At 43.0% G+C, this 239,707-nt stretch overlaps 2 protein-coding genes across 2 annotated transcripts; both read right to left on the bottom strand.

Annotated features, from left to right (window-relative positions):
* Window positions 1-6,904: 6,904 nt before the first annotated feature.
* LAMP5 (lysosomal associated membrane protein family member 5) lies at window positions 6,905-17,099 on the bottom strand. Its single transcript, XM_033142846.1, has 6 exons — window positions 16,981-17,099; window positions 16,330-16,496; window positions 15,370-15,501; window positions 14,789-14,894; window positions 10,488-10,676; window positions 6,905-7,217 (listed from the first exon to the last, which is right to left on the bottom strand). Exons 1-6 carry the CDS (start codon window positions 17,045-17,047, stop codon window positions 7,039-7,041), a joined length of 840 nt encoding a protein of 279 aa, XP_032998737.1. The 5' UTR covers window positions 17,048-17,099; the 3' UTR covers window positions 6,905-7,038.
* A 16,326-nt stretch (window positions 17,100-33,425) lies between these two features.
* Window positions 33,426-230,689, bottom strand: PLCB4 (phospholipase C beta 4). The gene is given in 44 exon segments (XM_033142845.1): window positions 33,426-35,199; window positions 37,106-37,150; window positions 38,455-38,517; window positions 38,520-38,532; window positions 39,860-39,897; window positions 39,900-39,916; window positions 41,979-42,080; window positions 44,956-45,131; window positions 47,542-47,617; window positions 50,135-50,250; window positions 52,636-52,701; window positions 53,994-54,043; window positions 54,933-54,962; window positions 54,965-55,082; window positions 56,453-56,541; window positions 58,030-58,234; window positions 63,323-63,487; window positions 65,879-65,981; window positions 69,800-69,851; window positions 72,687-72,811; window positions 73,049-73,133; window positions 74,833-74,974; window positions 79,919-79,954; window positions 83,283-83,383; window positions 84,307-84,402; window positions 86,245-86,335; window positions 87,914-87,998; window positions 88,478-88,557; window positions 89,329-89,422; window positions 91,041-91,251; window positions 92,806-92,914; window positions 94,865-94,880; window positions 99,034-99,075; window positions 99,671-99,771; window positions 101,210-101,291; window positions 102,091-102,144; window positions 103,428-103,507; window positions 114,357-114,500; window positions 115,979-116,038; window positions 117,784-117,864; window positions 121,466-121,566; window positions 149,036-149,088; window positions 207,651-207,706; window positions 230,575-230,689. Coding segments are annotated over 41 exon segments (3,612 nt in total). The 5' UTR covers window positions 121,550-121,566; window positions 149,036-149,088; window positions 207,651-207,706; window positions 230,575-230,689; the 3' UTR covers window positions 33,426-35,110.
* Between the last annotated feature and the right edge of the window lie 9,018 nt (window positions 230,690-239,707).

Below are 239,707 nucleotides of genomic sequence, written 5' to 3'. Positions count from 1 at the left end.
GCTCAGAATGTTGACAAGAACTTTTCATCTGTGTTAGTCAAATGTACATCTTCATTTTGCAAACATTCAACTTGCTGAGCAATACAAGATACTTTTTCTCCCCTTGGAAATAATGTGTAAAGATTTCAGTATTGTCCAGAAGCAATGAGTATCTTACAAAATACACAGGACCTTATGCCAAGGGCTGATCCATATTTATATTTATCATGTCAAACTGACAGCTATTCTGTGGCAGTATATCAAAACATCAGTGGCCACAGAAAGTATCCAGACAGAGATTTGCTTGCCAAGAGGTAAGCTTTCCAATTGTGAAAATATTGCAATTGCAAAGGCCGCAGTTGAGTGACACATGCCGCTTATGACATATGCCTATAAGCTGGATGCTGATTTTGCTTATGCTCAAACTCCCACAGCCCTGCCATTGCCTTCGTTTCAGACAGGCCTGCGCAATTTGTGAACACCAATCTAAACACACAGCTCTGCAGTCACCTGTTGTGGCCTGCCAACAGCTCAGCATACTACCTGTTTTTGCTAACTGTTCTTGGCCTGCAGAAACAGAAGGCTATGGCACACTTAACAAGCCACAATGCACATAGTAGCTAGCAAGCTGTGTCCCTTTTGGTGAGTTGCACAGATGTTGTGCAGGCCTGGTTGTGTGCAGCTTGTAGTGTAGCAGCAGGAGTCTTGGGGTTGTATCCAATGAAGTCATCCCATTCAGGCAAGGACTCCCCATTTGGGCAACGGATCTCTCCTTCTTCTTCTCTTCTCCCACCTCCCCACTGCGCCCCAGTAAATCTCCCCTAGAGTGTTGGGGGAAAACCAAACCAGATGTTGGGGGGGATCCACAGGAGAGCAGAAAGAAGGAAAGTGTTATTGCAGAAGAGGAAGACCTCACATGGATGGGACAACTTCATTTTCTTTTATAGGGCAACATATGATGTGTCTGGGGGCCCAAGTCATCTGGAGAAGAAAGACTTCGTGATTGGGCTCACTAAGAAAGAAAGACTTGGTGATGTGGGCGATTCTTTGTTTTGGTCCATATTGACTCCAGTGTCACAATATTCATATTCATTGTTCAGAGTCACGCTTTGGGAGTCAAACACCAACCTCAAGATGTCCAGCAAGTGACTGGGCATTTCCCAAGTTGAAATCCAAGTGTTTGTAAGATTCCAGTCGACATGTTCACCATTCAGGGGGAAATGCTGTGTAGACCCTATTGGAATGTGAATTCAGCAGTGACTACTACAACCAATTTTGTGTTGCTTGTTGAATATATTTGCATGTTTACCATAGCCCTATAGCGCGTTGCCTTTATAAGTGCTTCATAATCATTTCCATGATGGAGGGGGTTTATTTATTAATGATTTTTTTAAAAAAATTATGCACAATATGAAAGCCATGTATTTTCCAACTTTTTTGTTATTACTGACTTCACTTGAAAAAAATTATCTGACCCAAAATCTAACATATCTGGTTAGAATGTTTTGCATTATGAAGGGTGTTTCTCCCCCCTCAACACAAGTAAGTTGGTCATTGTAATAAACGAGAAGCAAAACAAGAAGTTAGAAGGCTGCTGATTCCAGATAGATTTGTCAATGATGATGATGAAGATCCTGTATTCCATCACAAATACAGTATGTTTTTTAAACCAAGTCAAAAAAGTAACACACTAAGTAATGCTTTTCAGTTTGCATTAAACCTTGAGGCTACAATCCAATATATACTTACCTGGGAGTAAGTCCCATTGAACTCAGTGAGACATCTTTCTATGTAGGCATGCCTAGGCTTGTGCTGTTAGTGCTTTAGGTGATTGTCACAACTAAAGAAATAAACCTCAGACTTACTTGAGGTTACAAAAATAATTTGCCAGTGAAGCCTATGTTGGTGTTCACTCTTACAATTTTATTTGGAACTAATGGCCTGATCTTATGAGCTACTGAAACTAGACCTGAACTTCATGATCCAGCTTCAGGTGAAATCCTAATGGAGCATCATCCATAAGGTATTCCATGCATGTACTTTGTTGTTGTTGTTGTTGTTGTTGTTGTTGTTGTTGTTGTTGTTGTTCAGTTGTTCAGTCGTGTCCGATTCTTCGTGACCCCATGGACCAGACTTTGGCTGTGAACTGGGGCCCTACAAAATAATAACAATAATTCGAGTTGCACCCCACTGCTTCAAACTGGGCCCCTCTGGCTAGCCCTGAGTCTAATTGTTGCTGCGCCTGAGTTGCCTTGCCCTTCCATGAAGTATTGGGTTTGCAAGTTTGGGAGAGGAGAGACTGCAGTACTGGGAAAAGGGCAGGCTAGTGAGGCCCCATAGATTTAGAGGCCTGAGTGGCCTTGCCCTCGCATGAAGTCTTGGGTTTGCAATTTTGGGAGAGGGGAGACTGCCCGCTGGGGAGCGGGAGGGCTGGCAAGGGCCCCTAGATTTAGAGGCCCTAGGCTTCAGCCTACTTAGCCTATACATAAATCCGGCACTGCAGGAGAGGGAGGCGCCTGGCCTCACTGTGGTTAAATCTTCTGTGGCCACACCCACAACCAGCACTGATTGGCCAGCGGGGCCGCGCTGGGGGTGGTCCCACCCAGCTCTGATGACACAGACAGGGTGACGCGAGCCAGGAGCATCAATCCCCACCCCCGTGCCAGATCACTATCAGATCACAGCTGCCCAGCCACAACGCCACCCACCAGAAAAGGGGAGGGGACTTCCTAATGACTTCCTGCCTTCTGCCCAGCCAACCTCATGGGGCATCAGCCGCCACTGCAAATATCTATCAATTCCAGCATTTTTTTTCTGCAATAGTAGCCATCCAGGTGACTCTGCAACTCTGTCTTGCATCCAGGTAATGATGAGGTGTTATCTGAGTTGAAGGACACATTCCAGCCAGGCAAGAACACTTAAGGAGGGTTTGAAGCAGAGCTAGTGAAGGGTGTTCCTAAGGAAAAGGATCTCAGATAGAAGAGCCCAGGAGGGCAGAATTTGGCCAGCAGGCATGACATTCTCCACCACTTGATGCAATGTGTGAAAGGGACATCAGTTGGAAGAGGATCCATATTGCTTTCCCCCATAATTCCCTTTGGCAGGACCTGAGGCAATGTTACCCTACAGCCAGTGCTGCTGCTTCACTTTCATGGTGCATAAATTGGTTACTAGAATAACAATTAACAAACAAATAGTGCTTTTCTGATTATTGTGGACTAAACTCACCCACAAATTGTGACCTGGTCACCCAGGACTTTGGAGATAATGTGCAATCAATCACTATCCCTGTTGAAATGGGTTATAAATAGAACTAAAGGATGGCTGAACATAGGACTCATTTGGGTATACTGGGTTCCTCCATTAGCTTTCCTTTATTTAAAAATTGGATGCAAAATAACTGAGCAGATGTTTTCGCTTTTGCTGCAAATATTTTTAGCTGGCCATATTCACCGAGTGCCAACTACTGGTAGCATGCCAGCAAAAGCTAGTCACAACCAACATCTTGTACAATTGTGATGGATAAGAAATGTTTGGTGCTTTGTTCCTCCCTACTAGGTAAATGAAGGAGTCTTCAAATGAGGAAATAATTTTCTGAGGGACTAGACTTAGAGGCATCGTTCCACTTCCTCTGTGGAGCCCATCTTCCCCTGCCTCTGCAGGGAACAGACATAGGGTTCCAGGTCTGCTTAGAAGATGAAAGAGAACCCCCCAAAAAGGATAAATTCTAAAAAAGAAATTCTAAGAAATAAAAAGTCTGATTATATTAAGGGCACACTGTCAAGGGTTTTCTCTCCATGCTTGGAGCTCTGGAGCCTGTCTAGGAAGCTACCATACCAAGTCAGATCACTGCTCCATTGAGCTCAGTACTGTCTACACTGACTGGCAGTGACCCTTTGAGAGGGATCTTCTGTAGCTCTGTCTGGTGCTGCCAGGGATTGAAACTGGGGGCTTCTGCATGCACAGCCAATGCCCGATCTGAGGCAACATCAGGAGAGAGAAAATATAAGCTTAGGACAGTGGTGAAGAATTTCAGAGCTGAGGGATGAATGTGACTCTCCACCCCTCTCTGTCTGGTCCTTATGACTATCCCCAAGCCATACACCCTTCCAAGCCACACCCCTGTCCCCAAGCCACACCCATCTCTGCCTGTGCTTCACAACCTTCTTGCAGGTTTTTGATTGGCCATTCAGAGCAGTCTCAGAGTTGTTCACCCTCCCAGCTGAGGATGGATCATTCCATCAGGAAATGTGCGGACAAGAGCACAACCTTCACACAATCTCTCTCACACAGAGATCATTTGACAAAATCCTCAGTAAGTTCCATGTACCCTACCTCCTTCCTGGTTAGGGGTTTCAAGTGCCTTAAAGCCACCAGATACTCACTAGTCATAGGGACAGAAATTTGGAAGGAGGGTCTGAGACGTTTCCTCTCTGACTGGGCTGAAGCTGTGTGTGTGTGTGTGGTTATTAAACTTCAAGCACATTCCAGAGAGCTGCTTTCTGACAGAGGTCCATCTTCTTACACCAAGCCAGAAAGCCGCTGGGTTGGAAGGAGGACACGAGATTGTCTGTTCCAAGCACTGTTGTACCTCTGAATAATGGCACATTTGCACCATGGGAAAACCCAGGAAGCCACTTGTGGTGTATTCCATTCCAGAGATATAAATGATCTTGGTTTCACATAAAACAGCACAAAGTTGAATGCAGCTCCTCAGCTGATTCATGGTGGAACAGTAAGGGATAACAAAATGAAACTTACCCAGGTAAGATGGAAGCGCTTTGGATGGGTGGACCTTCTAGTCCATCCATTCCGTCCCAATGTGCTCTACAACACATCATGATGTTGGAATGGAAAGAGGAGAAATAAAATTGTGCACAAATGCCTCTGGAAATTCGCCGCCGTATATATGGGCAGAGAAATTGGGAAGACCATCTCCTCCAAGCGGTTGGAGAAATTTCGCAAAAAGTTTCTCATAGATGGGGGCTCACTCATTAGCAGTGCCAGCAGTACAATTTTTCAGCTGAAAATAGCAGCTTTGGGAGCACTTTTCAATGGGAAATCAGCACAGGGAACGACAGCACCAGACAGTGGAGGCATGTGCTTGTGCGCTCACATAAGCTCCAAACAAAAGGAGAGATTAGGGAGAGTAAATACATTAATACACCACACATAGCATTTTCACAGTATATATGCCAGAGCAGTATATATGCCAGAGCATTATGCTAGAGCAGGGTTGGGAAACCTTTTGGGTTTCACAGGACCTGTTCCTTGTGGGCCAAATTTGGTCGGTGGGCAGGGCTGCCTGCCAGCCACATAACATCATTATGACATCACATGATTGATTGATAGGTAGGTTGTCTCACCCACCAGTCAAAATCCTTTGGGGGGGTTTTGTCCTAGACTGTCTGCACAGAACAGCATCTGAAGTTGTGGCAGTCTTATTTATATATATATATATATATATAAGATGTGACCAGTCCTATGCATGCTACTTATGCACTCTTAATGTGTCATTTGGCCCCAAGACAAGCCTGATCCAGCAAGGGAGATCTTCAAATGTGTGTGGTGCTCATCTGAGCCACCTAAACCTGATGGAAGTGACTTATGCAGAAGATACGGAATTTCCCCTTCGTTGGCATTATTTCGCCACCCCTGCAAAGTGTGATGACCTGGAATGGGACCAGCTTCTCTCAAGGAAGCACCCTTATTCCACCTCCCGAAGGCCTTTGTAAGGAAAGCACTTAAATACGAGGTGCTCATTTACCAAATCCACCTGGCATTTTATTTGCATCTCATTATTTGTACAGAAGCAGAGGTCACTTCCGAATGAATAAGAATGCCAATAAAATATTATTTTACATATTTATATATTTGCCTGCGTTTCAAAAATACTCTGCATTAATCAACATAATTCAGGATTTATTGGGAGGGTTTTTTCCATATATATATTTACACATATATATTTATAACACCTGAAGATATCTGCATAGTCATATGAACGTTTTGTGGTTGTTGTCTTAAATGAAGTCATCATGGAGTGGTAGGCATTTTTTTTTTCAATCACAGTACATGCAAGGTGCTCAGCCCAGAAGCATTTCTCACTTGGCTTACAATAGCATGGCGCTCTTATATTTTGAGCAGCAACAACTATAAAGTTGTTCTGGTGCTAAAGCATTCCCAGTAAGCAAAAAAACAAATTTCCCTCAAGCTAAGATCATGGATTCTTTTCTCTTCCCCCACCCACCCTGCCTGATTGAAATAGATTCTTGGTTGAGATGAACTTGATGTGAAGCTGTGACGGCTTAACATCGGGTGAGCAGGATTTGGCTGGTATTTTTGTTTCTTTTTTCAAAATGGCATCATTCCTTGGGGAATGTCTCCATAGGATGCTATCCTAGATTCCCAGCTCCTTAACCATCCCTTTGCTCCCATAGGAAAAATTGGAGCTTTGGGAATATAGGATGATAGGTTGGATCCAAAGAAGCCTTTCCATGGATGGAAAAAGTCCTTCAGTTGCCTTCAGCCTTTCCATGGATGGAAAGAGTGCTTCAGTTCAAAGGAAAAGACTGTAGCCCAGAGGAGGTTTTCATTCATGGAAGGATTGGAGATGATCTTCTGCAGTGTCTGTTCTCCTTCAGCCTCCCATCCATATTTTTTTCAAGAAGAATAAAGGGCTGTAGGATAAAAGGGGAAAATATATCTTCCCTCACCCCTTCCATTAGAATTATGGATCTCCATTCCCAGATCATCGGATCCAACCCATCCTAGCAGCAGCAGCAGCAGCAGCTCAAGCAGTACTCAGAGCAAAACATACACCTCCATCCTAATTTCTTCATTATGCCAATGGTCCTTCCAAGAAGAAAATGTTGCCTTGTGCTCTGAAGTACTGACTTTTGAGAAAATGCTGCTCCCACTGCCCCCCGCTCCCACCCTTTCCTGCCCTCTCCCTTTTGGTCATTATAAAGTAGTTAAGTTTTATTTCATCAGATGGGAGCCCCTGGCCTACAGGAGAAAAAAAGTGCTTTTGCTTCAGCTGACTGGTGAGCGTGCCAGCTACTATCCCATATGTTTGTACTCAGATCTGTCTCGTGGGATTTGGACTTGACTAGCGGTCATTTTGAGGTGGAGATGGTAAACGCCGAGGGTGATCACAATAACAAGTCCCAAGATCAAGCCCAGAATGAGAGGAAGGGTTTCTTCTAACTGTTCTCTTTGGTCTACTTGGCATTTGTGTTCTGCAATATAAATGAACAGAAAACAGGGAGGGGCAGCGAGACAGAGAGTTATTTTCTGTACCAGTAAACATGAGCTTATATGAAACAAAATGTACTCTCTTCCATACAAAGAGCTCAAGGCAGCACATCCAATGTTCCCACAACAGCCGTGTGACATAAGCCAGACTGAATAAAAAAATTTGGCCCAGAGTCACCCTGTGAGCTCCATGGTTAAGTGAGAAATTGGACTATTTGGAGAACATAGGTATAATCCCTCTGGATCAGACCAATGGTCCATCTGGTCAAGCATACTGTTTCCCGCAATGGCCATGATGGCTCCAGGAAGTTCACATGCAGGGGAAGAAGGCTGCAGGAGGGAATGTCAGAGCAGACTCGGTGTCAGGGACTGGACATCGTCGGAGGACTGGTGGAGACTGCTTCCCACTCCTCCTGAACCTTCCAGAGAAGAGGAATACAGTATAGATTTGCAACAGTGGTTTGCGGATGGTCAAGGCTCAGAGGTAGATGAGGGGCAAAGTTGGGAAATAATGGGAGAAGAGGCAGGGGAAACAGAGCCAGAGCAGCTGGCTGACACTATCACTAGAAAGCATTCTAGACCTGCCTTCTCCCAGAACCCGGCAAACATTGAAAGTAGGAGAGTAAAGGGCTCGGAGGCAAATGGCCCTAAGCGGCCACCGTAAGGTGGGTCCTGCTGCTGAAAATTGAGGAGAGAAGGAGGGTGGAGTTTACTCAGAGCAACGCCATTACTCCAAGAGGCTACATTTCTAAGTCACTCTCTATGAATATTGAATAAAAGACATTGGTACGAGCTTTCCTTGTCTAACTATTCCTGGCAGCCTACCATGGGGGGGATCAGATTCCCTGACACCTGACACTGGGGGAAGGCATTGATCGAAAAGATCCATGCCTTCCCAGTCCCCCAACATGCCACTGAAACAGAGAGAAACTTATGCCAGTCCTGGAACTGCTGTAAGTACTTTCTCTTCCATTGGAAACAATGGAAAGGAAATCATTAAAGAACATAGTAATGCAAGAATACTTCTCCCACTCATCCTGCTGGTGTGGTCTTACCAGTCCCCCAACATGCCACTGCTGCTGCAGTCATTGTTGACAGTACTGAGCTAGGGCTGGAAAGGGGTAACCAAAATGATCAAGAAACTAGAGTGCCTTCCCTTTGAAATTGTAATTTTATCATTAAGGAAAAACAGGCGACCACGGTCAGACGTGCATAAAATCCTAAATGGTGCACAAGAGGTCTTAACCCTAGTCTTCAGTCTTCGCATTAACCCTTGGTGTCACTGAGTTAAACTGACGGGCAGTAGTTTCAGAGCAGAAAGTAGAAAAAAACTTATTTTTGCAACACTTAATTAATTTGTGGAATTCACTGCCAGGAGATATAGCAACGGTGACTGGCCCAGACAGCTTTAAAAGGAGGATGGACTTTTAAAAATTAACAGGATTTATATACCATCTAATTATTAAGACCTTTAAGCAGTTGACATAAAACAATATAAAATATTCATTAAAAAACAAGTCAGCCTATAACTTATCAAAATGCAGTATACATAATCTTGTTGTTTTTTTAAAGGAAGAAATATACATGATAAAAACTAGATGTTCAGGTTAGATGGATAGGTCTGGCAATGGCTATTTGCCATGACAGACAAAATGAATATTGTGATGAGAGTCTGAGTACCTCTGAATACCCATTGCTAGGGGTCAAAATAAGGAAGGGTTCTTGCCTTCATTTTCTACACCTGGGATTCCCAGTAGCCATTGCTTGGGTGTTATTGGACAGTGGATGCTGGACTAACAGGACCCTTGGTGTAATGCAACAGGGTCCTTCTTATGTTTTGTTTCTACCTGTGCATATAAGACTTTGACACTCATATGCCAACAATTTACAAATTTCCATCTCCATATATATAATCACACGGAAATCCAGAACATTTCGTAAACCTTCAACCTTCCATTTTTTCCTGCCATGAGTAGTTTATGACAAAAGGAGTATCTACAATATCTATTCTATAAGAAAGGCAGTTGACTAAAGACATTAGTAATGGTTTACTGCTCAGAAAATTTAGAGCAGGACTCAAGAAGGTGAAGCAAAGGATTTGGACATTGCCCTTTTTCAGTTTGGAGCTGTGGCATTTTGCCAAAATATTGATTGGTTATGAGAAGTCAGCAATATCAAATCCTTGGTCACAGCCACAAAGCACAAAGACCAGCAGAAAAACAATACAATTCAATTCATGAGTTAAATTTCTATATCTTATAATAATATTAAGTATTACACAATTTTAAAATTGGCTTTTAAAAACATGGCTATTAAAAGCTGAGTCTCTGTCGCCTCTCCATCTGCTATGGGTTAACTAGGATCATTATCTTTGGAGGTTGCTTCCATCACGTCATGTCTTATTCTTGTCGCCAAGTAGCAGTATTTGGCTACAACCCTAGTAGTCTCTATATCTGTGTCAGCTAGCAGATATTTGATGTAAGCTTCTCCTGATCGACTGGGTTGTATGACTACTAGGAGCGGCTCCATTAACTCTTTTCTCACCTCCTCCAACACAAAGACCAGGTGCCAACCCTCTGCTTATTCAGCTCCTCCCCCCCTCCCCAAGCATTTTCAGGATTCTTCACTGATGAATCTTGCTTCCATACAGCCCAGTGATTGGCACTATTGCTCCAACAAAGAAATTTAGAAGTAAATAAGATCTACTCAATTGAAGTAGTAGGAACATGTCTTCACCTGCCTCCTTCTCCAGGAATAATTATAGTATTATCCTCAACCTAACACATCTTCAGGACCAGGCAACTCCTTAGCTCTTATCTTCCTAGCCATTACAGCATGCATATTTATTTATTTATTTATTTATTTATTTATTTATTTATTTATTTATTTTTAGAAATTAAGAACCTGTAATACAATTAAGTGATAAATTAATACACTTAGTGAACACTTGTTTGTGACCACAATTGATTTTTATCTGTTGTGAGTCAATGGTCCTTGATGGAAGAAAAAGCATCCATTATAGCAGAACAATCTGCTTATTCCTAGCTGAAGGAATGCTATTCTCTGGACACAGCCCTTGTCTGTGATTCCAGACAGGATAACTTATTCTTTCAAAAACAATAATAAAGAAGGTAGATTGTGTCCCTTCTCCATCCCAACTTTCCCTGGAAACTGACTTCTTTGCTGGTCAAGTGCCACTGCCTCATCTTTCCAAATGGTACCCAAACATTTCCCAGCACCCGCAAGACCCTTACCTTCACTGAAGGTAAAATCAGAGCTGATGTCAAAGGGCTGAATGCGGACCTCCGACAGCAAGAGGACTACAGATTTTTGATGGTCGCTAGAGGTCAAGGTGATTGTCTGCTGAGCTTGGCATTCATAAGACTTCCCAGCTGGGGTGACTAAAGCAGAAAGATGGCGTGTGGTAGACGTGTGTTTCCCGGCTGCCAAAAAGAAGAAGAAGAAGAAAAGAAATGTCAGTGGATGAGAACCACTCCTATGGCTTGGGATCCTCAATGTTGCCAACTATTTGAAGAGGCAATAACTCCCCTGCTTTCGCTGACCAGACTTAAGCCTGTTACCACCATGACCCATTTTCCCCCATTCCACTGGTGGAACACTGCTAGGGGACCATCTCAGTGATGCAAGTGTTGTCCCGCTGGCATTATCTCCCTGTCTGCTGGCAGAGTAGCACTTGTGTGCCAAGGCCCTATGACCCGTAGTTCCCTAGTGATTAATAAACACACGTACAGGAGCCTTTTGATATATGGGATAAAATAGGCTACAACTTTGTTGGTTACAGATGTGAGCGGTTTGGCTTAGGCATTGGGTGGTGCCAGGTTATATCTCGACTCCCGCCTGTCTAAGGGTAAACCACCAATAGTGGGAGCCCTATGACTTACATCAAATAGGGGCACCCCGAGGGGTCCCTGTTGGGGTCGTGGCATAGCCCTAGCCCACATCCGGGCATCGGACCGAATCCACACCCTGGATCCCTTTAACAGGGTACCCTTAATGGGGGGGGCAGGCAGAGGCTACAACCTCCCCTTCCAACCGAACAAAGGCCCACCACGAAAGGTGTGTGGACTTAAGCAACTTCCAGTGGTCCCTTGGTCAGCTTTCTAATGGGTCATGGACTGCATCCTTAGCTGCCGTCTTCAAATCTGGATTCCACCCAAACAATTCATATTGGTCAGGCCAGCTTTATAGCCAGAAAATCTTCCTTTCCAAGAGTTGGTTGAGGACAGAGGCAAGGCTCTCTCATCCACTTCACAGTGCATTGGTTTTATGTATTCTTTAAACTCTGGTGAGACCCAAAATTCCTATGACTTTCTAGATTTGTGGAAAAGGCAGGAACCCTCTCCAGGACTTGTTATTGTCAATGTTGATGAATTGGGAAGAAGAAAAGTAGAAGAGTCTGGATTTGATATCCCGCTTTATCATTACCCTAAGGAGTCTCAAAGCAGCTAACAATCTCCTTTTCCCTTGCTCCCCCACAACAAACACTCTGTGAGGTGAGTGAGGCTGAGAGACTTCAGAGAAGTGTGGCTAGCCCAATGTCACCCAGCAGCTGCATGTGGAGGAGCGGGGAATCGAACCCAGTTCACCAGATTACAAGTCCACCGCTCTTAACCACTACTGGAAATGGACAACCCCCTTTGTCAGAATATTTATAAATGGTAAAGACGGTGCATTGTCAAAAAGTGTGTTTGTGTCCATATACCCTGTTGGGGTCCATTGTATTTGGAAGACTAATGTGCTTTTGCTATGGCAGCAACTATGATTATTATGCTAAAGAATACCAACTATTAAGCAGATATGCAGCTTTGCCAGAAGAGATGTGTTGGCAACATCTTTCTTTTACTAGATTCATCTCTACAAATGCAGCATATCTCGAATTTTTCTTTCTTATTTTCATTGCTGAAGGCATCCCCACAGCATCACTCAAAGTGCCATCATTTGTGCTGTGTCACAATTTGTATCTTCCCCAGGACAGCATTTTGGCCTCAGACATGCCCTGTGAGATAAGATTGAGAGGGTGTGTGACTTGCCCAAGGCCACTCAGAAGGCATTGCAGCTGAGGCAGGATTTGAACCTGGGATCCGTACACCCAATATCCATCACGTAAGCCATTTACGACACTGGTTCTCATAGCACAGCACTCCGAGCAAAACTGTACATAAATCAATAATCAGGGATAATATTCCAAAACAAGACCTGAAACATATACAGATTTGTAAATGTGCTTAACTTTAAGTAAGAATAATGACAGTGAAATGTGCATGATGCTCATATGATTAAAGTAAGTCCATAAATCTTAATAAGTAGGGCTGAAATCCAAAAATAAAGAAAAATGAGTATTGAAATTAATGGCACATAACTGCCTAACCCATGCGCCTATGTCCCACTGAACTGCTTTCTCTGGATTGAACCCTATGGCTGCAATCCTATCTCATTTACTTGGGAGTATGATTCTTTTGAAGTCAGCAAGACTTACTTCTGAGTAGGAACATCAAAGATTGCACTTCAAACCTTCAAAAATTATTTTTTAAATAAATAAATCCACAGCTAAGGTATGGTTGCATGTGATGACGAATTCCCAGCAAATTTATTAGTGCAGAGGCGAGGTGGATTTTCAGACCATTTCAAAAATCAATCATGATTTCCCTCCTCTATACTTTATTTTAAAATGAATACGATTTCCAGCACAATTTCTACTTAGGAAGGAGATAAATTAAACTTTGGCTTCAAATTTCTGAATATCAGGAAATATTCGAAAGCGATGAAATTTATGAACAGTGGATGTGACTTTTGTTTGCTTCAATGCGACAAAAAAAAAAGGATCCCATGGTGGGGGGAGCCACACAGACAATCTCCTGCAGAACACCCTGCACTGCAGATATACACAGCAACAAATAGAGGCAGCAGGAAAACATCTAAAGATCAGGTTGAGGGAGTAATGCTAAAAAAATGAGACAGAATTATCTTCAACAAACAAACTACACCAATGAAGCAAAAAAGCTGCCCACATCTTCTAGGGCATTTAGATGCAGTCAGGATGAAGCAATCACCGCCACCATTTCAGTGAAGGGAAAATTGAGGTAGCTTCGGGGTTTTTTGTTTTTTTGAAAGAGCATTTAGAAAGAACAGCCCCAAAGTCCAAGCAATAACAAGGGGGAAAAAATAGGAGCTGGTTTTGTTATTTACATTTGAAGACAGATTTAAGTGCTTGCAATAAGAGCATGAAATTCGCCCATACCTGCAAACCTGATTCTGTAAAACTCAAAAATACTTTACACACGAAGCCTAAACTATAAGGTGCAAGAGACAAATCATGTAGGCAGCAAATCCATCTATTAAAGCTTTCACCGGATCACCTTTACCAATGGAGATCAGTAGCCTACCAGTGGAGACCAGTGTTAATTTGTGAGTTAAGAGCACATTTCATTTTCTTAATAATATCCCGCCCCCCGCCCCCCAGTTTTAGTTCTGGCATGTTGCTGTAAATTACCGATGTGGTCTTTCCTTCTTGCGATGAGTAGTAACATGTAGCTTTGGGTTTTTAATTTACAATTTTGCACTTTCTCCTTAACACGCCAGAAAGACACCTCTATCGGGTTTTTGTTTTTTTTTTGTATTTACATTTAATTAATTTACTACTTTGTTCTTCAAAGAAACAATTGTAGCTAGCCCCATCTGTTGAAAGGTGCACATAGACCAGACTTGCAGCCCGATGGTAAGAACGTTTCCTTACAAAGCGAGTCTCACTGAGTTCAGTTTGATCGCGGCTGTATACAACGCGATCCTAGGCAATGTCAACTCAGTAGACTCCATTGAGTTAAACAGGTCTTACTCCCAGGTAAATAGGTTCTTTGTAACATGTCGGGCCACCCCTTCGTTTCAAAACTGACCGAAGGGACAGAAATCGGCAATCTCAAACTGTCGAATCGTTCACTCTTGAAAAGTGTGGCCTTGTTCGCCATTTCGAGGCTGTCCAAAGGCAGAAGAAAGCCGCCTCTTGAAATAAGTCGATTTTGCGCACAGGAAAGGAACCTACCTTCCAGGAGGGCGCTGAGAAGGCGGGGATCCAGCGCCTAAATCCACCTGAATCTGGGTATGTCTTCAATCCACCCAAGGGAAGGAGGGTGGTTTGAGGTGAAGGGATGCAGTTTTTATCCGCAGTGCGGGCTTGGGGGTGTAGAGGAATCTAGCCTAAGGTAGGCAAAGCGGACAAAAAAAAAAACCGGAGAGAAGCGACGCTCCGTGTGAAAGCAGAGCGAGCTGGCACAAAGACGCACAGGCCGGGGCGCAATCCGGACTTGAAGAGCCCACGAAACCAAGCCTGCATTTCGCTGTCGTGCTCTATGTTGTGTCCTCACACCCTAGCCCAGCCCTGGCCACCCCCCCCCCCCGCTTTTCCAATGAAGGTGATGGAGAACTCCAGGTCGCCTTCTTCTTCTCCTGATCCGCTGCCACCAAACAACCCCGCTCTAGATTTTCCTAGGCCTCGCGCCTCTCTCTCTCTCTCTCTCTCTCATAGAATATCAGGACTTACGGTTAACCGCGTCCTTGAAGTAGGTGCGCTCGGAGCTGTCGTAGACGAACTGGACTTTGTTCATTTTCCACCAGGCCTCGGGTCCTGTGCTGGTGTTGCGACCCTCCTGTCGATTTCGGGGTGGAGGAGACGGGAAGGGAAGGGAAGCGGGGGGGGGGGGGAATAGAGAGAGAGATAGATGAAAAGACAAACGGTTGGTATTAAGGAAGCTTCCCCTTGGGACCCTCCGCATCCCGTTTCGGCCTGGTGAGAACTTTGGTTGAGCTTAGGGAACCCTGCGCCCTCGCAATAAAAAAAAAAATGCTGCTCGATTTCTCGGATTTGTCATGACATGAAGGAACTTAGAAGCTGCGGGGAAAGAACAGCTTCGTGGGCCTTTAGTAAGGATACTGTACGAACTAGAAAAATAAAAGACAATGGCAATGCCATCCTGGTGTTTTTTGACCGCCCGTTTTCTCTGCCTCTCATTTTCTCTCACACGCTCTCCCCTTTATGTCCTTCCGTCTCTCATCCCCACTCCTTTGACTCTTCCTGAGTTTCTGGGCTGCTACGCGGGTGACCCTGCGGTCGCCATTATTTACCTTGACAAAGTAAAGTCGTAGGGTGTAAGCTCTGTCTATCCACAAAATCTGGAGCTCGGCTTCGTTGCTGCCGCATTTCCCCTGCTCTTCTGCTCCCCGGGAAAGCGGGATGTAGGCTTGCTCTGTGATCAGCTGGACACAAGGGCACAACAGGCTCAGTCAACGGAGTAGTCCAGTGACCTCCCCACCCCCCAAAAACACCTTTATTAAGGATTTCATCCGAGGCAAAAGACTCTCAAAGACACTAGGCTATCAAGGGAAACGTTTAGGAGTCGCCATCTCCTTTCCCCCGATGCTGCTATAACAACAGCCCACAACAGATGGAATGAATACAGGTGTGTGCAGGTTGATAGAAATAAGCGAATTTCTCTGTTCACACCCAGGTAGAATAATTGCCCATTATCTCTTCTCCTCCACCACCCGCCTCCCGGTCCCGGAGGATCAAGATGAGCAGTTAGATATTGTGGGATCTCTTTCCCACTCCCATATGAAAAAGCAAATTTTATGCACTTATAAAAGCATTAAACCCAAGAATCTCGAATCCCCAACAATAGATACAGACAACATTCCTTGCGGTGGGAGAGCGAGAAAGCGGGGGCGTTTATTCTCCGAGTACAATCTTTTCTCATTCTTAACTACTTGCAAATTCGATGTGGGTTTTTTTTTTTTCTTTCTGTGTGTGGTGGGTGGGAGCTGGGGAGCTGTATTACCTTAGCAACATCACGCAAGAACGAAGGGGAACCATGCTTGGGATCCTCATATTCTAGACTATTCCTGCTTCTCCCTCCCTCTCAGTCACACAGTATTTCAAATCAACAAACATTTCAGAAATACTAAAGCTGAACCTTCCCGCTCTTTTATTGGATGACAAAATGGACAAAGTTGGTGGAGTCGGTGTGCGTGCCTGCGTGTTTGGAGAGAGATGGGGCAAGAGAGAGAGCTCGCGCGCAAGATCCTTACATCTACATAATTGCTGGCCCACACGTCATAGGGGACGATGAACTTCGCCGCGAATTCCGCCATAAGACAGGTCGTTCCATTTTCGCGAACTACAAAAATAGCTTTTTCGGGGTTCGAAGACAGGCCGGAGAGGTTCTCCACTTCTTGTTCTGCCCCGCTGCCGGCCACTGCGTTATATATAAGAGATCACAGTCAGGAGGGGGCATGATTTTCAGGTTTAAGCTGCAAACCTATAAGCTTTTGTTAGCGACCAAGACCTATTCAACTCAATCAGGCATTCTTCTGAGAAGGATTGCACTCTCAGTCACAAAGCTTTATTGAAAACGGGAGTTTCTTATCAGCGGTCAGTTTTTGTCTGATGATGTGGGTAGGAAACTACCTGTCTTTCTTAACTGCACGGCATTTCCCAACGAAAGCCCAGCCCGCTGATCGACATATCCTTCCCAGCAAGACCAAGGAGAGATCATAGTCATCTCCTCACAACCAACCGCAAGACATGCAGGGCTGTCTTATTATGGCTGTTTCCCATTTCCCAGACGGCCCTCAAAGCAGGGATGATGGTGATGCGCAGCCTAAATAGACAGACTCGCCAGAGGAAAGTAGCACTGGTCGTCCGCCACCCCCACGGGAAAAGCATGCATTGATACTCACATAAAAATAGAAGCAGTACAGGGAGTCTTAGGCTGGATGAGGAGGTCTCGCGCCTTCTCAGATCCATGCTTCCAAAACGGAGCCCGCGGAGATGAAGCTGGATATGTTTTTTTGCGGGGTGGGAGGGAGCTGCTCCTGGAAGGGTCTTTCCTCTTCGCTCGCTTCGCTTCCTGTAGTGTTGCTTGCGCGGAGGCGAATGCACTCAGATCACTTTCCTAAGCTCGAGTAATAGGAGCTGCGGGAGGCGGGGTGTACGTGGAAGGCCGGCGGGAGCTGTCCAAAGTAACCTAGTGCTGAAGTGCCTTCACGCTCTCCTCGGCTATGTTGCTGCAGTGTCGGAGAGCGAATAGAGGAGGGTCGCGAGAGAGCTGTCCAAAGTAACTTAGTGCTGAAGTGCCGCCGTTGGTACGCTCTCCCCAGCTGTTCTGTTGCAGTGTCGGAGAGCGAATAGCCGAAGGTCGGAGGGAGCTGTCCAAACTAGATGCGGATTGCAAAGCGACATATAGGAGGGAACTCGATAATTTCCTTGCGGTACTCAACTAAGACCGTAAAAAAGAGCTGTCTTTGTGTCGCTCTTTCCGATTCCACCACCCCCTCCAACATTTACATTCATTGGGCAGTTCAGCCTTATATTGTCGAAGCCCAACAGCCTTTCTTCCTCCCCGACATCCCTTTTCCAGAGGCGATGCCTCTTTTATTTATTCCACACCCTAGCGAGGCGAAGTTAAAGCGCTCTCCCGTTCCATGATCCTGTTTAGAAGTGGTGGAGGAGGTGGCAGCGCTTTCCCTACAATACAATTAAAGCGCTGCTTCTGGCGTGCTAGGATTGGAAGTCGTCAGCTGACATCGACTGAGTCAAATGCACCCTTAGAAAGGGGTCGAGGCATCAATGAAGTGTGTTTATTGTAGCCAAAAGGAACGATTTCTGCAGTTCCCATGATCGGTGGGGATTTCGTGGCCAAGGAGAGGACAGCAAGTTATCATTAACCTCTATTGTTGAGCCTGCTTGGCTTGATAGCTAGCTTGCTAGAATATCTGGCAATGCAGAAAATGAATACTTATGAAAGAGGAAAAGGCTGAACGACTAGAAAAGGCGTTCGGTGGGGCATGGGGGGAGGGGCTGAGAAAATAAGATCCTCACTCAAGTGAAACCAACCGGAGCAAGTAAACTGTATCTGCAACCTCGTTGTCTCTCACAAGCACACACAGAGGGAAGGAATGCACCCTTACCGTTAACTCCTCAAACCATTCACCCATATTGACAGGACAAACTCATCCGTAGGTGGATTTTATGAAATTAACTTGATTCCTCAACTTTCCAGAGCCACGTGATACTACTTTGCACTGCCTTTTAAAATGTCTTTCTGACTGGTTTGTAATTAAGGGGAGCTTTCCATACAGGCTGCAATAAGTGGTGGATTACATAACAGAGGCCAAGCAAGTCAATCCACCTACAGTGAGTAGACTGGCTTCCACCTTTTGGCTTGATTCCATGTGACCACCGCCATTTTCTGGTGGTGGTTGACAGACGCCTGGAGATCATCCAGACTGTGGAGTTCATGCTAAGATGAGATACGTGAAAATGTTTGCTCTGTGAAGTGCTTGACATGGGATGTCGGTTTTAATCAGACCGCTTCACAATGTTTGGCCTGACAGTCTTTCTTATACCCCAGACTTCTCAACACACATGAAAAGCACACTCTATAAGGTCTCATGGACCCTCTTTTAAAGACCCCGTGTAGGCTCATGGCATATTTATTTATTTATTTATTTATTATTTTGCTTCTGTGCCTTTATAGTCATAGTAAATATTTCAACACTTTAGGTACCAACAGTTACTTATTTATATCAAAGACGTACAGCTGGACTTCTAGTAATTTATTTCACTTCCAAAGGAAGGCTAGACTTTAAATGTAAAATGCAGTACATCTAAATGCAACTTTCCATAAATGGAGTTGTGTTAGGGTTAAAACCCTGTGCACATTTTACCTGGGAGTAAGCACCAGTGAATTCAATATTACATGATTCTCAGTAGAAATGTGTTGATTGCACTGTAAAATCTCAGTGAAACTAGAAGTGTCCCAACACAAGAAAATATACTAGGGAATGCCATAACTTTAAAAATATGTTGATTTAAACAATAAATAATGTTAATATACAGAGAGAGAGATTTAAAAGTCCAAAAATCAGCATTTAGTGTTAGGGAATTGCATTTTTTAAAAATGAAACAACTAGACATATATTGGAGTTGAATCACTGGATTGATTCATTGCCATTCTGCTGCAGACACTACTGTAACTTGAAGCTGCCATCTCTATCTACTGCTTTAGTGTACCAGCTGCAGAAGAGCAGCCCATCCAAATTACATGAATTTTCAAGCTCATTTATCCCTTCCCTAAAAATATATTGGACCAAAATTAGTTACCACAGTAACAAAGGAGGTAAATTAACCATTAATTAATTACTCTGCTGCATCTAATCAGATCCTTGTGTGATGTATGTTTTCATTACTGTGTGGGAAAGCTGCACATTTCAGGAAAGAAGTGACCCATTGGAACCAGCTCCCAAATAATTATCAATTTGTTATGTTATCTCCTATATTCATAGACTGCTTTTGGCCATAGAAAGTCACAAAGCGGTTTACACAGCAAGTAAAAAAAAATCAATGAAACAAAATAAAATATTTTAAACAAACAAAATCCACAGATAAAATCTCTGACAAATAGGCATAGTGTATAATAGGCATTCTGATATGACGCATGTACATAGAATAGGTGACTTCTGGTTATTTTTTGCTTTCTCATGCTGCACATCTGTCTAGTGCACTCATCTTTCATGGCAAAAGCTGAACCAAGAACATTTAAAACATAATTCTGCATGAAGGGTTTCCCATAACCTAAGAGATCATTTAGCAGTAACACATCAGACATGTGCTTGAAGATTAAAACCCTGAAACCAGCAAGGCCTAATGAAGAAAAGAGAAAACTTCCTATTGATGGCAGTGTGCTAAATCAGGAGTCTTCTTTAATCGTTTTCCACATGTTTTGTTTGTGGTGGTGTTAGTAGACTGAGATGACATTGTTTAAACCATGCCGATTTGTACATCAAATGGACAAGAAGGAAATAAAGCATGGCAAATTAGTTTGTGCATTAGTAGAATAATGGCATACCCTCCAACATTTCTCCGATGAAAATAAGGACGTCCTATTCCATAATGAGCCAGAAGCGGCTTAGTCATGCTGGCCACATGACCTGGGGAAAAACTGTCTGCGGAGAAGACATATGCCAGCTCCCTCGGCCTGTAAAGCGAGATGAGCGCCGCAACCCCAGAGTCGTTCGTGACTGGACTTAACTGTCAGGGGCCCCTTTACCTTTATTCCATAATGATAATTTTACTATTTATACCCCACACATCTTACTGGGTTGTAAAACATGATAAAGTATTAAACATTTTAAAAACCTTTCCTATACAGAATCACCTTCAGATGGCTTGGGGTTCAGATGACTTCATACCTTCCAACATTTCTCCAATGAAAATAGGGACATCCTAAGGAAAAGTGGGACATTGCAGGATCAAATCAGAAACCGGGGTGGCTTCTCTAAATCAGAGCTGTCCCTGGAAAATAGCGGCACTTGGAAGGTCTGTAATGGCAACCATTAACACAACCATGTAACATATAAATGACTGGGGCTGTACAATTCTATATAGTTACCCATAACTATATACTTATGTAAGATAAGCCAACTGAATACCCAGAGGCTTACTTCTGAGTAGAAATGCATACAATTGTACTATAAGGCTGAAAGCTGATATTCACTTCCCTGGAAGTCAGCCGTGTTGAGCTAAATGGTACAGTCATACCTTGGTTCTCGAATGCCTTGGTACTCATACGTTTTGGCTCCCAAATGACAAAAACTCAGAAGTAAGTGTTCCAGTTTTCGAACATTCTTTGGAAGTCAAATATCCGACACTGCTTCTGCAGCTTCCAATTGAGTGCAGGAAGCTCCTGCAGCTAATCGGAAGCTGCGCCTTGGTTTTCGAACGGTTCCAGGAGTCGAACAGACTCCCAGAATGGATTAAGTTCGACAACCTAGGTACAACTGTATTTACTTCTGAGCCTACATGCCTTGGATTGCAGTGTAAGCATCAACCTTTCAGCCTCTTGGGATGGAGTCTGGTGACTCAGCTAGTTCTCTTTCATTCAAAACCAAACAGGGAAAACTAAGCAATAGCCTTTCTGTCAGAGGTTAAACAATAAAACATTCAGCACTTTTTGAGCCTTTGAAATGTTTCACACACATTGCATAGTTTCTTTAAAGCAACTCTTCTCATTCCTCACTTTTGTATCCTAAACCCAAAGAAGCTCATAGCAGTATATGTGATGTTCTCTCTTATCAGCAATACAAGTCTGTAAGGTAGTTTGTGATATGAGAGAGAGTGGCTAGCCCATTGAGTTTCATGGCTGAGTTTGGATGCTGGGTTCCTTGATCTTAGTGCAACATTCTGACCACTACACCATGCTGACTAACCCACCTTGAATCTGTTCACTGAAGACGACTTGTTTAGACCATGCTGGCAAATGTTAAAGTAGCATGGATTTGGTTTCATTGATGTGAAGATTAGCTGCATCCTGGGGAAATGTGCCTCCACACCTGTCTCACAGTAGAATAATGACACAAGGCACTCTTAAAGGCTTAAGCAAAGATATACAAATGGCTCTGTACTGCAGCCAAGTAACCTTGGATGTGTTCTGTGCTCATATGTACTGAGATTTTTGTGTAAGATAGAAGCTGAATGTGCATCGCTCATTGAAGAAAATGCAACCACTTAACTAATTGCGATGAGGGGAAAGAGGGGGAAATAAAACAAACCAGCAGTCAACTCAGTTTCATTTCTGCTGGTGCTTTAAAGAAAGCCAATGGTCCAGATATTAAAGGTGGAATAATTGAAAAGGCAAAACTGCCAAAGGTAACTAGACAAATATATGCACAGTCAAATTTATGAAAGTGAATGAAACCATTCAAGCTCTTTTATGTCATAGTACTACAACCTTTGAAAAACCTGGCCTGGGCATCTTTGGTGTGGCTGCACATAACCTCCCCCTGCCCCCCCCCCACATTGTCATTTCAAGCAGATGCTGTCGTAGATACAACCATTCTCCAAATGAATCTAATTCTGTCAAGGGGAAGAAACAGAACAGACCAATAAAACAAGGCATTTTATGGCTGCGTTTGGTGCAGAGAATAAAAGGATTCAATGTCATCTGTCCACGGATCAGTAGATATTTTGCTTAAGAAAGGCAGCTGTTTAATGTGTCGATTTAGAAGCAAGCACTAAAACTGGTGGAGGAGAGAAGTCAGCAGCAAGGCTCTATACCTGGGCGTAAGACTGTGAGCTGGTTTTTGGAAGAAAAGGAAAACAAGAAACGAACTCCCACATAGCTTGATGAAATCTATAAAGAGGCACACAAGGTTTGTGAGCTGTGAGTGGGGGCACAGGCAGAAGTGAATGGATGTAATTTCGACCTTTGCAAATTAAGGAAGCTAGTTTCAACACATGCTCATGCGCTACTCTCAAGAGTCGCTTTATGGTGGAGGGCAAATTTGAGGCATGCAAAAGCAGGTTCAGTGAGAGGTACAGCCATAAGGGACATTCCTGAGGGCCAGGCAGAAAGGGCCGAATTAAGCCCTGGGTCTGAAGTTCTATGCCTCTGGCATAAAGAAGAGTGATAAATGCATGTGGTATTCAAACTTCCTTTTGAAATCTGTGCTTTTGGAGCAGGAAAAAAGTCTACCAGATATTGGGATGAGCACATCTGTCCATTTCAGTTTTTCTGTTTCTCATTTTTCCTATCTTGACTTCAGTTCTCCACGTTTCTACAGCAGGTGGCATAAAAACAAACCCTCCGCATTCAAATTAACCAGCATTTAGTGCAAAATTCTTTTATATATAGGCAACTCCCCACTTGCATGGGGGTTACGTTCCAGGCCCCCCTGTGTGCATAAGTGAAATGCGCATAAGTGGGGAACACCCTCTAAAAAACTTCTAAACTGCTTTTACCCTGTGGCACCTCCAGTCTCTTCAATCCTGAATAAATTCAGTGACTTTACACGTGCTTTAGTTCCCCCCATCCTTTTCTCTCCCTCAAATCGAGCTTTTTCCTTTGCTGTGGATTTTACCTTTGGCTTTTTGAATTTCTTACGGATGGTATAACAACAACAACAACAACAACAACAACAACAACAACAACAACAACAACAACAATTTTTAACTTATACCCCACCCATCTGGCTGGGTTTCCCCAGCCACTCTGGGCAGCTTCCAATAGATTGCTAAAATACAATAATCTATTAAACATTAAAAGCTTCCCTAAACAGGGCTGCCTTCAGATTTCTCCTAAAAGTCTGATAGTTGGTTTTCTCTTTGACATCTGGTGGGAGGGTGTTCTACAGGGTGGGTGCCACTACCGAGAAGGCCCTATGCCTGGTTTCCTGTAACCTCACTTTTCGCAGCGAGGGAATTGCCAGAAGGCCCTCGGCACTGAACCTCAGTGTCCGGGCAGAACGATGGGGGTGGAGACGCTCCTTCAGGTATACTGGACTGAGGCCATCACTTTGCTTCCTGTCTTCAGTTTTTTTTTTTTTTTTTGTACCTTGGTGGGAAGGGATAAGTTCCCTGACTTGGTTGCTTTCATGGCTTTACTTTCCCCTCACCCGCTGCCCCACCTTTGCCAGATTGTCAGAGCAGGGACCTAGGGTAATTTAAGAAGTATCAGAAATACCTTCTCCTTTTATACCTTTGACTCCAGATTGCCAGAAAGGGCACGGAACAGCACGCTTGAGCCTACTGCAATACAGTATCTGTATTGCTCCTGCTGAGCAGGGTAGCGTGGCAGCAGAAAGAGCTCCCATAGGTAAAGATAAAGGACCCCTGGAAGGTAAAGTCCAGTCAAAAATGACTATGGGGGTTGCGGTGCTCATCTCGTTTTAAGGCTGAGCTTTCCGGATCATGCGGCCAGCATGACTAAGCCGCTTCTGGCACAGGGGAACACCATGGCGGAAAACAGAGTGCACGGAAATGCTGTTTACCTTCCTGCCGCAGCAGTACCTGTTTATGTACTTGCACTGGTACGCTTTCAAACTGCTAGGTTGGCAGGAGCTGGGGCAGAGCAACGGGAGCTCACTCCGTCACAGGGATTTGAACCGCCGGCCTTCCAATCGGCAAACCCAAGGGGCTCAGTAGTTTAGACCACAGCACCACCCATGTTGCAAAGGCCACCATTTTGGAGTCCATAAGTTCTTTCTTATTTTTGCTCAGTTTGTGCTCTGGGGAGGGTCTCCTCATGTGCCACAAGGACTTTCCTGCTCTTTCACACCATTTCCAGGTCTCAACTGAATTATTTATTTCCTGGCACTGCACATACAGTATACATGGTTGTGTGCAAGTCAATCGTGCCTAAGTTCGGGGTGCCTGTGCAATTTTGCTTAGCATTCACATTTTTACAAAGAAATTTTCCCCAAAATTATGCATTTTGCATGCTATTTTCATTATCTGCTTATCTACGCACCCTTTATCCCAGTATAAGCACTTCTATACATGCTGCTTAGTTGGAGAACTGCACTGCAAATGTAGGGAAGAGTAAATTTTGAAGGACAACTGCGTTTTGGATCATGTGATGTCTCAGAAAGTGCAGATTAGTTAGTATCAGCTTTGAATACAAACTGAAATGAATGTCTTCCCATATCCCTAGAGATAAATAGCCAAATGGAACTTCAATATTGGTTTTTGAGCACCCTTTCACTTGTTTCCACCACTGCAATAGCTGCTGGTGCTCCACCTTCAATCTTATGGAATGAATTATGAACTGAATTCAGGTTTCTCTAATTACCAATGACACAATGTAACTAATGGGATGACTTTGCACCGTGATGTATAATGTGACAAACATCACCCGTGTTCAGTGATGCCATCTAGACGGATTGGATGTCCTTCTGCGCTTATGCTACTTAAGAATTGATTACATTAGCGAGCGTAATTCGTTTCTAAACATGGGAGAACTTTGTGGATGGCTGCTGAAAAAGATCATCCAAAAAGGAGTAAATTCTTCTCTAAAGGAGAATATGAAGGAGAACATAACAGAATAAATAAGATTGTGCTTTTAAGTAAATGTGTTACAATACACTTCTTCTTACCGCTTCTCGTACATTTACCCAAGATGATCTTCTTGCACAGATCATTTCTGCAACAGGCAGTCAAAAATCGAGAAACACAACTTCACACACTCTCCGCTGCAAATTAGAGGGGTGATCCTATGCACCCTGGAAGGATGGCTGAGAAGCTGGAGGATTGCTGCAGGCCTCCCTTGCCACAGGCCGAGAGTACAATTTGTGAATAGATGCCTCCTCAATGGATCAACAGAAGCTTTGCCACTGTCACCACATAGTTGATGATTCAAAGGCAGTAGAGCCAGCAGTAGTGTGTGTTGGGTGCAGATACGGGAAGGTCTTGGATAACTAGGGCCCTCATTCCCTTGACGTGCTTCCAGGAAAGGCAAAAGGAAAAAGAAAAGAAAGAAAGATAGTCCCAGAACTGGTTTATTTTCTCTCCCATTAGTTTCAATGGAATAATGGGGGGGGGGTACATGAATACATGTAGTGGTTAAGAGTGGTAGACTCGTAATCTGGGGAACCGGGTTCGTGTCTCCACTCCTGCACATGCAGCTGCTGGGTGACCTTGGGCTAGTCACACTTCTCTGAAGTCTCTCAGCCCCACTCACCTCACAGAGTGTTTGTTGTGGGGGAGGAAGGGAAAGGGGAATGTTAGCCGCTTTGAGACTCCTTCAGGTAGTGAAAAGCGGGATATCAAATCCAAACTCCTCCTCCTCCTGTTCTTTTCTTCTTCTTCATATTGGAGGGTGGGCTGGAAACCCTCCCCCAATGTTCCAGTGTGGCTATGTGTCATGGGCCAGGAGTCGGCTTCACCTGCTGAGCAGCAGCCTGGAGGAGCTGAAGGCATATTGACAACACTTGATGCTGATCAGCCTTCTTGCTCCTGATGAGAACCAGCTGGATCCATCTTTCTTAACCAGGGTTTCCAGCCTCAATCAGTTGCAGGAAACATTTGTCTTCCTGACCAGACCTTGATGCTTAATCCTTCTCATGACCTTGGAACCTTAGCTTTCTTGACCCCCTGGATCATCTGATTATGTGAACCGAGATACTCCTGATCTTAGGACTGGACTGGACCTTGTATATGGTCTCTGGTCTCTGCCCCCTGAGACTCAGCTGGTTGGTTGGCTTCTCCCTCCACTGAACTCTGTTGTGGCGGGCAACACAGGACTACAACACTATGGGCTATGGGTACAGGAGAAGTTGCACCATGATGTTCTCCTTCCCAGGTAAGAAGAATTGCTCTGTCCATTAGTCAAGTGTAGCCTGATACTGATAGGTGTAGGACTATGGTTAAATTTACATGTGTGAGAAAGCTATTCCCTTCCAGTGGTATTTTCTTTGAGCTGTGAAAGTTCTTGGCACATTAGATTTTTAGATCACTCCGCAACAGAAGAACAAGAAGGGAGCATTCATAGGAAGGGTACTGTGTCTTCCCTTCTCCAGCAAAGGACAAATGCCTAAAAACATCTACCACATGGCAAGTGATTCATCTGAAGATACTTGCCATGCAAGGACTTCCCCTGGCTCCATGCCACTGCAGTGCATGGCTGCGCAAGAAGAAACACTTACATATGTGTGCCAGCTCTAACCCAAACAAATAGCTAGCCAAACTTCCCAGCATGTAATCAAAAATGGTGGCTTTGTCCATCGAGGTTCATTAATTCTCTTCCTCATTTTAGGACTACTCATATCTTATTAAACACAGCTGGTCCAGTAACATCAACTCCTCTCAAAAGGTGACATCACAGGCTTGTAGGTGATTTTTCTAGTTCCGTTAAATTTTTAACACGTCCTTGAACTGCACCTCCTAAAAATACTCCACCCAATGTGTAGTTTCCCATTTGACCAGACAAATCTGGAAGAGGCAATATGCTGCCCGCAGGGGGTGTCTTTCAGAATAGCAGCTTGTTTGCAGAATAGGTTCGAGGTCCTGGAAAGAAAGAACAGCAGCCCTCATCCCTTTCCTCGGTTAGTAGTTGCCGAATGCAGCAGTCGAAACAAAGGTTATTGGCGTCTATTGATGGAAAGATAGCTGTGATTTACAATGCAATTTCCAAACTTGATGGGGTGGAACTGAAGTCTCCAGGTCTTGTCAGGCTGGACAAATGGGAAAGAGAATGCCATTCTACACTAGCTGTGCCTCACTTTAGCACAGGGAAAAGCCGTTTTTAAGATTCTAAGCAGGCGATTTCTGCACACTGATTTTACCACTTTAGGATATTGCTGTGCTTGACAATATCGCTGGGCAAATATGGGAATCTTTACTATGTAACACCTACTATGCAAAGGGGGAAAGGGGGCAGTACTATTAAGGTGGTCTGACAATATGGCAAGAACAGGGATTTCCAGGGGAGATTGCCTTGATAATGTAAGCAGCAGAGCTTCTCTATTGGCAAATGGTGAGCTCTGTGAGATGTCTTAAGTATCAATGCAAGTAAAGATGACACACAGCTCTGTGCTAGAATTCATACTGTGCTATGTAAGCCATCAATGGAACTTAGCTGGAAATGCAAATTCCTGTTCAATTGCAGCTGTCTCCAGTTAAATTTAACACAGGATTTGGGCGCTCACTATGTTGTTACAATTAATAAGATAACAATAGAGGGTATTAAACATAGAAATTGATTCTGGAGAATTCCATACGCTATGCTTTTAAAACTTGTTTACTTACCGTACTTTTCCATGTATAAGACGAGGGTTTTTTATGAGATAATAATGTAGAAATTGGGGCTTGTCTTATGCTTGGATAGTGCAGAGTTTGGACAGGGTAGAGATTCTCATTGGTGATAGGACGGGTGATAGCTTGCTGTGGCAAGGGCAGCTGTTGATTGGCTGCTGCTGTGGCACTTTTGTGGGTGATTTGCTGACGATTGGTGGTTATGGTGACGCGTGCGACAGCCATTGTGGGTCTGGTGGGTGAGTTTTTTGCAACCCCTCCCCAAAAGCTCAACAACTCTGGGCAACCCTCCCCCCAAAAATCTCAATTTTCTTAAATTTGAGTCTCCCAAAATAGTCTTATACATGTCTTATACATGGGGGGGCGTGTTATACACAGAAAAATATGGTAGTTTAGGCATTGGATAGGCACAGTCTTGGTCAGAGGGCAGGTTGTAGCCTCTGCCAGACCCCTCCAAAATGGGGTACCCAATTAAAGGGAACCACAGGAGATGCTTCTGTCTGGATGCCGAGGCCAGGGGAGGGCACAGCACTCACCAAGTGCAGTCCAGTGGGGGACTTACCCCCTGATGTAGGTCAGGGACTCCCTCATTTCTGGTTGACCCCAAAACTTAAGTCTTTCCGGCAGGCAAACCAGAAGGGGTGGGGTCTACTCTGTGCCTGTGCCAAACCTTTTACACCTGTAATCAGTAAAGTTGTGGCCTGATTTCACCCAAATATTGGACTGAGGAGTAGCGGGGATGCCTTGCCATGCAGTTCTGCATTCGAAGAAAATTCTGTTTCATCTTCTTTCCTGTTTTGTATTCTGCGAAATCCTTAAAAAATTCAACATACTACATAAAAACAAGCCACCGGCATCAAGGATTTTTCCATCTCCCTAAGTGCTGTGCACTAAATGTGCCCCTTCCCCCAGTATCTGTGAGGGACTCGGCAGAGGAGGAATGGGGGGCACTGCCTCCCCAGCCTGACCCTTCCAGAGAAGAAAGTTCAGAATTACAATGGGGGCTTGAGGGAGATCACAGTTCAGAGGAAGATGGGGGGAAGAGTTGGGAAATAGTGGGAGAGGAGGATGAGGCAGAGCCAGAGCAGCTGGCTGAAACATTATCGCTAGAAAGCATTTCAGACCCACCATCTCCCAGAACCCAGCAAGCCTTAAAAGTAGGAGAGCAAAGAGCTTGGAGACAGATGGCCCTAAGCGGCAACCATATGACAATATCTAAATCTGACCCTTGGGGCCCTCCTTCAAGCCAAGCCTCCTCCTGAGGCCACACCCCTCAAGTGCTTTTGAATGGCTGGAATGGGTTGTTGAACTCTGATGATGTTTCCTGCTTTTCTGAATGAAGATGTAAATGTGTGGAGATGTAGAAACCTTCAGCTTTTCCATGCCTGGAATGTAAACCTATTGCACAAGGGTAAAATCCGCACCTGTTGTTTCCATCCTTTGTGTGTGCGCGCGCTTCTGGAACCAACCCACTCCCTGGTATGTGGTTCCTGGTATGGTATCCTCCAGGTAATGCACCCCTTTGGCTAAAAAAAATAAAAATCCATCCCCTACAAGTGCAGTGGTGGTTCTGATCCAGACTACATGTAGGTAGAACTCTTGACAAGAAAGCAGGGAGAGCAATCTTGGTTCCCTTCCCTTGTAGCCCTTTGATAAGCTGTTTCAGAGGAGCAGGGGGCCCTTGGGAACAGCATGGGAGGTGGGTGAAAGTCCTCTCCTCTCCTTTCTCCAGCCCTGGAGTTCCACTGGAACTCATTCGCTTCTGCAAGCCAATGGGCAAGTCCGGATCCAATAACCACTGCATCTGAATATTCGCTGCGGACACAACATCGGTAAGGGGCAACACTATAGGCTTCAATAGTTTTAGCTTTATTGTAGCAGATAACATTTAATGCTTAGTTTCTAGTGTAGCCATTTATTTAGAATTTCTGGAGTGACTTCAGTTCCAGTTGCAATTGTGAGTCCTTTCTTATGCTTCTTCATATAAAAATGTGAACTGCTGAGGCTCTGGCCAATTGACAAAGCGGGGAGGGAACACGCAACAATGTATGTTCCTAAATATCTAAATTTCCCCGTGAGCTAGTTAAACAGTATGTAAAAATCTTCCAGTTTTCTCCAGGGATTCAAGGGAGTGTTTTTGCACCTATATAATTTAAAATATTTGAATATTGATTCCCGAATAAGCTTAGCGGCCATGGGATAAGAGGACAAACCCTCTTATAGATCAGTAATTGGTTAAAGAGCAAGGAGCAGGAAGAAAAGATGTATTCTTAAGTATCTGCGTAGGTCTGATGGAATACAAAGGTTTTCAGCAGGCATTTAAAAGTTGAAAAAAAGAATCTCTGCTGAACCTCTATCAGCAGAGTAGTTCACAAATGTTTTGTTGTTGCTGTCAAATGAGCCTCACTGATGACCCCAAGTTCTTGTGGATTGTAAAGGCAAAAAGGGGTTTATAAGTAGCTCCAAAAGGGTCTCTTCAAACTGGCCAGTAAAATGGCAAATCAAATTCACTATAAACTGATGCACAATACAAGGGGGAAGGGTTTCCCCCCCACATATAAACGAATGGGACCTAAACTGGTGCTGACTTATTGATCTACTACAACATTACTTTGCTCACTCCCAGTCATGTCAATTGCAGGTTATTGATCTTCATTCTCTTTTCCATTTTCTCTTTCTCATGCTGTTGTATTTTCCTTATTGTTTCCTCTTATTTATGTATGTATGTATCCACCCTTCCTCTCTGTCAAAAACATGCATCCAGGTTATCCATGTATGTTTTGAAAACCTTCTCCCCCTCCTCCTCCTTCACACCTGGTGGTGACCAAACTGGAAAGCCATCTTGAATGGAAAGCTTGATTAACATCTTAAGCCTGCATGTAGCTTCTGTGAAAAGGGCAAATTCCACATTACAGATAAAAAGAGGAAATATCATAATAACTTTATACACAATAACTTTAACTTTATACTGCATATTTTATACTGTACAGACTTTTGTTTCCCACCTCTCACAAAGAGTTGTAAAAGGGCAAATATAATGATCAAAGGGTTGGAGCAATTTCTGTATGGGGAAAAGTTACAAAAGTTTCAGCCTATTTAGTTTAGGATAGGGATAAATAATTGGGGGGGGTATGATAAAATGATGGATGATGTGGAGAAAATTGAAAGACTATTAACTGTAGCAGGAATTGTATTTTTGTGAAGATTACCAAGTCTCTACGCAGGGATTGGGTGCAAGCGCAGAGAGGAGGAAAGCAGGGTGGGCTTAATTAAATCAAACTGATTTAAATCATTATTTAGATCAAACTGATTTACATCAAACCAATTCAAATCACGATTTAAATCATCGCGATCTAAATCAAACGGACTTAGAAGCACGATTTAAATCATCACGGTTTAAATCATGATGATTTAAATCGTGATTCAAACCAGTTTGATTTATAGCATGATTTAAAACCACACGGTTCAAATCAAACTGATTCAAATCACGTTTTAAATCAAACTGATTCAAATCACGAATTAAATCAAACTGATTTAAATCAAACTGATTTAAATCATCATGATTAAAATCATGATTGGGATCAAACTGATTTAAATCACGATTCAGATCATCGCGATTTAAATCAAACAGATTTTAAATCACGATTCAAATCATCACGATTTAAATCATGATGTTTTAAATCACGATTCAAATCAGCTTGACTTATAGCACGATTTAAATCACACTATTTAAATAAAACTGATTTAAATCACGATTTAAATCAAACCGATTTAAATCAGCACGAATTAAATCAAGCTGATTTAAATCACCATTTAAATCACTAGTTAATAAGGCTCAGGGTGGATTTAAATCTTTTTTTAAAAATCGGATTTTTTTAAAATTTAAATCCACCCTGAGCCTTACTGACTAGTGTTTTTTTTTTTTTATTTAAATCAAATCCACCCTGGTGTAAAGTCTCACAAAGCAGAAAGATCAGCTCTGTGCTGATCAAACTAATGCTATTGTGATTGCTGAAGATGTAATGTTTCCAGTCCTTCAGTCACACAGCAAACAATTACAGAGACCTCACAAAGGAAGGCTTCAGTTGCTTGGGAAACCGTGTGATACTAATAGGCTTGACCATGGTCAGGCTCACTTCCTGTGTAGGACAGCGGGATGGACGGCTACAGCAAGGCAGGTTAACCAAATAACAATGATAAGAAAGGATTTGTAAGATACGAATGTGCGCCTTTTAGTAATGTCAGAAGAGTGTTGTTGATGGATTTCAACTCAGGATCAGTTTTGTATGATATTTTAAAAGTAAAGATAGAGAAAGGTCAGTGGGGTTCCAATGAAAATGCACTGGGTCGCAGCCAGGACGTTATCCTATTGGATAAATGAATTAACCTAGAAATGAATTACAAGTTAAAATCACAGAAGAGAGGAGTGATAACCTGTGTGTCAGAAATGGCCGCACAAGTTCTGTGAAGTAGTTTTATTTAAGTGGGGATCAGCAAGGTGACAGTCCTGATTAGACAAATTGCTGCTACTGGCAATAACAATTTAGTGTTGTGCACCGTTATTCTTGTGCTTTTATTTATTTATTTTTACGGGTTTCATGCCTTCTTTTTATTCTACTTGATTTTGTTGAAAACTGTCTTGTGGCTTGTGCCAAGAGTGGCATACAAGTCACCTAAACAAATAAATATTGGGATCTGATTGGGAGATAAAGCACTCTTGCCTGATTTTCCACAAAGTAATCTCTAAAGAGCAGGCACAGCGTTTCATCTACAGATCTCTGCCCTGAGATTGCAATATAAAATCCTTGCCGCTGTTCAGAGATCCTCTCTAAAGAGCAGCTAGAGGGGTTTTCTCTCCGGTCTCAGCATGCAGCACTGTGGCACCGAAACTGGAGACAAGTTCTCTGCTTCCTCTTTAGGACTAGAAGGCAGCATTTCTCGCCTCCACAGTGCTGGAGCGAGGGGTGGGAATGCTGACTTTTGTTAAAATTTTGGTCTTCCTGATTTTTGTCTCTTCTGGTCGTTTTAGCCATTTCAGCATAGTCCATTAACCTCATCTGCCATTCTTTCCAATATTGCGATATATTTTAATGTATTTTACCTTATTGTAAGCTTGTTAAGTCTGCTGCAACTGGATTTCTTATGGACAGTGCCAATCCTGAATGTATTGGATTTGTAACTATGATGCTCATTTGCCTTCAGTAGCAATAAAGCTCTGCTGGATGAAATACAATTGCCGCTGATCTATTTTTCGGGAATCCTACAACGTGTTTAAGTTTTTACTCTGCTAGCTATACATTGGGAGTTCTGCTGTGGATCAATACCGAGTAGAATTTCCCCAGTGATACTGCTGCCAGCAGACCACATCTGGGATGCACGCATATATTAGCCACGCCCCCTGCTGGCACCTGGCTCTCACGAGGTGCGGGTGATTGTCAATGCAGCCCTTAGCCCCAAAATGGGTTTCCCCACCTCTGCAACAGAAGGCAAAGCTGACTAGAGCAATATGTTTCTTCTTTGGAGCAACTTTACAGAATTACAGACCCTAGGGTAGTCTTGTGAACATGGGAATAATTTGATTCGTGCTACCGGGGACTCCATTGGTATTTTTTCAAAATTTTATTAGAGAACCTGAAAGTTGTATCTCGGGACAGTTACATCATTATGTCATTTTTAAAGGAATACATAGAATCAGTTTGTACAAGCATATACAACAACATGATTGGTACTCAGCGTTACTGAAATCAGTTGTCTGATTTGTTCTAAACTACCAGCTTCCCACGGTCTCTTATGTTGACAATTCCAAGCAGAAGGCTGGCATGCATTGTTCTGCGTTGTAACTACAGCGGGCTTTGAGAACATGCACGTTAATACTGTAGCAAATTGTTTGGTTATATATATATATGTATATATATATAACAGACATAAAAAGGGTTATTCCTGATATGAAAGTCTGAAAATCTGCATAAATATATTGTGTAAAATTAAATTAATATACTTTCTTTTTTCAACTAGAACTTGAAGTATTAAGAATGCCCACATAATTCATATACACATATATTTATATATATATAATACCCCTATGTCTCGTTAGCTATTCAAATATTCTGTTTCATAATCATACAGACTCTGTATTTGTTTACCAGTAAGAGAATAACTGGGCGGTCATACAATAGTCACTGAAAAAATTGGTGTCTGTACCACATGCACACAGGTTTTTGTTTACTACTGCTGACAAAGGAACGTGATCTTCTACAATAGTGTGATTGCATGTGTATAAATACTTTACATTTTCGCAGTTACAAATTCTCCCTACCCACCCCCCCAAACAGCTATTTAACAAAACTTAAGATACAATGAGCTGTAGTATTGGGGGACTGGTAACAAATGGATCAATATGCAACTGTTGAGTAGGATGTAAACGTTTGTTAAAGTGCCTACGATACAGTTCCTTTACTTTTCGTCATAATAAGTAGATTTGGCACAAAGACTGGTTTCATTTTGCCACTCGGCAATCCTTTCAGCAGCATTGTACAAAACAGTAGCTTCAACCAGACAAGACCAACCTGATACAGCACTTCTTGATGATGTAATTCTGGAAAAAGAACCTGGACAGATTTTATACTGCATGTTTACCTTCTCTACTAACTTTAGAGAGGGTGGTTTCTTAATACATTATTTTAATTTGCAACATCATCAAATCTGGTAGTTCTAGTTTGTCCTTACAGTAAAAAGAAAAACTTAAGAGACAGTTTTCTTTAAGCTATGGTGTCAAATTTATTGCAATTTACTGGGGGGGGGGAATCAAGTACCCCTTTTCAAAGGCTCTTGGGTCAGGATGCTGCGAGGTCCTAGGAACTCCTGCTTTTCTCAAAAGCAAAAGAAGCCCAGGCAAAATTTGATATAAAATATCAATATAAGTTAATAATAGACAAGTGCAAATTATTATAAAATAATAATAATGTTTTGCTGTATTAGACTGGTCTGATCCTGTAGCCCTGACACACACACACACACACACACACACACACCCTTCCTTGTTCAAAGGGGAGCATTTTTCTTCTGAACTGGACATAATTTAAAAATCTTCTCTTTTTTTAGAAGCATCGTCGATTGCTAAAAAATAAAATACAGTACTCCAAATGTTACAAAAATTATAAGTTCTTCACCAGTGATTTCCAGCTACGCTTGCTTGACACTAAGTAGAAGAGACACCACCACCGCCTTCCAATATTTAGTGAGTTGGCTTTGCAAATACAAAACATACGGGGGTTTCAGACTTCAGTTTGTGTGTTGGAGCATTATACCACTGTTGCTGGCCTGCGGTCCATCTCTGCTTCTAGCTTCACCATCTGCTGCATCTCCTTCGCCTGCAAACCAGGACAGAGGGGGAGAAGAGATATGCATCTGAATACCACTTTCAGACTGTGATTCCAGGCTGATTTGGGTGTTATTGCAATAGGGATAAATGTTCAGAGCTAACCTTCGACTCAAGGTAAATAAAGAATCATAGAATTGTAGCTCTTCTTTGTAATGCAACTTGTGTGTTTGTGAGTGTGCATCAGAGTTGCTATGCACGCGAGGAATAACCGAAAACGAGGGGGCTGTTTTCTATTTGCATGCACACCAGATAAACACAATTCTCCACTAACCAAATTCAAATATAGAAGTGAGGGATGGATGCTATGCTGATCTATGGAAACCACTGGAATTTTTTAAAGGTAAAAATCTGAGCGACACAAACATGGAAGGGCATCACAGCTCTCTCCTTCTTCCTTTCATGTACTTGAGGTCAGATATTAATGGGCAAAAATCATAAGTGAAAATGTGGAAACATAATGTATATGGATATTTCAACAACTGGGATGCTCCAGATGAAATTCAGTTACCTGCCACCTTCCTAAAACCATCTTTAAATGACTAACCATGGCCTTATGAGAATATAGTCCATCTTCAAACAGTCCCTAAGTTATCTTTTGCAACACTTTCAAATTAACAATGGCTAAGGAAAATATTCAGGAGTCTAGCAGCAAAGCCTTAGTCATGATGGGATACAAAATGTGGGAAAGCCTAATTCAATCAGTCATTTTATGTTGAGAAAAGGGACACAAAACAGACCTTTAAATATATTACTGACTAACCAAGTAACAGCAAAAGATTATAGATGCAAATCTACAAATAAAATGAAGATGAATTCTTATTAAAAGAAATTCCAATGAATGTGACCTCATTTCTGCCTACTTTTTTTCAGGAATGTGTACTAGAGTTGTAATTGTTTTGCACTTGGCACTGCATGAATTTAGGGTGTGTGTGTGGAGGGTTTAAAATGTGGCATCTTCTTGCATCATTCATGATCATGAGTTTAATAGGAAAGCTGGCTATCTAATCAAATCCATTTGCAAAATTCATGATAATCAATGCAAGAACACCTTATGGACAAATTCAGGAAGTTTTTCAAGTCCAACATTTTGTCAAATGAAGTCATCCTTTTATAGAGGATACCCATTGGTTGATTCATTTTGAATGACTTATCACATACAAAGGGCATGGTCTCACTATTATATTAATTATGGTTTGACCTGCAGTGTTTCTGAAGCAATGGAAACACTAGTTTGTTCTGAAACATTGTCTTTGTTATGCAAATGCCACATCTCAGCGATTGCATCTATAAATGGTACCCAAATCTGTATTACCTGGTACAGCTCACAATGATTGTGAACTTGTCCCAATGCTTGTAAACTTGTCAAACTCACAATGCTTGGCTAGATTATGAGCTGAACACATTCACCCTATAATTTCTTCTCTAGTTCTGGGTATTTAACAAGATTCTGTGCATATATGGTCAACACTCGCCAGACTCTTAGTTCGTGTTGGGTGTTGAGAAACTATGGGAACTTTTTTTTAAAAAAGCATATGTTTTCCAAAACAATACCATGTCATATGAACTACTAAACTGGGGAATGGCCTAGCCAAGTTCAATTTGTGTCGATTGAAATGGCAATCATGCATGAGGTACCAACAGAACTACAGCTTCCAGGGGCAATGGGACAATGCATATTTGCACAGCACATCGGTGCACATGTGCCAACATTGTGGGCTAAGAAAGAACTCTTGGGAAATGGTCGAGCTTTCTAAGCTGATTCCAAATCAAGCCAAAGGGAGCTCATCCATCACTAATTAGATCTACAAAAAAGGAGTCTCAGTGAAAAATGATTTATTTTAGAAGGAAAGCACACTGTAGTAAGTAGTAGCTAGCTCGGTACCGATCAATCCTACCTTGAGTTTGACAGACTGCATGGCAGGATTTCAAAAGCTGTTTGCACAAAAAATAATAATGTCAAAATTGAGAAATACAACAAGGCAAATAAAAGGAATGGAAAAGCTGAGATGAGAACGACAAACAAATGCAAGGAAAATAAATGCATATATATATATATATTAAAAACATTTTCTGTTCGTTTCTGCTTTCATCTGCACGTCTCCATTTTCCTCTGGTAACGAAGGTTACAGCAAGATTTTTCACAAAACGATCCTTACCACGTCTACTCAGAAGTTAAGTCCCACTTAGGCTGTAGTCTTGTTACCTGCATAGCTGGGACTCAGTCTACTGAGCTAAGTGACTTCTAGATGTATTTCAATGTATTTTTAACCTGTTGGAAGCTGCCCAGAGTGGCTGGGGAAACCCAGCCAGATGGGCAGGGTATAAGTAATAAATTATTATTATTTATTACAGGGGAGTCCAACTTTTCAAACCAAGTGGAATGCAAGAATACTTTGACACAGAACCTGCCATGCCAGTGGTGATGGTGCTGGGGGGTGGTCCTAAAAAGTTGACAGTTATGGCCGTTTCCCAATGCAAAAAAAAGGAAGGTTGACAGCTCTGCTCTGGAACAGAGTGATCCAATGCATGGCCCTAAAGGAATTTTGGTGGCCCTCAGCTAAATTTGACCCCAGCTCTCATGCTGCCTTCCCAAAGCTGAGTAAGCAAGGTGATGGGCTTTGGAAAGGAGGTGTGAGTACTTTGACAGAGTCCTTGAGTCTTCCCGCCTCCTTCCCAAAGCTGGGGAAAACGATGACTAGGCTTTGGGAAGGAGGCGGGAAGACTCAAGGACTCTGTCAAAGTACTCACACCACCTCCCCAAAGCCTTCCCAGGAAGTTCCTGCAGCCAATCGGAAGCTGTGGAAGTCCCGTCGGGCATTCAGCTTCCAAAAATAGTTCGCAAACCAGAACACTCACTTCCGGGTTTGCAGTGTTTGGGAGCCAAAACATTCGAGAACTAAGCTGTTCGAAACCAAAATATGACTGTACCTTTATTTTTTGATGAGGCACTCGGGTATTTAAGAGGCAGTCCCTGCTATATGAACAGAAGGGGGAAATATGCCTCTTTTAAGATGGAGCCTGCCACCATTCATTTTTTGAGAACTTCAACTAAAAATAATATACACAAAATACACAGACACACACATATTAATATGTATATATATATATATATTTTCTGTGCCACAACCTAGTCAATCATGTAGTTTTGATCAATTACTCCAGTAACCAATTCCTTAACTAAACACTTTAACCCCCCACCCCACCCCACGTGCCTTTCACAGGCCATTGCACAATTACCTGCTCATTTGTTTCTCCAGAATTTCTAGATGCTCCAGTTGAACTTTCTTCAGCTGGTCCATTTCCTTGATTGCTTCATTGCCAGCTGTAAACGAAAACAGGCAAATGCCAAAATGAAACACCAGAATTTTCCAAGTGGCTGTTTGGACAATTAAAAGTAGTAGCCACTCTTCTAAAACTTTGTGGAGGGATAGATTCTTACTGCTTTGGTGCACATAATGATGGAACTGGGTGTCTATGTGCCAAAAACAAAGGCTGGTTCTTTGGCACTTCTGATTTATCATTTGCCACCACACCCCTCATCATCACCATCATCATTAAAACAAAATAAAAAATAAAAATTCCTTCCAGTAGCACTTTGGAGACCAGAATAATAATAATAATAAATCCTTTCCAGTAGCACCTTAGAGACCAACTAAGTTTGTTCTTGGTATGAGCTTTCGTGTGCATGCACACTTCTTCAGATACACTGAAACAGAAGTCACCAGACCCTTATATATGGTGAGAGGGTGGGGAGGGGTATTACTCAGAAGGGTGGTGGGAATGGGTGGTTGGCTGATAGATGTGGAAAACCTGTTGACGACTGTTAACGACTGTAATTAGTCTAAAGGGAAAAAGCAAGGGGTGAGTGGTTAAAATAGTGATATCATGTATAATGAGATAAGAAACCAATGTCTCTATTCAGACCAGGTCTCTCCATGGTTTTAAGTTTGGTAATGAGTTGCAATTCAGCAACTTCTCTTTCCAGTCTATTTCTGAAATTCCTTTGTATTAAGGCTTGTATTATTATTGTATTATATTAAGACTTTGTATTATTATTATTATTATTATTATTATTATTATTATTATCACCATCATCACTACAACAACATACATTTAAGAACAACACAAACTGAACACCTAAAGCAGAGACCAACAAGTGAGAAAAGCTTGACTATCAGAACATTGTGGCAAGAGTGCCAGCCCTCTTCCCTCCCCATTGCAAACCAAGGGAGAACCACGAAGATGTCTTTGCTCACAGCGATGTCAGGCAAGGTCAACTCTGACCGGGCTATAAGGAAAAGCAAGATGTCGGGGGAAAGTAAGACCCTGCTTCCCCATCTTCCCTTTTAAGGGGGTGTAAAAGGAGCAGCAGAGATGGGAAACAATGGATACAAACTGCAACAAACATGCATGAAGAAGATACTACTTAAAACGGGAAGTGGGTGAAAAGGTTGGTATAATGCTACCCTTCCAATTAATTACTCAGGTGACACTGAAACAACAGTGTACAGTACTTAGACTTACTGTGAAGTTTCAAATAGGCAAACCTGTGAGCTTTTTGAGAAGTGTGGGGATATCTATTGCAAGGAGGACTCTTTGAAGAGTATGATGCAGATGTTTTTGGGTATGTCAACTAATTAGCTACTTACTCGCTTTCTCTCCTCCAGAAACTTCTTTGTGTTGCTACGTTCAGTTCCCTGACGCGCCTGTAAAAGACATTTCTAACATTGTAGGATCTGTTTGTTTTTAACAAATAAACGTCGGTGAGAAGAGGGTGCACAAACTAATGATGGTGCAAGCAGCTCAAGTTCAATTTCTGTTAATCACAGGGGATTTGGAGCTTCCAGGTTGAAGTTCCTAAGTGTTGACAGAAGGATCTCAGTTGCCATGAGAACGATGGGGCAACCTGCAATTTTAGGAGGGTGGCCAGATGCAAAATAGGACAGGGCTTCTGAACGTTTATCAGCTGTGTAGAAGGGAGTTTAAAAGCTGTAGCTTGTATGTCCTACACAAACATAAAAAGGTACAGGAGCCTTGACATCTTTTTCCACCTCGTCACCCTAGGTTAGTTTTTAGCAGAAAGGCATCTTATTTTCCCCAACGTTCAAAATAGAGAAGTTAGCAGTTTAGAGAATGAGGGTAGAATTCCTTTAGATATACACATGAAGCCCCATAAAATGGAGAATTTCCACCCCATTACTCCTTCACTTGGGGCAGAACACATTTGGTCCAGGAAATTGTTGTCTCGCTATGGAGAAACACAGGTTTGAATGCTGCTCCAGTCAACAGTTATAGCTAACATGGTGCCATCCAAGGGTGTTGGGACTACAACTCCTATCATCCCTGGGACGCAGGTGGCGCTGTGGTCTAAAACCACTGAGCCTCTTGGGTTTGCTGATTGGAAGGTCAGCATTTCAAATCCCCATGATGGAGTGAGCTCCCGTTGCTCTGTCCCAGCTCCTGCCAACCTAGCAGTTGGAAGGCACACCAGTGCAAGTAGATTAATGGTACCACTGCGGCGGGAAGGTAAACGGCATTTCCATGCAATCTGGTTTCCGTCACAGTGTTCCCTTGCACCAGAAGTGGTGTAGTCCTGCTGGCCACATGACCCGGAAGCTGTCTGTGGAGAAACACCAGCTCCCTTGCCTGAAAGCGAGAGTGAGCGCCACAACCCCATAGTCGCCTTTGGACTGGACTTAACTGTCCAGGTTCTTTACCTTTTACCTATCACCCCTAGACATTGGCCATGCTATCAGGGGCTGATGGGAGTCCAACGCCTTTGGAAGGCAAAGCATTGCTATACCTGGGCTAGGGTGTTGGGTTTAAATGGGGGACGGTTTGCTCGATCAGTTGTGAGTTTTCTGGGGATGCTTTGAACACCATGTTCTAGCTCCAGGTCAAATATCTACCAAGTCACTGGAGTTGGTGGCCTTGACATCCTGGGCTCCTTTGGAAGCCTAGTGGGATTACACTGATAAACAAATAAAACCAATTACTATCTCTCTGCCTAGCTCACAGGCTTGTTGTGAAGAGATAAGAAAATGGGAGAAATAACCGGATGCACCATCTCGAACCCCTTGAGGGAGACATGGGATAGAACACATAATTAATTAATAAAACAAACCTCTCTTGCAGGCTTTCTGGAGTTAAGAAGAATGGGATTTAATCATAACACAATAAAACAAAATGTTCTCCATATATGGCTCTAAAGCCCCAGGAGGTACTGTCCTGAAGAACGGGGACAAGTGACCTGTTTCTCAGGGCGGACTCAACAAAAGGGTAAGGCAACTTGCTGCTTGCACATTCCTGTAGACACACCATCAGGAATAACAGTAATAACAGAATGTTGTAAGGAAAAAGGGATGGCTGTTTTCCACCATGGAATTATAAACAGAACATTTTTTGCCCTCACGGAACAGCCCGTATTATATCAGTCGCGACATTTTTCTCTCTCATCTCCTGTTATCGGGTATCCTCCATCCAGCAATTTATTTGCTTCACTCACTTTGTTGTCAATTGGGTTTCCTATGCGACTCCTGCTATTCTGAGGACACCAATATCTCTTCTCAAATTGATTTATCTGCTTACGTGCACATAGGAAGCTAACATTTCTGTACCTGCATTCCAAATAATATGTTCTCAGAAAAAGCTCAGCAAGTGAATCACATAGAGACAACTGTCTTAAAATTACGAAGTTGAAAATGCAAGTTTTAACACACTGGTCAGTGAGAATTGATCCTATATACAGCAATAGAACGCAGTACTTACCTCTCTCTTTCTGCTTTGTTTTTGATAGATTTATCTTGGCTTATGGCTTTACTATTTTCCATGGAAATCTTTGCTTGGTTGGCACGCATTTCTTTGCTTTCCCTAATAAAATGATAAAGGTGAAATCGTGACAAAAAGCCTACAGTCTTATAACACTTTCCTGGGAATAAGCTCCTCTAATCTCAGTGGGGCTTACTTCTGAACAGACATACACAGGATTGTTCTGACAAACTTTCAGGCTGAAGTTTTATACCCATTTATCCAGGTGGAAACTCCATTAAACTCATAGGGACTGTCTTCTGAGAAGATGTGCATAGGACTGCATTTAAGACGAATTTATGGGGTGTGTGTGTGGGGGGGGTACTTAGCTGTATCAAAAGAACCAGAATGCCATGCTCAGTCTCTTTATGGCTTCCCACCACAAAAAGGCCAATTTCTCCAGAGGCCTCTCCTTGCCAGAAGTTAGCAAAACACCAAGCCGGGTGGGCTGTGAGATATCTCCATCTCATAGAATCATGATGTCAAGGAAATGATGTTTTTAATGTCTGATGTTTTTTTTTTTTCCGTGTTTGTACTATTCTGCTGGGAGCTGCCCAGAGTGGCTGGGGGAACCCAGCCAGATGGGTGGGGTAATAATAACATAAAAAAATTAGAATTAAAGTTGGAAGGGACTCCAAGGTTCATCTAGTCCAACCCCCTGCAATGCAGGAATCTAAACTAAAGCATCCATGACAGATGGCCATTCAACCTCTTGTTAAAAACCTCCAAGGAAGGAGAGACCACCTCCTGAAGGAGACTGTCGAACAACTCTTATGTCAGACATTTTTTTCCTGATGTTTAGCTGGAATCTCCTTTCTTGAAACTTGAAGCCATTGCTTCGAGTCTTACCATCCGGAGCAGGAGAAAACAAGCTTTTGTCCTCTTCCATGTGACAGCCCTTGAGATATTTAAAGTTGGCTATCCTATCTCCTCTCAGTCTCCTCTTTTCCAGCATAAACATACCCAGCTCCTTCAACTGTTCCCCTATAAGGTTTGGTTTCCAGACTTGGTTTCCAGATCAAGGGCTTTTCATCATAACTTACCAGAATTCTATAAATTAGGAATAGTGAACCTGTGTCCCGTGGGTGGATCTTGACCTGCCAAAGGGTCCAATTTGGCCTACAATGCCATTTTCCGCAAACCACATCACATGTCCACCAGTTGACATTGCTGGTTGATGTGTGGGAGGACAGTGTTTAATCCTGCACCAGCTTTACACTATTTCCATGGAACATTAAGGATATAGAAAAATCACAGAGCAACCCTAAAAGTTGGTGTGAGGAAGAACTCAAAGCAGATGAACTAATGGTTTCAATGCCTGGCCAAATTTGCCAATGCTCCAGAGCAGACTTCATAGGATGTAGGGAGAAGAGGAGGAACAAGGAGCTATGTAAAGTGAGTGAAGGCCTGCTATAATGGATTTCAACCCTTTATCTGCAACTGTGTGTGCGTTCATGTGTGAGTGCACATGCAAACAAATTCATAACTGAAAATATCACAAAAAATAATGTCTACAAATTAAGGAAGTATGATCCGAGGGCTGGAGATGTCTGATAAAAATCAGACAACTCATTAGAGCAGTGAATTGCTAACACACATCTTCTTTTCCATTTTATTAAGGACAAATTCCATTCTTGGATTAGCTTAGTGTCATTAATGCTTCATAACTTGCACAGTCGTTACAAGAGGCTACTAAATGAATTAGCTCCACAAACATTCATGAAAGACATTTCACAGAAGTTTTGCAGGTTCCAGGATTTGGGTTGGGAAGAGATTAATTGCAGAAGCAGGATACCAGACTGAATGTAAAGATAATGTCAAATTTCAGTAGCAACTCCCTGAAACAATAAATCCAAGGAATCAGATGGTGTTTGATTCTCCTCCACCATGGTACAAGAAAGATGATGAGCATTTAAAAATACTACTTTTTAAAGCTGATTCTGAACAAGGCAGTTTTTCTTTAACCTCTACTGACATCAAAAAGTAGTTTGTTCGGTGCTCACAGTCTGCCAGGTTGCTTATATAAAACGGCATAGTGAAGTCTGAAATCCGCTTCACTTAACTGTGGGGAGGAGTTGCAGTGGACCACGTGGCCACACATTCTCCTCCGGGGGCGGGGGACGAAGTCCCGCACTGAGCGGAGGATCTTGGCCTCATCATCAACCAGCCAGCCAATCCGCTGGCTGGGAGGGCGTGGCCAGGACCCATTTAAGCGGAGTCGCGAACCGGAGAGCTTTCTCTCGGCTTGCTTCCTTAATCTCCCTCCCTCCCTACTTGCAGGTTTTTTCTTAACTGGCCTTGCTGTGGACCTCGGTTGGTCGCCATTGAGGGGCCTGATAGGAATTTTTCCACTTGGCGAATTGGCTTGGTCCATTTGGTTTTCGCCTACCTCGTAGCAATCGTCACAACTTTGTAAGGTTTGGCGGTTAGGCACTGGGTGACCTTATGATGGGGGAGGGGAGGTGTGGCCATCACCTGCCCCTCCAAGCTTAAGGGTATTCTGTTAAAGGAATCTGGGTGTGTGGATCTTGTCTGAAGCCTGGGGAGGGGCTAGGGCCATGCCATGACCCCTTCAGAAACCCTGGGGGAGCAAGAGTTGGTTTGCATCGATGCGGCTCCCCCTTCCGGTGGTTGACCCTTACCGGACTCCCTGAGCAACGGACAGGAGTCAGATATAGTCAGGTCTATTCAATGCCTAAGCCAATACCGCTCACATTCTGTAACCAATAAAGTTGTGGCCAAAATTTGCCCAATAACATTAACCAAATATTCTGTGTCCTGGTGTTTTTATTCATCTTCGAGGGGGTGGTTATGGGGTCTCAACACGCAGCAGGATTGCTGCCTGCAATGGTGCTGAAGTTTTGTAAAATGAACCAAATCAACTCCCAGGCTCGGAGCCTCCCTCCCCCCATCTTAATGGGAGCACCAAAATGCTCACCTGTCATGAGAAAGCTTCAATTGCTGGGTCTGCTGCTCATGAGCATTAATTAGCAGCTTCTTTAGTAACTCGCACTGCTGGCTCAGGTGAAAATCACGCATCTCTTGCTCTTCGGCACTGTGGGTGTTGATCATCTCAGACCACTCTTTTGTGTGCTGTGCCACAATTTCTTTTACCTTTTAGCAAAAGAGGACTGCGTCAGGCAGGCTGTCAAGAGGACTATTCTGCAGGTGGTTGTGGAAACCATTAGCACACATATGCATGCAGAAAAGGAATTGCACAACATAAATCAGACGTTGCCATGCGACTAACTGTGTATTATCAAGACAAGAAGCAACCCCCCCAAAAAACCCCACCACTGATTATATGATGCACTGTGAATGTAACCACAGATTACAGGTATAGTAGGGATGTGGGTAGCACTGTGGTCTAAACCACTCAGCCTCTTGGGCTTGCCAATTGGAAGGTCGGCTGTTCGAATCCCCACGATGGAGTGTGCTCCCGTTGCTCTGTCCCAGCTCCTGCCAACCTAGCAGTTTGAAAGCACGCCAGTGCAAGTAGATAAATAGGTACTGCTGCGGCAGGAAGGTAAATGACATTTCCATCATGGTGTTCCGTCGCACCAGAAGCAGTTTAGTCATGCTGGCCATATGTCCTGTAAAGCTGTCTGTGGACAAAGGCCGGCTGCCTCGGCCTGAATGCGAAATGAGCGCCGCAACCCCATAGTTGCCTTTGACTGGACTTTACCATCCAGGGGTCCTTTACCTTTTTAGGATAGTCTAGCAAGGTATCTATATTCTAAGGATGTAAATACTTTGTAATGCTTCCTTGCACAATGAGTTTATATATATATATATATATATATATATATATATATATATATACACACTATTATTATCCAAAGATTATTATCTCTCCCTCTCCCCAGCTTCTGCTTATGCAAAGCGGAGGAGTCAATTTCATCAATCCTCTCCTACCCAGTGCTCTCCGAAAATCCACTACTGAGACTCAAGGCAAGGGACTCTCTGAAACAATCTGGGATATGACTTGAAAGGCTGCAGTGGGTGAGTTCAGTAAAAACCAGGTGCCTCAAACAGCAGGAGAGGAAGCATGTTCTGCATGCACAAAGCCACCACCAGAACCCTGCATTTATAAGTACTCGACAATTTTAAAGCTACAGGTTTCTCATCATGTCGGAAAGAACCTAACAGGTATCCCTGCATTGCTTATGCTTCTATAATAAAACAATAATAAAACTTTGTTGCAGCTATAAGCTCATACATAAATAGACACGCAAATCATACCTGCCTTACAATCCATGCAAAAACAGCTAAAATAATTGCATTAAAATAGAAATAATAACATAAAATATTTACAATCAGGAGAAATAAATATAAATTCAACCTATGATACTATCAGGAGTTATAGGCCCAAAAGGGGTGAAAAAGAACCATTAGGATTCCTGTAATAGGCCATTTTGCCTCTTATGGTTCAGAACCGAAGTCAGATACCTTGCCACGTGCAAGATTACTGTTGGGTTAGAATCCTGGAGTAAAAGGGTAAGCTAGATCTCAACTGGAAGTCCAGAGAATTTTTGGACCAGTGGGCTCAACAAATTCCTCCTGACATCACTGTATAAAGGGTATCCCTGCATTGCTTATGCCTCTAATATTCACAGGGACGACAAACAAACATTAAAACCCTTGTTAACAGTGCCATGGGTCTCGAGTTACCCTACATTCAAATTACAGGTGGGTAGCCGTGTTGGTCTGCCATAGTCAAAACAAAATCGAAAATTCTTTCTAGTAGCACCTTAGAGACCAACTGAGTTTGTTCCTGGTATGAGCTTTCGTGTGCATGCACACGAAAGCTCATACCAGGAACAAACTCAGTTGGTCTCTAAGGTGCTACTAGAAAGAATTTCCTACATTCAAAGAAAGGACACAAATCCAATGGAGGCTTCCATTAGTGGAAGGAGATGTTTGCCAACTCCTTTTTCACCCAGCAGAGCAGAGTTTCCCCTCCTATGCTGCATAGGAGGGCATTCCACAACCCCCTGACACAGATTTTCAGAAGCCACAGAGGGCTGGAAGGGGCAGGGAGGGAATAAGTGTGAACAATCTCCTCTTTTCTTGAAGTATCCCCTTCAGCTCCTGACAAGTCGGGATCCAAGTCAATGGAATGACGTTTTAATGCAAAAACCCACCAAAATTCTACTCAGAGCACTTGCACAAACCTCTTCAGGAAGGGTCCTCGTTAAGAGGTTTGCAGAACCCCGATCAGTAGAAATGGGATACCTTAAACTGGTGACTCCTAAGGGAAGAAATAATCCATTTTCCTTATGATATCCTTCCTCCCAAGTTCCCCCAATGGAAAGGAGAAGCAGCCTAGACCACAGAAGGGCCGGAAGCTACTCAATTCCATAAAAGTTAAGGCTTGTTTCATCCAACTCTGAGCGGACCTCCAGTCTTTCTTTCGACTCCTTGCTGCAGGAGCAAGTTATATGCTGCTTCTGGGAGCACTTATCTACCCACAAGACCTTCATGTGATAGAATGCACTGTCAAAACTCCCAGTTTTTCTCTTACCTTAGATTTGTGATCTGATGTTAGTATCTGAATTTTATCTTCTATTTCTTTCTTCACCTCAAGGCAATTATTTCCTCTGGAAAAACAAACAAGCAGGGAAATGTTCAAGGCAAGAGCCACATAAAAAAACATCCTAGTAAATTGTGGAAAACAACCAAATATCAAAGCCATACTTCACATGTTGTTGGCTTACTGGCCTATAAGGCTGCAATCCTAGCTCCCGCCCATGGGTTTGTCAGAGGCGCCATCACATCTGCAGTTTGGTTGCTCACAGCGGTCACAGAAGAAGGTAAGGGGAGGAGGACCACTGGGCTACCATGTCAGGGCAATTGCTAGTAGGCTTAACCATGTCAGCTGAGAAGTATGCCCTACTGAATTCAATGGGGCTTACTCCCAGGTAAGTGGAGTTAAGATTGTGGCCATGCTTTGTACACACACCATGTTTATCTGCCCCACCAGTCAGAAAGGGACACCCACAATTTTAGGCGAGGACATGGAAGAGGTCTGGCTACACATTACAGTATTTTTATTTTATTTATTTGTGTGTGTTTACGTGTGTAAGCAAAAGATTGAACGTGACACAGAGTTTTTATTTTCAACTAGCGGACCCGGCACGCGTTGCTGTGCCTCATTTTGTGAAATGGAAAATAATAATAATATATAATAATAATAATAATAATTATATTATTATTATATTATTATATATTATTATTTATACCCCGCCCATCTGGCCGGGTCTCCCCAGCACTCTGGGCGGCCTCCAACAAATACCAAAATACAATACAAAGTCACATATTAAAAACTTCCCTAAACAGGGCTGCCTTCAGGTATTTTCTAAATGACAGGTTAGAAAAGGAAGATAGAAAAGAGAAAGCACATACCTCCCCACAGCTTCTCCCATTGCACTCCTGGCTGCCTCCTCTCCGTTTCCCCCCTCGCTTTTGCTTGCCTCCCCACGGCTTCTCCCGTTGAACTCCTGCCTGCCTCCAGTAAAAATGCTGGCTTCGGCCACAATACATTGTATTGTGCTTGTCGTCTCCAAATTCCCCCTATCTATCTCCCTCTCTTCTCTCTTCCTGGGCTGTCTGACCTTGTGTAGCCACATTGACAATGGTGGTGGCTATGTGGCTTTGTGATGTCATGCTGTAGCCACATTGGCAATGGTGGCGGCTATGTGGCTATGTGCCTTTGTGATATCATGCTGCTCACTATGTGATTGGTTAGGATTGGTTGTGGCTATGTGGCTTTGTGATGTCATGCTGCTCACTATGTGATTGGTTAGGACTGGTTGTTGCTATGTGGCTTTGTGATGTCATGCTGCTCACTATGTGATTGGTTAGTATGTTTGTTCCTTTGTTCCACTCGCTGCATTTACAGAAAGTAATATTTTTCTGTAAAAACACTCCGGACATGGAACCCAACGTTGTGTCAAAATTTCAAGGCAATTGGTGCAGTAGTTTCGGAGTCCATTGGTGACAAAGAAACGACGTTACATTTTTATTTATATAGATTCTATTCCCATATTTTTGTCATAGATTCAGAGTTGAAAGGGACCCTGAGGATTATCTCGGCCAACCCCTGCAATACAGGAATATGCAGCTGTCCCATATGGGGATCAAAACTGCAATCCTGGCATTATCAACACCATGCTCTAGCCAACTGAGCTATACCAGCTGACATTTGCTTGAGTGCAATATCTAAGTGACAATTAGGCCACATGAGACACTATGGTGACTGCATGGAGGTAGCGGCTGTGCATCTCCTTGAAGAAAATCTAACAAACTACATGTAATACTCATGTCGTGAGTTTCAGCAAGCAAAGGGGAACAGGGGAACTTGTACAATAGAAAAGAGGGGCAAAGGGGAAAGGTAAGAAGCCCACCAGCACTGGAATTGTAAGTCTATTCCAAAACTGTTTCTGGGTTCAATTGCAATCTCTGATACAGAATCAAAATGGCTGCCCCCAATTCAATGGAAGTGGAGAATTGGGAAGAGCAATCTCATTATTGCTGCAGTTAGCATTTGTTCTGAATTTGAAATTTGTACATTTAATTGAGGTTGCTGTCGTACAACCATAAAAGTACTAACAGCAAGGCTTTGGGTTTACGAAATTCAAACTGTTTTTATAGACAATCAAGCGGTTTTGAATTTCTCTCCTTCCTCCACCCAATTATGCAGCTTCCCTGCCTGCAATCTGAAGTGCTACAGCCCAGATTGGCTTGAGCACCTCAGTGACAACTAAGCCTAAGAAATGGAGGCTGGAGGCAAGGAGATGGCACCATCTCTGGAGCCTTCTGCTGAAGGCAACTGTTCCATGTCCTCGTTGGGGTAGCACAGCCCTCTAAAAGTTGTGAGCAGTAATGACTGTTACTGGGAGCAAGCCTTGCATCAGTGAGCATCTCAAGGGCCAAACTGGCATGCCTCATTCTCAGCTTATGACTTCCCATACCAAATTCCCTACACAGCTTACGCTGCCAATGGAGCAAAAGGATAGAATCATTAATACACTTAGGTGTCTAACTTCATCAGGCTCTCCAGTGCAGAAGATACATCCTAAAACAAACAAGCACCAAAATTTCAAAAAAGACCTTACCCCTTTTTCTTGATTGCCTTCTCGAGGATTTTCTCATAAGCTAACTTCTCTTTGTCGTAATGTGCTACTATTTTGTCAACTTGCGTGCAATGTAACTTCTGCATGACACAGTGTTCCTGCAGCAGGGGGGGGAAACGGCATGTTAGGCTGGAGCTTGGGTGGGCTATTAGGCATTTATGTGTGTATCACAGCATATAAATATGAAGGTCAGGAAAAAAACAACCTCTCCTGGTTCTAGGTACTGTTATGAATACCTTTTCTTTTATTTCACCAGACATTTGGTCCCACAGGTCTAATTCTCTATTATAATCAGACCTTTTACTAAGGCCATCTATGTGTCACTAACTTCCTCTGTTTAGCCCTGCCCTCATATTCCTACCCTTCAGAGGCGTAGGAAGCCTCTTGGGGCCCGGGGCGGCGTTGGCGCACGGAGGCTCCCCCTGGGGGCGGGGCGTCCTGACGCATGCGCAGTGACAGACTGTGCATGCCCGGAAATCCGGGCATGCGCAGTCCATCCCGCCGGTGGTGCTGTTCCAGCGGCAACCCACTGAGTGAGCACCGGCTCCTGCGGCTTCCCCATCCCAATCGCGCGGGGCAGCCCCATAGCGGTGCAGGCGGGCGGACCGGCTTTGCTCCGTGGCTTGCTCAGGGCCCTCTGGTGGCCCAAGTGTCACCCGCCTCCCCTGGAACACAGGGCGGACTGCCCCCACCGCCCCCCTTGCAATGCCAAGCATTCTCTGTTTTGTGTTTTATGTCCCTTTAAAAACCCTCATTGTTTTTAGTTGTTGAGGTTAGCCAATTTGGACATTTCTGATTGAAGCAGAAATGCAGGACACCAAGCTGTTACTTTTGATGTCACTAATTATAAATCACTTTGCAGCTGCCTCTTCATAAGACATCTTTGTATGATGATATACACATTTCATAAAACTTAATCCATGCAGAGTCCTTTACAGAATCTCAGAGGGGAATTTCTCACTCATTTTAATGTGAGAGAAAGTGAATGTTGGCCAACACTTTGAAGTTCAAGTATTAAAATATAAACCTGAATTCCAAAATAAGTTGACAACACTTCTGGGAAACGAATCGCACATAGTGCCTACGATTTACACTAGGAACAAAGCTCAGACATTGCTGTTCCAGAGAGATTTCAAAGAAAAGTGAATCTGAACAGCATCATTAAGCTGTCAGCTTTATCGAGGGATATACATGTTGATTAAGGAACATTAGAGCAACTGCTTAGAGAAAGAAGGGAGGATGTAATTTTGAAAAAGTTAGACATCCACAGAGAGTCCTGACTAGAGGAATATCTGAGATGAAAAGGGATAAAGGGCAGTTTTGAACATTTTCTGGATGAAAGAGTACATGGGCTGTGCTTTCTGTTTTTCTGTAAGTACTGTAAAAATTAAAAAAAAAAAAATTGGGAGGGGGGCATGTTCTAAAGATAGAAACTCTTCCTACATTTATTTCCATCCTGATCTCTGTCAATTCTCTTTTGGATTTTACAGGACCTCATTTATTTGCGCTTTCTTCCAAATATGTGTGAGTTCTTAGGCCATGTTTCTTGCCATATAGTTCTCATGAAGGGAACACAGTATCACTTCAATATAATGTGGGAGCTGTCTGAATGACATCACATTTAAAGGGGGGAGGAACACCACAAATTCCATGTATTCTCTTCTTGCCATCATGTTTGCTTCCTGGAGATTTCCCTTTGCTCGTTGGGGGGGGGGAGAACATATTCCAAGAAGCAACACAGATCACGACACTTTATGCTATATAGCAGGGATGTCCAACAGGTCGATCATGATCGACTGGTAGATCCCCTGCGATGTTTTGGTAGATCACGGTCGATCTCTGGCTCCCTTTCCTCTGCGTCGGTAAATCCGACTCCCTCCATTGTTGTCTGAACTGAGGAAGAGAAGACAAGGAGCTCCCTCTGTGTGGCTGTTTCCATCCATGTCAATGTTTTTGTGAGTGACTTAACCCCAACTTCCCTAGCCTTACCCCCAAAAAAGACTGCACCTTAACCCCCCCCCAAAAAACAGGGCTTTCCTCCTCTCCCAAAAAAGCTCAACAACTTTGAGCTGAACCTCTTAAAAAATGGGGGTAGATCACGGCTAGATTTTAATTCTGAAAGTAGATCGCAGTCTCTTGGGAGTTGGCCACCCCTGCTATATAGTACTGTTTGTTTGTTTTTTAAAAATAAAATTTGTAAGTAGGTTTATCTAGTTCTGAGGTGGCGACTGAGCCTCACCTGCTTAAAAGTGCTTTAGGCTGAGGGTCAGAAGAAATTCACTAGACACATGGAGACCCACAGCTTGAGCTGGGAAACACTGCTGAATTTAGCTGTTATAATTAACCTTAGTAGGTTATCTGAACCGACAATTTTGCAACTGATCATAACAACCAATCATTTCCCAGCTCTCCCACTCCATCACTCAAAACAGAAAAACGGCACAAAACACTCTATTAAAAACTTGCTTTAAAAATTCCCGTACCTTTGCATGTCTCTTCTTCAAAGCATTGAGCTCTTTCTGCTGTTTCTTCAAATGCTTTATGTATCCCTGCTCCACATTAAAAAAACAAACAAACAAACTTGGATTAACTTCCCCTCGGATATATCTGAAATCACAAGAATTCAGAGAACAGCACCCAGAAACATTTCTCTTGACTTAAAAGATACGTTATAAATGCATTACTACGTTTAAATATTGGCTAGATGACATACAATAATACCATGTTGTGTATATTACTGACCAACGCAAGGAGGAATCTGAGGTGGAGACCTGGGGGTGGAGACAACTGGCTTGTTCAAGCAGTCCTTGTATGTCTTACCATTTTCCAATTTATAGTACGGTAGAAACCAATCAGGAAAATGCCAGGAGGGAAGGGAAAGAAGAAGGTTTCCTGTTTCTAATAACTCCTGGCCCATGCCAAACTGTGATGAAATATTGCCTCGGTTTTCTAGGTGCAGAGAAATGAAAACCCAATAGTGTCTGGTGAGGCAGAGTGTGTGGGGCACAACTGTACTCTTGGTTTCTCAACACAGTAGGTTATTGGTGCTTACTGGAAGGCAGAGGGGTGATAAACTTGGGCCAGTGTAGTGTGGGGTGGATCTTTGATATCCAGAGAGTATCAATAATGTCAAGTCACTTTGTAATTCTCAAGGGACTAAAGGAGCCCAATGAAAATGTGAAAGACATCTTCGTTAAGGATCTAATAAGCAAGCAGACCTGTGGTAGAGAGGCAAGCCTGGTTGTGTTTTTTTTTGGAGAATTATAGGGTTATGGTTCATGCTGAGTTTTCCACAAGACTTCAGTTCAAGGGCAATTTTACCCTATGGTAAACAATTTAACCTCGCCAACCTAGCAGGTCGAAAGCACGCCAAAAGTGCAAGTAGATAAATAGGTACCGCTCTGGCGGGAAGGTAAATGGTCTCTTCTGTGCGCTGCCCTGGTTTGCCAGAAGTGGCTTAATCATGATGGCCACATGACCCGGAAGCTGCACGCCGGCCCCATCGGCCAGTAAAGCGAGATGAGTGCCGCAACCCCAGAGTCGTCCGCGACTGGACCTAATGGTCAGGGGTCCCTTTTTACCTTTAAACAATTTAACATACAGTGGTACCTTAGGTTACAAATACTTCAGGTTACAGACTCCGCTAACCCGGAAATAGTACCTCGGGTTAAGAACTTTGCCCCAGGATGAGAACAGAAATCGCACGGCAGCCCCATTAGCTAAAGTGGTACCTCAGGTTAAGAATGGTCCTCCGGAACGAATTAAGTTCGTAACCAGAGGTCCCACTGTATTATGTTCCCTAGGCTTTAGAAAATCTTGCTAGGTTTTTGCACACACATACCTTCATTTGCTTCAAGTCCTCTATCTTTATTTGAGGACTAAGGTCTATACCTTAAAGAAAGAAACAAATGCATCGATACCATTTTAATATCAGCAGCAGTAATTTTAATAGCATTTTATTGAGCTGTCCAGACTTGCTGAAAAGGTGGTGGATTACTGTAAATATGCTTTACACTCCTGCTTAAAACAGGACTATATTTATTTTCAGTGTTTGTACACCACCCAGGACCAATTAAATTACTGGGGTGTTTTAGAATTTACTCTAAAGTGGAAAAAAAATAGAACTCAGGGTATGAAAAGCACTAAACAGGTTTTTAAATGGAACATTTTTAGGAAAATAAAAAGGTGCTCAGTCAGTTACAATGGATCCCAGTACATTTCTGAGCACAATTCAAAGTGTTGGCGCTGACCTTTAAAGCCCTAAACGGCCTCGGCCAGTATACCTGAAGGTATACCTGAAGCAACTCCACCCCATCATTCAGCCCTGACACAGAGGTCCAGCGCCAAGGGCCTTCTGGCAGTTCCCTCCTGCAAGAAGTGAAGCTACATGAACCAGGCAGAGGGCCTTCTTGGTGGTGGCGCCCGCCCTGTGGAACGACCTCCCATGAGATGTCAAGAAATAAACAACTATCTGACTTTTAGAAAACATCTGAAGGCAGCCCTGTTTTGAGAAGTTGTTGATGTTTCATTTTTTATCACATTATTATTATTATTATTATTATTATTATTATATTATTATTATTCTGTTGGGAGCTGCTTACTTAGGAGTTAGGCAAGCCAGGTGTGAAGATCATTCCACAAGTAGGCTGTCATCAATGAAAATGCTCTCTATTTAATAACCATCCACCCCACCACAGTCTGCTAAAGCACCTTCATTCATTTCTCCAGGAGAAATGGGATACAGTGAGAAATCTTTGAATTCCTTCAGATGCGTGTTTACCTTTCTTAGTTTCCATTCCAGGCCCTACCCAGAAGTGGTATTTGGTCTAAGTTCAGAACTAGTCTGAGGAGTGACGTTTGCTTTGGGGTTATTAGCTTTGCCTTTCTTGTCGTTCTTCGAGGTATCGTTGGGAACGTCAGCTATATCACTCTGCAAGAAAACAAGGGTGGTTCTTGTAAAAAGACCACCGACAAATCTGAACTTAAGGATAATATCAGCCAAAGGAAACGGGATGATGTGAAAAGGGCAAGCTTTTTTATTAGGGCTAACAGGAGACGAAATACCAAAAGACTTTAAAAAAGGTGATTGATGCATGCGACAACTGCCACGAGAATGCTGCTCGCTCAAAAGAGGAAGGAAGAGAAAGTCCCAACCAAAGAAAAGAGTGGATAACCAAGATGGTGGATTATTCTGAAATGGCGAAGGTATGACTGTGAAGATCAGACACCAAGAGGATAAAAAAATTAGTCAAGAGTGGGGGAAAATTATAGATATCTTAAAGACCACTGCAGATACTTAAAAACGTTAGTTGTTATAACACTTATAACGCAATGTGATTTAAGGTTAAAGAGGAGATAAAATAGACTAGAAAAATGTAATTATATGTAATAGAACAAAAAGAAAAATTGGAAACCGGGGGTGGGGGTGAGACCAAGTAGTCCCAGGTGTATAGAAACTGAAAATGTTTTAAATGTATAAGAAGACCGCGCCACTTCCGAGTGGGAAGATGTTGTGGTCAGACCATGTAGTCTCCACACACAGTAGGGGCTGGCCTTATTTCCCGCGTCATCTGGGAGTCCCCGGCTACTTCACGGCCCCCGGCCAGCCAATCTGGGTGGCCGGGGTGTGCGGCTTACCCACTTTTAAACAGCCACGTGGCCTGGGGAATCCCCCTTCTGGTTCTGGAAGTGTAGCTGCTAGCATCTATAGGGACAGTGGTAGCCTCCAGCCCATATCCAAATGGATATTTCTGTGGACTAAGAGCAAAACTCTTGGCAAAATTGGCAACCAATTTTGGACTGCAAAAGTTGTGTTGTTGTTTTCCCCCCACGGTTCCACATCATTTGCGTAACATTTAAGCAACAGAGATGCAAACAACTGGCTGTACTGTTGCAATGAAATCCTTGAGAACAGGGGTAGAAATATTGTCGTGCACTGGAAATTTCATCCTAATATAGGCAACAACTTCTCGGTGAAAGCATGAGATCTCCGTTTCAAATGTTAAGCAAGACATTCTCAGTTACCACAGGTGACCTTACATATTGCCTATGCTCTAGTTTAGCATCATGGATATACTGTGGCAAAATATAAACAAGCAGAATAATGCAATTATTATAAACAGTAATGTAAACCTATTACTCTGGCCAATACACAGTAATGGTGGAGCTTACCTAAATTTAGCGAATAAAAAGTTGGCCAATCTTGTCAGTTATTCTCATCTTTTAAATCTTCCAGGCAGAGAGGCTTTAAGTAAAAATGCAAATCTTTTTTTTCCATACTCGCAGTTAATTACTACTTACTGTTTCAATTCCCATAGCTCTCATCTGGTCTGCTCTTTTCTCCATGACGGATAAAAATTTCTTTGGATCTGACAAGGCATCGACGATGTCTAAAAGAAATTTCAAATAAGTAGTCAAGCTATTTTCCACTTCAGATCCCTTCAGCATTTGCCATGGGATTTCTACAAAGACTCTAGGCTTCATTTTGTCAGAAACTACTGACCTCTTCATCATGGACTAATCAAGTGGAGAGCCACACTATCCTTGGGAGGAGGTGCAGAAGCATACGTCCAATTCTCCCCATGGGAGGAAGGATTGCACCATCGTTTTGTATGGCTATAATCCAGAGGTCCATGGGTTGTTAAGGGAGGGGTAGAACCTCTAGTGGTGTGGGGGACATCGTGCTCCTTCTGGGGTAGTTTGTCCACCTTTGGTCTCACCCTGCATTCAGCTCTCACCTGTCAGTGGTGGTTGGCAAGCCAGCAGGAGGAACAACAGACACGTTTCACCTTCACTGCAACATTGTCCCACCTGTCCCCACAAGATCTGTACTATTTCCATTCAACTCAATGGAAGCCATTCATTTTCATAGCAGAAATAAATGGCTATGCTTGGGCACACCACTGAGGTAGAAACTAAAACCGTTCTGTGCTCTCTGGGTAATCTAGGATTGGTATCCAAACCAAACGTCAGTCTCTCAGAATTAATGGGAAAATCTGTGGGCATCACAAATGGGCATCACGCATGGCCTCTATATTAACAGTGCAACAGTTCTAACCATGTCTACCCAGAAGTAAATTCTATTGAATTTAATGGGGCTTACTCCAAGGTGTACACCTGGAAAAGACCCTGATGTTGGGAAAGATGGAGGGCAAAAGGAGAAGGGGACGACAGAGGATGAGATGGTTGGACAGTGTTCTCGAAGCGACTGGCATGAGTTTGGCCAAACTGCGGGAGGCAGTGGAGGATAGGGGTGCCTGGCGTGCTCTGGTCCATGGGGTCACGAAGAGTCGGACATGACTGAACGACTGAACAACAACACTCCGAGGTGAGTGGGATCAAGAATGATGCCTAAAGCATTAGATAGTTGTTGAAGATACAAGCCCTTCCAAGACTATGAGTCTTAGGATGGACCCAAGACTACTGTATTTTCTGGCGTATAAGACTACTTTTTAATCCAGGAAAATCTTCTCAAAAGTTGGGGGTTGTCTTATATGCCGGGTGGAGAATCTGCAGTCGAGTACATCTCAAACTCTTTATTTTAACTGGAAAAGTCTTATATGCCCAGTCGCCTTATACACCGGAAAATACGGTATATATTTGAACAACCATTTAAATTCACAGGATTGGCTGTACCCTAAGCTAGTTGCATTTGAGTTCCATTGATTTCAAGTTAATCATTATTCATTTTTCACATTGAGTTCAATGGGACCTAAATGCAAATAACTTAGTTTGCATCTAATCACAATGTTTTCACACCCATTGTTTTATGTTAACACTAATAAACGTTTAGGATCTTGAGAAGCATCTTCAAGTATATTCTTAATTCTCGCATACCCAAACCCTCAATTTCCATCAACAATTTGATTTTTTTTTACCTCCGAAGCCATCAGGCACGTAAGTTTTGAGTACAATGTTGCAGAAGACGGTTGGCAGAGACAATGGTTTATTGCCTTCGTTTCGAAGAGAAATATGTCTGTAACCTGCCTGAAGACCATCCAGAGGAAGGATCCTTTGGCCAATCAGTTTGTTGTTGTCGTCATAAACAGCTATCCTCAAGACTGCAAGGTCTGGCAGAATGACCTAAGAAGTGTGCAAAGTTGGTTATTGATCATCGCAAGAGGACACGGTCTGCAATTTGAAGGAATCCAGGAATCCTGTCCATTCTAATGCAGTCATACCAGAGAATTGCTGCCTGATTAAACCTCCGCAATAATAAGAGTCCATACCAGAAGTATATTTCAAGGTGCTGCGTATTAATTTTAAACAGAGCATACAAACAGTTACAGGTGGGTAGCCGTGTTGGTCTGCTATAGTCGAAACAAAATAGAAAATTCTTTCCAGTAGCACCTTAGAGACCAACTGAGTTTGTTCTTGGTATATGTTCAAATATATAAAAGGATGTCATATAGAGGAGGGTGAAAGGGTGTTTTCTGCTGCTCCAGAGAAGCGGACATGGGGCAATGGATTCAAACTACAAGAAAGAAGATTCCACCTAAACATTAGGAAGAACTTCCTGACAGTAAGAGCTGTTCGACAGTGGAATTTGCTGCCAAGGAGTGTGGTGGAGTCTCCTTCTTTGGAGCTCTTTAAGCAGAGGCTTGACAGCCATCTGTCAGGAATGCCTTGATGGTGTTTCCTGCTTGGCAGGGGGTTGGACTGGATGGCCCTTGTGGTCTCTTCCAACTCTATGATTCTATTATTCTATGATTCTATGAGCTGAAGAAGTGTGCATGCACACAAAAGCTCATACCAAGAACAAACTCAGATGGTCTCTTAAGGTGCTACTGGGAAGAATTTTCTATTTTGCTTCTCGGCCTTTTGGCTAAGATCAAGTGTGTGTTCATACAAACAGTGGGAGCGATGGCCATGAAAAGGGCTTCGAAGTACAGGAGCTCTCCCACTTCTTGCTCAAATATATATAACCAATCTAAAAATATCAATTTCTTTTTTAAAAAACCACACACATAAAAACACTAAATACAAGATCAGCATTGTCATCACCAAAGGGGACAAAAAAGAGTGAAAAGTTAGGAGGCCTCCACAGGATCCTAATTAGGGAATAACCACTTCTAAACTTTTCACCCTTAGAACTTAGTCAAAGTAAATGGTTCTCTCATCGCCATAATGAATGAAATTTCTCAGGAGGTCCAATCTCCCTCTCTCTGTTTTAGGGGAAGAAGAATTTACTTGAGGATACCCAAGAGCAGTATCATTCAAGGTAGGAGAATTCGATCACTCCACTATATTTTTACAGCACCTTCCTACTAACGGCTGCATCTGCAGAGGCCTCAGAATCAATTTTGGAATGCCTAGGAATGTGTGAAGTGGTTACTTTGCAATCTTCATTTATAGAGGCACTGCCCTGAAAGGCTGCAATGTAAATGGCCCCCTAATGGAGTGTGTTACACTGTGATGCATGTGAGAGAAACAAGCGTCTCAACAATAGAAATTTCTCAGCCGCCTTGCAAAGTTTGATTTGAATAGGCTTCTCTGCTTTTGAGGACTGCTTAAAGAAAGAAAAACGGGTCCTCTATCTTTCAGATATGGGTCATGCAATCAGTGCACAACCACCAAGGTTCCTGGGAGCTTTGGTGTCTTCTGATGCTAACCAAGGACACCTGGTAAAGGACTTTCCAATTTTGTAGTTCAGTCGGTTGACCAACTCTAGCCACAATCTGTCAAAAAGTTTCCCACTCAAAGGACCACTGTGCTTTGTCTACCTGTTGATTGCTCAGTCTCTGCCCATTGTCAGAGCCTAGGCAGATCTCCCACTGCAATCAATTCACAAGCCTGTGAGTCTGGTGTCTATCATTGTGTTTATTCTCTTGGTTTTTGGTGTTGGTTGGCCCTTAGGCAGCTCAGAATGATTTCACCACAAGGAGAGAAGAGACCTAGCCGGTTAGGAACATGTAAGAGGATAGATGATTGCCTGCATATGTGGTTTGGATAATCCAGCAGGAACCACTGCAAAGTCACAGATACGGGGAAAGAATGTGTGTGTTCATTAGTGAATGGCATACTGAATAGTCTCCAATCAAGGCTCTACCATCTGCTACTGGAAAAGACCTGCTATGAGAAGTCTGATGGCTGCTCCTCCACTTCCTGTTCTTAGGATCTTGCAGTAATAATAGGGGCTTCATCCTAAACTCTCTCCCACCACCAATTGAGAATATGACTTCAGCTAGAAAAAATTAACGGCGAGGACTCTCTGTATGTGTGTTAAGTTAATAATAACTTATGCTCCATTTGGCTAACTTGCATCAGTATCTGAAGAAGTGTGCATGCACACGAAAGCTCATACCAAGAACAAACTTGGTTGGTTTCTAAAGTGCTACTGGAAGGAATTTTGTTTTGTTTTATTTTGTTTTGACTATGGCAGACCAACACAGCTACCTACCTGTAACTTGCATCAGTATCAGTTGTGAATAGAGAGAAGCTAAATGGAAACAGGTCCATCAGTTTCCCAAACTGGGGTGGAAATTGAAAACAATTTAGTTTTCAGTTGGTTTCACTGCTAGACTCATTACTTACATTCTGATCCAAATTAAGAAGAGCAAAAGTAGACTAGCATGCCAAATCTTGTTGATTAGCAATCCATCGAAGGAATCCCACCGGCAATAATTCCCTGCCTTAAAAAAATATTTTTGCAACAGCGGGTACGAAATAGACCCAGGAAGAAAGCAACCTGGTAATTGCCTCTGTGAACCACAATGGAGTGAGATTTTATTACATTTATTTTAAAATATATATCTTGCCTCTACCTGAAAACGGGCCTCTGGGAGACCCGTTTGCAATAAGTGCAAATTAATGCACAACAAATGTTAAGGCAGCAATGATTAATACAGGCTTTAGGAGGAAGATGATGGAAAAGATCCACTCCACAGGTCTTAGATGCATTATTTGTCTTATATGATTGAGCCAAATGTCCCATCTCCTGGCCACCTAATAAGGACAATATTACATTGTATTTATGGCAGCCTGCAATATTGCTTGAAGCCTCCAATGGCCCCATAGCAACAGGCTGTTAGATGTTCCACCTTTAGTGCAATTTACTTTTTTTTCACCGTGATAAAATCAACTATTCAGAAATATCCAACCTAGTATACATGGTTATATGCAGCAAAACTGATCCAACATAAGCATTAAGAAATACTACTGTACGTTACAACTTACCAATATCTCACAGTGGAATGACAACACAGAATATGTATTACAACAGCTGTAGTTTTTGTTTTTTTAAAAATAGAAACAGGAGGACAATAAAACACAACCCAGACATTACCTGCTAAGAGTTTGCATTAGCTTCATAATATATCGGGAGGCGTGGCAAAGCCTAAACCTACTGCCTAGAGCAGTGGTGGCCAAACTTGACCCTCCAGCTGTTTTGGGACTACAATTCCCATCATCCCTGACCACTGGTCTTGTTAGCTAGGGATGATGGGAGTTGTAGTCCCAAAACAGCTGGAGGGCCAAGTTTGGCCATCGCTGGCCTAGAGTGTAACTAAGGTGATTTTCCCACTATAGGGCTCTGGTGCTGTGATTATTTAAAGTCGTTTTCCAAAATGTTATAAGACCAATGCTGTTTTTTTCTAGAAAAAAGAGGTGCCAGAACTCACCACGAACACCTCCCTTGTTCTCTAAGAATGGCAACAGTGCCCACCTGAGAGGTGCCAGAACTGAGTTCCAGTAAGTTCCGGCTGAAAAATAATGCTCTGCACAAGACCAAATATTGGCCATATATGCAAATCTATTTGGGAAATTTATATTTGGCAGTATGCAATTGAAAAGGGCATGATCGCGAGTCAAAAGGATTCGTCGCTGAAGGAAAAAGCAGGTAACCGTTCTGCACTCTCGACAACAGAACAAGTGAAAGGAGAAGAGACACTGTCAAAGACGGCAACCACTAATGCCACATACTTTGGATGAAACTCCAGTTGACAAAAATTAAAATAGAACGGGATATAAAAAAAATTATAGACACCACTGATTACAACTGAGGGTGGATTTACGTGTGCAGTTCTGACAAATCTTTCTTTGAAGATTGCACACGTGTTCAACCCAAATATCCACCAAATTGAGGCTTCTGCAGATTGAGGTGGGAATGAGGTGGTAGTCCTGATATGTTAGAATGGACTGCACAATTTCCACCTGTAAGTGGGGGGAGGGGAGGTGCTATTTCTGAAAGCTCACCTATATGGCAAAGACCCTGCAAGCGTCTGTGGGGAATCAGCATACCAGTGAGAAGGTTGGAGTCAAACCATTTTCTCTTGATATCATTCACTTGCAGGAAGATTTTACCTGAGGGAACCTTCAAAAACCACATCTCCACCCCCTCCCCCTTCATCCTGATGTGGTATGGGCCACTGTACCACCTCAGGAAGATGCCAGCTCATTCAGCCACGTGTTCAGACTAGGCCTTGGACACATGTCGAAAACACATTCCTCAGAAATATTGCTTGTTTCCAGCACCACAACGAGAAAGATTGGGGGGGGGGGGAAACCGGCACATATAAAACCACCCTCAAGGAGCAATCTTTGAAAACGAATTTACCGAACGGTGCCCAGGACGTTTTTGGTGGAAGAGAGGAAAATGTACACGATGCACACAGGACGAGGGAGCTAGCATCAGACGTGGCGGCGGCAGCAGCACCCTCCTGACTTAATCCATGTAATGACATTGACCTTGAGGTTTTTTTTGGGGGGGGATGCAGCATCTCACCTGCCCTCTTGGCTGAAGGAACAGTGCAATATAGCAGCCACTGCCAGGGCAGGGAACAAGTTGTGATCTCCAAGGGATGTAGAGGTTGACCATCTGGAGCTCATTCTGAGCAGACTGCATACCTGGAACTCAGGCATAGCCCCGAACGAGGTGGGTCCCCCCAAGAGGGAGGAGGAGGAAGCAAGCAGAGGGAAAAGCCAAACAGAAAAATAAAAATCACGAGATAGCTAGAAGAGGTTCTCTCTTTAAAAAATAAAATAAATAAAGAACACCCTGAGATTAAATCAGCCTTAACCCATGACCAAAAAAAAAATAAAAAATGCACAACTGTGCAGCCCTCTAAATGAAGGGAGTGCATTAGCAAGACTTTATTCTCTGGGGGGCAGGGGGGATTAGGAAAGTGGTCATTTTGAAGCAAAGAACAAGCGTACTTTTGAAACGCATCATACCTTTCGGAACACAAATGACTCTTCATTGTAAACTGGATTCAAACCATTGTTCATCACCATCCGTGTTCGAAATTCTTTACGTATTGTATCGGTGGGCAGGCCGTACATATCCACTTCTACGTAGGTCCCAATTTTTTTGTCTGATAGAAACTGGCCAGATATTACCTTGAAATGAAAGCATAGAGATTTGTTTCTTCTAACACGCAAACATATTTTTATATATTTCAGTTACAGGTAGGTAGCCGTGTTGGTCTGCCATAGTCAAAACAAAATAAAATTAAAAATTCCAGTAGCACCTTAGAGAACAACTAAGTTTGTTCTTGGTATGAGCTTTCGTGTGCATGCACACTTCAGCACACGAAAGCTCATACCAAGAACAAACTTAGTCTCTAAGGTGCTACTGGAAGGAATTTTATATTTTTATATAGTTCAAAACAATTATAGACTGCTTATTCTTTTAAAAACGCTGAAGTGATGTACAAAAGATTAAAAGTGATACAGCAGGTAATAAAAAAAAATAACATAAAACAAAACCATGTAAATTCAGGTCGGTTACTGAAATGTAACGGGAAAATTGTTTAAAGTATTCTCTTTGCAGGTAGTTCAAAGACCGGAAGTTGAAAGGAATTCTCCAAGAACTTTAACTGAGGTGGCAGTCCTGTACATAAATTTTGGCATTATGCCCTGCCAAACACTGAGACAGTTACTTCAGAGTAAATGCGCATGTGTTTAAACAGTGCCTTTGACTTTTAATGAAAACAGAGACGATGTATGTACTTATGTAACCCAAAAATCTTTAATAAAAACCATTTTTAAAAATACATCACAGAGACAGGAAAGAACCCTGAAACCATAGAGATTTACAGCATTTAGTCAGATGAAAACTATAAAACTATAACTTAACTACTGCAACTCACTGGACAGGGGATATTTAGTCTGAGTCATAGATATATAGATATAGATACAGGTATATATCTACATATATGCACACTACCTGCCATAGGAACCAACTCCTAGAGGTCATGGGGGCTTTGACCCCCACAAAAAATTGAGGGGACTGGGCCCCCACCAAGTTTTTTTTTTAATATCTTATAAATTTTATTGAAAAAAACTTAATGTTAAAACATACAAATAAGCACTTACAGATATACATACATACATTTCCCCATACATTGGGTAAAACATAATTGGTTGTGACTATAAATAGCATTTTACATTCCTTCTTACCCCTCCACCCCCCCCACCTCACCCAGTGTTAGACTTCCAATCTTCTCAGCTGCAATATCTTCTATCTTCTATCATTTCTCTTGTATACAGTGGTACCTTCGACTTATGAATTTAATCCGTTCCGAATGCACATTCGTAGGTCGAAAAATTCGTAAGCCGGAAAAAGCGATTTCCCCATAGGAATGCATTGGAAACGAAAAATTCGGAAAAAATCGTAAGTCGAGTAAACCCCATCTGAAACTGCCAACAGATGTCCATTCGTAAGTTGAAAAATTCGTAATTCGTAAGTCGAGGTACCACTGTACTATTAATTATACTGTTACTTTCAATACTAATATGTTGGATTCCTTTTTTTCTCCTCCTAACTTATATTTCTCACGGAACTTGTTTCATTCTGATAGGAATTCAGGTTTTTCCAATATAATTTTGTATATATCCCCTAAAGGCATTCCATTCCTTTTCCAACCTGTCCTGCGACATCCATCCAATACTCCCCATTATCTTGATCGCATTATGGTACTCTATTAATTTGACAAGCCATTCTGTTTTTGTCGGAATTTCAATACTTTTCCAGTTTTTCGTGACAAGCAGCCTTGCGGCCACTGTTGCATATAGATAGAGCACCCTATCTACTTCTTTTAAATATTCAGGCACAATACCCAGCAGAAAACCCTCTGGTGTTTTTTTTAAACAAATATCTAAACATTTTTTTTCATTTCATTATAAATTAACTCCCAGAATTGTTTAATGTCTGCGCAGTTCCACCAAATGTGAAATAGGGTGCCTATTGCTGAATTGCATCTCCAACAAGTATTACTGCGATTTTTGTTCATTTTGGCAATTATTTCAGGTGTTATATACAATCTATGTTGGACCTTTAAATTTTTTTCTTTTAATTTGTAACATATCGTAAATTTCATGTCCTTTTGCCATGACAGTCTACATTAATGGAAGCCCAATCTCTCACCCAAAGCATCACTGTCCAATTTTTGTCAATTTTGCCTCCCACGTCTAACTGCATTCCATTCTGGAGGTCTCTTGACTCTTATTGCGGCTCAGGACCACAATACCTAAAGGACCGCCACTTTCCATATGAACCTACCCGGACCCTGAGATCATCTTCTGAGGCCCTCTTTTGTGTGCCTCCTCCTCAAGAGGTCAGGAGGGTGACAGCACGAGAATGGGCCTTCTCTGCAGTGGCTCCCCGTCTGTGGAATGCTCTCCCAGGGAAGTTTGCCCGGCGCCTTCATTATACACCTTTAGGCACCAGGCAAAAATGTTCCTTTTCAACGAGGCCTTTGGCCAATCCATTGCTAATGCACCTCCTACCTGCACTGAACAAGTTGCTGCAATCACACCATCGACAGGCGTTTCAGAGAAAGGGTCAAAGGTTCGATCTGGGCGCCGCATAAAATCTGGTTTAAGAAGAAACCTTCAAAAAAATAAAGAAGGGATGTTTTTATAGGTGAAACTTCATACTGCTTTTATATCTTATTATTTTAATTGTTGTTTCTAATTAGTAATAAGCTTTTAAAGTAAGTTTTCAGGATATGCATACAGAGTCTATGAACATTTCATTCCCAGTTTGACCAGGACAGGAATTGAACTTTCCAAAAGGTTAATGACATTTTTAAAGAAAAGGTGCTCTGTGTTGTTCAAACCTATGTGCTCTGGTGCCATACTTTTATCACCTTACTGGATGTACCCAATGGGACTTGGAACTCATTTCTGATACACACCAAGAGAAAAAGGGTATTGCAAATGAGGAAGTACCCAAAAAATAAGATTTGTTTAATACTATGTACCACAAATCCCAAGCGTTCGCATTTTCAGCAAGTTTCAGCTGATTAGATTAACTTGAATAAAGGACACAAAATTGAATCTGGCAAGATCTGGCTAGGAGCAAAAAATCCCAGTGGATTTCTTACTGTCATCCATGGAACAGCCCTATCTGCAAAAACAAACAAACAAACCAACAAAAAACCTCACAAATGTACAAAGTCTTCTGCCAATGAGACTCGATTTTAAATAGAGGGTGCAAGATTGATTGGTGAATGAAGCAGCTATGTACCAAAGTGGAATTTATATTGCACCAAACAGCCTATCGCAATTGAGTTTATTTGTAAGACAGCGGCGGCTCAAAACAGATGCAACTTTCCTGTAACTTCTGGAATTGCATGCAAATATCGTGGGTTGAATCTTAGGGTGCCCATCCATAGACAGAAGGCGCCATGGTTCAGTGGAGGTTTCTAATCCTGGAACAGGGAGACGCTTTTCTCCCCCTGCAGCTTTCCGCAGATCTGCTTCAAAGAGTTGGGGGACCATCAGAACAATGTGAGAGGTGCATGACTGCAGGAGGAAAGAGGGAATGGGGGGAAATTGCCTTCCTCCCTGTTTGACTGATGGTAGCCTCTGGTTAGTTGAAGAGCCTTCCGTCAGCAAGGGGATGCATCCTTGCAGATATATATGTATTATAATTGCCAGTTAATCCCTGAACAATGGCTGCTTAATATACAGGTGAAACTCGAAAAATTTGAATATCGTGGAAAGGTTCATTTCTTTCAGTAATTCAATTTAAAAGGTGAAACTAATATATGAGATAGACTCATGACATGCAAAGTGACATACGCCAAGCCTTCATTTGTTATAATTGTGATGATTATGGCGTACAGCGGATGAGAACCCCAAATTAACAATTTCAACTTTGGGGTTTTCATCAGCTGTACACCATAATCATCACAATTATAACAAATAAAGGCTTGACATATCTCGCTTTGCATGTCATGAGTCTATTTCATATATCAGGGGTGGCCAACTCCCAAGAGACTGCAATCTATTTACAGAGTTAAAAACTGACAGTGATCTACCCTCTTTTGGGGGGTTCAGGTCAAAGTTGTTGAGCTTTTTTGGGGAGGAGAAGGGCCAGTTTTTTAGGCATTCAGATCAAAGTTGCTGTTGAGCTTTTTTTTAGGGAGAAGGAAAGCCCCAATTTGGGGATGCAGGGCAAAAATGAGCTTTTTTAAGGGAGCCAAAGTTGTTGAGCTTCTATGGGGAGACCCAGTGATCTACCACAGACAACCAGTGATCTACCAGTATATCACGATCTACCTGTTGGACGTGCCTGTCATATATTAAACTCCAGTAGCTAATGAAAACAATTACTTACATAAATGGACTTTTCCACAATATTCTAATTTTTCGAGTTTCACCTGTAAATATACTTTTTTAAGAAAGGAAGATACTAGTACTCACAGTCCTTTTCTTAGGATTCATGTCAACCTTCTCTCTCTCTCTCTCCTGACATGCAAACCCCCCCCCCCCCCCCGCCACTCAAACAACTCCAAAGGCAAGATAATTCAACATCAACTGATCATGTCTACAATAGGTTTTGATCATTAAATGAGTGAGTGTGCATGCATGCATAAGCAAAAGAGAAGTGAACTATTAGTAACTCGTCTGCAATCTGTTCTTTTTTGACAGAATTAGGAGTCGGGACATATTCATATGTACACAGAGTAGAGACTAAAAGGGAAAATATATATATATATTTATTGCAAACATTGGCAAGTCCTCTGTAGCCTGTTCAGTCCCACCTTAGCATACAGATGATAAGGCCTGCAATCAGTGGTTCTAAAAACCGGGAGCTCAAAATGCTTGTCTGCAAAAGGAGGTTAACACGATGAGCTTTCAAATTCTTCTCTGGCTCAGATACCCTCTTAGCTCAATGTAGCTAGGAGTATTTGTGTCCCCTCCCCGGCTGTTATTGGGGATGCCGATTTCCCCCACCTTCTATGCAATGCATCGCAGACACCAGTGGTATTGTGAGTATGGCGGTTTGAATTTAGATCGCCTCTGAAATGAGCTAAGTCATTTCCTGATTTTTTTTTTTTTTTTTTTTTTTTGAGAAGTAGCTCATAAGGCAATCCAATGTGTAGGATCCTGTAATTGACTTTATATCTCTTAACTGGGCTGTGGTGATCAGGTTATGCCTATATAAACTGAAGTTATCAGCAGAGAATATTCCTCTGAACAAAATACCTGCTATATGGAAATTAACAACTGGAGAACAAAAAAAAAATGGATTTTACGTGCTCTAATCGTAGCCAAGAGGCTGATATTTATGAACTGGGGAAGCAAAGATACGATCTCCTTTAATGAGTGGAATGGTAATATGGTAACACTTGCAACCTACGGACAGACTGCTTACAGACATAGACTCTGCTTGGATTAATACAACAATATTTGGAATAAATTTATACAAAATGTAGTAGACTATTAATATTTCTATTAGTATTAGGATAATAATATCAAATTTATAAAAGAATGTATGGGTTAGGGTATTTTTTTATATATATTCATATAATGTTCCCCCCCTTTACACAGTTCTGTGTTTTGTTCTTTTTCCTTCTTTTTGTATCACTTTACTGCTTTATATTTTTTTTCCAATAAAATATCAATTAATAAATGCAGAAAGGTTATATTTATATAACTTTAATGCACACAGTTTTTTTTAGATCATTGCAGTGCAACATTCTATTGATCTTAAGCAATTCAACAGAAATGAGTTGAATGAATAAACTCATAAATGTGGCTGTTACTATCCTAGCTCTGAAACATTCATATATTTACATGGTTCTGTTGGTTTGTTTTCTGTTATAGCTCCTATTTATTCTTTTTAAAGTTTTTTTTTTTAATGGTTGTATCTCAATGCATTCCAGGAATATAATCTATAGTATTAAAGAAAAACAGAGAAATACAAACCTGTTCCAGTCTGTTTTAAATCTTTATTAGATATTTTGATTTTGTGGTGGCTCTAGGACAAGTACCCTAAGGATTCTACTTCAGTTATATTTAAAAATTCCAGCCTAAATTTGCTGGACAATGAATTGCTCTTTCATCATTGAGGATAATCTTTAGCACAAGTAACAGTGTAATCTTATACATGTCTACTGAGAAGCCCCACTCAGTTCCGTGTGAGACTTACTCCCAAGTAGGAAGGTATGTACTGTGTAAGATTGCAGCCTAAATCTCCCTTCTGTACTGTTCTGATCCTCCTCCTGTTATTTATAGAGCATTATTCCATGGTTCCTTAGCCTCTTTCTCCCAAGTCTGAAAAGGGCCAAATCTTTCAGCTCCCTTTCACAAAAAAAGAACAGAGAACCTCATCTCTACATCCTGTTTTTCATTTGTAGCACATAATTAAAAGTAGCATAGCTCCACATAATGCTAATAGTTTAAATCGTTACTCACCCGCACGACCCATTATATTCAAATTTCCCCTGATTCAACTGCATTGCTAAATCTGTCAAGAGACAAAAATAGTTTAGCACCTTGTTCCCGAACAATACCGAGCTTAAAAAGCCTTCTTAATCTAACTGTCCTTGATAGCCAGTTAAACTAAAATGCCTTATGTGTTCAGTGAAAATACAAAATTCTGAAATACAAGAACACTTAATACGGCTTACAATGCTTTTGCAACGTAAAATACATTTATAGCATAGTTTTCCAAATTGCATCATGTCACGAAGAAGAGGAGTTTGGATTTGATATCCCGCTTTATCACTACCCTAAGGAGCCTCAAAGCGGCTAACAATCTCCTTTCCCTTCCTCCCCCAAAACAAACACTATGTGAGGTGAGTAAGGCTGAGAGACTTCAAAGAAGTGTGACTAGCCCAAGGCCACCCAGCAGCTGCATGTGGAGGAGCGAAGACGCGAACCCGGTTCACCAGATTACAAGACTACCACTCTTAACTGCTACACCACCATGAAAGCTGACATGGGAGCAATGAAGTGCAAACGATGGAGCATCTTCAATTTCTTGGATTCTTCTTTTTTAGAGCAGGGCGTTTCATTTGATTCTGCTATGTTTAGATGCAAAGTCTGCCTGAGTGGTAGTCCTTCTCCTCTCCTCCTCCAACCTCCATTTAGATGCTTCTCTGTGTAGTGGGTAGCAACACCCAGCGTTGATTATGCCAGAGTCCTGTGCTGGGCACTTGTAGCCACTCAGAAGCTATGTATCTCTACAGTCGTGGCCTAGATGCCCCCTCCATCATGCAGCAGTAGAAACTGATAGCTCTCCACAGATAACCTTGGAAGCCACTACACAGGACCATTGAGATGGTAAGCTTATTCCGGGTGCCGAAATCCCAATGGAGCAGAAAAGACTGTTTATGTATGCGACTATGCAAAGTTCCCACCAGAGAAGAATGGCAGATGAAGTTGATGGACTATGCTGACATGGCTAAAATGACCGGAAGAATCAGAAACCAGGAAGACCAAAATCTGGCCCTGGCCCCGGCCTGGTGGAACACTCTGTCACAAGAGACCAGGGCTCTGTGGGATTGATATCCTTCCACAGGGCCTGCAAGATTGAGCTGTTCCACCTGGCCTTTGGTTCGGGCCCAGTTTGACCCCCTCTTTTTTATGGGACCCCCTTCTATGGGACCCTGTATGTAAGTTACCTCCTTGACTCTTTTTATTCGGCTCATATGGGACCAGCATGGATAGCTGGCCCTGGCAAACACTTGATGTTCCCTACCCCTATGGTTGTGATTCACGGGCTGCCATTTAATTTCATCCTGATTTTAATTTTAAGCTGTATTTTAATCAATTGTTTGATTGTGTTTTAATGTATCATATATTTGGTGTTAGCTCCCCTGAGCCCGGTCCTGGCTGGGGAGGGCGGGGTATAAATAAAATTGTAACCAAGACCATTGTAAACAGTTAAAATCGTTAATAGGATTGGAATATCACTTGTAGTTTAAGGGCGAATTCTGGATACAATGAAGGTGTGAAAGATTTGGTTTATTATAAAAGATGGAGGAGGAAATGATTAATAATAGGACCCACGAAGGAGAGGATGGAAGTCCAGGAGATTCCTTGGAATCTTGTTTTTATTATTTATGTTTGATATATCTCTGTAAAATTTTAATTTGAAAAACCAAATAAATATTTTTTTTATTTTTAAAGAGAGATGGTAAACATATTTCAAATGTGGCATGTGTACACATCTCCTGGCTTGGCCATGTCCACAGAATGGAAGATGGAAGTATCTCCAAAGGTGTGCTCTATGGCGAGCTGGCTTCAGGCACCAGGCCCATTGGCAGACCAACTCTGCATTACAACAACATCTGCAAACGGGACTTGAAGGTGGATAACATCCACCCCACTGTGTAGGAATCCCTTGCTGCAGACCGCATTGCCTGGAGACAGTCAGTCAGGTCGTGTATCCACAGCAGTGATCAGAGGAGGAATGAATGCCGAGAGGAATGTAGATAGAAGAAACACCATGGTGCATCGGCGGCGGCACAACCAGACACTTTAGGCTGCCCCACCTGCAACAAAACATGTCTTTCCCATATTACTCTATACAGGTGCTGTAACTCTCTAACAGTTTGACTTCAGCCCCAAAAGACACAATCTTCCATTGCCTCCTGGGATAATCAGAAGCCAACAACACACCCTGGATGGAACAAACCTACGTGGAAGCATTTTTCAGTGGCCTCCACATGGAGGAAGTATACAACACCATACCACTTAGGGTGCAAAGAACTCTCCGAGAAAATACCCACATGCTAGTTTGAATTCTGCTCTGAATGGACACACTTGACCTCCGTAACTGCTTGTCTGTCACAACCATCATGGATTATTTCAACTACTGCTGCCAAAAGATGAAGTTTCACCAGCTGCAGCATTCTGGACTTCATATAAACAAAAGCGCACACAAACAGAACTGTGCTTTTCAGCTTCTCCTCCTGGCATCATCCCCTCTTTCAATATTTTCATCAAGTAGTGATGCATACAGACTGTTTTAGAGAGGCACCTTGTCCAAGATGCTACCTCTGTGAACGTACTATATAGGTAACAGCTTTGAGCCCCGACCACCACACAGATTAATCCTGCAATATAGAAGGACATGTAGAGACTTGCTTACTTTTTCGTTGTTTGATTGATTGCTCTTGATCTTACTGCCTGCCTGATTTGACACACATTCTCATATTTATCCATGCGACTGAATCCCCCAATAATGCCAGGAGCAAAGACTACAACATCTGCTGGAGAGTTACTGCCCAAGCTGTTTTTTCTTCCTTCCTTCCTTCCTTTTTGAAATTTAGATTCAGTGGCCCCGTCTGCCTACCTGGGGTCTGATAGTTGAGCGAGACCATCTGGCATCCAGCGTTCCAGAAAATTTGAGGCATGTAATTGCTAGAATCCACTCTTCCTCCCTTCGGGTAAATCCGACTCATTTGCCGTTTATTATAGCTGTGTTGGTTTGTTAAGGAAAATGGAATAACCAAGCAACGTATAGACTTAACGATCATTTGCTCACATCTTTGTTTTGGGTTTGTTTGTTTTTTAATGTACTAACATACAAGGCATTTCCCACAGACAACTATCTTGCTGTATTAAAGGACTGTGCATTGCTTAGTCACAAAGTAGCCTCCACAGAGGTAATGACAAAACATTCCCATTATAGCTCTCTCAGTGCAAGAAGGATACTTCACAAATTCAATTGCGTGTGTTTTCAAATAACCCAGCCCGACAGACTCATTAAAAGAGGACATGTTGTAGTGAATGTTGCGTTCTAAAAAGAAAACAGAAAAAAACCTTCTGTAAGGTTCTGAGAGTGGTAGGATTAGTACACTATCAATGCCCACTAGAATTTTAATAGTGAACAAGAAGAAGAAGAAGAAGAAGGAGGAGTTTGGATTTGATATCCCGCTTTTCACTACCCGAAGAGCATTTGGATAAAGGAAAAGGCAGGGTATAAACTGTCATGGTTAAAGTCTTTGAGGGCTGAAACTGGAAAGTGCTGGAAGATTCTAGAAGGTTCATTTCTGATGCAAATATTGTTTTGACTACAGTATTTCAAGGTTACGCTGAGCCAGGAGAGATAAATTCCTCCACTCAGCGAGCTGCTCTCTACCTCTCTCTTACTTTTGTTTGTACCTCATATGTCTGAAGTTTTTTTCCTGAAGTTTTTGTAACAAGCCTTTTGCCTTTTAGTAAAAGTTTTTCTTTTGGACCTTTGACTCTGCAAGGTCTTCTTTATTACAAGACGCTCTTTGTCATAAACATCTATATCTAAAGAACTGTGACTGTAATAGTGGTTCCGTAGAAACAATACAGCATATACTTTTTTCCTGCCCAGCTTATTCAGCAGCCCGGTCTAGATTTCTGTCCCCACTTCTGATAGGACAGGCTGACAGAACCCAGGAGGCTAAATTAATTCATTTATTGAATGATGAGGAACCGAGTAGATCTCTTACAGTCGCTAGATTTTTGATAAATGTCCTATCCCAGAAAAAGAGAAATGGGTCACTGCATAGTTTCGATACTTTAACTAATACTAAGTATCATTAAGAAGAAATTAAGTTATTAATCAACTCTTAAATTAAGTTTTAGCTGAATCCCTATGCTGTATATTTATTAACTAAATTGAGGTAAAATGTTGTTCTTGATGGCGTTGCTAGATTTGATATTGTTTAAACTGCAGTGTTGCTGCCTCGTGTTTTTTTTTTTAATTGTCTTACGTCAAGTTGTTTTAAATTCTATGTTTTGTTCGCTTGTCTGATTTGTTCTTGATATGGGCCAATGGCTGTAATAAATTTTACTTACTATCTAAAGAAACAGAATGGCACGTTACTAGTACACCCCGTGTTGCGGACGTTCGAGTTGCAGACTCCCGCAACCCGGAAGTGTTTCCGGAGCGCGCACAGCCCCTGGATGCGCAGAAGCGTTCTGCACTCTTCGCGCATGCGCAGAAGCGCTCAAATAGCGCTTCTTCCGGGTTTTTTTGTGCGTTCGTGATATGCATGCCCGCGTTACGTACTGCGACCTGGAACAGATCGCGTACGTAACCCGGGGTACCGCTGTATCTGGATCATGATTATCAGCCATTCTCTAATCAAGACTTCTTTTCTAAGCAAATGACAAGTTCAAAGCAAAAAAAAAAAGGCAGGGAATCTCGAAATAGTAGGTATTACAAGCAAAACCCAGGCACTTATGCCAGCCATATTTTAATGGACAGGGACAAGCAGAAAAAGGTACATCAATATATCTGCAATATACAAGCATTTTAATTCGTAGGGCTGTGTAGGTTATCATACGTCTCGTAATCTGGTGCCTCCATGTGGACAAAGGAAGAAATGAAAGGAAAGGAAAATGTGATCTTAAGAGCCATACATGGGGGTTCTGTTAAGTAAGAGAAAGGAACCTGAGAGGCACAGTAAGGAGTAGGGCAAATGTATTTTATATATGTATTTTAAGAAATAAATAGTTACCTTCTGCTACATGGAAACCTTGAAACTTAACCGGCTGAGCGTAGTTGATCAACGTTGATAAGTATGGGTGTATATTCGTTGTGGCACCTACATATTTGTAAGACGCCATCCATGCTTGCTCATCTTCTGCGGTTATGACACCCTGGAAGCACATTTAGAACAAACGGCATTTCTTTCTTTGTCCATGCGGGGGGGAAAGTTCAGACAGGATTTGGATAGAACTTCTAAAAGCGAGCGCAAATGGAAAACAGCATAGAAGAGTCCTTCTCTAGCATCAGCGCATGGGCATAATGCTCAAATACAGTGAAGAAAGTCACAGGCAAGAAAGTCAAGTGTAAAAAAAACCCAACCAAACCCAAAATTCTCCTGTGATTATGCGACATTGTATGACCAATGTTACTAATTTTCACGTTACACCATCAGTGTTCCTTTCTTGGCTCCATAGATCGGGTTCTCCCCTGGGAGAGCATGCATTGCAGAGGGGCTCGCATGCCACCTCCCTGGTAGCTGGGGCGGGGGTTTGTTAGCCAGCCACAGCTCTTATAGGACCCTGGGGTGTTGCTGGGGAGAATTAAATGTTGCAATGTTGTGATGGACAGCCCAGCGTCCTTTATATTGCTTTGCACACAGGGTGATCCTTCTCTTGGCTAAAACAAAATAGAAAATTCTTTCCAGTAGCACCTTAGAGACCAACTGAGTTTGTTCTTGGTATGAGCTTTCGTGTGCATGCACACTTCTTCAGATACACTGAAACAGAAGTCACCAGGCCCTTATATATAGTGAGGGAGTGGGGAGGGGTATTACTCAGAAGGGTGGTGGGGATGGGTGATCAGCTGATAGGTGTGGAAAACCTGTTGACGACTCTTAATGGCTGCAATTAGTCTTGCAGGGAAAGGCAAGGGGTGAGATGGCTAAAGATAGCTTTGTTATGTGTAATGAGATAAGAATCCAATGTCTTTGTTCAGACCAGGTTTCTCCATGGTTTTAAGTTTGGTGATTAGTTGCAATTCAGCCACTTCTCTTTCCAGTCTATTTCTGAAATTTCTTTGTATTAAGACAGCAACAGGTTTTCACACCTATCAGCTGATCACCCATTCCCACCACCCTTCTGAGTAATACCCCTCCCCACTCCCTCACTACATTTAAGGATCTGGTGACTTCTGTTTCAGTGTATCTGAAGAACTGTGCATGCACACGAAAGCTCATACCAAGAACAAACTCAGTTGGTCTCTAAGGTGCTACTGGAAAGAATTTTCTATTTTGTTTTGACTATGGCAGACAAACACGGCTACCCACCTGTAACTTCTCTTGGCTGCATGCTTCGGATCAGCCCCCTCCCCCCCTTTATTTTAGGCCTCTGCATTGACCTTGCAACTGCCTGTCATGGGGTCGTCTGCTTTTGGGGCAGGGGCCCAGTAGGAATTTTGTCCATTTGGCTGATTGGCTGTTGCCATTTGGTTTCCGCCTACTGCAGTAGCAACTAGTCGCAATTTGTAAGGTTGGCGGTTAGGCATTGGTTATTGTGTTGGTTACTGGAAGGGTGGTTTCCCCCCCCCCCCAGAATGATGATGGTGTGCAGGGAATTCCGTTAAAGGAATCCAGGAGCTCAACATGCTTTTGTCCGAACCCCCGGTAGGGGGACAGGGCCACGCAAGAGCCTCTGGGACCTCTGGGGAGAGGTAGGCTCTGCCCCCAGCCTCCTTAACTCTCCCCAGGTGGCATTCTCCCGTCGCTGACCAAAAGACAGCTAGTCTGAACCAATGCCTACACAACCATTCCCATAATTTGTATTTTAATAAAGTCGTGACCAAATTATTGCCAAAACCCAAACAAAAATTATGTCTGAAGTGTGAATTTTTTTGGGGGGGTGGCTTGGGGACCTCAACACGCAATGCTTACCATCTAAATTTTAGGTAGCTCTTGGAAGAAGGAAGTGAAGAAAGATAAACAAATGGGAAAAGGGAATAAAGTGGGGGGAAGGGTAACAGGGGATGAGAATACAGAGCAGTCTTTTGAAATCTTATATACGTAAGGCTAACTGATCTCTAATAGGACAGAAAGGAATAATACCCCAATGAAGGAAAAACCTCACAGAACTTAAGGACAGGAGAGACTGGAAGCAGGATCAGGCTACAGTCAGAGTATGTGTGTGTATTTTCTTAAGATCCAGGTTGGTGGGACATCCACTTTGGGTGGATTATATTTAACCAGCTCTTATGGCACCAAGGCCATGCAACTCCTGCACAACATCCCATCTCAAACTCTTGACATGGAATAACGGTCATACGAGTGATGACGACAATCTCTGTTCTGTGTGGGGCTCTTCACTGCATTTAATACCCACCTACAAAGACGATGCCACACTTTGCATGTGTCAAAATGGCCACCTCGACATTTGCAGACACCCTCATTCTCCTCCCCTGATGTCAACAAAGGGCGCTTGTGGTTTTTATGGCTGCGTATGGACTCCATTTCTTAACTGCTTAAATGTGGAGGGCGTAAGGGATGGAGCTGTATCCTGGCATTGTGCCGCCCTTAAAGCTGGGAAGGGTCGGCACTATTTAAAGCTGCGTTTGCCAGCAAAACCAATGCAGCTGGGGAACTCCGATCGCTGGGTAGCTCAGCTGGTTAGAGCATGGCGCTGATAATGCCAAGGTTGCAGGTTTGATCCCCACGTGGGACAGCTGCATACTCCTGCATTGCAGGGGGCTGAACTAGATGATTCCCTTCCAGCTCTACGATTCTGATTCTATTTTTTTGTTCCTCCACATCCTTGGGGGCTGCTAAGGGGGTGGGAGGGGATTGGCCTGCCATTCCGTCTAAGACAGATGGTGAAACTTCTTGATCAGAACAAGAACTACAGGCAATAATAAAGAAAAACTCTCTCAAGAGTTCCATTGCAGCACTAAGTATAATAATAATAATAATAATAATAATAATAATAATAATAATAATAATAATAATTTATACCCCACCCTCACTGGCCAGGACCAGGCTCAGGGCAGCTAACATCAAAATATATAATACGTTAAAAACATAAGGTCAAACAATCAATTAAAATACAGCTGAAAATCATCTTAAGATCAAAATAAAATCCGATGGCAACCCACAAATTATAACTATAGGGGTTGGGGACATTAAGTGCTCACCAGGCCCAACTGTTGGTGCTCGTCTTATATGGGCCGGTTGGAAGAGTTAGGAAGGCCACTTACAATTAAGCACTGCATGGAAGGTGTGACCTTCTGTATGATGGCATGAAAAAAACATGGGATTCTTTCTCCTCCAACCATGAAAGAATGGGGTCACCTTTCTTTCTTTTTTTACATTTCTGTAAAAAAATTCCTGATGGGGGTCAAGGGAGTAAAAGTAGAGAGGAAAGGGGATTGCCTACATATCTGAGAAAGTTCTCACCAAGAAAACGCCCAGTAGCTCTGTTTCACAACAATACACAACCTTCAAGCCTCATGCATGCATTAGTTGGATCTAAGGAACCACGGACAGAAGGAAGACAGCCTCCAGCACCGGCCTACCTCTAACAGATAGGTTTTTTACAGAGGAGTTTGTTTTCTTACTTGTTCAAGAGCTTGCACAAGCAGAATAAAACCCTGCGGTTTAGTTTTAACTTTTCTCATGCAATGCTATAGGGTGAGGTGCAGAACAGCCATCTGAGTGGAAGAGGCCTTCTGCATGTGGAAGCAGTAACTTTGGAATTCTGTGTTTCATTTCTTGCAAGCCACTCACAAATCAATATTTATAAGTATTATTTCTGCGATTCATAAATGGTTTTTTTAAAATAAAAAAACCCAATTTCACCGACTATTGATTAACAGTTGAAAACTGAAGCCTCCATCAACAAGTTGAGTCTGAGTAGAGACTGGTCCATTCTGCAATCTGGGAACTGCAGAAATCGTGGAGGACGCTCCCCTCCCCACCGACCTCAGTTGCCACAGAACTGTTACATAAGCTGCCTGTTACCAAACAATACCAATTACAAGTGACTACTTAGATTCAGCAGCTATTTTCATCTCATAAGCTCCTGAGATACAGGCTGTTTTTAAGGTGAGAACAAGCAGCAAGAGCTTTTTCATCCATCCCACCCACACCGATATCCAGTCCATCCCAAATAATGTCCATTACACCGTCATCTTGCAATAAACTGGAGTAATTTTCATAGCAGATTGCAGTTTGCCACTGAAGATCTTCTCAGTAGCCAAGAACCATTAAATGAACTGCACGGAGAATTTGTACCCGATGTTAGGGAAAGGACTACAAAATGTGTGTTGCTGTTTCTGCGAGGTAATAGACAGAACAGATATAAGTCCATTGAAGTCTGTTCAGAAGCCCACATTCTTCCAAGTAAGCAAAATATGCAAAGAAAGCTTTCGAATCCAATATTTCTGCTGTCTGAAAACCAGACAGCAAACGTATGCATCCCCGTTTGAAATAAAATCAGGGGTGCACAGGAGCAAAAGCTGCGCCACGGCTTTTCTTACTGAACTAAACTGATAGTTATGGCATAATAGCAGGCCGCTTTAGGACCTCAAAGTTTTGCAAGACCAAACTCTGCTACATAAACAGCAGAAAACCCCTAAAAGATGGGGGCAAGCTGAATACTCTGTAGGCCTAGGAATCAGAAGAACCTTGATAGTAGGGAAATGGGGAGAAGAGGAATGGGGAAAAGAGGTTCAAGCGAAGCATTTCCAGAAGAAAGTTTAACATGCAACCCCCCCACAACTCCCCCCAAAATAAAAAGGAAGAGAAAGCCAAAGTAGAGGAGGATATGAAGAGATGAGAAAGAAGCAAGAGTGGTTTATCACTCTCCAATGAGCTATGTAAACATCTGCATTAAGCTAAGATAGAGGAGACATGCAGGCAATCAGCATTCAACTATCCTACCAGAGAACTGAATTTGCTATGCACTACAAGGAAAGAGCCACCATAAAAATCAGAAACTATTCCTGAGGAATAGCTAAATAAAGAGAATAGTTAAATAATGCAGGAAGTTAAGAATGCACTCTACAAAGCAGCTTTGTTAGATGCAGAGAAACAAAAAAGTTGGAAAGCTATAAAATATCCCAAGGATCACCTTTTTATTGTTTTCTTGTTCAGAATCGTCCACAGCCTAAGGAAAAAATACATATATTATCCAAAGAAGTTGCAGTATGACACTCATATCTCAAAGGCAGAGAAAGCAGGAAGCAAGAGAAAGGGCCGGGCATATTTCTTCAATACGGCGGCGACCCAGCTCCAAAAACTCCAGGATGAAAGTGATTACATTGAACCATTTCAGACTGACTTCAAACCAGATTTGGGGAGTCCTAACTGTATGCTGGGAGCTGGAAAAAGGGGTATATGCTGTTAGCTCTGCTAGACTTCTCAGTTGCTTTCAGCACCATCAACTATGTCAGCTGTCCTCGTTGTCTTATGGTGGGATGGGGCATTTTCTACAGCAGCCCCCCCCTTATGTGGAACTCCCTGTCCCAAGAGTTTCTGCCATCTCCTTCTTTATTTAAATTCTGCTTATGGCCAAATACTTTTCTTTCTCATCAAGCCTTTGATTCGGTTGCTTTCCAATGATTACGTTGTCATGCAGGGTTGTTTTTTTTTTAATGCTGCTTTTAGTCTGGAGGTTTGCTTGGTATTTACTTGGTTATTGTAAAGACTTGATCATTGCCATTTTATTTATTTATTTATTTATTTATTTATTTATTTATTTATTTGACTTTTGTTGTTTATTACATTTCGTTAGCTCTGTCAAGCATCTCCGCGTGGGGGAGAAAATTGGGACAGAAATGTTAGCACGCACTGTTAAGAACAAATTAAATAAATTGTTTCTGTTGGATCCATGTGTAAGTCATAGCTGCTCTTTAATTTTAAAATGTTCTCAATGTAGGGAAGGAAAGATCCTCTGTACCAAGGTGGGCGTTGGGCGGGGATTCAGATAACTGAAACTGTTGGAAGAACCAAAAGTGAACTGAAGCTGCATTTTTAAAGTGGCAAAAAAACCCCCAAAAAACCTCTTATCTGACCAAACAGATTCTACAGCTGTTTGAAGCACATTCTGGATAAATGCATCAGACCTGCAATTCTGCCCCTAATACTGAAAAACAATGACTAAGATCCAAAACAATGACAAAAATCCATTGTATAGTTGATTACTGGAGGAGCAAAGAAGCAAACCCAGATCACAATCAAGGACAACCTATTAAGTGGAAGTAATTTTGTGCCACATGGTTCATTAAGTAACTACCATCACCCTAGTCTATGAGGAGTTGGATGCAACGTGGACACCCAGAGGAAGCAAAGATAAAGCACATAGGGTATTATCAATTCTCGATTCGCAAATTCTATTCCAGAGACTTTAAAAAGTTATAAATGTTTTTATTCCAATAAATACCCTTGATCAGCAATGCAGGACACTTCAGAGAGTGGCAAAAAAGATATTATTAGATTTATCTGGCAGGGGGGAAATCCAAGAATAAAATATAAATTGTTGATAGATTCTAAAGACAGAGGTGGATTCTCCCTGACAGATTTAATATTATATTATGAAGCATCCTGTTTATGCTGGCTAAGAGACAAGATATTAAAAAATACTGACATTTTTTTTAGAAGGTCATGACAACAGGTATGGTTGGCATGCCTATTTGTGGTATGAGAAGGTTAAAGTACATAGAGCTTTCCTAAATCATGTAGTAAGAAAATTGGTTTATGAAGTATGGGGAAAATATAAAAAATTGTTAGAACAAAAAACACCATGGTGACTTTCCCCACTGGAAGCGATATCTTACAAAAAATGAATAAGAGAAATGACTGGGCAACATACAAAGAACTGTTAATAGAAGTAGAATATCAACTAAAATTAAAGAAGTTTGAGGACATAAGAGGAATTATTAACTGATTGGTTACAATACCATCAACCAAATGATATATTTAAGAGGCACAAAAAGAAAGATTTTCTTAATGAAACCTCTAAATTTGAAAAAGAGCTGTTAATAAACAAGACTAAATTGATTTCAAAAATGTATAAATTAGTATTAGAATGGCATACAAAAGATGAACAGGTTAAATCAGTTATGATACATTGAGCGAGGGATTTTGGATATAATATACAATTTACAGCATGGGAGAAGCTATGGAACAGGGATTTGAAGTTCACATCATGTTATAAGTTGAAAGAAAATTGTATGAAAATGATGTATCATTGGTATTTAACTCCTAGTAAACTAGCTAAAATGTACAAAACAAGGTCAATACATGCTGGAAATTTAAGGAAAAAGAAGGCACCTTCTATCATATGTGGTGGTAATGTAAGGTAGTAAAAGAATTCTGCGAGATGATATATAATGAACTGAAAAAAATGTTTAAAATAACTTCTTTAAAAAAAAACCTGAAACTTTGGTTTTAGGAATTCTAGGGGCCAAAATTCAAACGGATCAGAAAAGTGTATTTCTGTATGCAACCATGGCTGCACTGATGTTAATGGCCCAGAGATGGAAAGAAGATAAAGTCCTGACCAGAGAAGAATGGCAGATTAAGTTGATGGACTATGCTGAATTGGCAGAAATGACTGGAAGAATCACAAACCAGGAAGACCAAAACTTTAATAAGAAATGGGGAAAATATATAATTTATCTTAAAAACCATTGTAAACAATTAAAATGATTAGTTGGATTGGAATAACACTTGTAGTTCAATGTTGAATTTTGAGTATAATGGAGATTTAAAAGATTTGGATTAATAGAAAAGATGCAGGAGGAAAAGGTTAATATAAGGACCCACAAAAGGGGGTTCTTTGGAATTCTCTTTTTATGTTGGTTGTTGGATTATTGTTTGTAAATTTCTAAAATCTGAAAAACTAATTTATTTATTTTTTTAAAGGTTTTGGCACATCAAGAGGGCTTCTACTGGTGCAGCTGCCTGGATCGATGTTAGAAGCTAGGCAGGGTAAGAAGAAAAGCGCTAGAATAACAACAGCAGCAAAATAGCTGAAATTTGAATCTTTCCCTTGGACATGCAGGGTTTGATGTGTCTGCTGTCCTGGTGCACTGCGCTTTTTTAAAAGGAGCCATTTGGTACTTGGGGCAGAAGAATACCAAGTAGGAACAATCAGAGTAATGTCTCCCCTTTCTGTCTGTTCTTGCGATCTACTGGTATAATTTCACACTGGACCCTTCAGATGTGCACTTCCTGTTACTCTTCAGACCTACAGGTTGTTCTTGTTCATATTAGCAACGATTTACCATTCGAAGCATTCAGCAGGAACCATACAGGCAAATAAAAGAAGTTTCTAGTCTTTCATTCAGGCTCTTTCTTTGTGACTTTGAACAAAATCATATGTTCTTTCTACCTACAATTATTATTAATAAGCACCATGAGCCCATTCTCCTGGACATGTCAACAAATGAGAAGTTCTCCAATTAAAACGTATGCGAGAAAAGCTATCCCACCTTTTTCACGTTGTTCGCCACTGATTCTTTTTGGCTCAAGTCGTCTGCGGACAGCTCACTTCCAAATTTGTATTCTGGATGGGCTTCTTCTTCCTGGTCAGCTACATAAAAACGCAAGCAGAAAACACCGAAAGACAATGACTAAAATGCCGAAAGAGCCAAGGAGTAAAGCAGAGGCTTTAAAAAAAAGCAACATGAAAGCATCTAAGAAGCTTCACTAGTTTTCTAAAAGGAAGTTACACATCAGGAACTACAGCTCTGCAATACAGTGGAACCTTGGTTCTCGAACGGCTTCGTTGACGAACAAATCAGCTCCTGAACGCCGAAAAACCGGACATAAGTGTTCTGGTTTTCAAACATTTTTCGGAAGCCGGATGTCCGACATGGCTTCCACCTGAGTGCAGGAAGCTCTTGCAGTCAATCGGAAGCCGTGCCTTGGTTTTCGAACATTTCGGAAGTTGAACGGAACGGATTCCGTTTGAGAACCAAGGTACCGCTGTAGTTAAACTATAGCTTCACATCTACATAGATAAAGGTACCCTATGCCTGGTAACTCTTCCCCTACTGAGTTGACAATTCCCCATTATTTGCTCTGTTCATCCAGGCCTGTTGACCACCTCAGGATCAGTCCACCACAGGATCAGTCCATGAGTGATGTTTTTATGAACTCCCTGGACTTCTTGCACATATCTTTGGAATCCAGAGCTCAAATATAAAACTAAGGACATTTATGCTGGAAGTGAATGTTTGCTTAAACAGGGGTTGTCAACCTGGTCCCTACTGCCCACTAGTGGGCATTTGATGATTCTTGGTGGGCGGTAGGGTGTTCTACAGCTGAATTCTCCCTTCCACCAAGCACTGGTGGGCGGTAAGGGAATTTTACCATCAAGAAAGATGCATTAGTGGGCGGTAGAAGATTAAAGCTGTCATCTAAGGCTATACCTCTCAAATGGTTTATCAGCCAAGCTATCGTAAAAATCAGTTAGAGGAGCTGAAAGGAGAGTGATTTTGAGAGCCACCTTACCACTTTCTATCTCTTCTTCATTGTCATCTTCCAAGATGCTAACAGGAGCAGCTGTTTCACCAGCTTCCATCATACTTTTCAAAGTTTCAAGCTGTTCTATTTAAAACAAACAGGCACACACAAACATACACACACAAAGGCAAAATATATTTCGTAAATAAAAAATATATTGTAAGATATTGTACGTTATGCTGTCTTATAAAATCATCCGGCTGTTAAGGGCTGGCTGGGAATGGCTGCATACACTCGAAAGGTTGGGTGGATCATTGTCAGAACGAGCCCAGTCTAGCCTGCGCTCACTGAAAGTGCATCCCAACTCAACTCTTCAGTGTCTCAACCTTAATTTGCACACTGGCAGCCACAATATGGGAGTCACTTCCACACAGAATGCAAAATGGTACAAGATCAGGTGTATATAAATTGTGATCTGATGACTTACTAGTCTTCAGGCAAGGGTGCCAACTTGAATAACATAATGGGGGGGAGATAAGCCCCGCCCCACATAATCGATCACATGACATGGCGCACACACAGCATTTGAATGGCAATGCCCATCAATTTTGGGGAAACCCGCCACCTCAAATATTTTAGGGGGGCCGAAGGGACCTCGGCCCCTAGGAGTCGGCTACTATGTATACAGATGCTGATCCCCAGAGTTGATCAAGGTCGGTGTGAAAGTAACCATGATGTTAAGGGGCCAGCCATGTGATCTGTACCTTCTAGTGCTACCGCAACAGCACGGATCTCACTTGGTTCTAGAGTAATAGAGTGGCCCTTATATTAAAGTCTTTTTCATATTTTTCATATTCTGAATATTGTACTTAACTGGAAGCAGCAAAAACAAAACACATTCAAAGTAGAACTGAGCCAAAATTATTCAGAAGTCATTTTCCCGAATTTACAGTTTGGAAACACACACACCTCCCTTATCTCACACCCACTGAAAGAGAAGGCAACTTTTCAGAATTTTCTCCAGCTTTCTTGGGGTGGTGGCTGCCATTCCCCATACACAATGCCCCAGAACGACACCAGTTTTCTGGTATTGTAGATGATGCCAAATAATGGCCAAGCTGCTAACACAGTTGCTGTGGTTGTTACCCTTTCAGTTTCTCTATCCACAAATGGGGTGGGTCATTTTAAGAAGTCATTTATCCACATCTTTTAATTCAAACAACACATATTCTACCATCAAAGGAATGGTTAAAAGTTAAAGCCCATGAAAATTGTCCATGATCTTAGTGGGTTTTGAGTATCTATGCTTGTTTACTTGATAGTAAGTCCCACTGTGTTCAGTGCAGCTTACTCGCAAGGAGCCATTCAGATGGCTGTAGTCATTCTGCTAGATGTAACAATCACTCAGTCACTGTGACAATTTATAAGAAAGTTGGTTCATGCAGGAAGGGACCAGATTGGGATCACCTCCATCTGCTGACAAAAGGTCGAAGTTATCTCAAATGAATGTTCCCTGACAAACCTCAAAGACACTAGAAAACTGAGATACCAGGGCCAAGAAGTATGGAGAGCAAAATGAAATTCACCACCGCATTGAGACTAATAACTAAAGAGCTATCCTTTATTCAAAAAAGAAGATATTTTGTAAAAGCATAAGGTACACTGAAAGGTAAAAGAGTACTATGATTCAGCAATGCTTTAGAACAGGGTTTTCCCAAACTTGTTTTTGGACTACAAATCCCATTATCCCTGACCACTGGTCCGGCTAGCTAGAGATGACAGGAGTTGTAGACCAAAAACAGCTGGAGGAACCCTGCTTTCTGAAGAGACTGTTACTGCAGTGCTTCATGAAAAACAACAAAACGGTAAAATAGAAAGTCTGTTTCGGGTTGAGGAAATACTAAAGGTAACTCTGAGACAATTTAGACAGAAGACTACAATGCTGGTGTTCTTGTGAGGCTCGCACTTCAATAGCACTTTACTTACTTTTTTCCACTTCAGTTTTCAACCTTTTGTTTTTAATCAGAATTTTTCTTTTGAGATCATTTGGGGAAGGCAGCGGTCTTCCTGGTTCGAGCTGCAACCAAGAAAAGAGGCATAATTAGGAAACGCACACAAACGTTTACAATTTGTGTTGTCAAAAACGGTTACAGAACCTGCCCGCAGCCTTAAAATCTAAATGAACGCACACAGGAGGGAAAGAAGATGCTACGGGACAAATTAAGACAAAGAGAAAGAGACGCAGTGAATTGAATAACTCGGTTACAGTACAATCCTGTATGTGTCTACTGAGAAGCAAGTCCCTTTGAGATCAATTGAACTTACTCTTAGGTAAGTAGCTATAGGATTGCAGCTTTAATTGGGGAAAAAAGCCTTGGGAAAAGAGATGTATGCCTTAAGGTGCTTCCTAAAAGGGAACGGTCATAAATAAGGTTTCCTATATTCTTGTGGAGGGATGGCTAGGCTCTTACAAATATCTTAATATATTAAGGCAGAAAAGTCAACAGGAGCAATAGATATTTTCAGGGCACTTCATTATGGACACCCTTCAAACTCTGAGATCTATGGATATACAGTGGTACCTCTACTTACGCTCACCTCTGGTTACATATTGTAATGAATCAGATCTAAGTTAAGGGATGTTCAGAAACCCACGGTGTTTTAGGAGTTAATGGGCACCCCAGTTTGAGTGGCAGATACCCCTTGGGAGGCGGGACCTTCCGCTCTTTAAAAGGAGGGAGCAGCCGTTAGTGTGGGGAGAGTGGTGACTGGAAGAAGGAGGGTGTGGGGCCAGGTTAGGTTTAGGTCAGGTTAGGTTAGGATCGTTGAAGATGTGTATATGATGCTGAAAGAAAGAGTTTACACTGTTATGAAACTAAGCTTCTTAACCATTACTGAAACCGTTATGTTCTGTAAGAAATAAAGACCTCTTATTGTTGAGCTAAGAAAATATCGTCGTTCATTTGGTCCAGCGAGTTATATAGGCTCTTGAGGAAGTGAACTCAGGGAAAGGACAAAACTAAACTGAGGGTGATAGTTTGTGTCTTGGAGTTCCCTCAGGAGGGGATAGCGGGCGGAAACCCTGGTATTGCCACAGAGTTGCTAAGAGGGCTTAGCTAACTGATATAGTGAGGGGATCTAATAAGGAGAGATCCCGAACTGTAGGCAAAGGAGAGGTTAACCCCTGAAGCCCTGAGCAGAGGATATAACCGGCCACGGCCGCTGGACAGGAAAACTCCCGTTACTAAGGGATCCCCAGATTATAGATAAAAGGGGATTGAAATAACAGACGGACCTCAGAGGGACAGGTGGGGTGCATTGTAATTTGACCCAGAACACCTGATTAAAAATACACTTAGGAACGAGGGGAGAGTCTGAAGTGGAGGTTCATCGCACATATCCTTCAGGATACGTGCGTGGCAAACCCAGAAGTATTTTTCTCGGTTTCGCTGCACACGCATGCACAAAAGTGTTCTATGCGTGCATGTGCAGAAGCAGCACCTCCAGATTCACACACCTCAGGATCCGACTGGAGCTCCAGAATGGATCCCGTGCACAACCAGAGGTACCACTGTACATAACGAAAGTTTTGGTGGCGAAAGTTTTCATTGATTTTTACAAGAAGATGTAAAGAAAACAGTTGGAAGGTACCTACTGGATGAGTTTCAAGTGGCTGCTTTAATAGAAGGTCTCCAAACAGATCTTCACAGTATTTTGACATTTTGTATTGTTGATATTTGCTGGGAAACAATATAGTGGGTTTTTTTTAACATATATATATATATATATATATAAACACGAAGCACTGTTATGAATCAAAATACAACAGAGAATGGAGACTATTTCCCCCCCCCCTCTCTTTTTCCGTCTGCTTATTCCACAACTGAAAGTTATTAGTGCAAAATACATTAACCATGAATAAAAGATTAGCACAAAACCAAATACGATTGGAAAATTGATTTAAAACAATTATATGAAAGTGGCTTCCAAGTGTATTGAAGCTATTGTGTCGCAGTTTAAAACCCAAAAAAGGCAAATGTGACTTCTATCTGTAATTAAAGCAAGTGCTGTACTCAATGTGACCTTGAATTAAACTTAAGCCAATTACCTTAAAAAGCTGTCGTGTACAACAGTTGCCCTACTTTAAACTTTGCCACAATTTATCTCTCAGCTCATCACGGAAATATGCAAGAGGAATAATCCTTCATAAAATACGTACCTGCAGTGATTTTCAAAGGACAGGATGACAGGATAATCAGATGTTACAAATGCTGTTTCCTTAATGGCTTGAATCACATCCTTTATATGAGCAAAACGGTTACATGTGAGAAAACCAATTCGATTACAATCAGAAACATAATAAAGAAATTGGAAAGATGCTGTGTTTTAAGAAAACCCCAAACAGATGCTAAAATAGCTTCACATTGATCTTTTCAGTATTGACTTGTTCAATAAAATTTCCCAAACTTGGGTCTCCAGCTGTTTTTGGAGTACAACTCATCCCTAGCTAGCAAGACTAGTGGTTAGGGATGATGGGAATGGTAGTCCAAAAAACAGCTGGAGACCCAAGTTTGGGAAACACTGGATTAAACTGAAGAGCAAGTTTCTCAAAGTTCTCCCTGTTGCTGAAGGAAGTTTACTGTGTCAATAAATGACGCAACTTCACTAATGCTTTAATTCATGCAGACCACTCTATGCAATCTATTGCTAGTTGCAGGACCTTGCTCAACATAAATCATACCCATTCCCTTTGCAATGTTAAGAAAGGAGAATTATAAAGCCCAACAGAGCCAGAACAAATTGTTTTCCGTGAAGCATGGAAGGATTCAAATGAATGCTGCTGCACAGAAGCATTTTAGTGGTCGATCATAAGCAAGCGATAGTATAACCGGGGGGGCGGGGTGTGTGAGAGCTGTTCACATGCTCTTTCCATACTTGGGAAGAACTGCAACATTACACAAAAGAAGGAGTTCACACAACTTGCAACTGAATTCCTGGCAAACCAAGAAAATTATTGTACTAACTGACCCATGGTTTGGCGTTTTAAAATTCATTACAGGTGATATTTACCTTGAAAAGAATGTCTGTACACATTGCCTTTCCGTGAGTTATTATCGGTTCCTGGTCTTCACCTTTGCCATCCCAGCAATCGAGTTCGACACATCTGCAAACCAATGAGAAATAAGTACTGAATCCCCTTTCCGTTGCTAAAGCAGTTAAGTCAAATATTTAAAAGCGACGGAATTCCTTTCAAGCTAAAGTCATACCTTGGGTTTCAATTGGTGCGGGTTATGTGTTTTCGGGTGACGGATGTGCCAAACCTGGAAGTACTGGAATGGGTTACTTCCGGGTTTCGGCGCTCAAGCACGCGCAGAAGTGCTAAATCGCGCTTTGCGCATGCGCAGAAGCGCCAAATTGCATCATGCGCGTGTGCAGACGCGGTGCTGCGGGTTGTGAACACGCCTCCCACACGGATCACATTCGCAACCAGAGCGTCCACTGTATATGCCATAGCAACAACAGTGGCTACTTTGAAATGCATTCTATATGTGCTTAAGCGATACGAGGGAACAGGATTAAGTATCTTGATCTTTTTTTAACCTTGATTTGAACTGACCATTGAAGAAGAAGAAGAAGGAGAAGAGTTCATAGAATGATAGAATCATAGAGTTGGAAGAGACCACAAGGGCCATCCAGTCCAACCCCCTGCCAAGCAGGAAACACCATCAAAGCATTCCTATAGAATCATAGATTTGATATCCTACTTTATCACTACCCGAAGGAGTCTCAAAGCGGCTAACATTCTCCTTTCCCTTCCTCCCCCACAACAAACACTCTGTGAGGTGAGTGGGGCTGAGAGACTTCAGAGAAGTGTGACTAGCCCAAGGTCACCCAGCAGCTGCATGTGGAGGAGCGGAGACGCGAACCTGGTTCCCCAGATTACAAGTCTACCACTCTTAACCACTACACCACACTGGCTCACTGCTATGGTTGCGAGGAGCACCTGCATGCTGGAGTCTGGTTGTGTGTTGCCACCCCTCACAGGTGGCGTGACTTTGGTACAATGGCCCCTCTCCCCTCCTGCTTGTGGAGTGCCTTCATGCATGTGGATAAGGGTGGGATCTAAATTCTCCTATCAAATCGAAATTAAATCAGCCTCTCTGCAATGAATTCAAATAAAAATTATATAAATAAATGTGAATGCAGATTAATTTAGATGCAGTATAAGAAAATAACTCTCAAATGCAGGTTTCTCTGATATAATTAACATTTTCCTTTGCTGCAGTCAAAAGCAAATGCAGTCAGATGGCAAATCCAAACCCTACTTTGCTCGTTGTGTCATTTATTTAAAGGCATGACTGCAAATTTCCACAAGTTGTCTGAAGAGTGAAATATTCCTTTCAATATTTAAATCAGTTTGTTGTATTTGTGAGTCATACATGTAATATACTGAGTCACATGTAGTAGCAAATCAGATGCATTTAACTTGTTTTTTTATAGTATAGCATCTCTCTAAAATATTCAATGCTGGCAGCATTGAGATAAATGAAACAGTGTAAATAGGTTTGGATGGATGCAATAATGGAATACTGAACGGTATAGTTTTTGTAAAATACGCAGGGATTCATGATATTTAAAAGGAACCGTGGAAAGAAAAGAAGGGTTTTACATCTTAAGGATGTAAAATGAGTACCTTAAACTGTAAAACAGAAAACTTAACAAAAATTATATACAAAAATAAAATAAAATATTCATTTAAACCACCAACGTGAATGTCCAACCTGCATCCGGCTAAGAGGACTTGTCTATACATCTCCACAGATGACTTCCCACCAAACTGTCTCCCGGTGAGATACGTGTTGTGGGAGGAGCTAATGAAGTAGTGAGCCAAGGGTTGTTCCATTTCTTGGTATAGTTCTAAACGGTCCAGGAAGACAGGGGCATTCTCGTCGGACATCAAGTATCGGCAAAACCCATCACTTGACATGAGACCTGAACGCATGAAAACGTAACATTATGGATTCTGTGCATTCATGCTGAGATTTAAAACACACATGAGAAACGCTGCAGATTAAAATCAGGGGGCGTGGGGGCAGTCAAGGGAGAGTTTCAAAGCCTCTTCCAAGATGGGGTATTTAAAAGTGGGATATGGGGGCAGACATGTAAAAGGTCAATTCTGTATCCGGGGCAGTGTTCCACCAGCTCCATCTGGTACGCTGGCTGAGACCCTACCTGCCCGCAGACTGTCTTGCCAGAGTGGTGCATGCTCTGGTTATCTCCCGCTTGGACTACTGCAATGCGCTCTACGTGGGGCTACCTTTGAAGGTGACCTGGAAACAACAACTAATCCAGAATGTGGCAGCTAGACTGGTGACTGGGAGCGGCAGCCGAGACCATATAACACCGGTCCTGAAAGACCTACATTGGCTCCCGGTATGCTTTTGAGCACAATTCAAAGTGTTGGTGCTGACCTTTAAAGCCCTAAACGGTCTCGGCCCAGTATACCTGAAGGAGCGTCTCCACCCCCATTGTTCAGCCCGGACACTGAAGTCCAGCTCAGGGGGCCTTCTGGCAGTTGCCTCCCTGCAAAAAGTGAAGCTACAGGGAACCAGGCAGAGGGCCTTCTTGGTAGTGGCGCCCACCCTGTGGAACACTCTCTCATCAGATGTCAAGGAAATAAACAATGATCTGACTTGTAGAAGGCATCTGAAGGCAGCCCTATTTAGGGAAGTTTTTAATGTCTGATGTTTTATTGTGTTTTTAATATTCTATTGGGAGATGCCCAGAGTGGCTGGGGAAACCCAGCCAGATGGGTGTGGTAATAATAATAATAATAGTAATAATAATAGTAGTAGTAATAATAATAATAATAATAATGTTGTTATTGCTTTACGACTTACCTCCACATTCTAGCTTGAGCCTCGAGAAGCTCAGATAGGAGCACAGGAGCTGTCTTAAAGCCCTTGTAAAAACCTCATTGAAGTAGTTCACAGGTGTGAGCTGCTTCCATGTGTACTTCTGACCAGGGTTTTAATCCCCGCTCAGCTAATGAGCAGGAATTAAATCCTGTTGCCTTGGCTGCACAAACCTGTTCCCTTCTGGACTAGACAGGCCTATGCGCTGACCCAGCAGACAGTGTTTTTCGGGGCCTTTGCAAGTCCCAATAAACCACGAGGTATGAAATTGCAAGACCGGAATCCGGATCACTGAAGCCAACCTTATATATAGGCTCTTCAGGACAGATCCATATCACAATCTAGCTTGGCAGATCCAATATGACAGGTGGTTGGGGTTTCAAAGCACCACGCAGGGCTTGCAACATCTTCTGAATGTGGGTAAATGAGGTTCATTGGAGAGTACTAGAGACTTGGCAAAGGTGTTGTTGTTTTTTGACTGAATCCCCCATGTGTAAAATGAAAATAACTGAGTCACCTCAATGGAGGCTTATTTCAAGGAGGAACAAGATAGGATGATGTTCACACAAAGGTTAAGATGGATCTTGCAGGAAACAGTACATTTTATAGAAATGATCACACTGCTTCTTACCCTTGCCTTTTAAATCATCATCTGGCTCGTATGTCTCAATTATCTGCATTGCTCGTTTGGGATCATAGAACGGAAATAAAATTTCATTCAGCCGAGGATCTCGTTGATGCTAAGATTAGAGAGAAAAAAAACAGGATTTAGAGGGATAACTAGAGTACAGCTTTACTCCTACAGACCTCTTATTAATAAGAGCATGGGAAGGGGGACAGATAATTAGTTTTAAAACCAGAACACAGTTATTCAATGCATGTTTCAATGTTTAGGTTATATATATATATATCTAAATTATTAAATATTCTCAGTATAATTGTATAATGTGTATTAATGTTGTTCATACACAATAAACACATGCAGTGTGCATTGCAAATAATTAATTGTCGCATTTCAGGGTTCCTTAATAATTTCCTCTCCCCTTTCCTGAAATCTGTTTTAAACAACGGATGGAACTAGTTCACTGCTATCTATTTTAAACTTCCATGTACAAAACCACTACTGCTTACAGGTGAAACTCGAAAAATTAGAATATCGTGGAAAAGTCCATTTATGTAAGCAATTGTTTTCATTAGCTACTGGAGTTTAATATATGAGATAGACTCATGACGTGCAAAGCGAGATATGTCAAGCCTTTATTTGTTACAACTGTGATGCTTATGCTGTACAGCTGATGAAAACCCCAAAGTTGAAATTGTTAATTTGGGGTTCTCATCAGCTGTACGCCATAATCATCACAATTATAACAAATAAAGGCTTGACATATCTCGCTTTGCATGTCATGAGTCTATCTCGTATATTAGTTTCACCTTTTAAGTTGAATTACTGAAAGAAACGAACCTTTCCACGATATTCTAATTTTTCGAGTTTCAACTGTATATCCAAACAGGAAGCCTAAACATAAAGAACCTTAAAACCATACTGCATTTCATTTAAGGAATTTCACACACTCAATAGATAATTTAATCAGCCTTTTAGGTTCATCTGGCCATATATCAGTTTATAAACACAAACAAAGCTGAAGTTATTGGGAGTAAACATAGACATGGAAGAAGGAAATTGTTACCAAGTAGAAAGATGACGTCAGTTGATCTCATTATATTAACAGTATCATGGGCTATGATCCGAAGAGCTATGCTCCTCTTATAATACGAGGACAGAGCTTCCCAAAGCATGGAGCTAGTTACCAATCTTGCCCCAAAGAAAACAAGAGTAGGGCTCAGGTTACTGGCTAAAATTATAAATATCAAAGATGGGAAGAACTGCTGTCATCAATTTTACTTTCTTTTTAGAAGTAGTGGTGAAGATATCTCACAGAAAGAGGGACCACCTCATTAATATATCGGTGACTTAAATTACAAAAGCCCATTTTATCAAGCACATTGCAATGTAAGATGCTGTGTCTTGCAGTAACTATGCTTGCTAAGGATGGGTTGAGACAAAATGGAAAAAAAAGCATTATTATAGCATGATGAATTTGCGAGCAGGATGTGAATTATGAGCAACAGAAGGAATTAGAGATGATTTTATGGTGGTTATGATTTGAGAAAGAGAAGACAGGTTGCAGCGAGGGGAAGAAATTAAAAACACAATGGAAAACAGGAGAAGTCGACAAAACCCAAGAAAAAATGATTACCGGTATGTTTTGGTGTGTATATGTGAAATTTATGAAATTTAACAAAATATAAACTGCATAAACTTGAATGAGAGGTGGCACATAAGAGAAGACATTTAAGGATGGGAGACTGGGAGCAGAAAGGAAAGCTCCCGTGAGAGCTGGGAAGATCCATCACTATCTGTGGATAACAAGGATTAAGAGCCACCTTTAAGAGAGGACTCTATGTTTTCTCTTTCTCTGTTTTTGTTTTTATTTAGATTAGTTTCTTTTATATTATTGTATTATGAAAAGTGTTAATAAAATTTTATGGGGGGAAAGAAAGGGCTGGGGAACAGTGGAAAATAATTTTAGCTGGTTTGCGCATCAAGGCCCCGTCGCACCCCCCAATAAATAAAGACACCTTGACACGGAATTTAGTTTAAGGTTAATGGGCAAAATTTAGGCCATAGCTTTATTGATTAAAGAACTGTGAGTGGCATTGGCTTGGGCAGTGGCAAACTATATCTGACTCATGCTCGCCTTGCAGGGAGTCTGGAAGGGTAAACCAAAAGAGGGAGCTCCGTCGATGACAGCCAACTGAAGCTCACCTGTTGGGTTCTGGCATGACCCCAGCCCCTCAAGCGGACTTTGGACGAGATCCAGACCCACGGATTCCTTTAACAGAACACCCTTGTTTCTGGAGGGGCAGGTGGTGGCCGCACCTCCCCTCCACCACAGCACAGTAAGCCAATGCCTAACCGCCAAACCTTACAAAGTTGTGATGATTGCTAAGAGGCAGGCGAAAACCAAATGGCCGGTTCCAATCTGCCAAGTGGAAAAAAATTCCTACCCAGCCCCGTTCCAAAACAGGCGACCAACCGAAGTCCAGAGCAAGGCCAAAGCAGACACCTCAACTACTAAGGTGGATGGGTGTTCGGCGGCACAAAACCAGGTAAGGCCCCAGCAACGTGATGCCACCTTTTAAAGGCCCCCCAACCATACCACTGCCCCCCCGATTAGCCAACAGGCCGTGGCGTGATTGTGGGGCCACCATGCAGCCCTGTTTAGGGAAGCTTTTAATGTTTATTGATTATTGTATTTTAACATTCTGTTGGAAGCTGCCCAGAGTGGCTGGGGAAACTCAGCCAGATGTGCGGGGTATAAATAATAAATTGTTGTTGTTGTTGTTATTCAGCTTGGGCTCATTCCCTACCCCTACCCCGGATGGGGTAGAGCGCCTTGGGCCAGCACGCAATGTGGACCCTCAAATAAGAGGATCTGATTTATGGAACAAAATAATAATAATAATAATAATAATAATAATAATAATAATAATAATTACTACTACTACCACCTTCTAAATATGGCCCAAAATGATCTACAAAATAAAATAAATTAGCAAAAAAACAGCTACAGTTTTTTTTAAAAAATAGAGAAGATGGGTTCAAATTAACTACTAACAAGGGTCCATAGAATGTAAGGGTTGTATTTTGTCATTGTGGATTAGATCAGCACATTGTGGGCCTGATTCTCCCACTGAAGAAAAAAACCCAAAAGCCAAGCACATTTCAGCTGGGAGACTTCTAAGCGTATGCAAGCAAAATAGATATATAACTATAGAAATCCTTCAAACAAAGTAAGTGCCCAGCTGTGAACTTCATTTATGAGAGTTTCAAAGACTGAATACAGAGCACCATAAGTTGCAGAGTAGACAGTCTAATATAAGAGAAACCAAGAGACATTTGCTGTAATTTCTTAAGTATTTTGAGGTTCTGTTCTTCATAGTGAAAACATTCATTGTGTCTACTGCCTAAGTTAATATTAATTTTTTTAACAGACACTGCCAAATCAAGACATGCAACAGGGAACGCATCACCTCTTAATCTCTGCTACGAGCAGTCGCACTGAAAGTTACACTGAATTATTGGATATCTAAGTTAAAGATGATGAAATATGAAAGCAGCAGTACGCAGGCTGGTCCGTTGCTGAGCTTCACATAAAAACAGAATGTCAGCATGCATGGAACTTCACATGCCAGCAACAAATTCATACAGCTTATGGACAGTGGAAAGGTCACCATCTTCAGTTCCAATAAAATACTCAAAACATTTGAGTAACAAAGAGGGGAAGTTTCAGTTATTGCAACAACTGTCCCCTGTCTTCACTACATTACACATGAACTCCCAGTATCAGTTCACAGATAGGTAATGAAGGAAAATAGAAGCAGAAGGGGAAGAAGCAAGAAAACCCTGAGTACTTGTAAACAACAAATCATTGCATCCTTCCCGTTTAATATTTTTCTCACATTTTTTACATTATCTCCATGCTATCTAATTTTAAACTTCATCGCACCAGTCCTGCTCTATCTGATCAATGGTCTATTCCCCCGTTGGTCATTGTTTCCTACAACTATAGTCTGAAGTTGCTTCTGTCTTTTTCTAAAGCTGGCAACCATAGTTTCTCAGTTCAGGCAACACCAGAAACGATGGCTAATTTGAAACTTCATGGTTTAACTGTGGCTCACTGCAAAGGGAGAATGACTGCTTGCATAGGTAAAACACTTGTGTATCTCTCAGCTTTAATAATATAAGTTAAGATATGATGGTCTGAATGCAACCAAAGCACATCTGATAATACCTGAGCCCCATGGGGCATTTCATTTCAAGAATTTCTTGCTTGTTCATGTACAGTCTGTTTCTGGGTAACTTTTACGACCCATTCCTACTTCAGCAATATGTATGTTGCCAATTAAGCTTTTCTTCTGGCCTGATTTAATTTGCTTTGGGGCAGGTATATTGACAGCCTTCTTTCCCGAAAACTGTAAAAATCAGGAGGCAGAATCTGTAGAACATGTCCATTTGTTTTATAATTTCTATGCTGGGATTCAACAGTGTATGACTGGTCCTTTACTGACCAAACTACCAGGAATTATGTTAAATATCCAAAAGAAGATAAAAGCACCAAAGGTGGTGGCTAAATCTCTATCAGCAGCAGTGAGAACATGAAAACAATTGAAACTAGAAAGAACATCTCCAAGGACTAATGAGATTATTATAATTGCATAAGATTGTTTTTCTGGTGCCCTTTTGAATCTGTTTCGTTCTGAGATTCCTGTGCATTGTGTGCTTCTTCTTTTTCGGTCTATTGGCTGAAATAAATTAATTGATCGATAAGATATTGTGCAATATACAAAAGTTAAGCAACCACGCCTAAAAACTTTAAAGAAGGGAATGCCCTTAAACCCTTCTTTCCATTTAATTTATACTAGACAAAAGCACTTGAAACTTCATAGATGAGGGTTATGGCAGAGCTGTCAACCTTCCTTTTTTTCCTGCATTGGGAAACGGCCATAGCTATCAACTTTCCCCTTTTTTGCAATGGGAAACAGCGCTGGAATAAGGGAATTTCCCGCAAAAAAGGAAAGTTGACAGCTATGGGTTATGGTGAAAGGATTCTTCACTCCTTCCATTCCCCCCTGTTTTCTGATTTTCCTCTCACTGCCGAAACCACTCATGCTTTTCATATCAACAGCACTCCTGAATCCTCTCTCCTTTTACTTAGGGGGAAAGAGCACTGGGGATGGAGGAGCGGCAGAAAGAAGAGATGCTTGACTTCATCTTAAAATGGCACAATCCTAGAACAAACAAAAGTGGCTGAGCAATGGCAATCTTTCCATAATGAGGGAGAGAGGATGTGACAGGAGCTCCAGCAACTGTAAGGAGAGCAGGGGTAGCCCCCAAAGTGAGCAAATGGAAATATGGTAGGCAAACCAGTCCCCAGAACAAACAATAACAGCACAGCGATGACCTAAAGGAGAGTGAGATGCAAATTATCTTTGACACGATCCCTCTTCAACCTTTTTTTCTTTAATAATAAAAAGCCCACAATTCATCATGCTTGAAGCAGGACACTATGAAACAGAAATGGAACAGTTGACTATTAAGAGTTAGCTGAAGACAAATGAATTGCAGGCTATACTTTGACTCAGCCACATAAATATGATGTGAACTCATCTTAACACATTTATTAATAAAAGAACCTTCCACGAAGAACACTTTCATCCAGATATTTAACACACACTAAATACTACATCGTCATCAATTTGCTTTTGGAAAAGTCATAGTGCCAGTGCCATACTTCTTACGATTCATCAGAAAGCATACTGGGGGAAAACACTGCATCGCACATTTTTATATTTTTTTTAACAGCAAATGGACCCCAAGAACTGCCATTACTACATGCAGAAGCCCAATTCTCAATCTCCCCTCTGCTTCCCCATCAATATTTAGAAGGATTGGTCCAGAAACATTTGACTCCTAAAAGTAAAAGATCACTTTAGTTAAAATTAACATTGAACATAACGGCAAAGCAGTCAATAACACACACACACACACACACAACACAGCTACACACTACGGCAAGTAATCAACACAAGCAATTTGCAAAGCCACATGAAGAAAGCAGGAGAATGTATCAATATGGAGCTGATTTTTGCACCTGGGTATTGCCAAAATGGAAAGATCAGCGAATCAAAACCACAGCAGAAGGTAGCATGGAGCATGCAATGAGAAGCAAGCCATTGCAGACAGACTTGTATGGTAGTTAATGTATGAAAAAGCTTACTTCATTAGAAAGCTCACTAAATTGGTTCTACCGTTAAATAATCAGTTTTGTCTCCATTGCTGAAAAGAAATTTATTAGAAAAAGTAAGTTTTCATATAAGGTGCTACAGCAGATATGATTTACATGTTGACATTTTTTTTAAAATATTCTCAACACCGAACTAATATTCTACCACTGATCTACTGGTAAGCTTTGTGTTTTCAAAGCAGTCACTATTGCAATGGGCAACATTAACTGTTTTCTACACAACAGGAACTTTTTCTCCATTTCATTATTTAACAGATAAAAGGGATCAACAAACCAACATGTAAGTCTTCCACATTAAAATCTTAGTGTATGAAATTTCAGACATTAAGACTTTCTTAACCTAGTTAGTTTACATATTGTGTTAATAATTTAAAAATAGCAGGTTAATATTATAGGTTAGTATAAGCCAATTCAAAAACAGTTCCTTCCAGGTGCTTCTCTTAATGCAGAAGATCCTGAAAAACACAGCCTGAACATTTACTTAGGGTAAATCTTTGTAGAAGAATGTAGACCTGACTGCTAATATTAATATGGCAAAAAAGTCATGGCACAGTAATAATTATCATCCTTGGATTCAGTAATCAGAAAACTAAATTTGTTTTATATTGCAATCAACTTACAACTTACATTTTCCTAAAAAGATCCTCTATATCAGTTCGAGGACATATCTTCTGAGTCAGTTCATAAAATTTCTCGTAAGTAAAAGCCGAAGGCTCTATTTCATCATTCTGAAAAGGAAGAAGAAACATGACTTTACTAACCCCCAAACACTTCCATAATATTTTACTCAACAAACTAAAAATTAAAATATCGAATCAAAACAGCTGCCCAATATATTCTTTTCAATAATACCCAGATCTAACTACTGTTTAAGACTAACACAGCACAGGACACTTAGGAGATTTCCTGAATAATGACACCAGTTTAAAGCACAGTTAGAATGCTATTTGGCAAATGGAAACACTTGGAAGACCACAACCGTTTTACACAATGCTCATACAAATGGAAGCACTGAGTGTCTTGCCTATTATCATTTGACAGAAAAATGCAAGAGTACTGGGATACATTCACAGCAGTATGTGTAATGTTTAGTGTGTATTTATAACCTACGCTGTTCAAAATGTCCAAATTATAAACAGCATACAGGTTAACCTTTGCAGGCAAATCTTAAAAAAAATGTAGTATAAACACCGACAACTGGGAAACACTGGCTTGCGAGTGCTCCAATTGGAGACCAGCCTTTATCAAAGGTGTCATGGGATTTGAACTCAGGACGGAAGGGAGAAACATGCTAAGAGGAAGGCACACTTGGCAAACCCTCGCTGTGACCAACTCCCACCCGGAAACCTCTGTCCCCACTGCAGAAGGACGTGTGGATCCAGAATTGGCCTCCGCAGTCACTTACGGACACAGCATTAAGACCATGTTCATGGAAGACAATCTTACTTGGCTACGAGTGATTGCCAAAGAAGAAAGATGATCAAATGCAGAGCTATTACTGCTCATAAATGGGTTATTACAACACATCATATTGGTCACCTCCAAGAACAATGTCATAGTTTAGAAGAGATATATTATTAACAAGCTAACATTCATATATGTGCAACATCCATCAACACTTGAACTCAGGACGAAAGGGAGGAAAGGAGCTAAGAGGAAGACACTCTGGCAAACCCTCCCCGTGATCAACTCCTGCCCGGAAACCTATGTCCCCACTGTGGAAGGACGTGTGGATCCAGAATTGGCCTCCATAGTCACTTACGGACTCACTGTTAAGACCATGTTCATGGAAGACCATCTTATTCAGCTACGAGTGATCGCCAAAGAAGAAGCAGCTTTGCAAAAGAACTAATCAATTTAGTAGGGTTGGCAACATGTCTGGAACTTCCCAGATGTTGCTGGACGGATGGCAACCCATGTCCGAAGTGATGATTTTGGAGAAAGGCCTTAAAAATAGCTCAGAAACTTATTTTTGTCTTTCGAGATATTGCAAAAAAAAAAAAAAAAAGTTCAGCAAATTCCGTGTCCGGATTTTCACTTTCTGAAATATGCCAACCCTATGATAGTTTGCCAAAGGTGCTTAAAGGTGGCCGTGCAACGTTTGTTTTGACTCATGACACAGACTGAAAACAAAGTCCAATATTCTTGAATATTACATGTTTATACCTTTCCACTGGGAAGACCCAATTCCTTAAGTGCTTGAAAGATCACTTTTTCAGTTTTACCTGATGCAAAAGTTCTGGTAATGCTAGAGAAAAACAAGAGATGTGTTATTTAAACAGCATTCTGAATTCCCATCAGCATAACCACTTCCACCTACAGAGGCTCCCTTGGGTGCTGAACACACACATTTACACATGCTGCAGATCCACTTTATTAATAAGAGTGGCTGTTTTTACAGTTCCATAGGTCTGTATTATTCATTTCTAATAATGAAGCCAATTTCCCCTCCTCCCCTGAGATTGCTTAGAAAGAGAGAACACAACTTAGACTCCCTTCGTATCCAAAACAGCCCAAAGACTCCCAGACCAACCAGGCACAGCATTTTAGGAACTTTTCCAAGTTAAAAAGAGATGTCCCGTGCCTCGAAGAGCTCAAATTCTCAATGTTGGCTGTGCGAAAGGTAACAGGAGAAAGAGGCGTTCAAGTTTCCCCTGCAGAAGTTCAGTCCAAATCCTTTATGATAACTAGTCTTCGGAGCATACCACTAGTTCTGATGCAATGTTTTATGGTTTGTCTGTGGGCCTTGATATTTGAGCATGGAAATCATATCAGGATTTTTCACAGTGATCCCCATTTGAATATACCTTATTTCAACAGATGATCTAGTAGTTTCAACCATACCTCACATTTTTTATTTTTTATTATTTTCTTTAAAATATATCAGCAACCATTGGCATTCTGGGGCTACAAATCCAATGTATATTTTAGGCTACAGAATCCAGTATCCCCGCTGAGTTGTATGATTTGAAAAGAACTCTTAACTCACTTTTTTGGGGTGGGGGGGAATCACAACTGTTGTTGGGCTCATCGCACAATGTGCTTACCTTCTAACTGGAATCTTGCCATTAGCGTTTGTCAGAAATGCCAGTTTCATCCAACTAGAAGTTGAGGGAAAACAGGGAAGAAAACATATTGGTCCACATGCTAAAATAAAGTGTGTGTGGGGGGGGGAGCAGAGAAGTACCTCATATTTCTGTCGGTGCTTCTACTGATACGTATATAATGTGAGTGAGATCTGAGAAATACCCTTGGGGAAAACACATGCGAATTGTTTAAGGTGGATTTCATTGTGATGTTCCTCTGTTCCATGAGGGAGGACCATGATGAGTCCAACCCCTTAAGCCCATGTGACTGACAACCGCTCTGGTCCCAGCTATAGCCATATAGCATGGACTGGGGCGTACAGAGAGGCAATAAACAGTTCTGCCCAAGCTTTAGCTTGCCAATGTCAGCAAGCTCCCTCAACCTTTATATTTAAAAAAACCTTATTTGATTATATGTTGTTCTTATAATCAACAAATAAATATTTTTTAAAAAACTCTATCCATTGAAAGCACATCAACAGGCTGAAGGTTTTTTTGATGAAAAAACTACAGAATTTTGTGTAAATGAGTGTCTCAAAGATCTGGGGACCGTAGGACCCCAAAGCCCCTCTCAACTGGATTTTCTAGAGTTCTTTTGACCTGTAAACTTGCCATTGGTTAGGCTTTGGGGCTTATAAATTGAGGAGGAGATGAACTCACTTCAGGGAATCCTGAGTACAATGGAAGGCTGGTAGGGAAGCATCCTGAATGGTTCAATTCTTATATTTAAGGATCTGGTGACTTCTGTTTCAGTGTATCTGAAGAAGTGTGCATGCACACGAAAGCTCATACCAAGAACAAACTCAGTTGGTCTCCAAGGTGCTACTGGAAAGAATTTTCTATTTTGGTTCAATTCTTGCCCTTTCAGAAAATTCTTGGAAGAAGCTTGGGGGGGGGGGAATGGACCCACCACAAATCAAAATGTTAACCAGAACATACATAATTGGGCAGACATTCTCCTTCCTGAACCAGGAAAAGTTCAGATGGGGCCAACAGCCACAGCAGCATCTCTCAACAGATTGTTATGTCCACCAATGAACTCTCTTACTCCTGAGACCGCATTTGACTTTGGGAACATTTTTACTTGTGGAAAAAAAATATGAAGAATAAATTAACACCACATTTCTCATGGATGTTTGAATTTGTGGGGAATGTCCCCTGCAGACTGCCCAGATATTTATCTCTTGGTGGACCAAGTAAGGAAAGGAATTTTATTTTATTTTTTGAAAATGCATGCTAAGAAATATGCAGCCAGAAACAAAACAAGAATTGAAGAGGTGAAGGAAGAAAAGGCTTACTGTTTCTTGAGGCATGTCATGGGGCAGACATTGTTAGCTCGAAAGTTACAGATGATTGATCTGAGTCCGTCAACCCATTGCTGAAAGACAAGAAAAACGCTTAAGCATTCAGGCACTGGAAATATCAAAAGGAGGAAAAGAGAACATTATCGCCACGGTGCTCATTCAACAGAAAGTTTTCCCTCCATGTTGCTGCATAAATAATAATAATTAATAATAATAATAACAACAACCAGTGCTTTTTCTAAAAAAAAAGTTTAGGGGTACTCTCATTTTGACTCAAGAAAATCACCATTTTATAGTTCAAATTGAGAAAAATAAACACAGTAAATGGACAAAAGGCCACCATCAGGGGTAGCAACAGAACTGACAATTCACTGTGCCAGAGAAGAAACTATTTTTTAATAATAATAATAATAATAATAATAATAATAATAAAAGTTTCTTCTCCCATTAGATTCACAATTTTTAAAGGGGTATACATACTCCTGGGTCCACCCAGAAAAAGTAATAATAATAATAATAATAATAATAGCTTGTCTATGTTAAGTGTTCAAAGCATGTCACATATATAATCTTGTTTCAATCCTTACAATTACCCTGTCACCTACGTAAGTGTTGTTGTTCTCACATTGCAGAAGCGGAACTGAGGCTGAAAAGCGGAACTTTTGCCTGTCCCATGCCAAGAAACCTGCTGTTTACTGCCAAATCGGAACAAACATCGCTCCAGAGAAAAACTGACGGATGCTTGTTCCCAGCAGCGGAGGAAGCCTTTTGGCTGCCCGGGGTGGCAGCAAGGAGGCACCCCCCTGGGGACAGGGGTGTCGTGACGTCACAAAGTTGGGCGGACTGCGCATGCACGGAAATGCCGCGAACTGATGGGAGGGCGTTCCACGGGGAGGGTGCCACTGCTGAGAAGGCCCTCTGCCTGGTATGCTGTGCGTGTGGTTGGAAATGTTCCTATTGGTGCAGAGGTGAAGGAGTAAAGGGACGATTTGGCCTCATCCACACTTCCACTCGTCCTGTGCTTCCTAGGCATGGGTCACAGAACTTTTTCATTGGCCCGACCACTTCCCCACAGAAGTCTGAAGGAGAAAGCCAGCATGGTAGAGTGTCGGACTAGAATCTGGGAGACCAGGGTTCAAGCCACCCAGAAGCCATCAAACTCACCGGTTGACCCTACCCTACCTCACAGGGTGGTTATTTGGATAAAATGGGGGAGAGGCAGAATCCTGCGCACTATCTTGAATTCCTTGGAGGAAAGCCACCTTTCCACATATTTTATATTAAACCTTTCCTGAAAGCAGCCTATTCACTAAGTACTGTTTTAAACTAGAACTACCTCTAGTTGCACAAACAAGTTTATGCCACCAGACAGATGCTGAAGCTACAGCAACATAACATTGCATAGTCAGCCCCCCCCTAATTGATTTATTAAGTGTTCCATTAATAGCCCACACAAATATGAGCCTCCCGACTTCAGCTACCGTTGCCAGTTTTAGCCCAAATTAAGTAACGTGTAATTTGTGCTGGCATTAACGGCATCTATTTTTAGAACCTTTACAACTGTGAATTGCCTAGAAGGCTTCACAGGAAAGGAACAACATTGTTTGAAGCTCTTAAGCCTACACAATCGTCCTGCTACATTGTGTTCCCCTTACATCCTATTTTCATCCCGGAAATTCGTTTCCGCACCGTTAAGGTGTCTTTTCTGTGACTATCGCACTGACTCTGACTCCCATTTCATTATCATCCATACCCAGAATTTCCAAATTTGTCAAGTTTTTATTTGATGGTTCTGTGGAACACCCATCTGCAGTCAGTCGCCGGTCCTTGGCAGCCAAAGCATATAAACTGACAGAAGCACAGCATGAAAACAAGAGCCTTTTCCAGCCAATATCTGATGGCGGTAAATGCAGACCAGTTTACATAAATTGCAGGATAGTAACTGCAGCAGTTGTGGAGATGGTTATCAATATCAAAGTTCCCACTTGGTCTGCAGCTCTAGTATACATGCTACAAGTTAGGCCCCATTGAAACTAGGTAAAGGTTAAAGGGACCCCTGACCATTAGGTCCAGTAATGTCTGACTCTGGGGTTGTGGCGCTCATCTCGCATTACTGGCCGAAGGAGCCGGTGTACGCTTCCAGGTCATGTGGCCAGCATGACAAAGCCGCTTCTGGTGAACCAGAGCAGTGCACAGAAATGCCGTTTACCTTCCTGCTGGAGCGATACCTATTTATCTACTTGCACTTTGACGTGCTTTTGAACTGCTAGGTTGGCAGGAGCTGGGACCAAGGAACGGGAGCTCACCCCGTGGCAGGGATTCGAACTGCTGACCTTCTGATCTGCAAGCCCTAGGCTCTGAGGTTTAACCCACAGCGCCACCCGCATCCCATTGAAACGACTGGTGGGCAAATACCTGCTCTAGGTAAAAAAGGTAAAGGACTTCTGGGATGGTTAAGTTCAGTCAAAGGTGACTATGGGGTTGCAGCGCTTATCTCGCTTTCAGGCCAATGGAGCTGGCATTTGTCCCCAGACAGCTTTCTGGGTCATGTGGCCAGCATGGACTAACCGCTTCTGGTGCAACTGGACACCTTTACAGAAACCAGAGTGCACAGAAATGGTTTTACCTTCCTACCGCAGAGGTACCTATTGCACTGCCTTGCTTTCGAACTGCTAGGTTGGCAGGAGCTGGGACCGAGCAACGGAAGCTCACCCTGTTGCGGGATTCCAACCACTGACCTTCTGATTGGCATGGCCCAATTGATATTCAGAAGTATACCAACTCCAGTAATGGAGGTAGTACACAGCCATCATGACTAGTAGCCATTGACAGCTTACCCTAAAATGTGATTATACTGCATCTCTCAACCATTATCCAGTTCCCACATGAATTTTTCTAGGTGACCATGGACTGGTTACAGCCCCGCAGCCTAACCTGATAAAAATGGGGAGCAAAGAGAACACTGAAACTACCTTCAGATGCTTGGAGGAAAGTCAGGATAAGATAATAATAATAATAATAATAATAATATAATAATAATAATAATAATAATAATAATAATTGCTGTGAGTTCCCATTACGAGGGCTTTTCCAATAATCTGTAACATATGCTTGGTGCAGAGATGCTTACATAACCAATTACAGAAAACGTTACTTCACGGGCAACCAAAACAAGTGGGATAAGCTGATTCATTCTGTCACCACAGTGCTGTTCGTTGACCTCCACTTCTCTTTAAAAATAAGATAAAAACGAACTTTCAAAATAAACTTGAATATTGAAAAACCCACTTGATCTCTCCCCCCCCCATCTAAGAATTTAAAACCAAACAAAACCCATAAGTACTGAAAGAGACAAGTGTTACTGGTAGTTAAAATTTATGCCTTCTTTTGCAAGAATGCCACCAGGTGTCAGCAGTAGTACACTGTACCACACAGCTAAGGAGATAAAGAAACTAACTCTGCTTTGAAATGGTATTACATCCCTCTTGGTTCTAAGAACAATTAAATTGGTGGAAAACCAGGATTCTTTAGACAGCCACACGTGGAGGTGGGGAATTCTCATTCAGAGGATTTGTCAGTCTGTTGTTTGTTCTTGTTGTTCAGTCGTTCAGTCGTGTCCGACTCTTCGTGACCCCATGGACCAGAGCACGCCAGGCACGCCTATCCTTCACTGCCTCCCGCAGTTTGGCCAAACTCATGTTAGTAGCTTCGAGAACACTGTCCAACCATCTCATCCTCTGTCGTCCCCTTCTCCTTGTGCCCTCCATCTTTCCCAACATCAGGGTCTTTTCTAGGGAGTCTTCTCTTTTCATGAGGTGGCCAAAGTACTGGAGCCTCAACTTCAGGATCTGTCCTTCTAGTGAGCACTCAGGGCCGATTTCCTTGAGAATGGATAGGTTTGATCTTCTTGCAGTCCATGGGACTCTCAAGAGTCTCCTCCAGCACCATAATTCAAAAGCATCAATTCTTCGGCGATCAGCCTTCTTTATGGTCCAGCTCTCACTTCCGTACATTACTACTGGGAAAACCATAGCTTTAACTATACGGACCTTTGTCGGCAAGGTGATGTCTTTGCTTTTTAAGATGCTGTCTAGGTTTGTCATTGCTTTACTCCCAAGAAGCAGGCATCTTCTAATTTCGTGACTGCTGTCACCATCTGCAGTGATCATGGAACCCAAGAAAGTGAAATCTCTCACTGTCAGTCTGTATTTGCCATTTATATTGATAATGTCGTGCCTCTTTCCTACGTTAACGGGCAGGGAGGTAAAAACGGATGTTGTACATAAACAAAGCTCTGAGTCTATAATCTTGGGTGGGTAGAATATGCAATTTATTTAGCTCTATTTATTTATTATTATTATTTTTTATCTCATGCTTCCTCCTATAATAGTTCTCCACACACCCATTTTAGGCTAGGAGGCCTCCTACCCTCTCCCCATATCCGACTTTATCGTGACCTTGACAAGGCCAGGATGAAAAGTGTCTGTTTTCAGTTGTTCAGTGCAGAATCTGCAAGAAATTTATTGTGAATCAAGTTTAAAAGCTTTGAATGTATATATATCCATATATGGAAAATTGTTAGAGAAGTATTGTTAGAGGATGCATACATGAAAAAACCAATAAAAATATTTTTTTTTTAAAAAAAAGCTTTCAATGTAACTAAGAATGGGCTGTCAGTTCTGGTTTCTCCCCGTTTCTCATTTTTATAATATTGGGTTCAGTTCACCACATTTCCACATCACTATATGTGTTTGATTATATATATATATATATATATATATGTATCTCCTCATGAAAATTTGTCAGCATTTCAGTGCACTTTTCTCCTAATAAACACATTCTGTAAGCAATTTCCCCTAATATTCACAATCTGTGGCAATTTTCCCAAATGCAATTCATCCCCCCTACTTATGTGTACATTTTCATGCATACTTTCCTTTAAATGTGCACATTATTGGGGAACTGCATCGCAAAATTCAGAGAGGTGCACATATTGAAGGACAGCAGTGTTTGGTTTTGTGCATTGTTTTGGGAAGTGTGAATTAGGTAGTGTCCATTAAAATGTGGACTGCACCAAATTTCCCCACTGTCCCTACCTAACCTTAACACACATCAGTTGGGCATATTTCTCCTTTAGCCCATTTTCGTGGAGTAATTTCTCTGCCAGAAAAAGTAGCATGTGAAGACAAACAGGCCCCACTATGCAGCACCTCAGTTACTGCTTCTTGCAACTCCTACCAAATCAGACAATGACCATAACACGGCTATCTCCGTATAACATCTGAACATTTTGTTATTTGTCTTTTGTCTCTCTGGAAAAGTTAGTAAATGGCAGCAACCAGGAAAGAGGTGACTACTGAAAAACAAGTTTCACCCAGAAGCCAGCAGATACAACCACACCTAATCAATGTTTGGGACCCACAAAGTACTTGAGTGGTTTCTGTTTCTATTCAGGATGAAAACAAGCTTTGTTAGCACTGAAATAGGACGTTCCACAGGGCAAAGGGCCAGTTCACCTAGCTAGTCATTTTCAACTGAAAATATCTCCAGTCGCTGGGTTCAACATAAGAGAATGGTTGGAATAAGCACGGCTGGAAACATACAACTACACTTTCCATCAGCACTCAAGCAGTAATTTCTGCTTTCAGAGAAATGTCAACACCATCGCTTGCTCACATTCGTATCTTCTTATCCCATTGCTTTGCTCAACTCCCTCCAGCCGGAGGAAGTTGTTTCTCTACCCTACTTCATGTCTGAATTATATTCTGATCTCCTTTGTTCATGTTAACCCTATAAAGCAGCATGGGTACTGATGGCACCAAACACACTAACAGAAACAAGAGCTGCTGATACAGCCTCCATCCCTTATATTCTCTGTAAGTCATTGCATTCTGCAGAAGAGCTTTTCCTTAACATCCCAAAGATATCAGAAGGACTGTCAGTGTAGCTGCCCATTTTGTGGAACAGTATCCCAACTGAGATACAAGGGGCACCCATTATTCACACTTTCTGAACACAGTTGACATCTGGTTCAAGAAGATTTTACCGGCTGGATTAAAAGTTCTACGTTAGGAATTCTAGGCACCGAAATCCTAAGGGAGCAGAACAGACTATTTATGGCTGCGCAGATGTTATTGGCCCAGAGATGGAAAGAAGATCAAGTCCTTACCAGAGAAGAAATTTATGGCAAATGAAATTTATGGATTATGCTGAAATGGCAAAAATGACCGGAAGAATCAGAAATCAGGAAGACCAAAATTTTAATAATGGGGGAAATTTATAACCTATCTTAAAAACCATTGTAAACCGTTAATATTGTTAGGATTGGAACAACACTTGTAATTTAACGGTGAATTTTGGACACAATGGAGAGGTAAAAGATTTGGATTATTATAAAAGATGCAGGAGGAAATGATTCACAATAGGATCCACAAAGGGGGGGGGGAGGGAAGTCCAGGAGATTCTTTGGAATCTTGTTTCTATGTTGTATGTTGGATATGTGACTGTGAAATTTTAATCTGAAAAACCAAAGGAATAAATTTATTAAAAAGAATAAAAGGTCTACGCTACATGTTAATTTTGTATCATTTTAAAACCTGTCTTTAGTTGGTTTTTGCACTATTTTTAGCTGTTTTTAGTGTGTTTGTAAATTGCAGGAAGACTAATATAAAAGGCAGTCCATCGATCAATCATCATCATGTGAATAGCTGAATAGATAAGTCATTTAGATGCACAATGGACTTGGTCCAAGCAGCCATACATCCAGGGAGTGTTCCCATTAATATGCTGGGAATATGCAAAGCTTCCCCCATTTATCTCTGTGGCTTTGTAGGTCTTTTTAAAACTCTGGGAGCATTTGATAGTAGGAGCGTGGTTTTAAATCAATATGATTAATGTAGTTCCCAAATTGCTGGCCAACAGCAGAGCAGTAATGGAGAGATGAAAACAAGCAAGCAAGCAGACAGCAGGTTTGCCTCGGTGTGGAAATGGGTAAATTGAAGAACAGCCTAATATCCTGTGATATGGGAGGTGGCACTGTGGGTTAAACCTCAGAGTCTAGGGTTTGCTGATCAGAAGGTCGGCGGTTTGAATCCCAGCGATGGGGTGAGCTCCTGTTGCTCAGTCCTTGCTCCTGCCCACCTAGCAGTTCGAAAGCACGTCAAAGTGCAAGTAGATAAATAGGTACTGCTCCGGCGGGAAGGTAAATGGTGTTTCCGTGCGCTGCTCTGGTTCACCAGAAACGGCTTTGTCATGCTGGCTACATAACCCGGAAGCTGTACGCTGGCTCCCTCGGCCAGTAAAGCGAGATGAGCGCCGCAACCCCAGAGTTGGACACGACTGGACCTAATGGTCAGGGGTCCCTTTTTACCTTTAAACAATTTAACATACAGTGGTACCTTAGGTTACAAATACTTCAGGTTACAGACTCCGCTAACCTCCTCCACAAGAGATCTGGAGAGTGGTAACATGTGAACAGGATGACAGAAGACAAGATGGTTGGACAGTGTTCTCAAAGCTACCAACATGAGTCTGACCAAGCTGCGGGAGGCAGTGGAAGACAGGAGTGCCTGGCATGCTCTGGTCCATGGGGTCACAAAGAGTCAGACACGACTAAATAACAACATGAGAACACAGGGCCTATTCTGTGGTGGCTCCCCATTTCTGGAATACTCTCTCTGAGGAGGCTCGCCTGATGCCTTCATTACATATCTTTAGGCACCGGCTGAAAACGTTTCTCTTCAACCAAATCTTTGACTGATTAACATTCTATGGCTTTTAAGATGTGCGTTTGGGGAGGGAGGAATTGGTTTGTTTTTGTTTTAGTGTGCAGTTTGTGTTTTCATTTTGTATTTTTATGTTGTGACCTGCCCTGTGATCTTCAGATGAAGGGTGGTATACAAACTTAATGAATAATAATCATTTGCTGCCTAGACAGCAGACATTTATTTCAAGTAGATCCCACCTAAACGAAGTGCCAAAAATTGAATCCTAAGTCCCCTTATCGCAGTGCCTGTGCTTACTATTAAAACTAAAAGGAGTATTATGGAGATAATTTAAAGGTGAACTTATTTTGTAATAAAAAACAACAACCCCAGCATCCCTACCATACAAAAAAGAGCAGAAATGCATAAACACTCTTCTTCACAACCAACAGCACTTGTGGTACATAAAGCACAGTATCAAACCGTGGTAATAGCATATTCATAGCAATGAATACTGTAGAAGCATTGGCCATTAAATGTGAATAGCGGTTTTGCAAATATGCTTGAGTTTTTAAGATGCCATTAAGTGCTCTTGGCCGCTAAGTTACGATTTTTTTCTCCCCCTGGTAGCCTATTTGTACTTAGGCTCTGTTCCCTAAAGTAGCATCTTCATGAGAATGTTATCTTTCCTCGATATAAACTGATATTCACACATGCCATAATGTTCATAACAAAATTAAAAGTGAGCTGGAAGCCAGCCCACTGCTATTCACTGAGTGTATATAAAACGGCGCGGGGACTTCTCACATGGCTATTTAATGGGATGAATCAGCTATGGCATGAAAACAGGGCTGCCATACATCTGGGACATTACCGAGATTTCAAAGGCGGGGTGAGGATCTAGGTTTTGGGGCTTTTTGGTTTTCTCCCACTAAATATGGCCCCAGTAGCTTTCCCTGTGCTTTTAGCAATAAGCATGGGATATACCAATACTCTAAAGCTATTATGGCAGGGGGGTGTCTTAGAGATATTTATCTCCTGCAAAAAAAAAAATGTTGAAAGAGGGCCTCTCTCTTTCTTTCATAGCTGACTGCGCTGGTGAATCAGTATACAATAAGCAGCACAAGAACGGCGCACACAAATCTACCAAACCATTCCACATATTGAATTCTATATTGGTAGTCGAATCAAAAAGAGAGCAATGCAAACAGTCAAACAAAGAAGCCACAAACAGAAAACTCATTCAAATTAGTACAACAGGACAATTTCAGTCTTTAAATGTCTTTAGCCAGGCTCCTGTAGATATTGATGAAAATAGGTCCAGTCAGATGATACGCACAGATGTTAATAGATGAAAGCAAGTCCAATCAGATGGAATATTGAAGATGTGATGCACAAAAATTAGACAGGGTGCCGCCGTTTGTCCCCTGTTTCGCCCATGGACAATTTTTGGCTTCTTCAGTAAATTCTTTCCCAGGATTTACTGTATATTCATACATACAAATTTACATGTTACATCTCATCTAAACTAGAACATCTAGTCGTCTTCTTCAAAATATTCTTTCTCAAAGATTTGGTACATTTGCACACTTTCAACTTCATATGCTAAGTTCTTTCTTGGCTTAAGCAGTTCTTCTAGGATGTGAAACCTTGTCTATAAGTGAGCTTGGAAAACAGACTGCAGTACTCCAAACTGTGTAACTGGGATCTTTGATATTCCTGGGAACTGTCCATCACAAAATATTCCCAGACATATTGTAATTGCTTTGAAATGTTATGTGCACTGGAGCTTCTAGGAATCAAACAAATGGGATCAACTCTACATCTAACACCGTCAAGCTTTGGAGGGAAACCATTTACTGAAAAAGCCTCTTAAATACCGTATCCACAAAAAGGGAAACAAGCCATTCTGCCTTGCTATGGTAAACCAAAAGTAATTTCACTGGACTCCAGATTGTGTGGGGGACGGGCTATTCATTATAAACATGACCATTATCATCGCAGAGATAATATTTTTTAAAGAAGTTTTTTCAAAACTGCAAATTCGTTATTGGATAGCATGGCAGAATTATAACCAAAAAGCATTTAAAGAACAAAGGGGGGGGCAAAAGCATATTAAAACAGATATGTTAAAATCCTTATAAAGTGTACACAGGTGACTCTTATCTCAGTGGGCTTTCCTGAGTTGGCACGCTTTTACTGCAAACTTCGCTGCAAGAAGCATGACTATATAGCATAATCTTAAAAAGAAAACAGAATACACTTGTAGCAGAAAGCAAATTGGGGAGGCTCCATAATTTGGTGTTAAGTGCACATGCTTGAAATGCAGAAGGTTCCAGTATTGATTCTTGGCATCTCTGGTTTGCTGTTGGGGAGCCTTTAAATTCTTGGAAAGCCTCTGCCAGGCTAAATTAACCAATGATTTAACTCGGTATATGGCATCTCATATACTTTGGCCACCTCATGAGAAGAGAAGACTCCCTAGAAAAGACCCTGATGTTGGGAAAGATGGAGGGCAGAAGGAGAAGGGGACGACAGAGGATGAGATGGTTGGACAGTGTTCTTGAAGCGACTAGCATGAGTTTGGCCAAACTGTGGTAGGCAGTGGAAGACAGGAGTGCCTGGCGTGCTCTGGTCCATGGGGTCACGAAGAGTCGGACACGACTGAACGACTGAACAACAACATGGCATCTCAACATGTTCACAGGCCCTTAATTCACGTATGCACAATACTAAGCGCTTGAAATACATTTTTGCTTACATTTCATCAAGCATCAGATATTTTATTTTTGCACTCAGGCTCGACAGTGCGCAAAGGATAAATACATCATCATGCCCTTTTGAAAACAAAACCATGATTATAATTGTATTCTTTTCCATTCTTCTTCAAATGAAAGCCAAGGTTTAAGTGATATTTAACAAAAGTCTCTCAGCAGTCTTACTTTGAAGAGTTGCAGATTACATCTTTCACTGCAATGCAAACTTTTTATCACACGCTGACACACTTCCTAAATCGCCATTCTAACATTTTCCCACATGGGGGAAACACCCAAACATTTGGGAAAGCACTGCATTAGGTTCAATGGAACCATTAGCTCAACTTTTGCAACATGCGCAATCCCATTTCAATTTCCACAGGATAACAGAATTTGTTATCCTTCAGCAGAACGCATGGGATTTTATATAGAATAGCTATGCAGTGAGCTTAAATATACAATACCTTCGCATCTTCGGTGCTTTCTGCTACCATATACGTGAAGCTGATGTTCACCAGATCAGTGCCGCTACAGACACAAACTATTTTCCCTTCAAGTTCGTTTTCTGTCTTGCCAACAGCCTCGAGAGCAGCTAATATTTTTGGATCCTGTTAGAGACAATGAATGCCTTGTTAGACGTCCAGAGCTAAAACAGAAAGGAATTTTGTTCACTCCCCCCACCTCAAATATTTAACATGTAAACATTTCTTATTCACCTTTGCTAAAAAAAATATATTTTTTATCAATGCTTCAAGTCCACAGTTTGAAAGCATTCACAGCACAGCTGAGTACTTTAAATACAACTGATGATGTCACAAAGGCCTTGTTCCGGAAGGCGGAAATTTTATATGCCACAAAGTTGGTGGCAGCTTGTTAAAATTCAACCTTTAGGAGCTGACACACCGTGATTCTAGGCTATTTATGCAGAAGCTCTTCACAGGCAGGATACCGCAATCTTAGTTCTGGAAAAAAGGAATCAATTTCCAGCCACTGTTCTTTTGCTCAATTGCACTTCTGGTTCTCCTTTCCACAGTATGCTGGTTTGCATTTTCATAAAACTTGATCCAGTCATAGGTCAACTCTCTAAGCTACAATCACTACGATCACCATTGCAGGTCACACCAGAGCCAGTGTGGTGTAGTGGTTAAGACCGGTAGACTCATAATCTGGTGAACCGGGTTTGCATCCCCACTCCTCCAGATGCAGCTGCTGGGTGATCTTGGGCTAGTCACATTTCTCTGAAGTCTCTCAGCCTCACTCATCTCACAGAGTGTTTGTTGTGGGGGAGGAAGAGAAAGGAGAATGTTAGCTGCTTTGAGACTTCTTAGGGGAGTGATAAAGCGGGATATCAAATCCAAACTCTTCTTCTTCTTCTTTCACTGGGGGCAGTGTGACATATGGCTGCCTCCTATGTTTACCAATCTATGACTTCAGAAGATTGTGTTTTGCTACCAGCTGCAGAACTGGTCGGCCCTGTTCCTGCCACTTCAACAACCTCAGGAAGGTTAGGGGAAAAGAACAATAATAATAAAAAACTACAAATCTGAAAAACAGATTATCATCCTGTAGCCACAAAAGTCTGCATGCAAGCCAGAATTGAAGGAATGTGTAGATTGGAGAGTTCTTGCACAGACCTTATCATGTTACTCCGGTGTAAAGAGATTTCCAGTTTATCGCTTAAAATCAGGAAAGCTCATTTGCATGGCAACATCTTCTTGGAGATCGGAATGCCAATGAATAAATACATTAAACCCTTATCTTAATAATGGTCATACATTTTTAGAAGCGTTTGATGGCTCTCTGTTTGAAGCTGTGTCTAAAATTTAATTGGAAGAAAACTTTGGGCAAGCTTTGGGTTAGCAATCCTGCTAACTGAAATGGTGAGACTTAAGCACATGCTTAAAAAAATGAAATTCGATGGAACTTTGGAAGAAAACTGAAGTTGTTGTTTTGAAGACTAAAGGGGCCATCAAGGAAGCTGGGTTTTCAGAGGTTCTGTTGATAGCAACCTTACAAAGTAAACTCCACTACCCAAGTCAACACTTATTGTTTAAAACAATACCATTAAAGAAAATTACAGAAATACCTTTGGGACTGCTCCAAAGCGAATACTATTGATCAGAGAGCATTCCAAAACTTGCCCTTCCTGGAACGACAAAGGAAACAGGAAAATCTCCAGGCTTTGGTTGTAATAAAAGATCACATTAAAATAGGAACTGTAGCAGAAAGCAAAGCTGGGGTAGAATTTGCAGTCGCAGTTAACACAAAGCAGTGTGTATTCCATTCATTTCAGTTCAAGCATACAGATCAAGGTGATTTCACCACTTCAGTGTCAATGATGTGAAGGTTGGTGTTATTGTTATTGTCATTGTTGTTGTTGTTGTCATTTTGGCAGCTATAAAGCTACATGTTTAGCAACTACACACCAGACCCAAGTCCCTTCTCCTCCGTTTTGTGTCTTCGCATCAAATACACAGAAAAGGTAACAAAGTTGGGCTGTTGCTATGCTCCCATAACAGCTGCCAGCACAGAGGTGGGTGTAGAGAAACCAGCAGAGAAAGGACCAGGATTACATATCCCCAGGGCCATCACCAAGCCATTAGCACTATAGTAACAAAGCGTGTTCTCCTTCATGGAGAGCACATGTTGCAGTGGGGGCTAACAAGTCACCCCTCTGCTGCTGGGCGGGTTAGTCTGGATGGCCACAACTATGATTGGGCTCTGGCTATCGCTGGGGAGATTCATATATTGCAACTTGTTGATGGACAGCCCAGAGCCTATAAATTACCGTGCACGCAGCGTCGGAGCCCTCCTGGCTTCGTGCATCGGATCGCCCGCCCTCCCGCCTTGTTATTAGGCCTCTGCATTGACCTTGCTATGCCTGTCATGGGGTCATCTGCGTTGGAGCAGGGGCCTGGTAGGAATTTTTCCATTTGGCTTATTGGCTGGTGCCATTTGGTTTTCGCCTACTGCGTAGCAATTAGTCACAACTTGTAAGGTTGGTGGTTAGGCATTGGTTATAAATTGATTGAGGAGGGGCAGAGTTGGCTGTGGTTGCCCCTCCTATGCTGCGAAGGGGCAGGGTTGGCTGTGGTTGCCCCTTCAATGCTGCTGCTGCAAGGGGAATTCCATTAAAGGAATCCAGGGGCTCACCATGCTTGTCCGTATCCCCCGGTCGGGGGCCAGGGCTCACGCAAGAGCCCCTGGGAGCATTAGGGGAGAACGGGCGCACATTCTCTCCCTAAAGTGTTTCCCCCTATACTGACTCCACAGACGGGTGGATGTCAGTTCTGTCCCCAGAGGGACAGATAGTCTTAACCAATGCCTAAGCAACCACTCACTTATTTTGTATTCAATAAAGTTGTGGCCAAATTAATGCCAAAAACCTTAAAACTTATATCTGGTGTGAAGTGTGTTTTATTTGAGGGGTGGTTTGGGGACCTCGACACGCAACTCTCTGCATGTACATCCCATTTTGTAACTCTGCGAACACAGTGCTGCTCAGCAAATCTTTCCTCCCTACAGTAAACAAATGGTTGCTGGGAGAGAAGAGGTGCCCAAAATATTGTTCCTCTCCCCAGTTAACTAAAATAAAGGGGGTAGAGGCACATAAAATGTGCTTCCACTTGTGGATCTCTCCTCAACAAATTAACTGTGCAATCCTACGCATGTTTACTCAGACATACGTTCCACTGTGGTCCATGGAGCTTTACTCCCTGGCAGATGCTTTGGGGATTTGCTGCCCAAGGTCCTGGTATTTAGGAGCTGTGTTTCATGACGGAACAGGCAGCAGTTTGCTTGATCCACAAACACACATTCCACATTTCAAAGATCGGAGAGGTAAGTACTCCAGAGAGAAAGTCATGAAATGGAAGTCATTGCAAACGGTACCTTTCCTTCACTTTTCCATGTGATAAAGAAGCCAAATTCATCCACTTTAAAGAGACAGTTTGGTTCAAAGACAAAAGACTCCTGTCGAAAGGCGGAAAGAAAAATATTCAGTGCTTCCAGTTAAATAAAAGGTCTACAGAGTAGCAACCTCCATTTTTGTTTGGTTCAGAAACAAAATACTTTAAAGCTCATAATGCCCCCCACAAACCACTCTATTAAATATATAGAGACCCTAAAAGAGGAACCCTACAACTAGGACTCAATTCACACAGCACCGATTCAGGGCTAATGCCCCCTCCTCTTATGGATGTTGCAACAGAGGCATCAGCAAACCATCATTCTCGAAATGACAACTGCAACATCTTACCCCGAATTCTTAGGCTTGGGGCAATTCAAGTGACTAGGGACTCAGCTATACAACTGCAAATAAAACATTTTAAATGTGTTGTGAAGTGCAATATACAAATGTGACACTAGATGGAGACGGTGTGCTATGCAAAATTCAATGAAATTTTCAAAACTATTTTTTTTTTTTTAAGTTGAGAGAAGGAAAGCCTCTAAAACCTCTGCGGGAGAAGCGTGATCCCTGCAGAGGCTTGAGATGGAAGCTGTGCCCTGCCAACCAAATGACTGGCGGGCGCACAGCTTCCCTCCCAAGCCTCTGCAGGAATTGCTCTCCTCCTGAGGATGCTGTGATTCAGAATTTTTTTTTCTTGTTTTCCTGCTCTAAAAACTAGGTGCATCTTATGGTCAGGTGCGTCTCATGGAGCGAAAAATATGGTAATTGATGTACCTGCAGGTATCTAAAGCCATTGGCACATAACAAAATATTTATTTTATCAAAATATTTTTCCCTTTAAATTTTTTTGGGGCCACCAAGAGAGTAGGGTCCTAAGCTATAACTTGTTTAGCTTATATGTAAATCCGGCACTGCCTCTGTTCACTGGTGCCATGCCCAAGTGAAAAGCATTGGTGCATTTCTAAAACCAGCTGAACTTTTAAGTTCAGGGGACAGTATTTGCTTGGTGGGCATGGGCATAAACTGAGTGGAGAAGAGTCCCTTTGCAAAGAAGAAACATGAGTAACCCAAACTGCTCTTCAATCGTTTATTTGCTGCCACCATGAATGTGGGAGATAAGATCTCAGGCTGTCTTGGTGGGATTTAATATTTAAAAATATCTTTTCTTCATTTCAAGAGATTATGGAATGAAGCAAAATAATACTAAAGGGATTTGGCGGGACGTATTTTTTGTTTTATTATCGTCTCGCTAAACAGAGCTTAAAGCTAATCTATAGTGCTTGATAGATTAGCTGGAGATTCTGTTTACATGAAGTTTGCTAAGGCAACATTCGAGACCCGCAAATCTAGTTAAACAAATCCATTCCTCAAAAAGACTCTAGATCGCATGATCATATAAAAAGGAAACAGGCTAGAAATGTTCTCTTTTGCCAACACGGTATCTTCCCTCCCCACATTCCTTGGAGCAATCGTCTTTTAAAGAGTTTACAGATACAGAAATTATATTGAATGAGCTTGCAATAAGTGTGTCTTGCTGGAACTGAATAGCCAGCTTTCGAAAGACGTCTCCTGATCTGAAGCGAGATGTAACTGGGCTGGTATCCATTTCTGGTATTCATTACACTGCTGTCTGGCAATGTGTCCCCCCCCCCCCCGGAAATATATGCATTTCTTAGTGGGGGATCTACAAAGTTGGTAACAGAATTAAACTGTCGTGATTTCCGTTCTCCAAAAAAACACCCCACCCCAACCTATATGTCAATGTAAATCATTCAATATGATGGAGAGCGTGGCTTACCTGCAAGTAAGCAAAAAATTAACACAAGTAGTAGCAATGGAAGGGTTTTGTTGCTAAATACCCACCCTCTGCCCCAAGGTAGGTTACAGTAATTAAAATGCAATGTTAAAAACAGTTTAAAGTAATTTACAAATACTGAAACAAGGTGGGTCCAAAAAATACATATGTTGTGATAAGAGCTGATTGTGCACAGTCAACTTTGCAATGTCCAGAAATGCCCAGAGATGATTTTTATTTTTTATTTTTGGCAAACAGAGGTTGTAATTCTATTCACATTTACCCAAATATCTGCACTGACGTGTATAGGATCGCACTGCTAATAATTCAGTCCTAACAAAATAGAAAATTCTTTCCAGTAGCACCTTAGAGACCAACTGAGTTTGTTCTTGGTATGAGCTTTCGTGTGCATGCACACGAAAGCTCATACCAAGAACAAACTCAGTTGGTCTCTAAGGTGCTACTGGAAAGAATTTTCAATTCAGTTCTAGTCTGTGATTGGGACCTGCATATTAAGCAATGCAAAAACAAGGGCCAGGTTCAAAGAAGGGGAATTTTGGAAGCATCCCTTGTTCTTCCCACTCTTAACATGTGTATGTATCGAGTCAAATTCAAAGCCCTAGTAATGATCTGGAAGAGTGTATCCTCCCATGCTGTTCACTGTGGTTTTGCAAACACGTGAATAAGTAAACATAGAAAGTTACAGATAGAAAGTTATAAGAACAAACTTAGTTGGTCTCTAAGGTGCTACTGGAAGGATTTTTTTAAATTATTTTTTTGTTTAAACATAGAAAAACATCCTTTATTACTATTATTTCTAACAAGGTATGCACACTGTTCCATGACTTTCCTGCGTGTGCTGATGATTTGCATTCACTGCGTACAACTGTGGTAGCCAGGTGTCGTTTGACTTATCGCTCCCATCAACATTGGACATGTTGGCTGGTGCTAATGGGAGCTGCAGAGCTTTGGGAAGAAGACGGAAGGGCTCTAGCCCCCTGTCAGAGCCTTGCGCCTCCTTCCCCAAACCCTGTGCCTCACTTAGTCAGCTTAGGCAAGGCAGCGCATGACATGCCAGGTTGTGGCCCACGAGTTCCATTTCAACGTCTTCTTGCACTCTCGGCCCAGTATACCTGAAGGAGCATCTCCACCCCCACCGTTCGGCCTGGACACTGAGGTCCAGCTCCGGTGGCCTTCTGGTGGTTCCCTCACTGAGAGAAGTGAGGTTACAGGGAACCAGGCAGAAGGCCTTCTTGGTGGTGGCACCCACCCTGTGGAACGCCTTCCCATCAGATGTCAAGGAAACAAAGAACTACAGTGGTACCTCGGGTTACATACGCTTCAGGTTACATACGCTTCAGGTTACATGCTAACCCAGAAATAACGCTTCAGGTTAAGAACTTTGCTTCAGGATAAGAACAGAAATTGTGCTCTGGCGGCGCAGGTCCCATTAGCTAAATTGGTGCTTCAGGTTAAGAACAGTTTCAGGTTAAGAACGGATCTCCGGAACGAATTAAGTATGTAACCAGAGGTACCACTGTATCTGACTTTTAGAAGACATCTGAAAGCAGCCCTGTTTAGGGGAGTTTTTAATGTTTGATCTTTTATCATGTTTTCAATATTCTCTTGGGAGCCACCAAGAGTGGCTGGGGAAACCCAGCCAGATGGGTGGGGTATAAATAACTATTATTATTATTATTATTATTATTATTATTATTATTATTATTATTATTATCATCATTATTATTATGGCCCCCTTGGTCTGAGAAGCTGGCCCTCCCTTTTCTAGAGGCTAAGACTCCTTGCTTGCCTTCAAACTGCAGGTTTCAATGTTTTGCTCTGTGGTAATGTTAAGGAAGTCTCCTTACCTCTTCATATCTGTCAAACACGGCTCCATCTTGTAGAAAGGATGGAACTGGCTTCTGCCAGTTAAATTCATATGGCTTTGCCATTATGTGGAACTGCCACCCTGAAACAAAACAAGTAAAAGTGAGACAAGTGGAATGTAAAACTGCAAAGACTAGGGTAGTAAGGAAGCACAGTGTTGTTTCTGACCAGAGAATAGTAGTTGTTGTTTTTTTAAAATATATATCTGTTTAGTATACTGTCAATTTGAATTTTTATTACACTGTATATCGCCTTTCATCTGAAGATCACAGGGCAGTTCACAATGTAAAAAAAAAAATATGAAAACACAAAATACATAATAAAAACCAAACCAAACAAGCAATAACACCCCTTCCACAGGGCCATAGGATGTGAAGAAGAAGAAGAAGAAGAAGAAGAAGAAGAAGAAGAAGAAGAGGAGGAGGAGGAGGAGGAGGTGTGGATTTGATATCCCACTTTATCACTACCCAAAGGAGTCTCAAAGCGGCTAACATTCTCCTTTCCCTTCCTCCCCCACAACAAACACTCGGTGAGGTGAGTGGGGCTGAGAGACTTCCAGGAAGTGTGGCTAGCCCAAGGTCACCCAGCAGCTGCATGTGGAAGAGCAGAGACGCGAACCCGGTTCACCAGATTACAAGTCTACCGCTCTTAACCACTACACCACACTGACTCTCTTGGAGATAAATGTTTTCACTTGGTGCCTAAAGATATGCAATGAAGGCTCCAGGCAAGCCTCCCTAAGGAGAGCATTCCACAAACAGGGAGCCACCACGGAAAAGGCTCTTTCTCATGTTGTCACCCTGCAGACCTCTCAAAGAGGAGGCAAACGAAGAAGGGCCTCAGATGATGATTGCAGGGCCTGGGTCGGTTCATATGGGGAGAAGTGGTCCTTGACATATTGCTTTTAAAATGTTTTTAATGACTTGTTTTTCTCTGCACTGGGTAAAATGTTAGTATTTCTTTTAATCGCTCAGAGTTACAGTCAAGTGGTATATACATTTTTGGGGTGGTTGGGGGGAGCTGTTCTACCCGGCAAGCCAAAATGCTTCTGCTGACAGAACATTCAACATGGCGCAGCTCTGAATTCCTCCCATGGCCCCTAATACCAATGAGTAAAATTTGGTTCAACATAACCCACTGCCTTTAGTAACTACCCCATGAGAAATACCTAAAACTCACCAGGACACATTTTATTATTGGACAGGAGAAGTGATACAATTAACTATAACATCACCTATGTACCAAGTGATCAGAATGCCGCAGATGTGTTAACAAAGCCATTGAACAAAGTGAAGAACAAACAAATGTGTAAAAGTTTGGGTTTGCTTGATGAAGTGAGTTAAAAGAACTCTGTATATGCACAGGAGTTAATTGCTACGATAAACAGCTGTGAGGGGGTGTTAGAGATTTCAGAGTTGCCTACGTGCAGAAATGCAGCTGTCTATCTCCAAGCAATTAACTAGTTGGCAGAAAGCCCAGATCTGCTCTCTCTCAGACCCTTAGCAACGATTTGTGATTGGTCAATGAGTTCCTAAAGACTCAGCTCCATGTGAGAGCTTGTGTGGTTAGTATGGTTAGTGTGTGATGCAGTGTGTTGGTGTGGAGGAAGTGGTCAGTGTAGAGAGAGAGAGAGAGAGAGAGAGAGAGAGAGAGAGAGAGAGAGAGGAAAGATTTTATGTTTTGTTTCTTTTATTTTGTAAAGTCTGTACATATGGATGCTAGTTGCTTCAATCAATAAATACTGTATATAGTTATCCAGTGAGTTGCTGAGTTCCTGCGTTGTGCTGTCCAGTCAATTACACAACAGCCAGAAGCTTCCAGAAAAGTCTGCGTCTAACTCTGCGGTGTCCAGGAATACGTTATACTCCTGACACTAAATCTTAAGAGCAGAGCATGCGACTCTTAATCTCAGCGTCGTGGGTAGGAGTCGCACGTTGGGCAAAAAGATTCCTGCACTGCAGGGGGTTGGACTAAATGACCCTTTGGGTCTCTTTCGGCTCTATGACTCTATGTTCTCTGGCAGAAAACACTCCCACTTGGATTGGAGTTTATAAATACGCCTTAATCCAAATGAAGAGACTCAATATAACACTAAGTACTATTTATTCCTGGTCCTCCTTTTCAAAAAGAAGGATAACAAAGAGTATTTTCTAAGTAAAGCACATGGCTAGAAGCCAGAGAATACGGATAGCACAAGAAGCCAGAGGGGTTATACATAATTTACTGAACTTGTGATCTCATTATACAAACACTGTAATGAAGGGAGAAAACACAAATCAGCTTGGCTTTGAAATCTTCATGAGAAAGGCTACTAGAGCACAGAATTTTCACATGAATGGACTATTAAGGGGTTCAAAATTTCACAACAGCCACTCACAAACTGTTTTGAGCAAACTGTATTAGAAAGACTGAAACACACACACACAGAATTTAAACACACCATTTTCTGCTTTAAGAGAAGGTTGGGAAGACAGCGAGATTGGCATTTTAACTTGAAGAAGACACACACCCCTATACATATGGAATGATGGGATTCAATAAAGACATGGCTTATCAGCTTAAGCGTGAACTTCACAAATTTATGATTTAGATTAGAAGTTAGCAAAGGAGTTTTTGTTCCTTGGAGACAAGCAGCCAGTGCAGACACATGACTCTGCCTACTAATAAAAAATATCTCAGACCTTTAGAGAAGGGCAAAGGAAATTATTAAAAATGTGAGAGCACCATCTCTAAGCTTTAATGTCAAGCAATTAGTATTGAAAGCAGATACATGAACAAACATGTACAATTAAAAGAGAGACGGATTATTATTGAACCCTCCTTTTTCTCCCCCCCCCAATCTACCTCCTCCTCAAAATTCCTTGGGGATAATCTGATCTCTGCCTGAGGCATTATCTAGACCCAGTTCTTCAGTTATTACTTTTAAAAAATCCCAATATAATATTTCTTCAATTCCTTTTAAGTGTGTGTTGGTAGCAATCCCTAGCATGATTAAGTATTAGACAAAGTCAAACTTTATTTAAATCACACCTGATTTAATATTAGCTTATATTAATTTCTCATATTAATATTAGAAATAAACTACTGCAGCAGTTTATTTCACTTTCTAAAGAAACTAATACGCACATGCACTTTATTTCCCTCCTATTGCATACTTTTACGACAACCGGCCAAAATATGAGAGGATTATAAACGTACAAATGCACAGAAGTATTTGCGAATCCTTCTGACCCTTGTCCCAGAACTCTTGTCCCAGAACTCAGCTTACGATCATGATTCATCATAGCCTTGATTTTTTTTCTTTTCTTTATTAGTTTTAAATTAGAGAGGGGGCAGTTGCAGAGAGCACAATGTAGCCACAAAGGAGTTGCCAACCTTTACGGATCAGTAGACACATTTCAGATTTTGAGTGAGAGCTAAGGTGCTAGTCACAGCTTACTGGGTGGGTGGTGGAAGCAGAAACACAAAATTATAGAGAGACAGCCACCACCACCCCTAAACAATCTTATGCTATGTCATGGAGTTCACACAATACAGATTTCACACACACACACACTGTTGCTATCTAATAGCAAAAGGGGATATTCCTTGGAGCAAGGAAAAATACCCAAGGTGGCCACACACATTTCACACAAATTGCTTAGAAGGCACCTGCACATTTTGCCCCATAATATTCTTTCTTGGAGGGCTACTTACCTATTTTTCTTTTCTTAAATGAAAGCTCAGGGTCTGGGGCACTTGCCCAAGGGCACCAGAAAAGGGACTCACAGGTGCTAACTTGGTGACCCATGCCCTAGGTTTTCTAGCTAAAGGACTGCATGTGATAGGGCTGGGGAACACCTGTATGAATTGGGAACTTGGGGAGTTACTGTCAGACAGATTAGATAATTAGATGAATGGTCCAGCTAGCATTAGGCACCTCTATGCATTCATAAACCTGTATCCAGCTATATCTATTTCAAATGATGTCTGTGTGCTAAATTTGTTGGACGTGGGTCACTCGCAAGCGTGTGTGTGTGCTTGCTGTTGGAGGGGAATATCAAAACACGAGTTGTTTTCTATGCGCTATGGCCCTTTCCCATACATTGCATGAACATCTTTTTATTTTCTTCCAGAATATTAGCTTAGGGACAGCTGGCCACGGTGAAATGATGAAATGAACTATTTATCTGCAGGTAAACAGAAAGCTTGCAAAAGAAAAGCAAGGGGAGAAATACTTGAATTTCCAGGTAGGTAGGTAGGTAGGTAGGTAGGTAGGAAGGAAGGAAGGAAGGAAGGAAGGAAGGCAGTGTAGAGGAGTCCTTACAGAATAAGGAGAATGTCCCTTTCACTGATTCCTTCCTTAACTCTAGGCAAATGCTGACTCTTCTTCAGTTTGATAAGCTCACTCCTCCAAAGTGGGTAGCATTTTAAAACGTAAAGGGAAGGGAGTACAATTTCATCACTTCATCTCCTCAAACTATGTCCTCATCACCCTGCACCTCATCTCCCTGCTTGTATTAGGACTGGAGCACACATAACATTTCCTCTCTCTTTTTTTGCCAAATCATTTTTTATTAAATGACATTTTATTAAATCATTTCATCAAATAACATTTCCAACAGGGATGCCATTGGAAATGATGAGGTCCATCAAACACAAGCACCAGTGCCTCCCTGATCTATAACATTTTAAAGTCCATATGGCACTCTGGGCATCAGCCTGGTGGCCAGCCACTGCACTTTGCAGTGGCAGCAAAGGCCACTGTTAAAATCTACCTGTTGCAGGTAATTAAAGGGGGGGGAGGCACATTCAAAAAATATGATAAAACGGGGACAAAGAATGCTGAGGGGTGGGGGTGGGGGAAACTGACATGCAATAATCCTAACCCAGATAAAGAAAGCAAAGGAAGTGGTTCACCAATAGCCGAATTTACAAGTGATGCTAAATGTGGCTCTGTCAATCATGCCAGGGGTTTCTGTTTATTTCGTTTAAGCATGGAGTCATTGTTTACTGGGCCCATAGCAAGCATGGAGGGGATCCCTACATTCTCCACCCATGATCTCCAGGACGACCCTACACACACACACACACACAGAGAGAGAGAGAGAGAGAGAGAGAGAGAGAGAGAGAGAGAGAGAGAGAGAGAGAGAGATTGATTGCAATTAGTGATAGGGGAAAGGCTACCAATTTTGTCACTGGGAGCACCCCGCAACCTTAACTGTAGAGAGTAGGGGGACATTGTTCCTAAGCTTGCAAATTTCTCAGAAGGTTGTTGTGAGCATACAAGGATGGAGAAGCCCTGCAGGCCCACCTGAGTCACTTGAAAGAAGTAAAAACAAGACAACAAGCCCCCACAGAATTGTGCTCATTTGTCCGCTGTGGAACTGTGCAATTACAACAGAGATAAAAAATTTCCAAGAAAAATCATTTTGGACTAGTCTTCAAGATGCATGAAACCAATCTGTGTTTTCTGTCTCTCTCGCCCTTGGAACTGTCCAACAGAGCAGCCATGCCTAAATTTATTTGTCAGAAAGTCTGCACCTTGTTTGTGGGGAAAGTGTTTGCCCTTGGCTACCATTCTCCATCTTCTCTCCTTTTGCCCAAGAAACAGCAAGCGAGGCAATGCTGTTCAATATCACACTTTTTCCACAGTGAAAATGCGCTCCTGACATCTTTATAAATGTGTTGAGATCCCACGGCAGACTGAAGTGCGAGGAATACAAATTGTATGCCATGCAGTCCTCAGTTGCTGTGCAACCGGGAATATACCCCGGTGCAGTGGGAAACAAAACAAAATGAATAAATCAAAGCGCCAATGTGAACATTACGTAAAGAATTTAAAAGGAAAATCTCATACACTCAAAAATTAGTGCACACACCCCTAGAATAAAAAGTGAAATCTTAAGCTTGGAGGAATAACAGGATGTTCCTCTGTAATGACATAAAATACAGAAGGTTGTGGAACAAGTTTTCTCCGTAGGAAGAAGGTAGGAGCACCTTAATCAAACACAGAGCATCGTAATCTCCAACCATCTTAAGAAGAATTTTAATTCTCCAGCAGCTGCTTCATTTGCTTATGGAGAAGCTCAAATGCAATTATAATTGCGATAGCCTTAGATAGGAAAAGGTTCACTCCAAGCTAAAAATAGCTAACCCCACCAAGTTCACCCGTCACTCAAATTCAGCCTGATGCATGACGCCTCTAAGGGCACACACAGCCCACAACAGAACTGCCTCTATAAAGAGCATGTGCAAAGATATGATAATTTAAATAGGAGGCATGATAACCCTGTATTAAGCAAACAATCCTATATCACCACTACCTTGACTTGGTAAGATTTATTGCCTAGGTAGGAAGGCCTCTGCACAGCTCAGCCTCTCTTTTGCCCAGCTTCCGCAAAATGTGAAAGGAACTGGTCTGTGTTTCGAAATACTCATACCAAATCAAGCAATGGACAGACAAACGAAAGGGTAGAACCCTGTTTCAAATGGATAACCCTTTAGCTTTTAGAAGTCCACAAGAGATAGGAGGACAAATATGACGAAAAAGAAACTAATGGTGACAGCATCAGAGGCTGGTTGAGTTTTGTTCCGCCTCCCCTTTTTCTCAGCCTTTTTAATATCTGCTCAACACTGTGGAAGACTGGAGAAGACATACTGATTTTCACAATAAATAATAATTTGTTTTACTGTAATGTTGATGGTTTCTGTTTATTGTCTTTCACCTGCTCCTCATTAACTGACCAAACCAAAGACTTGCTAGGTTCCTTATACAGGTGAAACTTGAAAAATTAGAATATCGTGGAAAAGTCCATTTATGTAAGCAATTGTTTTCATTAGCTACTGGAGTTTAATATATGAGATAGACTCATGGCATGCAAAGCGAGATATGTCAAGCCTTCATTTGTTATAATTGTGATGATTATGGCGTACAGCTGATGAAAACCCCAAAGTTTAAATTGTTAATTTGGGGTTCTCATCACAATTATAACAAATAAAGGCTTGACATATCTTGTTTTGCATGTCATGAGTCTATCTCATATATTAGTTTCACCTTTTAAGTTGAATTACTGAAAGAAATGAACCTTTCCAATGATATTCTAATTTTTTGAGTTTCACCTGTAGCTCAGCCATTTGTAACAAAAAACTCAAACAATTTAATTTAATTTAATTATTGTCTGAATAAACCATAATATACCTGACATGATAATTCTATGGAAAACCAAGTCACACTTAATGAATTTTATGTTCCTAAAGTAACAAAGTGACTTCCGATATGTAGAGTACTTAAAAAAACACCCCACATGTATTGCATTTATTTCTTTTTCCAAAATTTTCTTTCCCCCCCACAGGGCTTCAAAATTTCCAGAAATATTTAACAACTCAAAATAGGACATCTGCTTGAGCACATATTTTCTCTACATTGCTTTCTTCCTCCCTCAGCGAACTTCTAATTCCGAGTGGTAATCTGAACCAAGGGTGGGGAACCTCAAGATCATGGGTCAAATCCATGCCTCTCATTCTTGCCCTTGAACTCTTCTGCCAAACACACACCCTCCCCACCCAAACCTCTGTCTCCTCAGGCTGTACCCCTCTGGGACCTTCATTCACACCCTCCTTGGATATTTGCATCAGGCTGGAATGTGTTCTTGACCTCCAATAATAAATCTTGCTTGTCTGGTAGGAAAACAAGAGAGGCATAACCAGACTACTGTAGGAAGGTAAAAATTACAGAAGGGAATGCGGACTTTGAGCTGAAAAGGGTTCCCCAGCTGTGATCTGATGAGTTATTCTACTGTACATACATTTGATAATTCTAAGTTGGAGGGAGGTCGTTGTTTCTACAAGCTAGCAAACAAATTGCTGCCGAAATCCAAGGGAGCAGAAAAGACTATTTATGTATGTGACCACGGCTGTGTGGAGGTTATTGGCCCAGAGATGGAAAGAAGATAAAGTCCCGACCAGAGAAGAATGGCAGATTAAGTTGATGGACTATGCCAAATTGGCAAAAATGACCGGAAGAATCAGAAATCAGGGAGTCCAAAATTTTAATAAGGAATTGGGAAATTTCACAACCTATCTTGAAAACCACTGTAAACAGTTAAAATCGTTAGTTGGATTGGAATATCACTTGCAGCTTAATGGTGAATTTTGGAAACAATGGAGATGTAAAAGATTTGGATTATCATAAAAGATGCAGGAGGAAATGATTAACAATAGGACCCACAAAGGGGAGCAGGGGAGTCCAGGAGATTCCTTGGAATCTTGTTTTTATGCTGTATGTGCGATATGTGACTGTAAAATTTTAAATCTAAAAAACCAAATAAATAAATGTACAAATAAATTGTTATTCTTGCTTGTACCTCAGTAGTAACTGATTCATGCACACAAATCCTATGGCGTTTCGGCACCCCTGATTCATACCAAAGGGATTTTACCAGCAAAATTACAGAATAGTTGTTTTAGTGTTTGTACAACTGTAGGACTGCAAAAAGAAAAGAACCTACTAATATTACGTTAAAGAAGATGATGCACACGGAAGCAAGGAGAGAGTCGTGAAGAATACAGCAGACTCTGCCCCTACATTTTGTTAATTCTATGTAGGAGGGGAGAAGACACAGCAGATCAAAACCCCAGCCAGGGAGAGAGAATTAAACAGTCAACCTTTACCACTGCATGACATATTTACATTACTGTTTATTCACTGACTGGAAGACCAGCTATAGACCCCAAGGTAAAAGCCTGCGATCCATAAACCAATTCTCATCCCATTTAAGCTCAATTCAAAACTGCTTTAGTCCCTTTTGCATAGGCTACTGAATTAACGCAAAGTTAATTGGGCTGTCAGCTATCAGTCAGATTGGCAATACCTGGGCGGAATGATCAAATAGCTTGCCCCAGCGTAAATCAGTTCTCTGTATTCCAGTTTGGCAATCTCCCTCACAACTGCTTCAAAATAAACGACACAAAATACCTTGCTTTCAAAAACGTACAGCATTTGTTAAGGCGCAGGTTGCTCCCAGCACGTGACATGATGAAGGATGTTAACCCCAAATTATAGGGCAGCCAACTGAAAAACCATAGAGGGTGTGTGTGTTTTTCTTGATGCTGTACGATTAAGCTTGTTGAAATAATTATCTAGGTGGAAGCAAGAAAAAATACCAACAAAAGAAGAGTGGCAAATATAACTGATGGACCATGCCGAGCTAGCAAGACTTATAGGGAAAATTCAAAACCAGCAGGAACAGACTTTCCTAAAGGACTGGAATAAATTTATGTTGTATTTGAAAGACAATTGTAATGACAACATCGCTTGTAGGGCTGCAAGAAGTTTTGTAAAGTGGACTATTCAAATTATTGTGAAAAGGACTAAGATTAGCTGATGTAAGATTGGACTTACAACAATAAGCATAGTAATAAAATGCATAACTAGAAAGGAATTTAGAAAACCATTAGAAGGGGTTGAAGAACAGAGCCAGGAACATAAGGCCATATGAAGCTATTAAGCAAAGTGAAAACTGATCTTTTTGATTTGAGTTCATTGTCCTGCCGCATATGATGTTAAAATTATTATTACTAATAACACTTCGGAAAGGTAGAAACTGCACAGGTTCATGTGGGACGAGACCACGCAGATAGTTTTGAATTAACCCCTATAAACAAAACATTTTTTTTCATTCCTTGAATAAATGCCTTCTCCCTTGAGTTTGTTCCCTGTTAGGAGCCTGGCGTTCATGTTTGAGCCTCTGACAACTGGGACTTAATAAGCAGCACTCCTTGATGTCTTGTGATTGACAGACAGATGTCAAATTTGGCCAGGAGGTGAGGAGATAACAATCTCGGCTGCCAGCCAGAACAGGTTTCCCGCCTCTCTTATGAGAAAAGGTCCAGTTACTCAATATTACTTTACCAAAGTGTTTACCTTAATTCGGTGCAATTACTTCTGTGGGTACGAAATATTTCCTTTATGATTACCAGAGGCCTGAGATGATTGATAGCTCAGCCAGTAGAGCAGGAAATGGCCAATATGTTCACCTTATATTCTGCCATAACATCCAGAAGCAAATAGGAGGACAACTTTGTTGGCCGGGGACCAGTATCTTATGAAATCTGTATAGCAATAGGCCAGTTGCAAGCCATAGAAACTGGGTGGTGTTTTGACCTTCTCTTTAGGTAAAGGTAAAGGGACCCCTGACCATTAGGTCCAGTTGTATCTGACTCTGGGGCTACGGATGCAGCGCTCCTTTCGTGTTACTGGCCAAGGGAACCAGTGTACAGCTTCCGGGTCATGTGGCCAGCATGACAAAGCCACTTCTGGCGAACCAGAGCAGCGCACGGAAACGCCGTTTACCTTCCCGCCGGAGCGGTACCTATTTATCTACTTGCACTCTGACGTGCTTTCAAACTGTTAGGTTGGCAGGAGCAGGGACCAAACAACGGGAGCTCACCCCGCCGCTGGGATTTGAACCACCGACCTTCTGATCAGCAAGCCCTAGGCTCTGTGGTTTAACCCACAGTGCTACCCATGTCCCGGACTCCCACTTTACAGAGGCCCTAATGTCTTGAGAGAAGAACAAGAGAGGCTGAAGAGGAGAGAAGGCAGGAGGTTGGAGCTAAGCAGGTTCAGGTTTTGAAGTAGGAGTTTGTCCTGTTATGTAGACACAGAGGTGACAGAATGGGGAATATCTGAAGAGAAAGGTGGATTTCTCTAGATTTTTTGTCATTATTCCTACTACTTAGCATTTGTGTTAACTTATACTTATGTGGCAATAATAAAAGAGCAAAACTTGAAGAACTGCAAACCTTGTTAAGCTTTGCAAAGAGCCATTCTTGCATTATTGTATCTTTCATGGGTACAGTGTTACCTCTGGTTACGAACTTAATTCCTTCCGGAGGTCTGTTCTTAACCTGAAACTGTTCTTAACTAGAGGCATGCTTTCGCTAATGGGGCCTCTTGCTGCCATTGCGCCTCCGGCACACGATTTCCGTTCTCATTCTGGGGCAAAGTTCCCAACTCGAGGTAACTCTTCCAGTTTAGCAGAGTTTGTAACCTGAGGCGTTTGTAATTCGAGGCACCACTATTGGGGAAATCTGAGATCCATGATTGATTGGGGGATCCTCTCATGTCCCAGCATAAAGGTTTTTCATTCATTCAGGAGAGGTCTATCCTCTGACATGATCACCAATAACATATCTGTTATCTGAAGAAGTGTGCATGCACACGAAAGCTCATACCAAGAACCATACCAAGCTCATACCAAGAACAAACTTAGTTGGTCTCTAAAGTGCCACTGGAGGGATTTATTTTTTATTTTGTTTTGACCCAATAACATGTTATTGTAAGTGGAACAACAGCAGGAAGGCTTTTGAGATTTTGAGCACACCATCCCTCTACCCATAAACATTAACTATCTTGGGGGGGGGAATCCAGGACAAATGAAAGTACATCATGATCCTGTTGAATTGAATGTAGAAGTTTGATTTTGTTTAGGATTAATCAGATCAAAAGACTAGAATGCAGTTAGTCAACAACACACACTGAATGCTTTATCAGAAAACCTAATGTTGGACAGTTTATTTATCAGGAGGTAGTACTGCTGCATTTCAGGTCTTACCCAAAGTTTCAAGAACTGAGTGCCTTCAGGGTTTCTAAGGAAAGAGGTGAATTTCAGGATAAGGAGCCAGAAGCAAAGGAGTAAGCTATTTTCTCAGACTTTCCCGATTTTAAAGTTTAAACCACCACAACCCTCCCTCCCCTTTCCTCTTCTTCAGTATCTTTCTCCATGCAAGAGAGTGACAGAAAGACAGCAGACATGATGGTTGTTGTTGTTCAGTCGTTCAGTCGTGTCCGACTCTTCGTGACCCCATGGACCAGAGCACGCCAGGCACGCCTATCTTTCACTGCCTCCCGCAGTTTGGCCAAACTCATGTTGGTAGCTTCGAGAACACTGTCCAACCATCTCATCCTCTGCCGTCCCCTTCTCCTGGTGCCCTCCATCTTTCCTAACATCAGGGTCTTTTCTAGGGAGTCTTCTCTTCTCATGAGGTGGCCAAAGTACTGGAGCCTCAACTTCAGGATCTGTCCTGACATGATAGTGGCCATGGCTAAATGCAAGTAAGCAACACACACATTAAGAATAACCACTTGGTATGCAAGTCAGCCCATTTTCATGCAGAGTTCTAACTTAGCAGTGGTACATCCACTCAGAGCCACCTAAAGCTGGCATGAAAGTGAGTCGGCTTCCATAGCAAGTGTGTTCATATCTGACAGGTCACAGGTGGGACATTTTCATGGGCTTTGCCCATGAATGTTTAAGCCCTGAGTGTTGTGCACCAACACAGTAATAATAAACAGAGGTTGAAAATGTAGGAGAGAAAAGTGATATTATCTTTCACTGGAGATAAATTAGAAGGGAAGGTTTGACATCACTTGTTAAATGATCAATAGAAAACCCGCTTTTATTAGTTTGTCATTAGCTGCAAACTAAGTACACGATGACCCGACACTCAAAAGAAACCTCAGACACCCACAGTTGTTCGGTGAACTAATATATGCTGATTTATTCCAAACTCAGTGGCAGAGTGCATGCTTTGCATGCAGAATTCTCCTGTTCAACTCCTGCTCTGGTTGGGAAAGACCCCTGCCTAAAATCCTGGAGAGTCAGTGTAGAAAACGCTGGGCTTAATGATTCACTCTCAAGTAGCTTTTCTACATAAGCTATGTTAACCGTTCTAAACAACATTGGCTTACATCATAATAGACAACCCATATGTTGAGAACCAGTTACATACAAGTATATTGTTAATCGTGCTCTAAGAAGAAGTCATTATTATAGACTAGTGGTTTAAACCCGTTAAAATAACGGGCGCTAGAACATTTCTGACACAAAAATAGAAATAACACGCTGCCGCAGACACCCACGGCCGATGCCAAGCTCGAGCTCAGCAGAACCCCGCCTTAATCCCTCTGGTCTGGGCTGCCTGGCGGGCTAGGCCTGTGCTTGCTGCTGAGGGAATGGAGTTAAGGGTTGGGAGCAGCCATGATGGTAGGTTCCTGTGGAGCTCCCACCGCCGTTGTGGTGAGGTCTTCTGGCCAGGGGAAGGGGCGGCCGAGGGAGAGCGGCGACAGGAGGGGGCTTTTTCCCCTGGAGTGGTGTGGGGCTGGGGGGCGGTAGAACAGGTTTCCTTCCGGATGTGTGGGGCTCCCAGCCCCTTTCGGAGTGTGGGGCAGTGGGTGGGGAAGCGAGGGGGGTGAGGCGGAGGCATCATCTCCTGGGAGGCTTCGCCCCCCCCCCGGTTCTCCTCCTCCTGCCCAGCGGCGAGAGTGGCAGCGTGACCTCCCTTCTCGGCCGCCCTTCAGCCTCTGGAGCGCCAGCGTTCCATTTCAACCGCCGCTTCAACTGCCGCCGCTGCTCCCGGCCCGATTGTCTCTCTGCTCCAATCCCTGTGTCCGTGGGGCACATGCTCAGTAGCGCAAACCCAGAGACACAGGGACTGGACGCAGAGACACTTGCGTTTTATATATATAGATTGGGCGAGAGTGCACTGGGATAGTTTAGGTGTCTGTTACTTATTTTCGGGGGGGGGGTGTTTATTGATGTTTTCAGGAGACAATAAAAAGCAGCAAACTAATCTACAGGAAAGAAAGGAAAGAAAGAAACTAAAGGAAAAAGGAAACTACAAGATCCTCCCTCGTCACTATATCTTAACTTTCTTCCTCTATAGAGGAAGATGTGCCTTCCCACCTCTCACCTGGGCTCATCCCTCCCTGCTCACAGCTTCTAAGCCTGTGAGATCTCCCCTTACCAGCTTCTCACACGGGGTCCAAACTATGGTTGTCATATTTAAAAAAATGAAGAGCTGGACAGAAAAGAGAGGGGGCAAAGTTGCTGAGCAAAATCTCAAAGGAGAAGGAGAAGGAATTTCTAACCCATTTTTTTTTAGAAAAATTGCCAAACCTTGATTTTTACTCTGTGAAACCCCCGGGGAATAGGGCAGTATATAAATTCAATAATAATAATAATTCCCCCACCCTCCAAACACACACACAGTGCTGCCTTGTGCCACACATCATTCCACAAGGGCTGGATTCAACTAATGAGTCCCACTAGCTGAAGACCACGCAAGGACGTCTCTTAGCATAACAGGCCTTTTCCTGCTCTTCCCCTCCTGTGAGATTCTACGCTGGCTCAGGGTGGGATGTCAGGAGAAGCTCCAGAACAACATGCAGGGGGCAGAGAGGGGAGATGGTTCTATCAGGAAAGCAGAAATACTTGTGTTGGTGAAACGAACAACTTAGTGCTACAATGAATTCCTCCTAGAGGCTCGACCACCACTCTCAGAAGACTAAAAAGGTGAAAAGTAAAGGACCCCTGGATGGTTAAATCCAGTCAAAGGCAACTGAGGTTGCAGCACTCATCTTGCTTTCAGGCCGAGGAAGCTGGCATTTGTCCACAGACAGCTTTCCGGGTCATGTGGCCAGCATGACTAAACCTGCGCAACGGGACACTGTGACTGAAGCCAGAGCGTACAGAAACACTGTTTAGCTTCCCGTCGCAGTGGTACCTATTTATCTACTTGCACTGGTGTGTTTTCGAACCGCTAGGTTGGCAGGCGCTGGGACAGAGCAACGGAATCTCACTCTGTCACAGAGATTCGAACCGCCGACCTTCCGATTGGGAAGCCCAAGAGGCTCGGTGGTTTAGACCACAGCGCCACCTGTGTCCCTCATAGCCATGTAGGGATCCCACCTTAGGGGAGTAAATTGAGCTTGACCTTCTGGTGACTTTCAGTGCCCATTGTCAGGCTGAAAGGCAAGATATGAATATTTCAAATAAACCAATGAACAAAACAAACATTGCTTCAGCTTTAATCATGGAGAACCTCTGAATAGATCATTATCTAAAGTGGGCTACAGTCCAATTCACAATTCTGAATTGTGTTTAAACTGGGAAACTAATTTCCTTCTGACTAAGAGGAAGTGCAGCTTAAGAGGACAGCAAAATTAAATGATGCCAAGAGAAAGCAAAACACAGGATTACTGATGCTACTGTAAACTAGATGGACGCCCCCCCCCCAACTCGATTCAGCTCAGCTCCTTTTGGAACCTTGCCAAGGAGCAAACCGTCAAGGGGGAACTTCAGAGCAACAGATTCCCAAGGTGAAAACGCCATGAGAATACAGCGATGAAATTAAGGACGCAAACCTAACACTTGATGTATGCTGAAGAGCTATGGAATACAGTAGAAATCGCACAATGGTGGGGGGACATGAGGCACGGCAACGCAACGGTTCAGAAACCCTAAAAGGATGCCACGCTGGTGCTGTCATCGAAGCACAGAATTGTAGTCATTCTGCAAGCAAGCACCCAAATTGAGGCAGAGCCATGGAAGCTAAAAAACAGCTGTCATCACATCCCAGCCCTTCGGACCCCAATCATGCACCCCACAGCAGTGGGACTTTATGCGGACCATAAAACTGGCCCAAGGAAAATCCCTCCCCACTGAGCTCATTAAATGGGGGGAAATGAACACCACCCTTTCTGGCACGACCCATGATTAACTGGCACCAGGACCTCTGCACTCAATCACAGCATGTTATTGCTAAGCTACTTTGGGAACTTTCCTCAACTGAAGAGCAGGGTAAAGGTGCTTCAGAATAAACACTCGATTTTTGAACAAGTATTCTTGTGTTTGTTGCATGCTTTCATGAAAGACTTTTATCTTTCTGTTGTTTATCTTCCCGCCGCAGCGGTACCTATTTATCTACTTGCACAGGCGTGCTTTCGAACTGCTAGGTTGGCAGGAGCCGGGACAGAGCAACGGGAGCTCACCCCATCACGGGGATTCGAACGCCGACCTTCCGATCGGCAAGCCCAAGTGGCTCACAGGTTTAGAGCACAACGCCACCCGCGTTTCCGTGCGCTCTGGCTTACATCATGGTGGCTTAAGTCATGATGGGGTGAGCTCCCGTTGCTGTGTCCCAGCTCCTGTCAACCTAGCAGTCTGAAAGCACGCAAGTGTTGTTGTTCAGTCGTTCAGTCGTGTCCGACTCTTCGTGACCCCATGGACCAGAGCACGCCAGGCACGCCTGTCCTTCACTGCCTCTCGCAGTTTGGCCAAACTCATGTTAGTAGCTTCGAGAACACTGTCCAACCATCTCACCCTCTGTCGTCCCCTTCTCCTTGTGCCCTCCATCTTTCCCAACCTCAGGGTCTTTTCTAGGGAGTCTTCTCTTCTCATGAAAGCACGCAAGTGCAGGTAGATAAATAGGTACCACTGCAGCGGGAAGGTAAACAGCGTTCCCGTGCACTCTGGCTTCCGTTTCGCCAGAAGCGTTTTAGTCATGCTGGCCACATGACCCAGAAAAACTGTCTGTGGACAAACGCCAGCTCCCTTGGCCTGAAAGCAAGAGGAGCACCGCAACCCCAGAGTCGCCTTTGACTGGACTTAACCGTCCAGGGATCCTTTACCTTTACCTTTTTACCTTTCTGTTGTTCTCATCTGTTGTGGCTTCTTTACCTGCACATTTCTGCGCTGCCCTTCCCTGTGCTCAAAAATCAAGGACAGTGTAGCCCTTGCAAAATACACGACAACTAAGCAAGCCAGCAGCGTTATACTCACAGATTAAAGGAGATTTTCTTTTCAGCTGAATCCTTGGGAGACCATATCTCCCATCACAGAGGAAGCACTATGTTCCTTACTGCCAGTTTGGTGTAGTGGTTAAGAGCGGCAGACTCGTAATCTGGGGAACCGGGTTCGCACCTCCGCTCCTCCACATGCAGCTGCTGGGTGACCTTGGGCTAGTCACACTTCTCTGAAGTCTCCCAGCCCCACTCACCTCACAGAGTGTTTGTTGTGGGGGAGGAAGGGAAAGGAGAATGTTAGCCGCTTTGAGACTCCTTCGGGTAGTGATAAAGCGGGATATCAAATCCAAACTCTTCTTCTTCTATCCCTTAAACAGAAACAGGAGAACTTCCTAATGCCGCAAGAAGGATGCCAACTTTATATTGACACCCCCCCCCGGACAACAATATATGACAGAACTCTGGAGAGCTGTTCCTTCCCCCAGGGGCTCCTGGATTAGACAGTGAAATGCCCCTTGGCAGATGCTTCTGGGTTGTGAGTATTTTTCAGTCTTGTGCCTTGTAGATAAATAGCCCTCTCTCCGTCAAAACATCTGCCGTACACAAGCTTCCTCTGGGCCTGGGAATCTGCAACTCTCCCGTCCACTTTCCCTGATGAATTGTGAGGCTTCTCTTTTTCACTCTCCAGGCAAGGCGACTGCTTACGATCGGGAGACTCATGCGGTCGCTTACGCAACTTGGTGGGAGAAAGGATAGGGCCTTCAGAAGAAACTCATCGGCTGTATGAAATGGGCAGCAAACCTTTGCTCAACCATTGCCTATTTTGCCCTGGGTGTAGAAGTTACAGATGGGGCACTTCAACGGTTCGCACCCTGCCAACTACTTTGCAGATTTCGCTGCAATTCTGAGTACACCGTTTATTTTTATTTTTATTTTAAATAATATTTATTGAAATTTTTTACTAAAAACATACAAAAAGGAAAACAAAACTACATTGATAACAAACATAATAGACATAACAAAAATAACAACTAATACAATTATTAAAACTTATATTCCTTCCTCACATCATGGTGGGACTTCCTCCTGTCTCCTCGTCCTGCGTCCCTTGTAAATACCTTTTTGTAACTTCCAAATTTTCTACTATTCTATTCTCTAATAACAAGAATCATTAATATTTTAACTCTCTTAATCTGTATTATGCCATGGCATAATTCTGTATTATGTCATGTATTATCTGTATTATGTCATGGCATAATTCTGAGTACACCGTTTAACCAAGCCGCTTTACAAGTCACCAACTCACATTGTCATTTCTTTGGAAGGTATTTATTAGGCATGAAAACTCAGCATGATGCTCTGCAACAATATCTTTAAAGCAGGGTGGATAAAAATCAATGGTTTTTTTATTAAAAAATTTAAAAATAAGATTTTTTCATTTAAATCAGATTTTATTTTATTTAAATCAGATTTTATTTTATTTTAATCAGATTTTTAAAATAAAATGCTTTTGCAGGAAAAATCTTTCTAAATATGGTTTTCTATTTAAGTTACATTATAGTCCAAAGGCTACTCATCAAGAAATAAGGATTTGTTTTAAGTTTTTCATGTGTGCTAAAACTCAGTCTAAGTTTTCTTTAAAAAAAAAAACAACGTTTAACCACACCAGTTAACAAACATGGATACATATGCTATAATGTTATTGCTTTAGTTAAATAAATTGTTTAAATTGTTATTAAGGAAATGGTTATTTTTCTCCTTCCAATAAAGCACAGCAGAAAAGTTGTCCAAATATAAAAAGTTAACTTATTAAACCTCACAATAATTTCATAATTATCTGTCTATGTATTTCTATTAGTATAACCAAATCAGTAATTTTTGATATAACTATAAAATCTACTCTGAAGATTTATTATTCCAAAAATGAAATCTTCCTCTGGTTGAAAATATTAAGATTATACCAGCAAGAATAAGTCTTTCTGTTAAAAAAAGGGGGGGGGGAGATTTAAATCAAGTCTTACTGACTATTGATTTAAATTGTGATTTAAATCCATTTGATTTAAATCGTGATTTAAATCCATTTGATTTAAATCGTGATTTAAATCCATTTGATTTAAATCAAATCCACCCTGCTTTAAAGCAAAACAGCTAATTAACAGCAAAAACACGAGCCATTTTAAATACAGTCGTACCTCGGGTTACGTACGCTTCGGGTTGCATAATTTTTGGGTTACGAATTCCGCTAACCCGGAAGCGTAACCCGACGCGCGCACTATTTGTGCATGCGCAGAGCATTTTTCGGGGTTTTCGGGGTCTTCCGGTCTGCGCATGCACAGAACGAATTGTTCGGGTTACATCCTTTTCCAGTTATGTACTGTAACTCGGAACGGATTAAGTACGTAACCCAGGGTTACCACTGTATCTGTCTCAGCAACATGAGCTTTGGGATGAAAGCATCTGCTTACGAGACATCCATTTGAAACATATTGGGTCTAGTTATTCTAATTGATTTTCTAACCTTTACTATAGCCATAATATATATATAAAGCAAATGGAATTCACCAAGTGTGGATCCTCTTATGGAGCCAAATGGCACAAATAACACACTAGTGAGAATCCTTGAGTTTGCAAAAGTACAAGCAAACTTTAGGGGCTAAAACCATAAGAAGGGGACCCCAAAAGAGCCCAGTGAGCATGCTCTGTGGGCAAGGAATGATGGCCGACCCCTGGAAGCAGTGACCACAGAATAGAAAACCAGAAAGGGGGGGTGGATGGAGTGGTTGGAAACATGCATGGAAGCAACTCCTATTTGTTGTTTCAGCAACTGGGTTCCATTTAATTAAAAAACGCCAAGGTTGTATCCAACATTAGTCACATTTAACACAGACCCACTGAAATTTAATGGTCATGACCTATTTGGGTCCATAATGTCACCGGGTCGACTTTGAGCAAATCTTAGTGGGCTACAATCGAAAATCTTCAATCTGTCACTTATGGTCACTCTCATGACCAATATTAAGCGGCACTTTCAAACTGACAACCCCAGATGTAATAATAATAATAATAATAATATTTATTATTTGTACCCTGCCCATCTGGCTGGATTTCCCCAGCCACTCTGGGCGGCTTCCAACAGAAATCAAATACAAAAATATCACACATTAAAAACTAACCTAAAAAGAGCTGCCTTCAGGTATTTTCTGAATGTCAGGTAGTTGTTTATTTCCTTGACCTGTGGTGGGAGGGCGTTCCACAGGGCGGGCGCCACTACCGAGAAGGCCCTCTGCCTGGTTCCCTGTAGCTTTGCTTCTCGCAGTGAGGGAACCGCCAGAAGGCCCTCGGCGCTGGATCTCAGTGTCTGGGCTGAATGATGGGGGTGGAGATGCTCCTTCAGGTATACAGGTATACAGGTATCCTTCAGGTATACAGGTATACAGGGAGATACCTCCCTCCCAGATTTTAGAAGGCCTTTCCCTCCCAAAACGCAGCAGGTTTACTTATTCTGACAATCAAGGGAATGATTCTAAATCATTTCACAACCATTATTATAGCAGCTTACGATCAATTATATAACAACTGTATACACAACTATATAATGCACGTTGACATCTAAGCACAGTTTGTGTTGTCGCAGTATCAGCCTCCTCCACTGTTGCCTGGCATCCTCTTCACAATACTCCTCTCTCCCACTGAAACAGCATGTGTTCAGTCTCTGCTACTGGAGAACGCAGCCTCTCCCATGTACGGCAGTGTAACCGAGTGGCTCAGCCCCACTGTCATCCCAGGCATGCCCCTTAACTCCAGATTCACTGTACAGAAGACTGTGCAAGCGCAACAGAGGAAGCCCATCATGGCTTACGCTAGCTACCTCTGCATAGATGTAGATGCCTTAATTTGCACACAGACATGTAGGTAAAGGACCCCTGGACAGTTACAGGTAAGTCCAGTCAGAGGCAACTGTGGGATTTCATCTCGCTTTCAGGCTGAGGGAGCCGGCGTTTGTCCAGAGACAGCTTTCTAGGTCATGTAGCCAGCATGACTAAACCGCTTCTGGCACAATGGGACACCGTGACGGAAACCAGAGTGCACGGAAATGCCATTTACGGTACTGTACCTATTTATCTACTTGCACTGGTGTGCTTTCGAACTGCTAGGTTGGCAGGGGCTGGGACAGAGCAACAGGAGCTCACCCCTTCACACGGACTTGAACTGCCGACCTCACGATCGGCAAGCACAAGAGGCTCGGTGGTTTAGACCACAGCGCCACCCGCATCCACCTCCCGTAAGTAAAGAGGCCCTGTAATAGATGGATTGCCTACTTGCCAGCTCTTTGCCTTGCCTGCTGCTTCTCTGTCTGCATGCTACTGCCCATTTTGGTGAGATGACCACTACAGTCATGCTTTTGCTGGCCACCTCACTAAGAGAAGAACATACAGGGTCCACCATCTGCTCCCAACTAAGCCCACCTCACTGAGAAAGAGATTGTGCTGACATGTACCTGCTTTTGGCAGCTTCCGCAAGAGAAATAAATATTCTGCCCACATGCTACTGCCTGCCTGAGTGGAAGAGGAACGAAGATGAATGAATGCCTCTCCCCACAAGATGATGCTCCCTGCCTGAAGGACAGGGGCTGCCCACTGTGGCCCATGCTAGCCACCTGAGGGAGAAAAACTGGCCACTGTTGTGATCTCATGCTGATGCTGCCTATGTCACAGACTGGCCACTGTGTTCTCACACGGATGTGTCCAACCAGAAGGAGAGACAGAGGCCATTGTGATGTCATGCTGATGCTGAAGGAGAGAGAAAATGGCCAATGTACCAGCCCACAACTGCTGTTCACCTGAATAACAAGGAGACACTGCCTGGCACGCCAACACATTGCTCACCATGCTCATGAGAATTATGTCCTTTGCACCTTGGACCAGACGGGGGTTTCTTAACTTGCTTTTACTCTCCTGTTCCTGAATATTGGGTTCCCTTACCAGAGGTCTATAATAACAAGGTAATGAATCAACCACATTTATTTGTACACAAAAGGTACACAAAAGGTAAAAGGTAAAGGACCCCTGGACAGTTAAGTCCAATCAAAGGTGACTATGGAGTTGTGGCACTCATCTTGCTTTCAGGCCGAGGGAGCCGGCATTTGCCCACAGACAACTTTCCGGGTCACATGGCCAGCAGGACTAAACTGCTTCTGGCATAATGGAACACTGTGACAGAAGCCAGAGCGCATGAAAATGCTGTTTATGGTACCTATTTATCTACTTGCACTTTTTGGCGTGCTTTTGAACTGCTAGGTTGGCAGCGGCTGGGACAGAGCAACAGGAGCTCACCCCGGTGCAGGGATTCGAACCCACTGGCAGGGGAAGAGGAGTGCAGAGGAAGAGGAGTGTGCCGTGCAGGTGGTGTGCCACACCTCCAGGATGCATGCCACACCACGCCCCCGCCTGCTCTATGCCCGCCCCCCGGTGCCAGAGCATGAAGCTCCGCCACTGTTCGAACCGCCAACCTTCTGATCGGCAAGCCCAAGTGGCCGAGTGGTTTAGAGTAGACCACAGTGCCACCTGCGTCCTACAGGCATGTGCCTCTGCTTGGCAATTCATTACCTAAACTCGCTTTTTAGCAAACAGCACTCTGACGTCACTCTTCTCTGACATCATTAATCGCCACAGAAACCTCTTCAGACCAGCCTCAAGCCTGAAATAAATACTGACAATCCATACAAATTGGAGGGTAACCCAAAATAAAGATCAGGTATATTGCATTCTGCAGCTGCCAACTGAGGCCAAGAAGTATAAAGGGGAGGGGGGAGAGGGAGAGAAATAATCTGCTGCAATTAAACTGAGCTTCCTCTCGGACACTAAAAACCTAAGGTAAACCTTCCAACTTAAAGCACACACAGATATTTTAATTATCTCAGACTCAAAACCAGTTCTATCATAACAAAGGACGGCATACGTTGATGCATTAGTGATTAGTACCACACAAATGGGGAGGAGAGCAAGGTTTTATTAGATATGGTCTTACTATCAATTTTCGTGGCATTATCAGATTACATAAAGGCCAGCTGGGAGAAACAAAACGGCCTTTCTAATAAAATGCTCGTTAATCTTTCCTCTCCAAAAGCACCCGTCCTAAATGGAGTGCAACCAGATGGATCTTGTTGCTCAACGACACATAACGGCTTTTGCCATCCTAGAACAGCCAGTCACCACAGCTTAGCTGCCTGATCACTACGGACTCAAAATATCTTCTCCAAGAGCAACATTACAACTTGCAAATGCATTTGGCGTAATTCTGCGGATGTGAGCGCTTCACTCTATTAACATTAACTGGGCCATACAGTTAATTTTTAACTGTTCTTTGTTTCCTAAACAATGGTTAAGAATCCAACTGTACATTGAAAAAGTGATTTCCCTTGTCAAGCCCTGCCCCCAGAAGAACAAGGGCACCAAGCAGACTTGCTTGTGAACACAAAGGCTGAAAACGCAAGGAAGGACTTGTATTTGGTTGATGATGCTGGCATGAGTTTGGCCAAACTGCGAGAGGCAGTGAAGGATAGGCGTGCCTGGCGTGCTCTGGTCCATGGGGTCACGAAGAGTCGGACACGACTGAACGACTGAACAACAACAACAACAACGGTTTGGATCACTCTTTGAGGCAACTCCAAACTGTGAGGTTTAGGTATTTAGACGCAATGGCTTGGTTCGCACATCATGGTAGGTTTTCCCTAACGATACAGATTATGGTTAAGTAGCAGATACCTTAAATAAAACAATAATTTAAAAGTTCATTCAGGTGACATGTAAACATTCATATAGTGTGGAAATCTTCACAAAAGTTTGCAGTGAATTCTTTGGAGGCAAAACACTGAGAAGTTGCCAGCATTCATCCGAGACCACACCTCGCTTGGCACAGTTTGTATGCAAGGAGACAACATCAGGAAGGTTTTTCCAAAGATAAGAAGGGAACCTCCCACTCTTAGCAAGATTATCTTGATATCAGATAAGGCAGACATTGTTCTCAGGGTCAATAAGACATTAAAGTCAAGGCATAATGCATCTAGGCAATTTTGCCAGTTTCGAGTGGGGGCTGTTATCCAAAACTAACAACTCTCCCCCCCTCCCCAAATCAAACTTTGCGCCTCCTGGTTGGTTGTTCAGGAAAGGAGCATTGCACAATTATTGCTCCATTCCATCATCCAAAAACAACAGTTCAAAGGAAATATCATCAATTGTTGGGGCATTAACCCAATTAACCCACTAGTAATGAAATAAGCTGAGGAAAATACCATTGTGCATTGTGAATCAAAAGAGTTAACGTTGCAAAACAGGGAAGATTTCATCTATAAGATTTACGCTTCACTCCTAAATCCTGGAAGACCTGAAACGTAGCTGCAAATTGGTTTAACGAAAGCCCAGATTATACAGTGGTGCCTCGCAAGACGAAATTAATTCGTTCCGCAAGACTTTTCGTCTTGCGGAAATTTCGTCTTGCGAGGCACAGTTTCCCATAGGAACGCATTAAAATTTAATTAATGTGTTCCTATGGGGGGGAAAGTCCAGGCGGCCCTTCCGACCGGCACCGGAGCCGCGCCGCGCCGCATTTTAAAGCTGCACTGAGCAAACAGCAGCCTTAAAACGCGGCGCGGCGCGGCTCCGGTGAGGAGAGGCGGCGTCAGATCGCGCCCGGCCATCCAAAATGGCGGGCGCAATCCGACTCCCCCCCCCACACCGGAGTGCTGCTGTTTGCTCGGTGCAGCTTTAAAACGCGGCGCGGCGCAGCTCCGGCTTACAGTGGTACCTCACCAGACGAATTCGTCTTGCGAAAAAGGGCCATAGATGAATTTGTCTCGCGAGTCAACTAAAAACTCGCAAAACCCTTTCATTTTGCGAGCTTTTCATTGTGCGAGGCATTCGTCTTGCGGGGTACCACTGTATCCAGGAGGTGGATTCAGCAAAAGTGTAAAACCATACATTAGAAACATGAAGCATGTAGAGTATAAAACACAAATACTTGTGCACGTGCATCACTGTGTGGAATTTAAAATGACCTCTCCACTAAGCATGCCACTTTTCTTAACGCACTTCTGAGATTCATTAAAAGAAATCCCCTTTATTTAAATTATCATATATAATAGACTTGCAACAAAAATGTAGAGGAGTGTGTACAGAGGGAAATGAAATGCAACAAAGAACAGGTAATGATAACTACCTGAAAACATGATAGTTTCAGTGACAGAAGCAGAGTGATCTCACATTCCACATAGCTTCCAGAATCAAACACAATCTGACAAAATCCCAAGTCAAACAGACAGTGTTACTGTTATGTGCTGAGCTGAATCCTAGAACAATAGGATCCAGAATGCAGCAGTCTGATTGGTCCACAGGAGCCACCCAATCCAGCTCCAGGTGGAAGTGAATCCGCAACCTGATTGGCCTACAGGAGGAGCCCAGAATTAGCCAATCACGTGGGGCCCATTGTGTAAATAATGTACATATAGCAGACGTTTTGGGGAAAGACTTATTCCTTGCTACTATGAGCTGAATAAAGAGCATGAAATTCACACTTGACTCTGAGTATATTTCAGTTACTAAGCTACAGATGTTAGTTTAACTAAGGATGTTATCTGTGCTGATCTTTAAGTGCTTTATTTACACTAAATGCTACTTGCAGCCTTCGCACCAAGCTGGGAAAACAACACCGGCTATTTGCAAACCCCTTATTTTTATTAATGTGCAAGTTTCCACATACAAAAGGCATGGAACAAGAAAGCATTCAGGACAAATTCAAAGAGGCTAGGTCTACCAATAAAGCCACAGCTCTAGAGAACTGCTGGCTTTTATTTTATTTTACAAGGGGACTCGTCCCTCATGCATTTCTTCACAGGTGATGCTGAGGCAAAGCCATCCCATCTCCAACTTCCAGAGATGTGGAAAGGAGGCAGAGAACTTGTAGTGACGGCAACAGGAGGACCGGGCAAGGGAAATTCTACAGCTGAGAAAAGTGCTCACCCCAACTTTGCAGGAAGCAGAGATGGGGAGGCATTTTGGTGGTCTCTGGGGCAGCCTGTGAATAAGTGCAAAGGGTTTGCCCCAACTACCAGCAGTGGCCAATATGCTCGTTGCTACTGGGTGCCATTTCCCCCTCTTTATTCACCAATAGGGTGCCAATGAGAGGGCAGGGACAGGGGCATCTTTCCCATAGAGGCTAGTGGTGTGGGGTGCCAGGGCACCAAGTTCTGGAGGGCGCCAGGGAAGAGACAGAAGCTGGACGTGACACTTCCTGGCATCAGGTCACTGCCCTCGCCATGCCTCACTGAAGCAGCGCCGCTCCCGGAGCCTCCACCTGCTGTGGCCACCATGGCATGAAGTGGCCAGCTGAGCCGGGAGGCGCTGTGTCCAGCCTCCGCCTCTTGCCCGCTGGAAGAGCCACCCTCCAGCCGCTGCCTGCCTCCTCCAGCCCCGCCGGCAGCGCTGTCCTACATAAAAAAAACCTCTGGGAAATGGGGGGGTGGAGGGAGCTTTGGACCACGGCGCCGGATATGTTTAAGATGGCCCTGGGCAGGAAGCCCACCAACTTCTCTTCCCAGCAAGTCCAGGTAGGGCAGGGAGGAATTCCTGGCTGAAACCAAGTTTAGTGGGCCAATGGTCTAAGGATCAATGGTCTAAGGCAGGAATATGGCGTGTTCCTAGGATTTAGCTTCTTAATACTATGCTGAGATTTGGCTACATGGGGACATGTGAAGCCAAGTCACAACAAGACCATTAAATAGGGCTTTAACTTGTTGGTAAACAGAAACGTTGGTTGGAGTTGTCTGTGCAAACCAGCAGCAGTCACGTTTTCTTCCATACAACCCCCCCACACACGCTTTCTGGGAAAAGTTATGCCCCCCCCAACAGCAAAACCTTTTGTTTGCAGGCTTCTAAAACTACTACTGCTGTAATTTTACAGAACAATGCTAACTATGTCTACTCAGGAAGTAAGTCCTATTGATTTCAATGGGGCCTACTTTTAGGTAAGCAAGGCTGGGAGCGCAGCTTTAGATTCCTAGAAAACAAGATTGCAAATAATCTCCTGGACTTCCTTTTCCTTCCTCCCCATTATGGATCCTATTGTTAGTAATTTCCTCCTGCATCTTTTATAATAATCCAAATCGTTTACATCTCTATTATATCCAAAATTCACCATTAAACTACAAATGTTATTCCAATCCTACTAACGATTATAACTGTTTACAGTGGTTTTTAGGTAAATATAATTTTTCCCCATTTCTTATTAAATTTTTGGTCTTCCTGATTTCTGATTCCTCCCAGCATTTTTTGCCATTTTGGCATAATCCTAAATCTTCACCCGGCCAAGAGATCTGAGGTTCACAATAAATAAACAGATTAAAAAACACTCAGGAATCAGACCTGATACTACCTTTAGATGACAGCAACGTAGGTATATTTCCCTTGATAGCTGGTAACAGAGAGATCGTTCTCCAAAGATATATACATATTCTGAGATGTGCAAGTCTAGTTTCTCCGATCAGCACCAAGGGAGAACAAGTTTCCCCAGCCCAAAGTATCAATGTGATATATTAGATTAGAGCTGCAAAAATAAATTGCCTCCTGAGGTTTCCTTCAGATGCTGCCAGATTCACTTGCTATAACCCTTGACACTTTCTGTTGCTCATGGCCTGTTCTCTTGCTGCATATAAGGAGCTATGATGAATCTGATGCCTTTGTAACTGGGTAATTAGCTGGAAGGAGCAAGCTAAAGATTAAAGGAGCTTTTGCCAGTTTCAACTCAGGAGCCAGGAGGGCAATCCCTGCCTGAAGCAATGCATACCATCTATGCTAAAGTTTCGTGACACAGATAAAATCAAACATGAGCTCTTGTTTGCTTCTCCACATACTTCCCAAACCTCCGGAAGCATGGTGTATGATTCATATAATGGTGGCAAGTTTGCACCATTGTGTATAAACAGGAAACTTACCAAGTAGCACTTATCCAACTGTTATGTTTGAGTGGACAGGGATGCTTTTCTTTCTGCAAGAAGCAAAAGTGAAAAGTGTTGTTTACAGAAGCCCCATTGTGCAAAGCCATCTTTACAAATCAAAACATTATCAACATTATTAATTTCTTCTAGCATTTCTTGGTCAGTTTTCTCAAAATGACCCTAGACAGTTTACAGACACACATGCACACAAAATGAAAAACAGAATGCACAACTATTTTTTCTTTGTAATGACCAGTGAAAACAGGCCATTACTTTCCCATTGCATATATGTTACTATGCAATCACTTCAAAAAATGGATTTGCTTACACTTCCTCTTACAGTAAACCACAAGTGGGAAAATGCTAGACATGTGTTTCAATTAAAGAAAGACTAGTCAAGCCTACGGTGGTAGGGCGTAGCACAATTCGCATCTGCATCTGGTCAAACATTTCTTGCCAAACCCAAAAAACAAAGGAAGAGTTACAGGTTTGTGCACACCCGTGCCATTTTTAAATATTTAATGCTGTATTGTTTTTAACACTCGATTGGGAGCCGCCCAGAGTGGCTGGGGAAACTCAGCCAGATGGGTGCGGTATAAATAATATATTATTATTATTATTATTATTATTATTATTATTATTATTATTCAGAAAACAACACCTGATACTCCTCGCATATAATATATATGGAACATTCTCTGTCTGAATTCAGGAATGTCCCAGGTAAAGACAGGGTGGTTTGTCAGTCAGATGTTGCTTTCTACTTATAGCCATAAAAAGCAAACATCTCACTAATATTCATATTCTTTTCAGACTAATGAATTTAGGATTTTTAAAAGTTATGTTTCAATGAGTTTTATATGGGCAACTATTTTTTTAAAAAAAAAAACCATAGAAGGAAGCTGTTTTCAGGATAGATAACAATAGATAATGATAGATAGATAGATAGATAGATAGATAGATAGATAGATAGATAAGATAGGTAGGGATGGATAGATAGATAGATAAGAGGAAACCACAGTTATAATCAATCTCATCTCCAATTCAGAAATGCATTTGAAACACCTGGATTTCAATCAATGGCATCTAGTGTAAGTGATGCTACACAAGCCTACACATGCTTCCTGGACACAACTGGAAATGCAAGAAGCACTGGTCAGGATCTTGCACCTAGCAACATACAACTATGGAAGCATAAGGCTTGTGGTCCTCAGACATTAGCCGTTCATGCTACATGGAAACCCTTTCTGAAACAAATAAGGAGTTTCAAAAGTAAGCTGTGGCATGGCCATGTGCTTCCTCAAACCTAAGAGTACTCCCAAGATAGTGCTTTGCATCCTAGGCATTGGGGTGGGGTGACCTGAGACCACCCTTTGACTTCTACTACTTTGTAGACCAGGCTTCCTCAAACTCAGCCCTCCAGATGTTTTGAGACTACAATTCCCATCATCCCTGACCACTGGTCCTGCTAGCTAGGGATCATGGGAGTTGTAGGCCAAAAACATCTGTAGGGCCGAGTTTGAGGAAGCTTGTTGCAGACTGTATAGCCAAGTCTAGAGGTCCATGCACCTGTTGCATGGAAGGGCGAGAAGGCACCAGGAAAGTGCAACCAGAGTTCTTAGGTGTGTTGAGGAACTCATTTGTCAGAGACCCACAGTTGGACCCCCTCTTTCAGGAGATGAGGGAAGGGGTGTAGAGGGTCAACCCCCAAGAGCACTTCACCAGAGCAGCCTGTGAGGACAGTGACCCTTCAGTAGGAGACTACCAAAGCAGACTGGGCCCCTTTAGCTGAAGAAGCACCTTATGGTCCAGACAGGGCTAATAGTTGGGATGCAACTGCTATCACTGTGTAGAGCTCAGTCTCAGTATGCTTGTCGCTGAAGCAACACAGCCTTGCCTTGCCTTGCCCTACTCCCAGCCAGAGCTTTGGGCTACTTTGCTGCAGAGCCAGACAACATTCAGGCCTTGAAGATCCTCAATGTAAAAATACCATTAGCCTATTGAAGAAGTAGATTGTCAAAGAACACTAAAATGTAATGCACTCAAATCTAAGCTGGGCAGAAGCTTCCTGGGCTTTAGGAAGGAGGCTCCAGGGCTCTGGCAGGATGCTGGAGCCATGTTGGCTCCTTCCCAAAGCCAGATGGTCTTTGGGAAGGTGGCAGGAGGTCTAGTCCAGGGGACTAGACTAGCCCCCCTAGTTTGCTGACTGCACACTACTGAGTTCCACCTGGCAAGTAGAAAGGCTTGTAACAGCATAACTTTGAATTCCACTGTCCTGAAGATGGCCACACCACAACTTTTTAAAGGGCTTGACAATCCAGGACAAAACAAGCTCATATGAACATCAGATCTGACTCCCATTCCCTTCTTAACAGCTAAAACTAGGTTCAGTTGCACATTACGCTCATGGTTTTATTTTCCGAACAGGAACATTAAAGTGATCAAATGTCTAGGAGTAATAACCGAAAAAGGCAAAAACAAAGCTTAGTATATATATATATATTTCTGACATGACTCTGGAGGTCTGCATATTAAATTATTGCGAAAGAAAACAAAAACTTCGAGTGGAGAAACATTTAGGTTTCCCCACTGCCAATGTCAACACGACAATCTGTCTCCAATTCCCCATTGTAGGAACCCTAAGCGCTACAATTATATTGCACGCTATAAGGTACAGTTACAGAAGAATTTCTTGCTGCAGAGTACTGTAATGCTGTGCAGCAGAATCTCAAATAGCTTTCTAAAGAGTCCCCTATAAAAACATAATCATACAGCACACACATTCAAACATTAGGAAACAAATCCACCATCTATGGATTGCCAATATCATAATGCCTCTGTGCAAATATTATGTTGCAACCACAGTTGGAATACTGTATGCAGTTTTGGGTGCTGCACCTTAAAAAGAATCTGGTGCAGCTAGAAAAGGAGCAGAAAGAGGAACAACCAAACGAAATGTTGTCCTATCGTAAAAACAGGAGCAGATTAGATTTTTTCACAAACAAAAACATATTTTTAAACCCCTGCCTCGGTAAATTTTCAAAAATTAAGTTTCACCCCCTAAAATGGCATGCCCAAGTGGTGCAGGCTACCGTATATCACACAGACAAATGCACAAGCCCCCTGACTAGAAATGCCAGCATCTCTCAATTGTTTTCCTGGAACTGGCAACAACAAAGTCAACAGCTATTTGCTAGTTCATCTTAATGAGCGACAACCTTTCGCCAAGCAAGACCATGGATGGAGCCCCATCTGCTCTTTGCAGAGACTTTCGACCACAGCCACTGGCCATGATCCAGAAAGGTTGCACACAGCACATGCATGCCAAGTTGCCAGGCTTTGCGCTTCTTCCTTGCTTGGAAAAAGACCTGCACCTCCCTGGTCTTATTCTGCTTTTCAAGGTTTCGTAACTGATTTGTAGCACAGCAGGGATGCTGCACTCGAAAACAGAAAACCCCCCCAGAGCCCAGCTGCACGGACATTTCTGCACAAAACCCAGTTTCTTTTGCAATGCTGTCCCTCCTAAGCATCACAGATCTTACTTACGTTTTCATGCTACCACAAAAAAGTAATAAAGAGAAACAGAAGCATCAACATCAACTTAGGCCGCACAATGCCACATAAATGTTTTAAGGTTGTGTGCTTTGTTTAAAACGCAATCCTAAAACCTACATGGAAAAAAACAAGATTTGGGTGAGTGGGTATAACAGCTATGAGTAAAATGATTTAGGTTATGTCTGGAGCAGACTGCAAACCAGCTAGAATCCAGACAGCCTGCATTTAAACAAAAGCCCCCAAACAGCAAAGCCTTTAGAAAACGGGCTAAGCAATGTAGTTCCCTCTAGGTATTGTTGGACGACAATTCCAATCAGCTCCAGCCAGCACAGCCAATCAATTATATTGATTGTGCGTGTGTGTTTGTTGTATTTATTTTAATTGATGCTGTGAGCCGCTTCGGGTCTTGCACTGAGAGAAAGGCAGGATATGAAACAAATAATCAGGGGTGGAGCCAGTTCAATTCCAATGATATGTTGAAGGTACCAGTTGCCCACCCCCCACCCCCGCCCTAGAGAACACACCAACATTGTTGTTGTTGTTCAGTCGTGTCAGACTCTTCGTGACTCCATGGACCAGAGCACGCCAGGCACGCCTATCCTTCACTGCCTCCCGCAGTTTGGCCAAACTCATGTTAGTAGCTTCGAGAACACTGTCCAACCATCTCATCCTCTGTCATCCCCTTCTCCTTGTGCCCTCCATCTTTCCCAACCTCAGGGTCTTTTCCAGGGAGTCTTCTCTTCTCATGAGGTGGCCAAAGTACTGGAGCCTCAACTTCAGGATCTGTCCTTCTAGTGAGCACTCAGGGCCGATTTCCTTGAGAATGGATAGGTGTGATCTTCTTGCAGTCCATGGGACTCTCAAGAGTCTCCTCCAGCACCATAATTCAAAAGCATCAATTCTTCGGCGATCAGCCTTCTTGATGGCAACATTAGTTTTCTCCAAAACTGATTTTGTTCATTAATGGTTCATATCCCTTATTATCACTTATTACCCAAATCACTGGATAAAATGACGGGCCTTGCTCTTTTCCTGCAGTGCTCCCTGGTAGCAAATGGACCGTGATGTGATTAAAGAAGTTTCTTCTAACTACCGTAAGCCTGCAACTTACATGGGCTGGGGGGTGGTGTACATTGTTGCACCGGCAATGAAATGACGTGGCGACAGGATGATATCAACCGGAAGGCAACCCCAAGCCACACCCGAGGTCTCCCTTTTATTAGCAATCTCACACACTGGTTAATGATTGGTCCCATAGGAACAACTTCAGGGACCAAATGAGGAAACATACAACCCAATGGTGATACATCCACACCATATAAGGAAATGCTCCTACACAGGGCACCCCCGCAACACCCCAAAACTTCCCCACATGACATCTCCATTGCGTACGTGCTCATCCTCCATGCCTCTCTCTCATGCACCCCTCCTGTGCTCATCTTGTGACTTTCCAGTACTTTCCCACCACTCCTTTCTTCTGCTGTCCCGCTGACCTGTATCTCCCGTCCTGACGTTCCAGAGTCAGCGTGGTTTGCCAGCGCTGTATGTCTAACTTTGGCAGAATCGACGTGGTTTGCCAGCGCCAACCCGGCCACATTCCCTACAGTACATCCCAGAGATCATGCCTAAAACCTAAAATCGTGTATAGTCAAAACGCACCGAGTTCCACGCCAGGTGAGATTGCCAAAGCATATATGTGCCAAGCAATTCTGAAGACGCTATTTGACGATATAAAAGGCTATTTACAAATGAGAACAATGCACTGTCCAAATGAGATAGGGCAATCTGAGTTCTGAACATGGTTTTGGAGAAACTATTAAACCTCAAACCTTCTGGTGCTAGTTAAGTATTATTACCCTTTGCTCCCCATTAAAAACTACACATTTCATGTATTCCGTTAGGCATACTCAACCTCCCCCCTCCCCCCATCAACCTCCAGTACAGTACATTTTGCGAAGTGTGACTCATCTGACATTTTTAATGACGTCCAAGGCTTGATTTAACACTTCAATTGCTGTGCCAAAATCTGCTATTATTTTCACACTTTTTTGTCCTTTCTTTTACAGAAAGGAGCAGCAGCAGGGCTTGAACTCTGAGCAACACAGGTGTTAAGCCTCAAAATGTATTAAGAATGCTCAATGGTGATTCAAAACTGTTAGCCAGCACATTAAGAGCTGCAAACTGGGTAAAGTGAGACAAAAGGAAACCGGCACACTTAGGGATTAGAACTGAGAACTTCTGGGGAGTATCAAGGCCTTGCACCGTACCTCCAGATTGGATGAATGAGACTTTTCCTATATTTGTATAGACATATTTGAGTCACAGCAAGGAGAGATACAGTGGTTCTTTTATTAGATGGCCACTGGTCAAGGAAGAAGGAAGGCTTAGAATGGGGCACCACACATAATTCATACATTTTTCTTCCCCCTACAAGTGATCTTTCTTTAAAAAGGTAAAGGGACCCCTGACCATTAGATCCAGTCGTGGACAACTCTGGGGTTGCAGCGCTCATCTCGCTTTACTGGCCGAGGGAGCCGGCGTACAACTTCCGGGCCATGTGGCCAGCATGACTAAGCCATTTCTGGCGAACCAGAGCAGCGCACGGAAACACCGTTTACCTTCCCGCCGGAGTGGTACCTATTTATTCACTTGCACTTTGACGTGCTTTCGAACTGTTAGGTTGGCAGGAGCAGGGAACAAGCAATGGGAGCTCACCCTCTTACGGGGCTTTGAACCGCCGACCTTCTGATCGGCAAGCCCTAGGCTCAGTGGTTTAGACCACAGCGCCACCCACGTCCCTGAGCTTTCTTTACTGGGCATTAAATAAAGGTTACATGGTAGATCTTCTTCTAATTGCATCCAGCTAATTTTTTTGCTGTGTTTGCTGTCACCTGGTAATCTTGGTCTGCAAGAAGAAAAGATACTGTAGCAGTGGATGAACGACCTGGCATAGAAAACAGAAGAGGCGGAATAACCTTGTTACACAGATCTTTATAGAGAGAAAAAGCTAGCAATATGTGCCCTACTGGTTTGATACTGCTGTCTCCACATGGAGATGGTTTTCGGCCTTTTGGCTAAGATCAAGTGCAGAGAGCTCTTTATACATTTAAGTTAGGACACGAGCAAAAAACAGGTTTGTTGGTACTGCTCCAGAGAGTCTGAGATAGACCAAAACTACTAAATTAAAACTTTGGTGGCAGGAACATATGAACCAGGTATTTACACATTTGGTACCCATTTGGAGTCAGCTATTGTCCCAGGTGTGGGGGAGAGTTATGATAGAGCAGGTTCTTTCCCCAGACACAATGTCATACAGAACATCATTTCCGTTGGCTTTCACAGGCCAATTAATTGATTTCGGTTCGCCAACCAATATATCAAGGAGAAATGGGAAGGTTAAAATTTGACAGTGCCGTTGCTTTGAAGGCAGCAGGCTGAGCTTCAAGGCCAGGATCAATCCAGCTGAAAATGAAATCGAAGTCACTCTGACCATCGCATTTTACAAAATTCAGGCAGAATATGCAAAAAGATATATAATCCAGAATTTGTTGTCGTTCAGTCGTGTCCGACTCTTCGTGACCCCATGGACCAGAGCACGCCAGGTACCCCTATCCTCCACTGCCTCCCGCAGTTTGGCCAAACTCATGCTAGTCACTTCAAGAACACTGTCCAACCATCTCATCCTCTGTCGTCCCCTTCTCCTTGTGCCCTCCATCTTTCCCAACACCAGGGTCTTTTCCAGGGAGTCTTCTTTTCTCATGAGGTGGCCGAAGTACTGGAGCCTCAACTTCAGGATCTGTCCTTCCAGTGAGCACAGGGCTGATTTCTTTAAGGATGGATAAGTTTGATCTTTTTGCAGTCCATGGGACTCTCAAGAGTCTCCTCCAGCGCCATAATTCAAAAGCATCAATTCTTTGGCAGTCAGTCTTCCAGAATACCAATCAGATAATCCAGAATACCAATCTGTATTCATAAGCATGAATCAAAGTTGCACAGAGCACAAGTGCAGACTCTCCAAGTGTCCCTGTTTTCCAGGGACAGTCCCAGATTTGTAAAAGCCATCCCGGTTTCAGATTTGATTCCAGAAAGTCCTTAGGATATCCCTATTCCCCCTGGAGAAATATTGGAGGGTATGGGGTTATGCAACCCCCGAGCCAAGGAGATAAGTAACTATACAACCTTTAGAAGACATATGAAGGCATCCCTGTATTTTTTTAATGTTTTATTGTGTTTTTATATATGTTGGAAGCTGCCCAGAGTGGCTGGGGCAACCCAGTCTGATGGCTGGGGTGTAAGCAATAAAATGATGATGATGATGAAACAAGACATCCTTATCAGAGAAATGTTGGAAGGTATGCAAGCGTTTACTAGATCACTTTGACTTGGTTGAATATGATAGGAAAGTGTGTAAGGGGGTAAATAATTATTCCCAAGAATGGTTAAAAGGAAGTATAAACACGTTATAGGAAATTAGACATAAAGGGTGAAAGAACCACAAAAAAAGGTTTTCCCTCCACTAATTCCACAAGACTTCTGTGATCCAGTGGATATAGTAGCTCAGTATTCAGCCTTCCACATGTCTAATAGCCCCCACATTTGCTTACCAATGCTTTGGGCTAAAATTTTTCTTAAGTGCACTCTCTCTGAAGACAAGCAAGCTAAATGAAAAACGTGTCATCTGATGCAGCACATTTTTTCTTTCAGCTTAAAAACAAGACAGCAGAAGAAGAACTCTCGTGAATCAGAGGGGATTAGCCCCAACTGTTTTACAGTTCCAGACTGCGCCATTTTCAGGCCTATCTTCTTACAGGATTACAATATATATATCTATCTATAATGAACAAATGCTTCGCAACAGACTAATCCAGCTCAGTCTAAATTCAGAATGAGATTTAATTTTTTAAGAGCGGAAAAAACCTCTCCGTGCTGTTATTTTATTCCCCAGGGTGTGAAATGTGTAAGAACATGTCAAACTGTTTTTACGCAACAGGGTTCAATCCATAAATACATCCCACTAAACAGGCACAGGATATCAGGTCAAATAATCGGAAAAAATTCTACGTTTTCCTCCAATACAGGTCTTGGGTCTCATGCTGATCACTACCCCTCATGACACATCAGTATGCTTTGGTTCGCCACAAGGGAAAATACTTCCACTACTAGCACAGTAGTTTTCAATACTTGTATGTGGTTACCCATAGCTGTTTGGTATTTTTTAAAATTACACACAGACACACCCACAATGTACAGGTGATGTGATCTTATAGAGTGGTCATGGGATGAGAGTGGCGCTGTGGTCTAAACCACTGAGCCTCTTGGGCTTGCCGATCAGAAGGTTGGCAGTTTGAATCCCTGCGATGGGGTGAGCTCCCGTTGCTGTCCCAGCTCCTGCCAACCTAGCAGTTCGAAAGCATGCCAGTGCAAGTAGATAAACAGGTACCACTGTGGCGGGAAAATAAACTGCGTCTCCATGCGCTCTGGTTTCTGTCACAGTGTGCTGTTGCGCCAGAAGTGCTTTAGTCATGCTGGCCACATGACCCGGTAACCTAGCTGAGGTCAAACGCTGGCTCCCTCGGCCTGAAAGCGAGATGAGTGCCACAACCCCATAGTCGCCTTTGACTGGACTTTACCGTCCAGGGGTCCCTTGCCTTTTTTTATAGAGCCGTCAATGCAAAAACTGAATAAGGCTCCTGCATCTTTAACAGTTCTGTTGAAGGGGGAATTTCAGCACTTTGAGGTCCAGTGATAATGATTTTATGGAAGTCTCTGCAAGATGCAAACTAAACTTTATGAACCCTGTGACTGAGACGTAATAATATCACAGCCAGTAGGTGGTGGTAATAGGGCCTCTCTTATGGCTTTCCAATGCCATTAAAATCTGAGAAGAAAGGCGGATTTCACCAAGTGTGGCATATGTAACAAACTGCACCTGCTAACATTCCCTCTTCTCCACAACTGGGAGTCCTGGCCTCATTTTCACCTGCCTACCCTACCTATTATTCCTCTGCAAACATCAGAGAGCAACAATGGTGAAGGCTTCAGAAATGAAGTGTCTTAACCGGCATCTCTTCCTCTCCCCCCCCCCAAAAAAAAATCTGGCTGTGAAGGCAGCCACAGCCTCTATGGACACACAAAAATCAATTTCATCAGAAGTTAGTGACCCATCTGCTGTTCTAGTCCTCTCTACCAGCAGGTTTGTGTTGCTCTCGTTCAGATCATCACTGGGTTTGTTTCTCCCAGATTCAGCATCTACCTACCTACCTCCCCACCAAAAATGAACAGAAGCAATTTATTCTAGCTGAAGTTGCAGCAGGAGAGAAGAAAAAATATGTTGGGAGAGGTTTGATGCATGCTTTGAACTCACAGGGTTGCTGGCAGAACGTGGAATGTTCGCCAAATGCAACTTCAACAAGCTCCAACTAGTACGGCCAAAGGTCAGGGATAATGTGAGTTATAGCCCACCACAGCTGAATGGTGCCGTGTTGGTTCCTCAATTAAGCAAGGAACCCACTGGGTTGCACTAAACAAAGCCACTGCCCAAATGGAACAACTTCCAATCATTCAATGGAGCTTTCTCTCCTTTTCCTCTCCTTGAAAGCCCCCCACTCCAAATCTGCACTGGGGTTCCCTCAACACACCAGAACAGATTTTTTTGGGGGGAGTACTGTTTTGGGGAGAAGAGAAAGTCTTAAGTTCTACCACACAAGCAGAAGTTGCTCCACTCGTGCAAATGTCGATTTCAGCCCATTGCGATTCATAGATTCAACTATATTTGGAAATTCAATGGGGGAAATTTGGGGAGGAGGTTATTCCTTTAGCGCAAGTCACAGATGTACAATTTTCTGCTTGTTTGCTCCTTCTTACCTTTCAGGCACCCTGCCAACCAAGTATTTAGTAGCTATGTGCCGCAAAATGGCAAATGGGTGGATGGTGGTGGGGTTAATGTTTCATTGCAGAATGCAGTAACAGCACATTTGATTTGGCTATTAAAGAGATGTTCTCCAACTGCGAGAAGCTAAATGTGTGTACTTTTCAAAATGTACACTTTTGAATATGTTGTGCTGCTGTCATAAAACCTGGAGGAATGCTCTGCAAGAGTTGGCAAACGATGCTTTGAGAGATCATTTGTCACCACGATCCTCCAACAGCTTTCCGCAGAAAAAAAACAACAACAGAAGGAACAATGGCAGAAAACCAAACAGAATGCTGCAAATTGTGTACTTATGGGGGGGGGGGGTTACCAAAGCATTAACACATGCCTTTGCAGGGGCAGCACATTTGGGCTTCTTGATTGTGTGTATGTGTGGATTTATATGAACGTAGGAAGAGAAGGGTGGCGGGACGCGGGTGGCTCTGTGGGTTAAACCACGGAGCCTAGGGCTTGCTGATCAGAAGGTCAGCGGTTCGAATCCCCGCGACGGGGTGAGCTCCCATTGCTCGGTCCCAGCTCCTGCCCACCTAGTAGTTCGAAAGCACAAAGTGCAAGTAGATAAATAGGTACCGCTCCGGTGGGAAGGTAAACGGCATTTCCGTGTGCTGCTCTGGTTCGCCAGAAGCGGCTTTGTCATGCTGGCCACATGACCCGGAAGCTGTATGCCGGCTCCCTCAGCCAGTAAAGCAAGATGAGTGCCGCAACCCCAGAGTCAGACACGACTAGACCTAATGGTCAGGGGTCCCTTTACCTTTAGGAAGAGAAGGACAGGTCAAAAGCCAGTTATCCAGGGATATGGCCTTAGATTTTGCCTTGGGAAGCAAAGGGTGACATTTCAGTGGCACTCAACCTACAACTTTGGAAGGTGTTTCAAAATGTTTCCAGAGCAGGCCCATGACTTGGTGATTAAATGAAAAGGAAATAAGTCCCAACAAACTAAAGGAGGTTATTATGAATAAATCAGGATCTGAACTTGCAAAAACTAAATAATGCACAGAAATTGTATTATGAAAGTATTTTATGCAACTAATGCAAACAATTCTATTACGAACACAACATGCTGGTTCCAAGTAGGTTTTGGGCCCAGTGTGGAAGCCAGTCGTGTATTGTGGTGGGGGCCACGGGTGCTGTTGCCCCGGGCACAAAATTGCTAGGGGCACAAAATGTCAACTCTTGATGCTGCCTCAATACATTATCACTGGGCTCCATTGAAGATGGCTTCTCCATGTGAACCAGGAAGTGACCTCTCCAGACAATGGAATGACTCTTCTTATCTCTGGGGCCACAATTTCTTGGGTGACGCATATGCCATAAGGCATTTGAATGCGTATGAGTACTCGTCAGTTGCCCTCCCTCCCAAGCCCGCTCTATGTGGCTCTGGGCACTGGCAACCCACGCTATGCCACTGGTGGAAGCACTGGGAACAGGAGGTACTTTTGCCTCCCCCTCCCTACTGTGAAAGCCCTGAGACATCTGAGGCAGGTGTCTCGTGCTGGCGCTGGGATTGGCACAGACCTCAGCTTCACTAGACAACTTGCCCTCATTCTGAACGTCTGCTATCTAGCAAAGGGGAAACTTGAGGCTGCAAAGTGTTTGGGTGGTTATTGTTTATGTACATGGAGTGGAGATCTTCCCTCCTGGGCACAGACTTCAAACTGGGAGATCTGCAAGACAGGAAGCGCCACTAAAAACAGCACTTTCTTGTTTTGGGGTAGATGGGTATTATAACAGGGCTGTCAGGATGCGAGACAAAGTTCTAGATCGGAATCAAAGGTAGGGAACCTTTGGCATGCCTAATCTCGCCTCCCTCAAGTGTGTCCATGTTGACATTTGGCAATGGGAGACCCTGAAAATAGGAAAATCCAACAGCAGGGGATGTGTTTTGAAGGGATTATAGCTATTCCAATTCAAAACACATTCACCCCCCCCCTTCCTGCATTTTACAAATATTGGATGGTTGAAATATTTGGTCATTAAGATTCCATTTAGAATGGAAGCATCTTTGGGATGGTGCAAATTTCTCCTTTAAAGGAAAAACAATGCTATGTTTGTAGATAACAACTTCGAGACCAGGCTGCGTGTGCAGAGGCTGTTGGGCGACGAATGGTCTTTGGAGCCATACTGCCATTTTGGGAATGGAAAACGAAAGGCAAGCTTAAATGTCATTGTGCCTTTGCACTCTGAGATGTGAGACATTCTCTGTGTTGGGAACGATTACAGAAGGAATCAAAAACAAAACTTCCAATATCATAAGGCCCGTTATACAAGCTCTTGTGATGCAGCCACATTCGGAATGCTGTACATAGTTTTGGTCATCGCTCTTTAAAAAGGGATACCGTAGGAAAAGGGAGAAAGAAAAGGATGGCCGAAATGATCAGTGGGTTGGAGCACGTCATCTTCATGGAAAGGTTAAAAGTGCTGGGAAGGTTTTTAAGTCTGAGAGCAGGGAAATGATTAAGAGGGAATGCGATTTTACTTATTCAATTCCTTGTTAAACTTTGTAACCTGCTTTCCAACAAACAGCAACAACAGCCCACATCTCCAAGCAGCACATGAATAAAAAACAATGGAATACGCTTTTGAAAACATTTTTTTTGAGGGGGGGGGGTCAACAACACAAAACAAACCATCACTATAAAAAGCAGAAAAGGGCATCTGTCCGTCACCTTATCAAATGGCAAAACTAGTTCCAGGGACATCCAGCCAGTACCCAAAGCCCAATGAACTTGAAACAAGAGGATTTTAACCATCTTTTTTTTCAAAATAAAATGGGATGGAGCTGTGGGGGGGGCACTTTTAACAAACCAGAGTTCCAGGAAGTCATGACTCTTCAAAGTGGGAAGGTGCTGCTTTAAATGTATAATGCATATGGGGCCTTAGTGAGAACTAGGCTATAGTTTGTGCAACATTAGGCTTGTTCACACATTACACTGAACATGGGTAGAAACTCTGTCTACACATGTGCATGTGTTTGTGTGAAAGGGTGTAAACCTCTTGCTTTGTGCAGCTCATCTGCTGTGTACACAGCTACACAAACCATACACTTGTTGAACATTGCACACGAACACCCCTAATGGCATCATGGTGTGCCGTGGAGGATGTAAGGAGCTCTCCACAAAATTCCTGGGGTGCTGGAGTAGGATTCAGAATTCTCTCTAAATTGCCAGTTGGATTAAGAGTCTTTGAACCAGAGGGCTGCCCTGAAACCTGGGGAAAAAAACTTAGCCAAGCATCAACAACTTCAGTATCAAAACTGAAGATTTAAGAACTGAAATCAAAATTGTTCTACTTACTGCCTGGTTATCATGCGAGAATTAAAATGGGAAATTAATCCCGTGATTCTGTTAGTGAGTCTTTTTTCATCTTCTCCTCTGAATTCTCGCCCTGGCACTTCCCACATCAGGGAGCCTGCTATATCACAACCCAGGGACAAATTAAAAAGAAATATTCATCACATAAAACTATCAACAGCAAAATCCTCTCGTGGCGATTTTACCATGTGAAAAAGGGACCCCAGGAATCAGCGATGTACAGAACTTCCAAATTTCCAATTAGCAATTGCTTTTAAAAATTGAACCAGAGTTCCAACCCGCAGTTAATTTGCATAGAAATAGGGGATTTGAATTAATTATAAAGAGCTCCCGGAGTGGTGATGACATCACTGGTGCACTGGGATCTATATGAGCTTTAAACATGCCAGAACCTCTTGGCAATGTGGCAAATGTGGTTTCTATTAGCCATAATGCTATCATGGGCATCAGGGGTGGGGTGGGGAAGGGGGAGCCCCCTCCCTCAAAGAGCCAAAATTCTAGATTCCCAGCTCTCACTTAAAAACAAAAAAAAAAACCTTATTCTGACCATTTTGTGAGGAACTATCCTGCTCCTGTTGTTCAGTGTGTCAGCCAATGCCAGAATTCATGGCAGTAACTGACATTGAGGAAAACGGATCAGGCCAATTAAGCCAAAGGAAAAGCTAAATGGCTCATCCATTATCCAGGGAGGAACTTCCCGGTTCACATTTTAAAGCCTTATTTCTTTGGGGGAGGGGGTCTTTCCTGGTGGAGAAGTGATTGCGGCTTCACATAAAATAATCTGGAAATCCAAGGTTTTTAAGGTAGCTGTAGCAGTGGATCTACCAACAAAGAAAAAAGGGTAGCAGCCAAGGTAGATTTTTCTAATGTGCCTATCGTCATACTAAAAAATCATGCAATTTCCCCTTGTAAACTTTTTAGAAAACATCCTGTTGATGCCAATGCAGATGACCTTTATTGTGCTCATTTTTCAGGGGAGAGGGTGGCAGCTGAGATGGCCTGGTTTAGACCAGGTAGTAGAATTTTAGTATACCCACTTTGACTGGTTGCAGGTGGAGGAATCAAAGTAGTATATGACAGCCCTACATTGTATTGTTATCCAGTTTCTATTATTATAATTAATTAATTACATTTCTATACTACCCTTCATCTGACTGCAGGGCAGTTTACAATATAAAAAACACAAAAATACACAAAATAGTAACAAACAAAAACAATAACCCCCTCACAGTTTAGAAGGCCATAGATTGGCTAATTAGCCAAAGACCTGGAGGAATAGGAATGTTTTTATCTGGTGCCTAAATGTATGTAACAAAGGCACCAGGCAGGCCACCCCAGGGAGAGCATCCCACAAGCAGGGAGCCACCACCGAAAATCCCATGCTGCCCCCCCTCCAGACCTCTTGCAGAGGAGGCACAGAAAGAAGAGCCTCAGATGATGATCACAGTCTCCTGATTGGTTTATATGGGGCAAGGTAGTCCTTGAGGTATGGGATGTGGGTGGCGCTGTGGTCTAAACCACAGAACCTAGGGCTTGCTGATCAGAAGGTCGACGGTTCAAATCCCCACGACGGGGTGAGCTCCTGTTGCTCAGTCCCTGCTCCTGCCAACCTAGCAGTTCGAAAGCACGTCAAAGTGCAAGTAGATAAATAGGTACCGCTCTAGGTGGGAAGGTAAACGGCGTTTCCGTGCGCTGCTCTGGTTCGCCAGAAGCGGCTTAGTCACGCTGGCCACATGACGCGGAAGCTGTACACCGGCTCCCTCGGCCAGTAAAGCGAGATGAGCGCCGCAACCCCAGAGTCGGACACGACTGGACCTAATGGTCAGGGGTCCCTTTGCCTTTAGTCCCTGAGGTAGTACATTGGGTAGTGCTTTTAGTGATGTGGGTGGCACTGTGGTCTAAACCACTGAGCCTCTTGGGCTTGCCGATCGGTAGGTTGGCGGTTCGAATCCCTGTGATGGGGTGAGCTCCTGTTGCTCTCTCCCAGCTCTTGCTAACCTAGCAGTTTGAAAGCATATCGGTGCACGTAGATAAATAGGTATCACTGCGACGGGAAGGTAAACGGAATTTCTGTGCACTCTGGTTTCTGTCACGGTGTTCCATTGTGCCAGTAGCGGTTTAGTCCTGCTGGCCACGTGACCTGGAAAGCTGTCTGTGGACAAACGGTGCCTCCCTCAGCCTGAAAGCGAGATGAGCATCGCAACCCCATAGTCGCCTTTGACAGGACTTAACCTTTTTTCTTTGATCTTTACATTGGGTTCTTATAAGGGAAATGTTGCTATGAAGTCGATTGCTACAGCAGCACAATTCATTTAGGGCTGCAGGAGGTGAAGGAATCAACAGGAAGAAGTGAATGTTTCAGCTATAGCTGCAAACTCATATGAACACCAGGTCTAGCCGTAGACTATTATTTTTTGATAGTTCAATTCACAACTAATCTAACAAAAGTTTCCATGAAGAAATGAACTCTCTCACCAATCTGTTAATGTTTCACTGATTAAGGCATTTCAGCTAAATTGCACAAAATATTCAATACTGAATATTCAAATACTGAATAAGAAAGGAATAGTTCCCTGAAAGCGAAAATGTGGCCCTCAGTAACAACTCACAACTGGTGCCTTCTAGGCAATTTAAAAATCTGAAGTCACATCAGGTAACAAAATAAGACTCTCCTTCCTCTCCAAGTCCTTCTCATGCAGTATTCCTATGCCTCTGAAATAAGGCTCCATAGGGCAGCAAAGTTGACATCCTGTTCCTATTTACAGAGGTTGGAGAGCTTCCATGTAGCATAATATGTAATCCTTCCTTATAAAAAAACCAACCCCATAAGACCTCATGATGCAAAACAATTAACCAGGAACACAAACAACCTTGTTGGTTAGGTAAATAGAACTGAAAATACTCTCTTGTAATATAAAGTGTTTATGTCTTATGTCCATAATTACCCAAGATGCTAGAGAGGCGGTGCTCAAACTCCCCTCCCCATGAACCACTTGAAAACTGTCGAGGGTCTTAGGAAGACCACTTAATGGTTTTTTGCAATGTGCTGTGCTGGATGCTATATAATTTTTGATTGCATTTTAATTGCTTCTTTTATTTCTCGTATATTCTCTGCCATCCATAGAATCCCAGTTGTAATACAATAAAATACATTACAAAAGAAGCAATAAAAATACAATTAAAAATCAATATGAATGCCTAATGTGATGGATGGGCCTTCTCCTGTCTTCAACCACAAATCCACAATCACACTGTGGTCGACCCGAATGAAGCTCACAGACCACTGGAGGTCCATGGATCAAAGTTTGGAAACCCCTCTGCTAGAGTGTTGTTCTGCCTTTAAAGACAGATCCATTCCTGCTATTACTTCAAGTAACAGTTTAAAATGTCTGTGCATACAACGGCATGTGGATGAGCATCAGGCTCGGAAACCCCATCCCTCCTTCCATTCCACTCAGGACAAGTAGTTCTGCTGAGTTGTACAAATTGGATATCTTGGTTTGAAACAAACTCTATTCAGTTGCTAAACAGGCCAGCTTCAAACCACGGGTTCGTTTAATAAGATGCCTTGTTTAACTAAGCATTGTTTGTTTTAAGCCAGGACACAATGCTAAGTATGTGAAAAGAAAACCGCCCATAAAATTACGGGGCCAGCACATCACTCAGAAATGTGCCTAAAATCATGACAAGATAGAAGTACTGTTTGGGGGTGGGCAGGTGTGGAGGACTCCCTGGTCCTGAATGTGGTAACTGTGCCCCTGAAGGAGCAGGTGCGCAGCCTGGGAGTCATTTTGGATCCACAGCTGTCCATGGAGGCTCAGGTCAATTCTGTGTCCAGGGCAGCTATCTACCAGCTCCATTTGGTATGCAGGCTGAAACCCTGCCTGCCAGCAGACTGTCTTCCCAGAGTGGTGCATGCTCTGGTTATCTCCCGCTTGGACTACTGCAATGCGTTCTATGTAGGTCTACCTTTGAAGGTGACCCGGAAACGACAACTAATCCAGAATGCGGCAGCCAGACTAGTGACTGGGAGTGGCTGCCGAGACCACATAACACCGGTCCTGAAAGACCTACATTGGCTCCCAGTATGTTTCCAAGCACAATTCAAAGTACTGGTGCTGACCTTTAAAGTCCTAATCGGCCTCGGCCCAGTATACTTGAAGGAGCATCTCCACCCCCTTTGTTCAGCTCCGAGGGCCTTCTGGCGGTTCCCTCACTGCGAGATGTGAGGTTACAGGGAACCAGGCAGAGGGCCTTCTTGGTAATGGCGCCCGCCCTGTGGAACGCCCTCCCACCAGATGTCAAGGAAATAAACAACTATCTGACTTTTAGAAGACACCTGAAGGCAGTCCTGTTTAGAGAAGTTTTTAATGTTTGATGTGTTTTTAATATTCTGTTGGGAGCCGCCCAGAGTGGCTGGGGAAACCCAGCCAGATGGGCGGGGTATAAATAATGTTGTTGTTGTTGTTGTTACTTGTACTACTACTACTACTACTAAAAGGGGTCACCAGGCTGAAATACAACCATCCCCTTTCCCACATCTGAACTGCCAGAAGTAGTCAAATTAAATATGAGATCAACATAATTAGCAGTACAGAAGACCATTCAGTGCCCCCCACCCAGGTATTGAAACAATCCACAAGCAGGTGAGGCAGCCAAAAATTCCTACATGGCCCCGAAGTGACCAACAAGTCACACTGAGGAGGGAGGGAGGTGCTGCTGCCAGAAAAATATGAGGGAGGAAAACAGCCATCCAGCCTTTATATGGACATCCCACCCAAAAGCATGTGAGTGACACAAGAGCTTCGGACAGGTTTTCTCTCTCAGCCTGAACAGGCCACAAAGATACCCTGCTGGTCAGTACCAATGCAGAATGGGCATCGGAATTGGCCCTGCGACAAACTTGTTTTCTACAGCACATTTCAAGCTAAGGAGTATGCAACAGCAGCAGTAATTCTGCAGCAAAGAATTAAATGAGAAAGCCCAACGTTAGAATGAAGGAAATAAAGACCTGCACTACAGGTTTGAGAACAACGCTGCCAGTCTTTGTTGGCAATAAAATATGACACAGTTGCTTCTTTCTAAGCAATTTACTGAACACCTGGGTCAAGGAAACATATTGACGCTGCTGTTTTGTTTCCCTCCAACCAGCAAAAAAAGGGAGAAAAGTTCAAGGTTTCCAGAGGAAACATTTTATAGAAACAATGGAATGGAAAAAACTGGCAACCAGGGTAAGTGCCCTTGCTGAAATGTTGCTATACTACTCAAAAAAACCTCAGTATAAGAACTAATTTAGACATTTTAAAAAACCAAGAAGAAGAAGAAGAAGAAGAAGAAGAAGAAGAAAAGAAGAAGAAGAGGAGTTTGGATTTGATATCCCGCTTTATCACTACCCAAAGGAGTCTCAAAGCAGCTAACATTCTCCTTTCCCTTCCTCCCCAACAACAAACGCGCTGTGAGGTGAGTGGGGCTGAGAGACTTCAAAGAAGTGTGGCTAGCCCAAGGTCACCCAGCAGCTGCATGTGGAGGAGCGGAGACGTGAACCCGGTTCACCAGATTACGAGTCTACTGCTCTTAACCACTACACCACACTGGCTCTCACACCACACTGTAAAGATGGGCTATTGATTCTGGTTTCCAATATGTGCAGATGAACTCAGGACTCAGTGAAATAGGAAGACATAACAATTTCATTTTTCTGCTGGCAAAACCTTACCCCCCCCACCTCCCTTTAGATCATTCTTTTCAGTTGATACAGTTTTCTTTTTCTTTCTTTTTTGCAGATCACTAGTGCGGATAAAATCTTGGCTGTAGCAAACCAAAGAAAAGGAAGTTTTGATCTCAACAGAGTCAGGATTTGATTCATTAGGAAAAACCTTCACCAACTGAGTGTCTGGCATATGTTTTGAACTGCAATGCCTATTACCTGCAGCCAGCAGCACCAAGGAGCAAAGGCTGTTTTAAGATACATCCCATTCTCTGATCCTTTTAAAAAGCCAGCTGTATATGAGACCACCACTGTCCCATCAAATCCTGGGCAAGGACCAGGCAAATGACACCACAAACCAATTTAATTTACACTATGCAAAACATCTGTTTTATTCAATACCCAGTCAGGATAGAGTGTTTTTTATGTATGCCACAACAGCTGCTAGAATTTTACTTGCAAGAAACTGGAAAGGTGAAGAGATCCCGACAGTGGAAGAATGGCAGATGAAGCTAATGGACTTTATGGAACTCGCTGAACTGACCGCGAGACTCCGAGACCAGAGGGAGGAGAAGGTGCAACAGGATTGGAAGAAATTTAAGGACTATTTAAAGAACCGTGTAAAATTGGACATTTGAGCGGAATTAGCTTGTTGAATAGGCTTTAGCTAGTTGATGTTAGATAAAAATAGTATATAAGAAGTATTGTTATGAACGATTTAAATGTTAAGGAATGTTTTAGGATATGTAGTTTAAGTAATGAATTATATTTGACTAATTTATATCTTGAAGACTATTAAGAAGTGTGGTTAATGTTAAGAAAATAGATACAAAGTTACTAAAGTATACAGTGGTACCTCGCAAGACGAAATTAATTCGTTCCGCGAGTCGTTTTGTATTGCGAAAAATTCGTCTTGCGAAGCACGACCATAGGAATGCATAGGAATTTAATTCCCATAGGAATGCATTGAAATTTTCGTCTTGCGAGGCAGCCGCATAGACAAATTCGTCTTGCGAGTCACCCTTTCATTAGTGAATGCCTTTCGTCTAGCGAGTTTTTCGTTGTGCGAGGCATTCGTCTTGCGGGGTACCACTGTATTAATATTGAACGTAGTCGAGGGAACGGGGGAAGTCCCCCTTCTAAAGAAGATAGAAACTAGAGATAATAATGATAGTATATTGTTTCTGTGTATGTAGGTATGTATAGGTTTTCTTTTATTTTTTGTTGTTTTTGGTTAATGTGCTTATTATGTTTTTTTTTCTTTTCTATTATGTATCTGTGTATTTGTGTATGTATTGTGTTTCTGTTGTTTAATGTGAAAATAATAAAATATTTTTTTAAAAAAACATCTGTTTTATTCAGCTCGATGGATACAGGATCAAACTAAACCTTCCTTTAGTTACAGTTACAGGTAGGTAGCCGTGTTGGTCTGCCATAGTCAAAACAAAATAAAATAAAAAATTCCTTCCAGTAGCACCTTAGAGACCAACTAAGTTTGTTCTCGGTATGAGCTTTCATGTGCATGCACACTTCTTCAGATAAAAAGAAAAGGTATCTGAAGAAGTGTGCATGCACACGAAAGCTCATACCAAGAACAAGCTTAGTTGGTCTCTAAGGTGCTACTGGAAGGAATTTTTTATTTTATTTTGTTTCTTCCTTTAGTTATGCGGTTATAAAGTCTCTGCTAACTTGCAAAAAAAGGCGGGGGCTGTGGAACAGAAATGTCAAAGAGCAAGAACAAAAAAAGGCACAATTTTTAAGCAACCATCAAACACATAATGCCTATATATACTTCCAATGGAAATAAAATTTGGGGAGGCCAATAATTTTTCTGGCACTATTAATTGCAGCGTTAAATCCAATTCTTTTACGGGACTCCTTTTTTGCATCCAAAAGATACTATTTCAAGGGACCCGGAATATATTTCAAAAATAGCAGTGCTAGCCTAAGTAGAAAAAGATGCCTTACCCTAGACTGTGAAATCCCAATCCGCAGCCTTCAACTCTTAGGGAAGCGGCTGCGCAAACAGATGGAGGAATCGCACTGGGCGTTATTCCGAAAAGGACTCCTTTAAAGCAACTCCTCTGGCTGCTTTAAAAGGACGTGGTTGATACATAGCAACATAGGCATCTTGGGGTGTTTGTGCCCCCCCTTCTCTTAGTAAAGTCTGCAGATGGGGGCTCTCCATCTGCAGACTGGCTTCTTCAAAAGTGCCAATTACCACTTTAAAAAGGCAGAAGAGTTAATAGCTAAAAACTGGAAGACAGAAGAAATACCAACGATTGAAGAATGGAAGATGAAAATGATGGACTATATGGAGCTCGCTGAGATGACCGGGAAACTTCGTGACCAGAGGGACAACGCGGTGGAAGAAGAGTGGAAGAAATTTAAATTTGCATTTAAAAAAATCATTGTATGATTGAAAATTAGATATAATTCGGAAGAAAAGTTAAACTGTAGATTCAGAGTTTGGATAAGTGTTTAGGAATTGTGAGAGAATAAGTTAAGATATTAGATAAGACTAATGATTAGGTGTTTATATAGTAAAATAAGATTTTGCAAGATGTATAGAAATTACTAAAGATGATTGACAAGGAACGCAGGAAGGGGAGATGAGAGGAAGTCAATATACAATGTAAAGGATAGAAGTTAGTGACAGTAATAAGTTTTTTTTTCTTTTTATTGTAGGTTTGTTCTTTGTTTGGTTGTATTGTTTTGTATTTGTTTTTGTTGACTGTCATTTTTATAAAATTTAATATATTTAATAAAAAAAAATTGAAAAGTTTTGCCTTTGTCCTTCCCGCACATAATGGACTTCTCTGCTCCTTTGTTTCACCATATATTGGCTAAATACCTGGCTATTGATGGCATGTATCACATGCCACATTAAACCATCGTTGAAAACAAGCCTATGGTTGAATGTGACTGTGCTGGGACAGGCTGCTAAAGAGTTCACGCTGCAGCAAAATAAGCCAGAGTCCGGCTTGTCATGTGTGAAGCCAGGATCATGGCTTGTTTCTCTCCAAACGAACAGTAAGTAGAAAACTAAGAACAAGACCTGAAGCGAAAAAAGCCACAAACCCAGATTCAGAAAACACAACAGGCCAAATCTGGCTTGTTTCACTTGCAGCACAGCAGGGGCAGGGGAGGAGCAGAGTGGAGTGAGAATTTTTGAGCAGCATGCATTCTCAGTATGCTGCAAATTTACATTAAACCATCGTTTGTTTTCAGATATGGTTTAATGTGGCCTGTGAAGCTCAATGTTTCCCAGACACTAGGCTCCAAGTAAAACTGAAGGCCATGATGAGAATGTCATGCAAAACTTTAGTACACAAAGAAATGATGCTTTAAGATAAACACACTGATCTCAGAAAATATCTATGCAAATTTCCTCAAAACCACTTATGGCACATATGGAAGGGAATGCAGATTCTTTCATTTCCAAACCACTAAGCACAGATTGAATCCACAGCAAAAAAAAGCCAATCAATATACAACGTAACAAAGAGCCAAATTGTTCTAGTAAGAAACCACGTTCTCTATGGCCCAAGTGAGCTATGCTACATTTTTACTATCAGAAAAGCTATCCCTCTTTCCTCCTGTTTTTGTTTTTTTTTAAAGTAGAACTGTTAAGCAGTTTGTGATCAATGTGCATTGCATCCACGAGTTAGTGACTAGTTATTCACAATCTCTGAATGGTTAAAAAATGAACAAACAAACAAAGGAAACAATAACTCACATAACCCTTTTTGCTCTTGAAATCACAAACAGGGTGACCCTAAAACTTGAACATGTTGGGTGCCCTTTTCTGCTCACTTTCCAGCTCTAGGACATTCGTTTTGAGATGCGATGACACAATATTCCAAATGTGGCTGGAATATAGGTTCACATAATAGCATTGTGGACCTGAAGTTTGTCCTTTGCAGAGACTCCAAAAGAAAAACAAGAAGACTGGCAAGCTTCCACATCCTCTTTACCAAACTTGATTATTGGAATGAAAACGCAGGACTGAAATGCTATTTGTCACAATGAGAAACAAACTCGTGTCAAACCTGAACTCCGTAGAACCCTAATAGGCCTGCAGCATTACATTATTTAATCTTACCAGTTTGCTTTTTTAAATTTATTTTTTAAGGAATTTGAGAACTGTATGTCACGAGCCTCGCAATGCTGTTGGGCTGGGAGTCAGGGCATTACACCCTAATCAACTTTATAATGAATTATTGTGTTGTATGATATTTAAAAAAAAACTCAGCCAAGTCTAGTGGCGCTCCCTGGTATCCATAGTTAAGACTATACACAGGCAAAAACAAGATTAGTAATTTCAGAACTGAACCCAAATAGGGTGGTCACAGTATCTGCCACTGCTGAATAATTACATGCCAGTGTCACTAAGTTTGGTCAAGTCCTGAGAGCCTAATTTGGGGTGTGTGTGTATTAATGCACAGGGGCAAAAAAACGCAAGCGCAACAGCAGAATCTATTTTTGGAGACCTAAATGGTATTTTATCACTGAAAAACTAAAATCCTTCACCTTTACATGTCCCTTGGTTCCATACCAGTCAATGCAACACATAGAGGATGCAACACAAGGACACCTGACTCTCCATTTGGACTTTTGCCAAATATGCAAGGGGAAGAGGGGGTGAAGCTAGGACAGCGCAGGAACCCCAGGGTCAAGGCAGTGGGGCAGGGCCGGATTTAGATTTGATGAGGTTCTAAGCTACTGAAGGTAATGGGGCCCTTTATATGTCCAGCTGTCCTTTGTCAACAACAAATTGTCACTGTTTTGTGTTGAATATATGCTGTGGGGTAATTTATGGACCTAATAGGTATCTAAAGCCATTTACACATGTTGCCGTGCAATCAGTCCATGCAGGATGTAGGCACCCTACCTGTATATACAGAAACGAGCAAACCAGTGATATTTTAGGGAGCAGGCTAGCAGGAGGGGCCCATTACTTACATCACAGGAGCCTACACAACACAAAACACAGTTGCTGTATGTAGGTTTTATTTTAGTTTTTTATCTTAAATTTTGGAAATGTACATCCAGGTTTTTTTTTTCCTTTAAATTTTTTTGGGGCCCCCAAATGAATGGGGCCCTAAGCAATAGCTTGTTTAGCTTAGACATAAATCCGGCACTGCAGTGGGCCATCTGGGACACGAACCATCTTCCACTCTCCCCAAAAAAGTCCCTTTCACACAGAGGACTGATGCCTCCACAGGATCATCCTTCCTGGCAAATCGCTTTCACGACTTTGTCTTTTAGAAATTCCATTGGTATTTGACTCCTAGTAAGTTAGCAAAAGAGGGACGCGGGTGGTGCTGTGGGTTAAACCACAGAGCCTAGGGCTTGCCAATCAGAAGGTCGGCGGTTTGAATCCCTGTGACGGGGTGAGCTCCCGTTACTCGGTCCCTGCTCCTGCCCACCTAGCAGTTCGAAAGCACGTCAAAGAGCAAGTAGATAAATAGGTACCGCTCCGGCAGGAAGATAAATGGCGTTTCCGTGCGCTGCTCTGGTTCACCATGCTGGCCACATGACCCAGAAGCTGTACGCCGGCTCCCTCAGCCAATAAAGCGAGATGAGTGCCGCAACCCCAGAGTTGTTCATGACTTGACCTAATGGTCAGGGGTCCCTTTACCTTTAAGTTAGCAAAAATGTATAAGATAAGTACATATATCTGCTGGAAATGTAAAGAAGAAGAAGATGGAAACTTCTACCATATGTGGTGGTCATGTAAGGTAATAAAAGCATTATGGGAAATGATATAGAATGAATTGGGGGGGGAATGTTTAAAATAACCTTTATTTAATAAAAAAATAAAATAAAATAACCGGAAGCTTTTTAACTAGGAATTGTACGTACCGACATCCCAAAGGAACAGAAAAGACTTTTTTATGTATGTGACAACAGCCACAATGATGCTACTAGCCCAGAGATAGAAAGAAGACAAAGTCCCTACTAGAGAGGAATAGCAAACCAAGCTGATGGACTATGGCAAAATGGCAAAACAGACCGGAAAGCTCAGGAACCAAGAAGACAAAAAATTCAACAAAGAATGGGGAAAAAATTATAATTTATCTAGGAGACCACTGTAAGCAGATGAAAACATCAGCAGGATTTAATAACACTTGTAATGTAGCAAATATCATGGACAATATGGAGAGATGTGAAAAATGGAATTTCTGTTCTTCAAACTCCTTTCCTAAATCCACTGGAGTTAAGCCTTTGAGGGAACAGGGAAGACTAAGCTTGAGTCTATCACACATGTGCACATTGCAAATTGGACAGCTCATTCAGTAGAGCATGAGACTCTTAATCCCAGGGTTGTAAATTTGAGCCCTACATTGGGTGAAGGATTCCTGCATTGCAGGGGGTTGGACTAGATATCCCTTGTGGCCCCTTCCAACTCTACAATTCTTTGATTTTATGAGCATGGACACCAAGAGACAATAATGTATGCCCATTATTCCACATGCTGCAGTTGGAAATATCCATAGTATATTTTCTTTTCCTATATAAATTTATTTATTTGGTTTTTCAGATTAAAAATTTACAGTCACATGTCCAACATACAAGATAAAAACAAGATTCCAAGGAATCTCTGGGACTTTCCTCCTCCCCTTTGTGGGTCCTATTACTAGACATTTCCTCCTGCATCTTTTATAATAATCCAAATCTTTTACATCCCCATTGTGTCCAGAATTCACCATTAAACTACGAATGTTAATCCAATCTTACTAACGATTTTAGCTGTTTACAATGGTTATTATGAAACAGATGCACCTCAAAATGCTTTCAACTGAGCCATAACCTCAGTCAGATCTCAGCATTTAAAAACCATGAAGGTCGATGCCCTTGGTTCAAAGTATACTAGGTACCAGAGATGGAAAGAAGATAAATTCCTTACCAGAATATAATGGCAGATCAAGTTGATGGATTATGCCGAAATGGCTAAAATGAAGAATCAGAAGGACCAAAATTTTAATAAGGAATGGGGAATTTTTTTATAATTTATCTTAAAAACCATAACCATATCCAATATTAGTGGCTCAGTTAAGTTTTAGGAAACAACAGTTGTGGTTAGTGTTGTACAAGACACCCTGAGACAAGGCCAGACATTGTATAAAGCAGGAGTGAAAATCCTGTGTCCCTCTAGATGTTGCCGAACTGGAAGTCCCATCGTGCCAAATCATTTGCCATCCTGTTTGTGGCTGGTTGGAGTTGGGACTCCAGTAGCAACTGGAGTGACACAGGCTCCTCAACTTGGAATAAAGCATGCAGAAAATAAAGAGACGCCAGCAAGCTGTTATTTATTGGCTGGGGAAGGAAAGGGAATGGAAGCTCAGATAACAATCCTTGTTACATTATCATTGCTCCCATCTCCACCTGTGACCCATCAGAGAGTATCCATTCAAAAGTGAGATCCCTGCCCCCTCCCCAACGGAAACGGTCCGGTTCCAAATATATTTCTGAGAGAAGCTGCATACAGGTTTCATTTGGGCAAAGCAAAAAAACAAAAAGGAATCGGCACGCCTCGCTCAAACGTGAAATGCCGTTTTGCTCCTTCCCTCACCCGTGCCTAATTTTCCACGCAGAGAGACCGGCTGCATTTAACAACTCCATAATCCAGCAATTAGAAAGACCATCTGAAAACGAATTTCTGGGTTATATAAAACGTTGCTGTGTTTTACCTTTTCTTCCCAGTCTCTCGTGCTGCACAGACTGATTACCTTTTCACCTCACACAGACACAAAAGGCTTGACCAGGAACTTGCAGACACAGCTTTGGAAAATATTCCAATGTCACCGAGCTAAAAGGCCTCCCGAGTTGACCGAGCTGCAAATTCGCCTCTGGGTGTATCACATGGCTGAGGCTGTTGCCTGCCTCTGTATGATTTGCCTTGTTCTCTGAGAGTTTACCTCTCCAATTCCACCACCCCCCCTTCTCTCTGACTCCCTTTTAAAAGGAAAGGTCCACGTATTTTTCCCTTTGACATAACCTAACTATATAACTTGAAGCTTCTCACACTATTAAATTTCATAGTCTCTAGTTGCTTCTCCAATGCATTGTATTAAACAGGGAAGCAATGAAATCATTAAAAGTGTGGTGTTTGAGGATAAATCTACAGGTCAGATTCTCTCTCTCTCTCTCTCTCTCTCACACACACACACACACACACAATTTTAGAATATGCTTCAAGAAAAACTCATACTTGAAATTATAACTTATACTGATTTTTCCAGCTCTTCTCTTTCACCTCTGAGACACAGTCACCATAGCCACTGATAATAAGTCTTGTACCCCATGAATTTGTCTGATTCTGTTTCAAAGCCAGCCAGATAGTCCAACTCCCATCAGCATCCTCCAGCATGCTGGGGGTCATAGCAAACATCTGGTGGGCACCCAGTAGGGCAAGACTGCTCTATTCTCACCATATACCTAATTGCCGTGGGTACAGACTAACAATTATTCTGACCATTCTCACATATTATTACAAACCTGGTCTCTGACAGGGAACTTAAATAGGTAAATTAGGGTTGCCTCTCTCTTTTTGGCCAGTGTCTTTCAGCTATTTTTAAGGAAAATCCCCCCAAAACGACACTGCCAACATGGGTTGCCCGGACACTGTTTCCGATGGCCAAATCCTGGCTATGCCTAGGAAATTCTGGGTGTATTACAACCCTAACCTGGTAAAGTCATTAAACCAGTGAGTTTTACAGGGCAGTGATATGCATGTAAACTCTGATGTTATGTCCTATTGCATCCAATGTGACATACTCTCAAGAAAGCAAGCGTGCGCAGCATCGCAGCCTAAAGCGGCTTCCGTCGTAAGGGCATTGCAAGAACCAACAACAGTGCAACAGGTACTTGTACAGACAGCAAAACACCCACAGTTTTGCCAAAGTCTCCCCGGGATAATGCGTGAGGCATTGGGAACTGAAGAGCAAGTCTTTTCTTAACAGCATCCCACCTGTCAGCATCTTTCAACGTTACAAGGAAACAAGATGTGGAGGAGCTAAACATCCAGGACAAGTGGGGGAAAGGTTGCTCCCTCTGTGCTCGTGGCCCCAAACATCCACCACGGCACCATTCGTGAGGTGCCATTTTCACCGCAAAAGGCAACGTTTTGTGAGGCGTAGTCATGTTGGCTAACCCATCTGCCCATTCTTCACACATTTCCCATGGACATTCACACATCCACTGCACCTCTTTATAGCTTCTTGGGGAGGAGAAGGAAGAAAAACAAACTCGTCTCCACCGCCAAAGCAATCTGGCCGGTGCCCTCTCACAAAACGGCCCTTCCATTTTGCCCGAAACACTGAACACAGCCACCATGTTGGAAAACACCAACGTCACAATCGGCAACGCAATAAGCTGCTACAGGTTTTTGCGCACTTCCTGGAAACACCGGACATGGGCAATTCTTTGCAGAGGGAGGGGGGAAACCCACCACTGATATTCTTCTACGAGACCATAAAAAGAGGGAGGGAATCCTCACGCTACACAGGATATTCCTCACAGGCGCAAGCAATTATCAATGCAATCACTACCGTTCAATCTATACCTCAGTGATGGCCTGGGTTTCTTATTGGTATCAAAGCTCATTACCTCAGTAATTTGGCACTCTGAAACCTCTTCAAGGGAAAGGAAGGAAGAAAGGGACCCTAGCATTCTGGAGAGCGTTGGTTTTGTTTCCAAGGATATTTATTGAAATGCGTGAAACCACAGCCGAGCTGTTCTGATTAAAGCTCCCATTCCCGAGGACCACTAAACAGAAACAAATGCTACTCTTAGCTTTTATTCCATGAAAATGCTTCAGCCTCGATTATACTAATAGGCTGAAAACACTTCTCTTCCCCCCCTGTACCCAAATAATTTATTTATATATATATATATATATATCTCAGAGGTTTACAAAATGTCCTTTAGTATCACCGATGGAATGGACAAGGGATGCATGTAAGACGGCTGCCTGGACAGAGTTAGACTATTGACTTATCTAACATAACATTAGCTACAATGATTGGCAGAAGTTCTCCTGAGACAGCCCTGGAAGTTAATAAAGTGGCTGTCAGTCAGTGTAGATAATACTGGGGAGGCTGCCCAAAGGCAATTTTCCAGCGTTCCTATGTTACTGCACATTGTACAAACTCTCAAATTATTTATTTGGTTTTTCAGATTAAAATGTTACAATCTCATATCCAACATACAACATAAAGGCAAAATTCCAAGGAATCTCCTGGACTCCCCTCCTCCCCTTTGTAGGTCCTGCATGTTCTATGATAATCCAAATATTTTATATTTCCATTGTGTCCAAAATTCACCATTAAACTACAAGTATTATTCCAATCCTACTAACGATTCTAGCTGTTTACAATGGTTTTTTTTAAGACAAATTATAAAAATTTCCCCATTCCTTATTAAAGTTTTGGTCTTCCCGATTTCTGATTCTTCCGGTCATTTTAGCCATTTCGGCATAATCCATCAACTTGATCTGCCATTCTTCTCTGGTAAGGAATTTATATTCTTTCCATCTGTGGGCAAACTCTTGCACATTGTACAAACTCAAAGACCATTACGCAAAAAAAAAAAAAAGGAAAACAGGGGAGAAAAAACCAGAATGCAAGAAATCAACTGGGTTCCCAGGCCTTTAAATTACCCTTTAACCTTTTTATAATGCTATTCTGAACATCGTATATTTTAGTCCCTGCTTAATTCTTACTGTTTTTGAAAACATGGCTGGGGTTTCTTAACCTGACATTACTGTGACAGGGCTGAAGTTGCTTTTGCGAGTGTGTGTGCGCGAGAGTAATATTCATATACTGCTGTATCATGAAAGTATATCACAGCAGTTTACAACAGTATAGAAACACAAAACCAAACAATAAAATTATAGAAAGTTAGAAACGACTTAAATGCAAAAAGAAATTAAAACAAACCATCAACAGGTCCTTGTGGGGGGTGTACTCTTAATTGCCTACATAGGCCTGGAAGAATAGTTTTCTTTCTTTTTTCAGCAGGCATTTAAATGTTGTCACTGAATCTCTAGTGGCAGGGTGTTCCACAGGACTGGGCCTATGACACTAAAGGCTCAGTTTTTTTTTGTTTTTTTTTGCTGCTGCCAAATGAGCCTCACCAACTCGGAGGACAACCAAAGATGCTATGCTCCTGCAGATGATCTCAGTGATCAAGCTGGAATACAAGGGTTCGGGCAATCTCTGAGGTATCATTTTATTTATGAACAGTCGGTATCTTCTTGTGTTTGGATGCTTCACTTCTGTTGTATTGCATTGTTGCCTACAAGCTTCTGGCATGAAATGGCAAATAAGTAAACAATCAGGACAACTTTAAAAGCATCCTTTTGAATCTCGCAGGGAAAGAATATTAGGTTTAAGGAGAGAAGGGCAACATCTAGCGGCCTGTTTAAAAAGCTCTAAGCTAGAAATGCTTGAAAAGTCGGGTCTTTGCGGAGTCCTGTATGAAATCACCAGATCTGCACTGCTCAGACTGACATATGCCACTCAGTCCTAACTCAGATTGTTGTGATGAAGTTCTCAGCAGATTAAACATACTTCTTTTTTTAAAAGTCATATAGCTGAAACTAAACAACCCATTTCAGTGTAGGTGACATGGCTGAAAAATGTTTCCCATCAAATCAGCATAGCCTTGCAAAAGGCACATTAAATTTGCCTGACATTAGTTTTAGGGTTTTTTAAAAACAACAACAACACCGGAGTTGCTTTTTTTCCCTGCAGTTGCCTATTATATAGGATAGGATGCAGCTGGGGCTGTGGGTTAAACCACAGAGCCTAGGGCTTGCCGATCAGAAGGTCGGCGGTTCGAATCCCGGCGACGGGGTGAGCTCCCGTTGCTCGGTCCCTGCTCCTGCCAACCTAGCAGTTCGAAAGCACGTCAAAGTGCAAGTAGATAAATAGGTACCGCTCCGGCGGGAAGGTAAACGGCGTTTCTGTGAGCTGCTCTGGTTCGCCAGATGCGGCTTAGTCATGCTGGCCACATGACCCGGAAGCTGTACGCCGGCTCCCTCGGCCAGTAAAGCGAGATGAGTGCCGCAACCTCAGAGTCTGCGACTGGACCTAATGGTCAGGGGTCCCTTTACCTTTACCATTATTATCTAGGATATCTGATGCTACAATCCACCCTCCGACCGTAGATGGGGAACCTTTTGTGCGTAGACCTAATGAGCCATGCCAGCCCCCCCCCCCCAATTTGGAATACAAGGCCATTTTGGCCAAGCCATGCCCACCTGGTCTGCTCACCTGACGCTGCATATGACAGGGAAGGCCAGATAAAGATAAAGGCTGTGGGGTTGCAGGCACTGCTGGCCAGCTGAGTGGCGGCACCTGCAAAGACCTGTGCAAGGCCCTGCACACACCAGCTACTTTGAAAGCACCAACTACCAGCTGGGCATCGGCATATGGTGCAGTGCACGACACTTTGCAAGCCTTCGACATCAGCTGATTGTGCACTGCACTGTGCACAAACAGCTCACCTGATGTCATTGTGACATTAGGTGATTGACAGGTGGACAGCCCCCCCCCCATTCATATATGTCCTGCAGAGGATAGGACAGATAAGTCTGCAGTCTACCACCCAAGTCCAATTTCCTGCCCCTGTCCTACAGTGGATTATTATTATTATTATTTAAAATATAGCTTAATGCAGAAACGGAATGGAACTATGTATAAGACCATATGAAAGAGCAAATGATATAAACATGTCAGGTTAAAAGTGCATATGGACAGCATCTTACAATCCTTGCAGTTTGTATCATTACAACACAACATAGGAGTAGAAATTAATCTAACGGTGTTCCTAACTTTACAGTAGCTTGCTCAACCTATTACAGTGGTACCTCGTGTTAAAAACTTAATTCGTTCTGGAGGTCCATTCTGAACCTGAAACTGTTCTTAACTTGAGGTACCACTTTAGCTAATGGGGCCTCCTGCTGCCACTGCGTGATTTCTGTTCTCATCCTGAAGCAAAGTTCTTAACCTGAAGTACTATTTCTGGGTTAGCGGAGTCTGTAACCTGAAGCGTCTGTAACCTGAGGTACCACTGTAAACAAGTCACATCAGTAAAAAGCCCCATCTGAATTTCTCTTTTAGATATGAGAACATGTATGTTTTTGAGTTCCAAAATCTGCAGTGACACTGATTCATTAGCAATCTGCCATTTTTCCATTTTTTAATTTTATTTCCATACTTAGGTTCGGAGCATTGGGCATGCCGAGTTTGCTGCACTTCCAAACTGCACATTTCCCTGCTTCACATCTTACCAACAAGCATTAGTACACATGTTCATTCATTAAACCACAGCACAAAATCAAGGAATCCTCCTGCTTTCGCGCAATCACGTGAGGATTCCTTTTTTGCACTACATCGCATTGACGGACATTCGTAACCTGCACGTGGTGGCGGAGGTAAGGATGCTAAGTGAAAAGTCAGAAGTTGCACGGGCACAAATTCCAATATTAATTCTAGACATTCTCATATTTAAACCAGCAAACAGGTGAAAGGTTACAAAAGGGTGGAGAAAACCTATGCAGTAAAGATGGGAGAAATGTGCATATATTTGCTTCTGACATCTAACCTGTGATGATTTTATGCATAATGCTGCTCCTGCATATCGGACAGATGAAAACTGAGACTGCTAAAGTACAAGTTGAGACACAGTAAATACATACGGAACTCACTCCTGGGAGACCCAGCCAGATGGGCGGGATACAAATAATAAATTATTATTATTATTACAAAACTCACATGTTCCACAAAACCTTCTGGTATCTACAGTGCAACTCTACGCATTCCTACCCTGAAGCAACTCCCATAGAGTTCAGCTGGAGATGCCAGGTAAATGTGTAGAACAGGATTTGGATTTGGAAATGATATACAATGAATTGAAAAGGATGTTCAAAATAACTTTTGTAAAAACAAACCCAGAAGCGTTTCTTTTTGGGAATTATAGGGACAAAACTACCTAAATTGTACAGAAATTTATTGATGTATGCCACTACAGCAGCAAGAATGCTACTTGTCATAAAGTGGGAAGAAGCAGAAGTCCCAGCAAAGGAAGAATGGAGACAAAAACTTACGGAATATTCAGAAATGGTGAAACTTACCGGAAGAATTAGAAATCAAGATCACAAACTTTTTGTAAAAGAATGGAAATGGTTTATTGAATATTTACAGATAAATTGCAAACAGATAAAAACATTGGCAGGATTATTGTAATAACCTGCAGTTTCGTAAGAGTATATATTTAAATGCAGAAGGTGTTTTTAAAAAATAAATTCAAGGAACCGCATAAAGAGAGGGAAGAAAGTCAAGTTCTGAAATGTTAAATTGATTGTAAAACTAATGAAATGTATAAACTTTAAAAGGATAAAGAAAAACTTTTTTTAAAGTAAATGTGCACAACAGTATCCTTGCTGATCAGAAGGTCGGCGGTTCAAATCCCTGCCACGGGGTGAGCTCCCGTTGCTCGCTCCCTGCTCCTGTCAACCTAGCAGTTCGAAAGCACGTCCAAGTGCAAGTAGATAAATAGGTACCGCTCCAGTGGGAAGGTAAACGGCATTTCCGTGCGCTGTTCAGGTTCGCCAGAAGCGGCTTAGTCATGCTGGCCACATGACCCAGAAGCTGTCTGTGGACAAACGCCGGCTCCCTTGGCCTATAGAGCGAGATGAGCGCCGCAACCCCAGAGTCGGACACGACTGGACCTGATGGTCAGGGGTCCCTTTACCTTTACCTGGTGCTCTCCAACTGTTTTGGAACTACAACTCCCATCAGCCCTAGCCAGCATGGCCCATATAATGGGAACTGTAGTCCATCTGGAGGTCACTAGGCTGGAGAAGCTGGTTTGCAGCATTAGTTATGACTACTCCTCCTTGTTTTCACTTTCTCCAGCCCACATCTTTGGCCACCTGAAAACTCAACTGTACCATAGCTGAGGCCTGAGAGAGCAAATTGGTTTTTCATCCACCATGCAGATACCCTATATATATATATATATATATATATATATATATATATATATACCATTGATACTATTTGAAAAACTCAGACACAGTAATTAGAGCAAAAACAGAAGCAAGGCGTAAATTTGATTTGGAACCAAGTTAATAGAACTGATATCCCTGGATAAAAGGTGTACTGTTTAATATATCAGGATCTGGAGATAATGAGTTCATGAAATTAAGCATTTCTAAGAGTATCCACTGAAAATAGAAAATTAGCACAGAAACCTCTACGAGTAGCCTGTAGTTTGTTTGTTTAGCGGAGCCCACATAACAGAGTAAAAAAAGAGACAGAAAATGGACCACGTTACTCCTACTTACCAGTATCTAAAACCAGTCAACTACCAACACCAGACAGTCTGCTAAGGGACTGAGAGCAGGTAGCAGAAAACAGTACAGGAGCCAGAATCAGCTTCTGCTCAGGACACCTGCAAGACAGATGATCTTTTGCCCAATGCTGGAGCCAAATGCAACATGTACAATTATTATTAATACATCAGTATTAATATGCATGGGCACTTGGCAGAACAACAACAACAAAAACCCCCAGTAAACTTCCCATCCCCAAGGAGCTGGCAATCTAAAGTCCAAGCCATCAGTGGAAAGCATGCCTGAGCAAGAAATGCAGGAAAATGCTATTCTTAAACACTACAGCAGAACCTCCACTTTTGAATGTACTTAGCAACGTAACGTTCCTAGTCAGGATCTTAGCCTTAAAAAAAAAAAGACTCCTGCCTGCTCTGTTAAGTTCTGCAAGGTTCTGTATGCAAACAGCAGAAGCATTAAGGTATGTTTGCCTTTAAAAAATAAAGTGGTACCTCGGTTTACGAACGTAATCCATTCCAGAAGTCTGTTCTCAAACCAAAACCAATCTTAAACCGAAGCGCGCTTTCCCTAATGAGGCCTCCCGCCACTGGTGTCAGAAGGGTGGGGCGCCCCGGGCAGCGCGATCCCGGTAGGGTTCCATCTCAGTTGCCCCACCCACCCGCACTGTGGGCCCCGCCCCCACCTGCTTCCCGCCCCTGGTGCCGGAGGATGAAGCTCTGCCACTGCCTCCTGCCCCCAATGCCCTTCCACCATTCGACTTCCATTCTTAGACCAAGCTAAAGTTCGCAAACCGGGACACTACTTCCGGTTTTACGGAGTTTGTAAACTGAATAGTTCGTGAACAGGGCTGTTCTTAAACCGAGGTATGTCCAGCGTTCAGCTATGGGGCTTCTTTTCTGGGTGATCGTTCTCACCACGTGGATCAGCATCTTCCGGGCGCGCTGGGCAGAGTGGGGCGAGCTTGGCAACTACCTCTCCTTCACCATCCCCTTGCAAGGTTGTGCTTAAAATTATACAAGGCAGGCTTAAGCAGTATGTGGACTGAGAACTCCCAGAAGTGCAAGCTGGATTTCGAAGGGGCAGAGGAAGCAGAGACCAAATTGCAAACATGCGCTGGATTATGGAGAAAGCTAGAGAGTTCCAGAAAAACATCTGCTTCATTGACTACGCAAAAGCATTTGACTGTGTCGACCACAGCAAACTGTGGCAAGTTCTTAAAGAAATTGGAGTGCCGGATCACCTCATTTGTCTCCTGAGAAATCTCTATGTGGGACAAGAAGCTACAGTTAGAACTGGATATGGAACAACTGATTGGTTCAAAATTGGGAAAGGAGTACGACAAGGCTGTATATTGTCTCCCTGCTTATTTAACTTATACGCAGAATTCATCATGTGAAAGGCTGGACTGGATGAATCCCAAACCGGAATTAAGATTGCTGGAAGAAATATCAACAACCTCAGATATGCTGATGGCAGAAAGTGAGGAGGAATTAAAGAACATTTTAATTAGGGTGAAAGAGGAGAGCACAAAATATGGTCTGAAGCTCAACATCAAAAAACTAAGATCATGGCCACTGGTCCCATCACCTCATGGCAAATAGAAGGGGAAGAAATGGAGGCAATGAGAGATTTTACTTTCTTGGGCTCCATGATCACTGCAGATGGTGACAGCAGTCACAAAATGAAAAAGACGCCTGCTTCTTGGGAGGAAAGCAATGACAAACCTAGACAGCATCTTAAAAAGCAGAGACATCACCTTGGCGACAAAGGTCCATATAGTTAAAGCTATGGTTTTCCCAGTAGTAATGTATGGAAGTGAGAGCTGGACCATAAAGAAGACTGATCGCCGAAGAATTGATGCTTTTGAATTATGGTGCTGGAGGAGACTCTTGAGAGTCCCATGGACTGCAAAAAGATCAAACTTATCCATCCTTAAAGAAATCAGCCCTGAGTGCTCACTGGAAGGGCAGATCCTGAAGCTGAGGCTCCAGTACTTTGGCCACCTCATGAGAAGAGAAGACTCCCTTGAAAAGACCCTGATGTTGGGAAAGATGGAGGGCACAAGGAGAAGGGGACGACAGAGGATGAGATGGTTGGACAGTGTTCTTGAAGCGACTAGCATGAGTTTTGCCCAACTGCGGGAGGCAGTGAAGGATAGGCGTGCCTGGCGTGCTCTGGTCCATGGGGTCACAAAGAGTCGGACACAACTGAACGACTGAACAACAACAACACTGTATGCAACACTAATGCCTCACAACAAATGAAACTGATCTGTAGAAAACACAAGCTGAAAAAAGAGACAATGCACATATTTTTTGTAAACTAAGAAATCTGTAATAAAAATATATTTTAAAAAAAAGAAGAAGAAGCGGCAAAGCCTGCAGCATGAACCACGCCGATATGTTCTGTGAAGAACAAAACATTTCAACAGCCTTCACAAACTGTGCATTTGAATAGAGCCTAAAGATGGTAAAAAGAAGCAGATTGCCACTGGAGACTCTTCCAAACAAGGCACTTCAATTACGCCACAGTATGCCATTGTAATCATTCATCCAGTTGTCTTCATCTATAGCTGACATGACTGTTCTCACTTTCTCCAGTGAATAACTGCGACTGTAAGCTGCTCTTTAGGACTGCAGAGGACAGATTTAGAGACTCAGTTCCCACTATCTAGCATACTTGATTCTTAAGCTGTGCTTTGAAGCAACTTAAAAAAAAAAACCCAAGAATTGCTGAGCACTTCAATTTGAGGTCCGCCTACCCTTTCAATTTATAATAAAGGCTGCCTTTAAAAAAAAAAAATCAAAACATATTTAAGAATGGCCCTGCCAGTGTGGAAAATTGTTTCCTTTTCAAGAAAGTCTGGTGCAAACATTTCATAGCTCAAGCCCATCAAAGATAGCCAGACGGTCAACTAAAGTACATAGGAAAAGAAAAAAAGAAACGCTCAGTGTAGAGTTCACTGTATGTCTAGTCATAAACAATCATATGCAAGTTCACGATGATCCAAGTTATTTGTCTTGTCATTCATAGTATATAACTTCTGGGGCTTTAATTCCTATTCAGAACTGAGATGCAACTGAATGCATGAACCACTGAAAAGCAAGAAATATCAAATATCCTGTTCATGAACAGGAATCTCAAGTCCTTAACATGATTACATGCCCCCCCCCCCAATATAAGCAAATTCCCTGCATGCAGAAAAGCATCAAATCAGGCATATAGCTAAGGTGCAATATGCTAGTTTTCTACGTTTCTAGGAAACGTTTTGCACGGGCAAAAATATGGGCATCCCCAGCTGAAATAGAAAAATATAGACTGGTCACCAGAGGGTGAATTTGAACTAGATGGATTAGGCAATGGAGGTTTAGGAATATAATAAATGCAGAGGATAGGTTAAATTGATAAATAAGATATGTAAGATGAATAATTATTTAGTAAAAGAGTTAAATAAGGAAAATGTGAAGGAGGAAAAGTAATATGGGGATTAATTGGCAATAACTGTGAATTAGGGGTAATTATGAATCAACGTGGGGGGTATCGGGGAAGTCTGTAAAGATGATATGTGAAAAGTAAGTGATTGAATTGAGAAATAATTGTTGGTTATCCCAGTGAGAGGGGGGGTTGTTGTGTATGCTCCCCTTGGTGAGAGAAAGGGGAGTTTGGAAAAATTTAATCATGTATTGTAATTTGGATTTAATTGGAAAAAATCTTTAATAAATATTATTATTTTTTTAAAAGAATTTGAACTAGATGACTGCCCCACAGAAGCAGACTGGCAAGCTCACAGCTAGAAGGCGCTAATGCAAACATCCCTATATTTGGGAGCACTAATAGGATGTCCCCATTTTCACTGGAGGAATGTTGGAGTGGATGGAATAGGATGCCCCTATTTTCACCCAAGAAATGTTGGAGGGGACGAGAAAGGCCTTTGCGCTTTGCACAGTCTTGGCGTTTCAAGAAAGACCTTCTGTGACTTCTAGCTGTGAATTTGGCAAAGGTCCATATGTATTTTCCTAGATATCTGTCAGGGACTGGACAGAGGAGGGATGTTGGAGACTGCCTCCCCATCCTGACCCCTCCAGAGAGGAGGAAGAGAGTATAGATTTACAACAGGGGTTTGAGGGAGGTCGCAGCTCAGAGGCAGATGAGGAGGAAAGCTGGGAAATCATGGGAGAGCCAGAACAACACCCACCTGACACATTGTCATTAGAAAGCATCCCAGACCCTCCATCTCCCAGAACCCAGCGAGCCTTAAAAGTAGGAGAGCAAAGAGCTCAAAGACAGAGGGCACCTAGCAGCACCCATAAGAGAGATGAATGAGGAAGTGGGAGAGACGGAGGGTGGAGATTCACTTGGGACAACGCCATTATCCAAGAGGCTGGGTTCTATAGCCACTCTCTGTAAAGGCTGAATTAAAAAAAGGACGGTAAGAAACTTTTCCTTGTCTTTACACTTTCCTGGGCAACCAGCCGGGAGCTGCTGACAGCATCCTGACAGTATCACTGTCCAAGGACCTAGTCCAGCTACTCACCCTGTCAATATAGAGCAGGGGTCAGCAAACTTTTTCAGCAGGGGTCCTGTCCACTGTCCCTCAGACCTTGTGGGGGGCCGGACTATATTTTGAAAAAAAAAATACGAACGCATTCCTGTGCCCCACAAATGACCCAGAGATGCATTTTAAATAAAAGCACACATTCTACTCATGTAAAAACACCAGGCAGGCCCCACAAATAACCCAGAGATGCATTTAAAATAAAATAAAAAACACATTCTACTCATGTAAAAACACGCTGATTCCTGGACCGTCCGAGGGCCAAATTTAGAAGACAATTGGGCTGCATCTGGCCCCCAGGCCTTAGTTTGGGGACCCCTGATATAGAGCGAGCATTGGGATTGCACTCCCTGATGCAATTCAAAAAGGGGGAGGCGATGGCAGAGGTGGAATGCAATGTACAGATTTGTGTGCAAGTACACTCGTCCCTGGAAAGTCCCTGGAAAAGACCCTGATGTTGGGAAAGATGGAGGGCACAAGGAGAAGGGGACGACAGAGGATGAGATGGTTGGACAGTGTTCTCGAAGCGACTGGCATGAGTTTGGCCAAACTGCGGGAGGCAGTGGAGGACAGGCGTGCCTGGCGTGCTCTGGTCCTTGGGGTCACGAAGAGTCGGACACGACTGAATGACTGAACAACAACAACACACTCGTCCGAAATATATGTGGTGGAGGGTGCGCACAAGCCCTCTGCTCCTTCGTAGCTTGGCTCGTTTGTAAACTGACTCCCATTTCTGCCAAAGCTGGTTTTAGGACTTTGAGCATTCTATTCCATAGAACAATTCCACAGCCCCGCTCTTAATGCACAACTGACCTTAACCTTTGAACCCTGCAGCTTACGGAAAGCTAAAAAGTAGAAAGTGCTGAGCTGCAGTGCCAGAGCTGGAATGAAGCTCCACTTAAGGGAATTCTGCAATCGCAAGAGGATTGGACTTGATTATTCTTAAGTCTGACATGACAGATGGTCTATCTCGAAGGAAGGAGATCCCATAACAGCCCAGCAGCACCATGTGCAGCGCAAAACTACTCGGAAGAAAGTCTCATCCAATTCAGTGTTGCATTCTGAGCAGAAGTGTAAGATCTGGCGGTCTTCATTGGTAAGAATTTATTTGACAACAATATTCAAGGAGACCTTCAGCCGACGTTGCTTCATTTAAGACAATCTATGGCAGCAAATCTATTTAAATGTGGCATTCAGTGTGCCAATTAGTAACTGTTAAAAGGGCTTTTTTCCAGCCAGAACTCACCAGAACTCAGATCCGGCACCTCTCAGGCTGGCACTATTGCCATTATAAAAGAACAAGGGAGTACTGTTAGGTTAAAATAGTACAAAAGAAGTACTGTAGAAGAATTTTTTTGTTACTATGGTTAGCTATAAGTTAATGGAGATAAGATAGAATGTGAATGGATTTGAATTAAGAATAATGGTGAATGTAGATAAATTAGTTACAAAGTTACTAAAGTAAATTAGAAATGAACGCAGATGAGAGAACGGGGGAAGTCCCTAATTAAGATTGGAAATAAGATTTAAATAATAATTAGTTGGTGTGTTCCTGTGTATGTCGGGTTAAGTTTGTATAAGTTTTTTGTTTTTGTTATTTGTAATTGTAGTGTTCTTATGTGTGTATGTTTTTATTTGTTGTTTAATGTGGAAATACCAATAAATTCTTCATTAAATATATATATATATATAAAAGAACAAGGGAGGTGTTCATGGTGAGTTCTGGCACCCTTTTTTCCTATAAAAATAGCACTGACTATTAATATCACAAAACATAATCAAATTTTATTGTAAGAGCAATATTATTCATATTAATAATCTCAAGGGTAGAAACCATGGTTTCACTACATGGAAGCTCAATCTTGAGTTCAAAACTCATGGAAAGGGCTCATCCAGACTTGACCTAACCCTGTCGCTTTCCCTGAGGGAAAACCCCATCTTTAACACTGAATCGGAGCAAGCATCAATTGGGTTCTATCAGGATTGAGGTTTGCTCCGATTTATTGCAAAAGAGCAGGTTTACCTGGGGAAAGCGGTACGGAAAGGGCAAAACCACGTGGATCTGTGCCTAGAAAGCCCAGGACAAGCAGAAAACCACTCACAGAATCATAGAATCTTAAGAGTTGGAAGGGACTTCAAGGGTCATCTAGTCCAACCCCCAGCAATGCAGGAATCTCAACTAAAGCATTCATGACAGATGGCCATCCAACCTCTGCTTAAAAACCTCCAAGGAAGGAGAGTCCACCACCTCTTGTGGAAGTCTCTTCCACTGCTGAACAGCTCTTACTGTCAGAAAGTTTTTCTGAATGTTTAGTCGGAATCTCCTTTCTCGCAACTTGAAGCCATTGGTTCGAGTGCTAACCTCCGGAGCAGGAGAAAACAAGCATGCTCCTTCCTCCATATGACAGCCCATAAGATATTTGAAGATGGCTATTCTATCTCTTTTCCAGGCTAAACGATACCCAGCTCCTTCGAGCGCTCCTCATAAGGCTTAGTTTCTAAACCCTTGATCATCTTGGCTGCTCTCCTCTGCACACGTTCCAGCTTCCCAAAATCCTTCTTCAATTGCAGTGCCCATAACTGGACACAGCATTTCCTCGAAAAAGGACAACCAGAAATGTAGACACACCCTAAGATGTGAATACGCAAGGTGGTAATAGAACAGTTGTAACCCAATACGAATAGGCCTGACAGCTCCAGTGCTTTTTTCCTCTAAAAAAATGTTTAGGGGTACTCACATTTTCCTACCCATATTGAAATACTGCCCCTCAATGAGGCCAAACTTGGATTAACAAAATGTTTAGGGGTATGCGTACCCACAGGAGGAAAAAAAGCACTGGGCAGCTCTATGCATTGAAGCACTTTAATCTGTTCCTGCTGTAACAAAATACTATGAATTTGCTTTGCTGATGGCATTGAGTTTTCTGAGGAATGAAGAGGTGTGAAGCAAAGGGGACTGGTGTTTTTGCGTTCTGAATTTACAGTATGATTTCATTCTATTTTTTTTGTGCCTGTTCTGAAACTCAATAAAAAATATATGTTCAAAAAACCTCACTGTAAGAAACAGTCTGATGAATTCTGAACCGTTTAGCTTTCCCATGGATCACTGTGGTAGCTTTCATTAGCATAATTGAGAGCATATTTTATTCTGACCTTTGTCAAAGCTCTCATTTCCCAAACGTGATGGATACTGAATTGCTTTTTCTGAACAAATAACCATCATTTCCTATGGGAAAGCTGCCAATTATACGCCGGAGGAAAGGCTTGTATCAGATAACATATAGACATTCGGAAAGTGAGCACAGTTTTGACAATTCTAACCTTGAAGTCAAGTATCAATAAACTGTGCTTTCACTTAAACAAGAATAAATAAATATATACAGTATATAGATTTTGGTTTAAATTATGTAACCATTTCTGAATCTGTCCTACCAGTAGCACCTTAGAGACCAAAGCTCATACCAATGACAAACCTAGTTGGTCTCTAAGGTGCTACTGGAAGGAATTTTTTAAATTTTGTTTCGACTACGGCAGACCGACACAGCTACCTACCTGTAACTTAATCTGTCCTTACTAAAAGATGCAACTAGGAAATTCCAAATGGAGAGAACAGGTAAGCCTCCTATGGGAGCGAGAACTTTTTTCTGCCAAACTTTCACAAGAGTCGGAGAGTCCCTGGGGCAGACGAAGATACCCTGACCCTTCGCGCCTTACCTGCTCCTTTTCTCACTTTCTTCCCAAGATGTACCACAGCATCTTTCCCCTCTGTGTGGATTATCCAGCCATCAGTGGTGGTGGTTTGACAGTGGTTCTCAAAGCCTGGTGGGGGCTCAAGGCCACTTATGCCTCTTGGGCAAGAGAAGACGAATGAACTCCAAAAGCAGTTGTGGGCGAGATGCAGGAGTGCCTTGCCTGGAGTCCAGTTCACTGGCATTGCCACCAAGGGGGGAGGGAATGAAGCATGGTGCCACATTCTTGGTGCCCCTGTCAATAAGACCCCTTCCCCAAGAACAGGAAGTCAGGAGGGGTGCCTACCTTAATGGGCACCCACAGCGACCGGCATAATTGACCTCTGGTCTAAATGCCCCCCACCCAGCTCCACCACTCAGACAACTGATGTCTTGGAGAAGCGATTGAAAGCAATAAAACATAAAAACTAAGATTGGGAGTGTTTGCAGCCTTAATACTACAGGGTTCCTCAATCCTGCTCTTCATCAGAAGGCAAGAGTCCAAATCTGGGCGCTCCTTTCCAAACCGGGATGTTACAGGCTGCGGCTGAGCAGTTGAAGGTTCAACCCAGCCTGTTCTGCTCTTTCTCATTCCCGCTTTGCAGAGGGTTGGGCTAGATGGCCCTTGGGAGCCTTTTCCATCTCTCCAATACTTTGATTCTATAAGCAGATTGATCCTGCCCTTCTAAGTCATAGGAAGTCAAACTTACCCTGCCTGTTCTCTTCCCACTTGATGAGAACCAGCCTGTCCTAGTCTACTGTTTATATAAAGCAACATAGAAGAGCATTTACTCTAGCCCGTAATCACATAATGCCTTCAGCAGTTCTCCAAGGGAAATACAAACGGACCCCATTGGGCGATAGATACTGCCTGTGCGGATCTGGAGAGGTGGAGACTATTGGCCACATACTCCTGCGATGCTGCTTCTATGAGGAGGTGCGAGGCGAGCTTATCCACACGACACTGTCTGAGCTACCTGGATGCTCGGGCAATTTCTATATAGAGTGGCTTCTTTCAGATGCTAACGCTAATGTGACAGCAAAGGTAGCCAAGTTCTGTGCTAGAGCCATAAAAATTCGGTCCGATCTAGTTCGCAGTACCCACACAACTTCAGGACAGAGCTAAAGACGAACCAATGCTATAATCGGCTGTAGCCCACCTTTTAAAGTAGTGATATCTTCTTTTATCTAAAAAGTTTAAAGTTTATAGGTTATGTTTTAGAATGTATTTTGGATTGTTATTATGGATATATGTGTGTGCTGGCTGAGAACCGTGACAATAAATCATCAAGCAACATGCACTTATATTTAGGAAATACGGTAGCAGCTAGGGAGCTTGATGTAATGTGTGTTGGTTTGTTTAATCATCTTCTGGCGACAAGGTAGACCGTGATTTAAAACCAGCCCAACTTGGAGATGTGGTGAGGAATAGGGCCTAAACAAAACAATTCCATTGCATTTATTTAATTAGCAACCCTTGGCATTTCATCCCCTATTATCTCAAAACATGAACGAGCAGTGGCAGCATATTTTCAGGGCTCTCTCCGGTGCTGCGGCGTCACTTCATATTGTAGGAAAAGACAGGGATGCAATTTCCCTTTGCCGTAAAGGGCAGGCGACCCTGGCACCAATTCCATAGGGCTGAGGTGTCTTCCAACCCTTTAATAACTGTGGGGAGGGGGCCAGGCCCCCTCAATGTTGAGGAGGTGTGTGGCCTCCTCCTGATGATGTGACATCGTACGCATGACATCACACACATGCAGTGCACTCTGGGGCCCCTCAATCACGGGCACAAGTCAGCACCTCAGATAGGTTTTGGAAAGGTGGGGGGGGGGGCTTTTGCACCCTGTCAGACTCCCTCCCTAAGCCAGGCAGAAGCTTCCCTCGACTTTGGGAAGGAGGCACCAGGCTATAATACTTTAATACAGTGGTACCTCAGGGTACAGACGCTTCAGGTTACAGACTCCGCTAACCCAGAAAGAACCCCCTAGTGCAGATGACTTAGAAGATAAATTGTTAGTAATTCCTCACTCCAAAAATGTACAGGTGAAACTCGAAAAATTAGAATATCGTGGAAAGGTTCGTTTCTTTCAGTAATTCAGCTTAAAAGGTGAAACTAATATATGAGATCCCCTTCCTGGATCACTGCCTTGTCGTGGCGAAGGGGCTTGAATTACTCAGGGAAGCTATGGACAGGTCAAGATAGACAGGTCATAGTGGAGAGTTTGGACCAAACGTGATCCACCTGGAGAAGGAACTGGCAAGCCACTCCAGTATCCCTGCCAAGAAAACTCCAAGAAAACTCCCTAGAAAAGACCCTGATGTTGGGAAAGATGGAGGGCACAAGGAGAAGGGGACGACAGAGGATGAGATGGTTGGACAGTGTTCTCGAAGCTACTAACATGAGTTTGGCCAAACTGCGAGAGGCAGTGAAGGATAGGTGTGCCTGGCATGCTCTGGTCCATGGGGTCACGAAGAGTCGGACACGACTGAACGACTGAACAACAACAACAATATATGAGATAGACTCATGACATGCAAAGCGAGATATGTCAAGCCTTTATTTGTTATAATTGTGATGATTATGGCGTACAGCTGATGAGAACCCCAAATTAACAATTTCAACTTTGGGGTTTTCAGCAGCTGTACGCCATAATCATCACAATTATAACAAGCAAAGGCTTGACATATCTCGCTTTGCATGTCATGAGTCTATCTCATATATTAAACTCCAATAGCTAATGAAAACAATTGCTTACATAAATGGACTTTTCCACAATATTCTAATTTTTCGAGTTTCACCTGTAGATATACAGTGGTACCTCAGGTTACATACACTTCAGGTTACATATGCTTCAGGTTACAGACTCAGCTAACCCAGAAATATCGCTTCAGGTTAAGAACTTTGCTTCATGATAAGAACAGAAATTGTGCTCTGGTGGTGCAGCAGCAGCGGGAGGCCCCATTAGCTAAAGTGGTGCTTCAGGTTAAGAACAGTTTCAGGTTAAGAACGGACCTCCATGACGAATTAAGTTCTTAGCCCGAGGTACCACTGTATTCCAATTTACCAGGAACATTTAGTGGACCAGCCTAGTCGCCCTAGTCAGTTGGCAGCATGCCACTGAAATCTATGGCTTAAATACCAGGTGTCCCTTAGCACTCAGATACATAAAGTGATGCCATGTAACCACAGAACTGAACTTAATTAAAAAGGATACCCTGGAGCACCTTCTCTCATGAAACCACCAGCCCCCCAACCCCCTTTGCACATATTGCGGGCAGCTTTTTATGTCAAGTCCTTATTGATTTTGCAAATTTATATTCTACCTAGGCACAAAACTTTGAAGTGGCTTCCAATAACTCACAGTGAAATGCAATACTCTTATGCAGCAACCCTTAGGAAAACCAAACAGACCATCAACCCATTTTTTTTATTAAAAAAGCCATCGTAAAAACTACTGTAAAACAGTCAACAGTACAATTGCGGCCACAGGGCTTCTGTGTGTTGGCCTTCACCCATTCCACCCCTGGAGAAGTGATGTAAGACAGACAGCTACACTTGTCCTAGATGTTTTGCTAAGGTGCTCCAGCGCTATAGATCATGTCAACCGACTATTTCATATAAATGTTAAATAGTACTAGAGAGAACACAGACACAGCACAGCAAGGATGAAGCTGACACAGGAATTCCACAGGTGCATCCATCCCAACAGAAATGAACTAATGAAGGGTTAGATCCAGGGCTGCAGTCAAAAGAGTAAAATGGGGCCACCACCCTCCCATCAAGCTACACCATTCTCAAGGCTGACCACATTATTCTGCCACCCGAAACAGAAGACTACACAAGCACTTCTCTCCAGGAGTAAAAATGCAGCAATGTTAAATTAACTAATAAGTTGCTAGGTGTGGGTTGTTGTTGTTGTTGTTTCTTACAACACTCAAAATCAGCAGCCCGAGGCTAGCTGTCTCAATCTGTCTAATGGTAGAGCCGCCCTAGGTTAGACCCTTGGCTACAAATACAGATTGTAGCTGAAAATTAGGCTTGAGACTAGCCAAAAATTAGGTTTGAAATTGGGTCTGGCTGCAACTTCATCGTTCCCCTTTAAAAGGCAGCAGTAAGCTGCACCCAGGTCAAAGCAAATTAGACAAAAGTAGATCCAGCCCCTTCCACTCTCTCTTCACAAGAGTCAAAATAGCACATTATGACTCTCCAAGCCCAAACCTGCTAAAACGTCTGTCTTCAGTATTAAGAGCAACTGCCAGAATCGTCCTCGGTGTACAACCTGCTGATCAAATTTTACTTTGTGTGGAACAGCTCAGTTAGTATAACATGAGACTCTTAATCTCAGGGTTGTGGGTTCGTGCCTCATTCTGACTTAAAATATTCCTGCATTGCAGGGGGCTGGACTAAATGACTCTTGTGGTCCCTTAAAGGTAAAGGACCCCTGACCGTTAGGTCCAGTCATGGACGACTCTGGGGTTGCGGCACTCATCTCGCATTATTGGCCGAGGAAGCCGGCATACAGCTTCCGGGTCATGTGGCCAGCATGACTAAGCCGTTTCTGGAGAAACCAGAGCAGTGCACGGAAATGCTGTTTACCTTCCCGCCAGAGCGGTACCTATTTATCTACTTGCACTTTGTGCTTTTGAACTGCTAGGTTGGCAGGAGCAGGGACAGAGCAATGGGAGCTCACTCCGTCGCGGGGATTCGAACCACCGACCTTCTGATCAGCAAGCCCTTGACTTTGTGGTTTAGACCACAGCACCACCCGTTTCCCCTCATGGTCCCTTACAACTCTACAATTCTATGACACACTTATGGCCTGATAGTTTGCACTTCTTAGTGCAGAAAGTATTGATCTGATGTGTAGAGATCTTTCCTATTCTAGTTAATTCAAGAGGGTTCTGGAAGTTTCTCTATGTGAATTAAACAAGCAGAAGGTTCATGATGTTTGGATTATTCCTTCAGAGAATCTGAGTACAGATGGTTTAAACTGGTTCTCTTATCTCTTCTGTCAAGGTCATGCTGACTATAAAACTAGGGCCAGAAGGATCCTGGGTTTCACTTTCACTTTCTTTCTTTTTTCCCCTTCTGATGTGGTGTTCTGTACACCATATGCTTAGTGCTAAGGTTTAGACTTATTATAAATTAATGTAATTTTAAGTTAAGTCTGCTGCAACTGGATTTCTTATGGACAGTGCCAATCCTGAATGTACTGGATTTGTGACCATGATGCTGATTTGCCTTCAGTAGCAGTAAAGTTCTGCTGGAAGAAATATTAATTGCCTCTGGTCTATTTTTTGGGAATCCTGCAATGCGTTTAAGTTTTTACTCTGCTAACTATACGTTGGAGTTCTGCTGTGGATCATATTGAGTAGAATTCCATGACAATTTGTTGTTATTGTTGTTGTTGTTGTTGTTCAGTCGTGTCCGACTCTTCGTGACCCCATGGACCAGAGCACGCCAGGCATGCCTATCCTTCACTGCCTCCCGCAGTTGGGCCAAACTCATGTTAGTCACTTCGAGAACACTGTCCAACCATCTCATCCTCTGTCGTCCCCTTCTCCTTCTGCCCTCCATCTTTCCCAACATCAGGGTCTTTTCTAGGGAGTCTTCTCTTCTCATGAGGTGGCCAAAGTATTGGAGCCTCAGCTTCAGGATCTGTCCTTCTAGTGAGCACTCAGGGCTGATTTCTTTGAGAATGGATAGGTTTGATCTTCTTGCAGTCCATGGGACTCTCAAGAGTCTCCTCCAGCACCATAATTCAAAAGCATCAATTCTTCGGCGATCAGTCTTCTTTATGGTCCAACTCTCACTTCTGTACCATAAAGAAGGCAATAAAAGACCCTAAAATTCTCCACGTCTCACTTTGAAATTACAGGATGAGACCATTGGAAGCAGAGATGGAAATGATATGAAGCAAATTTCCACCGCCAACATATATCAGTCCAAATAAAGCATATAAACCTGCTATCCCAGCTTGATCACTGAGATTATCTACAGTACCATCACTGGTAGTTCTCCAAATTGGCAAGACTCGTTTGACATCAACATGAAGCCAAGCCTTTAGTGTCATCAGCCCAGTTCTCTGAAAGGCTCTTCCAACAGAGATTCAGCCTTCTGTTTTAACCTGTAAGCATTTCCTGAAAACATTTTAATGCTACTAGGCTTATGTAGCCTAATACTAATAGTTAACTGGTGGTCTGTGATTTTCCATTTTTATGTGGCTTTTATTGCACAGATATAACTGCTTTGATATTTTTAATTAAAAGAATGAAATTGCGGGATACAAGTATTTTTATAAATACATAGTGGAAGGGGGCACACAAGCCCAAGCCTCCCTAGGCTCATTCATGTCACACTAAACTATAGCTCACTCCGACATCTGACGAAAGCCAATACAGCCAATATCTTGGTACTCAAATGGCTTGGCTCCCAAACAAATCGGCTCCCGAACACAGCAAACCCGGAAGTGAGTGTTCCAGTGTGTGAACGTTTTTTGGAAGCCGAATGTCCGACGCGGCTTCTGCTTGAGTGCAGGAAGCTCCTGCAGCTAATCGGAAGCCACGCCTTGGTTTTCGAATGGTTTCGGGAGTCGACTCTGGCTCCAGGAACAGATTAAGTTTGAGAACCAAGGTCTTTATGAATCAGAGCGATTGTTTTTCTTCCAAACTCACTTACCACAAGTGTCAGGGAAAGAGGGACTACTCGGGAGGAGCAGGGAGAGAGAGAGGAGCAAGCTAGAGCTGGGAGGGAAGATAGCGATTCCTCTAGGGGAAGGGGGGGTCACTGGGATATAGAGAACAGCCACCCATAATCTCCACAGATTCACCTTCCTCCTCCAGCCCCAGTCAGAAATGTCTCCAGAAGAGAGGGAGATGCCAGGCTTGGTGATGACAGAGCAGAGACCCAGCACCGTCAGTCACAGACAGGAAGATGAGCAGGGGGGGGGTAGGAGGAGACGCAGAAGTCATTTTAGGGTGCCGAGCTGTTGGTTGTGTTGGCAGGGGCGCGAAAGCCCGCCACTCCGAGAAACTGAGACTGACCGAGCAGTCATGGCTGCAGAGACTTTGTAATTCCATTATGGACAATGAATAGTTTTAGCTTACCTAAAGGTTTGTCGTTACTCCTGAGCAACATCCAAGGGAAGGAGTAAATCCCTGACAACAAGGGAAGCACTTTCCCCAACCCTCAAGGGGTACTCAGGGGTACACAGAAATGATACCTTTCTTCTCAAAACAACAACAACAACCTGGTTATGAGCACTGGCGGAGGAAATGGAGTGCAGGGGAGCGCACCACCCCTGGCAGCGCAATCCCGGTGGGGTGCCATCGTGGCTGCCCTCCCACCCGCACTGGGCGCCATGCCCCTGCAGGCAGCGTGCCCCACCCCCAGGACACGCGCCAGCCCCGCCCCCGCCTGTTCTCCACCACCACCACCACCCGGTGCCAAAGCATGAAGCTCCGCCACTGGTTATGAGTGTGCCGCTTGCTATAACAACTTCATGGTTAGTTCCGGCACCCTTTTTCCTAGCACTGCGCAAAAGGTACATTTTTGTCTATTTCTGTGTGCCTGGCATTATTTTTAAAATGATAGAAGCCTGAATTACGCATACAGCCAATTTGCTGGGCAGCTGGGTCGTGTAGTTCAATTAAGAGAGCTGCTGCTACTTAATTACTGCTTGCTTGGCAGCACTCTGTTACCAGCGCTGTACAAACATACATTGCTTTAAAATCCCCAATATACAGTCAAACCTTGGTTCCCGAACGGCTTAGTTGCCGGAACAAATCGGCTCCCGAACGCCGCAAACCCGGAAGTCAGCGTTCCGGTTTGCGACCATTTTTCAGAAGCCGAATGTCCGACGTGGCTTCTGCTTAAGTGCAGGAAGCTCCTGCAGCCAATCAGAAGCCACACCTTGGTTTTTGAACGGTTGCGGGATTCGAACGGACTCCCGGAATGGATTAAGTTCGAAAACCAAGGTACCATTCTAACCTAAGGACCTTCTTCTCCTGCATGATTCTCTTTGTTTCCTTAGATCTAGAGGTGAGAATTCTGCAGTGTGGATTTTCTATTCAGGAAGTTAAAAAAAAAATCAGTTTATATGCAAAAGGGTCATTAGTATGCAGAGCACTAATCGCTTGTTTTATGAGATAGCTTGCTTGGGGAAGTCTCCTCGCTGGAGAAGAAGGGAAGATTAACCATCCAGAGGATAAAAATGTGGTATATTTAGGTATATTCCAGGGATGAAGCAAAGGCAAAGAAGAAATAGCGGGGGGGGGGGGGGAGAAACAGGAATTAGGCTGTGGGCAAATTTCACCACGGTGACTTAGGCATAGCTTGAGAGGAAGGAAGAGGCAGCAATCTGAGGTCTAGCCACCCCAGTAGCAAACTGGGTTACATAGTGGGAGGGGGACATGGGTGTCACTGTGGTCTAACCACTGAGCCTCTTGGGCTTGCTGATCGTAAGGTTGGCGGTTTGAATCCCCATGACGGGGATTCGAACCATTGCTCTGTCCCAGCTCCTGCCAACCTCCCATTGCTCTGTCCCAGCTGCTGCCAACCTAGCAGTTCGAAAGCACGCCAGCGCAAGTAGATAAATAGGTACCGCTCTGACGGGGAGGCAAACAGCATTTCTGTGCGCCCTGGCACTTGTCACAGTGTCTCGTTGCTCCAGTAGCGGTTTAGTCATGGTGGCCACATGACCCGGAAAGCTGTCTGTGGACAAATGCCGGCTTCCTCGGCCTGAAAAGCAAGATGAGCGCTGCACCCCATAATTGCCTTTGACAGGACTTAACTGTCCAGGGGTATTTTACCTTTACAATAGTGGGAAGGGATAAGCTCTTACACCACTCTTATTGTTAATTTGATTAAATAGGTGTATTTAACTGGAACACTGCTATGTGTGCACTGCATCCTGCAACTCTGAGGTCCATTTTGATGGCACTCAGGCTACAGATAGAGCTAACAAGAAAGAAAGAAAACAACTTTGCCCCCTTTTGCAGGCCAGGGACATACGCACAGACACTCCACTTCACAAACAAACAAACAAACAAACAAACAGGGAGAGGGGTACAATTCACTGGGGAGCGAAAGGTTTTCACTAGACATTGCACACTTTTGGCTCAGTCCCACTTAGATGTACAGTTGCACTGCAGGGAAGGGCTTGCAAAAACCGGACCGAGAAGAATAGTTAAAAAAAAAAAAAGCAGAAGAGTGAGCGAATTCATAACCAGATTAAGGGAGAATCACGGCGATGGGCATTCCTGCTGGCCAACTGGCACTGCAAACGCATCAGACGGCATTGCAACAGACACAGAGAAAGTCCTGCCAGAGGGCTTTGCTTGATAATGCCACATCTTGGCAGCACCCAATCGGAGGCACCGGCAGGATGGGGGGTGGGGAGGCCCACTGCGAAAGCTCTTACTGCAGGAGACTGTTGCATTGAGCTCCTGCTTGCTGCTCCCTCTCCACACAGAACGCCCAGCAGATGTTTCCCGGCAGTTTGCTTCCCAAATCAGATCCTCTGTTCCAAAGCCAGCCTTTTTTATAATACACTTTTGCTTCTGCGTTTCACTGCTTCCTCCTCAAGTTTTACTAGGCTAGTTTGTTTTCAGGACAGCGTTTGGTTGTTGTTTTAATCTCCTCTCTGTCTCAGGGAGCTCTATGGGTTTCCCACCGTCTCCGGGTCTTCCCAATCCTTTCCTTTTCTGCTTTCCTTTTTAATTCTATTCCTAAGGCTCCCTGAGCTGCTTATGATTTGTCCCTGTGGTTGACCACTCCTAACCCATGCCCCTTCTCTCTCTGCCCCTCATTTCTCCTACCCAGGTGCTGGCTTTCCCCTGCTACTCTCTGTCTCCTGTTTCTTCCACTCCCTCTGTTCTCCGTTCAACTTCTCCATGCGCTCCCTCCATCCATCACTTAACCCACCCCTGCTCTGCACATTATGACTGCTTAAAAGCAGTGGTCCCCACACTTCCCCCCGCCTTCCTGGGACACACTTTCAGAATAATAAAAAAAATGCTTGCCCTGCACTGAATATTCTTCTGGATAACAAATACACTGGAAAACAAAAAGAAACAAACTCCTAGCAGAGTGCTTGGTTTTTAAGAAAGAACACAACTGTTTTATTATATGATCACAGAACATCCAGAAATTATAAAACAATGCAACTACCTAAGAACACGAATCGCTCCCAAAATATAATAATAAACCAGCTTCTTGCATATGTACCTTAAGCATGTATACGAACACAAGGTGTGATTTTGCTTTTGCCGGGTCGTCACGTTTATATTAGATCTGAACCGAGACAAACAAACTCTCATCTCCTCATCGACACAAAGAAGCCTTTCTCTTTTTGGATCTCTCTTATCTGTCAGAGTTGAAAATCCCTGTTTGTAACAATATGTCGGGGAGAACTGTAGAAGTTATAGACCATGCTCATGAAAAGAGGCGTGTTTGTGGTTGCATATCCCCTCCCGAAAAGAATATTTTTGATACAATACAATACGATACGATATGATATGGTACTACACTGATATGTTTCAATGTTACCCTACTTTGATTGTCCTTGAATCTTCCTGCCACATTTGCCATCCTCTCCTCCCACCCACTTTGAGAACCACTGGCTTAAGAATGGCAACTTAAACTGGTGGAATATGCACAGCTTGCGCACTTAACATATAGAATAAGAGAACAAGAAGAACATACATTTAAAGAAGATTGGAAAATGTTTATTGATTATATGGAGGGAGAGCTGTATATTTGAAAACGTGGGCAGCATTAAGATAAATTCAACCGTGTAAATAAGTTTTGATGGATGTAATAATGCAATACTGAATTGTTTAGTTTATATAAAATATGCAGGGGTTTATGTTATACAAAATGAACCATGGAAAGAGAAGATGGGAAGTCGCTGATGTTTTAAGGTTGTTTAAATGAATATTCTAAAATGTAAAAGAGAACATTTAATAAAAATTACAGGGGGGAAAGAGAACCACTGGCTTAAACCACTGGTGTGTTCTGCCGGTGAATGCTACATTTCTGCTTTTCTGCCTTTCTGCAATCTGCCAGTTTCCCCCTCACACTAAGACCCTTGAATCTGCCATCTTGTCATACCAGGGGGTGGTGATCAAATGACAGGCTTTGCCCTCCTCCCCACCGCCAACTTTTTTCTGATATCTATCATTTTAGAGGGTTCCAAGGGAGGGCATGAGTTCCACCACCAGGGCCTGGATATCTCCTTAGATAGACAAGCCCTATCATCCACCAATACCTTTTCGGACATGCAGTGACTGTCCACAGACTCCTGCTAGCTGCCAGCAAGAGAATTCTTCCTGTGGGATGTAATACATTGGTACAGTCAAATCAACATTCCTCGTTTCCCTAGAGCGGGCACAGGCAGGGGGATGTTACTCCAGTCAGTGTAACTTCCTGTTCCAATGGTCTGGAACATCCTCCCCCTGCATGTGACCTGAGAGATGGGCATAGGAAAAGGTAAAGGACCCCTGGACAGTTAAGTCCAGTTAAAGGTAACTATAGGGTTGTGGCACTCATCTCACATTCAGGCCGAGGGAGCCGTCGTTTGTCCACAGGCAGCTTTCTGGGTCATGTGGCCAGCATGACTAAACCGCTTCTGGTGCAACGGGGCACCGTGACGGAAACCAGAGCGCACGGAAACGCAGCTTACCTTCCCGCCACAGTGGTACCTATTTATCTACTTGCACTGGCATGCTTTCGAACTGCTAGGTTGGCAGGAGCTGGAACAGAGCTATGGGAGATCACCCCATCGTGGGGATTCGAACCGCCGACCTTCTGATCAGCAAGCTCAAGAGGCTCAGTGGTTTAGACCACAGTGCCACCCGTGTACGTAGATGGGCGTGGCTCTGGCTTACTCCATTAAAGAGCCAAGTCATGCAGCCATTTTCTCAGTCTTGATTTCCTTGATTCACTTGCTCACTTGTCTTGCTGTTCTTTTGCTGCCATGCTGCTCTCTCCTGCAGCCATTTTGTCGTCTTAATGTAATTTTGCTGTCTGCTGACTCTCAGCCAGCAGCACGTGAGTTCAGTCTCCATTTGAGATGAACTCACTCTTTATTTAACTCCTAAGTAAAGCCTGCCTTTCAGGGATCAAATTGTGAACTGAAATGTGAGTGAACTTTTTGTTACTCTAGTCAGAAAGACTCTTGTGTCTTTATTCTTTTAAGAGAGATTAAAGGGGACACCAGGAAATGATCTTAACTAAGAGATTCAAACGAATCTGCAAACTAGCTTCCAGCTATATTGGCGTGAGTGAAGGGAGCATAATACTTATCCAATACATCCTTTCCTACTATCCTTAACAATCCTACAGTTCCATGCTTTTTCTGTCTGCTGGACATGTTTCTAATGAAAGGGAGTCACTGAAGAGTCAGCTATCACCATTTAGAAATGAGAAAATAAGAGAGGGAGAGAGGGAGAGAATGAGAGAGAGAGAGAGAGAGAGAGAGAGGTTTTAGGAGAGCTGTAGTCACTCCCAAAACTAAATTTAAATCATATTCTTTTAAAAACCCTAAAAGTAAAGTAAAACTAAAAAGTTACCTTCAGCAAAACCCCTATCCACACATACACAACCTAGGATCTACTGAGCCAAAGACCAGCTTCCCAGGTGTTTGGGCAGCATCAGGTATGTAGGAAAACTTAAAGATATATCTAATTATTTCTGGGCCACCTTCCATTGCCGATGGGCTGGTTTGTTGGCGCGGCGAGTACCAAATCGCACAGGCCTGATTGACAGAAATCAGATGGAATTTGTATAACAGACACAAATTACCCTAACGTTACAGAAATTGCCAGAAGCATCCTTCAGCAGCTAAACCGCTTCGTCATTCTGTTAACACAGAATTATTATGAGCCTTATGTAGACACCTCAAGTCTCATTTGGTGACAAGCATGCAAAATCCAGCTACATTCTTTGGAATGATGAATCCTTCCTTCCTGCCATCTCTTTTTCTTTTAAATCCCCAGTACACAGACTTCGTTCCTGCTAGGCACATCAAATTCAGTAAACATCTAAAATACTAATGAGATGCTGTTCTATTCTGGCATGTTTTATATTTGTATACATATAAATGAAAACCTACTCAAACACACACTGGTCCAAGTCTGCACGTCACATTAAACCATAGCATTTAAAAAACAAACAAACCCAACTATAGTTGAATGTGAATGGGTATCAATTCCTGCTCAAAAAATTCCCACTGTGCTCTTCCCATTCTCCTGTTGTTGTTGTTATGCCACAAATGAAACAAGCCAGAGTCTGGCTTGCGGTGTCATCTTGGGCTTGTAATATGTTTCACACCAGTCTCCAAGAAAATTGCAGGCAAAAAGCCAAGAACAAACCTCGAATACTGTTCATTGTTTGGAGAAAAACAAACCAGAGGTTCGGACAACTGGACAAGCCAGACTCTGTAGCATGATGGAAAGAAGAGTGGAGAAGGAGTACTTGCAGGAACTTTTAGTACTCATGCTCCTTGAACCATGTTGTTGTTGTTGTTCAGTCGTTCAGTCATGTCCGACTCTTCGTGACCCCATGGACCAGAGCACGCCAGGCACGCCTATCTTTCACTGCCTCCCACAGTTTGGCCAAACTCATGCTAGTCGCTTCGAGAACACTGTCCAACCATCTCACCCTCTGTCGTCCCCTTCTTCTCCTTGTGCCCTCCATCTTTCCCAACATCAGGGTCCTTGAACCATCGTTTGTTTCAAACTACAGTTTAGTGTGACGTGAAAACCAGGCCACTACCTACAAAACCTTCACTGCCTCAGGCTATAAGATCCCACTGAGTGGCAAAACCTAATTCTTAACCAGGGTTGAAATGCAGAGTGGTGAATTGTGTGTGAAGCACAATCCGTAAGAAGCCAAACTTGAAGAGCTGGGCACACAAACATTTCTTGATTACTTTAAAAAGAAAATTAAAAAATGCATGTTTAGGGGAGCCAATCTGAATCAGGACCTGGGAGGGGGGCCTTAAACCTCCCCCCCCCCCGCCGCCACAATTCTGATCCAGATTGTGAAACCCAAATTGGAGCTCCCCACTACAGTCCACACCACAAGTACAGGAAGTCTGATCTGGATCAGAAATGCAAAGGGTTCCCTACCTGCCTGCCTGCCTACACACAGACACAGACAGACAGACAGACAGACAGACAGACAGACACATACACGGGTCCCAATTTCAAAAAGACAAAACTGCAGGCACAGGGGAGTCAATCTGGATCAGTACCGGGGAGGGGAGGCAGAGCTGCACGTCCACAATTTACTTTTAAAAACCAGCTGATGCCTCATCCAATTAGGTAGAAAACTTGCTACAGGAGATTTGGGGGAAGTTGCCCCTGAAGACGCTGAACTACCATATATTTTTTGCTCCATAGTGCGCACCGGACCATAGGGCGCACCTAGTTTTTAGAGGAGGAAAACAAGGAAAAAAATATTCTGAGCACGGGGCAACAGTGAACAGCCTGCCCGCTGCTCCCAAACTTTCCCGGGGCTTCAGGGGAAAGGGGAGGCTGCTAGCGAACTGGGAGGAGGGTCGGATGGGATGTTGAATAAACTCAAGGGCTGTGTGTGTGTGTGTGTGTGTGTGTGTTGAATCAAGTCAAGGTGTGTGTGTGTGTGTGTGTGTGCGCGCGCGTGCACGCACGCACATAGGTGGTGTTGAATAAAAAGGTGTGTGTGTGTGTGCATAGGGGGTGTTGAATCAAATAAAGGGGTGGGGGTGTTGAATAAACTCAACGGGGTGTGTGTGTGTGTGTGTTGAATCAAGTCAAGGTGTGTGTGTATTTGTAGGGGGTGCCTACAAAGTAGTCTTTGTACAAAGGAGACCGGAATCTGTTGCTGGCGGGGCCTAGGGAAGCAGCCCGATTTCAGGCTGCTTCCCCCTCTCCCACTTTTCTGCCACTGGTGGGGGCGGAGGGAGAAGGGGGAGCAGCCCGATTTTGGGCATCTCGTCCCTCCCCCGCCGCTGGGAGCCATGGCTCCAGCGGCAGAGGTTTACCTCCGCTCGAGGGATCCCGCTGTCGTCCAGTGCCTTCGCTCCATAAGACGCACAGACATTTCCCCTTCCTTTCCAAGAGGGAAAAGTGCGTCTTATGGAGCGAAAAATACGGTATATCTCCCATCAACCCCAGTCAGCACAGACAGTAGTTATGACTGAAGGGAGCTATAGTCCAACAGCTGGAGAATCAAAGGTTCTCCCCTCCCTGTGCTACAGCTGCAAAAATGTACAGAAAATGGGCAGCTTTGTATTCTGTCTATTCAGAGACAGAGGAGCAAGGAAAGCAGAGAATGTTGGTTTCAACTGTTCCTAATTAAACCTCTGAGAAAGAGGCCCATTTTTATTTCCACTTCCATGAACCAGGAGGTCCCACCATTTCTCAGTGCACTGCAAGTTTTCAGTTAGATTACATGAGAGGACACCTACCTTTTCAATCAAGATCACATCTTAGAAGCTCTCGCTGTGAAGAACAGCTCTTTCGTCTATGGAAAAGAAAAGAAAAGAAAAACAAGAAGCAGTGAGAAATGTGGCGTGGTGAAGCTCACAGCGCTCTAAATTAAATTGCATTTCCACAATTGATATTTACGCCGCTGTTCAAAACACAAACTTGGGCATCTCCCCATTAATGGCATCAAGTGATAGCCAAGAGCACAATCAAAGGTTTAATCACTGATTGCAACAGGAGTTAAGCATGCACTTAAACCTAATGAAATAAATGAGACAAGGGCAGGCTGGTGTCCCAAGATTTTAGTGCATCCTTAAAACGTAATTTGATCTGAAGTCGGCCAACATTTCACATTGCTCCATGCAGGTCTTACAGCCTAAAAGGAGATGTTGAGAGTCTGGATGTTCAGTCCTTTGCTGGGGAAATCCAGCCAGATGGGCGGGGTACAAATAATAAATATTATTATTGTTGTTGTTGTTGTTGTTGTTGTTGTTGTTGTTGTTGTTATAACAACAGCAGGTGATGGGGAGAAAACAAGACCAGCACTTTAGTCCACGAGGAAGGGATTAACCTTTTCCCCAACATGGCAGTCCCACTGAAAATCCTCAGTCCCTATCGCCACCCCTGAAATTGCTATTTTTTCCGGGACGCCTGTGCAGAAAGCAATCAGAACTTTCCTCCAAGGACTAACAGTAGATTGGGTGACTGCAGTGTGGAGAAAGCGTCCCTCTGCATCACAATCCAGGTCTTGCTTGCTTCTTCAGAGGGGAGGCGCAAACACGTGAAAAAAGCTGGAGACACATTAACCCGCATCCACACATATGACATCACCTTCCGCTTCAGCTCCAAGCTGTTGTTTGTGAGCCTTTTACCTGTCCATTTCTCTGCACATCTCAATTCTGTTTGTTTTGGCCGCAAACTCCCGTGCAACTTGCTAGTATTTGGCACCATTAGGTAAGCATCTGGGCTGCGGCCTGGGAGACCAGGGTTCAAACCCAAACTCAGCAATGAAACTCACTGAAGGACCTTGGGCCAGTCACAGTCTCTCAGCCTAGCCTGCCTCACTGGGCTATTGGGATAATAAAATGGGCAGGATGGCGGGTTGTGTCCCGTGCCTTGAGCTCCTTGGGGGAAAGGCAGAATGTAAATGTAAAAATTAAAAAAGCACATGAATTCAGACTGTACTGAATTTTCACGTAGTGTTCAAAAGCCAGCTTCATCCAAGTTAGGTACTCCCAAACTTAGTTGTGTATCACATGCCCAAACCAATAACTGGAGTGCATCCTTCACTGTCCAAAAAAATAAAATAAAATAAAATAAAATAGCACCAAAAGCTGGGGCTGTCAAATTACACCCTGGAGCTTTGCAGCCCCTTTCAGAGGCTGCCAAACAGGATGAACAGGCTCCTTTCAGAGATGCAACAAGAATACCCATCTCCCTCTGTCCCTGTGCTGCACTGCAGCCTTGCAGCGCAGGGCTGGAAACAAGACAAGTGCACTTTGCCTGAGAGCAACGCTCTCTCTTCTGTGCTGAAGTCTTGCAGCGTGACACCGAAAGAGAGCAAGCATCACCCTGTTGCCTAGGCAACGGGGAGATGCGAGCTTTAAGCCCTCTTCCACAGCTCCTCGCCCAGAGCCAGAAGCTTCTCCGAGCCAAGATGAAATGGCACAGAGGTCCTCCGCGGCAGTGCATTGCAATGATTGTGCACAACCACAGAAGAGGCAAAATGAAATTACAGGATGGTGGGCCACATTTCACACTCCACAATTCCCCCCCTTTCCCCCCACTATCATGTGTGGCAAATGCTTCAGCTTCACCTTCCACAAAACCAGCACGAAATAGCTAGCAATGGAGCAGAAGGGAACAACTAGCTCATGGGGCTCTGGGCGAGAACATGTAGAGGGTCCCAGGTTCTCTTTTTTCAATTATATAATTTTTATTAATTATTCTGTTTTACAATTTAAAATATTCATTTCAACATCCTTAAAATATCAATGACTTCCCTTCTTCGCTTTCCATGGTTCATTTTACAATATCATAAATCCTTGCATATTTTACAAAAAAACCTAAACCATTCAGTATTCCATTATCACACCCATCAAAACTTATTTACGCTGTTTAATTCATCTTAATGGTGCTAACATTTTCAAGTGTGCACAATTTCCCCCTATGGTCCCGGGTTCAATCCCCAGCCTCTTCAGACAGGGCTGAGAATGTCTCCCATATTAAACCCCAGAAAGCCACTACATGTCGGTCAAGACAATAATGAGTTAAATGGGCCCATGGTCTAACATGGCATAATGCAGCCTCCTGTGTCACTGGGGGCCACTGCAGCCTTCCCCAACCCGGTCCCCTCCAAATAGCGTTAGGCAGGAAATATGCCTGCTTATTGGGAGAAAAGCATGACAAACCTAGACAGCATCTTAAAAAGCAGAGATATCACCTTGCCAACAAAGGTCCGTATAGTTAAAGCTATGGTTTTCCCAGTAGTGATGTATGGGAGTGAGAGCTGGACCACAGAGAAGGCTGATCGCCAAAGAATTGATGCTTTTGAATTATGGTGCTGGAGGAGACTCTTGAGAGTCCCATGGACTGCAAGAAGATCAAACCTATCCATTATGAAGGAAATCAGCCCTGAGTGCTCACTGGAAGGACAGATCCTGAAGCTGAGGCTCCAGTACTTTGGCCACCTCATGAGAAGAGAAGACTCCCTGATGTTGGGAAAGATTGAGGGCACAAGGAGAAGGGGACGACAGAGGATGAGATGGTTGGACAGTGTTCTCAAAGCTACTAACACGAGTTTGACCAAACTGCGGGAGGCAGTGGAAGACAGGAGTGCCTGGCGTGCTCTGGTCCATGGGGTCACGAAGAGTTGGACACGACTAAACGACTAAACAAGAAGAAGAAGAAGAAGAACTCTCTTGACTAATATGGCTATACGTGCTGGAGCTAATGGGAAATGGAGTCCCAACAACATCTAGAGGGCACTATGTTGAGGAAGACTAAAGAAACACCAAATCCCGTGGAGAGGATTGTCAAGAGGTTCATATCTCCCACAACAATGAATCACTGTATTGTAGCATGGGAAGGGATCCCGAAGGTTATTTAGTCCAACCCCCTGCAATGCATGTATCCCAACTACAGCATCCTTGGCAATCCAACCTCTGTTTAAAAACATCCAAGGAGGACTTATACAATATAAGTCTGAATCAGATAAGTGCTGTAGAGGTAATGAAGTTGAGGGTACGTTTTATCACAAGTGGTGGACTTGTAAAAGGGTAAAAGAGTATTGGGAAATGATATATAATGAATTGGGGAAAAAAATGTTTAAAGGTACCTTTCCAAAAAAAGAGAGAGTCCTTTTTGTTGGGAATAATTCAGATGGAAATTCCCAGGTGTCAAAAAAAAGGTTATTTATGTATGCCACTACTACGGCCCGTGTTTTGCTAGCCCAAAAATGGAAAACGAGCGATGTCCCAAACAAAGAAGAATGACAACTTACAACTGATGGAATACGCACAGCTTGCAGATTTAACATATATAATAAGAGAACAAGAAGAATCTACGTTTAAAGAAGACTGGAAAGTATTTGTCGAATATATAGGTGAAAATTGTGTGCTTTAAAAAACGCTGGTAGCATTAAGATAAATTCAACAGTGTAAATAAGTTTTGATGGATGTAACTATGGGATACTGAATGGTTTAGTGCATGTAAAATATGCAGGGATGTATGGTATGCAAAATGAACACAGAAAGAGAAGGGAAGTCATTGATTTATGGTTGTTTAAATGAATATTTTGAAATGTAAATTAGAAGGAGCATCTCCACCCCCATCATTCTGCCCAGACACTGAGGTCTAGCTCCGAGCGCCTTCTGGCGGTTCCCTCACTGTGAGAAGTGAGGTTACAGGGAACCAGGCAGAGGGCCTTCTCGGTAGTGGCGCCTACCCTGTGGAACGCCCTCCCATCTGACTCTTAGAAGACATCTGAAGGCAACCCTTCTTTAGGGAAGTTTTTAATGTTTGAAGTTTTATTGTGTTTATAATATCCTGTTGGAAGCTGTCCAGAGTGGCTGGAGAGGCCCGACCAGATGGGTGGAGTATAAGTAATAAATTGTTGTTGTTGTTGTTGTTGTTGTTGTAAGTAATAAATTGTTGTTGTTGTTGTTGTTGTTGTTGTTGTTGTTGTTGTAAATGTATTTACGTCCCTATTTTCATTAGAAAAATGTTGGAGGGTGTGATGTCCAATATAGACCAAAACAATTTGGTTGACTGCCACCAGCAATCTTCCCCTCACAACCATTTCTGATTCTATAATGCAGTTGTTTTCACAGCGTGGACATTTTTAAATGCATTGTTCTCATTTGTAAAGGAAAAGGGGGGGGGGGGGTAAGCACAGTCACCAAAGCACATCGTCTCCATGGTTTGGCAGCAACAGAAGACCAGGACTGGCTTCTCTTGTCAAGTTTCTATGACAAAGCATGATTATGCAATTGACAAATGATAATAGTTCCCATGTGCAGCTCAATATTCGCTTAATTTAAGGCTCTGCAGAGAACAGGCAATCACAAACATGGCCAGAGGGAGATACAGATTTGGGGGGGAATGTGAGTGAAAGTGAAACGACTTCTCTTATCATCTAGTTAATGTAGTCTGACAGTGACCAGGTCCTTGCAAACGCAGCCATGAAACATAACTGAATTATGTCCCGGGCTGCAGGAAGACTCCTGGCCCCATTACTTATGCAGGGAGATGCAAAAGGCAAGGGACAGATATCCCTGCCACACACTTTGTCTATTCTAGCTGACATGACCTGGCGGGAATTGCCTGTTTTGTATATCCTCGGTACTTATATTTACACACAGCACCATAACACACAGCACCATAACACACCACCACAACAACAACAACAACAACAACAACAACAACAACTGCAAATGATTTAGAAATCACCTTCAATGGTTAAGAGCCAACCCTGCATAGAACTGAATTTCAGGCAAATAAAAATGGCATTTTCAACCCGCTATTTGAGGTTTTCCAGCCTTGCTATCTGTGAGCAGACACAGCTTCCATAGATACACTGCTAGAAGCAAATAAACCATAAACACACTGCAAAAGGAGAGAAAATCGCAGCCACCATCTACGAACAACATGTTTCTAAAGTACACTCAACATTCGAGCTGAAATGTACTTATTCTTCCCTGGAATGGCGCACTTTTCATTAGCAGAGATCAAATGGAGCTTGCACTGTTCCACCAAATGTTTCGGTCCTTCATAAACAAGGATCATACAACACCCATTATAACCATAACTATCATAAGATGCCCCACAGGTCAGATCTTATCTTCCCACATAGCAAACTTCACCAATCATTCAACTAAAATAAACCACATGACAGTTGCCGGTTTTAAGATTGTCACATCTTTTCGACAGCCCAGTTCCCACCTGCTCTCAGTCACTGCACAATCCCAGCTACATTCTGCTTAGAGGTTATCAACATTTGGGGTTTCATCCTGCACAAGGGGTCAAGCAGGAAAAAAACAGGTGTGTAAATTGTTTGCAAAATCTGCCTGCCTTCCTTCTGCTGCCATATATTGCCCAGGGTGTACGGAATCGGCGCTTTTAACCAACACAGCTGCTCCCCTGCACAACCCCTAAATGGACTTTTTGCAGCAAAGGAAATTGCCAGGAGAATGTACCTGAAAGTAGACATATCTTCTAACCTCGCTGCAATCAAATCTGAATGAATGCCCAGTGAACAGCCAACTTCCCTACAAGCTTTGTGCAAAGACGTCGGGAAGAAAGTTCAATGAGCAAGTCATCTGGAAACGACCTGGGATCCCACCCTTTTGGTTCGTTTGATCGTCTCACTTTGAAGCTGCTGGGTTCCGTTTTCACTGCTGGACATCACGGGCCTTTCGCCTTGTCCAGCAGGGCTGTTAACGTTTGTATGATGTGTAAGCCAGCCCTGCATTTACATTACAATCTCTGGCAGGAAGAGATATAGATGTCTACAGGCTGTATGAAACCCATCGGTCAACAACCAAGAGGCTTCCTTCATTTGCACCATCATGCTTCTAAATCTCACCCGACGAGCTTGCAGCTTTTGCAAGCACTTTAGGAAGAGGTGCCCACCAGTATCACATCGTCAGCAGCCGAGACCTGTGTGGTACGCGAAGGAGACGGAGATGGCACCCTCAGGTTTCAATTCTTTCCCATTCCTCCATCCTTTCCAAACAGCTCCAGACAATTAGTGTAAATAAAGATAACAATAATTAAAACTTGCTGGTCTTCGGGGAAAAGAGATGAGGGAACAAGCTTCCTTCCATTTCCTGTTGCATTCCAACTAATTGTTAATTACTTTCTTAAATACTTTTGTGGGCACAAAGTAATGTATTTTTCATCTTGCATTTATTTTCTAGTCCACAGCTCTTCAAGGATATTGAAGAGTTATTTGTACTCCTATGAGGAGGGGCAGGGGCAGGTGGGTGTGTTTTGCATGGTTGCTTTAAACACACACACACACACACACACACACACACAAATCAACAACCCCTAAGCCACATGCTGTATCTTTCTTGGCCACATTTTCCCATACTGTACACTTCCTTCAAGGTTAAAAAAACTTTCATTTCTATCTGCCAAGTTCATGGGAGTAAAGCATGAGATACCGTCTCGAAATTCAAGAGGCTGCCTATCTTGCTTTGGTTACTAATTTGTTTCAACGTTTGGGACAAAAAAAGAAGAAAAAGAAAGTGTATCGGCTGGTGAGAGAAGCCAGAATCAATCCCACACCTGAAGGACTGGATTTTTTTTTAAAAAAATCCATTTTATTAAATTTTAAAACCATTAAGGAAGGCACAATTGCATTAAATAATTTCCTTAAACTGACATCTGGATGCAACACAAACCTATTTTAATCTATGAAAGGGTTGGGAAAACATTCCAGGCAGGATTCCATGGCTCAGACCTTATTGGTCTGTTTTGTGGTCCCATCCCTAGTTCATTCCCCCAAAACAAACAAACAACAACAACAACAACAACAACAACACAGAGTTTATGCTTCCCCTCCCTTGTTTTTTTTTGTTTTTTTGTAGTTCTGCAAATTTAGGAGTTCCCCTAAGGCTGTGAAAGAGAAAAAGGGGCACTCCAACCTCTCAAAGAAAATACAGTACAAGCACCTATTTAATTTGTTCTTTTTTAAAAAAGAAATCAGAGGCTTAATCACAGTTAAGCTTTTCAAGTGCCCAAGATGAACAGGTTCATAGGAGCAATGTGTTGGCGAAAAGAAAACTTAACACATTGTTGCTTTGTTCTTTATTGCTGTACTAAAAAGAAGTTTCAGGAAGTGGATTAAAATTTAAACGTTGTTCAAACAATCACAACAATGCTTCATTTATAAAACCCTGTCATGGTTGCTATGGGTGAAAGACATATTATTTACACACATACACAGAGAAAAGTACAAAAATATATATGGGGGTGGGTGGGATCTTCCAGCTGTCTGTCAACTGCTTCTGCAAGCAAACTGGATTAGGGACAATCATCACATGGCCTTCCTATTTGTCTGGCGAGCAAACCGGCTGCACACTCACTAAGGAGAGAGCTACAGATTGCTGTGTAAACCCGACTGGCTTGAACTAGAGGATTTCTCCCCTCTCAAGAAAATTGCCACACTTCAGCGGGAAAGCAGTTGCTGGAGGAAGGTTTGAAAGCATTCGAATACTCAAATGACTTTCTCTTCTGCCTACTGTTCTAGCACAATTCAAACCTCACAGCAAACCATGGTTGTAGGAAGCTCAGCATCATGTCTGAGCTGGCAAACCATGGTCTAATATCAGCTAGCTAAGACAATTAAAAAACCATAGTTTGAAGTAGGTTTGCAAACCATTACTTCATGTCTGAACTCAGGCACTGGCCGAGGATCCCAGGATACAGAAGGGGCCCGCATCAGACCGACTCACTGCCATGTCTGACTCGCATCTGCAGTGACCAGCTAGCCAGATGCCTCCACCCCCACTTCCCTGCCTCACCTGGGCTCTGAGAGCCATTTGGGGGCAAAGTTTGAGCCTGGCAATCCCTATGAGAGGGCTGTGGAGGTACTAGGCCTGGTAGCTATGCTCTGCCTTTACATTTAGAGGCAGAAATGTTTCTGATCTGTAGTTTTCAGAAACGTCGGGAGGGGAGAGTGATCTAGCTGGCCACTGTGAGAACCAAATGGGCCGTTGGCCTGATCCAGCAGTCTTTTCTTACATTCTTGCAAAAGTGTCTCCCCTGCTGCCACAGGAAACTGGATCAGAGAAACAGGCAATGCACACAGAATGAGAGAAAGGACACACACACCGCTTGGTCATTTCTCAGAGCCCAGATGCAAAGGCAGGTGGTAGGAAAGCTGCCAGTACTGCCATGAAGTGGCAAAGGCTGCTTCCTGGGCGGGGGGGGGGGCGAGGAAGAAGAAGAAGAGGGAGGAGGAGGAGGAGGAGGAGGAGGAGGAGGAGGAGGAGAGTTTGGATTTGATATCCCACTTTATCACTACCCGAAGGAGTCTCAAAGCGGCTAACATTCTCCTTTCCCTTCCTCCCCCACAACAAACACTCTGTGAGGTGAGTGGGGCTGAGAGACATCAGAGAAGTGTGACTAGCCCAAGGTCACCCAGCAGCTGCATGTGGAGGAGCGGAGACGCGAACCCGGTTCACCAGATTATGAGTCTGCAGTGCGGCTCCCTAGCCCACCGCCGCCGCCGCCCAGGAAGCAGCCCGCCATGGGTGGCTCGCTCTACCCGCCGTGGGTGGCCTGCCCCGCCCCCATGGGCATCTCACCCCCTGCGTTGTTTGCCCCGCCCCCATGGCCCCGCCCCCGGGTGAACAGCATGTGTGCCGCTCTGGGTGCCGAAGCAGCTAGCTCCACCTCTGCGCTAGTGTCTAAAAGCCACTGCCAGGCCTATTTCAAGATGACTTTTGCATCTTGTTCTCTCCACTTTTTATACTCCCATCAGTCTTAATTTATTCCCGGGAAACATTTGCATGTTTTATCTTTACAGCCACCAATAAACGGAATGAAAACATCATAACTAATTGTAGCCATGTGTTTCATGTAAGATAGACTCCAGTTGGTAAAATATGCTAATCCCCAGGGATAGGGGCCGACTATAATGAATTCTTTAGGGTACTGGATTCTCAGGAGACGAAGAAATGTGTTTTGTGAAAGGGGGGGGGAGAGAGGCTAGCGCTTGTACTTCCTTGGGGAAAGAAGTAATTTCTCTTCTCGTTCATTTCTGCGAATTAATCAGTTTGAAAGATACTAGCAAACCCCTCAAGAGCCCCGTGGAATAAAAGCAGGAAAGACACAACCAGTAGTGGAATGCTATTGAATTATTTTTCAGCAACAATAACAAAAATGACATACTTGGGATCATTTTAAAAACTCATATGCTTGCTGTCCACATTATCTAATAACAGATGCCAAAATTAGACCGGGGTGGGGGGCAGGGAGCCTGCCAAGTTTAAAGACCGGGGGTTAAAGAAAAAGGCTGTGCTGTACAGACCAAAGAGGGAAGAGAAACACCATGAAGAATTTAAACATGGGGAGAGGAGGCTCCATTGCTCACTGTTGCAAAACTTTTATCTTAGCTCTACGTTTTTTGGAGTGAACTGAACCTTTTTCAAGAGAGCTCAACAGAGATAATGGACAAAAATATTAATAATATTCAATTATACTATAATTGAGCAGCACACAGAAAAAATAGGGGTGTGGGGGTGGGAGAGAATAAACCAACAAGACAAACTCCCTACCTCTTAGAGGGCCTTTTTACTGGTATTCAGATCAAGTGAGAGCACTGAGCACGTTAGTGTTGTATCACAACTGGACGAACCATTTCAGAAAGCTAGTGAAAAACAGCGGGCTTGAGCAGCCACGTCACAGCACATTTATACTACACATCGCGAAAAGCGCTGTTTGTCAAAATGCATCCCGGCTATTGAACACATCTGTTCTCATTAACTACCCCCTCCCCCAAAAAACTAGCTCAAACAGACACCACTTTGAAGTGGTATGCTGTTAAACTACAGAGAAATGGAAAGTCCCAAAATCTGCCAATCTGCTGTTTCTTGGGGATAGTGGAGGATGCCACGAATCAAACCAGTATTTGCAGAGATGTTAGGGAAACAGGGGGAAAATAGCTTTCAGGGTCTGTTGCTGGAGGGGGTTGAGAGAAGAAGAAGAAGAAGAAGAAGAAGAAGAAGAAGAAGAAGAAGAAGAGGAGTTTGGATTTGATATCCCGCTTTATCACTACCCGAAGGAGTCTCAAAGCAGCTCACATTCTCCTTTCCCTTCCTCCCCCACAACAAACACTCTGTGAGATGGGTGGGGATGAGACTTCAGAGAAGTGTGACTAGCCCAAGGTCACCCAGCAGCTGCATGTGGAGGAGCGGAGACGCGAACCCGGTTCCCCAGATTACGAGACTACCGCTCTTACCCACTACACCACACTGGCTTTCGGGGAAATGGAAATACACACAGTTTCAACTTACGAAACCTATATTTTACTCACCGCAGGCACGTCCAACAGGGAGATCATGATCTACTGGTGGATTACTGAACATATGTGGTAGATCACTGGTAGATCACAAAGTAGCTCAACCACTTTGCCCTGCACCCCCAAAACTGGGGCTTTCCTACTCCGTAAAAAAAAAAGCTCTAAAACTCTGACCTGAACCCCTAAAAAACAGAGCTTCCCTCCTCCCTAAAAAAAGACCGGAATCCCAACAAAACAGGCTTTTCCTTCCTAAAAAAAGCTCAACAACTTTGACCTGAAAACCCCCCCCCCCACTGCCAGTTTTTAACTCTGTGAGTAGATCACAGTCTCTTGGGATTTGGCCACCCCTGACTTACCGTATTAAGAATATGTAGAACCTAGCACTTAAGTTTGGTGTTTTTGTGGCATATAGCTCTTGCGCAAACACTAATGGTCATTGGTGGCAGATGGAACAGTAAGCTTCTGCACTTACAATGGGCAAATAAATGTTGAGTATTGAAGCCTTCCCTAACCAGTGTGCTGGCTGGGGGCAATGGCAGTTGGCCCAAGACATCGGGGGGGGGGGGACAGACACAAGTTTGAGGAAGGCTGGTTTGATATGCCCTGTGAACCTGGCCTGTTTAGGCTCAAAAATAGTGGTCCCCCAAGTCAAATAAAAATAGCCATGCTTCAGTTCCAGGGAAACCAACGGCGTTTTAATTTAATCATGAGTCACAGCTAATTTTTTTCCCTTTGTTTCCAGTGAGGTTTCAATGCAATTGGCTTTATCTGGATCGGAGCCAAGTATCTAGCCCTCATCGTGCAGCAACAGAACAATCAGGTCTGAAATGCAAGATCTTGTAATAAGGCTAACAATATCGCACTAAAAGGTCTCTTCCTTCACAGGTTTTCCAAGGAGAAAGCAGGAGGGGAAGTTCTTTTTTCTTTTTTTTAATGGTTTCATGTTTGCCTTCACATGTCAAGTTAAGGTGACTATTCCAGATGTTCCTCAAAAGGCCAAAGTTGCAAAAGGAAAGAAATGCAAGCAAAACAAGAAGTTATTAAAATTAGGCTGCATTTGACACCATTGTTTTCTAAAGAGCGAGTCCCAGTCTCATAAAACATGTCCAGACAACAATTAAATGCAGGCACCTAGATAAATGTTTACACTTTTATCAATTTAGCAGGGTTTTTTGCATTATAATTACATGAACACCATTCCCAATTTTGTATTTATTATATTATGAAGAAGGTTTCTTTTAAAAGTCTGATCGGACATAATGGGAAACCGCAGCTTCACAGACAAGTCTTCACAAGCCTCAGATTCATGTTCTCCTTCATTTCCCCTTGTGAGCACCAGGAGGCGCAGAGGTGTGACTCACATAGGCTTGTTCCCACAGCAGAAAACCATGGTTTCCCATACATATGAACCAGGCCATAGGCTAAGTTCTCCTACAAACTATGGAAGAAGAACAGGAAACTAGGACCCTTCCTGCTGTACTCTTGCAGGTGGATTTCTTCACCATGCGTAGCTTGAACAGTTCGTACAGAAGAAGAGTTTGGATTTGATATCCCGCTTTTCACTACCCGAAGGAGTCTCAAAGCGGCTCACATTCTCCTTTCCCTTCCTCCCCTACAACAAACACTCTGTGAGGTGAGTGGGGCTGAGAGACTTCAGAGAAGTGTGACTAGCCCAAGGTCACCCAGCAGCTGCATGTGGAGGAGCGGGGACGTGAACCCGGTTCCCCAGATTATGAGTCTACCGCTCTTAACCACTACACCACACCGGCTCTCAAGATTCCACACCAGCAAAAAATGACTAGCATTCACCTTCCAAGGCAAAATTGGAAAGCATGGCTTGAAGGGAGTTTCCGCTTCTGGTTTGGAGGGAAGGTGCTGCTAACCACAGACTGCCAATGGCAAATTACATAACCAGTGATCAGACAACAGAAACTGTGGGTAGAAAGCACAGTGCGGACTTTCTATGCAAAGGATCCCAGGTTCAATTCCATGGAATCAGAACAAACAGCAAACGGATTATCCTGACAGAAGGCATGGCTGGTGAGCAAGAAGGATGAACAAGAGCACTCCTCTCTGAGTTTTGAGTTTTGGATTTGATATCCCGCTTTATCACTACCCGAAGGAGTCTCAAAGCGGCTAACATTCTCCTTTCCCTTCCTCCCCGACAACAAACTCTCTGTGAGGTGAGTGGGGCTGAGAGACTTCAAAGAAGTGCGACTAGCCCAAGGTCACCCAGCAGGTGCATGTGGAAGAGCGGGGACGCAAACCTGGTTCACCGGATTATGAGTCTACTGCTCTTAACCACTACACCACACTGGCTCTCATTGTTATGGAGCCTGTTTGCTTGCAATAAGTTAAATGCCTCCAGAGCAGGTGGTACATTTTCAGTTGAAGAAAAACACAAAAGGCAGCCAAAATGAATAGTTGTTGGGGCAAGATTGTACGGAGAGTACGAAAGTTGGCAAAACAATACTGTACTGCCCTTTTGAAACAAACAAAACTGAGCAGAAAGGAATCTTATTTCTGGATGTTGGACAGCCCAAATATTTTCACTGTCGTGTTGAGAGAATCACAAGGAGTCCAAGGCAGTGCCTCCTCTTCCTCCTCAAGCTTCCCTTCTTTAGAAACAATATATTTTAACATGCTTACGCCTCGGATTGTGTTTTCAAGGATACTAACCAGAGAAGATGGCAATCTGAACATACAGTGTGTCCTGTATCTGTTCTCACATTTTATGTCCACATCTTGCAAATGTATAAAATATAAGAGTCTGGGAGGATGTCTGGATGAGCAGGATTTCCTTATAGTGATCAAAAACGGTTTCATTGCCTGACATCCCTCTAGGTTGCAAAAAAAAAAAAAAATCAGAATCATGCCAGATTTATATATCTTACACAGGCAACAATTCACACTGCAATCCTATCCTCGCTTACTTGGGAGTAAGCCCCACTGAATTCAATAGGACTTACTTCTGAGAAGACATGGTTAGGGTTGCTGTTGCAGCTCCTGGAATAGTTACAATGTTTTTATTTTTGTTTTTAAATAAAGCAAGGACAGCCCTTGTTAATGTCACTGTATTTTTAATTGCAACAGTGATCATACAATTAATCTCGCCTACACAATCACAACTGTTTGCAGGATACAGAGTCGGAGGCTGTGCTCAAGAGTCACAGGTCACAGAAATTGCCCATTGACCCCAACAGCTGTGCAGGGTGAATCACATAGAGTCTGCAAACCTAAACACACTATGAGTAAGCCTAGGGGAACAGAGCGGGAATTCCGTCTCGCAACACCTCCAGACACCTTTCAAATGTGTATTCATGATGATTTATGCTCAAGGTGGTATCAGAAAAGTTACTGGTGATCCCACTGTTTGCACCTGTGAAACTTTTGTGGCAGACATACTGCTTCATTTCCAATCAATGGCTGCCCTGTAGCTTCCCGCACAAATCCTGTAACTTTTTATACTGTAAATGTTCGGGGTTGCAATTATTGGTCCAGCTCTTGTTGCACCCTACTGCAGAATTGCTCCCCAGAATGCAATTAACACTGGGGAACCCTCACAGAACCAGGTCTATTTTTCTACTAAAAGAGGTGCCGGAACTCAACATGAATGCCTCCCTTCTCTTCGATGGGAGTGGCGCTGGGAGATGCAGGTGGTGCTGTGGTCTAAACCACAGAACCTCTTGGGCTTGCTGATCAGAAGGTTGGCGGTTCGAATCCCCATGACATGGTGAGCTCCCATTGCTCTGTACCAGCTCCTGCCAACCTAGCAGTTCGAAAGCTTACTAGTGCAAGTAGATAAATAGGTACCACTGCAGGGGGAAGGTAAACGGCGTTTCCATGCGCTCTGGCTTCCATCACGGTGTTCCGTTGTGCCAGAAGCAGTTTAGTCATGCTGGCCACATGACCCAGAAAGCTGTCTGTGGACAAACGCCGGCTCCCTCGGCCTGAAAACGAGATGATTGTCGCAACCCCATAGTTGCCTTTGACTGGACTTAACCATCTAGGGGTCCTTTACCTGTTCTCCTATAATGGCAGTGGTGCCCACCTGAGAGGTGCCGGAACAGAGTTCCAGTGAGTTCTGGGGGGGAAAGTCCTGCACAGAACTAATAAAGAAGAACGATGTGTGGACAGCTTAAATGCACAACTGTAGCAGTGGCATGTTGCAACAGCCTGGAGGGTCCCTGCAGAAGGCTGCACTACCACGCTGGAAGTTGCAGATGTCTCTTGGATGAAACAAAATCCCCAGGTTGCAGATTTACTGAAAGGCAGTCAACGACATGCAGGGTGGATCCAAATACTGTCGTCTTATTTTTGCAACCTGATTACACCACACATCTGCCCTAGAGAAAACTTCTGCTGGATTCAATTTCTGTATGTTTCAGTGTACCTGTTTCACTGAGTACCCTAAACTGAACAATTTGTAAGCCCCAGAGGAGATGGCATCAAGTTTGTCTGCAAGATCGATCCTGGCTGCTGTATGCCAGGAGCCTAGAATGATCACAAACCTTGTATTTTGAAAGCATTCACTAAGGCCTTAATACAATTTTAAATCAGCTATATTACTGTCTTCTTTTCAGGCTATGAACCTGCAGAATATTGACTGCAAGTCCGTTCATCCTCTTATTGGGCAGGCAGCTTTGTGGGCGGGTCCCGGGCTTCACTGGTAAGCCAGCCTATCGCAGGCAGGATCGTCTTCCTGCTGCAAGAGTTAGGGGGCGTCCCCATGAGTGCAGGACCAACAGACTAATTGTGGCCCTTGGCACCGCGCCCCGGGGAAGTTTACATGCCCAGCCTCTGGGGCCTTTTGGCCTCTCACTTGCTGCGTCAGTTCCCCCACCCACCCACCCTCAAATCAGTTTTTTTTCAGATGGTACAACCTTGCTATGGACAATGCCAGCCATCTAATTTTCAGGAGCCGGGCAGGAATTCTTCCCACTTGGCTAATGGCCATCGCCATTTGGGTTTTTGCCTACCTCATAGCAATTGTCACAACTTCGTAAGGCAGATGGGCATTGGGTAAGCCTAGTCTTGGTTGGAGGGGGGTTGTGGCCTCCTCCTGCCCCTCCATGTGTAAAAGTATCCTGTTAAAAAGATCCGGGAGGAGTAGCCATGGCTTCAACAGGGACCATTTGGGGGACACTGCGATTTGACGTAAGTCAGAGGGCATCTCGTCCCCGCCCCCACTGGCTTCACCCTTAGAAACACTCCCAGCGGACAGGTGGAAGTGACATATGCAGTTGCTTGCCTCAATGCCTATGGCCAAATCTTCACATCTGTAACAAATAAAGTTGTTGCCTTATTTTATCCCATTGCCTTATTTGATCCCAAAACCACTATGTTCTGTGTTGTCTAGTTATTTGCACATTAGGGAACGGGGTGGTCACAGGGCCTCGATATGCAAGCTGCCCAGCATTTCCTGAACAGCTTTAAAAACCCTCTCTTTTGGGAAAATTTAAATTGTATTTAAAAAAGTATTGTAATATTTAAAATTTTTGTTTGTAGAAGGAGGATAGGCTGTCAAATGTACAATTTGAAGTAAATAATGAGAATTTTAGGAGATTATAGATTATAGAAATAGATTTGGAAATTGTTTTAGATATAAATAGTTTTAGATTTAAAATGTTTTAATTTTAAGATTGAATAGTATTCATAAAACATGTGATAATGGTTAAATTCGGAAGTTACGTGAAATATTCTTAAGGGACGTAAATAAGGGGAAACAGGAGGAAGTCCGTAAAAGATGATAAGAAAATGGAGTTTTTTAGTATGATGAAGTATTTTTTGTTGTTATTTTTGGATGTTTTTTCTTTTTATTGTTGTATTAATCACTTAACCTACATAGGAATTGCATACACTGGCATTAAGAATCCTGAAGTTCTGTTTTGTTTTGTTTTGTTCTGTTTTATTAAGAGTGTTTTGGAGTTTTTTAGTCTAACATTCTATACCACTTTCCTGGGAGTAACCCCACTGAAATCAATGATTTACTTCTAAGTAGAAATATAGGATTGTGCTGTCATTTTGTGTTCTGTTGCGTTTTTAAATATATATTTACTGTAGTTGTGTTATTGCTGTTCACTACCTTGAGTACCATTTGGTGGAACGGAAGGATACAGATGTAGCAAACAATTGCATTTCAGTGGCCTGCTACTGTATATAGTTTTATCTTTTTAAAAAAAAATAATAATCCATGATTGCATTAGACACCTGTTGCATAACTCAGTAGCTAATGAACTCCAAAATCCAAATCAGTCCCAATAAAGGTATGACCAAACCAGGAACTTCCTAAGATCCCCAACCTTCTTTTTGACCAACATAACTGCCTTTGATTTTTACGCACTTTGTTAGTCAAAGGTTGCTCTTAAATTTCTTCTTTTATTTCTCACCCTTTCAGTGGGCTTGTTGTTGTTTTCTTGCGCTGAGCAATCTCTTTGTTTTCTATTCTGTATCAAACTGCTCTAGGCTTCAGTTACATGTAGGTAGCTGTGTTGGTCTGCCATAGTCAAAACAAAATAAAAAATAAAAAAATTCCTTCCAGTAGCACCTTGGAGACCAACTAAGTTTGTTCTTGGTATGAGCTTTCGTGTGCATGCATTTCTCCCTATTTCTTTTTTCCCCAGTCTTGAGTTCAGTTCACCTCATTCTGCATTAGTTGGCCTTTTTTTAATGTCCGCCTTAAAATTTATACATCTTTTCATTTGCATGTCTCCTAGTATACATTTTTTTGGCAAGCATTTCCCCCTAATATAACACATTTTTATATTTTTGCCACCTTTTGTTGGCATCCGTCTGTCTCAAGAGTGTGCCATTTCTTTAGTGTACGCATTTTCATATGCAGTTTTTTTTCCCCACTTGGAAAAATGCATCACCAAATTCAAAGAAGTGTGGATTTCAATTACAGGTAGGTAGCCGTGTTGGTCTGCCATAGTCGAAACAAAATAAAAATTTCCTTCCAGTAGCACCTTAGAGACCAACTAAGTTTGTTCTTGGTATGAGCTTTCGTATGAGCTCAAGTGTGAAGACGTGCGCATGCACACAAAAGCTCATAGCAAGAACAAACTTAGTTGGTCTCTAAGGTGCTACTGGAAGGAATTTTTTATTTTTTATATTGTTTTGCTCTAGGCTTGTTAATGCTGCTTGCTAAAAGCAGTTGAGGAGCTGATTCACCCGAGACCTTTAACTCTTCATGCAAGCGGTCCCAGCTATCTTGAGGCACACACAAAGATAACCAAATGCAACACAGAGATTTTGATCATCAGATTCCTGAAACAGCAGCACTTTTTCCACCCCAGAGCTGGAATTTCCTCCTGCCAGCTGTATCCACAAGAGAGGAGTTTCCACATTACATGGTCCTCATGCATGCATGGCCAGAAACGGCTGTGGATAATCACATACACAGGAGGGAAATGTCTTGCTTATAGAACTGTGATGATCTCAGACTCCAGATCCCATCATCCCCAACCACTGACCATGATGGCAGGGGCTGATGGGACCTGGAGTTCAACAACATCTGAAGGGTTACAGGTTCCCTATGCTTGTAATAAAACCTATTGGCTTTCCAAAACAACAATAACAACTCATCATTGGGAATATGTGAATCAGATCTACGTGTGTAAAGAGAGACCCCATTGAAAGTGCAGCAACAAGGAATGCTGCTGAGCCACATCAATACATTAATTTCCTAGTTCCTATCAAACACACACACACACACAAACAGAATCAAAGTTTATCTATTTCTGGAGTGGGAAGCTTGTGCCCCACCCTCGATGTCACTCTGAGCCTCCCTGACTAGGTCTGTTGGAAGAGGGAGTCCAGTGACATCTGGTAAGGTAAATGTAAAGCACCCCTGGATGGTTAAGTCCAGTCAAAGGTGACTATGGGGTGCGGTGCTCATCTCACTTTCTTTCTTTCTTTTTTTCTTTTTCAAAAAATTTATTGGTGTTTCCACATAAAAGAACAACAAATAAAACAACAACAAATAAAAACAATAAAACAAACCTGATACAATCAACAATAATAATGACAATAAAATAAAAAGAAATAAAACTTATACATACCTCACCACACCAAAACACAGGAATCTATTGTTTAATCACTTATTTCCAATCTTAATTAGGGGACTTCCCCCGCTCTCTCTTCTGCGTTCTATTTCAAATCTACTTTAGTAACTTTGTAACTAGTTTAACAATCATTCATCATAATTCTTAATCTTCCAATACACATCTTATACAACCTATAACTTTCAACTTATTATTATCACATAAAGTCATATTTCAAATCTTAACTCCTTACAGCCTATTTCCTCTTAACATTGTAAAACTATTGCTATTATTACTTCTAAATCCTACCTAAATAATATTATAATCAAAACTCATCTCACTTTCAGGTAGAGGGAGCCGGTGTTTGTCCACAGGCAGCTTTCTGGACAATGTGGCCAGAATGACTAAACCGCTTCTGGCGCAACGGAACACCGTGACGGAAACCAGAGCACACACACGGAAACACCGTTTACCTTCCCGCCGCAGCCGTACCTATTTATCTACTTGCACTGGCATGCTTTTGAACTGCTAGGTTGGCAGGAGCTGGGGCAGAGCAACAGGAGCTCACCCCGCTGTGCGGATTCGAACCGCTGACCTTCTGATCAGCAAGCCCAAGAGGCTCAGTGGTTCAGACCACAGCGCCACCCGCTCCCTTACCCCAAGTGCACCTGCATGTGTAACAGGAGTCGACTATAGCATCAAGACATGTCCTCACCTTACATTCAAGGCACCAAGTACTTAAAGTTACATTAAACAAAGAACTCTTCTCTCCGCCCCCTTCATGACAGGAGGCAAACTGATCTGACAGGCTCGCAACAGAGCTCCGAGTCCAACGCTACTGCCAAAATAATACTGAAACTGTACAGCCACAGAAGCTGCTTTTTAAAAAATGTATGGCATTAAAAGTCAAGACAAGAGAACTGTGGATTTAGAAGAAGAAGAAGAAGAAGAAGAAGAAGAAGAAGAAGAAGAAGAAGAAGAAGAAGAAGCATATACCGCAGCACACTCATTCCCTAGATTTGGTGTGGTACAGAACAAGAGATCATTGCGGTCTAACATGCTATATTTGAGAACAGGCTGGGTGGCAGTCATGGGGGAGGCGGGGTTTCCACCTGCAGCTTTTCCTATGCAGCAGAGCCAACTGTTTGGATTATAGGCTGTTCATAGGATATTTCTGGATTCATTTTAAAAATGAAAATGAAAAAGACCTGTGTTTGAGAACAAAGCTCCTTTGCGTGGGAGTGCAGCTGTAAAGCAAAGATCATTGTTATGCAAGCAGATATGAATCCATACCCAATGATCAAATAAGGTTTTGGAATTGTTTTGACAGTTGCTAGCTAGCTCCAATCGACTCTTCATCAGAGTGTTTGTAGGCAAAGATAAGAGCCACGATTTGACACACAGTTAGGCACCCTCAAGTCAATTGATTTCAAAGGGCTTTAGGTGCATGGAAACTCTGTGGCAAATACTTTTACTGATTATTATTATTTTGCAACAGAATGCTACGTACCAGTAATTTGGAAAGAAAGTTTCTCTCTTTCGTTCTTTCTTTCTGAAAAAAATAAAGTTCAATGAAACCTACCTGTTTTAATCATCATCTCTATTATTTCCTTGGTTAGAGTGTTGGATCGGGACCTGGGAGGCAAGAGGGATCAAATCCCAACGTAGGCCTGCAACTCCCTGGGTGACCCTGGGCCAGTCGCAATTTCTCAGCCCAACGTACCTCACAGGGTTGTTGTGAGGAGAAAATGGAGGGGGAGGAAACCACGTTTGCCACCTTGAGCATCTTAGAGCCAAGGTGGGATAATGAATAAAAACAACCTGTTCATTTTACGCGCAACTCAAGTCTTACTGCAGTGTGGAAGATTTGTGTCATTAAGTGCCAAAGCATCGACTGTGTTTTCTGAAAGGCAAGCAAACAACCAAAAACCAAATACCTTCATAGAATAGATCCAAAAGCAGTTTATATAGAGATAATAAACTGTGCGTAATAATTTACAGTAGACTAGACCGACACTAGTTACACTAACCAACATTGAATATTTACTTACGTAAGTTGCGTGGCAATGCTATCTGTTGCTCCTACAGAGCTGGACAGCTTGTCTTCTTTGGCACAAAGGACAAGCCACAACTGGCAAAGCTGCACAACTGTGTTGTCAAAGAATGCGCACGGAACACTGCATGTTCCGGACAGCAGTGTTTTATTGGCTTCCTTAAAAGTGCAGCATTTTAGCCACTTAACTTGAAACTTGGGGGGGGGGGGCGGTCCTGCCGTTGTTTATAGCATCCCTTCATACGGTCCGTTTATAACCACCAACACCCCAACTCTAAACATGCTTGCATAGCAACGAGTCCAGCAGCTTTCAAAAAGTACTTGCTTCCTGCTTGACACATTGATTTCCCGCCCCCCACAGATTTTCCCCACAGAAACTACTCCCATTTTCGTAATTCACACACCAGATTTCTGACACGTGTGCAACAAACCCTTGGGACACGCGGCACAAATGGCATGGTTTCCCCCCACCCCAACACAGGCACTACTGCCACACAGAAACAAACCCACCACAACTCATGTGCACATGCACCCACGTTTTTGGGATCGCAACATCGGGCTCCAGAACAGAAGATCATCAGCGGAAAGGGAATTTGGACCATTCTCTGTCTCTGGAAGCAGGGCTTCCAGAAGCACTGGGTGTGGGTGAGCTCTCTGACAAAAGTCAACAGGCAAGGTAGTAGAAGATCACTAATATTCTGTTGTGCATCAGCAACCTCTCACTAAATAATAACAATAAGCACATGCAGGCAGGCCTTATGTAAAATATACACCGGCCATTTTACATAAGTTATATCATATTCCCATATCACATTATGGGGAAGGGACTTAGCTCAGTGGAACAGAAGATTTCTAAGTTTAATCCCCAACATCTATAGGTAATGTTGGGAAAGAATCCCTGGCTGAAATCCCAGGAAAGGCGCTGCCTGTCAGTGTAGATGGCACTTAACTAGATGGGCAAAACTGGTCCCACTCAGTAATCCACAAACCTTTATCCCCACATTAACTGGGAACAACAGTTACGTCTACTTTAATGTTTCCCTGGGCATTCTTCACCTCGGGCAGGAATTGCCACTGGTGGTTTATCGCCCATGTTACAGCTACAGCCCAAACACATCAGTTTACACTGTGCAAGTCTTTACGCTTCTCTTAGCAGCTTCCAAATATTATTCTCCGTGGCCTGAAATATTACCTCATCAGACCAGTAAGGGGTGGGGGGTGGGGAAGGGACTCTAAGAGAAATAGCAACAGAATGATACAGCCAGGTATTTCAATAAGAGCAACGCATTGAAGATTGCCCAGCTGCAACTGACAAAGCCCAAACTGGATTAACCAGCTAGTGTCTCGTCACGCAAAATTCAGCCATAGAACTAATAACTTGGTGGGTTCCAGGCATACAAACACTCAGCACCTGCTTCCTATTATTATTACTATTATTATTAAGAATATGCTATTTAAGTTTTGATTTAAACAACAGCAGGAAATAATTCAGATAGGAAAGCATATCCCCCCCCCACACACACATGCACACCCTAGGAAAGTGTCGCTTACCTTCTCCAAAACAGAGGCCACCCTTTCTGAAGCACTTCAGAAATGCTAAAAGTTAGACCTGAAGCTAGGGAAACATTTATAAGAACTGCAGAGGGCACTGACATTTAATCCCGGATGCACATACGGGGGTGGGAGGAAAAGGTGACCTGCTTGGCACGCACCGAATAATAATAAAAATAATAATCTCTACAGTATTAATAAAAACGGCTCGGATGCAAGCGGAGCTCTATGGAGAGACCTGCCAGCAGTGCCGCTGGAGAGCAGGGGGTGGGGATGTTGCATTTCGCGGGGAACAAAGCGCCAAGGTGAAGCAAACCCGGAGCCAAGAAAGCGCTTTCGCCCCAGAGGAGCTGGAGAAAGAGCAGAGCCACGCAAGGGCTACCCACAACAACAACAGAAAAAGCGCCCACCCACCGCCCACCTAACGCGAGGAACCAGCCGACGGCTCTCCTCTCTGCGCGCTTACCGGGAAGCAAATCCCGCGGGGCAGCGCGGGGCTTACTTCCGAGTAAAGGGGCGCGGAGCCAGCTGGAGAGAGGAGGTAGATGAAGGAAGGGAGGCGTTTGTGTGTGTGTGTGTCTCAAAAGTGAGACGAGGCCAATGGAGAGTCTCTCCCGACCCCCGAGGGAGGGGTCGGCCAGGCTGCAGCCCCCCTCTGCATAGCAGGCAAGCGCGCCTCCTATGCGCCTCCCCGGCGCCAGGCGATGGCCCCTCCGCGCCCCTCGTACCTGCCGGCCGGCCCCCTAGACTCGCCAGCGCCGGAGATCCGCCGACGCGCGGCTGGCGACTTCAGCAGGGAAGGCAGCCCTGTGCCTGCAGCAACAGCAGCACCGCATTCCCCCCGTCCACCACCTCCTCCTCCCCGCCTGTTTCTGCCATTGCTCCCGCCAGGGTCTTACATCAGCTGCCGCCGGAGGATTCCGGAGAGGAAAGGCGAGCAGCAGCAGCAGCAGCAGCCAACCAGCCTTTCTGTTTGCACAAGATGCGCCGGGAAGGAGAGGGAGGGCGGCTTTCCCCGATGTCTCCCACTCCCTCCTCCCTCCCTCCGGGCCAGACTTTGGCGAGGTGCTTTGTTATTGGCGGACGCCGCCGCTGGACTTGCTGCTCCCGCGGGTGGTTTCCCCCTAGCAAGCGTGAGAAAAGGACGCCAACTCCGCCGGCGCGCAAAGCGAGCGAGCGCGCGCTCCTCCAGCAAACGCAGCCCAGCCGGGATGGGAGAGAAGTGCTCTCAGCAGGCGCGTGCACAGACTAGGAAAGAGGCACGGGTGGGGGGGGGGAGTTCACCAGTGGCGTCTATGTAATGTAATCCTATGCATTGCTGGTCGGGGTGGGGGGGGGGGAAGAGATAGAAAAGGGTTATGTGCGCGCCAAGGACGGGGGCCCACCCGCTTTATGGCATGCATTATTACGCACTCTGCATGGCCAGGGCGCTCCGGCTGCTGGCGTCTCCCCGCCGCCAGGGGCAGGACGAGGGAGAGAAGCGCCAGCCAAACTCCTGCCTCCCTCCTCCTCCCACCCAGGGCACTTGCAAGCTGTGCATGACAAGTGCACAAAGACGAGGCCCTGCTCTGTTGCCTCTTTCTCTTCCACGCGGCGTTTGCATGCCCAGATGTTGTGCGCGCATAAGGCAGGAGGCGCGTTACTGTTGGTGCCTGCGCATAGGTGGAGGCGGCCAGCGGCAGCGATACCTACCAGCAGGAGCATAGCAGCATCATTTGGCCACCAAATCGGAACAATCCTCAAAAAAGAGTTGGGTTTTTAGGGATTGGGAGAGCGGGAGCCGTCAGAAATAAGCCTACCCCAGACACACAAGGCAAAGAGAAACTCTCAAGTGAAAATTTATTTTAAGGGAGGGTGTGTTCTTAAGTTTATGATTGGTCAACAAAATTACGCTGCCTTTTATTTGTTTGGACGACGTGTTTTATTGTTTTATAATTGATGGTTTGTAGGCTTGCTCATTTAATGCCCTGCAGTTCCTGCTGGTGTCTGCACAAAAGTATTTTGAACAAAATAATAATAATTAAAAGCTATACTCCCTTTGTAGGTAGAGGGTTGTTGGGGGTTTTTGCAGGTCATTTGTACATCTTATCTGTCAGGCCTCTTTTGTCTTTAAAAAGGTAAAGGGACCCCTGACCCGTTAGGTCCAGTGGCGGACGACCCGGGTTGCGGCGCTCATCTCGCTTTACTGGCCGAAGGAGCTGGCGTACAGCTTCCGGGTCATGTGGCCAGCATGACTAAGCCGCTTCTGGCGAACCAGAGCAGCACACAGGAAGACCGTTTACCTTCCTGCCGGAGCGGTACCTATTTATCTACTTGCAATTCGTGCTTTCGAACTGCTAGGTTGCCTTTGCTTCTATCCAAATCCTGTATAATCTTACTGCTTGCAGGTTTCCCATAGGCACCTGGTTAGCTACTTGGAGAATAGGATGCTGGACTAGATGGGTCGTTGGCCTGATCCAGCAAGCCTCTTCTATGTTCTTACATCCGGTTCTCATAAGATGATATTTACACCAGTACTATTGTGGGGAAAGTAGAGCACAAAAACATAAATGCAAGCAGCCATTGCTAAATCCAACTCATTGTCACCAATAAAAAATGCAAAGCTCCCAGCTTGTTTTAATTCAAATTGTATTTTAATCGTGAAGCCAACCTGCTTCCTGCCCAAATATTTCCTGGTGTGGGGAAAATGAGAAGAGCACATTTTGCTCAATGGAGAATTCAGATGGGAGGCTTCCATGCTACACTACACTTGCTAAATGTTTGGAAACCTGTATTATAGTTCAGTACATGTTTACAGCTGTGAGCTATATGGTTCTACAAGCAATGTGTTTTTTAGTTTGAGAGAGATCAGCATTTCCACATTTCTAAGGAAGCCTAGAGAAACTCATTATAGGGCTGAGTAGCTTATACTGTATATAGTTTGAATACTTGCATACACATGGTGGGAATTACAACCGGAGGTAAGAAATGGGAGGGGGGAATGGAGCCCCCCCACACACACAGCTATTCCTAGGCCCCATGCTGCTTCCTTGTTTTGATTCATAACTTGAAACACAGTAATGGGTTTAAAGCTTGTAGCTTGAATTGAAAACACAAGGATTGGAATGCAAATGATCTTGAAAATTGGAGAGCAAAACTGAAAGCATTTGATCAAAAGCAAAAAGGCAATCATATTGCACACATACTTGTTTTATTGTAAAGATTGATCTCCTGCTCTTCAGATTCTCACAGCAACTTGACAACATTTCAAAACGCCATAAAACAAAAACATACCATGAAATCTGCAAAGTCTGTACAAGTACCATAAAGGTAAAGGTAAAGGGACCCCTGACCATTAGGTCCAGTCGCGGATGACTCTGGGGTTGCAGCGCTCATCTCGCTTTACTGGCCAAGGGAGCCGGCGTACAGCTTCTGGGTCATGTGGCCAGCATGACTAAGCCACTTCTGGCGAACCAGAACAGCAAATGGAAACACCGTTTACCTTCCCGCCAGAGCAGTACCTATTTATCTACTTGCACTTTGACGTGCTTTCGAACTGCTAGGTTGGCAGGAGCTGGGACCGAGCAATGGGAGCTCACCCAGCCTGATCGGCAAGCCCTAGGCTCTGTGGTTTAACCCACAGCACCACCCGGCGTCCATACCATAAAACAGGTCAAATTCAATGAAAAAGCCTGGCACCAAAATGGTTTCAAAGTAGGTGTCAGACGAGCCTTCCTTGGTGAGAGCAATTGGTGTGCCACCACTAGGAAGCCCCTTTCCCTAGTAACCCTCTCCCCTGCTATACCTCAGATGACAAGAGAACCCTTAGAAGGGTCTTTGAAGAAGATGTACTCAAAGGCCCATGTGGAGATAGGAGAGCCTTCAGATGAGCACATGGGGACCAAGGAAAGGCAAATACATCATATTGGAAGGATTCCAGAATCAGATATTCTTTTATTACAGAGGGTGCTAGCTTCATCTCTCCATGCAAGCTTTGCAACAGGACTGGGGGAACCTATGGTCCTCCAGTAATTTGTTCGGCTACAGTTCCTGTCCGTCATCCAGCTCTTAAGCAGAGAGCTATGGATTCCACACTTTACATGCAAGGCATAGCAGTGCAGTCACGATGAATTTCAGAACAAATGCCCATGTTGGTATCCGGCAATATTTCATATTTGCCTGCACAGCCTCATGGTTCCAAACAGGTGCAAAAAAAAATGGGGAGAGAGAGAGAGACGGGCCTCTGCAGCTATTCCTAGGTCTCATGCTGTTTATCTATTTGATTTGTAGCCATTGGGCTGTAAATAAATTATACTCATATTTATTTATGTGACAGAACTTGAAAGGAGGAGTGAGTGAGTTTCTGTAGTTATATACCCAGAAAGGTGATGAATTTGGTTGCAGGGAGAATTATAGCTGCATGTAGGAATAAAAGCTGCAGGTGTGCTGTTGGCAGACATTGCTAGGCTGTCCACTCCAAGCAATCCATCAGAAGTGAGGGGCAGAAATCCCAACATAATGTGTTGGGACTTAAGAATGAACATCTATATCTAGGGTTCATCAATATCTAGGCTCGACTCTGGCTCCCATCTTCCTTGACCAATGCCCATGCTGGCTGATGCTGATAGGAGGTGCAATACAACAAAATCTCAGTTTCCTCACCCCTTATGTACAGAACACATGCATAAGCATATACTCAGGCCCCAAAATGGAAAAACTTCACTTTCATGTATTTCTATACAGCTGTCTGTGCACAGTTGGCACTTTTTACTGGGTAGCTGGACATGTACGGAAGTGAGAGCTGGACCATAAAGAAGGCTGATCGCCGAAGAATTGATGCTTTTGAATTATGGTGCTGGAGGAGACTCTTGAGAGTCCCATGGACTGCAAAAAGATCAAACTTATCCATTCTTAAAGAAATCAGCCCTGAGTGCTCACTGGAAGGACAGATCCTGAAGTTGAGGCTCCAGTACTTTGGCCACCTCATGAGAAGAGAAGACTCCCTGGAAAAGACCCTGATGTTGGGAAAGGTGGAGAGCACAAGGAGAAGGGGATGACAAGAGGATGAAATGGTTGGACAGTGTTCTCGAAGCGACTAGCATGAGTTTGGCCAAACTGTGAGAGGCAGTGAAGGATAGGCGTGCCTGGCGTGCTCTGGTCCATGGGGTCACGAAGAGTCGGACACGACTGAACGACTGAACAACAACAACAACAGCTGGACATGCAATTCCTTCCCCTAACAAAACAGGGTCTCAAGGCGAGCATCTGACATCCAGTCCAAATGAAAAGCTTTTAAGCAATTAATATTCCCAGGCTCGGGTATTTCCTAACTGAGGATGCTGACCCACCCAAGACTTCATTAAGATGCACTTGACAACTTTGGTGGTGTTGGTTTTTTTCCTTATTAGAGCACCTTGTGCCACTTTTCACTCCCATGAGTCACAAAGCTGCTTCCATACCATAAATGATAACACCACAACCACAACACAAATCGTATAAGATAATTAGCCAATCAACCACCTTCTATAAAACACTATTGACAAAGCAACTTAAAAATAGGCTAAACGGCACAACCACAAGAAAAGTCAAAATATTCACAAGGCATTGCAGCACTCAATCTATTTTTATTATTAGATTTATATTAAATAATATATTTATTATTATATTGTTAGGCACAGGTTCCTGTATGCTTTGCTGTACACAAGCTATTGCAGCAATAACTCAGTATATCGCCTGGTCCTGTGTATGCTTATTTGGCAGTAACACCCACTTATTGGTTTAGGCCAGGCTTCCTCAACCTCGGCCCTCCAGATGTTTTGAGACTACAGTTCCCATCATCCCTGACCACTGGTCCTGCTAGCTAGGGATCATGGGAGTTGTAGGCCAAAAACATCTGGAGGGCCGTGGTTGAGGAAGCCTGTCTTAAGCTGTAATCCTGAATGCCAAGAGTGAGTAACATGTGGCCCTCTAGATATTGATGGACTACAACTCCCATCATCCCTGACCATTGTTCATGCAGTTGAGGCTGCCTTATACCGAGACAAGCAATTGGTCCATCTAGCTCAATACTGCTGACACTGGCTAGCAGCAGCTCTCCAGGGTTTCTGGAATTTGGCATTCCCAGCCCTACCCAGAAATGCCAGGAATTGAATCTGGGAGCTTTTACGTGGAATACAGTGGCCTCGCCATCGAGCTACAGCACGTCCAAGGCTATTTTGCTGTCGGATTCACCTCAGTTCGCTCATTTCCAATTATAGGACGTTGTTTTAATGCCGTTTGGTGTGTGAAAAGCACCTGACAGTCCCCAAGTCAAGAGCGAGCAGAGCTGTGCAAAATAAATCGGCCCCAGCCACTGTCACCTGAAGCTGCAGATCATCAGCCTGAGCTGAAGGCCACAGTGTGTGAGAGACCATCCAAATGTGCTAAGTGAGCGCACCCAGTTCCTAAGTAAGCCCAATGGCAGTACACTTTACAGCTTTTATGGTTTAGCTTTGAGGCCCAAATAAGCAAACTGCCACTAAACACAAGCCATTTATTTTAAAGTAATCCTATGTCAAGAGGAATACTCACATTTTAGAGTGGGAGCCAAATGCCACCCTCCGGACCTCTCTACCCGGCCACTAAGATGTTCCCCAGGCCCCACACCTCACCAGCCTTGCCTTGTGCAATTCTCAAGTGTTTTCGCCTGGCTGGGATGTGCCGCTGAACTGTGAAAATGCCCTTGCTTGTCACGACGGAGACGTGTGTTCGTGTGTGAGAGAGACAAGGAAAACTTCTGGCTTTTGCATGCTGGAATGCAGCCTAGCTCAACAAAGGTCACATCTGCACCAAACACTTAAAGCTCACATCTTCCCCCAGATAAACTTTGGGCCCCTTAATTTTTGTTAAGGGTACTGGGAATTGTAGCTCCGTGAAGGGTCAACCACAATTCGCAGGATTCTTTGGTGAAAGCCATGTGGTTTTAAAGGTATGGTGTGGTGTGAACAAAAATAAGAATGGTGGGATGTAATCCACTGCGAGCAGTCAAATAAAACATTAATAATAATAATAATAATAATAATAATAATAATAATAATAATAATAAATATTTTCTTTGTATGCCGCCTTTCTATCTTACGATACTCAAGGCAGTTTGCAAGCAGAAGAAACAAAAGATGTACATCTTATAACAATCTAATGCAATACAAAAATGTGATAATAAAACAAAACTTTAAGATAAGCAACCTACATCAAAAAGTAACATTCAACAATTATTAGAGTAACATAAAATAGTATCAACATATAAAAGTTAAACAGAAATCCACTCAACATTTACAATAAACAATTTCTAAACTAATCAATAAAACAACGGCAAGCTGTGAGGGATCCTATTCCCTCCCCTTCAATACTTCCCCAACAGTGACCCCCCCTAGGTTTCACTGACAACTAGGATGAATCCTTCAGTGTTCATATGGGAGTTGTCTCTGGGGTACCTCGGGGCTCTACGTTTGAAAACCTCTTGCCACCTATGGGATCTCCCTACCAGGGTTCCCAACTACTGCAGTTTGCCTCCCCTTTAGCCAAACAAGTGGCACACTTGGCCTCACTGTCCAGCCCTCTGTATGACAGGAGAATAAGCAAACGGTTTCCTCTTCCACAGGAAAGCTTTGTTCTCTCCTCTTAGTCAAACCTCTTAAGGTACTGATACACTGCCACAGTCAACAAACGTTTAAGCACATTTAACTTTATTAGGTAACTTGAAAACATGGATGTCTCGGGTTATTACTGGTACAAATCTTCTTCTCATGTAATTCAGCTTAGTTATAATATTTCCTGCATCCCTTTAGCAATGGTAATGACCTTTCCTCCCATTCCCCAAAGCCTAACCTCTCATTTTCTGTCTCTAATCCTCCACCCCAACTGCCAAACCCCCAACTGCCTTTTAACTGTTGTTCCCCCCCCCCTTTTAGAATGCCAACTAGCTCCGCCTCCCAGGGAACACCTACCTAACATGGGAGTGATAGGTTAACCCATGATGAACCTGAACCATCAGCAGGCATTATTCCGCCACACAAGCCACAGTACATAAAATAATACAATACAAATTGAGAAGCAAAGACTGGAGGGTGGGGCAGGGCAGGTATGCCTGATGGAGTCTCTCCCCTCACAGTTCCTTGTTTTGCTAGACTGGACATGAAAGGGAATGTTTGGTCCAGCCAGTCAAAACTTCCTGTCTCTTCTGGCCTGCAGCATCCTTCCTTGCATGTGACCTTTCCAGACCTGGCAAAAGGCCAAGGCATGCTGCCTCTCTCTCTTTTCCATCTTCCTTTCATCCTGTGAACGGCTGGACTGCTAGTCTGCAGCCACTAGGTAAATCTCCCTTATGGGGTAAACCTGTTTGTATATGTTTGAAACTTTAAGCCTAAAACCTGCCTTCAGGGATCACACTGTGCTCTGCCTGGTCGTGATTCAACTTTCTTTTTTGTTATTTACGAATAAGACTGTGGTGTCTTTATTCTTTTAGGAGGGATTCAAAGGGGTCTTACCAGGAAAATATTAGAACACATTTCAATCTGGAGAAGCCAGATTGAATTGCTTATTGTCTTAAGCAGCCATCCTCAAACTCGGCCCTCCAGATGTTTGGGGACTACAACTCCCAACATGCCTAGCTAACAGGACCAGTGGTCAGGGATGATGGGAATTGTAGTCCCAAAACATCTGGAGGGCCGAGTTTGGGGGTGCCTGTTCTTAAGGAACTCACATGAGCTTGCAAACAGCTTTCTGCTGCATAAGAATGGGAATGCACTCTGCTAAGTAAAAGAACTTGCTAGCGCAAGTTAGGAAGGATATCAATAAACAATATATCCTCTCCTGCCACCCTGAACATTCCAACAAGAATCACATCCATTGCTCTGCCTGCCATACCCACTTTTTGTCTCTGTCCCACCCACCACTGGCATGAGACACACACATAGACCCCCCCCCCAAGAAGATTGCCCATGAAGAAATGTGACCCATGGGCATTAGAAGGTTCCCCACTTCTATTTTAGAGATAATTTGCATTTGTTTCTTGATCCAGATTTTTTAAAATTCTATGTTAAATGGGATCCTTCCGGGCAGCTAATAACCGCCAAATTCCAGCAGGCAAAGAGCAGAATCTTACTGTTATGTACTGAGTTGAATAGGATCCAAACTGCAGCAGTCTGATTGGTCCTAGAAGAAGAAGAAGAAGAAGAGTTTGGATTTGATATCCCGCTTTTCACTACCCGAAGGAGTCTCAAAGCGGCTAACATTCTCCTTCCCCTTCCTCCCCCACAACAAACACTCTGTGAGGTGAGTGGGGCTGAGAGACTTCAGAGAAGTGTGACTAGCCCAAGGTCACCCAGCAGCTGCATGTGGAGGAGTGGAGACACGAACCCGGTTCCCCAGATTACGAGTCTACCGCTCTTAACCACTACACCACACTGGCCTAGAACAATAGGATTGAGATTGCAGCAGTCTGACTGGTCCCAGAACAATAGGATTGAGATTGCAGCAGTCTGATTGGTCCCAGAACAATAGGATTGAGATTGCAGCAGTCTGATTGGTCCCAGAACAATAGGATTGAGATTGCAGCAGTCTGATTGGTCTGCAGGAGCCACCCAATCCAGCTCCAGGTGGAAGTGAATCCGCATTCCGATTGGCATACAGGACTATCCCGGAATTAGCCAATCACGTGGGGGCCATTGTGTAAATAGTGTATATAAAGCAATGTTTTGGGGGAACTGCATTCCTCACTACTATGAGCTGAATAAAGAGCATGAAATTCACACTTGACTCCGAGTATATTTCACTTACATTACTCCATAAGTCAAGCTAAAAGCAAACGTTTGCCGGAAAGGTCAAAGCCAAGGCTTGGAATTG

The sequence above is a fragment of the Lacerta agilis genome, chromosome 3 (genome assembly GCF_009819535.1).
Source record: "Lacerta agilis isolate rLacAgi1 chromosome 3, rLacAgi1.pri, whole genome shotgun sequence".
NCBI lineage: Eukaryota > Metazoa > Chordata > Lepidosauria > Squamata > Lacertidae > Lacerta > Lacerta agilis.
This window is presented reverse-complemented; position numbering and strand designations above follow the sequence as displayed.

Bases quoted from the DNA above. Each gene is read 5' to 3' on its own strand.
- LAMP5 (XM_033142846.1), bottom strand. From the start codon at position 17,047: ATGGATCTGAGAAGGCGCGAGACCTCCTCATCCAGCCTAAGACTCCCT. The intron at 10,677-14,788 runs GTAAGTCCTGAT...TCTTTTTGGCAG, and splicing joins CTTCAAGGACGCGGTTAACC to CCGGGAAACACACGTCTACC. The intron at 7,218-10,487 runs GTAAGGGTCTTG...TTTATATTGCAG, and splicing joins TGATTTTACCTTCAGTGAAG to AACACAAATGCCAAGTAGAC.